This window comes from Chionomys nivalis, chromosome X (genome assembly GCF_950005125.1).
Source record: "Chionomys nivalis chromosome X, mChiNiv1.1, whole genome shotgun sequence".
NCBI classification, from domain to species: domain Eukaryota; kingdom Metazoa; phylum Chordata; class Mammalia; order Rodentia; family Cricetidae; genus Chionomys; species Chionomys nivalis.
In genome coordinates, this window is record NC_080112.1 from 71228710 (window position 1) to 71517067 (window position 288358).

At 41.2% G+C, this 288358-nt stretch overlaps 4 protein-coding genes across 10 annotated transcripts; 3 read left to right on the forward strand and 1 right to left on the reverse strand.

Annotated features, from left to right (window-relative positions):
* Positions 1-739: 739 nt before the first annotated feature.
* Positions 740-139183, reverse strand: Phka1 (phosphorylase kinase regulatory subunit alpha 1). Of its 3 annotated transcripts, XM_057759381.1 has the most exons (34): positions 138830-139183; positions 137199-137357; positions 134189-134236; positions 132055-132223; positions 125493-125575; positions 113154-113234; positions 108379-108477; positions 104805-104951; positions 100384-100437; positions 98335-98457; positions 92730-92825; positions 91940-92047; positions 75371-75449; positions 70058-70192; positions 55733-55842; positions 53772-53916; positions 49921-49999; positions 48545-48714; positions 46349-46525; positions 44838-44929; positions 42545-42684; positions 29504-29660; positions 29137-29216; positions 28072-28150; positions 27817-27946; positions 23573-23674; positions 20939-21054; positions 20612-20650; positions 20451-20489; positions 17001-17051; positions 11349-11519; positions 8248-8301; positions 4717-4917; positions 740-3999 (listed from the first exon to the last, which is right to left on the reverse strand). In XM_057759381.1, exons 1-34 carry the CDS (start codon positions 138905-138907, stop codon positions 3826-3828), a joined length of 3765 nt encoding a protein of 1254 aa, XP_057615364.1. In that variant the 5' UTR covers positions 138908-139183; the 3' UTR covers positions 740-3825. The 3 variants fall into 3 exon arrangements, with proteins under 3 accessions (XP_057615364.1, XP_057615366.1, XP_057615365.1); XM_057759383.1 differs by lacking the exon at positions 46349-46525; XM_057759382.1 differs by lacking the exons at positions 20451-20489; positions 20612-20650.
* Positions 139184-177798: 38615 nt separating this feature from the next.
* Positions 177799-211756, forward strand: LOC130868463 (CRACD-like protein). Its single transcript, XM_057760679.1, has 8 exons — positions 177799-178081; positions 178557-178911; positions 207336-207493; positions 207907-207965; positions 208271-208410; positions 209713-209773; positions 209956-210103; positions 211094-211756. Exons 1-8 carry the CDS (start codon positions 177799-177801, stop codon positions 211201-211203), a joined length of 1314 nt encoding a protein of 437 aa, XP_057616662.1. The 3' UTR covers positions 211204-211756.
* Positions 211757-223449: 11693 nt separating this feature from the next.
* On the forward strand, positions 223450-279887 carry LOC130868256 (uncharacterized). Of its 5 annotated transcripts, none has more exons than XM_057760517.1 (6): positions 223450-223679; positions 247150-247294; positions 247603-247661; positions 248010-248146; positions 249203-249543; positions 250611-253948. In XM_057760517.1, the coding sequence occupies exons 2-6, from the start codon at positions 247231-247233 to the stop codon at positions 250625-250627; spliced, it is 618 nt and encodes a 205-aa protein (XP_057616500.1). In that variant the 5' UTR covers positions 223450-223679; positions 247150-247230; the 3' UTR covers positions 250628-253948. The 5 variants fall into 5 exon arrangements, 3 of the variants coding, with proteins under 3 accessions (XP_057616500.1, XP_057616501.1, XP_057616502.1); XM_057760518.1 differs by lacking the exon at positions 223450-223679 and adding an exon at positions 225812-225921; XR_009056509.1 differs by lacking the exon at positions 223450-223679 and adding an exon at positions 279796-279887 and having other exon boundaries at positions 245627-247294; positions 250611-250730.
* LOC130868464 (uncharacterized) lies at positions 279800-284795 on the forward strand. Its single transcript, XM_057760680.1, has 7 exons — positions 279800-279960; positions 280108-280272; positions 280422-280592; positions 280735-280892; positions 281570-281682; positions 282743-282872; positions 284660-284795. Exons 1-6 carry the CDS (start codon positions 279800-279802, stop codon positions 282866-282868), a joined length of 894 nt encoding a protein of 297 aa, XP_057616663.1. The 3' UTR covers positions 282869-282872; positions 284660-284795.
* The last annotated feature ends 3563 nt before the right edge of the window (positions 284796-288358 follow it).

A 288358-nucleotide genomic window follows, 5' to 3' on the forward strand; every position in this document is an offset into this window, starting at 1 on the left:
TACACATGCACCTGCCATGATACACATGTACCTGCCATGATACACATACACCTGCCATGATACACATGCACCTGACATGATGATACATGCACCAGCATGATACACATACAGCATGATACACATGCACCTGACACGATATACATGCACCTGACATGATACACATGCACCAGCATGATATACATGCACCTGCCATGATACACATGTACCTGCCATGATACACATACACCTGCCATGATACACATGCACCTGACATGATGATACATGCACCAGCATGATACACATACAGCATGATACACATGCACCTGACACGATACACATGCACCTGACATGATACACATGCACCAGCATGATATACATGCACCAGCATGATACACATGCACCTGACATGCAGACACACACACATACACATGCACACAGTTCTGTGAGCTATGACTAAAGGTGACAACTTTTGCCATGCTAGTTGCATCAAATTTCCAGAATGTGGTAAAACTAAACTATCTAGGCAGGGGACGTAGAGACGCTGTTTGCCATTGCTTGATTAAGTACTCTCTTGTTACAGAAATGACCAATGAGTACTTTAAACAATATTATGTCAAATACTGATAGTAGTTAGAAGAACAAACTATTTTAAGTTCTTTCTAGTAGTTTAGAAATACCACTCACAGAGTTGAAATGAAGTAAAAATTCACTTTATATTTTTAGTAAACTGTGTAAAGCACTAAACCTATGTTTTTTACACATGTGCGGTATAATAATGTACGGTATATAAATGCTCCTCTAATTTGACCCAGTTAATGAGCTTTGAGTATATAATATATCCAAACATTATGTGAAATGGTAATTAATCAGCTTCAATCACAAAAACATATAAGGTTTTGTGCAGTGACACCAGACACAGTAAATTCTTATTCTTTATTCTAACTTCAAAACATAAAGTGCTTGTAAAAAGTTCCATCATGTTTCTTTCTTCATATTAACACTCTTAAAATGAACAAAATACTTAGCCAGGTAGGGGTGGTGCACATGCCTTTAAATCCAGCACTCAGGAGGCAGAGGCAGGCAGATCTCTGTGAATTGGAGGCCAGCCTGGTCTACAGAGTGAGTTCCAGGACATGAAGGGCTACACAGAAAAACCCTGTCTCGAAAAAATAAGAACAAAAGGAAAAAAAAAGAACAAAATACAAGTAATGTTTTCTGGAAAGTTACTTTAGAAATTAAATGCCACTGCTTGGGCTTTCCATCAACAGACAAGTCAGTAACTCCAGAGAACGGCAGGCATTGGAGTCAGTTCAAGAAAAGAGGTCCAGGAAGGAGTGGCAGTTGCCACCAGCAGTGCTGGGTGTGCTTCCTGTGACTAGGGTACTTATAGGCTGTGAAAAGACAAACGGGTTGTATGTTCTCCTCAAAAGTGACCAGAAAACCATGCACTCAGAAAGCTACTCACTGTGTGTTCCCATGGCTGTGAGAGGGGAAAGGAGGCCTTTGCTTCTACCACCCGTTTGCTAGCTCACTGCACTTGGTCAGTGTGCCTGGAAGACTGTTCCCGATTCTGTGACTGTTTTGAGTTCACTAGCCCCATCATACTCATTATTGTTCTGGGAGAAAACCCTTAAAACTCTGAGGGAAAGAGGAGTCGAGTAGAAACAAGGAAAACCAGGGGAAGCCTCTGCTAAGCCAGGCTACCTATACATGGGACCAGAGAATGGGATGGAAGGTATATTTTTGCGATCCTTTGTGTGTCAATCTGAGGCCAGCTGCATAGCTCCCTCTCACACACAACATGCTTTAAAATGTTTTGAGACAGGGTCTCATACTGAAGCTTGCCCAGGCTGGCTTTGAACTCACGATCCTCCTTCAGCCTCTCAAGTTCTCAGATTAGCAATGAGTATGACCAGGCTTGGTTTGCAATGTTATCTACATGGTTATTCAATCCATTAAATGTAGAGATGGGCAGACACACTCAAAATACTTAGAATTATTTAACCATTACAAACCCACAGAAATATGTATAACAATAGATATTTGGCCACAGATACCAAGATTAAAGGATATAAGTAGTATAACTGAGAAGTGAAAAGAAACACAAGTGAAAGAATTGAAGAACAGATGTGGGAGAGGAGGGAGCTGAGGAGTGATTTGAGTGTGGTGGGGTGTGAATAGGTGAGGTGGAGAACAAAAGAACAGGAAAGAGGTGCTCAGTAGAGCAGCCACAGACTGGACTGCTGGGTTTCTCTTTGCTCAAGGCTTCAGTTATTCTCTGTGTTGTATGTGGGCTATGCTCCAGCAGGGATTAACCTACCTGCCTCTGGTGGTCTCTTGACTCCCTGTGTGTAAAGCACCACCTACATAACCTCCCGTTTCCCTTCCTCTCTGGAACTGGACTCCTGGCTCCATTTTTTCTGGGTTATTCCATGTGTCCTCAAATATGTGCCTGGTAGCATCAGTCCTCATAAAATGTGACTTCAAGTATTAACATAGAGATCCTTAAACTTACATGTGAGTTTACATTTTTTAATATTTCACCACAGAGCAGGCAACATGGGCAGATATAGAAAGGTCAACATCAAAAGGCAATATTCGACAAAGAAACTATTTCACCACTCAAAATGAATCAGCCTTCGAGTGAAGAAGGAAGCCATGATCTGGTGTTGGCTTTTCTTAAGGCACTTAAAATAGACATTTCAAAATTACAGCAGTATAAAATCCAACAATTTAGCGTCTACTCTCTTGAAATAATGACCCAATTAAGACCCACCACTCATGCCGGGCGGTGGTGGCACACGCCTTTAATCCCAGCACTCAGGAGGCAGAGGCAGGCGGATCTCTGTGAGTTCGAGACCAGCCTGGTCTACAAGAGCTAGTTCCAGGACAGGCTCCAAAACCACAGAGAAACCCTGTCTCGAAAAACCAAAAAAAAAAAAAAAAAAAAAAAAGAAAGAAAGAAAGACCCACCACTCATATACACAAAAAAGAAAGGAATCCCAGAAATAAGAATAATAAGGGCTTCAGAATAACTTATTAATACCTGTTTCTCAAAAGGAGTTAGAAAACTAAGCTGGTTATATGTTTTTCTTTGGGTTCACCTTCTTATTTAGCTTCTCTACGATCCAAAGGAGGAGCAGAAGGAGAGTGAGCACGAGCAAGGAAATCAGGACTGCGAGGGGTGCACCCACACACTGAGGCAATGGGGATGTTCTATCGGGAACTCACCAAGGCCAGCTGGCCGGGGTCTGAAAAAGCATGGGACAAAACCGGTCTCGCTGAACATAATGGACAATGAGGACTACTGAGAACTGAAGAACAATGGCAATGGGTTCTTGATCCTATTGCACGTAATGGCTTTGTGGGAGCCCAGGTAGTTTGGATGCTCACCTTAATAGACCTGGATGGAGGTGGGGGGTCCTTGGACCTCCCACAGGGCAGAGAAACCCGCTTGCTCTTTGGGCTGAGGAGGAAGGAAGACTTGATTGGGGGAGGGGGAGGGAATGGGAGGTGGTGGCGGGGAAGAGGCAGAAATCTTTAATAATTAAATAAATTAATTAAAAAAAAAAGAAAGAAAACTAAGCTGGTAACAGTTCTACAGAGTAAAAACACATGCAGACATTTCTGAACCATAAAAGAAGCAGGGATAGTGATTGTAGACCCAGTTGAACCTTTACACTGGAGTGAGGGTTCTTTTCTTCAAAAGTAGTGAGATTATCAGCAAAGTTCTCTCTTCCTGGGGGGATGGGGAGTGGTCAGGTGTTAACATTTCTGTTCCATGCACAATCAACCAACACAGGCACCAGATGCTGAGAGGATTTCAGCAGCCAGAACCCACAGCCCTCACTGCATGGCACAGAGGCTGTGTGGCAGAAACTCCTGCACGTAGGTAGCAGCTGCCTTGGAGAGGTAGGTCATTGTGCCAAACCTGCCACTGGGTGCGCTGTCATACAGAAGAGTACAGATGCCAGATGCAGGATCCTTGGCCAACATGACGTCATCTGCGCCAAGGGTTTTCTATTTGGTTTTAAAAGATGGGAAAACAGTGGGAAGAAAAGGTTACCAATCCTACCAAGCCAAACTCTGATGAATACACCTCAGAGCTTCCTTCCCATTGCCTATTCTTTGGCTGTATAAGCAGAGGGGGCTTAGGGTTACGAAGGATTGATATGAATTTCTACACATGGCATTTGTCACTAGACTCTAAATTATTTTAATTACTATTTAGAATTTTCTATTATAAAGCATTTTTGAAAATTAAATATCAATAATTGATTAAATGATTTATGTCTGTTAATAACAGAAATAATGTTAGCACTTGGAGATAACCCAGTAGAACTACACCGGGACTTCCACCTTCTAGTACTGCTGATTTGGGCTTGTATTCCTTCATATAGTATTTGGTTCTATTTCTTTCTAAACCACTTTAATTCACAAACACTGTAGACATTCTAAATCTCAAGTCTATGTCTAAAATGGTTTATATTTTCTCATATGTGGCCTGATAACATCCCAGAACACTTAAAACTAGGACTGTTTAGAAAATCTTGGATACTTTTGTCTTCTCTCACAGTGGGTAAGAGAAGGAAACATTTGTTGTATGTTCTGGGTATCATGTAGCCCAATCTGGTCTTGAACTCACTATGTAGCTGAGGCTGGCCTTGAATTCCCAATCCTCCTGCCTGCAACTCCCGGATGCTGTGACTGCATTGTGCACCACATTAGGCAGCCTACCTGTTCTTGAAGGAACAAGTCATTGGCAATGTGTACTATTTTTTCCACAGCAATGATGCTTCCAATGCTATGAATTTCAATATCTGCCAGCATGGTAAGGACAAGGATGGCTTCAACCAGAAGCTGGCGGTACTCTGGTTGAGGTACACGATTCAGGACAGACTCCACATGGACAGAGAATTTAATCTCGCCTGGGGTCATCTGTGATAGAAAAAGTGAAAATCAATTTCTAGAATCCCATCACCCAAGAATAGCAAACCTTTTCTTTGAAAAGCAGTAAAAAGTCCTGTAACTGCAGCCCTTTAACGGAATGGTGTAAATTGGCACAATCTGGTAATGTATAACAAGAGTCATAAAAGTATCAATGCCCTCTAGCCCAGAATATTATTTATGGGAGTTTTTCCTAAGAAAATAATCCAGAGAAGAAAAAGCTCCATGTGTACTAATGTTTATGGTAGCATCAGTCACACATGTGAAACTTGACATAACCTAAACATGGCAATAAATACATAAATTATGACATACTATAGTAACTTCATGAGGCTTTATGAAGCTATTTATGAGACTAAATCTATGACCCAGAGAGAAAGCACTGAAGTCAAATGAGTAGAATTATGTGAAGTAGCTACAGACTGTTAGAATAAAACGGACCTTAAGAAATGCAGTTATGGGGCTGGAGAGATGGCTCAGTGGTTAAGAGCACTGATTGCTCTTCCAGAGAGCCTGAGTTCAATTCCATCACCCATTTCAGGTGGCTTACAATTTCGTCTGACTTCCACGGGACCAGGCATGCATGTGGTGCACATACCTACATGCAGGCAAAACCCTCATGCACATTTTAAAAATTTTAAAAATTTTAACTGCAATTATTTTGGGGTAAAGTAGATGGAGAAATGCTTTTTGGTAAAATTGTATTGTTTATATTCTATAGAAGCAAGTATATTTGGAGTCTAAAGACAGGTTAAAATCTTGTATCAGGAGCAAATGACTTTGCATATCTTGGAAATCTCTAAGTTTGTTTCCTTATCTATAAACTTTCTCAGAAAGACATTCTCTTCTTAGGTGTCTTACAAAATTGAACTGAAAAATCAAATTAAATAATGTGGAAGTTCTTTAAAGACTCTTAAAGGTATTAGGTTTACATTTTTACAATTAATATTTCAACATGGTTTAAATGCACAGAATACACCTGTTTACGCAGGCAGTGTGGTGTTCTTTATTACACAAAAGGCTTGTATGAAACAGTAGAGGTCTGAGACATTACACTATCATTCAGTTCTGGCACATCCAGCTGATACTGCACCACCACCAGTTTTTGAGAATTTTATACTTTCTAAATTTACTAGTCCTAGCTTGTTAGTACAAAATACCAAAACATCTGATAACCAGTGTCTGTGTTTCGTGGCGATGTCTTCCAACCATGATTATTTATCAGTGTTAGTCTATAGATTAAAAAATTACAAATGCTCAGGTTTCCTCTCTGGAAACTCTAATTCACTAAGTTGGGAAAGAAAGTTACTCTAATACAGAGGTTCTCAACCTGTGGGTAGTGACTCCTCCTTGGGGGGGCTCTGTTGTGGAATATTACTTTAACTATGTGAAGGTGTGTTATATTTGTTTATGCTGCATTTAACAGTGTAAAGATGTATTGCTTTGCCTGCCCAAGGCATCTGATTGGTCTAATAAAAATCTGAACAGCCAATAGGTAGGCAGAAGAGGGACAGACAGGACTGGCAGGCAGAGAGAATAAGTAGGAGGAGAGATCTAGGCTGGAGAAGGAGAGAGAGGAGGAAGAGAAAGGAGGGAAGAGAGAGAGGGAGGAGGGAGTGGGAGGATGGAGATGGAGGAGGAAAGAAGGAGAGGGAGGGGGAGGATGAAGAAGGGAGAGGAAAGTAGGGAAAGAATGAGAATTATGGAGAAAGAGAGGGAGACATAAGGGCCTCCCAGTCAGACATCACCAGCCAACCAGATGCAGAAGCAGGAAAAGTAAGACATCCAGAATGAAAGAAAGGTAAACAGCCCTGAGGCAAAACACAGATGAAGAGAAACAGGTTATTACAAGAGCTAGTGGGACAAGAATAAAGTAAGGCTTTAGCATTCATAATTAAAAATAAGTCTCCATGTTATGACTTGGGGGCTGGCAGTCCAAGAAAGTCTACTACAGGGGTCACATAGCAGATATTTACATTATAATTCATAACTAACAAAATTACAATTATGAAATAGCAACAAAAATGATTTTATGGTTGGGGGTCACCACAACATGAGGAACTGTATTAAAGGGTGGTGGCATTAGGAAGGTTGAGAACTACTGCTCTAAAATATGATTAGATGTCAATATCAGCACAGGCCTACAAGTATCCTATTGGAGAAAGGTTGGGGTGAAATAGATGGGACAATATAGGAAGCCATTCATTCTTATGTTTGTAGCCTTTCTGCCTTCTCCAACTCCCAGTCTCACATAGAAAAAACTTAGCCATTGCAAAAAGCTATTCTTATTAATAAAACAAATAATTATCCATGTTTATAGTGTGTATGTCTGTTATACACATGTGTGTAGGCTGGTAAATGTAGAAGCCAGAAGCTGACATGAGATGCTTTTTTCTTAATTGTTTTCCATCTTTTTTTTTTGAGGCAGGGTCTCTCACTGAACCTGGAGTAGTCCATTTCAGCTAGACTAACTGGCCAGCAAGCACCTGTAATGCACCTGTCTCTACATCTCAGTGTTGGCATTACAGGCTTGCACAGCCATGCCCATTTTTATTTTACATGGGTGCTGGGGATGCAAACTCAAGTCCTCATGCTTGCTCAGTAAAACAAGAACCATATTATTATTGTCTAATATTCCCATTCCATTTTTACCTCCTTCATGCATTTCACAGTCAATTTTTTGTAGCACGAGTAGTAAAAACCCAGAAACAGATACTGGGATTTAAGCTGAAGATCAGAAAAGCAAAGTAGCCAGCCGCTAGAGAGATCTTACCTCTACCAAGGCTCAGACAAACAACAGGGTGATCCTGCAATGCTCTAGACCACAGTGCTCAGACTCCACACCCCTGAGTTCCTGTCTCTTCCTCTTTACATTCCTCTGTCTGCCCAACCATATGGATCCTTTCTCCACCTCCCTAGTGCTGGGATTAAAGGTGTGCGATCCCAAATGCTGTGTGAGCTCTGTTTCTCTTTTAGACAGATTCAATCTCATATAGCCCAGGGTGGCCTTGAACTAACAGAGATCCCTGTGTCTATTTCCCAAGTCCTGGAATTAAAAGTGTGTGCCACTACTGCCTGGCCTGTATGGCTGACTAGTATGACTGCTTTGCCCTCTGATCTTCAGGTAAGCTTTATTTATTAAAACACAAATAATATACCACTATAATTGATTCATATAAGGATGGGTCTGTTTCTTTGAAAACTAATTGATATATTTAGTTTCAATAATATAAAGTCAATAAATATCAATTTCATAATGTAACTGACATATTTCAGACAGGCGAGCTTTCCATCATGTATATGTAAAGGACAGAATCTTACCTCCCTTGTGGTTGAAGAAGGAAGAACAAAACCTTCCACAGAAAGTCCATGACACTGCAAGGTAGAAAAACATGTTATGACCAGAGACGAAGTAAGAGCTGGGAGGCAAAAAGGAGAGACTTCATATTAATAAGGTTATGATTTGAGCAACCACAGGCCAGCTAGAGGTCCTGTAGTCCATGTGCCCAAGAATGAGTTCATGATTTCTGAGTGCCAAGATTCAGGATGAGACTACCATAGTTCATCCTCTTCTTAGGGTAGTGGAGCAGGCAGGGTCGATCTTTCTGGGATAGACTAGACACCAGATTCAGAGACCACCTAGAAGAGTATCATGCAGGTCCCAGAGTCATTATAAGGAGGCCTTCAGGGCCAGGCAAGATGACTTGACAGATAAAAAGTATTTGCCAACAGCCAAGCAAGTCCAATAAAAAGAGATTACTCCCATAATCCCAAGCAAGGAAGGAAAGGGAGAATCTACTCCACAAAGTTGTACTCTGACCTCCACATGTATGCTATGGTATGTGCTTCCTACCATAGTGTGCATGTGCACGCTTATGCACACACACACACACACACACACATTTTTAAGAAAGTAGATAGGCCTTCAAGAGACTGAGGCTGCCGGACATGACTCACAGTAGATATTAATGTACATGAGCCATTTCTACTTGTTCTAGTTGAGTTCCTTATCAATGCTCTTATCCTGTCTTATTCTTCTGCCACCTTTTAACATTTTAAATACATTATTTACTGTTTATTACTTATTGCAAGTAATATGTTTCACAAGAACAGAAATTATTGGCTATTTAGACTTTTGTAATAGGAACACCTACAACAGTCTGGTATACAGTAGATGCTCAATACATACTATTATCATCATTATCATTATTAGAGACATGGTTACAAGTCACCTAATCTGTCTCAAATTTACTATGTGGCTGAGGTTGACCTTGAACACTGGAAGTTCTGCCTCCATTTCCCTAGTGCCTTCAAGTACATGTGTGGAGCACCATACCTGAATCAATAGATACATTAAAATTCTTTACTCTATTAATCACATACTTTAGATTCCAAAGAAGCCGAAACACTATATAAAGCAACCACATATGAGTGACAGGTTTACTGACTCTTTTGGACAATTACATGTAATATTCCATACTCAAGTAATCTCTGTACAGACAGTTAGTAGCTTTGAAACATGTTAGTATTGTTACATTCATGCCTGAAAAGGCATGTGTTCTATCTCTTACTTTAAGACCCTAAATCTGGGTTTTGATTTTGGCAAAAAAAAAAAGAAGAATGACTGAGTGTGGTAGTTCACAACTGTTATTCTTTTGGTCTCTGGTCCCTTTAAGGGACAAGCCACGCCCACCCCCAGCGACCTCTGACCCCTGGCCCACCATATCTCTCTGTCTCTCTCGCTGTCCCCTCTTGGCGTGTGTGCACGTGTCTCTCTGTCTCTCTCTTTCCTTTAAGTAATAAATGTTCAGTTTTATGCCTATTTACTGTGTCTATGTGCCTTTTACCAGCCGCCTGTTCACACCCGCCTACTTGGCTCTCCTGGACCACCGCTTGTAAACCGCCCGGGTATCTTGCAGGGACCCACAACCGTCTCTGCCAAGCTAGCGGCTGCTCTGCGAGCCTGCCGGGAGCACGCCAGGATTTTTTAAAACATAAAAACAACTGTAATTCCAGCAGTCGGGAGGTAAAGGCAGGGCATCTGTTCAAGGTCATCCTTGGTAACAATGAGACCAGCCTGAGATATATGAGACCCATCTCAGAAGAGAAAAACCAATCTGTATTTGTATAAATGAGACCAATCAATGAGCTTAATGGTCTTCCTGGCCATCTCCTATCACTACCATAATGGTGTGATACGTCCTTACAAGTCATTTGTAAAGTATGCTTTAGAAACAGGAACAAATATTAATCACACCAAGAGTTTTATTTAGGCCTGGTGTGGTGGGGCATCCCAGCAATCCTAGCACTCCAGGAAGCTGAGGTGGGAGGATCTTGAATTGGAGGCCAGCCTGGACAATAACAAAACCTTGTCCCCAAATAAATAAATCAGAGCTGGAGAGTTGGCTCAAAGGTTAAGAGCACTTACTACTTTTGCAGAAGACTCAAGTTCAGTTTCCAGTACCCACATGATGGCTCACAACCAACTGCCTCTAACTCTAGTTCCAAAGGATCCGATGCCATCTTCTGTCCTCTGTTGGTACCACATATGAACACACACACACACACACACATGAATGCATGCAAGTATGTATGTGTGTATATATATACACACACACATATATAAACTGATTAAATATAAAAAATTAACAATAAAACAAAAGTGTTCTTTAACTACTAGTATCACTGCAGCTTTCCATTACTTTAGTGATTCTCATCTAAGAAAAAAATATCAGTAAGAGCAACTTGTGCAAACTCCCCATATACTTCACTGTTTTGTTTGTTTGTTGTTTTCTTTGTCGAGACAGGATTTCTCGAAGATCAACTTGCCCTTGCCTCTGGAGTATTGGGACTAAAGGCATGTGCCACCGTTCTTGCTTCTACCTACTTTTGGTAGTGACAATGGATATGAACAGCTTAGAGCTGCAAATAACATTTCCACTCTCATAATAACAACAAAGAAAGCGAGCCACAGCATCACATTATTGACTGGCAGCAAATACAGTGCAAAATCTCAATGCTCAACTATGACCCCAAACAGAGAGGTTCTGATTTTTAAAACCTTATTCAGAAACAATACCCCCGGGTGATGGTGGCACACACCTTTAATCCCAGCACTCGGGAGGCAGAGACAGGTGAATCTCTGTGAGTCTGAGGTCAGCCTGGTCTACAGAGTGAGTTACAGGACAGGCTCTAAAACTACAGAGAAACCCTGTCTCAAAAATACTAGAAAGGGGAAAGAAAACAAAAGAAAAAGAAAAAATACTACTGCAACAATAAGGACAATAGAGTAAATTATTAATAATGTCACAGTGATAAATCAAATTTTCCTGTTTTTGTCATGTAGTGGTTACGCCACATGTCAGCAAGACAGATTCATAATTTTAAGAGGGGAATAAAGAACAACACTGTGTTACACTCACTTTTTGCAAAATTTTCCATACTTTTTGATAAAATCCGATTGGTACTCTATTTAGGGCTCCATCTAGTCTTCTCCGCCGTTGCCATTGACCTTGACGACTATCTTTAGATGTCTGTTGACCATACACAGTAGGAAAGGATCCACTGCTTGCAGCAATACAGGCTGCAGGTGACTTGGGAGAAGAAAAAAAGTAAATCCAAAGTGATCACAGCCCCTATGATCAAGTATCATAACAGTTATATTTTAAATTCAAGACCTGCATGTTCTAACATATAGCAAAGAGAATAGTAAATACTCTATAAAATGAGAAAGTACACGAAAGAGCCAAAGTAATGACGTGACTACAGCTTGCAGTGTTGTAACACTGTATAAACATTTAAAATTATTTCATTTATTTGTTGAGATTATAGTATAATTACTTCATTTCCCCTTCTATTTTCTCATTTCAAAGCTTCCCATATGTCCCTCCTTGCTTCCTTTTCAAATTGGTGGCCTCTTTTTAATTGTTGTCATATACATATATGTATCCTAAATATAAAATACAACCTGCTCTAGAACTCTCAACAGAGGAACCTAAAATGGTTGAAAGACACTTAAGGAAATGTTCAACATCCTTAGTCATCAGAGAAATGCAAATCAAAACAACTCTGAGATTCCATCTTACACCTGTAAGAATGGCCAAGATCAAAAACACTGATGACAACTTATGCTGGAGAGGTTGTGGGGTAAAGGGAACACTTCTGCATTGCTGGTGGGAGTGCAAGCTGGTACAGCCCCTTTGGATGTCAGTATGGCGATTTCTCAGAAAATTAGGAAACAACCTTCCTCAATACCCAGCAATACCACTTTTGGGTATATATCCAAAGGATGCTCAATTGTGCCACAAGGACATGTGCTCAACTATGTTCATAGTAGCATTGTTTGTCATATCCAGAACCTAGAAACAACCTAAATGCTCCTCGACCGAAGAGTGGATAAGGAAAATGTGGTACATTTACACAGTGGAGTACTACAAAGAAGAAAAAAATAATGACAGCTTGAATTTTGCAGGCAAATGGATGGATCTAGAAAACATCATTTTGAGTGAGGTAACTCAGACACAGAAAGACAATTATCACATGTACTCACGCCTAAGTGTTTTTTAAACATAAAGCAAAGAAAACCATCCCACAAATCACAATCCTAGAGAACCTAGACAACAATGAAAACCCTAAGAGAGACATACATGGATCTAATCTACATGGGAAGTAGTAAAAGACAAGATCTCCTGAGTAAATTGGGAGCATGGGAACCATGGGAGAGGGTTGAAGGGGAGAGGAGAGGTAGGGGGAGCAGAGAAAAATGCATAGCTCAATAAAATCAATAAAAAATACAACCTATTCAGTCTGTATAATGTTACTCGAATGTATGTTTTTAGGGCTGACCATTTGATAGTGGATAATTAATTGGTGTGCTCTTCCCTGGGGAAATGTACAATCATTTTATAAAGTACTCTGGTGATTCAGAGTAGCAATGATAAAAATAACAATAATACAGGACATTGTTTATCTGCTTTAATTTAACTTCTATCTGTCTATGACTTTTAACGGAAGTCTCTGTATGCTACTTTTCTGTTGCTATGATAAAACACTGTGACCATGGCAACTTATAAAAGTAAGCATTTAATTGGGCTCTGGTTCCAGAGGGTTAAGAGTCCATGATGGACGACAGTGAAGGCACTAAAAGTTCCAAGAGGATTAGAAGGGAGAAAAATTGTGTTTTAAACGAATGGTGCTGAATAAGTGGCCATCCACATGCTAAAGAATGAAGCTGCACTCTTTTGCACACCGTATGCAAATATGAGAGCCCAAAGGAACTGTTTGGGGGAAAAAAGACAAAAAGCCCTGAAACAAATAAAACCATAAAAAGGAAAATCAAAACAAGCAAAAGACGAGTAAGACAAAAACCCCACACCAAACAAAACATTACATCCACAGAAAAACAAAACACCAAAAACTCAAAACCAAAAAAACTCATGGAGTACATTTATGTTGCCATGGGACCTGCCCTTGAGAGTGCTTAAAAATAGAGTCAACCAAGGCAGACCAGAACACAGGAGTGTTGTTCTTGCAAGTCATTTTTACAGGTCTGGCACTTGGGCTGCAGTATGGAAATGTGGCCTTTGGGAGGGATTATGTCAACACTGCAGTTTATGTCCAACACCTGCTTTCCTCCTGGGAGTCCGGAGTTTGGGGATATGCCGGACATAGGCTGTTTTCATGACCAGTCCCAAACAAAGAGCCTGGGTTCTGCGCTGGGTCTTTAGCTATTCTGCTCACAGCACTGCGCTTACGCTGTGACAGGGCACTGGAGGGTTGTAATGCATCCTATATGGCTCTGCTGTGTGAGCGCTCTAGAATCTTGTGTGGTTTTCCATGCACCTCATCCAGTGCACCTTTTCTTTTGCTGATTTTGTTGTTTATCCTTTTGTTGTACTAATCATACCTTTATGATTATGTGATTACTCCTGTGACTCCTAGTAAATTACTGAGGCTGGAGATGGTCTTAGGGAGTTCCCCCTCCTAATACAATCATAGCCCCAAATGTAAGGGCTAAAGCTATTTTAATAAAATTGTTAAAATATAGCGTATAGTTCAAAACAGCATTAAATTTTTGTGGCATTGATTTAGATAACAATTTCTTAGATGTGAATGACATAAGAAAAAATAGAAAATGGAAGTTAAAAGAGAAGACTTTAGTTCTTCAAAGAACATAAATAGAAATGTAAAGGAAATCCACAGAGAGAGAAAATATATGCAAATCACATATTCTATAAGGATGCTGTATTTAGGATATAAAAAGAATCCTTGTAACCCAAAAATGTAAAAAGCCCAATTTAAAATGGATAAGAAATCAGGGAAATGCAAATTAAAACTACTTTGACATTCTGAGTCACTGGCTAATTGACTATCATTAAGAAAACAGAGTCTGATGATGGTGGTAGCGCACACCTTTAATCCTAGCACTGGAGAGGTAGAGGTAGGTGGATCTCTGTGAGTTCGAGGCTAGTCTGGTTTATAAAGTGAGGACAGCCAGGGATATACAGAGAAACCCTATCTCAAAAAAAAAAATGTTCGAATGAATGAATAAATAAATAAATAAATTCTGGCAAGGATCTGGTGGGGGAAGGGGAGCCTTTATTCACTGTAGCTACTTTGGAAATCCTGTGGCAGCTTTTCAAAAGATGGCAAAAGACAACTACCATTTAACACAGCTATACCATTTCTGAGCATATAAACCAAAGGATTCTACATCCCACCATAAACTTGTGCAGTCATGTTTATTGCTAGTCTAGCCACCACAACAGGATAACGAGATCAAGCTAGATGCCTACCAATTGATGAGTGAATAATGAAAATGGAACATACACACAATGGAACTTTAGTTGCAAAGATAAATGAATTATGAAAATTTGTAGGAAATAGATATGACTGGAAATTATTGAGGTAACCCAGACTCAGAAATACAAATGCTGCATGTCCTCTCTTATATGAGTCTATCCTATCCATTAGTGTTTATATATGTATATATGTGAATGTAAGTACTTTTGTTAGGTATTTTTTTCACAGCGACAGGAAACGTAATTATACTCTGAGAGAAATGAAAATACACAGTTTCGGTTAATTTTGTGTCAACTCAACACAAGATAGAGTCATTCAGGAAGAGGGAACCTTAATTAAGAAAATGCTTTCATAAGATTAGGCTATAGGAAAGTCTATAATGCATTTTCTTAATTAGGGATTGAGGGAGGGCCCAGCCCATTGTGAGTGGTGCTAGCCCTGGGCAGGTGGTCCTCAAGTATGTAAGAAAGCAGGGTGAACACTCCATGGGAAGAAAGCCAGTAAGCAGCACTCTTCCCTGGCCTCTACATCAGCTTCTGCCTCCAGGTTCCTGCTGTGTTTGAAATCTTGCCCTAATTTCCCTCAAGGATGGACTGTGATTGAATTGTGATGAAAATTTAAATAATCCTCTCTAAATTGCTTTTGGGCATGGTGTTTTATCACAGCAATAAATACCCTAAGACACATACCTACTTAAAAATCTGTACATAAAGGTTATAGCAACACAGCATAAAACCATTCAGATACCCATCAACTGATGAGCAAACAGATAAAGAGAATGTGGTGTAACAATACAATGATTATCATTCTGCAATAAAAATGAATGAAATAGCAATATTTATAACAATATAAAGAACCCTGAAAATTATGCTAAATAAAAGAGGAAATTCATTGGTTAAAGTGATTATTTGACAGATTAGATTCAGATATAAACACAAAATAAAGGATTATAGAAATATTTTCCAAGAAAATAACTTCTCTTTTTAAATTTCCAAATCCATTAATGCTGTCATCATTAACATGGAAATCACAGAGCTGGCAAACTCCTCCTTATTTAATGCTGGGTATTTTCTTGAAGTTACTCAAAATATTATTTCCAATAGATCTCTTCTTTGTTTAGCACAAATTTCTTCAGTTTGGGAGAAATTAAATCATAACTTTTTATGATTTAAACCAGACAAATGTAGATGATAAAAGTACATTATATGTACAAGAAAATGTCATAATCAAATTCATTATTTCATAGCTTATTATGTTCTAATAAAGTAGAAAAAACAAAAATCAAAAAATTTGTTTAGAAAAGAATCTTCCTAAATTGTGAGCTTTGTCGAGTCATTTCCATTTTGTTCAATGCTATATCTCCAGTGTATGACATAAAGTTGGCATTTAGTTCACATTTACTAAGTAAATTCCTTCTTAGAAGATCAGCCACAACAGAGTAACTTTGAAATTTAAAAGTGCATCAGAATCCCTAAAGAGTGTATTAGAACAGACTGCTGGGGCTTAGCCCAGTCTTTCTAATTCACTATCACTAGGATACAGACCAAAATTTGGTTTTACTTTCTTTTTTTAAAATTAATTATTTTTAATAAAACAATCTTTTCTCATTTTATATGCCAATTCTAGTTCCCACTCTCTCCTCTCCTCCAGCTCCCCCACCTTCCCTCCACGCCCCACCCCCATCCACTCCTCAGAGAGGGTAAGGCTTCCCATGGGAGTCAACAAAGTCTAGCACATCGTTTTGGGACAGGGTTTTTTCAAATACATTACAAACTGATGTTGATGTTGTTTAGTCCACTGTCTGATGCACACTTTCATTAGTTCAAAGAATGAATATATATATATATATATAAAATAAAACCTTTTAATTGATTATTTTTCTGAAATAAAAAAGAGGTTGGAGTTGAACTCCCTTTCCTGCCTTATTAGGAAAGAAATAGACTGCTCCCTTTTATATGGAATTGACCTATAGTCATGTTAGTTCAAGATCAATTTGTTTTCAATTATTGATTTTTTAGTTTTAGATTTATTTTATGTGTATATGAATCATACCACAGGAGTACCTGAAAGTTAAAGATGGCTGTGAACCACCATGGGGTTCTGAGAATGGAACCCAGGACTTCTGCAAGAGCAACAGGTGTTCTTAACCACTGAGCCATTCCTTCAGCCCCTAATTTGTTTTTTTGTATATACTCAAATACTTTCTTATGATCCATATAACAGCATATCAAAGCACTTGTGGATGTAACATGAGATAATACAAGATTAGTTACCAGAAAGGACGGTGACATCAAATCTACACCAGAGGGATGACCACCACTGTTCTATAAAAGAAATTGAGAAAATAAAAAATTTAAAGGGAGAGGCAAGGCAACAATTATTTGTTTAAAAAATTATTAATATTATTAAACTACAGACAATTTAAGTAATTAGCCAGCATGTTACAAAAAAGCCAATAAAATATGTTTACTCCAAAGGCCATGGCAAAGAATAAAATAAGTAAAACTACCCTGAAATATCTTCACCTATAAATTAAGAGTACTGGGAATTGGCAGAAAAAAAAATACAAAATACCAGATGGGCAGGTAAGGATGAAAAGCAATGCTATAAAATAAGAAAGTAATGACAATCTAGGCTCTCTGTCCTCTATATTATCGCCCTAACAATTTGGGCCCCTTTGAGGACCTATAGGTAGTAAATATGTAGGAGAAAACCCTCAAGTAGCTGGAAAGGTCAAGTTTACCATCATTTTCATCTAGCTGGCATCATGGACTTTTGAGTTCCAATCACATAAAGAATTTATAAATAATACTGGACATCTATAAAAACTATAATGTGAGCTGGGTGTGATGTTACATGCCTTTAATTCTAGAACTTTGGAGGCAGAGGTAGGAAGCCAGCCTGGTCTACAGAGTTTATTCCAGAACAGCCAGGCTACATAGAGAGACCTTGTCACAAGAAAGCAAAACAAACCCCAACACTATTGTCACTGTCAACCAAAACTAGAATCACTAACTAATCAATCACATCGATGAAGAACTTTTCAGCAAAATTTCCTGGCAAAAACTGTAACATGAACACTTGTTTAAAAATGGAGTAGCTCCTTTTTTTCTTTTAAACTATTTTTGATATTTTTATTTTATGAGTATGGATGTGTTTTGCATACATGCATGTCTGTGTACCACATGCATACAGTGCCCATAGAGGCCAGTAAAAGGTGCCAGCTTCTCTGAGGCTGGAGTAACAGATTGTAAGATACTATATGGGTGTTGGGAATTGAACCCAGGTCCTGTGGATAAGCAGCCAGTGCTCCTAACCACTGAGCCATCTCTCCAGACCATCTTCTTATTACAATCTTTCCTTGTATAAAATATGAACGCCAGAGCATATTTAAGAAAAGTACTCAAGTTTTCTTCAAAAGCAGGCTTCAAGCACTGGCATATTCTCCTAAATGACTTCAGAGCCCCCTTTTAAAAGAAACAAAATATCTGTTTTGCCTCTTTTATCCAGGATATTTTCAATGTGTAGGCTATTATAATTCTACTTTGAAAGCAGAAGGGGGTTTTAAGTCTTTCTTAAGAAGTGCTATTAATAAGTACAGAAATGATCTCTGCAAGTATAGTCTTTAGGTCATAGGCCCTAGGAGAGAACTTACTACCGTCATCTGTCTAAATGGACACAGCATCAGACTACCCCCTAAGTACTCATGTTCATTCCAAGATTACTGCAAGAAGCTTCTTTTTATAGTAGGTGGTGGTTAATATAGAGACCCACATCTGGTTATCATGAAGAGAATAAGAGACCGCGGAGTGCTCAGCCCTGAACGGGACATCTATATTATATATACACTCTCAAGGCTCAGGGATCACTGCAGAAGAGAGAGTGGAAAGATTAAAGAACACCGTGGAACAGTGTTTTCCAGAAATGACACAGCTGTTGCACACATGAACTCATACCATGCTTAAAAATCAAGTCTGCCAAAATCTAAGCGTGGAAAGGGAGGGGCTCAGAAACTCCACTCTCAGATGAGCTATCGGTAGTTGATGGCTGCTGGGGGAAGAAACATCAGTTCCCTTTATGGATGTGGCCCCTAAAAGGCTGCTCATGCTTCAGTAGACAGCCATACAACCCCCACCCCACTAGCAGTACTCAGTGGACTCAATGGGTTTGAAAAATAGTACATGAAGTTGTGAGAGGAGAGGAGAAGGGCACATGGAGAAGGTGGAAGGGAAGGACTGAGGATCAGACTTGATCAAAATGTACTATATGCACATGCAAAATTCTCAAACGGTAAAAAAGTAGCGCTACTAGAAGGGATTAAATTAGCACGTTCTCAACTTGGACATCTTAAAATACTATGATTTCCCAGAATTTTAAAAGCTATTAGGTATTTCTTTGACCAATGCACTAAGTCATTCATTGTTTCCTACAGTGAAAGGCCATATCGTTTGGTGACTCCTACTGATTCCTAGTCCTGTGCAGCTGTTCTTCCTCTTCATATATACGTATCATTTAATGGTTCTCTCCTATAGTAGTGAGAAAGCCTATTTTGTGTTAAAATCTCAAAACCATCCTGTCATTTTTTATGGTGTTTGGGATGAAACTCAGGGCTTTGCACATGTTAACCCTACCAAGAGATTAAAAACAAAGCCTTCATCTAATCTGGTATTCTCTCTAGTACCTTTTTTTTGAGACATTGTTTCTCTGTGTAGCCCAGGCTGTCCTGGAACTCTCTCTTTGTAGACCAGGCTGGCCTTGAACTCAGAGATTCACCTGCCTCTGCCTCCTGACTGCTTGGAATAAAGGTGTGCACCACCACCACCTGGAATACCATTTTTTTTTAAGTTTTGAAAGACTAATATATTTTTAAAATTTATGTGTATGCATGTTTTACCTGCATGTACATACTGTAGTATTATGTGTGTTCCTGGTGCCTATAGAGCCAGAAGAGGACACCTGATACTCTGGAACTACAGTTAATGACAGGTGTGAGCCACCATGGATGTACTGAGAACTGAACCTGGCAGCAAGTATTCTTAACCACTAAGACATCTTTCTGGCCCCCATTTATATTTTTATTTATTTGGGGGGGGGGGATGAGACATGGTATCTCTGTGGTTTTGGAGCCTGTCCTGGAACTAGCTCTTGTAGACCAGGCTGGTCTCGAACTCACAGAGATCCGCCTGCCTCTGCCTCCTGAGTGCTGGGATTAAAGGCTGGCCCCCATTTTTAAAAAGATTTATTTTTGTTTTATACGTATGAGTATTTTGTCTGTATATACATTTGTGTACCATGTGCATGTAGTGGAAGACAGCACCAAATCTCCTGGAACTGGAGTTACAGACTGTTGGGAGCCAGTATGTGGGTGCTAGGAAAGAAAACCAGGTTCTCTGCAAGAGCAACCAGTGCTCCTAATTGCTGATCTATTTCTCCAACTAGCTATTCTTAAAAGCAGGAAGTATATCACTTTTATAAAGAAAATCCATTATAAATTACACATTACTTGTAATAAGGGAACCCAGGGTTGCTTGTTATCTGTTGCCAGCAACAGTTCCTCCAAAAATTAAGTCATTTGATCCAGAAAAAGGGGAAAGCTATCTACAAACAGTAGCTATGAGGGAGATTCCATGGCTCGTTATTACTTTTGGAAAGCTCATAATCATGCATGCTATATGGAATTGAAGGCTGCTTGAAATATGTTTAAAAAGTCTTTATTGTTTCACCTGACTCTCAGTAGAGACAGACAGTTTACGAAATTCCACCTGAAAAATAAATGGTTCAAGTTATACTGAGGATATGAAACTAAATAAATTAGTGCAACAATGTCTGATTCTAAAAAGTTAAGTAAAGGCAGTTAATGTTAAAAGATCTCTTGCCGTTTCACCTGACTCTCAGTAGAGACAGATAGTCTACGAAATTCCACCTGAAAAATAAATGGTTCAAGTTACACAGAGGATATGAAACTAAATAAATTATTCTAACAAAGATTGATTCTAAAATAATGTTTTGGTTTTGATTTTGTTTTTGGACAGCATCTCCAGGGTTCTGGACAGGCCTCCATCTTGCTTTCTAGCTGAGGCTGTCGCACCTTGACCTCTTGCTCCTCCAACTTCTATGCCCTGCATGTAGGGTTATAGGCATGCACCATCACACCCAGCTAAGAATATTATTAATTATGACTACATCAATATTTTTTCAGGTTATATATTACCTGCTTTATCTCACTTTTTAACTGCATGATTCCAGTTCGTTCTGTTTTTGTTGCTCCAACAGCACCAATCTCATGGATGGAAATAGCAGGACTCACATTTGAATCAATGGGACGAACTGTACAGAATGAGAGATAAAAAAGAACCTGTCTAATTTTCTCTGCCATGTTAAAAAGACTTACATGTGCATCTTTCTTTTGTTTTTAACTTAAAAAATCCTAGTGCAACCTTGCTGTTTCAGCGTAGTTCTTGGACTAGTACAATTAGCTCCACAGGCCTACTAATTCAGAATCTGCATTTTAGAAATACTTCCAGCCTGAGGAGTATTATTTTCTAACTTAAAAATTTTATTTTTATTTGTGTGTTGTATTTGTGTGTGTGCACGCATGCACATGCATGTATATACATAAATGTATGCCACATATGTGCAGAAGAGGGAGTTGGATTCCGTGGCTGGAGTTAAAGGCAGTTGTAAGCTGCTGTACACAACTGTTGGGAACTGAACTTGGATCCTCTAGATGAGCAGTAAGTACTCGTAGCCATTGTGCTGTCTCTTCAGCTCCTGCTTTCTAACTTTTTTGGCGAGTGGAGGAACTCCTAAGGGAACGTGTGCTGTTGACACTGGCAGGGCAAGGATTTCAATATCTCAGCCCCATGGGTGTGAGGTGTTAAAGCATTCCCCAGGTGAGGTTTAGAGGGACAGAAAAGTCCTCTTTGGTGATTTGAATGTGAATATTGATAGTGTTTACAGAAAATGTCCAGCTTAGTTTTTTTTCTCAGATGTTTACAGCCTTAAGACTGTTCCTATGGAGATTTAGCTAGACCTGCCTCCTTGTTCAGTTGTGTGCAATAACCATACCTCTCGGCTCAACTGTATATAGTAAATATAATGAGCTTTGGGGATACTGTGGTTTCTCCGTCAGAGTCCAATCCACCGCTTTCAGCTTTTCTGTGTCTGTACATATTTGTCTTTTCTTCACTACCTCAACACCCCAGTCAGATATGTCCCTGGAAGCCATGCAAGGACACAACAGACTTCGAAAACAAAACATGCTGAAGTCTGGCCATCCTGTCTTGAAAAATAACTCAACATTAATAATTAAATATAGGAGATAATCCTTTTTTAAAAAAACTTTGTTAGGTTCTTTAAAAGAATAATGCTTCAAAAACCCAAAGTACACAGCATGTACTAAAGTAAAGCTTGTAGTCTCAGTGATATATAAAATTAAAACCTGTTAATAAAAATGTAAAAAGTGCCTATGAAGATTAGCTTGTAAAAGACTCTTAGAGATATTAGAATTTAAGGTTGAAAGGATATAGTGGATATGTTGCAACTGCAAACATACATGTACACCCATAACATTATCAGTTTTACTGAATTACTGCCAATTTGAATATAATAAAGATTAAGAATGGATTTTTAGTTGTCTTCCTAACTTAGGATAATGAAAGGTAATTTATTACACGAGGGCCAGTAAGATGGCCCAGCAGGTGCAAGCACTTGCTACGAAGTCTGATGACCTGAGTTCAATTCGTGGGACCCACATGGTGGAAGGAGAGAACCGACTACTGCAAGTTGTCCTCTGGCCTCCACACATGTGCGGTGGCACCCCTCCCCCAATGCACACAGACAGACAATAAATAAGCAAGCGCAAATAAAAATTTTAATAAAACATGACAGCTATTAATTTACTTAGTTGTCATATCATTTAAGGAAAAAGAAGAGTTACACATATGCTTGTATTTCCAAATCCTTTTTAAAAAGTGTGTGTGTGTGTATGGAGTGTGTGTATGGTATATTTATGTATGAGAGAGAGAGAGCGAGCGAGAGAGAGAGCAAGAGCAAACATGTTGCTCATGGTGTGCATGTGGAGGTCAGAGTAGAACCGTAAGTGTTGGACCCTGACTTCACCCTTGTTTGAGACAGAGCCTCTCTTATTCAATGATACATATGCCAGGCTTCCTGGCCACAAGCTTCTGAGATTTTCCTGTCTCTGCCTCCCATCTCCCCTGGTTAGTTTTGTTTTGTTAATTTAACAGAAACTGGAGTCATCTGAAAAGAGGGAACCTCAATTGAAATAATGCTTTCAACAAACTAACTATTGAGCATTTTCCTGATTATTGATGTAAGAAGGCTCAGGATATTGTGGGAAGGTGGTATAAAGAACTGACTAAGTGAGCCATGAGGAGCAAGTTAGTGAATATCATTCCTCCATGGCCTCCACTTCAGTTCCTGAAGTGCATGGAAGCCAAATATTTTTCTGTAAGTTGCTTTTGGTCATTGTGTTTATCACACTGATATAGGCAAACCAGGACAAGGGTGAGCTAGGATTACAGACACAAGCTACTGAGCCCAGCTTTTGTAGAAGTGATAGATCCAAACTCAGGTCATCAAGTGTGTGTGGCAAGCACTTTACCCATTGAGCCATTTCCCCAGTCCAAAACCTTTTCTTAAATTAAATTTGTCTTTTAGTTTTCAAATCTTGTTCCAAAAGATAGCTTTGCTTTTAAATGTTTTATACATTTAAGTTTTATTTATTTGGGAGCCAAGGTCCCTTCTGTTAGAAGGAAAACATCCTAAAATGGAAAATTAAAATGAAGTACCCTTAAGTGTAAGTTCAGTGCTTGGGTCTTACCACTTCGTTCCACTCCAAACTCTTTGCCACTGAGGATGTGGTGCAGGAGGTTCTTCATGGCAGAAGGACTCAGATTCATCAGGCCCTCTGTGGCTTCTTCAGCTAATGAACAGAAATGCAGGCAGAAGGAATTCTAGTTTGCCCACAATATCTTCCTTACTTTCCATTCTCTCCTTGAAACAGGATCTCAATATGCAACCTAGGGTAGTCTTTTTTTTTTTCTCCTCAAGACATAGTTTCTCTGTATAACAGCCCTAGCTGTCCTGGAATTCACTCTCTAGACCAGGCTGACCTTGAACTCACAGAGATCCTCCTGCCTCTGTCTCCTAAGTGCTGGGATTAAAGGTGTGCACCACCACTGCCTGGCCCAACCAAGGCTAGTATTAAACTTGTCATCCTCCTGCCTCAGTCTGTAATGTGACAGAATTGCAGGCACATGTGACTACACTTAGATGGGGATTAGACCATCTATTTCCTTTCATAGGATTTCTAAGTCACTCACTTTAGAAGATGCAGTCACAGAATAAATTTCTAACAACATACAGTTGACTATTCATACAGCACCACATTTTAATTATTTAAGAACTGACTACCTAGATTTTAGATTAGGTTGCCCACTAATTTCTTCTTCATCATATTTCCACATTTCTGGGTAACTCCATACAGTTTTTATTTGAGGGCGAGAAGAATGAAGGCTATCAAGAGGAATGGCAGACATTCAGATAAAAGCAATGAATGTATATGCGCACACAGTTAAACTGAAAATTTCTCAGTGTATATGGTTAAAAGAGAACAGAGGTGAGTTGGTGAATTTACTAAGAATACTGAAAATAACTTGAATGTGCTCTTCAACATTATTCATTTACTAGGTGCATACTACATAGGGGTCATCATTTTAAGCAATGTAAGTACAAGCAGGTATGATACATAGTACCTAACTTCGAGAGGCTGACTACTAATTTTGGAGGGATAGAACAACATGTAAATTAGAGAAACAATAAAAACAACAAAATATTGTATATACAGGTTAACTGAGAAATATAACCAGTGATTCTTTGGAATTCAGAGGAGACACCAATCTGTAAGAATAGAAATTGGTAACATTTTGGCCTCAAATTCAGAGATCTGTCTGCATCCATAACAACTAGATCTCAGCTGCTAGCTGAGATGGTCCAGCATCACAGACTACTCCAGCTGGGACTTCAAGTAAGTTCTATCTACACTTTCCCATCACACAGAGACAAAATAAAAATTATACAGCTAGCTCTTCCAGGACTTGACTATTATCCAAATTTTCTCAGGGTGTCTTAAAGATGCCATCACCCCCAGACAACAGGAAGCAGTCTAGAGAACATGACACTCCCATTCTCAAGAGGTGGGGTGGGCGATTTTTGGTTGTTGGGTGGGCTATGGATGTGTGTCATTGTTTAGGGGACTTATCTGCAAGGTGTTCCTTGTCATGCTCAGGGAAAAAAACTAAACAAAGTAGGTTAGATTGAGAGATTCTTTTCTTGAAAAAGTGGGGAAGTAACATTAATCTCAAATATTGTTATGGAGTTTTGTATGTTGATACAAATTCATGTTTCTACACTTGTTTAATGTATTGGACCTATGTAGCTCATTTATACATGTAACATAAAAAGCAGGCAGTGGTGACACATGCCTTTAATCCCAGGACTTGAGAGGCAGATCTCTCTGAGTTTGAGGCCAGCCGGGTCTACAGAGCAAGTTCCAGGACAGCAAGGGATGTTACATAGAGAAACTCTGTCTCAAAAAACCAAAAAAATGTAACATAATGTTCTAGTCCTTAAAAACTATTTAGGATAATAAAGAAATACAGGTTAGCAGTTAGTCATCTATACAATCAAATTTATGGTCATGTTAGGTATGTTTTCAAGGTCAATCAGAGAAATATTTCAAATAGGTAGATGGTCTTCAAACACCTCAAAGATGTACAGATTATGACATTTAAAAATGTTTTGATAACATAAGGCTTTCCTTGACAATGAGACATATCTGCTCCTGGCAACACCAATCTACTTCATTAAAGGATGATGGACATTGAAGAACCTTCATGTGGAGTTTGCTTTTACTGTGGCAAAGATAGCCACTGGGCAAGAAATTGCCCTTGCCTTGATTGCTGATATGTATACTGTCCAAATTGGATAAGCAGGGCACAAAATAAGGTGACTGCTGAACTTTGCCAAGATAAGGTAGGACAGTCTGCTTCACAGAAAAGTCTGTCAGATATTCTAGGCACATAGGCCAAAGATGGATGCCCCAAAGTTACAGAGGAACCTTGGGTTGACTGTCCAAGCAGCTAGGTATTTCTGTTGTTTTTTAGATTTAGAAGTTGCTTTCTCTGTACTTCCTGTTTTTTTCAGGTAATATTATATCCTTTCAGGTATCTGATGGAGTTGAGGATTAGATTGTTATAGTTACAGTTTTCCATAGTTATAAAAGGAAGTAAATCAGGTACAAGACTTTGAATTTACCAAGATAAGATAGATAATAGAGTAGCTTCTCTGGATTTGCCAGATACAAATAAACTCGATGTTGTGAATGTAATTCTTACATGATAATTGTTATTGTATATAGTTTTATTGTGTTAGAGATAACTTTCATTTTTATTTAGAAAAAAACGGAAACGTTTCAGAATTATTTGTTTACACTGTGAAGATGTGTCTTTACCAAGGTACCTTCTGATTGGTTTAATAAAGAGCTGAATGGCTAGTTAAGAAGAGGTTTGGCAGGACTTCTAGGGACAGAGAGGACTCTGGGAAAATGAAAGGCAGAGCTACCAGCCAGACACAGAGGAAACAGGATGGACAGTAAGGAGATGAGGTAATGAACCTCATGGAAGAATGCAGAATAAAAAATATGGGTTAATTTAAGTTATAAAGAGTAGTTAGGAACAAGTCTAAACTAAGGCCAAGCTTTCATGATAATAAAAAGTCTCTGGGTCTTTACTTGCAGACTGGCAATCTTGATGAGAAAATACTACTACATTTGTTAGGTTAAGTGTTAATAAAATAATTCCTTACATGATCATGATCCTGACAGACCATTAACACTCTGATATACTACTCAGTGACTCACACTGATGTCCAGAAGCTTCCTTCTTTTCATCAGAACCCAACACAGAATACCAGTCTCTAAAGCCCTTGAAGCATCAGGAAGAAATCAGGTAAAAGAACTTTGTTAAGAAGAATGTGGAATGCAGAGTCTACAAGAAGTGGCATTTTGAAGTTGCCATCTTTTTGCTCACTTAGTTACTAAGAAACACAAGAACAAGACAGTCACACAGTTTTTGAGCTATGGATTGTTATAAAATATTATTTTAAGATGTATTACATTTGTTTATGCTGTGGAAATTTGTTTTAATAATGCAAAGTTGTGTTGCATTCTTTGATGTTGTATTTGTTTAACTCTGTGAAGCTGTGATTCTTTGCCTGTCTAAAACACCTGACGGTCTAATAAAGAGCTGAACGGCCAATAGCGAGGCAGGAGAAAGGATAGGCGGGGCTGACAGGCAGAGAGAATAAATAGGAGGAGAAATCTGGGAGGGGAGAAGAAGGAGCAAGATAGAACAAGAGGAGGACATCAGGGGCCAGTCACCTAATTACACAGCAAGTCATAGAGTGTTGCAGGAGGTCCTTCCACTCCTCCAGATAGCTGCTGAGATACCAGCCCATTGGGGCGTGGTCTCTCTCTTTAAAAAAGTGGTCACTTCCCTCCTCGCTCTCTTTTTGCTTCCTGCTCCGTTTCCAGCGACTAGACTCCTTCCTGATTGCGCAGAGGGCTGTTGTCTGGGACGGTGATCTGTAAGTTTTTTCCCCTTTAAATAAATACCACCCTATTAATCATAATTCCAAATTGGTGTGGGATTGTTTGTGACTTACACCTTCAATAGAGAAAGATGTAAAGAAAGGCACACAGAAACAGAGAAAGATAAAAGCCTGGAGGCAAAAGATAGATGGGATGATTTAAATTTAGAAAAGCTGGCTAGAAACAAGCCAAGCTAAGGCCAGGCATTTATAAGTAATAATAAGTCTCTGTGTGATTTATTTGGTAGCTGAGTGGCGGGCCCCTTGCCAAAAAAAAAATAATAGTAATAAAAAGAGTAAATAATCAACAACAATGGATCAATAAAATGTTCTTCCTTCCCGTCCTAATTTCAACCTCCATGGATCTGCCCTAGAAGTGAATTCCACCTATAATTAGTTACTGAATTAAATAAATACCTGAGCATCGAAGAGAGTGAGCCAGTTCTGTTGCCATAACTTGGATGATCAGACCAATTCGAAGTCGGAACATTTCAGCAAAGAGGCCAGGCTGAGTTCTCATGTACATGGCAAGATATACCATTATTTCCTGTGTACAGAATGGATGTAAAGAAAAGTTAGAGTACCACAATGTCTGTTTTGCAAGTTGTCAGGTCAATTAAAAACAAATACTGAAACATCAATTGCCAGGTTAAGCATTTTAATGCTGCCTACCTGTGTAAGGATTGAAATGCTCATGTCTCCTTCACTGGCTTCGTCTATTAGTTTAGTGAGTGCCTCATATGGTAGAGGTCTAAGGAAGAAAACAGTGAATGAAGACCAAAATCTACAATCACTTAGCCTAAATATGTTTCAAAAATTAAAACCTCAGTGCAAGTCCAAACCCCTGCCACAACAGCTCACCAAGTTTAGTTCTTTCACAACAAAACTCTCACGCACTGCCTCTGAGGCACACTCTTGCCATATTAACATAACTTTCATTTAAAATTCACCCCTCAATGTCTTTCCAGACCAGTGTTTCACTGTTAATCTTTACCATGTGACAAATAAACGTAATGACTACAAAGAAAGAAGCTGATGGTGGTGTTCGTGCAGACGTGCACTCGGGGTGCTTTGTGAGTGCCCATTTCCCCTTTCAACTTTAACCTTCACACCTTTGATTCCTTCTTCAGCAGCATGGAGCTGCATATAACAGCCCAATGCTCTAGCTATATACTTTCTTCTATTTCTTTTTCAGATTATGGTTGTCTTTTATGTTGTTAACTCTGTTCTGTGTTTTGTGTGTTTTTAGAATGAGTAGAATTAAGGGATTTAGAAAAATCAATAAGAAAAAAATTAAGTGTTACTTCCTATAAGCTTTCTCTTTTTTTTTGAAATTTTTAATTCATTTCTTTTTTTTTATTAATTAATTTATTTAATTATTAAAGATTTCTGCTTTCTCTTTTCATTTGCTTGTATCTCATCATTTTCCTGTTCTGCAGCTCTGTATATAAGAAGGTATACAAATTAGGACAAGAGAATTGTGGCAAGTTCACCCAATTTCTTTCTTTTTTTTTTTTTTTTTGTTGTTGTTTTTTCGAGACAGGGTTTCTCTGTGGCGTTGGAGCCTGTCCTGGAACTAGCTCTGTAGACCAGGCTGGTCTCGAACTCACAGAGATCTGCCTGCCTCTGCCTCCCGAGTGCTGGGATTAAAGGCGTGCGCCACCACCACCCAGCTTCACCCAATTTCTTAAAGGCTCAGCAAAACCTTATAAAAAGCCAACCACATGCCCCACTCACGCAGAGATGGTCTTCTCGCGAGGTTCTGGAGGAAGTCCTACCGTCAGGTGTTTCTGGTATGAGAGAAGGTCTGTGCAGGCCTATGAAGAGGGAACAGAGCTTACCCTTTCCAAAATTTTCAGATTTCCAAACATTCACAAATAAAAAGCTGAGTATCAGAAACTTTACGTGCAATTGAAAACAATTAGAAGTTGCAGTTGTTTAAAAAACAATTAGGAAAATCAAGGTATCCCCCTGCAGTGCAAAGGCTTGAACTGAGGATTCCAGGAAAAGTAGGCACTACCCTACCTTTGTGCTATACTCCCAGCACGGAGTTTTAAAGTATTCCCCATTTATATTTTGTGTAAATTCAAGAACTTATTAGTACCTCATCAAGTGCCTCCACCTTCTTCCTTAAGATCCCAGAGATGTATCGGATCAGACCCCAGTGCCGAATTTCACCAACTTTGCCATATAGTTCGCTAAGAAGCTCCCTGACAGTAGCACCTCCTTCTTCATACAATTCAGTGTCCCAGTCAGGTCCTCTGGAATTTTAAAGATGGGAGTACATTAAAAATGAGAAAAATATTTTCTTTTACTGTTATAATGGATATGCCTGTTTTGGCCTTTTTTTTTTTTTAGTAAAAAACTATTTATTAAAAACACTTATAAAACCATAAGAGTCAATCTCTCAATCTTGAAATTAAATGTCTAAGACACAAATTTTGTAATTTAGCTATGCTTTGACACAATGCATTCTCTTACCCACATCTCAAGCTTCAACATCACTGAAAAAGGTTTAAGTTCTGAAAGCACACTGTATTTTATGAACATTAGAATTGGTTTGTGTTGAAAGGAGACAGATATGTGATTATTATACAATTACTGTTACACAAATCAATTTAGAGATATAGAAAGTTATCTGAAATTGGGAATTTAGTATATGATGAATGTAGATTACATATTAAATGATGTTAAAAGCATCATGTAGCTTTCTGGAAAAAGTTGGATCAGTGCCTGAAAGTGTATCTTACAATTCTAAATGTGTGAAGACATAAATATTAAAATGATAAAAAACTTAAGGGAAATTAGCTCATAATGCTGGAAGAAAAATGATTTTCTAGCTATGAAACATCAGCAGAAGCCACAAACTGGAGTTCAGTAATTTTATACACACAAAACAGTAAAGAGTTCTTACTGAAGACAGTATGTAAAGTGCAGGACAAATTACAAAATAGGAAAAATAATTGTAATTCATAGACCAATTCAGCTAAAAACAAATAAAAGAAAGACATTGAAATACATAAAGTAAACAACAACAAAGGAAAATTGGGCAAAATAAACACTGGTATCCCATAAATATAGAAGAAGGCAGTCAACTTCACATGTAGTAAGAAAAATTAAAATGTATATTATATCAAGATAACATTTTATTATATCTAGCTCTTAAAAAGCCCCAAATTGATGTGGCTTATCACTTAAACAGTCCCTTGTGGGAGTGAAGATTGAAGCAATGCCTCTAGAGGGCTATTTGCAAATTCTGCAGAGCCTGGCAGTTCTTACAATACTTAAAAAACGTTACCATACGGCCCACCATTTCTGCTCTTATGGTTTAACTGTAGAATAATTCTTTCATATATATGAAGCAATTCAGTTAAAAGGTAATTCACCAGAAGCACTGTTTGCTATAGTGAATGACTAGAAAATACCCAAATGTCCATCATTATTAGGAGCATTGTTAAATAAATTATAATATATTTAAATAATACAATTTTTCAGATCTATTAAGAAAATAAAAGGTAGGCACCAATGCTCCTGCAAACCACCCTAATGTAATTTATTTAGTCATCAATAAAAATGATGTGGGAAGGTCATTTTTCAATCTGTTGTTTCATTGGTTAATCAATAAAGAAAACTGCTTGATCTGATAGGTCAGAAAATTAGGTAGGTGGAGTAGACAGAACAGAATGCTGAGAAGAAGGATAGTGAGCCAGACACCATGCCTCTCCTCTCTAGTCAGATGCGATGAAGCTCCGGCCCAAGATGGATGCAGGTCAGACATGCTGAATCTTTCCCGGTAAGCCACTACTTTGTGGTGCTACACAGATTAGTAGAAATGGGTTAATCAAGATGTGAGAATTAGCTGATAAGTGGCTAGAGCTAATGGGTCAAGCAGTGTTTAAAAGAATACAATTTGTGTGTTGTTATTTCGGGTGTAAAGCTAACTGTGCGGGAGCCGGGCAGAACAAAAAGCATTCCCGCTGCTCCTCACTACATAAAAAGAAATGGAAGAGCTGGGTATAGTGCATACAACTTTAATCCCAGCATTTAGGAAGCAGAGGTAGGGAGATCTCTGTGAGTTCAAAGCCATTCTGGTCTACACAGAAAGCAAACCAACAAAAACAAAAGGACACCACCAGGTCTGCTTGGTAACAGAGAGACTGGATAATTTCTGAGGCTAGGTCATCAAAGAAAATATAGTTTCCACCCTGTCTTCTCTTGTGACTCTGTAAGAACCTTGTCATCATGCTGGAGGAAGGACACATGGGGCATCATCTGAAGGCATTAGAGCTGTAGGTAATGAGGATGAATTTGTAGCTGATAGCCAGTATCTACTCCTGAGTATATGAGTGAGAAAACCTAGCTGACTTCATTCATGGCTCAATGTCTGACAAAAGCTGAATGTCAGACCTTGAGGAAGAACTGCCTAGTCAAGATCAGACAATCTAAGAACTATTAAAGACACTTTAGAGTTCCACATTTTTATTATGGTAAGCTCCTGTTCAAGCTATTGGGTATTGAGGTGATTTTTTTAATGAAGTGGTAGGTAACTGGAATATGTATGTAGTGATCTTTAAGATACACAGTATTGGTGAAAAAAGGGCATATAGAACAATTTATGAACTATGCTAACATTGGATACACAGGGCTATAAATACCTGCATATTTGTCTATATTTACATATGTATGCATAGAATGTACCTAGGAGAATGCACAGACAAAAATAACACTGACCATGAAAAAGCTGATTATTTAGAAATGGGGAAAATATTTGACCCTTTCCGCTATATATTTTTGAATAATTTTTGTTTTGTTTTTTTCAAGAAAGGGTTTCTCTGTATAGCCCCGGCTATCCTGGAACTTGCTATGTCGACCAGACTGACTTGAACTCACAGAGATCCACCTGCCTCTATCTCTCAAGTCTTGGGATTAAAGGTGTGTTCCAACACTGCCTGGCTGCATACTTTTAACATGTTGAACCACAAGGGTCTGGAGACAAGGCTCAGTAGTTAAGAGCATGTATTGCTGTCGAGGACAGGGGTTCGGTTTTCCATACCCACATACTGGCTCACAATCCATAACTCAGTTCCAGGGAATCTGACGCTGTCTTCTGACCTCTAGGCATCAGGTATATACATGGTGTACATACAAACATTCAGGCAAAATACGCATACACTCATACACATAAAATAAAATTAGAAAAAAGTTGAACTATAAGAACTTATTGCCTATTCAAATACCAATTTTTTTAAAACATGAAAAATGTACCTAAAATGTGTCATCAATGGGTACTGTTGTGATCCAGTTGCCCTCACTCCCCCTGACTGACAGTGGAACTTCCTTGTGGTCTGTAATTGACAAGGATGTTTGTGTTCTTTCTGGCTGGCGGGTCTCCACAGAAGGAGTAGAGGTATAAAAGGTTGCTGGACAAAATAAAGGTTGCTGTTCTTCCACCTGAAAAGAAGCCTCCCTGTGTCAATCCCGGCACCCCTGCCAGTCTTGGCTATCCAGGCTGCGCTGGCTGCAGCAAGTGGAGGTCCCACCGAGATCTGGAAAGTGGGGACACGTGAACGGGGTTGCTCCAGCTGCCGGCTAAATTGAGGAGCGTATTGGGGAAGGTAGTGTTCTAATTTTTCATCCCCAGAGATAACTCTGAGACATCTTCCAAAAGATAAGCAAGTATAAAAAGGTGGGAGAGTGAATTGAAAGGCTTCAAAAAGTAACTGAAACTCTTAAAGCAACAAGGCATGGAAGTAACAAGACAGCCAAAGATTTTGTACAGAAGAGGGTTTAAATGTTCCAGACTGAGAACAAGCCAAGTCAGATTAAAAGGACTATGTGTGTCTTCATCCCCAGAGATGCTCTGAGGGATGCCCTCTGGAAGATTGGCCAGTAGGAAAGAAATAAAAAGGAGGCAGGAAGGTGAATTGAGGATCTCAAAAGATAGAATGTGTAGAGATATGTTACTGTGTTGATTGTGTTGTCTTTTGTGTTCTGGACTGGAGAAAGACAATTTATTCTGGGAACTTCTAAGAAAGGTATTTTGACTTTAAAATATGGGTGTAAGGATTTGATGCTTTGGAAAAGAGGTTCTGCTTTTGTCTCCACAGAGGATGAGAACCTGTGCATTCATTGCAAATTTATGCGGCTTGAATCACCGAGACACCCTGAAATGTTGATGTAAAATACTCCCAAGAATGCAGCACCCCCGCTCAGCAGGAAGTAATGAGACAGGTTGACAATGCCCAAACTCCCTAAAAGATTGTTAAAGTGGGGCCCCTTCAATGGTTCTGGAGCAGGAGCAGCGAGCCTGCTTCCCTGAGTTCTGCTCCACTTCATGCAGCAGTTTGGATCCAGAGTGAGTGCGGCTGGGGCCAGAAGGCAGCTGGAGCAGAGCTTTGCCACCACAGCTACTGCTGCCGGACTTGCTCTTTCCCAGACTGTGCAGAAGGCTGAGACTGTCAACCAGCAGGCTGAAAAGAGTCAGCAAAGCTTTGGACATTCAAAATGATCTTAATGGACATATTCAATCAGGCATATTGGCCTTAAACCAACAAGTGGCTCTGGTTCAGGAGCAAGTGGACTATCTTTGGACTTTTCAATAGTTAATCATGTTATGTGAGTTACTCATGGCACTGTATTGCATGCTTCTGCTACTGTTAGGGAACTCAACCGTCATATGAGAGGGGTTTGGAATACTGCTTTTGTTAATTTTACCACCCAGTTAGTGCATGCTAGATGGTTGCAGCACTGGTCTGGCTCCTTGGCACTGTCAGTCCTGGGGATACTTGGTTTAGGGCTATGTGTCTGGGTAGCCACGAATGGGCAATACTTTGGGGGCAGGATGCTACCTAAGACAGGGAATATTAGAGGGCTATTCCCCACGACAGGCAAGGTATTATAAAATAAAATGGGGGGAGTTGTTGTGATCCAGCTGCCCTCACTCCCCCTGACTGACAACGGAACTTCCTTGTGGTCTGTAATTGACAAGGATGTTTGTGTTCTTTCTGGCCAGTGGGTCTCCACAGAAGGAGTAGAGGTATAAAAGGTTGCTGGACAAAATAAAGGTTGCTGTTCTTCCACCTGAAAAGAAGCCTCCACGTGTCAATTCCGGCACCCCCGCCAGTCTTGGCTATCCAGGTTACAAAATAAGCAAGTGCAAGTTAAAAACCAATGGGCTATTTATATTTACAGGAGGTTGCTTGCAAAGAGTAACCAACATAATAACTTTTTAGTGAAGGAAACTGGAAGGCACTTCCTTAAATAAAGGATCAACTCAAGTGATCAAAATTAACACTATCTGCAGTAAGACTAATGTTTTCAAAGAAAGGAACTTTAGTGGCAAGCCTGCAAAAAAAAAAAAAAGGCCCTAATCTGAATATTACTTAAGGGGAAATGTTGCAGAAACCAAAGTTAAAGACATTTTAAAAGAGGCAGGTGCAGAGAGGAGCAGAGGGACAGAGAGGGTCAGAAGGGCAGAGAGGCAGAGGCTAATGACACTTACCTGGCTAGTAATTATTTTTTATTAGCAAATAACTAGATATGGGACAATTACTGTCGTAAGTATACCTTCATGACTTCAGGATACATGACTTTCAAATCCTTATCTTGACTTTCAAATTAAATTTCCATAACAGACAAATTTGTGTTCTTTGCTTAACAGTTTGTTGAAGCTTAAGCAGTGTAAAAATATAAAACCCAAGGCCTCAGAGTGTACTCTACAAGAGATGATTTGCTTTGCATGAACAAATTCTCAGTTTGATCCTGAGCACTGTGAAAATAGCTTGTGTACTTAATAATTCCCATTCTAAGAAAGCATATTCCAATCAAGTAGCAACTGTGAAAAATATTTCTGTTTATCTGTGTTCTTCATGCTATCAGGAATTATCATCAATAGACTATAGACATGGATCTTGCTATGCTGCTTAGGCTGAACTCAAACTCCTGGAATTAAGTCATATTTCTGTGTCAGTCTCCCAGATAGCTGAGACTATAGGTGCATGTCATCAGGGCTATGATGGAGGAGTTACTTTCATTTAATAAAGAAACTGCCTTGGCCCATTTATAGGCCAGCCCTTAGGTGGGTGGAGTAAACAGACAGAATGCTGGGAGAAAGAAGCCGAGTCAGGGAGTCGCCATGATTCTCCCACTCCAGACAGACGCAGGTTAAGATCATTCCTGGTAAGCCAGCTTGTGGTACTACACAGAATATTAGAAATGGGTTAGATCAATATGTAAGAGCTAGCCAATAAGAGACTGGAACTAATGGGCCAGGCAGTGATTAAAAGAATACAATTCCGGTGTAATTATTTTGGGGCATAAGCTAGCCATGCGGGCGGCCGGGTGCCAGGGACGCAGCCCCACTGCTCTTATTTCAACAGGGCTAGCTTGTTCAATTATTTTTTTTTAAATACATGAATTAGGCCAGTATGTGGTGGCACATGCCTTTAATCTCAGCACTCAGAAGGCAGAAGCAGGCCCGTGAGTTCAAAGTGAGTCTGGTCTACAAAGTGAGTTCCAGGACAGCTAGGGCTACACAGAGGAACCCTGTCTGAAAAAAAAAATCAAAAATATATATGAATTGTAAAAATGCTTCACTTTGATGGGGGTGCTTTTCAGATAATGGGAATACTTGTGTGTTTTCACTTGCTCACTAAGTAACGTAAGTTGAAAGAAATGCTTTGGAGTTGTTTAAAAACAGACAAAACAAAACAAAGACAACAATAACTTTTTATCTAATATATTTCCCTAGTTGTGCAACCTTGACTATGTTGATACAGCTTTCTGAAAGGATTTCCACATCTATAATAAACATAGGTACTGAATCGCTCATTTAAAAAAGCTCTTCCTTTTGGTCTTTGTGTGATTTTTGTATTTTTTTAATTCTGTGCTAGGGACTAAACCCAGGGCCTTGTACTATTAAGTAACCCCTTCATCAAAAAGTATAAGAACTGAATAAGGGTATGCATTCTTTTGTCCAAACTTGTACATGTGGCAGGCACAGGGTTATATTCTGCAGCTACAATGAAAGTAAGTCTCTGAACTTGGGGAGCTTCATCTAGAGAGGTGAGACAAATGCATGAAAACAGCATGCCAATACGGCAACAGTCATACACATGATGTCAGAGGCTTGCCTAAGGAGAAAAAGGTAGGAAAGGGAAGGTTTCCAGCTACTTCCTTGAGACTATGTCAGAAGCTGACTGTGAATCAGTCTGAAGGAGGACAAGAAGGTCTCCCACAGACAGAATAACGAGTGAATGCACAGATGTGAGAGACATGATTGCTAGAACACCAATTACAGAACACAAGATGGTAAAAGAGGGGTCTGAAAGCAGGCAGGAACTTTATCATGGGGGCTCCTGTATGCTACATTAACTCTTAAACTCTTTTTTTCCCCCTCTGCTTAAGGGAAACAAATTGGAGAATTTTCAACAGGGAAGAAACTTAAGTGAGCACATTAAAAAGATTAGTATGTAGAATTTGAAGACTAAGATTTGGTAATCCCTAATAAAATACTAGATCTGGGCAGTGACCAGTATTAGATGTTATAATCATTAAAGGAAACACTAGCATAGGTGAAAAATATCTGATTAATCTTTCGTTGTTATTGTGGCATGCTGGTGATAGAACCCAGGGGCTTTTGCATCTTATGTAAATACTTCAACACTGAGCAGCACCCCTAGCCATTATTTTTCTGAAACAGTGTATATAGCTTAGGCTGGCTTTGAACTCACTATGTAGCCAAGATCAGCTTTATAGTCCATCGTCCTGGTTCCATCTCCCAATGCTGAGATTACAGGTACACACCACCAAGCCCAGATAGGATTAATCTTTTATTTTTATTTTTATTTATTTATTTATTAAAGATTTCTGCCTTCTCCCCGCCACCACCTCCCATTTCCCCCCCCATCAAGTCCCCCTCCCTCATCATCCCTAAGAGTAATCCAGGTTCCCTGCCCTGTGGGAAGTCCAAGGACCACCCACCTCCATCCAGGTCTAGTAAGGTGAGCATCCAAACTGCCTAGGCTCCCACAAAGCCAGTACGTGCAGTAGGATCAAAAACCCATTGCCATTGTTCTTGAGTTCTCAGTAGTCCTCATTGCTTAATATGATAAAAAAATAACAATCATGGGCTGGATATGTAGCTCGGTGGTATAACACTTTCCCAGTATGTACAAAGCTTGGGAGTCTTACTCTCCACAAAAGAGAAAGAGTTAACAGCAACACATTTTACCCTTTCTGGTATGATATCACCTCTGAACTTGTCTTGCTTTAAAAATTGAATGCAGATCTACCAAATATGTGGTAATAACTATCAATTTATAGGCAATACAAAGTGAAATATGTTTAAATAACATCATGAGGGGACACTCAGCAAAATGAAGAATGTGAACTCTACAGAACAAACCAATATTAGGAAGAGAGAGTACAGGCATTTAAAAAGCACTTATAGAAACATAGTAACCAAATACAATGTGTGGACTTGAATTATGTTTGGAATTCAACAAATCAACTGTAACAAAACATTGGCTAATCAGAGATGTTTTTGAACACTGATAGTATTAAGGTATAATATTTAATATTCTAAATAATTAAAACATTGTGTCATGTTTTGTCCTACATGCTCTTGAGACCCTATTTATTTTCGTGGTCTACTTCTCCGTTGTTTAAGTTTTGTAATTTCTAGAGTTCTCTGTTCAAGTTCAATGCTTCTGACCTCTATGCTTTATATTCCACTGCTTCATTTTGATTACTATATTTTTATTTCTAAAATTTCCATTTAGCTTTCCTTTATGCTTTCTATTTCTTTGCTCAGACATTTAGTTTTCATTTGTTTCTGGGGTATTCATAGTTACTTGTGAAGCACTTTGATAGTTCCTCTATGAGATTTTTTTGTTTAATTGCAGCATATACCTTATCTCTGCTGACTATCAATTCCTTTTGCCCATTCAAGTTGAGAACTTCCTGGTTCTTGGTATAACAATCACTGGTATCCTAAACATCTGGGGTAATATGGTGCAATAATGTGGAACTTAATAAATGCATCCCAGCAGGCCTTTTCTGATAATGTACCGCTGCCTTGTTACCACTTTCTGGGGATGAAGTGTGGCTTCCCCATTTGACCTTCCTCGATAGACAGCAGAAGGAAAAAAAGTGTTGTACAAATCATGTACTGAACTTAGCAGAAAAACAGGGCATATGCATCCACTTCTTATCAAGAAATTCCAAGGGATCCTTCCTCTGGTGCTAGTGAGAATGTAACCCAAGCCCCACCCTCAACCATACCCAAACCTCAGGTCTACTCTTCTTACTCTATTAAGTTTTTCAGAAGGAATTTAGGGGCCTCATTTGCTCTCCCAGAAAGTGTCCCATTGGTCCATACTCTCTTTGTATGTGTGCATGGCATCAGCAACCTTGGCATTCAAGGCATGTTTATAAGAGAGGGTTCATCCTAATTCTCCCTGGTCATCACAACATAAAAAGTACTGCTTATTTTATGTAGGTTAGATGGGCAGGAAATTATATGAGTTCATTTTCACATGCTGAGTAGAAGACAGCAAATACTTATCAGGGTAACTTACACATAAGCAAACACTCAAAAATATTGTTTCTTTTTCTGATAAGCCTCTATGGTTTTTTTTTGTTTTTTGTTTTTTTCTTTTTTAGTGATTCCGTGGGGTCTCACTCTGAATCTCGGGTTAGCTGCTGTGTAGCAGTTTCCCACCAGATTGAAGCATTCCAACCCAAAGGGAAACACCTTAAGTCAGAAGCTAAACAATTCAAACAAGCTTCAGGAAGTCCCTGAAACTGACCAGATTCTTTAGGCACCTCACTCCCAGAATAAGCAATAAATCCTGCTGTGTCACTCTCAGGCCATCAAACTGACAAAAAGAATCTCAGACAAGCAAAATTGCAAAGAATCTCATACAAGCTAAGCTGCAAAGAAAACTCTAAGACCCACCAACTGCCTAGAAGAAGCAGAAACCAGCATGATGTGGGATTCCCCTCTGTATGCTGTGAATACCATTGGTTAATAAAGAGATTGTCTAGGGCCTGTGATAGGACAGAATAGAGGTAGGTGGGGAAAACTATACTGAATGCTGGGAGAAGAAAGGCAGAGTTGAGAGAAGCCATGTAGTCCTGCTGTAGACAGATGCAGTAAGTCACAACCTTGTAGAAATACACAGATTAATGGAGATGGGTTAATTTAAGATATGAGTTAGTCAGAAATACACTTAAGTTATTGACCAAACAATATTGTAAATAATATGGTTTCTATGTGATTATTTCAGGGCTGAGCAGCCAGGAACAAACTAGCGGTCTCCTACAATACCAGCAGAGCTGCCTAGAAGAGGTTTAGACCAACTGATTACTTGGAGGGGAGACCTCAACCTGCTGAGCTGCCTGCAGAGTACGCAGTATGTTCTTGGTTTCCAGCTTTTGTGAACTGCCACCCAAGCGGGGATGGGTATTGGTGATGCAGCTGTCTTTGAGTAAATGTCTGCTCCTGTAAGTGACTCCTCACCCATGCTTCTATAAATAATTCCAATAAAACCCATTGGTTCACCAAGTTTAGACTCTGGTGGCATCAGAACTCACTATGAAACTCCAGCTGGCTTTGAATACATGGAAATCATCTTGCTGACTCAGCCTCCTGAGTGCTGCATTTACTTACAAGCATCAGTTACCATGTATGAGGGCCCACAGATGTGAGCCTGTTCCACCTTAACTAAAGGTCAGAGAGTTTACCAGCTTATGTGGCTACAAACAAAAAACCTTGACCTAGAGTGTGGTTACTTGGTGTTTTGGATATTAAGATGGCCCATAGAGGAGGATCCACTTCACATTGACCAAAGGTCAGAGAATTCAATTCCTGCTCCTTCATTTTAAAATAGGAGGTTTGACATAGGGAGTGGCTGCCTACGGGATACTTGGTCTAGGATATATTTGCTGCATATCCTGCCCAAAACATCAAATGCTTTACTCAGGAAATAATGGCTTGATGTCTCAAGTACTGAAGCAAGTAATTGTTCTGACTGTCCTTTGTGTCATGTTAAAGTTATTTTTTTTTTGCCTTCTTCCCCCCCCCCTTTTGTATTGGGGTATAAAAGTGTATGAAAAATAAGCATGGGCACATTCAGGATTCAGTATTTACTGAATTTCCCTGCTGATGCTGCTCTGTGTTTCTTACTTTTATTTCTCTCATATTGCTGTTCCTTTTGCTTAGTAATTCTAATCCTTACGCTCCTACCATGGAACATATGAATTTCGTCGGTCGAGGCTAGTCTTTGACAATCTTGCCCACTTTCTTTTGAGAGTTAGGAATATAGGACTGGGGAGACAGAACAGTTGGTAAAGTGCTTGCTATGCAAGCATGAGACCCTGTGTTTGATTCTCAGAGTCAACATTAAAAAGGCCAGGTGTGGTGGCACACTCTTGTAATCCCAGTGCAAGGGAAACAGACATAGCCAGCCTAGGCTAACTGGCAAGGCCCACGTCAATGAGAGACCCTGTCTCAAAAAACAAGATGCATAGTGCCTGAGGACTGACATGCAAGGCTGACTTCTGACCTACACACACATATGCATATGCATCACTACAAATATACCTTCACACACAAGCATGCGCGTATACACAGACATGTACACACAACATATATACACACATACGCACACACAATATACCAATAGGCTTCCATAAGAACCACAATACTGATAATAATATTTATCTGTTATTGATTACCTATTAGGCCTGGCATTGCATTATGAATTTTACACACACACACAATTTTATTCCTTATTTTACATGTATGGTTATTTTGCCTGCATGTGTATCTGTGTGGCGTAGGTGTGCCTGATGCCCACAGAGACCAGAAGAGAGGGCTAGATCCCATGGGAGCATGCTTACAGATGGTTGGTTGTGAACCATTATGTGTGTGCTGAGAATCCAACCTAGGTTCTCTGGAAGAGGAGCTAGTCCTCTTAATCAATGAACTACTTCTTCAGCCCTGAATTTCCAGATATTTATAATGATTTTTATGAGGCAGGAATAATACTAATTTTGTGAATGTACACAATGTAGGCTTTGAAGTCACACCATGAGTATATTGGTAAACTGTACTAAACAGGTACATGAAACTCAAATGCTGTGCTCCATTTACTGTGTGCTATAGTTTAGATCTTAGATAGTCTTCAAATGTTAAACTCTTGGTCCTCTACCTATGTAATTGCAGGGAGATGGTGGAAACCTTTATAAAGCAGAGCCTAGATTAGGTTACTGAGGTGTGCCCTTGTAGGAGATACTAGGACACTGTTCTATTACTTTCTCTCTCTCTCTCTCTCCTGTAACCCAGTTATGAGGTGAATGGTTTCACCCCATGCTGCTGCCATGATCTGGTACCTCATCACAGAACAACCATGGCAACATGGCCAACCAACAATAGAATGAAATCTCCAAAACTATAAGCCAAAATAAAATTCATTTTTTTCTCTTTTTCCATATGAAAAAGAGCAACTTTATATAGTTAAAATAATCAAATTCAAGATATTAGTTAAAGGTAATTCAGGTTATTATTTAAAGGCTTTTTATACCTTTTATGTAGAGAGCTGCGTGGAGCTGCACCTGATGGCAATATGTAGAGAGCTGCGTGGAGCCTCACCTGATGGTGCTGGCTTCCGCCTTCCGCGATCCCAAAAGCGAGTGATCTCTATAATAATCAACTCCTTATGTTAGGCCTGACTTATGCTATTATCATGCAATGATCGTCAGCTGCTTGCATATGCGTGGACCTATGGACTACAGAGTTTGCTCAGCAGTAACAAGCATTTGGCTGCTCTTCCAGAGGACCAGGGTTCAATTCCCAGCACCAACATGGTGGCTCACAACCATCTGGAACACCAGTTCCAAGGGATCTAACACTCTATTCAAGCTTTGGAGTGCACAACAATAAATGCCCAAGCAAAACACTCATACACATAAAATAAATAATTACAAAGCATATTAAAATAAGGAACATTTTGAGCTCTAAAGTAAACCTTTTTTTAAATAAACTGTCACAGGTATTTGTTATAAGAGAGAAAGCTGACTAACATGCTATACTTCCTCACAATATGTGCATTAATGTATACCAATAATAGCCATCACTTACTTCATTGAGTACAGCATATAGAGTATATCGGCTTGCTCTTGTAAGCTTGAAGTCTCCTTCAACTGTGAAACCAGCGACTGGAAGTCCACTTCCCCAGATTTGTCTCTAGGAAGATGTACCTCTACACGAACAGAAGGAACCTTTGGAATAAGAAATGATAAAAGAGACGAAGTTAACAGTGCTTAACTAGATGATGACCTAGAATAAATTATCTTTCCACCTCTAAACCTTTTCTACAAGTATTTTCTAAATGCTGGTCAGATGTGGTAGTGTACACCTGTGTAACCCTAGCATTTGGGAGGTTAAGGCAACAGGATCAGGATTCAAGACCATCCTCATCTACATAGTAAGTTAATTGAGACTCTGCCTCACAATGTTTTTCCTAAAATGCTGATAAAAAGCAAAGCCAAAACAGCAAGACCACCAAGCTCTAAGATAGAGAAAAGTAGTTTTCTAGGTTTACATTAAAAATAAACTTAAAAAGACATATATCTTTATTTGATAGTGTTTTGTGTCAACCTGACACAAATGAGAGTCATCAGAGCGGAAGGAGCCTCAGTTGAGGTAATACCTCCACAAGATCCAGCTGTAGGCCTTTTTCTCAATTGGTGACTGATATGGGAGGGACCATCCCATGTGGGCGGGGTCATCCTCGGGCTGGTGGTCCTGGGTTCTATAAGAAAGCAGGCTGAGCAAGGCAGTAAGCAGCCTCCTCCATGGTCTCTGCATCAGCTTCTGCCTCCAGGGTCCTGTCCTGTTTGAGTTCCTGTCCTGATTTCCTTCAATGATGAACAGCAATGTGGAAGTGTAAGCTGAATAAACCCTTTTCTCCCCAACTTGCTTTCTGGTCATGATGTTTTGTTGCAGCAAACTAAGACACATCAGAAACCATAGTGGCTGATTTTCTTACTTTCCTTAAAGATGGCAGAGTTGGAAACACCTGTCCTGGCCCCAAGGCCCTGGGTCAGGCCAGAAAACACCCAAGTGCCTGCCCATCTGGACCCTACAGCTACAATGAACAAATACGTGATGGGGAGAGGAGAGAGAGAGAATAAATGATGGAGAGATGGAAGAGAAGCCTGTACAACCACCCGAGGCCATGGTGATGCTCAGGCCTGGTTGTCACTAAGGGCCATGTCTGAGTCTATGGGCCTACAGTAGCTGGGGTCTATCTGTGGCCTTGTATTACCACTGAGGGCCATTTGGATGTCTGTAGTTTGGGTTGGCGCCTGGGGCCATACTCATATCTCTGGGTGTGTGTGGTGGTGGTTTCAAATTGATCTGATTGGTCTGTGCTTCTACCTGAGGCCATGGTGATATCCAGACCTCTGGGTCCATGGTCCTACTGCAGCTGGGGTCTGTGTTGATGCTCGTGACCTGTGTTACCATCAAGGGCCAAGCAGATATCTGTGCCCTTGTACTGCTGCCTGAAGCCATTTTGAGGGCCAAGGGCTGTGATGCTGCTTGGGGGCCATGTCTGGGTTTGTGGTCCTACCTTGGCAGTGTCCGATTAATGTCTGAGGCATAGGCTACCACCAAAGGCCATGTAGATATCTCTGGTCTGGGCTTCTGCCCGAAGCCATGTTGATGTCCAAGTACTGTGCTGAGCTGGCCTGCCCTTCACTGGGGTGGTGCAAGAGAGATGGCCCCAAATGCATGGGCACAGGAGAGCTATCACCCAGGCCCAGATCTAGGACCTTGAGTTGGCCCACCCCAACATCTACCACATCTATGAGCTGCTGGAGTGTGTGAAGGGACTGGTCTGCAGACCCAAAGCCATAGGATCTCCACAACTCTGGGCAACAGCCGGATATCTGAGAGAAGTCTTGGTGAGGGTCCAGTATTGATGATATTGAACTTGACCAATGACTCATTGCATGCACATTTGCAAGTAAAGCTATTGGGGCAAAAGGGTGTACTACGTGACACACCACAGCTTCCGATGCCACTATGATGAAGACATGTGGAGAGGCAGGAAAGACACAGCGGAGCGAGGTGGTGCATGGGCTGTAGAACTGGAGATGCCACAGCTGTGACTGGTACGAGAGAAGGCTGCAACTGATGGAGGAACCGGTGATTTCCCAGAGGGCTTGGCCAGAGGTTTTGCTTTGTATTTTTTCGCTGCTTTTTCCTTTTTCTTTTGTGGGGGAGGTTACAAGGGTGGAGGGCAGATATGGAAGAACTGGGAAATGAGTGGGATTGGAATGAATGATGTAAAATTCCCAAAGAATCAATAAAAAAGAAAAAAAAGATGCCAGATTTTTATGAAAAGCTGACAGAAATGCACAGTTACCTGGTTATCTTGTGGAGACTGAGGTGAGTCAAGTAAATTGAATGAAGGGCGAGAAGGCTGAAATAACTTTGTAGGAAGGTACATGTGAACATCTGCAAGAAATTGACATTTATGGAAAAAGTGAAGGTAAGTAGGAAACATAAAACACATGGTTGACAGCAATACGGTAACATGTGGATCAGTTCTTTACAGAACAAGAATGACGAAAGTTTCCTTCAATGATATAAATAAAAAGAAATGTGGCTATTAGATAATTTTTAAATATCCAATTAATCAATGCATATTTTTATATTTTTGAAAGGATTTTCTGTAATTGTACCATCAACTGGACATATATCTACTTATTAATAGGATCACTGTCACAATGATGCTATCACTAATATTTTCATATAAATACATAAAAACACATAAGAGGAATAACTCAGCTACATTTTACTTTTTCTGGGATTTTCTAGCCAAATATTTGATTTCCAGAGGCTGTGACTGGATGATTCTATCTAGAGAATCAAAAAACATGTAGTGGTTGATAAACTTTGAGATGTTTCTAAGATGTTTTACTTACACAGTAGAAATACTTACCATAACCTCTAAGGAGAGACCTGCACTTCATTTTCAGCATTTTACACAGAGAGACGATACAGAGCTCAAATAACTGGTCAAGTAAGTAAATAGCAATGCTAGGAATCGAATTCTGGTTTCCTGATTTACAAATGATAAATGCAATTTAATGAACATAAGTTCATGTCATTGCATAAACTCTTTCTAGCTGGAGCACAACCAAAGGGTATCCTAAGCTTTTCCTTCATCTCAATGTTAAACAGTGCTCACATTTAGTATCTGGTTAGTAATGGTCAATAAAAATTTAGGTAGCAGGAGCATGCATCACAACCATTCTCATCCTCTGGATAATGTAGCATTCAGGTCATCTAGGTGTGGCTTAGGAGCCCTTCTCTCCCTCCACATATAGCAACCACAGAGATATTGAAGTCTTAGGAACCATGGCTACTCTTGTAACATACAAAAGATACCTTCCAATGAAAACATTACTAAAGGAAGGTACTGGTTATGGAGAGAACTGTGGCGATGTTGTGAAGAATGAGTATTTGAGATCTACATGGCTAGAACAACTGGATACACAGAGTGGGCATAAAGGGAAATCCAGTTGTAGCTTATAGTCAGTCTCTGCTTCTGTCTACCCTGTTTTATAATAGAAATTCTAAATTACCCTCAAAGAAGTAATTTTCCAAATGAGAAACGCTCTTCCACATTTTACTTCTATATTAAAACTGAATATGTTCTCTTGTTCTGTGTCTTGCTGTTTTCTTGGTCAAACCAGACTATATGACAGTATCCATATCAAGATTATATAGTATTCATTGATTTCATAAGGATTTGAGTGCCTACTATATTCTAGGTGCTGCCCAAGAGGCTGGGAACAAACCATGTTCCTGTCTCCATCTTGGGCTTCATGTCATCTGTGTTTGACACTAGGGAGTAATGGTATTACTCACTCTGTACATGCAGCTCCTTGGCCTTGCTCACCAAGGACATTAAGTCGCAAGTTGTTTGCACAGCAGCTCGGAACCGATCTAGCCCTCCCTTCTGTGAGGTAGGAGCTTGTTTAGGATGGGGAACAGTGTGTGCCAAAAGGTGGTCTAAGTAACGAGCAACTTCATCACCACAGCGAGCTGCAAGGTTAGTTGGGGAAAGGGAAGAAACAAAAACAAACATAGTTACTTCAAAATCTACCCTAGTAGTCAGAATGAGTGGCTCTTATACCTAAAACACTACCTCAGAGGAAGGCTGTTCTTGACTCATGGGAAGAAAAACCTTGAGACTATTGTATAACCTCATAGATTAAGATTTAGAGGCTACAGCCATTTACCAGGACCCACCTGCTCTTCAATTTTGCTGAGACACAGGTAAAGTTACTGAAAGCTAAATGTATGAGTTTGTTCTAGAATAAGCAGAGCAAGTATTTCATAATTTCTATGTGTGTGATGGCAGGGGGGTGGCAGAAGGGAGACAACATTGGAAAGGGGGAAGGACAGGCCCTTTCAACTAACAGAAAGAGACTTTTCCGGAGAAAGGCCATGGAAGGGCAAAAAATCTTCCACCAAATAATGAGTTAGTTCTAAAAAGAGTCTACAAACACTAGTACTAATCACTAACAAAAAAGCATATTTGCATGCCATCAGCTAAGGACTATTGGTCACAAATTGCCTTTTAGACATCTTATTTATTTATTTATTCACCAAATATGTGTTGTTACTATGGAACAGGCAGTGTCCTGGGCATTGAGAATTGTTGCAGAAAGTACATATTGTCTCTCTTCTCTTGGGCTCACCCTCTCCCATGTATCGTCTAGGTACGTTTAGCCCTATGGCTTGTGGGTCACATGCAGCCAAGGATAACTATTATAAGGCCTCAAACAAAATCATGAACTTACTCAAAACATGAGATTTTTTTGAAACTCTATTATTGCATGGTTCTTGAACATGAACTTGGTAGATGATGACATCATGTCAAGCTATCCAAAGGTTGAACACACTTAAATCATATTGTTATACAGATAATAAGTGCTGGGATTGGAACCAAAGCTGTCTGTCTGTCATGCATCATTTGGTGCTGGACAATCTTCAGTGACCTCTTTAGAAGTCCCTCTGTGATCTGGTGTGACCAATGGGAACTAGTAGAGCTCTAAGAATCAAACTCAAATTCAATGGTATCCTAGTGACAGATATTTTAACTATGAATATAATCCAGATACTTGAATAGAGGGATATCGGTTATATTTAATTATCAAAATGCTTTATACAAAAAGAAATACTGTGCAAATAAAGAAGAATATAGAGTAAATGTTGATCCCAAACAAAAAATGGTACTTATTCTATGAGATTATGCTTGTTAGTATCTTATGGTAGACAACAGTCAAATACCCAGACAACAAAAAACAGTCCACCAAGATTTAGATAGTTAGACGAACCATTCTCTTATTGACCATTCTCTTATGAAGACTCAAACAATGTAATTTTTGTCTTGCAAAGGTCAGTACTTGGGCTCTGCAGTCAGTGTTTCCTAGTCATTTTAAATCCATGCTATCAGAATGCATTCTCATGGCACCATGTTTGTATTGTTAGCATGAATTATGTATTTATTCATCGTATTTGTCACATAATAGCGACAGGCATTCTGAACAGGCTTTTTCAAAGTACAGAGACCTCCTCAGAAATATCGAGACATGTCTCTAATATTATGTAAAATATAAGTCCTTGAGTTATGTGAAACTTTAAACATAACTCTAACCAAATTTCATATTTTAATGTCAAACATAAGATATACATATATTTGTATATGTATGATGTTTTCAACTGCACCATTGATTAAATATTTTACTTATCATTGTTTCTTCCTATTTCAAATTACCAGCTACCTCAAAAACTCAAGAAAGAAATCTTCCCTAATCTTGGTAAGGCATTGCCTAACCTCATACTCTGCAATCAATCACCACAGAGATACTAAACCAGAAACCAAAGAGCAGTAGAGGAAAGAAAGTGAAGCAAAACAAAAGTAGAAATCTAAATGTATTAAAGAGGACTGAGGATGGTACACTATGAGATTGTTGGAAACATCAGTTATTAATGATGAAGCTAAACAATCACTCTCATTCTTGTCTGGTCAGCCAGTGCTGTTTAAGGCCTCCTTACCATTACTTGTTGAATCATAGCTATCCATCATCCAGTTGCCAGATTCCAGCTCATCATAGTCTTCATCATAATCTTCATTGTACAGCTTACCCTCAGGTCCAGGGTCCATGAAGCTTAAGTGTGTGCAGCAAGATGTTGTCAAAAACTCTGACAATTTACCTGTCTGGATCCTTATAATTATAGGGTAGATAGAAAACAGCAAATCAGGAAATATCTTTTTAAAGGATATACAAATGAGTCACAATTGTCAATAAAAGAATGCTTTGCATGTTTCAACATGTTAGGGACAAGATTTTTAAAGAAAGACCACTAATTAGAGTTCACAATCCTCCAAGAGATTAGTTGTATTCTCTTTAATTGCTGTACACTATGTTGAATATCTGGTAAAAAAAAAAACTGCATTAGCTATTAGAGAAGTGGATAGAGAATGAAGATAAATCACACAAATCTATCACATTATTTTTAAAAAACACCATCGGGGCTAGAGAGACTGCTAAGTGGTTTAGAGCTCTGGCTGCTCTTGCAGAGGACCTGGACTCAATTTCCAGCACCCAAATGGCAGCTCAGAATCATCTATAACTCCATTTCAAGGAGATCTGATACTCTCTTCTGGCCTCTGTGGGAATCAGGCATGTACACCGTGCACAGAAATACATTCAGGCAAAACTCTCTCTCTCTCTCTCTCTCTCTCTCTCTATATATATATATATATATATATATATATATATATATTAAAAATAAAAAGAAATCTCAAAAAATTTAAAAATACTATCAAAAGACAATTTTAGACATAGACAATATTTGGCATTTTTATATGTTGTAATAAATTAAGTTGAACTATATCATTCTCTACTTAATAAGCCAATTACAAAACTTCAAATGAAATTAGTAGTATTAATTTTCTAAAGAAGCCAGTTTAAAGGAGCTACCAATGGCCAGATCTTGATAATTTGAAAAATGAAAGAAATAATGACAGAAATTGGTCATGATATATCGAATAAAATAAGATCCCAAAGAATATATTAATAATAAACAACAAAATAAGTTAATTTTTATATATAAGAATTCCAATTATAGATGTACACCGAATAATAGAAACACTGTCAAAATGGGCCTTGGTTTATGTGTTTATACAGACAAACAAATTTCTAGAAGGCTATTTTATAACTCAGGAATAGTTCTTCCTTCCAAGAATCAATGGAAGCGGACACTCATGTGCCTCCTGAGATGATATCTTGAGAAAGTGCAGTGAATTCTTATAATTGTATGTGCTATTTCAGCATTGATTTGAATCTAAATTTGACTTTCTCATATGCTAAGCAGGGCTCAAGCATTATTTATAATTTCCTGTGCTACATCTCCCCTAGCTCACTTACCTTGCCCCACCAAAATAGCCATCCTGCATTTTTCGGAGTGCTGCCAGAATACTTGAATTCAAGCTGGTTCCATCTTCCTCTTAAAAGTAAAAGATTTTAAAACTTATTTTGTTGTTTTAACTTAGAACTAGGGGAATTGTTTCAATCATTTCAAACCAACTTTGTACTGGGAGTACCACAAATGAGATACTCCTTACTGACCATCCTGTGCTTCGATGATTAATGTGAAGAACAACATCACTGTAGCCTGGGAAAATGGTAAAGATTAAGTTCTTCAAAGGCATTACCTTGTTAATCACAAGTAACCAGCACTTTTAACAATATCAACTATTTATCAAATGTTTATGACACATACTATTGATGAACCAGTCTGCCTCCATCTTAGGCTTGAAACTAGGTTCATTCCTGTTTATGACTAAGTCTCTGTTTCTCAAGGATTGGGCTATGACTCACTTAACATGTCTTTGTTTCAAAATGTTAGTTTTGTTTGTTTATTTGTTTTCTTTTTTGAGACAGGTTTTCTCTGTGTAGTCTTGGCTGTCATGGAACCTCAAACTCAAGAGATTTGCCTGCCTTTGCCTCCCAAGTGCTGGGATTAAAGGTGTATTTCACTACGGTCTGGCTTAAAAAAGTTTTTATGACCATCCTGCAACCTTACCTTTGTTTCAAAGGGTTGTTATGACTATGTTGTTATGACTGCTTTATAATGCTGCTCCTGTAACCCTACCTATTAGCCTGCCAAATACCCCTTCTGGAAACCACCAACCCCTGAACTATTAAATTCTTATCTTACCCGTGTCCAAGGCTGACCTCTTGAACACTACCATAGGGGCAGGAAGCCCATGTACATGAGTTTAAAAAGCTTGCTTTAATTAATTTGGTCATTGGTGATTATGGTTAGTGGTTTTTCTCCTTGAACCATTGGGATTAGCATTATGATAAGCATCTCACAGACAATGTCTTAGTTAGGGTTTCTATTGCTGCAACAAAACACCGTAACTGAAAAGCAAGTTGGGGAGGAAAGGGCTTATTTGGCTTACACTTTAACATTGCTGTTCATCACTGAAGGAAGTCAGGACAGGAACTCAAAACAGGAAAGGATTCTGGAAGCAGGAGCTGATGCAGAGCCCATGGAGGACAGCTACTTACTAGTCTTGTTCTCCATGACTTGTTCAGCCTGCTTTCTTATAGAACCCAAGACCACTATCCCAGGGATAGTACCACCCACAATGGGCTTGGCCCTCCCCCATTGATCACTAATTGAGAAAATGCCTTAAGGATGGAAGCATTTCCTCAACTGAGGCACCTTCCTCTGATGATTCTAGCTTGTCAGTTTGACACACAAAACCAGTCAGTACAGATGGTATTACTCATAATGAGTCTTGTGTGTGTGTGTGTGTGTGTGTGTATGTAAAATCCTCTAGAAGGATGATAATTATCTGGTTTTTATATTAAACTGATGATAGTCTTGTGATTTACCTTTTCTAATTTGTTCTTTCTAATAACACTCTGGAGGCAGAGGCAGGAGGGCCATGAGTTTAAAGTCAGGCTCATGTACATAATGAATTCCAAATAGCCTGGGCTATACTGTGAGACTTTGCTTCAAAAACACAAAACAAAGTAATAACAAAAACAAATAAAAGTCATACATAGTAGTAAACATATGTAATCTCAGTACTTGGGAGACAGAGGCAGGAAGATCAGGAGTCCAAAGGGGACCTTAGCTATATTTCAAGTTTGAAGAGAGCTTAGGCTATACAAGCTGTTCAATAATCCTTCTGTATACTGTGAAGATGTATTGCTCTCATTGTTAATAAAAAGCTGATTGGTTGATAGCTAGGTAGGATTTTAGGGGCAGAGAAAATGCTGGGAAGAAGGAGGGTGGAGGAAGCAGGTGAACTTGCCGTACTGAGGAAAGGTACCAAGCATGTGGCAGAGCACTAATAAGAAATATGGGTTAATTTAAGATGTAAGAGTTAGCTAGTAACAAACTGAGCTATCAACCAAGCATTTATAATTAATAATAAGTCTCTGTGTGGTTATTTGGGGAGCAGCTGGTGGGTCAGAGGTGATCAGTTGTTTAGATGAAAAACTCCTCCTGCATACAAAAGACCCAGTCTCAGAAACCAAACAGGGTAAGTGAGATGGCTCAATGTGTAAAAATCTTGTGGGTGGATACGGGAGCAGCGAAGTATATATCCTAACTAAGGGAGTCATCTTAGGGTTGGCAAGAGACTTGACTCTAGAGGGGCTCGCAGGTGTCCAGGAATATGTCCCCAGCTGGTACCTTGGGCAACGGAGGAGAGGGAACCTGAAATGACCCTATCCTATACTGATGAATATCTTGCATATCACCTTAGAACCTTCATCTGGCAATGGATCGTGATAGAGACAGAGTCTCAGTTTGGAGCAACGGTCTGAGCTCTTAATGTCCAAATGAGGAGCAGAAGGAGGGAGAACATGAGCAAGGAAGTCAGGACCACGAGGGGTGCACCCACCCACTGTGACATTGGAACTGATTTATTGGGAGCCCACCAAGGCCAGCTGGACTGGGACTGAATAAGCATGGGTTGAAACTGGACTCTCTGAACATGGTGGACAATGAAGGCTGATGAGAAGCCAAGGACAATGGCACTAGGTTTCGATCCTAATACATGAACTGGCTTTGTGGAAGCTTAGCCTGTTTGGATGCTCACCTTCCTGGACCTAGATAGAAGTGGGAGGATCTTGGTCTTCCCGCAGGGCAGGGAATGTGGACTGCTCTTCAGTATCGAGAGGGAGGGGGAATGGAGTGGGGGGAGGAGAAGAGGAGTGGGGATAGGGGGAGGGGAGTGGGGGGAGGGGGCAATGTGTGGGAGGAGGGGAGGGAAATGGGAAATGGGGAGCAGATGGAAATTTTAATTAAAAAAAGAATAAAGATAAAAAAAAAGCTGAGAAAAGAAAATCTGAAAGCCTAAGTTCTACATCAGCTGAACTTTTTTCTTAGGCACTATGATAGCTTTTAGTGCTTTAGTACTTAATGTACTATCTTGAATTTGTTTTCTATTATTATTATCTATTAACTTTGCCTTCTAAATTAAACTGTAACTATCTCAAGACAATTATGCGAATACATTAGTTTTAAATGGGCACTTGTTAAAAAAGAACAAAGACTACCCTACTTTCTCAGCTCCTGTTATTTTGTAGCCCTTTTCAGATGTGACCAAAATTCCTACCAGTCTGTCTGGATTTTGAATGACTAATGATAAAAGGTTCTTTTTCATGAAAAGGAATTCTATGCACTTTGGCAGTACACACAGAACTTTGGAAGCAACAGCAGAGACACAGAAAGAAAGCAGCAGAACTCAGAACAACAAAGCCTTTCCTTGTGAGGAAGCACCTCTCCCTGCTCCTAATACAACCCAAAAGCTTTTGCACTTTCTCCTCCTAGATGCCACTCCTTCAGTAAGACGGGCTTTGGAAGGAGAAACTTGGGAACTTTCCTATAAATTGTGATGCTCCACTGGGATAAAACAGATGCAGGATGTAGTAACATTCTCTTTAAAAACAATTGTAGAATATAATTTTTAGAAAATTAACTCAGAAATCAAATATCTAAAGCTAGTCTTTGCTCCGTTTTTACACTGTGGCTCTCAAACCATATGAAATATTCTTATGCATCCATTTATTTCACATTTATCATCTGTCTTCACCTCCTAAAACATAAACTTAAATAGAACAGAAACCTTACTTGTCTATCACCCTGTGTGTCCAGAGCTTAGAAAATTGTCTGGCACAAAAGCTAAGCTGGTGAGTACTGCTCTGTGACACTGAAGGTCTACACACACAACTTCCCTCACTCACTCCCTTACCAAGCATGCTGTGTGAGATGGGGAAAGTGATGGTGGGCTGGCCTGTCATTCTCCAGCGGCTACAGAGGTAGGACAGATCTGTTCTAAGCATTTCTACTATCATCTGGTTGTCCAGAGCCAGGTAGAACTGTTGCTGGTCTATAAACTGAGAAAAGGAAAAAAACAATCATTCAGAAAAATTTGCTCTTACAAATATCAAATAGTATTTTTCAATTCTGCTTATTCATAAATCATATATGTCACATAGGAAATAGTACTCTCAAATTTAATGACTAATAATTCCCAAAGTATGTGGTGGTCAATGGTATGCATAACAATAATTTCTGATATTTTTTTCTTTTTCTTTTGGATTTTTTTTTTGAGCTAAGATTTCTCTGTGTAGCCCTGGCTGTCCTGGAATTCACTCTGTAGACCAGACTGACCTTGAAATCAGAGCTCTGCCTGCCTCTGCCTCCTGACTGCTTGGGATAAAGGTGTGCGGCCATCACTGCCTAGCTAGTTTCTGATATTTTTAAAGTGTGTGACTGCTTACAAATTTTTTCAAGTATATAATTTCATTTAATCCTGTGGGAATTGCAGCCCCGAGTTGATATCCCTGCCCCCATTTGAGGTGCTTATCTGCAAGGAAAACATAATAAATTCCCTCTGCTCCTGGAGCGGGGAAGGAAGGAATTTTGAGTGCATGGTGACCGGTCCTTGATCCGTGCCAGGGTCAGGCTACAGTCCCTTCGCAGCCCCTCCTCATTTGGTGCCATGGTATAAAGCCAGCCCAGCAAGACAATAAAGGAAGCTGTTCCACCTCAACCTCGTGCTCTGTGTATTCATTCAACATGGACACCCTCCGCCGAGATTCTTGGTTCCAGCCCGCGCTGGCGCGGCATCTTACAAATTTTTTCAAGTATATAATTTCATTTAATCCTTTAACCACCTAGTATAGGCAGTCCCTCCTCTCCCTCCCCCCTTTCTTCCTAATTTCTTATTATGTAGCCTAGGCTTGCTTTGAACTCATAATGCCCCTGCTCTGTAATTCCAGAGTTATAAGATTACAGGCACGCACCACTATTCTCAACTTGCTGTTTTTCTTTTAATATGAAGAGTAAGACTCAGGGACAGTATGTGAACTAACACACACATCTGATTAGCAAATGGGAAAGTCAGAAATAGAGTCTAGGTTAAGTTCATCTTTTGTCTATCTTAGATGCACTGTTTTAGATATAACAAATAGAGGATTAAAATTTTCCTTCAAGAAAATAATCACTTTGCTACTAGAGATCAAACCTTAGGACTTGTGCATGTTTAGAAAGTACTTGACCATTAAGCTTCATCTTCAGCCCTTGGTTGAGACAGAATATTCCTATGTACCTCATACTAACCTTGCTAACCATGTGGCCCACGTTGGTGCTGAATGCACTGCCTCATCCTCCTAAGTGCTGGAATTACAAGCATGTGACCTAGCTTCCTTCCCAGAAAATAATTTCTACTACCATACATCTAAGATCTATGTATGTTGCTAACAAATGTCAGGCCACCAATATATATGATTACAGCCTAATAGTCCTGTTATTTTTCTTTAAAAGAGGACATTGAAGATTTCTATGCAAATGAAAAGGCTCCTTCATAATAGGAAACACTTAACTGAGCAGTTAAATAGATTGTATTTCACACATAAAGGACAAATACAGTCTTAATTTAACTTCTGAAAAATAAGGAAAATTCTGTAAATACCTTAACAGTTGGAAAATCCCAATCACAGTTTAACACCCGGGAATATTGGTAGTGGCAGTCACTTGGCAAAGCTCTACGCAGCAAGTTCAATTCAGCGAACAGTTATTGAATCACTTAATACATGCAAGGCCCTGTAAGACTGTGACTAATCCAATTGCAGCCAATGTTTTATTTCTGCAGTCTCTCTCCTCTCATTTCAATTCATCTCAATGCATGGCGCAGCTTATCCCACTCACCTGTGGAGTGAAAGTGAAGACTGTTTTGCGAATATCATAGAGTTTTGATGTTCCAAGCACACCCATGAACCTGTAGGGTCGTCCACTGAGTTTCATTCTACTGTTGCATCCTGACACAAAATTGAAAAATGGTCAGGATATTCTTAGTGTACAGATTAAAGCAATATTGGTTTCCACAGATACTCACAATGTATGTATATACATATACACACATCTACCTCATTTCTTTCTGTTTAAGGTGTCTTTTACAGTCTAGCTTTCTTAAAATTAGAATCTATCTTACAATCCATACCTATGTTAAATGTATTATATATATTACTATATATGTAAAAGTAAATTAAATAGACTTTTAGTTACAATAAGTGTATTGTTCATTCACTGACATGCATTTTTCCTATCACCAAAAGGGAAAATACACATTGTTCTAAAAATGTTTTCCTCCCAAATACATTGAATATCTTTTCTTGTTAGTACTGATAGAAACCCTACTATATGTCTTTGGCTATGACATATTTTCATGAGTACTTGATTTGATATCTTTACCAAATATGCTGCCTTTTTATGCATATGTGTATGAGTACACATGTGGGCCAGTGGAAAACCTTGGGTGTCATTCTCAGGAATGTCACTCATCTCCTTCTGAGTTCCATTCTCTCATCAACCTAGTCCACCAACTAGGCCAGATTTGCTGGCTAGTGAGCCCCTGGATCCTCCTGTCTCTTCCTCCCCAGTGCTGGGATTACAAGCATGCATACCATTCCTGACATTCTTATGTTTATTCATGGAACCAAACTTGGGTCCTCATGATGGCGATACAAGTGTTTCACCAACTGAGTCATTCCCCCAACCCCTTAACATGCTACATTTTCAGAGTTGCTTCAACCTGTAGGGGAACAGACTAGAGAATGCTCAATTACAAGTTCCACTGAATTAAGCACATATTTGCTCTGGGATTAATATCAAAACTAGGTTTTAACTATTATTGCTTACGGTGCGTGTGTGTGTGTGTACAGGCACACATTCTCATGATATGACACACATGGAGGTCAGAGGGCAACCTTTGTAGCTGGTTCTTTTCATTTTGAATTTCCGGGATCAAACTTAAGTCATCAGGCTTTTGTGGAAAGTGTTCTTACCTGTTTAGCCATCATGCTGGCCTTTATTAGTATTTTTTTATCACAGAAAAATATGTGTAACATTAAATTTATCATTTTAAGAGTACAGTTTAGTGACTTTAAATACATCATCCTGTAAATGCCATCACTATTCACCTCCATCTTATCAAACTGAAACTCTACTTGCTAGTTCCCTTCTCCTCTCAATCTAACAATAAATTTCTACTTTGTGTCTATGAATTAGACTACTCAACTAGAATCATAAATATCTTTCCTTTGAAAACTAACTGCTTTATTTAACTCAGCACAATATCTTTGAAGTTCATATATGGCATAGCACATGTTAGAATTTCCTTCCTCTTTTAAGGCCAAATATTCTACCTATGTATATACCACCTTTGTTTTTCTATTCAATTGCTGATGGGAATTTGGAGTGTTCCCATTTTGTCTACTGTGAACAATACTGTACAGTAACAAAGATAATACCTATTCGACCTCTTCACTGCATTCCCTTTAGAGTACGTACTTATAATTCTTGAATCATATACCTAGTCTAAGTTTAATTTTAAATCTTTTAAAATTTTTTTATAAAATTGAGAAAAAATGCAATTATTTATCAAAGTCTGGCTTATTTCATTTAACATTATAATCTCCAGTTATATCTGTTTCTCAGACAATAAAATAATTTCAATTTTTATTAATTTCTTTCATTAACATTTGTTATATTTAACAAACAAATATTCTACCTATTTGGTTATATTCATTTTTATAGTCTTTGTTCTTTTTGATGCAACTATAAATGCATTTTTGTTGATTTCCTTTTTGGATCATTTATTTTTAATATAGAAATGAAAATATGTAATTTTGTGTCCTATATCTTTGCCCAATTTATTATTTCTTTTTTATTGAAAAAAAATTTCTGCCGCCTCCCAGTCTCCCATTTCCCTCCCCCTCATCCCCCTTCTCCCTCCCTCCCCCTACTCCTCTCCCCCTCCCTCTCCAGTTCGAAGAGCAGTCAGGGTTCCCTGACCTGTGGGAAGTCCAAGATCCTCCCCCCTCCATCCAGGTCTAGGAAGGTGAGCATCCAAACTGGCTAGGCTCCCACAAAGCCAGAACATGAAGTAGGATCAAAACCCAGTGCCATTGTCCTTGGCTTCTCATCAGCCCTCATTGTCCGCCATGTTCAGAGAGTCCGGAAACTCAAAGCCATCCCACTAAAATCAGGAACACGACAAGGCTGTCCACTCTCTCCATACCTCTTTAATATAGTGCTTGAAGTTTTAGCAATAGCAATAAGACAACATAAGGGGATCAAGGGGATTCGAATTGGAAAGGAAGAAGTTAAACTTTCGTTATTTGCAGATGATATGATCGTGTATATAAGCGACCCCAAAAACTCCACCAAAGAACTCCTACAGCTGATAAACACCAATTTATTATTTCTAACGTCCCTCTCTCTCTCTCTCTTTCTCTCTTTCTCTCTCTCTCTCTCTCTCTCTCTCTCTCTCTCTCTCTCTCTGTTTTTCTGTGTAACCGTCCTGACTGCCCTGAAACTCACTCTGTAGACCAGGCACCAGGCTGGCCTCAAACTCACAGAGATCCATCTGCCTCTGCCTCCTGAGTGCTGGGATTAAAGGTATAAACCACCACTGCCCAGCTTCTAGCAGGCTTTTTAAATATATATGAAATCTTTAGATTTTTTTTCCACATCAGAACACAGTTCATTATTTCAATTCTTTATTTATAATTGGTCATATTTTTTTTATTATTTACTATATTAACAGAAGTTTGCGTATCTGAACCAAGTATAATGTTATAAACCTATAATTCCTGCACATGGAAGGCTGAGGCAAGATGACTGTGAGTAGTAGGCAGGAGGATTGCAAGTTAGAGGCCAGCTTGGTATATACGATGAGGCAATTTCATGAAAACAAGGAAGAAGAGAAGAAGGAGGAGCAGCTGTTTGTCTCAATATTTTTTCTTTGGCTTTCTGCTCATTTATTCATTTCCTAGGCTTCCTAATGTATCTTCTAATATTTTTAAAAATATTTATTGATTATGTATACAATTTTTTTAAATTTTTTTATTTATTTACTTATTTATTTATTAAAGATTTCTGCCTTCTCCCCGCCACCACCTCCCATTTCCCTCCCCCTCCCCCATCAAGTCCCCCTCCCTCATCATCCCTAAGAGTAATCCGGGTTCCTTGCCCTGTGGGAAGTCCAAGGACCACCCACCTCCATCCAGGTCTAGTAAGTTGAGCATCCAAACTGCCTAGGCTCCCACAAAGCCAGTACGTGCAGTAGGATCAAAAACCCATTGCCATTGTTCTTGAGTTCTCATAAATATTTATTTATTATGTATACAATATTCTGTCTGTGTGTATGCCTAATATTCTGTCTGTGTGTATGCCTGCTGGCCAGAAGAGGGCACCAAACCTCATTACAGATGATTGTGAGCCACCATGTAGTTGCTGGGAATTGAACTCAGGACCTTTAGAAGAGCAGGCATCTTAACCGCTGAGCCATCTCTCCAGCCCCATCTTCTAATATTTTTCTTATCCTTTTTGGGCTATTCTTAGTATAAGGACTAAGAAAAAAACCCACAAGCTATTCCATTATACCTGAAGCTAAAATTCTGCTTTTAAATTTTTATTTGTTATTGTATGTGCATGATGTGTGTAAATGTATGTGCAAAGGCACACATGCATGGGTCAGAGGACAACTTTGCGGTGTTGGATCTTTCTTTCCAACTTCATGTGGGTTCTTGGGATGGAACTCAAGTCTAAAGACTTGCTTAGTAAGTTTATTTGCTGAGCCATCTCATTGGCCCTGAAATTGTGCTTTTAATTGTGGTACAATATATCAAAAGTTTAACGTTCTTTTTCTTCAATATTTTCTTTTATTATCATCAGTCTTTGGAACTATATTGAATGAGGTAATTCAGACCCAGAAAGATAAATGTCCTGGTTCTCTCTCATCTGTGGTTCCTAGCTCCAGGTCTTTTAGATGTGCATATATAGCCTCAAGTAACTAGGAAAGGAAAAAGGGACTACTACATGGGGCAGAGAGCAATAGAGAAGGGAAGAGAGGTGTAAGTAGGGTTTAAGTCATCTGAATGAGAAAAATTTAAAAAGAGGGGCTCTAGTTAGGAGGGGGAAGATGATAAATATAGAAGAAGAGTAAAGTAAGTTAGAATGTCCTGAAAAGTCATAAGAAATATAATTGGTCTATCTAAAACTACATATAATACATATAAGTTTGTATATACCATGCAGGAAAAGCTCCCTTTTGAATTGTTGGTCAGACTCCTACAACATAAGCAATTGCTATTGCCCTTGGCTGCCTCTCAGAGTTGAAGATAACTCTCTATTGCTAAAGACATAATATACTTTGGACAAAAGATGAGGGATGCAGCATCCAAGCAACGTCTTACTTGAATACCTCCTTCCTGAGGTTTAGCTTTCATAGTATAGTACTAGGAGACAATATGCAAGTCCACAATGGAGAGAAGCAACCAGTAGTCCTTATCAGGTATAATGTTTGTGAACTAAAGCAATGACCAGAGTGGGATAATATTTCTAAGGGTGCAATAGTAGCACACATACCATCGCAGTAACCAACAGCTCTCTAACTGAACTAAGATCTACTCAACAATAGTGAAATTGTACCTGGTACTGGAAACCTAGTCAGCTACCTGGGACTAGTGAAGTTATGGCACTTTATTGAGCCTCATAATTCCTACTGTTGGGAGCTGTGCAGCCTCGTCTCAGATCAGCATATGACTACCTGTTCAGTGGGTTTCCTCAGGGCAAGGCACCCGTAGAAACGGATACTTGGCAAGGACCAGGAGACAACGAGACAGTGCAAGAATTTGCAAAATTCATGCAGCTTGTAGACTCTTTTCTCTTTCATTATATTGTTGCTTCGTTAAGCAGTTTTTAGTTTTACTTTGTCAGTTACACATGAAACAGCTGTAATTTTCCCTGGAAATTTTGTTCTTTCTCAAATATTTTCCCCTAATATTCATCAGGCAAACTAATGTTTCTCAAATCTCTTATCTTGAATTACTAACTACATGCCTAAGCATGGGAACTTTTCTGACTCTAAATAGAGACAGTTAGGTGAAAAAACAATACTTGAAATACTAACCATGTCTCACACTTCTGGAAGGGAGAGTAAGGCATGTATACATAGAATAAGGAAAAAGTCCCAGGAATGCACATAGTGCCAACTGTTGAGAGTAAGTTCCCTGGACACCAAGCATATAGAATCAATGATAAAATCTGGTATGATCCAATGGAAAAAAATGCATGTAAAATGTGGGATGGAGAGATTCATCTTTACCATACACTTATACTGGTAAAGAGGTATGGTATAGTCCAATGGGAAAATAATGCCTTATCAAAGTCTGCCTTTTACAGAGAGATTAAGACATGGGACCTTCTCGAGCTATTCAGTGCAACTTGAGTCCTATGTACCTGGTGGTCAGAGTTTTTCCTTGTGCCGACACCCCTTCCCTGTGTCAGGACCTGAACCTGAGCTGAGGCTGGATCCTGGCATCTAACTATACTTTAAATATTTATCCTTATACCCACAGAAAAGTATAGTTCTTATTCAACAACAACAACAAAAAATCTCCTTGTAGAGGGTAGAAGGGCAGGGGAGAGGAAGGGAGGGAAGTCGAGAAAAATGTATAGCTTAATAAAATCAATAAAAAAATCAATAGTGAAAGATCATTATACAAAACTACAACTGTTCAAAATGCAGAACACAAGTGACTGTGTGGTACCCAGACCCAACTGATCCATCTAAAACACAACTCCAGCACACAAGGCTCGGGATCATAGTATAAACATGGTGTTAGGGGGTGGAAAGATTTTAAGAGCCACACTGCAATGTCTACTCTATGAAAACATTTTTCTAAAAACAAGTCATTTTATAAAAGCTTAAAATAAACAAAAACGCGCAAACAAAAACAATGGCCTCTTCAGTGGTTAAATTATGAGTGTTTTAAAATCTTTTTTTTTCTGGGTTCTTTTCTGTATTTTCTTTTTAATTTCCAGAAGTCAGTATGTACATGTCAGTTGGTAATCAGATAACTTACAACTTCTAAAAACTGATGAGAACCAGAACAGTGTATGTATTCAGGTAAAACTAAAGACAATTTCCCAGTTCCTAAGTGAAAAAATATTTCATACAATGAATTTCATATTTAAAAAGTTATACAAATGAAACACATATATGTATACACACATATATTACACATCTGAGTAATAAAATTTGCCCTAATCTAAATTTAAAGAATAAGGGGAGAGGATTCTGGTGGTGCATACCTGGAATTGGCACCTGGGAGGCTTGGGAAAGAGGGTCATTAAGTCTGAGTCTAGTTTGGATTGTATAGTATGACCTTAACTCATGACCAAACCAAACTGAACCAAACCAAACTAAAACTTAAAGCAGTGTTAGAGTTTCAGAGGTATGGCATTTTAGCCCTTAGGTTCATCCAGGAGTGTGCTTGCTCGCGGTTGCTCTCTCTCTCCACTACATATATATGCATGCATGCATAAATGCATTTATTATGTATGTATGTATGCATGTATACATGTGGCTTTTTGAGACAGGGTCTCAGACTATAGCTTAGGCTGGCTTGAAATTCACTAAGTAGCCTAGGCTTGCTTATAACTTACAATAATCCTACTGCCAAGCTACCATGCCTGGGGATATATTTTTTGGAACTAATATATACAAAGGTATGTAGTCCCTCCTATATAATCATGAAGTAGTAGACAGGAGTTTAAAAACAAAGGATAAGATGTGTTACATATTAGAGTATTACTCAGCAGTAAAAAACAATGACTTCCTGAATTTTGCAGGCAAATGGACGGAAATAGAAAACACTATCCTGAGTGAGGTGAGCCAGACCCAAAAAGAGGAACATGGGATGTACTCACTCATATTTGGTTTCTAGCCATGAATAGGGGACGTTGAGCCTATTATGCGTGATCCTAGAGAAGCTAATTAAGAAGGTGAACCCAAAGAAAAACATTTAGGCGATGAAAGGAGACAGAGACAAAGACCCACATTGGAGCACCGCACTGAAATCTCAAGATCCAAATCAAGAGCAGGAGACAGAGCACGAGCAAGGAACTCAGGACCGCGAGGGGTGCACCCACACACTGAGACAATGGAGATGTTCGTTCAGGAACTCACCAAGGCCAGCTGGCCTGGGTCTGAAAAAGCATGGGATAAAACCGGACTTGCTGAACATAATAGACAATGAGGTCTACTGAGAATTCAAGAACAATGGCAATGGGTTTTTGATCCTACTGCACGTACTGGCTTTGTGGGAGCCTAGGCAGTTTGGATGCTCACCTTACTAGACCTGGATGGAGCTGGGTGGTCCTTGGACTTCCCACAGGGCAGGGAACCCGGATTACTCTTAGGGATGATGAGGGAGGGGGACTTGATGGGGGAGGGGGAGGGAAATGGGAGGTGGTGGCGGGGAGAAGGCAGAAATCTTTAATAAATAAATAAATAAATAAAACAAAGGATAATGGAAAATGTGCTATTGCTAGGAATTAAATGAAATTTAAATAATTTTGTATTTAAAAATGATTAGTCTAACAAAATAAATGATAAAGCCAATGTTGGTTGGGTAGCAAAAACAGAAAGGTGTATTTTATCTTATTAATATAAAAATCAATTCTTAATTAGTTGGTTTTCTGAGGATAGTCTGCCAGTATGTTGTAAATGCTAGGAAACTAATCTTATCCTTACCCAGAATCTCTGTTCTGGAAATATACTCCAAGGAAACAATGATCTACACATTGGCATTTATAGAAGGATAAAAGCTTTGAAAACAACACAGACAATTAAAAATAAAGGAATAATTATTATAATTTTATGTAATAACATGTCTATTTCAATATGAGATGATACATATAGAAAAAGTAAGATAAACACAACAGAACACATTATGTACACTATAAAAAGTACTTAGGTGCACTAACAGATTAGAAAAGAATTTGTATTAATATTTCTGTTTAATAGTAAGTTTAATAAATTCATAAAGCAGATCATCCCATAATTAAAAATAACTGACCATGGTAGGTGGACACCTACACTCAGCACTTAAGAAACTGTGGCAGGAGGGTCACTTGAGACTAGGAATTTGAGGCTAGCTTGGGCAACATAATGAGACCTTGTCTATAGATAGATAGATAGATAGATAGATAGATAGATAGATAGATAGACAGACAGACAGATAGACAGAGGAAAAACAAGATAAAAAAGGAGCTGTCCATTAACTCCTAAGTATCTAGAACAAGGCAGAGAATTACTTAACTGTCATACTTAGTGAGGAAGCATCTCCTTTTCCTTGGTAGGAGTACAGCTGCTGCCTGATGTGTATTTAAAGCACTTTTGTTATTGTGAAAATGTTTGCAATAATAGTTTGTAGACAAGGTCTCCCTGTGTAGCATAAGCTGGGCTGAAACTTGCACCAGAGTCCAGGCTGAGATACACAATCCTCCTTTCTTAGCCTCCTTAGTGCTAATATAATTGTGGGCTTGGTCACAAGATGCTTTAAAGAGACTGCTAAGATTCTTACCTGGCAATCTACATATTTTGGAGTGAGGTACTAGGTAGTGAAGGCTTTTTTTTTTTTTTTTTTTTTTTTGGTACATGGCAGATAAGCACTCTACTATTGAGCTATATATACTTAATCAAAAATCTAATATTTACAAAACTGACCTCTTGTAGCTTGATTTAAGATTATATTAATTTCCTATTGGTACTGTAATGAACTATCACACATATAATAGCTTAAAACAGTACAAGTTTAGGCCAAAGAGATGGTTTTGGGGGTAAAGGTACATGGTGCTAAGTCTGATAACCTGAGTTGAATCTCTGGGTGGAAGGAGAGAATCAGTTCTTGCAGGTTGTCATCTGACCTTCATAAATGCATTGTGGCATGAGAACACACACACACACTCTAAAATGAATAAATAAATGTAATTTAAAAGTTTAGAAAAAAACAACACAAATCCTTATTAGTACTAGAGATTAGTAGTGCAAAATTAGCATTACAGAGTTAAAATAAAACCTAAGTATCCAGGGAGAAATCCATTTACTGGCATTTTCAGTTTCTACATTTCAGGATCTAGATATTAATATTCCATTTCTCACAGCTCCATCACTCCCATCTCCTGCTTCTGTCATCAAAATTCCTACTTCTATTTTCTGATCTTTCTCTTGATTCCCTTTTAAAAAGATATGTGTGATTACATTTAGAGCCCACTTGAGTAATTGAGATTTGAGGAATATTCTTCCATATCTGAAAATCCTTAATTATGTTTGCTAAGTCTTCATTGACACATAACATAATGCTCATAGGTTTCCTGGATTATGAATGGATGTCTGGGGTGAGACATTACTCATAGTTCCACAGTCCACCCTTGGGCCCTGAGTATACACATTCCTTCCGTATGGAAAATACATTTATCCCACCTCAGCATCTCTTAAACTCTTTAACATATATCACTGAATCAAATTCAATATCTTCCCAACATCATCACCCCCAAAGTCCAAATAGGCTTTAATGAGATATGAATGAGAATCTGGGTATATGCTATCCTGGGACAAGATTCCTTTCCATTCCATTTATATTCTGTTTCATTCCATTCAATTCTAGTTAGAAAATACAATTTCTGCTCCTCAAATACAGTAGCAGGACAGGATTGATTACATATGATGGGCATTCCCATCATAAAAAAAGAGAAAATGGAAGGAAGAAAAGAGTTAGCAGTACCAAAAAATTCTGAGACCCAAGTAGGCATGTCATTAGATTTCAAGGTTTAGCAGTAGTCCTCTGTAGCTTGATGGTCCCCTGTCTGAGCCGAAGTTCCACCCTCACGGCCCAAGAGTCCTCCCTTTGAGTTAACCTCCTTTTCACTTGACAAGCAGCATGTGCTTGCAGCTGAGCAGTTGCATCAGTCTGCTTCCCCGCTGCAGAACTCTGGAAATCCAAAGGACTGCTTTCAGCTTGTCCTGTGCTTGTCATCTGTCTTTCAGTCTAAGCTGGAGTATTTCTGCTGGTACAGGTAGAATATTCTTTATCCTAAATGCTTGGAACCTGAGGTACTTTACATTTTAAAATGGGAATGCTCATATATACTTTACTGGATGAGCAAGCCATCATTTACCTAAAGTCTTAAATTCTGAATGTAGTCCAAAGTCCTAAATTTAGAATTCAAACATCAGAATAAGGTATAACTGTGGTTGGTTCCATCTGGAGAGAATTCATTCCTTGACAATCCTGACTTCAAAAGGCTGTGGAAATTCCTTGGTAATCCTCATAGCACTACAACCCTAATTTGTTGGTTTGAATGAGAATGGCCCCCAAAGATTTGAAGGTTTGGTGACCAGGGAGTGGCACTCTTTGAAAGGACTAAGAGAGGTGGCCTTGTTAGAAAAAGTGCATTACTGGGAGTGGGCTTTGAGGTTTAAAAAGTCCAAGCCAGGTCCAGTGACTCTGCCTTCCTGCTGCCTGTGGATCCTGTTGTAGAACTCTCAGCTCTTTCTCCAGCACAGTGTCTGCCAAGCATGCCATCACGCTTCTCACCATGATGATAATGGACTAAACCTCTGAAACTGTCAACCAGCCCTGGTGAAATATTTTCTTTTATAAGAGTTGTTGTGATCATGCTGTTTCTTTCCAGCAATAGAACAGTGATCAAGACAGCAGCTGGTACCTGGGACTGTGATACTGCTATGACAGGCTTGACCATGCTGCTCACTGGTGGAATATACTTTGGATTAGGAAAGCAGTTAAACACTTTAGTCAGGGCTCAATGGGCCATATTAATAGTCAATTGTGAGCCGGGCGGTGGTGGCGCACGCCTTTAATCCCAGCACTTGGGAGGCAGAGGCAGGCGGATCTCTGTGAGTTCGAGACCAGCCTGGTCTACAAGAGCTAGTTCCAGGACAGGCTCCAAAACCACAGAGAAACCCTGTCTCGAAAAACCAAAAAAAAAAAAAAAAATAGTCAATTGTGGTACAGGATTTGCTGAAGGAGGTGGAGGCAGAAGGATCACAAGTTTGAGGCCAGCCTGGACTTGGCACCATGGACTACCACTCACCAAGGCTGCCCTGGACTTAGCACCACGGACTACCACTCACCAAGGCTGCCCTGGGTGTAGTTGTTACTGAATGTCAGATCCAGAAATAACAGAGACTAACACTGAGCCTCAGATATGGCGGGCTGACTATACTGGACTATGTCTTTCATAGAAAGGCCAACACTTTGTTGTTACTAGAGTAAATACTTATTGTGATTATCGATTTGCCTTTCTTGCATGTATTGCTTCTGCTAAAACCACCATCCATGGACTTACAGAATGCCTTATCCGTGGTATTCCACACAGTACCACTTCTGACCAAGAAAGTCACTTCACAGTCAGAGAAGTGTGAAAGTGGGCCCACAATAATGGAAGGCACTACTGGTCTTACCATGTTCCCACAATCCAGAAGCAGCTGGACTGATAGGAAAATGAAATGGCTTTTTGAAGACACAGTTACAGTGCCAATTAAGCCACAGAAATATCAAGAGTTGGAACAGGGTTTTCCAGAAGGTGGTATATGCTTTGAATTAACATCCAAATTATGGTATTGTTTCTCCCATAACAAGGATCCATAGGTCCAGGAATCAAGGGATGGAAAACTGTAGTGGGGAGCTGCGGGCCTCTTCCCACAGCCCGGCTCCAGTATGGTTAGCTTTATACCCGAAATAACAACACACGCATTGTATTCTTTTAAACACTGCTTGACCCATTTCTGTTCATATGTGTAGCACCCAAGGTGCACTTACCGGGGAAGATTCTAGCCTACGTCCATCCTGGGTTGGAGTTTCATCGCGTCTGCTCTAGAGAGGAGAGCATGGCGTCTGTCTCTGAGAGGAGCTGCCTTGCATCTGAGCTCACTTCCTCTTCCTCCCAGCATTCTATTCTGTCTACTCCACCCACCTAAAGGATGGCCTCTCAAATGGGCCAAGGCAGTTTGTTTATTGACAAATGACCTTCCTCCATCAGAAAACAGAATAGTTCTACTCACTATTACCACTACTGATCCACTAGGAAAGTTTTTGCTCCCTGTTCCTATAACCTTTAGTTCTGTTGGCCTAGAAGTTTTGATTCCACAGAAAGGAGAGTGAACATTATTGAACTGGAAGTTCAGACTCCCCTCTGGACACTCTGGACTTCTGATGACCTTAAACCAACAGGCTAAGTGTTAGGAGGGGTGATTGATCCAGATTACTAAGGGGGCATTGGATTGCTGCTCCACAATGGAGGTAAGAAAGATTGTGTGTGGAGTCCAGGAGATCCTTATGGTGTTTCTTGGTGCTATTATGTCCTGTGATGTTATTGGGAAACTACAACCACTTAATATAGGTAGGATGACAAAGGGTACAGGACCACTCAGGAATAATGGTATGGGTCACTCCTCTAGGAAAAGAGCCAAGACCTGCTGAGATGCTTGCTGAGGGTAGAGGAAATACAGAAGGTATAGGAGAGGAAGGTAGCTATAAATACCAGCTAAGAATACACAAACAGTTGCATAAATGAGGATTATAATTGGCATTTCTGTCATAGTTCATTAGGAATGCATTTGTAAAGGTATTTGTGTTTTCTTTCCTCAATTTCTTTATCAGATAGTCTAACAACAATTAAGAGAATGTCAATGTTTATCACATTTAAGTTTGAGATAATAAAAGGATATCCCTTGAGTGCCATTGTCATCTATGCTAAATCTCCATTTGCAGTTGTACGAGGGTAGTCATATTATGTTGAGCATTATTATGACCTGGTTAAACAGAATAAGTTTGTGGATGTACGTAGGGTAGTTATATCATACTAGGCATAATTACGACCTGGTTATTGTTTTTCATTTGGAAATTAATCATGACATACGGAGATATGATTGCTTGTCAAGTTGACAAGGGGTGGACTTGTGATGGCTACTACATCTGGAATTAAGTAAAACCCCCAAAATGGCTGGGCACACCTGTGAGGAATTTTTGCTTAAACATCTGAAGCAGGAAGATTCACTTCTAATCTTCATCTTTGAGGTGGGAAGGCAAACCTTTAATCCAGATTCCAGATCTTTTGAGGTGGGAAGACTCACCTTTAATTGGAGCTATACCTTCTGCTGGAAGCTTCTATACAAGCATCTCTGTTTGCCTGCTTACTCTCACCCTCACTAGCAAGTTCATTCCTTCACTGGCATTAGAACCTACTTCTTTGAGATTCTGTTGCATACTGAAGACCAGCTGAGATGCCCAGCCTTATGAATAAAAAACTACTGGATTCTTGACCTTCCATTCATAGGCACCCATTGTTAGACTAGCTGGACCACAGCCTGTAAGTCAGTCTAATAAATCCCACATATCTATTCATTCATTAGTTCATATATTCATTAATTCACTCTGTAAGTTCTGTTATTCTAGAGAACCCTGACTAATATACTCAGTCTTTTATTTCTGTTATATCAAAGCTAATTCTGTAACCCAATCTGTCCCTATGATTGCATTTGGAGTTTACCTCAATAATCTAGAGTAACAGTTTCATCTCAAGTTTCTTAATTTAACTATACCTGCCATTTTTTTTGCCATATAAAGTAATGTTCATAGGTACTAGAGACCAGTACCTGAAGTTCAGAAATGTTGCATTGTCTTATTTTTTTACTCCCAGCCCTTGAATCACTTTCAGTTAACAGTGTTGCAATTTGTTTAATGCAAAAATTCCATCATTAAATTTAATAAAATAATAACTATTTACAAAATATATTAAGGAATTATTATAATAATTAGTTTACTACATGAAAAAGTAAAAAAGGCCTAAAACAAGTTCCTTGATCACTACTCTACATTAAATTAGCATGTATTCAAAATAGAAATACAGGTTCTAAGAAAGAGGTAGTCAAATATACATTTAGAATAAGGATATAATATTATCTAAAAACAAGTATGTGCTACATGACAAAGTATGTATAAAGTACATCTAAAATTATCACCTCAAAAATGATGGGTTCAGCAACTTGAATTCCAGAGATTAAATTCCTTTTTGGATCCAATTAAAGTAGCAGGTTACTAGAAAGAAACCAGCCAGCATCACATAACACTTTAATTCTAGTAGGCTGACCAACCTCCTTACCTAGACTGGAATAAATGTGGCTGAGAATACGAGCAGGTTGTACTCTGATAGGGTACACCTCGGCAATGGTCTCCACATCAATTCCTTTGTCCTTTAAAATGGCCTTGATTTCTTCTGTTTCAGCTAGAATAGACACTATAGGAAAGAAAGATGAAGTTAACAGAAGGTTTTTGTTCAGTAGAAACTTTAAAAATATTTCTTAGATTTATTTCATGTGTATGAGTATTTTTGCCTATATGTATGTCTGTCCATGCATCGTATGCTACCCTGGTGCCAATGGAGGTCAGAAGAGGGTATTGGATCCCCTAAAATTGGAGTTATGAACAGTTATAAGCCACCATGTGGATCCTGGGAAGTGAACCTGGTCCCGGTAGGGACCCTGGAAGAACAAGTGCTTCCAATATTTAAGCTGAGCCATCTCTTCAGACCCTTAAAAATATTTTTCAAGTGCATAATTTCTTTTAGAGTTGGAAATTATTGCTAAGGAGTTCTGATTAATCAGTAATTATTCTAGATTAAAATATTACATAAATGGGAAAGTAATAACACGACTAAAGACTTGCATTGGCATCTCATCCAGAGGGCCCAGGGTCAGTCCCCAGTACCCACATGATAGCTCACAAACTTCTTTAACTCCAGTTCCAAAAGATCTGATTCCCTCTTTGGGACTCCACAGGCACCAGACACTCACATACATCCAGGCAAAATATGCCCATATGCATAAGTGTTTTAGAGTTGATAGGAATGTTGGCAAACCTACACAGACTTCAATGTTATAGTATGAAAGATCTTACCAAGCAGTAAAAGACATGAAAATGGAAAAGTAGATAGGGGTTAGGCTAATCATGGAAGAATAGGTGTTATTTTAAGGTTTTGCATATTATTGTTGGGAACTGTTTCCCAAGCTGTATTCTATAGAACTGCAGGGTTCTATTGGGAGCAATAGAGTTGTTTACAGGAACAGAAGGAGTTAAAGGAAAAGCAAGCAAATAACCTTTTGAGATACTAGGAGTACATTCAACTCAAGCAACTAAATTCTTGTTTATATTTATAAAATATTTAGAGTCAAATGTCAGATGCTAGGGATATATACAAAGACACCATGAGTCCTGATGGAGGGCAGAAAGGAGTTAATCTGAGAGAGGTGATGGTAAAAATAAGGGAGAAACTGTTTCAGATTAAAGAGACAGCATGTACAAAGTTACAAAAAGTTAGCTTTTATTGTTTTGCTTCCTGTTGTGCTAGGGAATGAATCCAGGCCTTCACAGAACAGTCAGCCACTTGTACCACTGAGTTAAACCCACAGCTCTGAAAATTCCTTTGTAATAGGAATGGAGTGTGGGGGAACAGTGGTGAGAAATGAAGTAAAATACAAGATCCAGTGTTAGATCACATAGAGTCCTTGTAAGCCATACCGAGAGAGCTAAGATAGGAAGCCCCTGCAGAGTTGTACCTTAAAAAGAATACACTCAATAATTAAAGAATGAACGGACATTTCTTTGTGTGGTCTACAGTAATTTTTAAAAGAATCAAAAGAATGAACTGACAGACATTACTGGGCCTCGACGGAAGGCAAACATCAGTTCAAAATTAATGTAATGTAAGGAGGAGATGTTGATAACTTAAATTAATAGTAAGCTATTGGAATTGTCAAAAACAGGATGGATTTCAGAATGACTAGAGAAGTAAAAAATCTAGAACTTGTTATATAAATACAGAATATCAGAGAAGAATAAATATGAATTGAAAGTGTTCATTTGTGTACCTGGGAGTATCATGTGCCATTTAATGATAGAGGTGCAGAAGGAATCATAGGCCTAGATGATGCAGTAGGAGGAACCAGCTGATCAAATTTAGTTATGTTTAGTCTACAGTGCATGGAAACATGTGGGACTGTCAGAAGACATTAGAAACAGATGAGATGGGACAAAAATATATTATCAAGAGAAGAGGACCCAGAATATAACTTTGAGAAAATTCAGGACTAGATAGATAGCAAAGTCTGGGGAAAAGGATAAGTTCTTGTCTTATAGCTTAAATTTTCTTTCTAGCTCAGGAAGTAGGGTCATCATGTGAAAGTAAAGGAAGACTGAAGAAGGTGGGGAATATGACCAATTATTCGGAGCAAGACAAGTGGTAGGCTATGGACAGAATTCCCAGCAATACCAATAGTTCAAGGGAAAAGGAAGAAAAGAAAGTCCAGAATAAGGTAGAAAAGTACTTAAAACATGTTGAAGGAGATATACAAAAGCATAACATGGACACTCTGGAAATTCAGTTTCTAGAAAGATAAATAACAAGTTGATCTAAAAGATCTGCTAATATACTGATTATAAAATATCTATTAATACTGATAAAACCAAGCAAGAAAATTTTCAGAGTATTAAACCAGGCTCTAAAGGACTGGAGAATTAATGGACTATGAAGAGACAGAAATATCAATGTGAAAAGAAGCCACAAATGACAGCCAGATGGAGATTAACATAGTAGATAACGAAACTGGATTGGGGAAGTCTTAATATTTCAAAAAAGATTGTTTGTAAAGAAGAATATAGGATGAAGCACCAACAGGGAAATTTGTATTGAATAAGAGAGCACCTTTTTCTGAGACTAGAAAAAAGAAAGCAAGGATGGGTAAGAATGCTGGGGGTGGGAAGTGTTGGGAAATTGAAAAAAAAAACATCAGAATATTAGAATAATCAGGCATGAAGTATCAGTCCAAATATTAGGCTGAAAACAGGGCACAGCTGAACAAAATCGAGTACTTTGTTATACTGGCTGTGAATAAAGAAAATACTGACTAAAGATAAGAACAAAGACTAACAAACCAGAAGCTGAGTTGGGAACCATGGTTGTTCAATGCCACCACTCTGCTCATCATGTGCTTTTCCCTTACAATATCTTTTAGTAGGTATAGGATAAGAAAGTGTAGACTACATGATTGCTCTAGAACTATAACACTCTGGGAGATACAGCAGAAGTATGAGGCAGCAGTAATTGGAATAGTTAGATGATCAAAATATTGAGATGATCTTTAGGTAGAAAGCTGAGATGCATTGTTAGCAGAACACAAGAATACCTATAAGGTCCAAAATTTGACCTGTGGTGTGTGTGGTGGTTTGAATGAGAAGGGCCCCAGGGGCCTTATTTAAATGCTTAGTCTCCATTAGTGGAAACATTTGGGAAGGATTAAGAGGTATGGCCTTTTTGAAGAAAGTGTGTCAGTGGAAGTAGCAAAAGTCCATGTCATTCTCAGCTAGTTCTCTCTCTTTCTGCCATCTATCTGTTGATAAGGATGTATGTTCTCAGCTCCAGCATCATGCCTGACTGCCTGTTGTCATGCTCTCTACTGTGATGCTCATGAACTCTAACCTTCTGGAAGTGTAAGCCCCAAATTAAATGATTTCTTTTATAAACTGCCTTAGTCATGGTGTTTGGTCATAAGAGCAAAGGGAAAAGTAACTAGAATGGGGTAACAAACATAGAGGTACAGAGAAAGGGTTCTAGAGTCATGATATTCAAAATTTTTAAGGTTAAAAATAGTATATTAAATCCATACCAATGCTGAAATCTAGTTTTATGACAGTATTTGGGGAAGAGAAAGAAGGCTGTGAATTGAACCTCAAAGTTATAAACTATGAATTAGAACAAAGAGAAAATCAGTACAGCTAGAAGGTTTAAACCTTAAAGGAAAACATACCTTCCCCTGGGGAATGAAGAATAATGGTTGAAGTCCAATTTCTGTCTCTGGGTTTTTATTATTCATGTTACACTTTATAAAACATTTGCTAGAAACACTGAGAAGCAAAGACTACCTATATGATTACACAGAGTGTCAAGTATAAGACGCTTTAGAAAACATGTTGGATTTTCCATTCAGAATCAACCTGAAAGTCAAATGACTAGGAATATCTTAAGAAGATTTACAGCAGGACACACCATATTCAAGAGTGATGTTGGAGAGTGAAAATTCACATCAAGATGTCTACTCTCACAAACAAGGACGATGGTTAATATTTTCAAAAGAAACAAGAAAGGTAAAAATATTGACCTTTTCCGGGAGAGGTAAAAGGATGGGAGGATGACAAAAGAGGCCAGCTTTGTGTCCATAATATAAAGATTATTCACAGATATTAGACTAGGATAGTTGTCCTTTGAGAAAGGGTCCCTGTGGTTTTGAATCAAAATGGCCCCCACAGGCTCACAGGCATTATTTGAAAGGATTAGGATGTGTGGACTTTGTTGGACTGCCTGTTGGAGGAAGTGTGTCACTTGGGGTAGGCTTTAAGATTTCAGAAGCCCAAGCCAGAGTCAGTGGCTCACTCCCTTTTCTTGCAGCCTGCTGATTCCAATATAGAACTCTCAGCTACCTCTCCAGCACTATGTCTGCCTGTGTGCTACCATGCTTCTCACCAGGATAATGGACGAAACCTTTGAAGTATAAGCCAGTTCCAATTAAATGTTTTTCCTTTAGAAGGATTGCTATGGTTGTGGTGTCTCTTCACAGCAATAGAAACCCTAAGACAGTCTGGTTATGTATCCTTGGCTGTCCTGGAACTCTTTTTTTTTTTTTTTTTTTTTTTTTGGTTTTTCGAGAGAGGGTTTCTCTGTGGTTTTGGAGCCTGTCCTGGAACTAGCTCTGTAGACCAGGCTGGTCTCGAACTCACAGAGATCCGCCTGCCTCTGCCTCCCAAGTGCTGGGATTAAATGCGTGCGCCACCACAGCCCAGCTGGAACTCTTGATATGGAACAAGCTACTACTGAACTCACAGTGATTTGCCTGTCTTTGGTTCCCAAGTGCTGTGATTAAACACATGTACTACCACACACACCCAAAGACTTGGATTTCTTAATGTTTAGAGTATTTAGCTCAGTGTTTTGCATAATGTATATACCTTCACATTTAAAAAATTGTAGACATACTCCCCAGTAAGGCAATGGTCAGAAGCAAATGAACTATGAGGGATGCAGGTCTAACAGTCTAAAACAGAGAAAATATAAATGCGTAGGAGGTTATGAAAATAAAGGAATACTAGCATGAAAAGCCATAGAAAATGTGGTTAAAAGGAAAATAACAGTAACCAGGAGAATAACATATCATGAAATTTTAAAGTTTCCAGAAATAAGGCATATCAAATAGTATTTTATAATCTTATGAGATCATCTTTTATTTGTTTATTATTAACAGTAATTTTGAAACAAAACTGAACCACATTTATTACATACTTTTTGAACCCTAATACAAAGTCCCCAAATCTTTCCCCCTAATCAGACCTTTAATATAACATTTCTATTGCTGGGAGTAATACATACCTTGAACCACCACATCTGGCTTTGGCACAGTAGAAAACCTACGATTCAGGGGATCAATTTCTCCAGGAGCTAAAAATCCCTGAAGAAAATGCACAAAACAAAATTAATAAGCCTCAAAAATAAAGCTAAAGCAATAAAGAGATAGCTCAGAAGTTAAATGGAAAGGGAAAAGGAGGTCAATACAAAGGGAGACAAAAGGTGAAGGGATAAATAATATTAAGGATGTTTGAAAAGGCCAAAGGAACATTTCATGCTTACTTAAACATACATATAGTGTGTATGTATGAGAGAGAGGATATATGTGTGTGTGTATGTGTGTGCATGTGCGTGCACACGTATGTGTGTATACACACACACGCACACATACACACACACACACACACACACACACATGCTACTGCCATCTCCCTTGGTTGCCTCTTAGAACTTGAAGGTAAGACCCAATAGCTGAAGACACCATACAATCAGGAATCAACTGAGCTAGAACTGACCTGAAAGCTTCCTACCTGATGATTAGATCTCTAAATGACAAAAAGTGCTATGCAAGCTGCTAAGGGAGAAAAGCAATCAATAGTCCTGACCAGTTGTGAAACCTATAAACCACAATGACCCCACGGTCCAGTAGTGGTACTTATCTCATGAAAGCAAACAACAGATGTCTAACTGGACTTAAGTCCAACTCAGTATGAAGAAACTCCTTTTGTCTGCAAGGTCCCTGGCCAACAAGGGGCCCTGATCCTGTACCAGAAGATCCATCAGAGGGGTAAGTGTGTTCCTGACCCCCGGCAGAAGCCTGGAAATGGAGCACAGACATTCCTCAACCCCCTAAACTTCCTGGTCATTCTGCAGGGGCTTCTCTCTCCAGCTACTGCCTCTCTCTTCCTATCCCATCCCAGCTTGCACCCAGGCACCCTCTCTCTTCTTCCTCCCTTCTTGGGGGCCATAAGATCCCCCAGCTCAGCTGGTTTGGGCACTGGGACAGGGTGGTGAGTGTAACCGGGCAGGAGTTCCTTTGTTTCAATAGCTTGCTGGCAGCAAGGTAGGCCTTTTGTCTGTGAGGTCCCTGGCCAGCAAGGGAGCCTGATCCTGTAACAGAAGATCCATTGGAGAGCATTAGAAGGAAGAGATGGGCAGGCACCAATTCAAGAATTCCTCCAAAAAATCTGAAAAACAACATGAAAACACCAGAACCCAGTAAACTTACAACAGGAGGACTTGAACACCGTAATCCAGAAGTAGAAAAAAAATGACATTATGAAAGCAATAGAGTCCCTTAAACAGGAGGTGAAAAACTCCCTTAAAGAAACGGATAAGAAGAATAACAAAAAGTTTGAAGAAATGAGTAAATCCATAAAAGATACCCTAGGAAACCAAGAAAAAACAATCAAACAGATAATGGAAACAGTTCAAGACTTGAAAACTGAAATGGAGGCAATGAAGAACACATAAACTGAGGGCCGGCTGGATATGGAAAATCTAGGTAAATGAACAGAGACTACAGAGACAAACATAACCAACAGAATATAAGAGATAGAAGAAAGAATCTCAGATGCTGAAGACACCATAGAGAAAATAAACGCACTGATCAAAGAAAACAGCAAATCCAACAAATTCTCATCACAAAACATTCAGGAAATATGGGACACAATAAAAAGACCAAACCTAAGAATAATAGGTGTAGATGAAGGAGAATTACAGCTCAAAGGCCCAGAAAATATATTGAACAAAATTATAGAAGAAAACTTTCCCAACCTAAAGAAAGATATTCCTATGAAGGTTCAAGAAGCATACAGAACACCGAATAGACTGGATCAAAAAAAATCCCCTCGCCATAAAATAATCGGAACACAAAACATACCGAATAAAGAAAGAATATTAAGAACTGCAAAGGAAAAAGGTCAAGTAACTTATAAAGGTAAACCTGTAAGTCAGATTTACACCTGACTTCTCTATGGAAACCATGAAAGCCAGAAGGTCCTGGATAGATGTACTGCAGAAATTAAGAGACCACGGATGCAAGCCCAGACTACTATACCTAGCTAAGCTTTCGTTCACTATAAATGGAAAAAACAAAATATTCCAGGATAAAAACAAATTTAAACAATACGTAGCCACAAATCCAGCCTTACAGAAAGTAATAGAAGGAAAATCATAAACCAAGGAATCCAACAATGCCCACAATAACTCAGACATCTAGCGACCCTTCATGAGCACAACTCAAAGAAGGGAAACACACAGATTACTACCCCCCAAAAAAATAATAAACCGGAGTTAACAACCACTGGTCATTATTATCACTTAATATCAATGGACTCAATTCACCTATAAAAAGGCACAGGCTAAGAGATTGGATACGAAAACAGGATACAACATTCTGCTGTTTACAAGAAACACACCTCAACCACAAAGACAGACATCTACTCAGAGTAAAGGGTTGGGGAAAGTGTTTTCAAGCAAATGGACCTAAGAAACAAGCGGGTGTGGCCATACTAATTTCTAACAAAATTGACTTCAAACTAAAATCAATCAGAAGAGATGGAGATGGACATTTTATACTCATAACAGGAACAATTCATCAGGATGAAGTCTCAATCCTGAATATCTATGTCCCTAATATAAAAGCACCCACTTATGTAAAAGAAACATTGCTAGAACTCAAGGCAGACATCAAACCACACACACGAATAGTAGGAGATTTCAACACTACTCTCTCACCAATGGATTGGTCAATCAGACAGAAACCTAACAGAGAAATAAGAGAATTATTGGAGGTAATGAATCAAATGGACTTAACAGACATCTTAGAACATTCCACCCAAATAGGAAAGAATATACCTTCTCAGCATCTCATGGAATCTTCTTGAAAATTGACCACATACTCGGTAACAAAGCAAATTTCCACAGATACAAAAAAAATATTAGTAACCACCTGTGTCTTATCAGATCACCATGGAATAAAGTTAGAATTTAACAATAATTTTTCCCCCAGAAAGCCTATGAATTCTTGGAAGCTGAACAGTCAACTACTGAACCACCCCTGGGTCAGGGAAGAAATAAAGAAAGAAATTAAAGTCTTCCTTGAATTCAACGAAAATAAAGACGCAACATACCCAAACCTTTGGGACATTATAAAAGCAGTGCTAAGAGAAAAGTTCATAGCTCTAAGTGCTCACATTAAAAAATGGAGAAAGCTCATATTAGAGACTTAACAGCACACCTGAGAGTTCTAGAATAAAAAGAAGCAGACTCACCCAGGAGGAGTAGAAAACTGGAAATAATAAAACTGAGGGCTGAAATCAACAAAATAGAAACACAGAAAACAATCCAAAGAATCAGTGAACCAAAGAGCTGGTTCTTTGAGAAAGTCACAAGATTGACAAACTAATCAAAAGGCAGAGAGAGAACGTGCAAATTAACAAGATCAGAAATGAAAAGGGGGACATAACAACAGACACTGAGGAAATTCAGAGAATCATTAGGACTTACTACAAAAGCGCATATGCCACAAAGTTGGAAAATGTAAAAGAAATGGATTTTTTAGATAAGTACCATTTACCAAAATTAAATCAAAACCAGGTGAACAATATAAATAGACCTATAAGTTGTGAGGAAATAGAAGCTGTCATAAAAAAACTTCCAACCAAAAAAAAATCTCAGGACCTGATGGTTTTAAGGCAGAATTTTATCAGAACTTCCAAGAAGAGCTGATAACTATACTCCTTAATGTGTTTCACATAATAGAATCAGAAGAGTCATTGCCAAACTCTTTTTACAAAGCTATAGCCACCCTGATTCCAAAACCACACAAAGACCCAACCAAGAAAAAGAATTACAGACCAATCTCACTCATGAACATCGATGCAAAAATTCTCAATAAAATTCTGGCAAACAGAATCCAAGAACACATTAAAAAATTATCCAAGTAGGCTTCATCCCTGAGATGCAGGGCTAGTTCAACATATGAAAATCTATCAATGTAATCCATCATATAAATAAACTGAAAGAAAAAAACATATGATCAGTTCATCAGATGTGGAAAAAATTTGACAAAATTTAACATTACTTTATGATAAAGGTTTTGGAGAGGTTAGGGATACAAGGATCATACCTAAATATAATAAAAGCAATATATAGCAAGCCAACAGCTAATATAAAGTTAAATGGAGAGAAACTAAAGCCATCCCACTAAAATCAGTAACAAGACAAAGCTGTCCACACTCTCCATACCTCTTCAACATAGTGCTTGAAGTTCTAGCAACAGCAATAGGACAACATAAGGAGATCAAGGGGATTCGAATTGGAAAGGAAGAAGTCAAACTTTCGTTATTTGCAGATGATATGATAGTGTACATTAGTGACCCCCAAACCTCTACCAAAGAACTCCTACAGCTGATAAATAACTTCAGTGAAGTGGCAGGTTACAAGATCAACTCAAAAAAATCAGATAGAGAAGCAGAGAGGGAATTCAGAGAAATTTCACCTTTTACGATAGCCACAAATGGCATAAAGTATTTTGGGGTAACTCTAACCAAGTAAGTGAAAGATCTATTTGACAAGAACTTTAAGGCATTGAAGAAAGAAACTGAAGAGGACACCAGAAAATGGAAAGATCTCCCATGCTCTTGGATGGGTAGGATCAACATAGTAAAAATGGCAATTCTACCAAAGGCAATCTATAAATTCAACGCAATCCCCATTAAAATTCCAACAAAATTCTTCACAGACCTTGAGAGAACAATAATCAACTTTATATGGAAAAACAAAAAACCCAGGATAGCCAAAACAATCTTGTTGCGGGAGGTCCTTCCGCTCCTCCAGCCAATAGCCGCCGAGATACCAGCCCATTGGGGCGTGGTCTCTTTCCCTTTAAAAAAAGCGGCTACTTCCCTCCTCTCTCTCTTTACTTCCTGCTCCGGTTCCGGTGACTAGACTTCTTCCTAATTGCATGCGCAGAGGGCTGTTGTCTGGGACGGTGATCTGTAAGTTTATTCCCCTTTAAATAAATACCACCTTATTAATCACAATTCCAAACTGGTGTGGGATTGTTTATGACTTGCACCTTCATCTGGCACCCAACGTTTGGTTTTAGGTCCCCTCCTTCCCCCGCTCGGCTGCCGGCCGCCAGTTCGGCCGCGGCCTGTGCCTTGCAGCCTGTGCCTTGTGTGTGGAGCCAGCAGTTTAACATAAATCATCACGCAGTGGCTTTTCTTGCTGCAGTTCTTTATATTTTCCCTTTAGACACCTCAGATTGACTTCAAGTCCCCACGCAGCCTATCGTTTGCCTCCCTAGGTGGATTTAAACTCCACAGGCCCGCGTAGTCTCTGCCCACGTGGTTTGCTCTTTTCTGAGTCGTTTTCAAATCTCCCTTGCAAGCGCAGCTCTTAAGCAGAGCGAACCAGAGCACGCGGTTACCAGTTGCCGAAAGCTGCAACCCCTTGGGATGACTCTGTCACGTGGAGGCATGCACGGCTTCCGGGTTACTCTTCTCTACCCCTGGATTCTGGGTTTATGGTTCCGTGTACGGAATTGATTTAATTACATTTACTTTGTTGAGCAACTTGCATTTCCCAGTTTTTAACAAATACTAGGCGGACAATGAAACAGGACCCTGTTTTCGTCGTGACTTGGCAACAGCGCCACCTGCTGGATAATAGGTAATATGGCAGTTTTCGTTTCCAACATGAATTTTACTGTTTTGGCTACCAAAACAATGGGATTTTTCATGCAAGGTTTATATGACTATGGGGATAACTTAATTTACTGGTTACTAGGTTTCAGTATTCTTTTGAATATTCTATCATTTAGGAAAAATATGGCACTCCTAAGAACCATACAATCTTTACCAGAAACTAATACAGGTCAGGAGATTCAGGATTCAAAAGCTTTGGAATCACAGGTGCAGAATGGGGACCAAAAAATTGATACCTCAATGAAATCACTAGAAACACATGTAGCTCAGGAGATTCAGGATTTAAGAGAGACAATGATAAAAAGACTTGAAATGATTGAAGAAATTATTGGAGCTGGTGAACAGAGTAAGAAGGCACAAGGACAGGATACAATGCCACCACCAGCTATTAGATCTGGCTTACCCAGGGTTTTAGCAACATACCCTGTAATTCATTCTGACAAAGCGTCAACTTCTAAAGGCTCAAAGGGAGTCAGAGAAACTAGATGGATGCCAATAGCAATGAATGATCTAAAAGAAATTAAGCAAGCTATTGTTACCTTTGGCTTGCACTCTGCATATGTTAAGGAAATGATAAGGACTTGGGCTTCTAATGCTAGAGTTACCCACGATTTCCATCAGTTAGTGCCTGCAGTTTTAGATAATGGACCTTCCTTGATGTTTGGAATCTATTTCAGAGAAGAATCCAAGCACATGGAACAGCAAAGAAGAGCAAAAGGTGTGGAGGTTTCCCAAGATCAAATTCTTGGTGTAGGAGAATATGCTGATCCACAGGTCCAAGCTCTTTATGATGATGAAGTACTGTGTTTATGTCACCAAGCAGCTTTAAATGCTTGGAATAGGCTACAAGATCCAGCAAAAAGGGTTGAATCATATACCAGAATTAGGCAGGGACAGAGAGAACCCTTTATTGACTTTTTGCAAATATTAATTAAGGCTCTGGACATAGGGGTAACAGACCCAGAAGCTAGACGACTACTTCTTGAATCTCTAGCTTTTGCAAACATAGAATGCAAAAAGATAATTGGGCCTTTAAAGTCTAGATCAGCACCTATGGATGAATGGATTCAGCATACAATGAATGTTGAGACGTTTAGCTATAATGATGAATCTTGGGTAGGAGAAGCGATTTCCAAAGCAATGAGGAGACATCAAACTGCCAGGTGTTTTAATTGTGGTAAATTAGGACATCTGAAAAGGGATTGCAGGCAAAGGATTTCTAGGAATAATATCCCTTCTGGGAATGACAAAAATAGGAGAACTCAGCCTTCAGGTATATGTAGGAGATGCGGTAAAGGCCGACATTGGTCCAACGAATGCAGGTCAACAACAGACAGACAAGGCAACCCGATACCATCGGGAAACTCCTTGAGGGGCCTCTTGCAGGCCCCCAAGCCAACAGTGGCCCAGTCATTCCCAGTCACAGTAGAGAACGTGCCTCACCAAGAAAATTAAAAGCTCCAATTTCTGCTGTAAAAAATATTACTGGTCTAAATGATGAATTATGCATGGAGGATGAGTCAAAAGACCCAGTAGGACAGAGTAAACGTATATTTTGGCAGACTTCTATTAATGATCAAAGACCAAAGCTAAGAGTCTGTATAAATGGCACTTTTATTGAAGGCTTATTAGACACAGGTGCGGATGTAAGTATCATTACTCCAGAATCTTGGCATCCGAATTGGCCTCTTCAAGAGGTAGATGTTCAGTTCCTGGGAATTGGAACCCTATCTCGTGTAAAACAAAGCACAAGATGGGTTGAATGCATAGGGCCTGAAGGGCAAATAGGAAGACTAAGGCCATATATTGCCAATATCGCAATAAATTTATGGGGCCGCGACCTGCTACAGCAATGGAATACCCAGATTAACATTCCTGTAGTTCCAGGAACTCATAATTCTGGGAAGGACATGATGAGATATTATGGGAAAAGGTCACCAGCCATTCAGGCTGTACAAGAACATACAGCAAATACCAGACCTTTAGAGGTACCAACAGCCCTACCTTTAAAATGGCTAACTGAGAAGCCAATATGGATCAAACAGTGGCCTCTAGCTGAAGATAAATTACAGGCATTGGAACAACTGGTGCAAGAGCAACTAGATGCTCACCATATTGAAGACTCAACCAGCCCTTGGAATTCTCCTGTGTTTGTTGTAAAAAAGAAATCTGGTAAATGGAGAATGGTGACAGAATTAAGAGCTGTCAACAAGGTAATGCAACCTATGGGCCCACTACAATCTGGAATTCCTCTGCCTTCTCTATTACCAAAAGGATGGCCTCTTATAGTTATTGAATTGAAAGATTGTTTTTTCACCATACCTTTACAAGAAAAGGATAGAGAAAAATTTGCCTTCACAGTGCCTACTTATAATAATTCTCAGCCTAATAGGAGATATCAATGGACTGTCCTCCCACAGGGTATGCTCAATAGTCCTACATTGTGCCAATATTTTGTAAGTAAGCCATTGGAAATAATTCGTAAACAATTCCCCAAGTCCATAATTTATTATTACATGGACGACATCTTGTTATCTGATTCAAATAAAGATACTTTAGAAAGGATGTTTGAAGAAGTAAAGAAAGTCTTGCCTAGGTGGGGATTACAGATTGCCCCTGAAAAGATTGAAAGAGGAAATTCTATTAATTACCTAGGTTACAGAATAGGGTTACAGAAAATTAAAACGCAAAAGGCACAAATTAGGCGAGACCGGTTAAAGACTCTTAATGACTTCCAAAGATTGTTAGGAGACATTTCCAGTCTACGACCAGCTGTTGGGATAACACCTCATCTAATAGTTCATTTAAACAAAACCTTAGATGGTGATAAAGATTTGAATAGTCCATGGAAACTGACAGCTGAAGCAGAAAAGGAACTGACAATGATTGAGGAAAAATTACAGGAGGCACATGTGGATAGGGTGAACCCAAATCTTAGCTGCATCCTAGTCATATTGCCTTCCAGAATTTCTCCTCCAGGGATTCTAATGTAGAGGGAAGATATTATTTTAGAGTGGATATTTATACCTAATAAACCAAGTAAAAAATTAAAAACTTATGTGGAAAAAGTCTCTGAATTAATTATAAAAGACAAACTGAGACTTCGTCAACTAGCAGGTATAGACCCAGCAGAAATTATAGTGCCTTTTACTACTGAAGAAATAAAAAAGTTATGGGAAGACAATGAACCATGGTAAAGAGCTTGTGCTAATTTTTTGGGAGAAATTAATAGCAACTATCCCAAAAGTGGTAGACTTAACCTCATAAAGAGAACTTCTTGGATTCTTCCTAGAATTGTACGTGATGCTCCAATAACTGGAGCCCGTACATTCTATACTGATGCAAATAAATCAGGGAAAGCAGGTTATAAGTCAGATGAATTGAGTAAGGTGGAACAAAGCCCTTATAATTCTGTCCAGAAGGCAGAATTATATGCCATTCTTATGGTGCTAAGGGATTTTAAAGAACCTCTTAATATAGTTACAGATTCACAATATGCAGAAAGAGTTATCTTGCATATTGAAACCGCTGAATTTATACCAGATGACACAGAGTTGACTTCATTGTTTATCCAGGTACAAGACATAATCAGGAACAGGCTTTGTCCGATATATATAACACACATCCGGTCCCATACAGGTCTGCCTGGTCCTCTAGCACAAGGCAACGCTGAGATTGATCAATTATTGATTGGAAGCGTGTTGCAGGCCTCAGAATTTCATAAGAAGCATCATGTCAATAGTAAAGGCCTAAAGAAAGAATTTTCCGTTACATGGCAACAAGCTAAGGACATTATAAAGAGATGTCCTACTTGTTCTTTGTATAATCAAACACCGTTGCCTGCAGGGAGTAACCCAAAGGGTACTAAGAGAAATGAAATCTGGCAGATGGATGTGTTCCACTTTATGGAATTTGGTAAATTAAAATATGTACACCACACCATAGACACGTATTCAGGTTTTCAATGGGCTACTGCCCTGAGCTCAGAAAAGGCTGATTCAGTAATCACACATCTATTGGAAGTTATGGCCATCATGGGAATACCTGCACAAATAAAGACAGACAATGGTCCAGCATATGTATCTAACAAAATGAAATGCTTTTTTGCTTATTATAGTATAAAACACATTACAGGTATACCACATAATCCCACAGGTCAGGCAGTTATAGAAAGATCAAATCATACTATAAAGGATATGCTGAACAAACAGAAAGGGACCGAAAATACCCCCAGAAATAGATTACATAATGCTTTATTGACCTTGAATTTTCTTAACGCTAATGAGAAAGGCACGACAGCAGCAGAAAACATTGGATAATGGAAAAGTCTGCTGAACTAAATCAACCAACTTATTTCAAAGATGTGCTGACCTCTCAATGGAAGCCAGGAGATGTACTACGTTGGGGAAGGGGTTTTGCTCTTGTTTCCACAGGAGAAGAAAAATTGTGGATACCATCAAAATTAATAAAGGTTCGATTTGAAGAGGAGAAACCTCTTGGAAAGGAGAAATGACAACTCATCCACAATGATGATATTCCTACAGGTGGTAAGAAAAACATATAGAATGGGGGCAGGGTTCTGTTCTTATCTCCACAGGAAAACACTCATCTTTGAAAAATTCAAGGGATCCTGGATGTTTGGATACTGACGATGGAAAAATACCTGCCCAATAGGAACTATCAAGAAAACTGAATAAGTTGTGTAAGTAAAATATACTAAACCATATTTATAAATTTATAGAGCTGGTTTTGAAGTTGGACTCTGGCTCAGTCCCTCTCCAATTCCAAGCCTGTTGGTAAGAGAAAAACCCAGAGTTTCTGGAGTTTCTGTCTCATGTCAAGAGCCATGATAGGGGACAGAAAGAAATATGAGTTTAGAAAACATCTTTGCTTTTCTTCATATCTATCATACTTTTCATTGAATATATCTATCATTCCTTTCATTGAATATATATATATGTGTGTGTGTGTGTGTGTATATATGTCTATATGATTAATGTTTAAGTTTTTCAGAATGAACAATGAGTTTTTCCTGAAGTGACATTTAAAGTTTCCAGGAAGAAGATGGGGCCCCATAACAACGACTCCACCTGGTTGATATGACGTCATGATACTGATAGCGCTACTACAAGACCTGTTTTGGGTACCAGCTGCACAAGACAATCCCAACTTGGTTAGCTGAAATGGTGCACATCTTATACAACATTCTGGCCAGACCTGCACAAAATACTCAGAGACTATTTGCAATTTTAAAAGATATTGATCTTGAAATTTAACCATCATTTTACTTTCACAGGATCCCCCAGAAAGAACGTCGCCCCCATGACAGCTGGAAGTAACTCTAGAGGACGATGTCCCCTCTCCCAGTAAAGTTTGCCCTTGGGTTTAGGGACATCATTTAGGGGTTGATTATAATTGGTATATGGTTGAGGGTTGGGGAAGGAATTTTATAAGCTCAGGGATCATTTGAAAAAAAAAAGAGGGATAATAGATTGGTACTTGTTGGTACTTGTGAGTTATTGTTTTGAGACAAATGTATTGGTATCGATTCTTATATATTGATACAAAGTGAAATTATATTGACTATTGTATGCATGCATGTTTCTACCTCTGTTTAAAAACATTTTTTATGTATTGACATATATTGTATTGATATATATTGTATATATTTACCATATTGCAGAGTACATTTCTACCTCTGATTAAGATACTTACATATTGCTTGTGTATTGATATATATTTACCATACTGCAATGTATATTTGTACATTGTTTATATTTGGAGGTCATTGTCCTCATTTGTTTCACAGTTGTTTATTGTCTTAGTCTTTAAGTTAGATAGGTATTGAGAATTATATAGATCAATAGTATTCTAAGTTTGTCATTTATAATTAGACTAATCAGGTTCTTTAGATACATAGAGATTATACTCAGTATAGATAGGTAATCTTCAATCTCTTCAAAGAGCTGTAGAAAATGGCCTTTAATCTAACTCAGAGTTTTGTGGTAGTGAGACACAATTGCTCCTGGCAACACCGCTCTATTCCCGAGAGAATGTTGAGCACCAAAGACACTCCACCTGGAGCCTTTCTTCTTGGCTGAACTGGCCTTTGGGTAAAGAAATGCCCATACCTCAACCATTGACAGAAATACAGAGTATCTGTGAATGGAAAAAACAGGACTGTCATATCCTGCCAAGACAGGGTAAGATAGTTTTGACAAGTTTCTTGCCTTTGAAAATGGTGTGTCAGTTATGTTAGGCCTTAGCCAAAGTTGGTTGCTTCAACACTGCAAACGTGACCTTGGGTGATTGCCCAGGTAGCTAGCTGTCTCTGTGATTTGTTGCATGTTTTGGAAGTTGTTTGATTGCACTTCCTAATTACTCAGGTAACATTATTTCCCTTCTCAGATCTTCGATGGGGTTGAAGACTATATAAATGTAGTTACTTTCGACTCATGACTTAGCCAAGCTATTTATTATATAAGACCTAAGCTAGTTAGAATAGGATATTTGTACTTATTGTATATAATTTCATAGTAGGTTTAGAACTCTCTTACTTAAACAAAAGTGGGAGGTGTTGCGGGAGGTCCTTCTGCTCCTCCAGCCAATAGCCGCCGAGATACCAGCCCATTGGGACGTGGTCTCTTTCCCTTTAAAAAAAGCGGCTACTTCCCTCCTCTCTCTACTTCCTGCTCCGGTTCCGGCGACTAGACTTCTTCCTAATTGCGCGCGCAGAGGGCTGTTGTCTGGGACGGTGATCTGTAACTTTATTCCCCTTTAAATACCACCCTATTAATCACAATTCCAAACTGGTGTGGGATTGTTTATCACTTGTGCCTTCACAATATTATATAATAAAGGAACTTCTGGAGGCATTACCATCCCTGACTTCAAACTCTATTATAAAGCTACAGTAATGAAAACAGCTTGGTACTGGCATAAAAATAGAGAAGTCAACCAATGGAATCAAATAGAAGACCCGGATATTAACCTACAAACCTATGAACACCTGATTTTCAACAAAGGAGCTAAAATTATACAATGGAAGAAAGAAAGCATCTTCAACAAATGGTGCTGGCAGAATTGGATGTCAACCTGTAGAAGAATGAAAATAGATCCATATCTATCACTGTGCATAAAACTCAAGTCCAAATGGATTAAAGACCTCAATATCAATCTGAACACACTGTAACTGATAGAAGAGAAAGTGGGAAGTACTCTACAACACATGAGCACAGGAGATCACTTCCTACCTATAACCCCAGTAGCACAGACAATAAGGGCAACGTTGAATAAATGGGACTTCCTAAAACTGAGATGCTTCTGTAAAGCAAAGGACACTGGCAACCCACTGACTGGGAGAAGATCTTCACCAACCCCACAACAGACAAAGGTCTGATCTCCAAAATATATAAAGAACTCAAGAAACTAGACTTTAAGATGCTAATTAACCCAATTAAAAATGGGGTACTGAACTGAACAGAGAATTCTCAACAGAAGAAGTTCAAATGGTCAAAAGACACTTAACGATCAGGGAAATGCAAATCAAAGCAACTTTGAGATACCATCTTACACCTGTCAGAATGGTTAAAATCAAAAACACCAATGATAGCCTTTGCTGGAGAGGATGTGGAGTAAGGGGAACACTCATCCATTGCTGGTGGGAATGCACACTTGTGCAACCACTTTGGAAATCAGTGTGGTGGTTTCTCAGGAAATTTGGGATCAACCTACCCCAGGATCCAGCAATACCACTCTTGGGAATATAACCAAGAGATGCCCTATCATACTACAAAATCATTTTTCAACTATGTTCATAGCAGCATTATTTGTAATAGCCAGAACCTGGAAACAACCTAGATGCCCCTCAATGGAAGAATGAATAAAGAAAGTGTGGAATATATACATATTAGAGTACTACTCAGTGGTAAAAAACAATGATATTGTGAATTTTGCATGCAAATGGATGGAAATATAAAATACTATCCTGAGTGAGGTAATCCAGGCCCCAAAAATGAATATGTTATGTACTCACTCATTAGTGGATTCTAGCCATAAATAAAGGACATTGAGCCTATAATTCATGATCCTAGAGAAGCTAAATAGGAAGGTGAACCCAAAGAAAAACATGTAGTTATCCTCCTGGATATTGGAAGTAGACAAGATTGCCAGGCAAAAATTTAGAGTTTGGGGGTGGGGTGGGGTGTGGGTAAGGGGAGATGGGGAGAGAAAAGTGAGAAGGGGAGGATGGGGAGAGCTTGGGTGAATGGGACTGTTGGGATGGAGGAGGAGTGGATATGGGAGCAGGGAAGTATATATCTTAATTAAGGGAGTCATTTGAGAGTTGACAAGAGACTGGACTCTAGAGAGGTTCCCAGGTGTCCAAGGAGATGTCCCCAGCTAGTTCCTTGGGCAGCTGATGAGAGGGCACCTGAACTGGCCCTATACTATAGCCACACTGATGAATATCTTGCATATCACCATAGAACCTTCATTGGAGCACTGGACTGAGCTCCCAAGGTCCAAATGAGGAGCAGAAGGAGAGAGAACATGAGCAAGGAAGTCAGGACCGCGAGGGGTGAGCCCACCCACTGTGATGGAGAGGCTGATCTAATGGGAACTCACCAAGGCCAGCTGGACTGGGACTGATGGTGCATGTGATCAAACCAGACTCTCTGAACATGGCTGACAATGAGGGCTGACTGAGAAGCCAAGAACAATGGCACTGGGTTTTGATTCTTCTGCATGTACTGGCTGTGTCGGAACCTAGTCTGTTTGGATGCTCACCTTCCTAGACCTGGATGGAGGGGGAAGGACCTTGGACTTCCCACAGGGCAGGGAACCCTGACTGCTCTTTGGACTGTAGAGGAGGGGGGAGGGGGATGGGGGGAGAGAGATGAAAATGGGAGGAGGGGAGGAGGTAAAAATTTGTAATAATAATAATAATAATTAAAAAAAAATAAACTCATACCTGATACTGGTAACCCTTGGCTGCTGAGGTATGGAAACTTAGAGGAGAACTTATTACTACCACTTTCTGAACCAGTGTAATTCCTAACTGAATTCTAAATGCCTATCCTTATACTCACAGGTACATGTAGTTGTCACCCCTCATCAAAGAAATTTTTTGCAGCAGAGATTGATAAAGAATACCACAAGTGGTTAAAATGCAGAGAACAAATGCCTTTGAGGTACCCAACCCCTATCAATACATCTACAATGCCCCGACATCTAAGGTTCAGGGAACATAACAGAAAAGCGAATGGAAGGATTTTAAGAGCCAGAGAACCAGAACATCTGCTATGATGCATTGCACTTTCTGTATGTGCCAGGGAAGCTTCACCCATGAAATTTTAAACATGGTCACCTAAACAAGACTGGCGCAATGATACTATCAGTAGGCATACTAATATGAGTGGGGAAAAATCTCAGAAGACCTAGACAAAGAGCTACAGACAATTAATAGATGCTGAGACAGGGAGAATCAGTTTTCTCCAGGAATGAGACCCTGACAGGCCCAAGTGGTCAGTCCTAAATAAATACATGTACAAACAACACTAAATGGACCAGGCAGCTGTGTGTGTGGAAGGAAGCAATAGGTGAAGATAATATAAATAGAACATTCATGCATGAAATTCTCAAAATAAATTAAACTAAAAATTATAATAAACATTGTTTGCTTATTTGTCCCTGCATTTGCTGTGCTTTTTGGCTAGCAGAAATCTTTTTACTTAGTTCCCATATGTTGTGAAATAAGATGAACTCACCCATTTTTCTTTAATAATATTGAATCCTTCCTGTTTTCGCTCAATTTAATTTATTGTTGGATGAGAAAGCTGCTAGGACAATTGCTTTAAAGCATTATGCTCATTAGTGCTAGCTCCAAGCTCATGTTAATTAAAGATTATCAAACAGCCATGGGCACAGAAAACAAAACCAAGAATACAGCTGCAGAAAATAAATGGCCATATAAGCAGGGGAAAATCTTACTTAGAAATTCCAGGTAAGTTCCAAACAAGGTTTTCCAGAAACCTGGGCCTATAATATCAAAACAACCATGCTAGGTGTGATAACACACACCTGTAATCCCAGAACTCAGGAAACAAACAAAGAAGGTTCCTTGCAAGTTCAAGGCCAGCTTGATCTATGGGGAAAGGTCAATGCCAGCTACTGTTACATAGCAAGACTGTTTCCTTTTTTTTTTTTAAATAACCTATAATGTGGGAAATAGGATTTTCAAGAAGTACTGGAAAACTTTTTAGAAGAATTTTTTTTCTATGTAGGCTCGAAATGTCCCCCAAAGAAACTGAATACAAAATTGTGCCTCATTAACTCTGTTAAGAGCCATCTTAACAGAATGTGGTCTAAAGAACATTTAGAGAGCTCCTTACCAAAAAATAAAAACAGAAATATTAACAAAGCAGAAAGAGCACACTGTTATTATCAAGCACTAGCCAAAGTGCTCAAAGTAATCAGGTAATTCAGTTGAGGAACAAAGCCTCACGTTGCTTACAAAGGTTGACATTTAATCCATTACCAATAACCATTAAACATAACTGCATTCGTTAGTCACCAGGCAAAGCACTGAGGGGAGTTTTGAAAGGGAAAGAGCCACAACTTTATTCCTGAACAACACCAAGTACAATGCCAGAATAGGGAACTGTGGATGGCAGGGTGGACATGGCTGCCAGGGAGCAAGAGATTTTTGTCAAGCGCTGGCCATAACCCCATGCTGAATACTGGGAAGAAAAGTTATAATTAAATCAAAGAACAAAAGGAAGAAGATATCGTTTGAATTTAGGGAGTTCATTGCAAATCTGATCATATGGTGAATAAGGCAAATAAAAAAATAAAAGGTGGGATAGCTTTGAAGTCTTACCTCTGCCATCAAGCTTCCTAAAATGTATAGAGACTGACCCCACATGTGAGGCAATTTTCCCATGGGGACTCGATCCACAGTGTGAGGATTTTGATATTCTTCATCAACCTAAATGAAGCGATAAAGAGGTCAAATGAGAGGCAATAATAGAAAGCTTAAGATACTAGATGATAAAAGACAGTTCTGATTAGGATTGAAAAGTAGGGAAGTGCTCAAGCTGTGATGTGTGACCAAATCACCCAAGGATCCTGTGCAAATGCAGACTGTATCGGTGTGCTGGGGGTGGCTAAAGCATATTCTTAATCCTCAGGTGACACTGCTGACGCCACTAGGAACTTATTCTCCAAACCCCCACCAGAAGGAAAACCTGTATCTCTGCCATGTCTAATTCTCCTTCACAATGGTAAACAAAAACAATACTTGCTTCATTTTTCCAAGCCTCATCTACTCCAACAGTCCCCGATTACTGGCTTCAGAGGATACCAAGTCCTGCGAGCTGGCACAGGACAACAGTTTGGTTCCATCTACTGATCTGTACATTATTCTCAGAACTGAGATTTGTTTTCATTCATATCTCACTGTAAAGTAGTCAAATAATTGAGACTGCTTTAATTTATTTCTGAAGGAATTAAATCACCTATTTGTTGTCATAATCTGAAAACCAAATTGTTAGAATATTAAGATCACCGGATACAAAAATCACAAAACTATTTGACTCAAACAACTATTGATTCAGCATCTCAGAAATACGGTTCCTCTCCTGTCAATGGGCCAGTGCTATCCAACTTGCCTTGTCAGGGGGAACACTGTACAGCTCTGGAAGAAGTGGGACTCCATTTTTGCCCTTGATGAGAACTGCATCAAGAGCCTCTCTATATTCTTGGACCTGCAGAATTAAAGAAAGAAAAAAACCCAAACTTTTAGAGACTTTCTACGGAAACATAGCAGAAAGACAGAGTCAAAGAAAGCACTACTACAAAAGAGCTTATTTAGCCAAGTAAAAGGGAGAGGAAAGGGGCAATGGTACTGTGTCAAGTTGACACAAACTATAATCCTCTAAGAGGACAGAGCCACGACTGAGAAAATGCCTCCATAAGAACCGACGGCAGGCAAGCCTGGAGACCATTTTCTTAAGTAGTAATTGATAGGAAAAAGCCCAGCCCATTGTGGGTGAAGCCAACCACGGGCTGGTGGTCCCAGGTTGTATAAGAAAGCAGGCTGGGCAAGCCACGGGGAGCAAGGCAGTATGCAGCCCCTCTCCATGGCCTCTGCTTCTGCCTCCTGGTTCCTGTCCTGTTTGAGTTCCTGCCACCTTAGCTTCCCTTAATGGATTGTGATTCAGGATATATAAGTCAAATAAACCCTTTTCTCCCCAAACTGCCTTTTGGTCATGGTGTTTTGTCACAGCAGTAGAAACCCTGAAGGGGTAGACTCATCCATTGCTGGTGGGAATGCAAACTTGTGCAACCACTTTGGAAAGCAGTGTGGTGGTTTCTCAGGAAATTCGGGATCGCACCCACACACTAAGACAATGGGGATGTTCTATCAGGAACTCACCAAGGCCAGCTGGCCTGGGTCTGAAAAAGCATGGGATAAAACCGGACTCACTGAACATAGCGGACAATGAGGACTACTGAGAACTCAAGAACAATGGCAATGGGTTTTTGATCCTACTGCACGTACTGGCTTTGTGGGAGCCTAGGCAGTTTGGATGCTCACCTTAATAGACCTGGATGGAGGTGGGTGGTCCTTGGACTTCCCACAGGGCAGGGAACCCTGATTGCTCTTAGGGCTGAAGAGGGAGGGGGGACTTGACTGGGGGAGGGGGAGGGAAATGGGAGGCGGTGGCGGGGAGGAGGCAGAAATCTTTAATAAATAAATAAATTAATTAAAAAAAGAAACCCTAACTAATGCAGGTTTATTACATGTTTTTTAAAGATCAAATATCACATGACTTTTTGTATACTTTAACACATTTCATTTTTGTTTCATTCTAGTAGGTATGTGTAATTGAAGTCCTTTAACATGGGGATTAAGTTCTAAGAGGTTCTGAACTTGTAGTTTATTAAGCAAATACCTGATTTAGTGTAGTTTACTCTGACTCAGTCTGTCTTCAAGGGCCTAAGTGATCTGCTCTATTACCTTAAGTGTACCTTCTTGACCCAGTTCTTTCTTGTTTAACATGTATTTTTTAAGAGGCTATCAACTTAAGAGTGTGTGTGAAGTTTGAGAGAAGGAAGCTGGGAAGATCTGGACAGAGGAAAGGAAGAGGGAAATGATGAAATTCTATTTCAATTAAAATATATTTTAAAAATTATTTTTTGTTGTTTTGTTTGTTTTGAAAACAGGGTCTCACTATGTAGCTCTTGCCACCCTGGAACTCACTATGTTAACCAGGCTGGGCTTAAACTCACAGAGATCCATCTGCTTCTGCCTCCCAAGTGTTGGGATTAAAGGTGTGTGCCACTATGACTGATAAAAAGTTTTATTTCTACAAATTATATGTATGCATATGTGTCAGTGTGGGGGTATATGATCATGTGTGCTGGTACCCTTGAAAGCCAGATGTGCCAGATCTCCTGAATCTGGAGTTGTAACTCTACAAGAATTTGTGAGCCACATGACAAGAATGTAAAGAATCAAACTTGGATTTTCTGGAAGAACATTATGTGCTCTTAATCATTGAACCATCTCTCTAGTTCTTGACTTGGCTTTTATTTTATTTAAGTTTACTTTTATTTATATGTGTATACATCAGTGTGTGTGTGTGTGCGCGCGCGTGCACGCACACGCATGTGCCTGAAGAAGAGGGATTAGCACCTCCTGGAACTGGAGTTACAGGTGGTTGTGAACTGTCTGATATGGATGCTGGGATCTAACTTTGGTCTTCTGTAAAAGTAGCAAATGTTTTTAACCACTGAGAAATCTCTCCAGCCCTTTGAATAGGCTTTTAAATCTACGTTTTTATTAATTGCTTTTAGTTAGTATATAAAATAATGGATTTTATTATATTTTTATATATGTTCATCACAGTACTTTCCTCATATACACCTTCCCATTAATTACCTTTGTCATCACTCCTCTCTAGGTTGGGCTGCTATTATGGTTAGGTTTATGTTATTTACTTAATGATTTGCTGAAACACAGTAATTCATAAACTATAAAAAGGGAAAGAGTCGGGACGCAGCTCAGTGGGCCTAGCGTATACAAGGCCTTGGGATCATAAGAAGTAAAAAAAAAAAAAAAACAACAAAACCATAATTTATGGGGGAATACATAGTTCTTTAACATAATAGCTTCATCCCAGCTGCTTTGTTGTATAATTAGGATATTGTTAAAATTTACAAAGTTTTAAAATGTGTTTAATAAATTAGGGTACAACTTAAGTATTGTGGAGGGGTTCCTGCAGGCTTACAGGTCGGGGAAAATGATTATGGTGAGATAAGACTGAAACTTGGATCAGCTGGAATTTGGTAACCGATGCTGGGCCAGAACTTCTAGAGTCTGACATCAGCTTATTTATTTTTGCTATATTTAAGCACAACACAATTTAGGAAAAAAAGTATTCTAATAACAATTAACTCAGCCTCATGAGTACAACAAAGTTTAAGACATGTCTGCATTGAAACTTTTTACAAAGTACATACAGCTTCATGTGTAAGATGGGTTCTTGTTGACTTAGAAAACAATGGTCAAGATAAGGGCGTAAGAATGACTGAGGTAAATACAATGCCTGGCCCTAAGAAAACATCGATGTTATTTAGGCTATTATAAGGTACAAATGATGAGTTTTATGGTTTAGAAGTAATGCTCAAGGTGTCAGGGGAAAGAATCCGGGATAAACACAATATTCTGGGTGATATGGGTAGAGGCTGGCTCAACAGATAGCAAATGATTACTAGGCTGCAAACTATATTTTTCCCCAGCATTCTGGGAGAACAGCCAAATTATCTTCCCTCTTTGGAGAGATGAGATGTGTGCTTAACTTTTCTTGGCTTCTCCACTGCTTATCTGTGTGCAGGACTGTTTTTGCAGTCTACAGAGTATAACATGAATTTGATGTTTGCTTACGTGCAATTTCTTCCTGAGAACACAGCTGTGCTGAACTAAGCTATTTAAAACTACACAGACATGTACTTACCGAACAAGGCCAGGGAACCACATCAGTCTACATCTGTTGTTGTAGTGTTCCATAGTGTATATGACCTTTCTTTAAGCACATCATAACTTCTAAGCTATGAGCACCTAACAGCTGCTCTGGTTGCAAAATGGGTGCCTTCCTCTTTCTTTAACTGTCCCCATTCCTCTCAGCCCATTCTAACGTTTCCTCTGTATTTTGTTGTTTTTCCCCTCTGATTTCTATCATTTATTTTATTTTTCTTTTGTTTTCTTCCTCTTACATACAGGCTAGTGGGCAAAAGTACCAGCCAGGTAAACTGGCACAAAGAAGGTCAAACACTTCTACGAGCAAAATTCAGGCTCTTTTCAAGGTTTAACTATAAGACCTATTGTAGCACTTAAATATTTGACCATTTAACATGTTGGAAACTGTGCCACTGTTTTTTTTCCAACTAGCTTTCTATCATTTTGTTATATACAAACATACATTTACTAATTATTGAGACATAGTCTTACTATATAGTCTTGACTGGCCTAGAACTCACTGTGTAGAGCAGGTTACTCAAACTATTGGTGTATTATTTGTGTTTTAATAAATAAAGCTTGCCTGAAGATCAGAGTGCAAAGCAGCCACAGGAGTCTGCTGTGCAGGCCAGGGAGTGGTGGCACACACCTTCAATCCCAGCAGTCACACTAGTTAGCCACAGAGGCCAGATGGTTGTGGCACACACCTTTAATCACAGAAGCCACACTAGTTAGCCATAGAGGCCGGGCAGTGGTGGTGCACAACTTTAATCCCAGCCCTAGAGAGGAATATAAGACGGGAGGAGATAGCTCTCAGACACAGTCTCAGTCTGAGGATTCCTGGAGGCAGGATTACCCATTTCTATCTGAGGTAGAGATAAGAGTCAGTGCCTGGCCACTTTGTTTTTCTGATCTTCAGCTTGAATTCCAATATGTGTTTCTGGGTTTTTATTAGTTGTGCTACATCAACTCACAGAAATCCTCCTGCTTCTTTCTCCACAGTTCTGGGATTAAAGGTGTGTAGCACTACACTAAGCCATACATACAGTTTTAGTACTCTGTTCCTCACCCCATTTTTCTGTTCTATAGTTTTTAAATTTCTTGACTATGCATTTCATGGTGATATTTTCAAAGGGATGCTATCTAATTATAATAGAACTAACCGGGTTTTGAATTTACAGCATATCTTTATTGTGAACTTTCAAATAAATTTTGGAATTTTTTGGAAAGATTATTTTTTTATTTTATGTACTGAGTATTTCACCTGCATATATGTATGTGAACAACATGGGTACCTGTTACCCATAAGGCTTAGAAGGCGGCTTTGGAGCCCCTGGAACTGGAGTTACAGATGTTTGTGAGCTGTCATGTGCATGCTGGGAATTGAGCCTGCATCCTGTGGACGAGCAAAAGGTGCTGTTAACCAAGGAACCATCTCTCTATCACCCAAGGATACCTTTTCTGAAAATATTATTTGAGATGGTCCTGCTATTTAGCGTAGACTGGTCTCAAACTCTTGATCTGCCTACCCTAGCCTGAGTCCTGGGACTACAAACATGTGTCACTGCAGCAAAAATTCCTTTTTAGAAATATAGAAATTTGTGGGCTACAGTGTTATACTTCAACTCATGTATATGGTGTGTAATGATGAAATTGAAGTAATTAATATTTTAACATCCTTAACTTGACAATCTTCTTTAATGAAAGAAAAAATTTCACCTACAGAGACAATGAAATCGAAGAAGTCACTGACAACACTTGGATGGTCAGGATTGAAGAAAAAAAAAAACAATCTGAGTTTCCCAAAATTTTTTTGTAGTTGTTTTGCTTTTGGTTTTTCCAGACAGGGTTTCTCTGTGTAACAGCAATGGCTGTCCTGGAACTCGTTTTGTAGATCAGGCTGGCATCAGAACCAACAGAGATCCACCTGCTTCTGCCTCCTGAGTGCTGGGATTAAAGGAGTGTCTCACCACGGCCCAGTTAGAATTTCCCAATTCTTTTTTTATATAGTAACTTTTATTTTTTTAATTTTTTAAATTTACTTTTTAAAATTTTATTTTACATTCCAACCACAGTGTTCCCCAATTCCTAATTCACTATTATCAGCTACAAGTCTCTAGGAGACAGACAACTCTGTCTATTTGGTAGTCAGAAGACTCCAATTTGGGCAGTCAATACAGATAGAGCCATTAACTGAAAGAAGAAGATACAACAGGAGCAGCTTGCTCAGAGCTCTTCTCCCAGCTCATTACCTGTTCTGCGTTCCCACTGAAGACCCCATCAAGGATAAAGTATGTCCAGAACAATGGCCATTCGCACTCAATGTTTTCAAATAACTTCAGCTCAGCTGGTTCATAGTATAGACGATTTGGATCCTAGACAAAAATAGAATAAAGTCTGTCCTGTCGCTCAGAGATTGGATTTATATCCTTAGTTTAGAGGTATTGTAGTAGGAGTTTTACTAGAACATTTGTTTCAAAGATGGCATCAGGGAAGCAAGTGCTCTATGAAAACGTCCAATGACTAGTCTTGAAATAATAAGGAATCACAAGAGATATACGAAAATGTGTGTTACTTTTCTTGTCCCATGATAAACTAATCTGACAAAATCAAATCAAATGAAGTAAGAGTTTACTTTGGCTCAGAGTTCAAGGGTACAATTCATCATAAAGGACAGAGAAGGTAGCAGAAGCTTCAGCAGCTGATCACAACTGCTTCTACAGTCAGGAAGAGTACAATAAATGCTGGAATGCAGCTAGCTTTTCCTTTCCATGCAGCCCAGGCCTTAAACCCAGGAAATACTGCCACTCGCTTTTAGGGTAGATCTTCCTACTTTAATTAACCTAATAATACCCTCACAGGCATAACCAAAGGCTCATCTCCTTGATCCCGTCAAGCTGACAATATTAACTAACCATCAGTGTAGGACTGCTTTGTAATCAACCTAAGAGAGGCAACACTAGCCACAGATGGCCTTTGTGGGAAAGAATGAATGGCCTGTACAAGAAGGGAATCCTGGCAAGTCTTCAGAATGAGGGATCCAAAGACAGAGAGCCAAGAACCATGAGAGTGCAGTACTGTGGAAATCCAAATAGGGAAAACTTCAAGAAAGGGGCAAAAGTCAAACTCCGGGCTGAATAAGAAAGTAGAAGTGAGGAGGTAGACAAGATTTTACACTTAATTTAAAAAGAACATAGTTCCTCTCTTCTGTGTGGTACTGGGACTGGAACGCAGGGCATTGAGCATGCTACACAAGCATTCATAATAGTTCTTGAAAAGCTGGCCCAAGCCATACTTTTTTTCAAGGAGAACTTATATTTTCACAAACAAGTTCTGTTTATAACTAACCAAATACAAACTACTAATCTTGGAACAGTTTAGGTTTGGTGTCCTTAAGGCTTGATGGGCTGAAATTTCATCCATATTGTGAAGTACTAGTGGGGAGAAACAGAATAAACTACACAACTTAGAGGTGGAGCCTGCAGGACAGATCAGGATTCAATAAGGCCATTAGGGTGGAGACTGAACCCGCTGGCTTTGTCAAAAGGAAAGAGACCAGAAGGGATTGGGGCACACCAGTACTCCCTGGATCACACCTTGGGACTCTTGTCAGCAGATGTGGACCTCTTGATTCTGAGCCTACGGAACTGTGAGCCCAAGTGTACCCATTTTACAACTCAGTCTGCAGTACTGTGTCCCGGACAACAGAAAAGGGACTACAACAGGCAGACAAAAAGATGTACTGATGGAAAGTGCCTTTCCTTTGGATTGATTAAATATTTTGGGGGGCATATTTGAATATTATGTAAATGCTATTTGTATTTAAAACTGTTCATAGATTTTGGCATCTATTGGTAGTTCTTTCCTTAAACTAATCAAATGAAAGAAAAAACAGCCTTTATTTTATTTACTTTTGAACATATTATTATTTATTTATTTATTACCAATGTCAAAACTTGGCAGCAAAGTCCAATAAATACAGCAAACATCACTTATTATTCCCTTTAATGATCTGCAAAAATTCTATCAGTGAGGTAACTTATCTCTGAATGAGGCTACAAAGAAAAGGGACAATTCTGCCCAATTCCCTGTGGTGAAAGGAAACCTACCTCTTTTTTAAGGCTTATTTATTATGTATAGAGTTCTTCCTGCATGTACACTTGCCACCAGAAGAGGGCACCAGATCTCATTGTAGATGGTTGTGAACCACCATGTAGGTACTAGGAATTGAATTTTTGACCTCTGTAAGGGCAGCTAGTGCTCTTAAAAGCTGAGCCACCTCTCCAGCCCCAGAAACCTACCTCTTTAGGAGTTTTATATCCATCTCGTAGAAAACGACAGCAACCATAACGACCCTGGGGACACAGAGAAAAAGGCCCTGAAGCTTGTATTATCTGTATGACTCCACAAGCAGAAGCACATCCTCAAACATCTCCATGTACCAATCTCTCACCACCACAGACACAGAACTCAAAATCAGCTCAACAGCAGCAGCAGCAATGTCCTTTCAAGCAAGAAGTATGTTACAGGTTCTTCCCCAAAACAACATGCCTAGCAGTATCTTCTCCATGACTGTCCACCTTTAGGCCAAGTCTACAAGCTAATTAACAATCTGTGCAGTTCTTCCCACAGTACACACAGCTCCCAAGAGACCATAGTTTATTTTTTAAATATATTTTTAATTTTTTGAAATTATCTTAGACTTATAAAAGTTACAGACATTACATACTCTCACTATGCCCATCAAATCTCATCTCCTTATATTAACTAATGTAACTACAGGAACATACATTAGAACTAAAAATTAACTTTGATATGCTAATATTAATTGAATTATAAAACCTATTTAGATTTCACTGAGTTTTTAATCACTGTCCTTTTTTATTCTATTCCAGGATCCAGTTCAAAATCCCACACCACAGGACTCAGGTGATGGCTCAGTGGGTAAAGTATTTCCTGTGTAATCATAAGGACCCAATACTCAGTATTTGGATCATTTTCTTTTCTGTCCCCCAACTCCTCCCAGATCCTTCCCATCTCCTCACTACCCACCTAACTTTCATGTTCTCTGTTTCTCTAAGAAAGAAAAACAAACAAAAAGAAAATTAAGATAAAGAAAAGCAGGAAGATTAAAAGCACCAAAATAGGCCAGGCGGTGGTGGCGCACGCCTTTAAACCCAGCGTTCAGGAGGCAGAGGCAGGTGGATCTCTGTGAGTTCAAGGCCAGCCTGGTCTACAAGAGCTAGTTCCAGGCCAGGCTCTAAAACTACAGTGAAACCCTGTCTCAGAAAACCAAAAAACAAACAAACAAGCAAATAAACAAAAGTACCAAAATAAAGAGCATAGCATCCAATCTGTGTTGTCTTCTTGGACATGGAATCTACCCTAGAGTGTGATTGGTAACACTCACTGACACTCCATTGGAGAAAACTGATTTTCCCTTCCTGGCAGACAGCAATTGCAAATAACTTCTTGGTTAAGGATGAGATTTTGTGTTCATTTCCCCTTCTCTATATTAGGATTTTGTCTGGTTTGAACCCGAGTAGATCTTGTGAGTACTGTCACAGTCTCTGAGTTAACATGGTATCAGTCCTATCATGTCTGAATGGCACTGTTTGTTTCCTTTGAGTCATTCACCAGCTCTGGCTCCTAAACTCTTTCTGACTCCTCTTCCACATAGATTCCTGAGCCTTGAGGCCAGGGTTTTGGATGAAGACAACCCATTTAGGGCTGAGTGTTCCAAAGGCTTCTTACTCTTTGCACATCGTCCACTTGTGGGTTTCTGTGTTAATTACCATCTACTGCAAGAAGAAATTTGACATTAACAATCTTCTTTTGGGGGGGGGTCTGAGACAGTGCCTCTCTATGTAAACCTTGGCTGTCCAGGAACTCACTCTGTAGACTAGGCTGGTGAACTCACAGAGGATTACGAGCCTCTGCCTCCCAGGAACTGGATTAAAGGTGCATACCACCATGACCAGTCATTCCCAAACCTTTTTGAGTTCTTTACTGTCTGAAGCCTTAAGATGCTTCAGATCTTTTGTATCTTTTGTAATGTGATCCTCAAATCAACCACTTATCAAGGATTCCTGATCCACTTTGGGGGGTAATGGTATTTAAAAGCCAAGATCTGAACAATCTCAACACATAGATAGGCATGCATTCCTCTGTTTCTGCCTGTCTGTTTCTCTCTCTCTCCCCCAACTCTTTCTTTCTTCCTCTCTCTCTCCCCCACACACACATGCCTACACACACACACACACACACACACACATTTCCACAATAGCATGAGAGTTCATTTTAGCTTTCCATGCCTTATTTGCAATATCTTTCTTTAACAGTGAGAAAACATACATACTTTTTAACTTAATGCCTTTGAGGAACAATTTTATCAACTAGAGCAGGAGTTTGCCAACTTCACATTAAAGGGACAGAAAATTAATACTTCTGGTTTGTCAGGCCGTGTAGCCTTTATTAAAATTACTGAGCTCTGCTATTTGAAAGGAACAGTATATGGTATAGAAACATGGCAGGATTAATAAAACTTTATTTACAAGGACAACTGGCCAATTCACAGGGTGTAGTTTTCTGACACATAAACTACGGTACAGTGTTTATATATGGTTAGTTTTGCCTTGGGTTTACAGTATCCATTCAACAATAAAAAAAAAAAACACTTTTACTAGATTTAGGTCATTTTGTCTACCCTCTTCAGTGTGGTTATTCAATTCATTTGTAATGCATTTAAGAGTCACCTTCTAGTCTGAATTTCACTTTTCTTTTCTTTTTTTTTTTTGATTTATTTATTTATTATGTATACACCATTCTGCCTCCACATGCCAGAAGAGGGCTCCAGATCTCATTAGAGATGGTTTTGAGCCACCATGTGGTTGCTGGGAATTGAACTCATGACCTCTGGAAGAGCAGCTAGTGCTCTTAACCACTGAGCCATCTCTCCAGCCCCTGAATTTCACTTTTCTTACCACATCATGGTTGTATACTTTTGTGGTATACAATTTCATGACATTAGGCAAACATAGTCATTGTCTACCACTGTCAGGGTCCACAGAATTGAGACCATTTCACCTTGACTAGAGGTCAGAGAGTTGGAGCTTGCTTTGTTCTTTCAAAGTTGTTGACAATAAGTGGCTACAAAACAGGAAGTCCTGGCCTAGAGTGGTTAACAGAGGTGTATCAGCTCCATCTTGACCAAAGGTCAGAGATGCTCTGTTTATTCCTTTTATCATGTTAATGAAGTCTGTTGCTCCCCTTCCCCTTTTGGAGTGGGGTATAAAAAGACATGTGGAAAATAAAGGGGTGGTTCAGTATTCACTGAATTTCCCTCTCCATGGTGTTCTGTGTTTCATCTCTTATTTCTCTCTTATTTCTGTTACTTTTTGCTTAATAATTCTAATTAATCCTCATACTCCTACCATAGAACATGTGAATCCAATCAAGACTGATCCTTGACATACCATGACAATTGTCCCATCATGCTCAAATTTCTCTAGAAGTCTGTCTTTATAGATAATTTCTCCCTCCAATTTCTTTTAATCACCAATTGTTTTCCTCTCTTTGGTTTTCCCTCTTTCAGAGTGTCACATTAATGGAATCAAAAAAGTATGTGATGTAGGTCATCTGTCTATGTGTTACTTTCATTGGTTAATAAAGAAACTGCCTTGGCCTTTTGATAGGCCAGCCCTTAGGTGGGTGGAGTAGACAGAACAGAATGCTGAGAGAAAGAAAGAAGAGTCAGGCAGACGTCATGCTTTTCCTACCCAAGACGGACGGTGGTTAGACTCATGCCGGTAAGCCACAGTCAAGTGGCAATACACATTAATAGAAATGGGTTAATCAAGATGTGAGAGTTAGCCAGTAAGAGGCTAGAGCTAATGGGCCAGGCAGTGTTTTAATGAATACAGTTTCCGTGTAATTATTTCCAGTAAAGCTAGCCGGGAGTCCGGCCTCAGCCTGCAGCTCCTATCACTACAAGTATACATGGTCTCTGTGATCTGTTCTTTCTTGTTAGCAAAATGCACTTAAGAATCAGATCATTTCCTCCTACTGGATTGCCTCATCCAGCTTTGATATGAGGGTTTATGCCTAGTCTTACTGCATCTTGTTATGCAGGGTTCAGTTGTTATCACTGGGGGGCTTGCTCTTTCCTGAAGGGAAACAGAGGGGTAATGAGTCTGGGGAGAGGGGAGGTGGAGAAGGTAGACAGGGGAGGCTGTGGTCAGGATTTAGTGTGAAAGAATACAGAAAAAAAGAATCATACTATCTCAGAGATTATTAACTTGTTCTTTTTACTATTGAGTAGTATTCAATAGGGATAGAGTATAATTTGTTTCTCAGTTGAAGGTGGTTTCCAGGTTCTTGCAATTATGGCTAAAGCTGCTACAGACATTTGTGAGTTTTCGTGTGAGTATACACTATCAATTTTAGGGGAGATACTGAGGAGTAAGGATGTTTGTAGGATCACACATTACATATGTGCATATATATTAAAGTTCATAAGAGTATGCCAACTGTTCTCCAAAGTGTATGTCCCATTCCCAACAGTAATGACTGCTTTTGAAAGCTTTGTAGAGAAACTACTGACAAGAGCGTAACTTACAGGTTTCTTGAAATTCCTGGCATACGTTATACTCAAAGGCCTAAAAGCACTAATCTTCCTTTAAACTCCCAACTCTAAAGAGAAGAAAGGCACATGTGTACATACCTGAAGCTTGGTGATGATCTCCTGTTTGGTGAGCTCTACCAAATGGCTGTCCTCTACAGCAAAGGCTGGGAAAGAGATCACTGACAGCAGACTGGCATCAACTTCTTTGGATGTTGAAGCCCGGGGCAGCAGTGAATTTAGGATCGACTAAGAGAAAGGTAGCAAAATATGGTTTATTATTAGATACTTTGGTTAAGAGGTGAGACCAGGAGCTTTGGTTCAAAAAGATTTATGTGGAACAAAAGCTTTCTGAATAAAACCCAAATTTTATTAAAAAGTGAGATCCTAAAAGTAGCTTGCTTGATATGGAATCCCTTTTCTTTGTCCTGCTCTCAATGCTTCCCCATTGTGATTGGAAAGCATCTGTGGGACACACACAACCCTGTTGGTTCCTTGGGTTCTAGATAAAAATAAAGCTGAGGTTAGAAAGATGCATTAGTGGTTAAGAACACTGGTTGTTTTTCCAGAAGACTAGGAAGCTCACAACCATCCATAACTCCAATACCCTTTTCTACCTGCATGGGCACAAGGCATGAATATGGTGGAAATATATACTCAGACCAAACCCCCATACACACAAAATAATAAATAAATTTTAAATAATAAAACTAAGACAAACTACAGCTTCTGGGAAGAGTAGGGAAAGGATCAATTATGCCTTTAAGATATTTTCAAATTAATTTTCAGCAAGTATTAAAATATGGGTTTCTTTATATTTTAGACACATATATCATTGCACTTAGCTATTTTTTTCACCCATATTTCCATGCCCGTACATTACTCCTGCTAGTCTTTTTCCTATCTACAAATGACCCTTTTCTTCTTCCATGGCATATTTTATCCACAGAAAATGTTTTCAAAATTAGAAGCTGAACTTATGTTCACTAGCATACCTTATAGAATACAATCAGGGCTGAAGAAAAGGAGAAATTTCACATACCAGAGAAAAGAAACTTTTGATACAGGTGACAATCATAAACAAAACTAAGGGTGAACTTTTACCAGACTACAGTCTAATGTCCAAAAATCTAAGCAGAAAACAACAAGGGACAATGTTTCAGATCCACCTTCCAGAACATTTAGGTCATATCTTGTTTCCTTTTTTATGTTTATAAAAAATGATTCTTGGAAAATGAAACCACAGGCCCTTGATATAATAGCAATGGATAACTGGATATATACTATGGTGGGTTCATTTTATAATTTTAACTGAGATAAGAAGACCGCTGTGATGGTTTAAAGTTTCAGATGTCCAAGCCAGTCCCAGTGTCTTTTTCTTCCTGCTGCATGTGGATACAGATGTAGAACATTCAGCTCCTCCAGCACCATGTCTACCTGTGTGTTCCCATGTTTCCCACAATGCTGATAATGGACTAAACCTCTGAAACTGTAAGTCAGCCCCAATTAAATGCTTTCATTTATAAGAGTTGCTGTGGTCATGCTGTCTCTTCACAGCAATAGAACACAGATTAAGACAGAAGTTGGTACCAGGGACTGAGGTATTACTGTGACAGGCCTGATCATATTGTTGGTGGAATGTGTGGGCTTTGGGACTTTAGATTAGTAAAGCAGCTGAATGCTTTAAAATGGGTTTAATGGGCAATACCATTAGAAATGTGGAAGATATTGGTGCTGAGAGCAATGTAGATTATGACAGCCTGGCTCAAGAGGTTTCAGAGGAGAGAAATATTAGCAAGTGGCCTAGAGACTGTTCTTGTGATATTTTTGGCAAAGAATGTGACTGCTTTATGCCCTTGTCAAAAGTTTGCCTGAGGATAAATTGAAGAATTCTGGTTTAATGGCATGGGCAGAGGAGATTTCAAAAAGCCTAGTATAGATTCTGTTTCATGGTTATTAGTGTTCACTCTTATGCATGTCTATAATGAAAATGAGCAAGCTGAGCAAAGAAAAATACATAATGTACAGTTTGGGGAAAGGGGGGGCACCAAGAAGTGTAATGGCACTAAGTTCAGTGTTAAGGGAGATAAAAAATTAAAAGAAAAGCCTGGGGGCTGGAGAGATGGCTCAGTGGTTAAGAGCATTGCCTGCTCTTCCAAAGGTCCTGAGTTCAATTCCCAGCAACCACATGGTGGGTCACAACCATCTGTAATAAGGTCTGGTGCCCTCTTCTGGCCTGCAGGCATACACGCAGAAAGAATATTGTACACTAAATAAATAAATAAATACTTTTAAAAAAAAAAAAAAAAGAAAAGCCTGATGCTAAATAAAGAGAGTGGTGACCTCATGGCAAGATCCCACCCAGCTAAGTTTCCAACTTGTGAAAAGGAATTAAAGAAAATTTTTAAGCAGTGAAGAAAATCACAGAAAACAGAAAGCTCATGCAGATGTAATTGAACGAGATGTCCCAGCCCCAGCAAGCAGCAGAACTTGGCAGCTTCAGTTATATGGTTCTGCCTTAAGAGCCAGGGATACAAGAAAGGGGTTGTGGAATTTCTCTTCACTGCTAAGGAAAGCCACGGAGGCCAGACATGTTTAGGGGTGTCCCTGAATGGAGGCCCAGAGAGGCCATTGCATGAAGTGGTGAAGGTGAAGCCTTGATTGTGTTGGAGATCCCAAAATGTTGGAGATGCCAGAGCTATGGGAAACCTGCCAAAGAGAATCGCTAACAGTGAGTGGAGCCAGTCCAAGAGAGAGAAGTGTGTTACAGTCAACAAAGCTGGAAGGAGTTGGAGATCAGAAGAAGATTTTGACATCAGACATGGAGATGTAGTTTGGAGTTTGCCCAGCTTGTTTTTGGTCTTGCTTTAATGCAGTATTTCCTCACTGCATTCCCTTTCTCCCTTTTGGAATATAATGTATATTCTGTGCCATTGTATGTTGGAAGCATGAGATCTGTTTTTTTTATTTTGCTTTTACAATTAAGAGATTACCAGGAGTCTCAGAAGGGATTTTGGACTTAGGCCTTTTAAACAGTGTTGTGACTACTATAGACTATGGAGATGTTCAAAGATGGACTGAACACAATTTTGAATTATCTTATGGCTACAAGCCTATGGTAGTCAGGGAGTGGAATGTGGTGGTTTGAATAGGAATGGCTCCCACAGGCTTATATATTTGAATGCTTGGTCAGCAGGGAGTAGTACTACTACAAAGGATTAAGAGGAAGTGTGTCAGTAGAAGTAGATTTGGGGGTTTCAGAAGCCCAAATTAGTCCCTGTATCTCTCTCTCCCTCTTGCCTACAGATCCAGATAAAGAACTCTCAGCTACTTTTCCAGCACCATGTCTGCCTGCATGATGCCATGCTTCCCACCATGTTAATAATAGACTAAAGCTTTTGAAACTTTAAGCAAGCCCCAATTAAATGCTTTTTTATGAGCTGTTGTAGTCATGGTGTTTCTTCACAGGAACAGCACATTGACTAAGACCAACATTATCTATCTTATAGCTCATGCTAGTATCAGGTTTATCTTAGTATAGAATGGTTGATAAAGATGTTTCTGATCACATGGTAATAATAACGTGATGAACTGCTCTCTTTAAGCTAAAGCCTGTGCTAAGTCTGAATCTGGGAAAGAATAAAATTTGCTATTCCATGGTCCATTATTTCCTTACCTGGCAGTGTTGTACTTCATCAGCCAGGACATGGATAACTGATTGTGGCCCACCTTTCACACCAAACAAGTCTAATTCATCTAGTGCTTCCAGGGCTGCCTGTAAGAAGCAATGGAAGAAAGGACAACTTCAGTGGCAGAACACATATTTAGTATGTGTAATGCCCAGGGCTCAAACCCCAGAACCAAAAGAAAAGAAAAATCAAGAATGATACATATATTTTCTTCTTAGTATCTTATCAATGTTACATGATGTTGCCTTTGATTATATTTAATGGAACAGAAAATAAAATAACATTATTTATTCCTAGGAGCTTATGAATTTTTCTTTGTCTCACATACTGCCCAAGGGAAAATTAAAATTGAGTTCGCATCACTATCCAGTCAAGTAGTGTGCTTTAAAAGAGTAATTTGAACACAGTCTATGGATTTATAGGGAATCATTATTTCAGCAGGGAAGCTCCAACTAAGATACTAGCACATAAGAAATGCTAAACAGCCAAGCAGTGGTGGCACATGCCTTTAGTTCCAGTACTTGAGAAGCAGAGGCAGGCAGATCTCTGTGAGTTCCAGAAAGTCAGGACACAGAGCAACTGTCTCAAAAACAAAAACAAAAAACAAAAACAAACCAAAAAACAACAAAAAAAAATGCTAAACACTGACATAGTCAGACCCTGTCAAAAAATTGAGAAACAAATGAGTACATGTTAGAAGTTGTATGGCTGCAAGATAATACATGAACTATCAGGCACTGACTCATAGCTGAGTTTCCATAGAGAGGCAAATGTCCTAAAAAGATACTATATTTAACTTTTAAATAAATAATACTAGTTGGTAATGCAAAAGAAAAATTTTCATGTTTTTTAAAAATATACACTGTGTTTTCATAGATTGTAGTGATTCTCCATAGTAACAGATCTGCAAAGTTATTCCTCATGTCTGCCTAAATCTCTGAACACCTTGATCATTTAAATTCTTTCCCTTTCCTTTATCCTAGTCATCATCACTAGGCTCTACTTTGAGAGGTTGATTTTTTAGTTTTAAATATAAGTAAAATCATGCTTTAAGAAAATTGCCAAGTGTGGGGGCATGTGCATATCTGAGACAGAAGGACTGGAAATTTGAGGCTGTCCTGAATTACATTGTGAGATTCTGTCTCATGATGTGGGATTCCCCTCTATATGCTATAAATATGTTTTATTACCACTGGTTAATAAAGAAGCTGCTTTGGCCTATGGCAGGGCAGAATAGAGCTAGGCAGGAAAACTAAACTGAACGCAGGGAGAAAAAAGGCAGAGTCAGGCAGACGCCATGTAGCTGCTGAAGGAGAAAGATGTTGGAACCTTACTGGTAAGCCACAGCTTAATGGCAACACATAGATTAACAGAAATGGGTCAATTTAAGATGTAAAAGCTAGCTAGGAATACATCTGAACCATTGACCAAACTTTGTTATAATTAATATAGTTTCTGTGTGATTATTTGGGTCTGGGTGGCTGGAAAACAAAAGCTGTCTCTGATTACAGTCTCAAGAGAATTTTTAGAAATTATTAATTTCTTGCTTTTCTATATGTGTTTCTGATGACAAAAGTAAAAATACTTTAATTTTTAAAAGAATATTTATTTTGTGTATACTGGTGAGGCATGCTCATAGAACTCCTTATTCTACCATGTGGGTTATGGGAACTGAACTTAGGTCATCAGGACTGGTGGCAAGCACCTCTACCCGCTAAGCCAACTCATCAGCCTATTAATATTTCTTTTAATAATACTATATGAGAATATATGTATGATGTGTATGTGTGAGTTCAAGTTTGTGTGTGCCATGGTGCATGTGTGAAGGACAGAAAATGACTTGTAGAATGATTTGTCTTTACTTTTACATGGGTTCTGATATCAAACTCAGGTGGCTAAGCTTGCATGGCAAGCACTTTTACCCATGGAGCTATCCATTAGCCTACTGTTAATATTATTGATGTTTTCTATTAGTTTTCTCCTTTGGTATCTTGCTTTTAAAATTTTTTTTTTTGCTTGAAAAAAATTTAACTTTTTTGATATTTTTGAGACATAGTCTCATGTAGCTAAGGCTTGTCTCAGATACACATAAAGTACAGGCTGTCCTTGAACTCTGATTCTCCTGCCTCTGCATTTGAAGTAATAGTATTATTAGCATGCACCACTGATCTTAACTGTATCTTTTTATAATTAATATAGAATATAAGTTTTTCTTTGTTATAGAAACTATTTTGGTATAATATTGTCTCATATTATTGTAATAAAATAAATTTGGTTATTTACTGATTGCTGTAAACCTAGGCTATCTTCCATTTTGTTATTGTAGAAATAGCACTTTGATAAATATCTCTTGCCAAATTGCAAATATTTTGAGGTCATGGTTGGTATTTCTAACAATATCTAGCACACAGAATAGCAGGCTTACTGTTCAGCTAACAAATAATTATTTGTTTTCATTTTGAAATATTTAAGCATTAATTTCTTGAAGTAGAATCACTATGCCAAAGGGTATGGAAAGTTTTGAGATGCAATGTTAAATATATATACATACATATATATATGTATGTATATATAATTTACCAATATAAATTATACTAGCAGTATATGACAGTACTCTTCTTAATACAAAATATCTTAATTTTCTACTTTGATTTTAAAGGTATGTTTCTGCATTCACTTGCTTTAAACTTTCAATAAGGTTAGATATTATCTCAAGTATTTATTGGTTATCTGTATTTCCTCAATTATGAGGCCAGCCTGACCTTGTCTTGGGAGCATGAAGTATTTCTGGGTGGTTTCCCTGGAAAAATAACACCTAAACTGAGAGACCTAAGGATAAGTAGAAGTTGAGCAAGCACCAAAAACTCATTAACAGAATGGGAAAGAATAGCAAAACTATAGTAGATTAAGCTACTAGGCAACACCTTAGTGATCAAAGACAGAATCAATGGTAATGGGACAAATTTATATCATGCATTTTCTGATGACAGATGGATAGCAGTGCCTTTGTGATGGTCTTCCTAAAAACACATAACCTGAATCATGAAGTACCACACAAAATAAAAGTATTCTATACATAGAATAACCAGTTTAGAGTTGGGTAGCAAAGAGTCAAGGGGCATGGAGCTGTGTGGGAAGCATGGAGTGGGGTTGCACACATGTAATTCTTGGAAGGCAAAGGCAGACAGATCAGTTCAAGATTACCTCTAGCAATATGCTGACTTTATGGCCATCCTGGTCTATGAGATATTACCGCAAACAAACAAAAGAGTGAAGTATTAGAGGTGGTAGTACACACCAATAGTAGAGTGTATAGGCAAAAGACTCAAACCCTAAGACCAAACTAAGCCAAACAACCAAACAAAAACTAGTCTGTATTTTTCAAAAATGCCAGGGTCAGCAAAGTCAAGACTATTTATTGCGCTAGACTGGTGGAGCTAAAAACTGTTACAACAAAATGTGACTTGTTAGCCTGGTCTGGATAATGTGTTGCAAGGATTTTTAAATTATAAATGACACTGGGATAATTTTAAAACCTGAATATGTTCTGAATAATCACTTAGTTCTTGATTTTGGTCAAACTATGGTTACAAGAGTCTGAGAAAGTTCACAATGAAGTGTTGAGTAGCAGCAGTTCATTGTGCCTGTAGTTTGTGCATTTTCAATTAGCTTAGAAAAGTGTGTGTACCTGTGTGGGCATTTAAGTGTACATACATATGTGTGTATAACCAGGAAGAGGGAAAGATAAAGCAAATATTAGTAAACCTTGTATGAATGATGCACAGATTTTTTTCCACGATATTCTTGAAACTTTAAAATGATTTCAAAATAAAAAGGAAGGAGCAACAGATGGAACTCAGCAGAACACTTGCCTAGAACTTACTAGGACCTTATTTTGGGTTTGCGGTCTCACAATGTTTCCTGTTAAATTATTTATATAATTGTATCTGTTTGCCTTGTATTTCTAATATATTTGTTCTTTTTAAATTGAAATATATTCCAGACCACATTTTACTCATTATACTTGTGTCAAAAGTCTATCATGACCCATTTGTTCTCTTTATTCCATGTAATAGTTTTTGCTTTGAATTATATTTCATTTCTTTTGGTTTTTAGACTTTGCCTAACTTAGTTTTAAACTTTCAGTATCATTATGAAATAACACAGCATGTATTGTATTTACTTCTTTCCTTTTTAAAAATCAATCCACATCAATCCACATCTTTCCTAAACATTTAGTAGGAGTGATTGAACAATGCACATTTATCATAATAATGTCTGAACTTACTCCTTTTGTCCTATTTTATAAATTCTTACTGTTTCTAGAGAAAATAAGAGCTAGTAGAATGAAAAGACATAGCCAAGTAGAAAGGTGATAGTGATATGGGAGACAGAGGAGAGTAAAAGGGGATGGAGGATTCAGACTTTGCTATCTGATACCAAGCTTGGGGGACTGGACTATGCAGGGATAAAGAGCTTCTCTTAGTTTATTCAATGGCAAAGATAGTGAATATCGTTTTAAATTTGTTGTCCTTGTAGGATATATAAACAGAGATGTGCCACAAAAGCCATATGGTATCAAATCTGGAACTCACAAAAAGCTTTTGATACTATTTATTCATAGTTTCATGGAGGAATTTGAATTTTGTCTGCGGTTTAAAGAACAGTGTGATAGGTCTGCATGTACACTAAAGTTTCATCTGTGAAAAGGTAAACCAGACTCCACTGACTAAACTTGGTAAAAATAAGAAATATAATGTACCTTGGCCATTCCAACTGAACTTGCATTCAATTCTGAGATGCCTTGGTTGGTCTTGTCTCCACGTTCCCATATCCCAAAGTCCTGGCATAAAATAATCAAGATATAACTTAAAAATCATAACCACTAAACATTTACTAGATATATAATCCTTAAATAAAAAACCATCAATAGGAGCAAATTTTACACACACACATACACACACACACCTCAACATTGGCTATTAAAAATTCACGGTGACTTAAATTGGGGTCTCTGAGAAGTTGGGTGTTGACTGGGGTTTCTGTCCCACCAGTTCCAACATTCGTTTAGGCCCAAATAAATACACAGAGGTCTACATTAATTATAAACCAGTTGGCCTAGTAGCTCAGGCTTCTTATTAACTATTATAACTTTTTTTTTTTTTTTTTTTTTTTTGGTTTTTCGAGACAGGGTTTCTCTGTTGTTTTTGGAGCCTGTCCTGGAACTAGCTCTTGTAGACCAGGCTGGTCTCGAACTCACAGAGATCCGCCTGCCTCTGCCTCCCAAGTGCTGGGATTAAAGGCGTGCGCCACCACCGCCCGGCCTAACTATTATAACTTATATTAGCCCATTATTCTTGTCTGTGTTAGTCACGTGGCTTAATACCTTTCTCGGTGAGGCAGTCATATCTTGTTTACTGTGTCTGGCTTCCTCTGTGTCTTGGTGACAAGTGCAGATTGAAACTTCCCTCTTCCCATAATTCTCATTGCCCTGCCTCTACTTCCTGCCTGGTCGCCCTGCTGATACTTCCTGCTTGGCTACTGGTCAATCAGCGTTTATTTAAAATATAAAAAGTGACAGGGTACAGACCATTGTCCCACAGCAGTTGGGGGGTCTCTTCAACACTTATTCAGAAAGTCTGAGAAAAAGAACTCAAATAATCTAGAAACACTTCTCAAGTTTTCCCCAAAGGAGAGTCTCATAAAATCTAGCACATGGAAGCTAAACAGTAGCTGGTATTTTATGTCAAACACACATTCTAATCTCACTCTCTTGGTACTAAAAGAATATACAATAAGTGCATAATCTTCCTTAATCCTTATATTTAACAGATGATGAAACTGAATTACAAAAAGACGATAAGTAACTCACCCAAAATCCTACAGTTGATAAGTGACAAAACCAAGAGCTGATTCCAAAGAATTTCACTCCAAAATCTACTCCTAGACATAACTGTACACATCCCATTGGTAATTTAAAAATATTTAAAATTAATTTTAAAATATTTTATTTTGAAATAACTTTAGAATTAGACAGAAATTACAAAAAATAGTACAGAGTCCCTTAATACCTTTCATTTAGTTTTGCCTAATGTTACCATTTGAACATAACCACAGTACAATTGTTAAAGTTAAGAACTCAATCAACTAATTGAGTTAACTATGGACTTCACATGCCTATATCTCTCAGGAGTTGGGATTAGAAGTACATACAACCATGTATGACTACTAGTAACTACCTTTTATACTTTCCAATATTCTGTCATTCCTGCCATGCCTCCTTAATGACTTCCAATCAATAGTGGTTTCTTAAATCTGTCCCTTGTGACCTTGACACTAAGTAAAAACTAGTAAAACTCATGTAAAGCATATAGTTAGGTTAGTGCTGGCTCTTTCCATTTTAACTTTCCTTTTTAAATTAATAAATACTTTGAGAAACAGTTCCAGACTATACAACTATCACCAGGTGGGATTGTTAATGGTTGCAATCCTAAGATGAGACCCTGACTCAAAAAAAACAAGTTAAAGATCATGCAAATAGCCTGCTTCTCCTTAAATGACCACTGACTTCTTCAGCATCCCCCAATTGCTTCTAGAAATGATGCTGTGCTGTTTTGATGATAACTTTGATTTATTTTCCTTATTACTTTTACGGTCATCAATTGTAATCCTTCTCCAAAGAAGACAGTTCATTATTCCTTGCTTTTTTTCATTTGTTTATTTATTGATGTGTGTGCACATGTGTGTGAATTCATTTTACAGCACATGTGTGGCAGTCAGAGAACAACTCTCTGGAATTGGTTTTCTTCTACCTTTAGATGTGTTACAGGGATTGAACACAAGTTATCTTTCCAGCTCTTTATTCAGTTATTAATATTAGTATATCTTTATGGATATTTAGGCTTTTGCTGGTTTATAACAGAATACTATCACTATTTTGTTGCTTACATTTTAAATTGTTCAGGTAGGTTCCTAGGCCTTTTATTTATATTTGTCTTGTGCACTTTTGACATTCCCTATTCCTCACTGAGCACTTCTGTATTGTTTGGCTTCAATCTCATCGTCAAAAATGTACACACTCTTAATCCCAGCACTCAGGAGGCAAAGCCAAGCAGACTTCTGAGCCTGATGTCAGCCTAATCTATAAAATGAGTTACAGGACAGTCAGGGCTACATAGTGAGACCCTGTTTCAAAAAAGAACAGAAAATGTATTAAATACATCAAGCCAAAAAATGTGCCAAGTTTAGAGAAAGAGATGATCATGTAGATACAGGAGGCATTTAGAATGCCAAACAGACAAGACTAGAAAAGAAAACTTTCTATATTATATTATATTTAAAATATTAAGTATACAGAACAAAGAAAGAATACTGAAAGCTCTAAGAGTAAAGTACCAAAGCACATATAAAGACAAACCCATTAGAGTAATAGATTTTACGGCAGAAATTGAAAAGTCACAATGACATGGAATGACACATTTCAAGTTCTGAAAGACAATAATCACTAATCTGTATTATATCCAGCACAAGTTAAACTTACAGGATAAAGAAAAACTTTCCATGATAAGCACAAAGTAATTTACAACTGCTAAGACAGCATTACAGAAGTCTGAAGGAATCCCATACACTGAAGAAAAGGATTACAACCATGAGGCCACAGGACATATTATATACTAGAAGAGTGAATAAGCAAATAAGAATTAGAAAAGTACAAAAAAGACAGGAATTAATATACATCTTTCTGATGTGGGATTCCCCTCTGTATGCTGGGAATGTTTTATTACCATTAGTTAATAAAGAAGCTGCTTCGGCCTATGGCAGAGCAGAATAAAGCTAGAAAGGAAATCCAAACAGAGATATATAGAGAAACTAGGTGGAGTCAAGGAGATGCCATGTAGCTGCTGAAGGAGACAGACACTGGAAACTTACCAGTAGGCCAAAGCCTCGTGGTGATATATTGATTAATAGAAATGGGTTAATTTAAGATGTAAGAGTTAGTTAATAAGAAGCCTGAGCTAATACGCTAAGCAGGACTGTAATTAATATAGTTTCTGTGTGATTATTTGGGTCTGGGCAGCCGGAATAAACAAGTAGTCTCCACTTACAAATGGCACCAATGCGGGGCAAAAAGTTCCACATAAAACCTAAGAAAGTTTAAAAAAGGTTTTTAGACCCAAAAAAACAGGAGTCAATTGGAGCTTCGTGGTAGCTGCATTTTTTCAGATAGGCTGACTACAAGCAGAGGTGTGGCTCCTTTCAGAAAAGGCTTCCTGATACAGTAGCAGCAAAAACTGCATGTTTTTTGCTGACGGCACATGGAGCACATGACTCTGGCTCTTTTGAGAGTTCCTGCTATGGAGAACTTAAATGGGGTTTGTGAGCAGTGTGTTACAAATTGCTTAAATACCTGCTGTCTTCCTGGAGCTGGGGCAATGAGCATGGTTAGCAGAGTAGGCAGTGAACATACCTCCACCATGATGGATGGGGTGGAGCCAACAGACAGAGCCATGGAGTTGGTCTTAGCCATGTCTGCTTAGTATTTTAAAAAAGATGCTTTTTGTCAGAAAAGGATTTCAGATACACAATTAGACAGACCTCTAAATGAGACACAGTGTGTTTAAAAAATGTACATAGACTTGAGAGAGAGGGAGGAAAAAGAGGATGTAAAGATGGAAAATACACAAAGAGTCTGGGTTATGTATATTATTGTGCTTTCTTTGAATTTTTCACTGTGAATCAACTAAGTACAGAGAGACACTTCATTGTACGGGCTGCTAAACTAAACCACCATACATATTTTACAAGTATCTTGACTTCAAAATTTGGATCTAAGGATTCTTTGATTTGGAAAAGAGGTTCTCCTTTTGTTTCCACAGAAGATGAGAACCTGTGGATTCCTTCTGGGCTATTGTGGTTTGATGGAACAAGAGCCCCTGAAAAGTCTTCATGAACCCTAAAAATACTTCACCCAACAAACAGCAGGAAGCAGTTTGGAGAAAACAATGCCCAAATTCTCAAAATGATTGCTTATAAATGTATGTTGTCATTTAAAGGGGGTTGATTATAAGTGGTTAAATGGTCACAGTTAATCTCTTTCTAACAAGGCAGGGGAGATATTATATAAAGATGAATACTTTGCATTAGTACAAATTTAAGGTCAATTTATCATACTATGTATATGTATATCTGTTCTTGTTTAAGGTATTATGTTTGTACAGCTCTTTTTAAATTATAATGTATAAATAAGAAATACAGATTAATAGTCATCTATAATAATCAAACTTTTAGTCATGTTAGTTAGATTTTCTAGATATACAGAGATATATTTCACTTAGATAATCTTCAATACTTCAAAGACCTACAGAATACAGCATTTAAAATGTTTTAAGAACTTAAGACTTTTCTCAACAGTGAGACATGTCTGCTTCTGGCAGCACCATTTTCTTCAGAGAGGTTGATGGGCATTGAAGAAACTCATGGAATTTGTCTTCAGTGTGACAATGCTGGCAAGAAACTGCTCTTGCCTGAACTGCTTGAGAGTATGCTGTATAAACTGGACATGTAGGACCCACAGAAAAATGATTGCTGAACTGGCCTAAAAAAGGTTAGACAGTCCTTCAGGGATCCTGCTTCATGAAAGAATCTGCCAGACATTCTGCAGAACACAGAAGAAAGTGACTGACAAACTGCCAATATAGGTGAAACAATCTTTCAAATTTCTTGTTTCATGGAAAAATCTGCCAGATACTATGAGCCTGTAGAAAAAGAACTTTGGGTGACTGTCCAGGCAGCAAGATGTCTCTGTCATTTCTAGAACTTTGGAAATTGCTACAGTATACTTCCTGTTTACTTAGATATTATATTGTTCTGGGGTCTTTGATGGAGTTGAAGATAGAGTTTTCCTTACTTATAATAAAAGAAAAATTAGACATGAAACTTTAGAATCACAAAGAAATATTGTAACTATAATTATTGCTTGATACCTGTTTTGTTATATGTAATTTACTATGTTAAAGTTAAAACCTTCCTTTTTATTTATGCAGAAAAGGGGAGATTATGTGGGATTCCCCTCTGTATGCTGGGAATGTTTTATTTTTTTTTTGAGGGGGGATATGTTTTATTACCATTGGTTAATAAAGAATCTGCTTCATCCTGTGGCAGAGCAGAATAAAGCTAGGCAGGAAATCGAAACATAACTATATATATATATATATATATATATATATATATAGAGAGAGAGAGAGAGAAAGACAGACAGACAGAGACAGAGAGAGACAGAGAGAGAGAGACAGAGAGAGGATAGGCGGAGTCAAGGAGACACCACGTGGCTGCTGAAGGAGACAGATGCCAGAACCTTACTAGTAGACCACAGCCTCATGTGATACATTGATTAATAGAAATGGGCTAAGATGTAGTTAGTTAATAAAAAGCTTGAGCTAACAGGCTAAGCAGTATTGTAATTAATATTGTTTCTGTGTGATTATTTGGGTCTAGGTGGCTTGAAACAAATGAGCAGTCTCTGTTTACATCTTTCAATAAATATGCTACAGTCTCAATGGCTTATGGCTATATGAAACTTTACAGTAAATAATCAGAGATCCCAAATAAATAAGTTAATGATGAAATCTCAAAGTCTTGTACAAGAAAAAAAAATCAAAATTCAATAGACGTGAATAATAAAAAATCATGGAAGAAAATAATAAAGATGGGAGAAGAAATAAAATGGAAACAAAAAGAACATTACAAATAACCAATAGAACAGACATTTTATTTTAAAAAGATAAGCATTGCCTGTTTGTCATTTGTATGTAGGAGGGCTACTGATTTTTTTGAGTTAATCTTTTTTTTTTAGAATTTTTATTTATTTATTTATTTATTTAAAGATTTCTGCCTTCTCCCCACCACCACCTCCCATTTCCCTCCCCCTCCCCCATCAAGTTCCCCTCCCTCATCATCCCTAGGATTAATCCCGGTTCCCTGCCCTGTGGGAAGTCCAAGGACCACCCACCTCCATCCAGGTCTAGTAAGGTGAGCATCCAAACTGCCTAGGTTCCCACAAAGCCAGTACGTGCAGTAGGATCAAAAACCCATTGCCATTGTTCTTGAGTTCTCAGTAGTCCTCATTGTCCATTATGTTCAGCAAGTCCGGTTTTATCCCATGCTTTTTCAGACCCAGGCCAGCTGGCCTTGGTGAGTTCCTGATAGGACATACCCATTGTCTCAGTGTGTGGGTGCACCCCTCGCGGTCCTGAGTTCCTTGCTCATGCTCTGTCTCCTGCTCTTGATTTGGACCTTGAGATTTCAGTCCAGTGCTCCAATGTGGGTCTTTGTCTCTGTCTCCTTTCATCGCCTAAATGTTTATCCAGTCATTTTGCTGAAGGTCTTTATAAGCTATTTGAGTTCCCTGGTAGAATTTTTGGGATTGCTTTTGTATACTCTAATATCATTTGCAAATATTGATTCTTTGACTTCTTCCATTCCAATTTGTATCACCTTGAAACTCCCTGGAACCTATGAGGGTGACCCTAGCAAAGGCTTCTAGTAATGGGGGGTATGCGGCCTGAACCAGCCATTGCCTGTAACCAGGCAAGGCTTCCAGTGGTGGGACTGGGATTTCAACCCAGCCATAAAACATCAGCCTACAATTTGTCCTGTCTGCACGATGTATTGGGGTTATGGCCTCATAGAACTTGTAAGAGTGGTCAACCAACGAACTATCTAACTTGTTGCACATGCCATGAGAGGGAGACCATATCCACTGCCTGGATGACCAGAACATGAAAACTGGATGGCTCAGAGACCTAGGATAGAATCAAATACAACTGACAAAAATGTTCCTAATGATATTCTTCAATACTCATATGATCAGTGTCTAGCCCAAGAGGCTTCCTCCAGCAGCTGACGAGAGCAGATACAAAGACCCACAGCCAGACATTAGGTGGAGCTCAGAGAGTTCTTCAGTAGAGACAGAGGAAGGAGTCAGAGTGTGTAACATTCCTTTACACTGTGTAAATATATATCGCTATGTTTGGTTTAATAAAGAAGTTGACTGGCCAATAGCTGGACAGGATAAGGTTAGGCAGGAAACCAGATTAAGGACACTGGGAAAAAGAAGGGCAGAGTTAGAGTAGTCACCAGTCAGACATGGAGAGGAAACAGGATGTATGTGGAGGCCGCTTATTTGTTTCCTGGCCATCCAGACTCCCAAAATAATCACACAGAAATTATATTATTTGCAATACTGTTTGGCCAATAGCTTAAGCATATTTCTGGCTAACTCTTATATCTTAAATTAACCCATTTCTATTCATCTGTGTATTACCACGTGGCTGTAGATTACCAGCAAGGTTTCAGTGTGTCTGTCTCTTGCTGGCGGCTACATGGCATCTCACTGACTTTACCTACTCTTTATATATCTCTGTCAGCCTGGCTTTACCCTGTAAAGCATGGCTGAAAGCATCTCTTCTCTATTAACCAATGCCAATAAAACATATTCACAGACAGCATATATCACCTCCCACGCCCCTTTTCTGTCTAAATAAAAGGAAGGTTTTAACTTTAACATAGCAAGATTACATATAACAAAACAGGTGTCAAGCTAGAATTACAGTTAAAATATTTATATATACTTTATATTTTATCATAACTAAGGAAAACTATAGCTATAACTATAAATTCTTCAACTCCACCAAAGACTCCAGAAGGATATAATATTACCTAAGTAAACAGGAAGTGCATTGTAAGCAACTTCCAAAACTCTAGAATTGACAGAGACATCTTGCTGCCTGAACAGTTAGTTACCCAAAGTTCTTCTGTAACATTGGGGCATCCATCTTCAGCCTACAGACCCATAGTATCCAGTAGACTTTTCCACAAAGCAGGAAATTTCAAAGATAGTTCCACCTATATTGGCAGTTTGACATTCACTTTCTTCTGTTCTGCAGAATGTCTAGCAGACTCTTTCATAAAGCAGGAACCATAAAGGACTGTCTCACCTTCTTAAGGAAGCTTCAGCAGTCATTTTTCTGTGGGTCCTGCAAGTCCAATCAAGCAGTTCAGGCAAGAGAAATTTCTTGTCCAAATGGCTAACAAACTCCTGAGGAGCCTCTTTGATGTCCATCTTCCTCTTGAACTAGACTGGTACTGCCAGTAGATGTGTCTTGATGGAGGAAGGTCATTGGCTAATAAAGAAACTGCCTTGGCCCATTTGATTGGCCAGCCTTTAGGTGGGTGGAGTAAACAGAACAGAATGCTGTGAGGAAGAGGAAGTGAGCTCAGATGCAGGGCAGCTCCTCTCAGAGCCAGACGCGATGCAGCCAGTCGCCAGGTCAGACGTGCTGAATCTTTCCTGGTAAGCGCACCTAGTGGTGCTACGCAGATTATTAGAAATGGGCTAAATTAATACGTGAGAATTAGCCTAGAAGAGGCTAGATATAATGGGCCAGGCAGTGTTTAAAAGAATACAGTTTGCCGGGTGATGGTGGCGCACGCCTTTAATCCCAGCACTCGGGAGGCAGAGGCAGGCGGATCTCTGTGAGTTCGAGACCAGCCTGGTCTACAAGAGCTAGTTCCAGGACAGGCTCCAAAGCCACAGAGAAACCCTGTCTCGAAAAAAAAAAAAAAAAAAAAAAAAAGAATACAGTTTGTGTGTTGTTATTTTGGGTCATAAGCTAGCCAGGCGGCCAGGAGCTGGGTGGCAGGAAGCAGCCGCAGCTCCTACAATAGTGTCTCATGTCATGAAAAGTTCTAAGTTCTTAAAACATTTTAAATGCCATATTCTATAGTCCTTGAAAGATATGAAGGATATCTATCCATCTGAAATACATCTCTGTACATCTAGAGAGCCTAACTAACATGACTACAAGCTTGACTATTATAGATGATTATCTATTAACCTATATTTCTTAATTATATATTACAAAATGAGCTGCACAAACACAATACCTTAATAAAGAGCAGAAATATGTATGTATATATAAAACAAGATTGTCTTTAAATTTGTATCAATAAACAAAGATCCACACCAATGCAAAGTATTGATCTCAATATCATATCCCCCTTTAAATGTAAATAAACTTTTATAAACAATATTTGGGAATTTGGGCATAGTTCTCTCCAAACTGCTTCCTGCTTTTTGTGGGGCGAAGTAATTTTTGGGGGTGTTCACAGTGACCTTTTGGGGGATCTTGTTCCATTAAACGATATTAGTCTGGAAGGATTCCATAGGTTCTCATCCTCTGTGGAAACAAAAGAAGAACCTCTTTTCCAAAGCAACATATCCTTAGACCTAACTTTGAAGTCAAGATACCTTTAAATATATATATCGCTATATATATAAACATATATATATATATATGTTTAGCTTAGCAGCTTGTATAATGTCTGTCTGTACTTGGCTCTTTCACAGTCAAAACTTCAAAGAAAACACAATAAAATACATAATCCAGACTCTCCATGTATATTCCATCTTTACATGGCTTATTTTTCTTGCTCTATTACCTTTTCTACCAGTTTAATATTTATTTTATTATCCTTACTCCTTTAACCTATGACTGTCTGTAGACTTTTATATTATAACTGTCTATACTCTCCCCCCCCCTTCAAGCCTACATACATTTATTCAACACTGTGACCCATTCAGATGTCATTTTATCTGATTCTTTATTGCATATCTGTAATTATTTTCTGGCCAGGAGCACTTTTTTTTAAATGCAAAGTGGGCATGGCTAGGACCAGCTCTGCAGTCCTGCCTGTTGGACCTGCCCAGTCAAACATGGCTGAGGCATGTTCGCTGCCTCTGAGAGCCATGCACACCACTCCATTTTCAGGTACATAGAGGATCTATGTTGCCATTAAGCAAGTTGTAGCACTCTGCTCACAAACCCCATTTAAATGTTCTATAGCTGGACCTCCCAACAGAGTCAGAGCTGTTTGTACTGGCGAACCAGGAAGCCACCATTTGTTAAAGTAATCTTGCAGCTTTTACTGCTAAAACTGAGTCAGGAAACCTCTTAAAGGAGCCACGTCTCTGCTTTCTACCAGCAAACTGCACAAGACGCTGCATTAAACTCTTGGGGTTTTTTGTGTCTAGAATTCCTTTTCAAGCTCTGCTAGGTTTTTAAGTGGATTTAGTTGGCCACGTTGGTGCCAATTTATTGTTGGGGGAGGCCACTTGTTTGTTTTCCAGCTGCCCAGACTCCCAAAACAATCACACAGAAATTATATTATGTACAATACTGTTTGCCCAATAGCTTAAATGTATTTCTGGATAACTCTTATATCTTAAATTAACCCATTCTATTCATCTGTTTATTGCCACGTAGCTGTGGCAGAAAAGGGGAAATGGTGTGGAAAGTCCTTCTGTATCTGTGGTGCTTTTATTGGTTAATGAATAAAGTTGTTTTGGCCAGTGGCTTAACAGAATAGAGCTAGGTGGGGAAACTAACCTGAATGCTGGGAAAAAGAAGGCAGAGTTGAAGAGAAGCCATGTAGCCCCACCGGAGACAGAAGCCAGACAGAACTTTACCCAATAAGCTATAGCCATATGGTGATACACAGATTAATGGAGATGGGTTAGTTTAGGATATAAGAGCTAGCTAGCAATACACCTAAGTGATGGGCCAAGTAGTGTTTTAATTAATACAGATTTCTGTGTGATTATTTTGGGAGTCTGGGTGTCTAGAACATGAATGAGCAGGTTTTGCCTAACAACAAGGAGGTGTAAGATAAAAGAGAAGGCAACATGGAAGTATGTAGATTAATATAAATGGGTTAATTTAAAATGTATGAATTAGCTAGAAACAAGCTTGAGCTATTGGCTGAGCATTTATAATTAATATTAAGCCTCTTTGTGGTTATTGAAGAGCAGGTTGATGGGACAGAAAAGTTCAACTATGCCATAGGAATCAAGGATACCATAAGAACACAGCCCACATAATCAGTTAACTAATCAGGGGATCATAGGTATGCACAGAGACTGAACCAGCAATCGCGGAGCCTGAATAAATTGTCTGCATCAAGCCATCTGCATACATGCTGTGGTTCTTTAGCTTGGGGTTTATCTTGGACTCCTAAAAATGGCAGTTGGGGGTGTCTATGACTCTTTTGCCTGCTCTGGGACCTATTTCCTCCTACTGGGTTGCCTCATCAAGTCTTGATATGTCTTATTTCATCTTGTTATGCTGAGTTCAGTTGATATCTATAAAACTTCTACTAAGTATAATGCTTTTTAGGTATATTTATGTTTTTGTATGGGTTCATAGCTTATTCTTTTCTATTGTTGAACAATACCACCTTTCATGGACATACTATAATTTGTTTACTCATTTACCTATTGACGGACATTTAGATTATTTGAGGTTTGGGAGATTATGAATAGAATAAAAATTTCATATTAGCCTAAAGGAAAAACATATTTCTGAAGTGTCTAACAAAACATTTTATGCAGGAAAATATTATAGATGATGACTTAACATGAACCTACTTCATATGGTATTTTAAAAGGAAAACACTTTTGTATAATAGATTCTAAATCAATATACCAACAATAAACACATAAATAAATTTTATATACAGGCAAGTGGCCTATAACATCACTCAGTAATCATGCTTTCTTCTTAATATTTCAATTAAAATAAGTCCGTAAGTGTCTGGGGATATAGATAGATCAGTTGGAAGAATCCTTGCCTAAGGCTCAAATCCTAGCACCACATAAAACCGGTCATAGTAGCTCAAACACACTCAGGCAGCAGAGGCAGAAGAATCATAAGTTTAAGATTACCTTCATGTAGTGAGTTTAGGACCAGCCTGGACTAGAGATGCTCTGATTAAATATATTAAATTAAAATATTAATAAAATGACTACAATTTAGTCTTAGATTGCCAAGTACACACCAGGATATATGGAATTTGAAAAAAATGAAAGCACAGCATCTGGACCCTCTTCGTCTCTAACACATTGGTAAGAGGGCAAGCAGGGGAATGAGGATCTTAGTAAAACTAAAAGTAATTTTGTAAGGAGCCCAATATAAGAAGAAATGGGTTATTCAGTATATTAAAAACAAAAACCATTCTTTAAGTTCATTCTAAAATAAATACTTACAGCGGTTTTATATGCAGCTTCAATGTAAAACACAAGGTTCTGTATAAAATTGACTTCATCTAGGCTGTGGATGATATGCAATCCTAAGGAAAAAAGATAAAGAGTTGGTCAGTTATCACTTCAGGGCCTCAGAAGTGGAGGTGAATTAGTGGACTCAGCTTAAATCAACTTCACTTCAATTGACTTGTACCTACCTGTCCAGCATAACTGGCTTATATTGTTCTTCCCCACATGTTTATAAACATTTTCACTGAGATAGTCTATCGTACAGCTCATTGATACCAAGTATATAGTATAATAGTCTTTTATTGTGTGTACAGTATATATCTATCACTACAATCAATTTTGGGATATGTTCATCACCAAAAAAGTAATTCTTTACTCACTAGACATTCATATAAATGACATAAATGCAGGCTTTATGTCAGTGTTTGTTGACCACAGTATTTTGAAGGTCCCTTTGTGTTGTAAGATGCATCAGTACTTTCTTTATTTCAAAAAATATTCAATTGTGTTGATGTACCACCTCTTACTTGTGTAATTATCATGTGACAGACATTGGGTTGTTTTTACATTTTAGCTATCATAAATACTGCTGCTATAAATATTCATGTATACACCTTTTATGTGTGAACCTGTTGCCATTTTTCTTGAAGATCTACCCACTTAGGAGAGAAACTGCTAGAGTATATGGCAACTCTATATTTAAGTTTCTGAAGCATTACTAGACTGATCTCCAAAGTGGTTGTATAATTTTTATTAAAATTTTTCAATTACATTTGTGTGTGTGCATGTCATAGTACACAGGGAGGTCAGAGGACACTTTGAGGGGAATTTCTTCTCAAATTCTACCATATGGGTCTAAGGATTACATTCAGGTTGTCAGGCTTAGTACCAAGCACTTTTATCTGCTGAGACATCTCCTTTGCCCTCATTTTACACTTGTCAGAGCAGTGGATGAGGGTTCCAATTTCTCCATATCTTCAGCAACACTTTTTATCTGTCTTGATTACTGTTATTCTGGAGTGGTTGAAGTCGTTCTTACAGTTATTTAGATCCACATTTTTCTACTGATTGATGATGCACAGCATCTTTTCATGTACTTAGTACTTATTTATACATATTCTTTAAAGAAAAATCAATTCAAATCCTCTAGCCACTTTAAAATTTTTTTTGAGCTTTTATTTATATGTGTTGAGTGCCTTTGCCTGCACGTATATCTGTGTACTATATGTACTATATGTACACAGCTGTCCATAGGGTCCAGAGGAAGGTGTCAGATTGGCTGAAACTAAAGTTAGAGATGGTTATTAGCTGCCATATGGGTGCTAGGAATTGAATTCAGGTCCTCAAGAAGAGCAACAAGTGCTATTAAATACTGATTCATCTTTCCAGTCCACTCCAGCCATTTTAAAGGAGGCTATTAGTTTTTTCTTTTCTCTTTCTCTTTTGTTTTGAGATAAGGTCTTCATATAGCCTCAAACATGAGACCCCCATGTTTTTACCTTCCAACTACTAGGTTTAGAAGCATGTACTACCTCACCACATCTGACTTTATTATGTTGTTATTCTTCTAAATAACGAGTTGTGATAATTCTTTACACTAGATACAAATTGTTTATATATGGTTTGAAAATACTTTATTTTATATCTATAGGTTGCTTTTACACACACACAACAGAAATACATACATACATACATATATACATACATACATATGAGAGAGAGCAAGCAGCATTTTAATGGGGTCTCATGGGTTAGCAGCGAATTTGCTAATAGTTGAGGATGACCCTCAACTCTGGATCCTCCTACATACACCTCCCAAGTGCTAGGATCACAAATGGACATCACACTGTACGTAGATTATCTTTTACTTTCTTGAATGGGTCCTTGGAAACATAAATGTTAAATGATAAATACCAATTAATATTTTTTTTTCTTTAGCTGTTTATGTTTTTGGTATTATATCCAAGAGAACTTTTCCTCCTATTTTATTTTTTCTTCCTTCCTTCTCTTTTTCTTTTTTGAGAAAAGATCCTCATACATCCTAATATCATATTGAACTCACTGTACAGTTGAACCTAGCCTTGAATTCCCAATCCTCTTGTCTCCATCTCGCAAGTGTGGGGATTACAGGTGTGCTCTACCACCTACACCCCTCCATGTTCCCTCTCTTTTCCAATAACTATTCAGACTTGTCTCTCTTTCCCTCTTCCCCCTTTCTTTCTCAGACAGGGCCTTGCTATGTATTCCAGGTAGTCCCTAATTCATAATCCTTCTGCCTCTGCCTCCTATTTTCTTGCTGCCTTATATCTAAATTTTTAGGTTAAAAACTGGGTATTGTTATAGAGTGTGTTGTTACAACCCTAGATCCTGATACCCTCCTCTCTGGGGATTGTTTTTGTTTATTTAGGGATTTGACTAAACTATTTCAGTAAAATCTATTTCCCCATGGCATGCAGCATTTGGTAGTCCTCAGAAGATATAGCCTTGGCAACATGCATTGTCACACTTAGAAGACAATGTTGCTACTGGGAAGAGGAGCTAGTTAACTATCTTTTTCCAAGATCTGGTAGATGTCTTTCTCTGCTGGTATAAAGCTAATCCCCCACCGACTTCAACTGACCACTCTATTGTTTTGTAGAATCCCCAAACATAAACTGCTCCTCTGTTTTAAACAATTAAACTCAGGCCCTTTCTGGTACAATCTTTAAGTCAAGTCTATGATACTTGTTCTAACACCTAGAAGCACTCCTTAGCGTTCTTTGGATTTGTTAAAGTTCTAGCTAATCTGTCTTTTAGTTTCTTGCTGTTACTGAACAATTAACTTCATCTTAATTATTTAGACATGTTTTTCAAAAGATTTACTTTGATGTGTGTGAGTTTTGCCAGCATGGGTGCACAATATGCAATGTGGTGCCTGTGGAGGCCAGAAGAAAGCATTGAATCTCCTCGAACTGGAGTTACAGATGGGTGTGAGCCATCACGTAGGTGCTAAGAACTGAGTCAGATCCTCTGGAAGAACAGCTAATACTCTTAACTGCTGAGTTGTCTGTCTAGCCCTTCATCTTAATTACTAAGAAACAAAATCTGCATTGAAGTTTCCTAAACTTTCTTGAAAAAGTTAATTTTCTTTTTTTTTTTCTTTTTTTTTTTTTTTTTTTGTTTGTTTTTCGAGACAGGGTTTCTCTGTGGTTTTGGAGCCTGTCCTGGAACTAGCTCTGTAGACCAGGCTGGTCTCGAACTCACAGAGATCCGCCTGCCTCTGCCTCCCAAGTGCTGGGATTAAAGGCGTGCGCCACCACCGCCCAGCCTTTTTTTTTTTTTTTTTTGAAAAGTTAATTTTCTTAAGAAGAGCTAAAGGGCTTTGCTTTTACAGTTTGTTTCTATCCTCCATGAGCATTTCTGTGCCAGTGCTCCAGCACTGATGGTAAGCACAACAGTCCATTTCCTTTGCAATGGCACTTCTATTTTCCACACTAAGCTCTGGACAGGAGTTGTAGCTTCTGATCATCCCAGCTTGCATATTTCAGTATAGGATGGTTGACCCGATCAAGAGGTAGGTGACCTAGTATTCTTACTCTGCTCTTCTAAGGTAGATCCTATTTCACTAGTGTCTGGGGGTATAGAGGACCCCAAACCTGTACTTGCCTGAACTAGGACTTCTGCAATACAGAGCTTAGGAGAATGATAAATGATGCCAGCCTATTTTCTGAAGGAGAATTAGGTACCTTAAACTAAGCTAGAGCAACAGTTTTCAACCTATAAATTGCACCCCTTTAGCAAAACTCTAGCTCCAAAAATATTTACATTACAATTCATAATAGTAGCAGAATTACAGTTATGAAATAGCAATAAAAATAATTTTATGGTTGGGTATTAAAGGGTCACAGCATTAGGCAAGTTGAAAGCCACTGTACTATAGCTTAGGAGAGAGGAGGCCTTGTGTTCTGGTTTTAGCCACCTCAGTTAGTGCTTCTATTTTCCTGAGTTTGGATAGGAAAAAGATTGAGAACAGATACCACAGTACCTCACTGCTCTAAATAATTATATTTCCTGGAGTGTTTCTCAGCTTACTGTATGTCTTTTGGGAAATTGCCAATGGCTTCAAAGGGTTGGACTATTCTTAAATTTTCAGCATTTTGGGCTGTTTTGCTGGAGTCTATGGAGCTCTTCATGCTATTGTTCTATAAGCTGCAATCAAATTCTATCTAAATCTATCTTCAAGAATTCAAAACGCTGCAAATACTCTATGAAGATTTTCATATTCTTTTCACCAATTATATCTAACAAAATTCCTTTTTAATTTCAATTCAAATGCATTATTCAAAATTGGTATCATTTCTTGTCAAAGTATTTCACTAACCTCTTTACTAGTTCTCCATCTTAATTTTGTTCCTTATCCAATCTATCTTCTTGGTAGTAGAATGAACCACCTTAAAGTCTCTTGATTATCTACATTGAATGGTTCTTTATTTATTGCAGACTATAATTTCAAACTATTTAGCATGCTATACAAGTCCTCAAATAGCTAGCCCTAACCTTCTAGCTAGAAATCTACTCTTACCTTGATGACAAGTGTCTTTCAAACTTCTGTACTATATGTTTATTATTAGTCCCTTCCCCTTCTGAAATGTAAATTTTGATTTATTCAAACTTATTTCTCAAAGACTTAATCAAATAATATCTACTTTATTACAAGCACCTATCAAGGTCAGCTAATTGAACTGAAAATTAAGTTAGGAGTCAATAAACATTTGTTTAATAAATATATCTCATGAAGCTTTTTAATGTATCTCTCTATCTGGGGGAATCACATTTAAAACCATATTTAGTGCCTGCTTTGCCTTTTTTAAAGCTAGGCAGCAATAGAGAACACCTTTAATACCAGCACTCAGGAGCCAGAGGCAAGTGGATCTCTGAGTTTGAGGTCAGCTGGGTCTACAGAGCAAATTCCAGTACAGCCAGGGCTACACAGAGAAACCCTGTCTCAAAACAAAACCCCACAAACCCCCAAAATACTGAAACAATAAAATAAACAGCTTCCAGAGTTGACATTAAAATATTATTCAAAATGAAATTATAGCTACCATTCTATTTAAAGAAATAGAACAAAATTATATTTATTCTGGAAGAAAGTTCTCATCTGAAAGAAGACTAATTGGATAGTTAATTTATAGTTTCACAGAAAGGTTATTCAGACTCCAGGCCATATGTTCTAGAAGAAAAATTAAAGAGTTTATCACCAAACGTTTATTTGAAAAGAGAGAAGAATATTCTGAGGGGATTCACACTTTGGGTGCCTTTAGTACTGAGGAACTGGCCAAACAGGAAGACAAAGAAATTGAAATATCAAAAATACAGCATTCAGGACTAAGCAAAAGGCTCAGCTGTAAAAGTACCCACTTTGCAATGATAAAGATTTGAGTCATGATCTCCGGCAACCACATAAAAGCTGGGAATGTCATGTACATCTGTAACTCTAGCTTTGGGGAAGGTGAGAGGGAGGCAGAGTCCCAGTGCTCACTGGTTATTCAGTCTAGCTTTGGGTTCAGTGAGAGACCCTGTTTCAAAAGATAAAATGAAAAGCAATGGTAGAAGATACCTGATATCAACTTCTGACCTCCACACACATAGGCAGACCCATGAACATGCACTTCTAGCCACATATGAACACACACACTACAGATACACACACAAGCATGGCACTAGCTCAATATGATAGAACACACCTATAATCTCATCTAATTGAGAGTCTGATAAAGAAAGATTGTAAGTTTGAGTCTAGACTGGGCAATTTAGTGAAACTCTCTCAAAAGAATTTTAAAAGCTAGGATTTTAGTTTAGTGGCAGAGTGCTTGCCTAGCATGTGTGAGTCCTTGTGTCGAAACCCCAGCACCACAGGGGAAAAAAAAAAAAAAACCACGGTACTGTGAATACATTAACTTATTCAGAATGGTCTAGAAATGTTCTTATTAAGTTTAGGAACTGGATATAATAGGATTACTTCCATTTTTAGTTTTACATCTATAAAGGAAACTATACTGTTTGTTTTGAGACAGGATCTCACTATATAGCTTTGACTGGCCTAGAAGTTGTTATATAGACCAGGGCTGGCCTGGAACTTACACAATCCTTCTGCATCTGTCTCCTAAGTGTTAGAATTATAGACAAATGTGAATTACTATATTACTTATAATTTTCTTCTACATATCAAGCATCAAAATATAATCACAAACTATTTACATAGAATATTGTTTAACAAAACATATACATTTAGATTCAGATCATACTCACAATGAGTATATAAAGTAGATGTTTCTAAAGAGTATTAATTAGATTCTCAATACAGATTTGTTTCTCAATAAAATAATATATTTCCTAGGTCTCAAAAAACTTCTCTAGCTGTATAAAACTCACAAATTTCCATTATTTATAAGGTACTTATTTGAGTATTATAAAGAGATATTTTATTTTCTGGCCAATACCTACAGAGAAGCCAAAGAACCAGAGCAGATGCTCCAAGCCCAGGGGCGTGCAGTAATTCTCTCCTTGTACTGACCTGAGGCAGTCATTTGTGCTAGAAAGAGCAGGTACACGGAAGTAGCATCCAACTGCAGGTGTCCCCACTGGTCATCACCCACTACAGTGGCACAAGTTTTGGTGTTGTACTTGGCATGGAGGCTATCCTTAGTACTCTGACTATACTTGAAGGACTCTACTTTATCCACCTGAAGAGAAAACAGCATAAGAAGGATAGTTAGAAAGTCAGCCCATATGCTATGTATCTGTAGTGCTATGGCATATACCACTGAACTCCGCATTCCCTAAGCCTAACCCTGAGTGAATATTTAAGATACATACTTATCTGTTTTCCGCTACACCATATGCTACTTTTAATAAAAAACAACAAATGGTCAAAGCAGCTATTTACTGTCCATTGCCTTTCTTCTATGCTTTTCAAATGGTTGCTTTGTCATATTGTAGAGAAACTGGAAGTTCAAATGTATTAACACTTTAGTAAGATAACCCAGTGTTACACATTTGTTCCTGAAATTAAAGTAGAAATCTACAGATACATTGAAAGAGGATATTTTTATTATATTTGTGTACATGGTAGTTTGTAAGTGTGGATAGCCCCAAAGGCCAGAAGAGGGCATGAGATTCCTTGGAGCTGAAGATACAGGCAGTTGTGAGTGCACCAAACTCAAACTCAGGTCCTCTGCAAGAGGTGTTCTTTGTTCAGGTCCTCTGCAAGAACAATATGTGCTTTTAACCACTGAGCCATCTCTCTAAGTTTTGAAGATGCCACGAGAAGAGTTAATGAGAACCATACAGAGTCTCAGACAAATAGTATTATAGAAAGCTGAAATAACAAATTAGAAGAGAACCATTGGGAGCTGGGGTATAAGTTTAGTGATAATGTGTTCTGAGGATGCATAAGGCCCTGGGTTTCATTTGTAACACACACACACACACCGGGCAGGGGGAGCCTTGTGAGCGAGCGAGCAGGGGTGGGGTAGGGGAGTGCAAAAGTCCAGACAGGAAACCTCGGGTATTAGGCAATAGTTCCTGACCTAATTCCTGAAATGTAGCTGTTATTATTTATGCCTCTGATGTATAATAACCAGGACATCTTAAATATGTTCATTAAATTTGTGACTATACCTACTCAATAAGATAGAAAGTATACATATCTGAAATACAAATGAAGCAGAAAAGATAGAGAGAAAAATATATGTGACAAACTAGTAAAGAGATATATACAACAATTAATTGTATATATATATATTGAAAAGTCATTTGTAGATAAGTTTAGAAGTTGAGCATTGTTTCTTTCTACTTTCACAAAGTTAAGTCAGATTATGTATATGTTTTAAGATCTTAGAATAAAGGCTTATTACTAAAATATGTTTGTGTGGAAAAATGTCATAAATTCAAAACATAACTGTAAAAATATTTGCAATGTATGTGACAAATGATTAATATCCTTAATGTACAAGAACTCAGTAGGAGAAAAACAAATAAGCTGTCAACAAAAGGAGGTAAAGCTCTAGCAGGTAATTCACCAGTAAGGGACTGCAGATTTCCAATTCATATACAAAAGAATATTCAGCTACACTCAATGTCAGGGAATGCCAATTACTTCAAGTTCAAGATCCTTCGTCCCCAATCATAAAATTAAAAATACTTTGATTTTTTTTCTAACTACATTTTACATCAAAACTCATCTGGTGGAAACACTAAATTTAAATCAATATAAGGCTATGTATACGTTTTATTCCATTTACAGTAAAAGGAATGACTCCCTACCAAGAAATGTTTTTATATTGTATTCTTCTCTTTCCACTGAAGATATGAGAAATTATATGATACATGTACTTTGCTATCTTTTAAAAATCTAAAAATTTATTACTAGAACTGATCTGGACCTAAGAGTTTAAAGAGTTCTAAACAATTATTTGTAAAAGGAGGGAAAATCCTGGAAGGGAATATCCCCGTTGTAATAGGGTGGGAATCCTGGAAGGGAATATTCCCGTTGTAATAGGGTGGCAAGTCTCTGTGACATCCCCACCTGAGAGTTCCAAACTTTCTAAAATTAGAGTGTACTATTTGTGAATCTGAAAAAAGGCTATAGGCATTATTGGGAAGTTGTTAGGATACTGTCTTGTTATGCATTGTTACCATTGCCATACCTGTCTGATCATGCAGTGCAGCAGTCCCCTCATTAACTTCACTACACTCTGCAGAAATAAATGGAAACAAGGCTGTTATAAACATACTGAGCTACAAGAACACTGACTCAGCAACTTCAGTCGGTACATGACCTTTGGAGAACAAGTAACCCTATCCTGGGTTCTAGTTACATGGCATTTACTTTATAGGTACACAGAACAGATTGCAGCTAAAAAAATTAAATCAAAAGCCATAGGTTATGATTCCTTGGATTTAAATAATAATATAAGTTTGGCAGTTTTACCTAAAAATAAGGCAAACATCTTACAGGGGAGACTCCAGCTAGAGAAAAGGAACAAGTCAACTCACATGGTATATACCCTACAGTCTCCATAGCATCTTTGAAATTTTTTCATTTTATTTTTTAAAGATTTTTTTCATTTTATATGTATGGGTGTTTTGATTATTTGTATATATACAGATCATATGCATGCCTGGCCTAAGTAGTGAATATGTTTTAGAACATATCAGCACAGAATAGCTTCTCCAATTCTCTTCAAAGTTTTCTGTTTCACAATCTAGAAGATCTTAAATTGTCCTTGTGTCCCACAGATCATACTATGAGCAATTTTTAAAGTAATACTGTAAGGGTGCCCATAAAATGAGGACACGTTTAAGAGAAAGAGTGACAATTCACTACTGTTTGGTCCAGTACTGGTTTGGTTTTACTTGGAAAGGTGGGTTTTCAAGCACACAGAGTTTGAAGAGCCACAGGATACACAGAGAAAATTAGTAAGACAAATGAAAACTGGAGTTTGGATCATAAGTAAGATCAGAGTTAAAGGAAAGATTTGGATAAAGGTAATCGAAAAGCCATGAAAAAAAAAGATGAGAGAGGAAACAAGAGAATAAAATAATCAGAAGTGGAAGCAGTCAAAGAGAGACCTTGATTTACCTATTTATTTTTATAGCTATGATAGTATATCTATATGCCTAAGAAAGGGGACATTTGTAAAAGCATACTTATGTATAATTCCATTTCCAATATAGAATATAGAAGTTAGTTAAACCCATTTCTTCTCATCCACAATTCTCGTCTATTCTCAAATTTTATGAGAGAGAAGCTAAAATAACAGTTGAAACAAAGAGTATAAATGATTAACACGGTTTGGGGGGAAATCTATACAGTAATGTTAAGTTGGCAGTAGGTAGAAATTTAATCCATGGATGTACTGGATTTAATCTATGTTCATTTACTAGTTATAGGTCAGTTATTATCTAGGCACATTATTAGATCTGTCTATATTAGAATCTCAAATTGTTTTAAAGTAAGGTCCAATAAGGATATCTCTGAAAAGCTTTTCAAGAAATTCCAATGTATGGCCAGAGTTTAGATTACTCATCTGGGTCAGGGACAAATCCAACCCATCACTGTTTCTGTCTATACAGTTATTGGAATATCGCCATGTTAATTCTTTACATATCATCTTTGGTTCTTTTCTGTTATACCTACAGAGCAGAGTAATTAGAGACAAGTGAACTATATGCCAAACATATTGACCATCTGACCCTTTACAAAGATGGGTGGGTTTCTAAATTAATGCTGACATAAGTTTTTAAAACATCAGACCTAATAATCAAATTTGTTTTGATCCTTTAAACAAGTCCATATAAAATTTAGAATTCCCACAAAAGCTTTTCTGAAACTATTTCCCATTTCCATAATATACTGAAACATTCTAAAGTTACTAATATGGTGATATAAAAATATTTTCAGCTATGTGAAAGGTCATATAACAGAACACTAAAATTTTAGAACTGGCAATTCAGCTTTTTCCTCATTTTTCCACTTGGGTCAAATAAGGAAAGAAACCAAATCAGCATTATGATGCGACAACAGATTTATTCTAATAATCTTGAAATGTTTTGATCAAAATATATCAGACATGTATTTACAGTTCTGCTGATATTAATCTATAGCAATAAATACAAGGAACAAGCTACCAAAGTACTAAAGTATCACAATACCAAAACATTTAGAGTAGGATGCAGGACTAGGGGTTTTAAAAAACCATTCCTACATTTTCCAAATTTCTATTATGGCATTATTTCTACAAAAGGTCTATACTTCCTAGGCTAGAGCAAAAACTCCATTAAGTTTTGTGTCTATTGCTATTGTGCTATTGCTATTGACAACATAGTGAGACTTGACCCACTGCCGGCAACTACAGCTTCTGATTATATTGCTACTCTTAAAAATACCAAATTCCAATATCCTGACTTACAGATCACAAATGGAGTTCAAGGGAAACAACAGGAGAAAATGGCTGATCTGGTAAGGCTCCTCTCTAATGGCAACAGATCCACGTATACTTACAACTAATAGCAGAGTACTTTATCATTACAGGGTTTATGGAATCCAAACAATGCCAACTTATGGCTCTTTTAGACGCGTGAGAGGATGTAGTTCCGTTTGTCCTCAGAAGTTCCTTAAAGGATGCTAGTTTACTGAGGGGAAGGTGCCTTAAAAGTTTGCTTAAAATCATCTCCTAATGCTGACTTCAATTTGTCCCGAGACAGGCAACAAGCTCTCTAAAATAGTGGTCATAACTATAAAAATCAACAAAGTCATACTTCTGTCTGATGAGGAAGGCCTGTTGATTTGTGCCAGTTATGCATATATAAATACCACAATTATTTTTTCAAAAATAAGTAAAATAGTACTTATCTGCTCCCAAATAGTCTTCTCAATGAAAATAAAATGGTGGAACCTGAAAATACACTTAGAGGATTATTAACTTTAGGACTATCAGGGTAGGATTTTGAAGAGTAGCGAATATGCTGCACCCCTTTCCTTGAATCTGCAAGTTTAAAGTTTCCACTGCAATAACCAAATCAAACTGCTTCAGGGAAACTTTATAGAATGCAATTTCAGCAGGATGGCCTAGGGGCGACATTTCCTTTAGCTCCCACTCACCCTACCACAACCACACACAGCTCCACATCTCTACGTGATTCTGTTTTGATTACCTGCTCCAGCTCATAGGCCTTCGCCTTGTCCTCATCACGGTCTGCATTTTTCCGATATGCCAGGCCCAAACCCCACACAGCCAGGATGCTATACACATTATCTCTGACCCAGGCATCTTTCTGATCATAGCTGGCTGGAAGCAATCCTGTCACTGGATTCTGCAAGATCAACCAAGAGAGGACAGGCAGCTAACCTCAGAGTGTAAAAGGAAACATAATCTATGGAATATTTTATTTGGAAATCTTAGTCTTTCTCCTACTTCCCCATTCTTGAGTTTTAGAACTTTTTTTTTTTAACCAATTTCAGGCAGACATTATCCCCCAGCTTTACTGAGTTATAACTGACAATAAAAATTATACAGATTTACAGTATGCAACAGGTTAATTTGACACATACATGAGTCTATGGTGAAATGATTAGCGCAATCAAGCTAATGTAGCCATCACCTCACTTTGATGTGGTGGGATTTACTCTTTCAGCAAATTTCAGGTATACAATTCAAGTACTATGGAATAGTCAGTGTGCTACTGATGTTAATCAGTGTTGCAGAACATACCTGTTTTGTAACAGAAAGCTTGTTCTCTTTCTGTGTGCTATCTTAAGACTGAGAAAGAGCCGGTTGGAGGCTTACAAATCCAAATGTGGGTATTATTAAAATAAAGGCAGTATCAAAGTTATTATCAAATGTATTACTAAGAATTGCTAAAAGTATTTTTTAAAAATGTAATTTTTGAGTTAAATTCAACTACGAATGAAGTAAAGGAGTAAAAAATATATTTAGAAATAAATACAGTCAGGTGTGGGGCCTTACGCCTATAATCTCTTGGCTGGAGAGACTGAGCAGGAGACTGATGCTACTTCAAGGCCAGCCTTGGCTACATCCTGAGTTTCTGTCCATCATGGGCTACAGAGTAAGACTCGGTTTCAAAAACAAACCAAACAACTCCAAACAGTATACATTAGCCAGGTGCAGTGGTGTATACCTGTAATTCCAGCACTGAGGGGCTGAAGCAGGAGGATGGAGAGTTTGAGGTCAGCCTGGGTTACCCAGTGAAATCCTGTCTCCAGCAAACAAACAAAACAAAAACAACTTAGGAAACAAACAAACAACAACAACAACAACAACAACAAAAAACCCACTGGTTTATGATCTGTTATCCAAACTCAGGAGGCTGTGGCTTCCAAGTTCAAGGCCAGCCTAAGCCATGGAGCAAAACTATTTAAACAAAAGTATGCACAATGTGCCTTGACCCTGGCAATAGTCTAAGGTCTCTTAGGATGACTAAATGTTCTCCTACATCTTTGAGGGGAGTAGAAGTAGATGGCAGAAACTTGGAGTGAGGGTGTCAGTAAACAAGTGTTATCACCTCTTGCAACTCTGCTCCTGGTACCCACCTGTAGCTGGGGGTGGGGGAAGTGGTGGTTACCTCTGAGCTCAGAAACCACTACTCTGGAATTACTGCAGAGGGGTGAGAGTTGTGGTTATTCATGCCACACTTTGGTTCTTCCTCAGGTTCAACGTGGAACTTTCCGGCAGGATCTTTTAGGGCCTCCCCACAGACAAACGCTTTCGAGGGTTCACCCAGGGTCAGTGTCCAACTGCTCACACTTCACCCTTGCTTACTCTTACCTGATGGCACAGGATGGTCTGATGCACCAGCCGAGCATAGCCGTCCAGGCGGACCCCTGAGTTACTCCGACTCCTCATCGCGCCAAGTCCCTAATTCCCCAGTCCACACTCAGGGGAAGCTTGGACACCGGGCCTGCGGAAACCTTCGGAGGGCACGCTCAATCGCTTGGCCGATGGTTCCCGCGCGTCGCCCCGCTCCAGCGGCCTCGGAGTCCACTTTAGGTGGCGGCTCTGCTTCCCGTGGTCTAGGCTTCAACTCGCAACGTCCCCGGTCTCCACTCAGTCTCCCATGACCCCAGGGAGCCGAACCGGCATCCTCCGTTGGACTGTGGGAGACCTCACCAGCCCGGAGCCTCCAGGCTGGCAACTGCAGCGGGTCAGCGGCTGCGGCCCCGCCTCCCCTGGCGAGCACGCGGGGGCGGGGCGTGGGTCCTGCAGCTGCGCGCTGCGCCCACGGGCTGGCCGCTGGGGCGCGTGGGGGGGGTGCGGCCCGGGGCGGCCCTCCGCCCAGAATGTGTCGCCTACCCAGAATGTGTCGCCGTAGGCAATGTGCTCTCCTGAGGTTATTTTTGAAACACTCCAAGTGACTATTTTAATTTTGCACGCCTGTTGTGTGCACAGGCTATTGCTCTCACTTCTGAGGGACTAGTTTTAGGAACCCACGGGAACTTGGAAAGTGAAAGGAGAGAAGACGCGCATTTGCGCTCAAGGGCTGAGCGGTTCGATTTCCGGATCTTTGACAAAAAAGTCGGATTAAACTCTGAAACCAAACAAAAGAGAGCTCCCTGGGGTTATTGGCTCCTTAGAGACGCGCGAGTCCAGGGCGTGGGAAGGAAGAAGCAGTTAGAGATCTTTGAGGAAGCAAGTGTTGCAGACAGGGAACAGGGCAAAGAGCGAGCAGCAACCGAGGGTGGCCTTGGTGGGACCCCTGGCAGTGGAGTACCTGCTTTGGCAGGCTTCCCCCTAGTGTTGCCACGACAACAAAGATTCAGCTTGAAAATAAAGGGGGAGAGGGGTTAAGGAAGAAGGCTGCAGAGGACACTGTGACAGGCTTGGGAAATCTGCCTCCTGCAAGAAGTCCCCAGGGCCTTTGCTTCCTTGTTCTACAGTCCCCACCCCTCATCTTTTTCTCTCTACTGTTCCAAACCCTGCACCCCAGTCAGGGCTCAGCTGGAGTACCACCTGCTTTCTGAATTGTGGGGTAAGCGTGAGACTGTCGCTTGACCTTTCGAGTTCTAAATCTAAGCCTTCCTTGGCCACCTCCCTCGGGCCACAGTGATTTTGCATTTTCGTTCATCTTTTTTCTTTCTTCTTAAGTTTCTTCTCTCCTTACAAGCTGCTTCTGAACCACCGCCACCGCCACCGCCGCCATGGCCTCGTCCTCATTAAGTATAACAAATAGGCACCTTGGAAGGTGACTAATGAATCTTTGCTAATGAAGATTGAAGGCTGAGTGCTCAAGAACGCTGAGCTGGGATTTTCTGGTTAAACAACCAGTCCGTGATGCAGTTCAATACAGTGACACGGACTTCTTGGGCAGGCAGGCAAATAGTTTCCATTGGAGTCACTACCTACGCAAATGCAGTGACTGGCAAATAAGCCACTTCAAGTCCTTAGTGCGCAGGAAAGGGGAGTTCAATTTGGAGAGTATCCCTCTGCTCAGGTCCCTAACTCCCTGATAGCTTGCTTTCACTCAGACTGTAGCCTCAGCCACGTTTTTCTCTACCCTTGTCCCCTTCAAGTGTCTGTCCTCTGGACTTTTTTCATCTCAATATTATCTAAACACATTTTCAAAGCATTAAAATAATATAGGATCACCGAAGAAAACTTGCAAAATACAAAAAAGTGAAATCAAAATTTGAAACCATCCGTCATGCCCCACACCACCACCTGTTGACACTTAAATGCATTTTCTACTCTTTATATTCCTTCTGCATAGATCTCCCTTCACCTCCTAATATCATAAGTGGATCAGGAATAGCAGACGTGAGCTATCACTAAGAACGGTAGCTAGCTGGCTAGCAATAGACCCTGTTGGCTGGCATTGCCTGGGTGCTTTCATCGTCAGTCCAATTTAGATTTTCAGTCTTATAGTCTTAGAAACTTGATCTGCTCAGTGTCCCAGAACTGGTAAGACACAGGAGGCTGACTCATGCTGATTACCTCACAAGAGCTTGGTGCATGAAGACCCTGACGCTGCTTGATAATGAGGACTGTACCATAGCTTACATTAACTGACCACCACATTTTCTCCCATTAGTAAGTTGTAATCATTATTATATATCTTAAATAATGGTCCTATTGGGTAGATACACTCCTGATTAGCATACATTAGTTGTACAAAATAATGAGTTTCTTTAAAATGCATTCATAATTAAACCTTAGAGGTGGAGAAGTGACGGCACATGAAAACTAAGTCCTAGTTGGCAGTGTGATCTATGTTGGTTTCATATGTATTTTCCAAGGCTCACTGGTACATTTTAAAAAGTCTATCAAAATTATAAATCAAATTACAGTTGTCAATCTGAAATCACTGTTTTTTTAAAAAATTATTGTCACATAAAAGTTGTACATACTTATGGAGTACCATGTGATGTTTTGATGCATACACATGTTGTATAATATTTAAATTAGTATGTAAGTAAACTTTTTATAAATAGAGTTAAACTATTACAAATAAGGTTAAATATCTTCTACCAGAGTCTTCTTCATCCCCGTCCTGAAGGCAGCTGCCATGATTGGATTGACTTGTGTCCTTCCAAATTGGTTCTGAAGGATTTATACGTATATTTGGAAATATGCATATGAAAAAATGTACTATCACTTTATCTGTGTCTTAAAAATTGTCATTTATTTATTTTTTGTATGTATGTATGTATGTATGTGATGTATGTGTATATCCATCTGTTGGGGTGGGGAGAGTGTGTGTTAACCAGCAGAGGTTGAAGTTAGGTGTCCTTTTTATCACTTGCCACTTTGTCTTTTGAGAGGAGCCTTCTCACCAAAGCTTGAGCTCACTATTTTAGCTGTCCGGAAGTATTCACCTGTCTCCTTCCCCCAAGTGCTAGGGCTACAATCGAGCACAACCACTTCAAGCTTGTTCATGGGTGAAGGGCATCTGAATCTCTGAGCCATCTCCCCAGACTTCCTTTTTTCTTTTTTTTTTTTCTTTTCTTTTTTTGAGAAAAGCCTCACTTTATAGCCTTGGATTGCCTATACTCACTATTTAGACTAGGCTGGTCTGGAACTCACCAAGTATAACAGGGTAGCCTCAAACTTGCACAGAGATTCTCTTTTCTCAGTCAGTACTTGACCTCTCAGCTAGAGCAAATAAGACAATTGGGGGAGATCAAAAGGATACAAATTGGAATGGAAGAAGTCAAAGTATCTTAATTTGAAAATGATATGATGATATACATAAGTGATCCAAAAATTCCACCAGGGAATTCCTGCATCTGATAAACACCTTCAGCAAATTAGTTAGATATAAAATACTCACAGAACTCACCTTCCTAAATACAAATGAAAAATGGACTGAGAAAGAAATCAGGGAAACAACACACTTCACAATAGCCTCAATAATATAAAATATATTGGAGTTACTCTACCCCAGCAAGTGAAAGACTTCTATGATAAAAACTTTGAGACATTGAAGAAGATATCAGAATATGGAAAGATCTCACATGCTCATTGATGGATAGGATTAACATAGCAAAAATGACTACCATACCAAAAGTGATCTACAGATTCAATGCAATCTTCATCAACATTCAAACACAATTCTTCACAAATCTTGAAAGGAAAATCTTTAACTTCGTATGTAAACACACAAGTGTTTTTATGGGATTTCTGAGTGTGCAAATGAATTGGTCTCTGTTTCTTGTGCCTTCTCATGGGCTCTTCTGCTAGGTTTTTTTTTAATTGTTCTGTTACATGTTATTTTATGCTGATGTGCTAGTTTTTATCTTATTATATTTTATTTTACCATTATGACTCAGAAGACTGATGTTTTTAAATAAGAAACAGAAGAGGAGTAGATCTGTATGGAATGGGAAAAGAGGAAGAACTAGTGTGAGTAGGGGGAAGGGAAACAGTAACCAGCATATATTGTGAGAAAAAAGTCTATTTTCAATAAAAGGAAAAAACATAAAAATAAATGATAAATCATATCAATATAAAAGTATTGACTTAAAATAAATGTATGTATCATTTATTATCAGTAACATAAAAGGAATCAGTAAAAAAGGAAAATAAAGGTGAATGGTGTTGCTGGTGAGATAGTTCCACAAAAGGCATGTATTGTTCTTGCAACGGATCTAGGTTTGATTCCCAGCACCCACATGGTGGTTTATAGCCATCTGTAATGCTATATTCAGGGAATCATATACTTCTTCTGACCTCTTTGGGAACCAAGCGTACACATGGTACACATACATAAATTCAGACAAAATACTCAAACACGTAAAACAAATCCAAATTGCAAAAATAGAAAAAGGTGGGTAATAATACCATGAAAGCTAAAAGAGGATTCCTGGGAGTGGAAAGGTACAAGAGAGTGCAGGAATGGGTCAGCATATTAAGGCAAGCAACAAAAACCAAATTGTGTATGAAAATGCTATAATGAAATGGGTTACTTTGTACACTAATTAAAAAGTAAACATTTTTTTTGTTGTACTAATTTTAAAAAGATCTAATATAAGTTCAATTGGCTAATGTAATAGATTTTATGATTTTTTTCTTTGTATGTTGGAGTAGGTGTGCACATGTGAATGAGGACCAGAGGTCAACATCAGGCATCTTTCTGGTGCTACACATCTTGATTTTTGAGACAAGACTAGAGCTCTCTGATTAGCCTAGGTTGGCTGATTAGTGAGCCCTAGGGGATCCATCTGTCTCCATCACTCCAAAGCTGAGATCACAGAGCATATCACCATGTCTGGATTTTATGTTGATTCTGAGGCTTGAACACACAAATTGAGCTTTCTCCCCAGTCTTAATCCTTTTTGTTTTGTGACGTTAATTGTAATACAAAGAAAATAAATAGAAAACCCTCTTGTTCTCACAACTGGCCATTCTCTTCTCTGTTCTTTGTAATCCTTTCCTTTTTCTTTCTTTTTTTTCTTTTCTTTTTTTAAAGACTGTCTGGCTGTCTTGTGACTCACTATGTAGACCAGGCTGGCCTTCATCTCACAGAGATCTGCCAGGTCCTTTGCACCAGTTTTTCCTAACAGATGAGAGCCTGGAGCCAATGTCACTGCCATGTCAGTCCTGTTACTTCCAAGGAATATTCTCCTCAGAGAAGAAAAAGCCTGCCTAAGCCGGGCATGATGGCATAAACATTTAATCCCAGCCCGTAGGAGGCAGAGCCAGGCAGATCTCTATGAGTTTGAGGCCAATCTAGTTTACAAAGTAGGTTACAGGACAGCAAGTGCTACACAGAAGGGCTCTGTCTCCAACAACAACAACAACAACAATCCTCTAGGAGTTATGGACAGTTTGTCTGGAGCCATCATGACTGATCTTACTAGAATCCCTAAAAGTTCCTCTTTTAAGCAACAGTATGTCATAGAAAATATGCTCATATTTTACTCCCCCTTCCTGTATCTAGGCATCAATTTCCCCTCAGAGGTCTGTTGTCTGTTGTATTGTAGTTTCTCATAAGTATTCTATGCCCTTTCCCCATCAAAATGGTAAACTTCTATAATTCCTGGAGGGTTATATCTTCCCCCTTTTTAAATAGGATGACAATTTGGCTCTTAACAACATTGAATGGAGCACTCTAGTGAATACTGTGGTTTTTCCTCTAGAGACACTCCAAATATGAATTATCTATGTATGTACTGTGCTCCTAAGACATAATAGCAACAGTATGACAAGGCACATAGTCCAAAATCTGTGCCCCCATGACCCTGTTGCTCTTTCACAGAGGGCAGAATCACAATTTTTCACTGAAGCTTACTTTTGGATCCTGGGCAGTGGCCTCTGTTATAGTCACCTAATTTCAATCACTAGGCTGCCAATATCTTCTAGAACATTGCTGCACCAGCACAGACCAATTTTAACCAGAGTTTCTTCTGCTTGGTAACTTGAGACCGGCATATACTACCAAGCTTCATGTATTCATTCCTCTCAGATATTGCCTAAATGTAGAACTATCTGGTCATTTTTCCTCTAGGCTTCTCTATATCCTGCTCATTCTTGAATGAAATCTGCCTTTTAATTTCATGCATTAAAAGAACTTCTTTTTTATGTACTCTGCTACTTTTATAGTGTTTGCTCTAGCTCTTTGTCTTATTGAAGCAATAAAAAATAGTTAAATATCATTCTTTAATGTTTGTTAAGCTCACCTAGAGAGACATTGGCTCTGCAGCGTTTCCCAGTAAATGATTCTCTTGTGGTCCTACCTTTGTCCTATGTAGACATGAGAGGGCAGAGAAACATTACTTTAACTTTTCAAGTTAATACAGTTATAATACTACAGCTTAGTGTGTGGGTGCACCCCTCGCAGTCCTGAGTTCCTTGCTCGTGCTCACTCTCCTTCTGCTCCTCCTTTGGATCGTGAGACTTCAGTCCAGTGCTCCAATGTTGGTCTCTGTCTCTGTCTTCTTTCATCGCCTGATGAAGGTTAATATTCAGGGGGATGCTTATATGTTTTTCTTTGGGTTCACCTTCTTATTTAGCTCCTCTAGAATCACGAATTATAGTCTCAATGTCCTTTATTTATGGCTAGAAACCAAATATGAGTGAGTACATCCCATGTTCCTCTTTTTGGGTCTGGCTTACCTCACTCAGGATAGTGTTTTCAATTTCCGTCCATTTGTACGCAAAATTCAAGAAGTCATTGTTTTTTACTGCTGAGTAGTACTCTAATATGTATATATTCCATACTTTCTTCATCCATTCTTCCATTGAAGGACATCTAGGTTGTTTCCAGGTTCTGGCTATTACAAACAATGCTGCTATGAACATAGTTGAGCATATACTTTTGTTGTATGTTTGGGCATCTCTTGGGTATATTCACAATAGTGGTATTGCTGGGCAATGGGGATGTTCTATCGGGAACTCACCAAGGCCAGCTGGCCGGGGACTGAAAAAGCATGGGACAAAACCGGTCTCGCTGAACATAATGGACAATGAGGACTACTGAGAACTGAAGAACAATGGCAATGGGTTCTTGATCCTATTGCACGTAATGGCTTTGTGGGAGCCCAGGTAGTTTGGATGCTCACCTTAATAGACCTGGATGGAGGTGGGTGGTCCTTGGACCTCCCACAGGGCAGAGAAACCTGCTTGCTCTTTGGGCTGAGGAAGGAAGACTTGATTGGGGGAGGGGGAGGGAATGGGAGGTGGTGGCGGGGAAGAGGCAGTAATCTTTAATAATTAAATAAATTAATTAATAAAAAAAATACTACAGCTTAGAGCTAATGCTACAGTAATACATCTGGTTTCAAATGTGTTGTTTCCATACTATTTGTGTGATATTGGACATTAAATTAATCCTGGTAAACTTGTGCTTTTATTATTAGCAAGGATAATAAACCTGTCTCTCTGTTTAGAGGCTCAAACTTAAATGTGGTAACATAGAACATATCACTTTCCGGTGCTATCAGCTAGAAATCTTCCACAAGCATGTTATAGCTATGGTCATGGGTGCTCTCTGCTATGTCCTCCACCATTGCTTTCCTGAGGAACATGACTCATGACAGATATCACGAACCTCATTAGAGTACAACCAGTGAGATGCAAAAGACAGAACCAGATATTCTGAGCTAGAAAAAAAGTCTCTCTGCTTGAGTGCCACCATGTGGCTTAAAGAGGCATGCAAGAATGCACCTTTGAAAAGAGGCTTGGAAGCCATTTAGTAAAAAAAGCGGAAAGAATATTGGCTTCTTTGTTTTCTTGATGTTCAGAGTTTTTTTTAGCTCTTTAAGCTATGGATGTTCTGTTCAGAAACTCTTTTCCTGTGCCAATGAGTTCAAGATACTGATGTTGTAGGAGGCTATTGGTTTGTCTCCGGTTGCTCAGCCCTGAAATAATCACACAGAAACTATATTATTTAAAACACTGTTTGGCCAATTACTTAAGCATATTACTAGCTAGCTCTTACATCTAGAATTAACCCATCTCCATTATTTTATAATTCTCGTGGCTTACCAGCAAGGTTCCAGCTGACAGCTAGAAAGGGGGAGGTGATGTGGGATTCCCCTCTGTATACTGTGAATACCATTGGTTAATAAAGGACTATCTTGGGTCTGCACAGAGCAGAATAGAGGTAGGGGGATGACTAAATTGAATGCTGGGAGAAAGAAGGCAGAATCAAGGGGAAGTCATGTATCTTCTGCTGGGGACAGACACTGGAACCTTGCCTGTAAGCCACAATCCGAGATGACCAACAAGGGAGGAAGAGGAAAAAGAAAAAGTATGAGGTCGGAATATTGGATAATAGAACTCAAGACTGCCTTCAAAATAAAATGCCATATTAAGAGGCATATGATCACTGCAGGGCCCTTAGGAAATGATGCAATGTATAACAGTGACAAGTATAACTTGGGCCAAGGAACAGAGCAGAAAGACCCGAATTGCTTCTTCCTTTTTCTTTCCCTATCCCTTCATTTCTCCCTCATTTGTAGTTTTTCATCCATCCATCCATCCATCCATCCATCCAGCCAGCCAGCCATCCATCCAGCCATCCAGCCATCCATTTAGTTTTCCATCAGACACTCACTTACCCCTGGTACCAGGGGCATGTCTGCCTGCATCTGTAACAAAGGCAAACACATCCTATGGGGAACAGAGCAGCAAGTGAGTAAGAGGGTATCAGAAAGGACTGAAATATTTCATCAAATTGGGTTTCATTTGAGATGTGATGTTATTAAAGATTAAGGACATCCTGTGACTGCGTATGATGGTATTTTAAATATTTATTTATTTATTTTTATTTTTCAGGTGTGATGGCTAAAGAACTGCCTTTTAAGTCAGGCATCCATCTTGGTAAGTTCCTAGTAATGCTGACTCAGTGACCCCCACCCAAAAATGTACAACTGTGACCATCTACTTGTTACTATATGACTTTTTTGGTTTCTGTAACTTGTTTATGCAAATACCTCAAATTGTTTTGAATTGCCTTAACAACTAAACCAGGCAAAACAGATCAGTTTTCACTTGCTTGTGTGCATATTGAAGATCTTCTTGTGGATTTTGTCTAAAAAAAAAAACAAAAAACCCTTCCCTATACCTCTCCTTCAAGGCAATCTCAAATTTGGCTCAGAGATGGTCATCTTGCTAACAACTAATCAATAAATATTTTAATTATACTTTGATTGATTCTTTGATGTTTTCCCAGGGGTCATGAGCTCTATACATTTGGAGGTCCCTGTGTGATCCATGGGAGAGCCTAGACTCAGGGCCAGGGGTCTGTGGTATGCCCCAGAGGAGCAAGTTCAAGGTGGACTTGACAGGCCCGTGGGATCCCAAACTTCAATCTTCCAGATTTACAAAGTGGAAGCAAAAATGAAAGGAAGACTTGCAGGCCAGTGTGCTTCTGAAGTGCTGACTGATTGGTGAGTTACTCTGTTCTGTTTTAGAATCTGTACCTTTGGAGAGACAAAAGTAAGACAGGGCATGATTGTAGACCCATTCTTTGGGGTAGAGGGGACACCCTACTGTCCTTCTGGTCTTAGTGTATGAATGAAGGTGGTCACTACATGTTTGAGTCCTCTGGTCTTTTCCTAATAACACTATTGTCCTTTTATGTTGCTTTCTTTTGTCTATTAGACTTGTGTTTTCCAGTTTGTTGAAGAGATGGGAGATGAGAGTCAGACTGAGTGCTGCCAAATTGCCCTTGAGCTGCATGCGCCAACATTTTCAGTATTTCTGCTAGACAGACCTCTCCTGGCTGTCTCTATGCAAGCTCCCCCATGTAGCTTGCTCCATCTCGCCTGCTCCACCTCTGTCCCTCTCACTGGCTTCCTGGAGCCTGCTGCTTAAGGTATATCAGTCACTTCTCTACAGCTTTCTGTTAGCTATCTTCTTAAAAATATTTTATTTATATGTTTTTTTTTTACATTTTACATACCAACCCCATTTCCCCCTCCCTCACCTCCTCCTCCCACCATCTTTCCCACAACAAATCCCCCACCCACTCCTCAGAACGGGTAAGGTTTCCCATGGGGAGTCAACAAAATCTGGCATATCAAGTTGAGGCAGGACCAAGTCCCTCACCCCTGTATTGAGGCTGAGCAAGGTACCCTTCCATAGGGAATAGACTTCAAAAGGACAATTAATAAATCCTGGTCCCACTGTCAGTGGACCTCCAGACTGCCCAAGCCACAGAACCATCACCCACATTCAGAGGACCTAGTATGTATGGTCCTATACAGGTTCCCCAGTTCAGGCCAGAGTCAGTGAGCTCCTGCTAGCTCAGGCCAACTGTCTTTGTGGGTTTTCCCATTATGATCTTGACCCCTTTGCTCATGTAATCTCTTTTCCCACTCTGTGACTGGACTCCCAGAGTTCAGCCCAGTGCTTAGCTGTGGATCTCTGCTTCCATCAGTTACTGGATGAAGGTTCTAGGATGACAGTTAGGATGGCCATTAATCTGATTGCAGGGGAAAGCCAGTTCAGGCGACCTCTCCACTACTGCTAAGAGTCTTAGCAGGAGTCATCCTAGCACCAGGTTTCTCCCTAACCCCATAATGGCTCTCTCTATCAAGATGTCTCTTTCCTAGTTCTTCCTGTCTGTCCCCCACCCCCAACTCAACCATCCCATTCCCTCATGTTCTCCCCCCCCCCCTCCCCTGTGATCCCAATTTACTCAGCGGCTTCCATGCTTATCACACTTAGGGTCCTCCTTGTTACCTAGCTTCTCAGGGTTGTGGTTATCCTTTTCTTTACATCTAATATCCACTTATGAGTGAGTACATGCCATGTTTGTCTTTCTGGGTCTGGGTTACCTCACTCAGGATGGCTTTTTGAATATTTCTTAACGCTAGCTCCCTGCCGACGCAAAAATCCCAATCAAGGCAAATCAAAACAAGCCAAATTAAGAAATATCCAGGTTTAATGGGTGCTCTGCACTCTCAGGTGGCCCCAAGGAGGAACCGGGAAGCCACGGGAACGCAACCACCTGAAGGAAGAAAGGGAGACCACATGTTCCTCTTTTGGGGGATCACTTAAATACTGAGGAGACCTGGTCTGCTGGGATTTGGAGTCCAGACCAGGCCTGGGGGCTGGGATAGATGCAAGGGGCAGGGGCCTATGCTCCCAACTTGACATTCCAGACTCTTTGGATATAGGGGTGACAGAAAATTGGAATGGTAATTATGAAAAACACTTAGGCTCTCTTTGGGAAAAAGGGCATAGACTCAAATCTGGCTACTTCCTGTGGGCACAAGGCGGCGTTGGGAAGGGGAGAGCCAGGTGTCCACGTTTAGTGAGAGGTGTGGCTGGAAAGGCATCCCATGAACTGTCATCCCGGAGAAGGCAGGCGTCTGTTCCTTGGGGGAGATGAGAAGGCAGGTGTCGTGTGAGGTCCTGTCCATCGAAGATCAAGAGACCTAGGAGTTAACTGTTTGAGGAGTACTCTGTCCTCTGGGGAGAGTGGGGCAGGTTTAGGTCATTAAGGTCCACTGGTGTGGTGGCAGAAAGACAACTGTCAGCGTGTGAATGGAGAAGGGACCTTAAAAGGGAGAGGTAGGGTAGGTACCCTGCCAGTGGAGGAGTTTGAACTGGGAGGTGATGGTTAAGGAGAAAGGACCTGCCATAAAGGAGCTTGAAAGGGCTATAGGGTTTGGGGGGAACCCATTTATACTTATTTTTGTCGTTTTTGGATTCCTGCTGAAGTCATGAGCTCATGCAGGGAATTAGAGCCCCAGGTTGCGGTTCAATCTCGCTGAATCGGGCTTGGCTGAGGCAGAGATCTGTCTGTCCTGAAACAACGGGCATTCAATCTCCGCAGCTCCTTTTGGACCTAAGAACCATTTTGGAGGAGGCTCTGAAATGGGCTTAGGCCATGTGCTTGGGCACAGACTCTAAAATGGGCACTTACAGTTCAACGCCATGTCTACTGTTGCCCCTGTAAGCCTCTTACAAAAATCTTTTTAAATTGATCCTGTCTGATACAAATGAACAGAGCTTACATATATATGTCCATGGTTTTTGGTCTCTGTGCTCTTGCCCCCTACTTAGAAGCCAGTGTCTCACAGCACCAGAGACACTGGCCCCTCCTCCACTCCCTCAAGGCCACATTTTCCAACCCCCTCCTGTGTAGCAACATTCTTTCCCCTCCCTTTCCCAATTCGGAGGTTCAAGTTCAACTTCCACCTTCCCCTCCCCCTCCTACCTCACTGCTCCACTCCTGGACCCCCTCTGTGCACTGGGCTAGCCCCTCCCATGCTCCCTTTTCTCTTCCAAATCTCTCTCAGGTAGAAAAGCAGCTAGGTTCCTTTTCTACTAATCATTCTGCTTCCTCAGTCAGTACCAGATATTAGAAAAGAGTTAAAAATAAGGTTGAGGATGGTCCCCAAACTCCTATATGGGTATTGGTGCAAATGGCCTTTAAAGTTTTTAATGTCTGAGAGGAATCAGCTGAGTCTTCTCAAAAGACAAAGCTGCAACAATCTACAGTCCCAGGCCTTAGCAGCTGCCCTAAGGTCACAGGAAAGGGGATAAGGGAAGCCAACCACAGGGCTCTATCAAGTTTGGCCTAAATGGTCACGTGGCACAATATAGCACTACACCTGCTCCGAGGTTGTGCCCTATCTTCTAGCAACCTGAACAATGGAAATCACAATGCCCCCATGCAGGCTTGTCCTCAATGCCACGCCACAGAGGGTCTGACCTCATCACCATCTGCAAGTGAAACTGTGCCAGCCTTCAAATGTGGTGTTGGTGAAGATCTTTTCCTATTCTGTAGGCTGCCTTTTGTCTTATTTACCATGTCCTTTCCGTTACAGAAGCTTCTTAGTTTCAGAAGGTCCCATTTATTAATTGTTGCGCTCAGTGTCTGCGCTACTGGTGTTATATTTAGGAAGTGGTCTCCTGTCCCAACGCATTCAAGACTACTTCCCACTTTCTCTTCTCTAAGTTTCAGTGGTACTGGATTTATGTTGAGATCTTTGATCCACTTGGACTTGAGTTTTGTGCACGGGGATAGATATGGATCTATTTGCAATCTTCTACATATTGACATTCAGTTATGCCAGCACCATTTGTTGAAGATGATTTCTTTTCCCATTGTACAATTTTGTCTTCTTTATCAAATATTAGGTTTTCATAAGTGTGTAGATTAATGTCAGTGTCTTCAATTCATTTCCACTGATCCACGTATGTGTTTTTATGCCAATACCAAACTGTTTTTATTATTATACTTCTGTAGTAGAGTTTGAAGTCAGGGATGGTGATGCCTCCAGAAGTTCCTTTATTGTACAGAATTATTTTGGCTATCCTGGTTTTTTTTGTTTGTTTGTTTTTCCATATGAAGTTGAGTATTGTTCTTTTGCGGTATGTGAAGTCTTGTGATGAGATTTTTATGGAGATTGTATTGAATCTGTAGATTGTTTTTGGTAAGATTGCTATTTTTACTATGTTGATCCTACCTATTTAAGAGCATGGAAGGATCTTTCCATTTTCTGATATTGTCTTCAATTTCTTTTTTCAGAGACTTAAAGTTCTTGTCATACAGGTCATTCACTTGTTTGGTTAGAGTAACACCAAGATATTTTATGTCATTTGTGGCTATTGTGAAGGGTGATGTTTCCCTGATTTCTTTTTTCAGCCCGTTTATTATCTGTACATAGGAGGGCTACTGATTTTTTTGAGTTAATCTTGATTCCTGCTACATGGATGAAGGTATTTATCATCTGTAGGAGTTCCTTGGTAGAATTTTTGGGGTCACTTGTGTATATTATCATATCATCTGCAACTAGTACAAGTTTGACTTCTTCCTTTGAAATTTGTATGCTCTTGATCTTGTTTTGTTGTGTAATTGCTCTAGCTAGAACTTTGAGTACTATATTGAATAGATATGGAGAGACTGGACTTGTTCTTTGTATTCTTCCTGATCTTAGTGGAATCACTTTAAGTTTTTCTCCATTTAGCTTGATGTTGGCTGTCAGCTTGCTGTATATTGATTTTATTATGTTTATGTATGTTCCTTGTATCCCTAATCTCTCCAAGGCTTTTATCATGAAGGGGGCTTGGACTTTGCTGAGGGTTTTTCAACATCTAATGAGATGATCATGTGATTGTTTTTCTTTCAGTTTGCTTGTATGTTGGATTACATTGACAGATTTTTGCATGTTCACTCCTGCATCTTTGGGGTGAAGCTTACTTGATCATGGTGGGTGATATTTTTGATGTCTTCTTGGATTCAGTTTGCCAGTATTTTATAGAGCATTTTTGCATCAATGTTCTTTAGGGAGATTCTTCTGTAATTCTATTTCTTTGTTGTGTCTTTTTGTGGTTTGGGTATCAGTGTGACTGTAGCCTCATAAAAAGAGTTTGGCAATGTTCTTTCTGTTTCTATTTTGTGGAACAATTTGAAGAGTACTGGTATTAGCTCTTCTTTGAAGTTCTTATAGAACTCTGCACTGAAGTCATCTGGTTCTGCGCATTTTTTTTGGATGGCAGACTTTTGATGACTGTTTCTATTCCATTAGTCATTATATGTTTATTTAATTTGCTTATCTGGTCTTGATTTAATTTTGGCATGTGGTACTTATCCAGAAAATTGTCCATTTCCTGTAAGTTTTCTAATTTTGTGGAATACAGCTTTCTGAAGAATGACCTGATGATTCTCTAGATTTCTTCAGTGCCTGTTATGTCCCCTTTCCATTTCTGATTTTGTTAATTTGGATGTTTTCTCTCTGTTTTTTGGTTAGTTTGCATTAAGGTGTGTCTATCTTATTGATTTTCTCAAAGAACCAACTTTGTTTCATTGATTCTTTGTATTGTTCTCTTTGTTTCTACATCATTGATTTCAGCCCTCAGTTTGATTATTTCCTGCCATCTGTTTCTCCTGGGCGAGTTTGTTTCTTTTTGTTCTAGAGCTTTTGGGCATGCTGTTAAGTCAGTAGTGTGAGATTTGTCCCAATACTTTATGTGGGCACTTAGTGCTATGAACTTTCCTCTTAGCACTTATGTTAGCTGTCCTTTTCCCTCACTCTGCTACTGAAGAATGTCTTTTGTCCTGTTTGCTCTGTATCACAGCTGGCTCCTGTCTCTGGCCATGAATCTCTGGCTTACCACTATCTTGGGGGGGGGGCAGCCTCCAACAGCACAGGGCTTTCATAGGAATCCATGGACTTGGCGAGGCTGAAATTTTCTATCTGAGGGGGGTTAGGGAAAAAGGCATAAACTCTCTTGATGGTTTCCCTCTTTATTATCTTTCTCTTTCTTTATTTTTATCTCTATTTTCTCTCTCTGTCCTCTCATGTTTGCTCACAGCTTTTATACCCCAATAGAATCTTCCAGGCAGTATAAGAGTCAAAATGGTTGCATTCCATTTCTCAAGTGAAATATTATAGGTAGAAACATGTTTTCATCTCTCACATAATTACACATATTATGTATTACAGTTGAAAACCAAATTATCCCAAGAACACACATACATTTATACCCAAGCAACTTGTTATAGATTAACTGTGTGTGCAAAAAAGGTCTTCTTGTGAGGTATTTTACTGGCAGGCTGCATTTTACAGTTACAAAGAAAGAACCAATAACCTTTTTTAAATTTATCTTGTAATATAATCTTATAAAGTATCATAAAGGAATCACAAAACTAAACTTTTATATATGAAAAAGAATCAGTCAGCACTATTTTAAATGTTTATGGTACATATCTTTTCATTAATAGTTTTTATATCAGAAGACTGAGGACAGAAATGAGTCTAAGGAATTAATTATCACAGTTGGTCATCAACCAAACCTAGCAAGGAGAGCACATCAGCCAATAATAATTGGGCTGCTTTGTTCTCGTTCCCTGACCTTAAGGAGTTCTGCATTCAAGTATGTGCCTTTTTAAAACTTTAGATTGTCTTCTTGGATTCTTCACCTCAAAGTTATTTAACAAAACATCTTAGTCTAAGTTTGTTATTTTCAAAGCTTTGTTTCAGCTGTGATGCACTCCAAGACCTGTGAGCACATCTCCTGACATTAAGATTAAAAGAATTTAAACTAGCTGGGCTATTGGGACTCAATTGTTAGTCATTAACTTGAGCTACAATCCATGCAGCTCCTTAGGTGAGACTCACAGATTCTGGCTGTGAAATATGTCCTTGTATTTATTTTTATTCATCAAAAATCTATATAAGCTATCATTGTTATTATCAAATTAGACAGTACAGCTTAGGGAGGGGTTATCTTCCTCACAATCCACAGGTAAAAATGCCCAGTAGGATGTAATGCTTCCAAGAGATAAACACAGTACATTGCAGGCAGTGGAGATCTCCCCACATCCACTCACACCATGATAGACAGCAGAGAAAGGGAGCTGCAGCAAGCATGTAAAGGCGCAGCAGAAACAAAAGACATTCTGGAGTCTGCAGTCCTGTGGCCTTGCCTAAATGAGATTGTCCCATCAGGTGATTCCCTTCTGGTGGGCTGACACCTGGGCCTTCAATTGCAATTCGCTGCTCCTCTGGCATGGCCAACAACACTGGCTGCCCCCAATCCCTGTGCTGCTGAGATGGGACAGTGTGGGTGCTCCCATCAGGCAGCCCTTCCAGGCACCGTAAGTTAGTTCCCTGTTCCACTGCTGGCTGCACTGCTGTAGGTGGCCTATACCAAGGATTTCTCTCTGACCGCTGGATTCAGGTTTCTTCTATGCATAGATAATACTGAAGTATTGTTTTGTGTTGTTCTACTTTATTGGAAAGCTGGCTCTGGAGTTGAGTTATAGCTCCCCTCTTCCTGAACCAAGCTTACTTAATGAAACAAAAATAACCTGACACCAACATTTTCTGAGTTCCCATAGATACCTGGTTTTTGCAGTTTACTGCATAATGTCCTCTATGTTATAGATACTTATATTATTCTGCAATTTTACAAGAAAAAATGCTTATTAATCTTTTCAGGTTGTCTGCCTCCAATCTGCAGACAACACAACCTGGTTATAAAATAAAATGAAACCTTCTGTCTAAAATTTTTCAATAACACTTCCAGATAGGCCTGCTTAAAACCATCAAACCTAGACTTGTTAAAAGGTAATATTCCTTCATAAAACAAGGGATAGGTAAGGTCAGTGAAACTTCACCTAAATATACAGTCACGTCTCCCAACTGATAGTGCACGGAAACTCCAAGTTTTCTTAAAAAAAAAATAAAACCACCTAAGGCATACAGGTTAAAAACTAGGAATAAGGAGAGGGGTCCAACTACTGGGTAAAGTTCCAGATACTGTCTAACACCCTCCTCAGGGAAACTCTCTTCCAACAAATGGTAAATTTGTTGCTGTTATGTATCATGTTGTTTAAATATTTTAATAAAAATGATTTATATAAAAATTAGGATGTTTAGCTACGTGACCTCTACCTCCATTCTTGGTTCTTGTTTACAAAAATATGTTCTCCTAATCAAGATCATGAATATTCAAACCTCTTGCTGAAATGTAAACTTTTCTTTCTCTCAGGATCTGTAAGACCATTGTGTGTATGTAAAATTCCAAGCAAAAAGTTAGCTTAAAACTTGTAACAAAAAAGGATAATAGTTTAAAGAAGCCTCTATATAGGTAATCTTAATTTGCTATTGCATACTTATATGCAACTTGAAATCAGCTCTTGTTATCTCCTGTTTAGACTAAGGAGGCAACAACAGTTCTCCAAGATAGTTTAAATTAAGATAAATTTTTATGTGCTGATTTTTGTCCTAAAACAAAATTTTAGAAAAAAACATATGTTTAATAAATAAAATATATGAAATAAATAATGTTTATAAATTCCTAAGTTCTACTCAGGTTAACAACTGACTTAAAAATGTAGATCTGGCCTCTTTGTCTTTGCTAATGCTTTAGCTATTTGGATAAATTGAGTCATACGAAAGCTGTAATTTTCTGTAATGGTGCTGTCTTAGTGTTTCTATTTCTGTGAAGAGACACCATGACCATGACAGCTCTTATAAAGGAAAGCATTTAATTGGGGATGGTGTACAGTTCAGAGGTTGAGTCCGTTGTCATCATGGCGGGAAGCATGGTAACACACAGGTAGACATGGTGCTGGAGGGGTAGTTGAGAGTTCTACATCTGGATATGAGTGCAGCAGGACAAGATTTATCCCTATATTTTTAAGGTTAATCCTAAAGCAAGTAACTAAAAGCAAAATTTATTTAAAATCAGGTATACTTTATACATTAAATGATGTCCCTCAAACTCCCCAGAGTTCTACTGACTATGGTATTTAAATGTTTAATTACAAAAGCTTCCTACATATGTGAAGAAAGAGAACACTCCTCTTTTGCTGGTGGGAGTGCAAACTCCTTAAAACCACTATGGAAATCAATATGGAAGTTCCTTAGAAAACTAGGAACCAATCTACCTGAAGAGTCAGCTACACCACTCTTGGGCATACACCCAAAGGATGCTCCATCTTACCACAAAGACATTTGCTCAACTATGCTCATAGTGGGTTTATTAATAATATCTAGAAATTGGAAACAATCTAGATGTCCCTCAACAGAAGAGTGGACAAAGAATGGGGGCTGGGAGATGGCTCAGAGTTAAGAGCACTGCTGCTCTTCTAGAGGTCCTGAGTTCAATTCTCAGAAACCACATGGTGGCTCAGAGCCATCTATAATGGTATCTGATGACCTCTTCTGGCATGTAAGTAGAACACTATACTTAGTAAATAATAACTCTTAAGAAAGGATGGACAAAGAAGATGTAGTACATTTGGACAATGGAGTGTTACTTGCGTGTTTAAAATGACGTGAAATTTGTGGGTAAATAGACGAGACTGGAAAAAAAATCATCCTGAGAGAGGTAACCAACACCTGAAAAGACAAATATGATCAGTGGCTTGTCCAATAGTCATCAAAGGGCTTTCTCAGCAGCAGATGGGAGCAGATACCGAGACCCACACAAAACATTAGGCCCAGAGAGAGCCCAAATTGAAGATCTCCATGGGTCCCTCCCTTTGGAGCTTGGGGAACCCCAAGGAAGAGGAACGGGAAGAAATGTAGGAGCCAGAGCAGTCAAGGATATCAGGAGAACATGGTCCACAGATGTCAACTAAGTAGGGCACATAGGGGTCCATAGAGATGCATTGAAAACTGTAGAGGCTGCATAAGTCTGGGCTAGGTCTTCTGAATATCTGGTGTGGTTGTTTAGCTTGGAGTTTTTGTAGCACCTTCAACAGTGGGAGTGATGGGGTCTCTGCCTGTTTTTCTTGCGCTTGAGACACTTTTCTTCCTACTGTATTGCTTCACCCAGCCTTGATATGAGAGTTTGTGCCTAGTCTTAGCCAATCTTCCTATGTATTTGGTGGATATTCCTAGGAGGTCTTTTCATTTCTGAAGGGAAACAGAGGAGAAATGGATCTAGGGGAGAGGGGTGTTGAAGTGGTGTCATTTTGGTGGGAGGAATGGAAGGAGGAGAATCTGCAGTCAGGATGTACTGAAAACAAACAGAAAACTCCCTATGATAGACAAAACTGCTAGACCCTAGTGGCAGCCTTAAGGTTCCCTCCCAAGAAAATGGCAAGACACAGACAACTCCACTTGGATTGTGGTAACACTAACCACTTGGATAAGAAATGCCTCATTCCTCACCAGGATCCTACCCAAACCGTGGACAAGCAGGGTACTAGAGAATTGACTGCCCCTCTTTGCCTTGATAAGGTATGCCAGTCTCTTGCAGTCCCTCATCTACAAAAACGTCTTCCGGATCTTCTGGGTCTGGCAGCTGAAGGCTCATGGCTTGTGTGGCAATGGGAGACTTAATTCTGTCATATGTGCCTGGTGGAGACCACTGACCTCCAACACCACCAAGTAGGAACCTAGGGTGGCCATCTAGGAAAATCTCTGTCATTTCACCTGACTCAGAGAGCATTTGGATTATACTTCCTTCTCAGATTTATCCTTCTCACATCTCTGATATTCTTGATGGCTACTGGAGCTGTATCGTTTTAATAACAGCAAGCACCCGGGTCCTCTCCCAATGGCTGCAGCTGAGTTGTCAGTCCATTTCATGTGTAAAAGTCAAGCCTTACTTTTTCGAGAACTACTAGGTCTCCTGCTGAAAAAGGCAGAGCCACATAGTTTACCCTGCTGACAGGCTTCACACTAAAAGAGAGAAACTCATGACACAGTTTCAATGTAGCTTTTAATATTCATTGTTTTTTTAAAAACTTACTTTGCAAAGACTGCTCTCAATAATCAACCACCTATGTGTCATCAAAGCTAATTAAACAAAAAGTTTAAAATTTATAAACATTATGAGAATCTAGGAAACTTATTTAGAGTGCGAGTTATAAAGGTTTATGGACATAAAAGCTTTAATAAATTATGAGTCTACAAACGTAATTTAATGTACATAAATGCAAGTTACAAAAGTCTAAAACAATAATTTAGGTATAAAAGTATAACTTGTTACAAATTCTGTCCCTCTTCCTATTCTATTGTCATTTTTTTTTCGAGACAGGGTTTCCCTGTGTAACAATCCTAGCTTCCATTGTGATATTAAGACCTCTTTTTGTAAAATGAAAAAGAAAACATGTAAACTTCAGGAAGTCATAATGTGAATTCAAATATAGGTAAAGTGTACTCCAAATAAGTCATGTCCATCAACAGCCTAAGTTTTCATGTCAATCAGCAACCTAAGCTTCCCCACTTATTGCCTGTTCCTCAGGGTAAGTTTTTTTCTTCGGATGGTCTTGAGATTTCTTCCATGGCTCCAATTACCAGGACCATAGGCCTGGAAGTTTCAAATATACACCCAAAATAAAGCGTTTCCCCTAAACTGCTTAACTTTCCCTTCTGTCCTTCGTCTATATCTGTCCTAGCAGATTTCCAGTCAACTAAAGACTGCAAACTGCTCCAAACCCCAACCTCAGGTGTTCTGCAGGGCCAGCGATCCTGGACCTTGCTGGAAAGCAGAGGGAAACCAGAGGCTTCTGCTGGAATGTCTACCAGTGTGAGCCTGTGCTTCAGCTTAGTATTCCAAACTACTCCAGATCTACCCGCCCTTTGCTAACCCCAGGTGGTCCAAGGGAACCTAGACAGCAAACCAGATGTCCCCTGCCTCCTCCCTGCCTTTGACCAGCATTCCTGCATTCCTGGGCCCTGACAATGACATGCTAATTTCAGCTGAGAACAGTTACAGAAGAGACTATATTGTCCCTTGCCATTAACAAAAGGTTAGTATGTTAAAGCCAAAGGAAACAAGTTCCCCTCTACCAAAAGGAACCACTTTCTTTCTCTCTGGCAGAATGGACAAACAGCTATCTGTGATGCTTTAATATCCTAAAGCTTATGCTTGCCTCTAGGCTCCTTCAATATTACAAATGCCCATTAAAATCATAGTTACAAACATTTACTAAAAGGGTTACTCAAAATTGGAGGCTGTTGTCTGTATGGCTTACTTAATGGTTACTACATTTTACATGGGTAAAGCTGAGCTTATTTTCTCTGCTTCACAGCTTTATGTATACTAATGCTCATTTGTAAATGTCTATGTCAAACACTATAGATACCAGGGGCCCTAAATTCAAACCACCCAACTCATTCTCCCAGAGCCAATGGGGAAAACAACTGATTAAAATACTCTTTTTTTGATACTTCTGGATGTAATCCATGGCCCTTGAATCATAATACACACACACACACACATATACACACCATATCATTTATATGTATATATATGCATATCAACACATTTAAGTTATTAACCAATAGCCCTACATAAATGTGAACGAATGATTTGATTAATATTATTTAGGCCTAGTGAGGGATGTGATTTCTAAAGAAACCCCATTTTATTCTAGGTATCCATCTTGATAAGTTCCCAGTAACCCTGACTCAGTGACCCCCGTCCCAAAAGAGTACATCCCTGACTATCTACTTGTTATGACATGCCTAGTTAGTTTTTTGACTTCTGTAACTTGCTTGCACAAGCAGCCAAATATTGTTTTGAGTCCTCAAGCACTTAAACTTTGAAGAACAGACCATGTTTTTTACTTGCTCGTGTAGATATTGAAGGTCTTGTAGTTTTCATCCAAAGAAGAAAAACGAAAAAAAAAAAAAAACCCTTCTGTATACTGTTACTTCATGATAATCTAAAATTGGGATGAGTTTTTGTCTTCCAGCTAGCAACTAATCATTAAATCTTGTAATTATAGTTGAATTTCATCTATGGTCTTTTTCTGGGCGGGTACACACTCTATAACATAGGTATGGGATATGTGCTCCACCTGCATGTACATGAGTACCACTTAAAAGTCTGGTACTCATGGAGGCTAGGGGAGGGTATCAGATTCTCTGAAACTAGAGATACAGGCAGTTGTGAGCTGTCATGCGAGTGCTGGGAACCAAATCTGGGTCCTCTACAAGAATAGCAGATGCTTTTAACCCCTGAACCATCTCTCCTGCCCTTCATGGTTAATTTAATCTATGAGGAAGGAAGAGCCACAGGCTAGAGCTGTCAATGAGAAAATGCAGTAGTTACTAATGCTGGCTAAGAGAAGGGAGTGGTTTTTTGTGGTTTTATAGAGGTCTTGTTTGAGGTAAATCTCTGTGTGTTCACTTAGTTTCAGTAGGAAAACATCATGGCCTAAGCGAGAAGCAATGACCTAAGCCAGGCTAGTTGCAAAGGCTACATTCCTCATTCTTTGACCCCTGTTGGAAAGATAAAATTAAGATGCAGGACAGTAATCTAGGACATCCACATATTTATAATTGCTGAGATTATTCTAATCAAGAACACAGAATCAGAGGCAAAAAAATGGCTCAGTGGGTAAAGGAACCTGCAAATGAACCCGAGGACCTGACTTTGATCTGGAATCCATATGGTAAAAGGAGAGAGCTGAATCTCACATATTGTCTTCTGACTTTCATCTTTTACACACATACACACACAGAAGCGCACACAAAGAAATAAAAATTAGCTTAAAAAGTGTGTGTACTTGTTCTAAAACTGGAAAATACTGTGAACATGTTCATAGGTCATTGGTGGAAAGACGTGCACAAAACCCACTTCCAGGTGTTTGAAAGGACCTTGAGGGTTTCCTTGCTGTCAATGCCTTCCTTCAGTAGATGTGTATTGAAAATATCCTTGGAACTAGCATCTAAACAAGTCAGTTGGTGTTGGCTCAGTGTCTTAGTCACTGTTCAACTGCTGTGAAGAAACACCAAGACCAAGGAAACTCTTATAGCCAAGGAAACCTTTATAGAGGAAAGCATTTACTTGGTGGCAAGCCCAACCCCAGTGACACACTTCCTCCAACAAGACACACTGGTGGCCTCTAACATTTCCACACGACCTAATCCTTCTCAAATAGTGTCACTCCCTGATGGCTCAACATCCAATTAAATGTGCCTATGGGGGCATTCTTAGTCAAACCACCACACTAGGTTACACTGTAATATATCACCAGGGATTTTGGTACTGCACTTCAATTTTTAATTTAATTTAATTTGTTTTCTCAAAACAGGGTTTCTCCGTGTAGCCCCAGATGTCCTGGTACTCACTCTGTAGACCAGGGTGACCTCAAACTCACAGAGATTCACTTGCCTCTGCTTCCAGAGTGTTTGGATTAAAGGCATGTGCCACCACCACCCAGCTACTATTTTTGAGATTATAATATAATCACAAACATTACTCCCTTCCCTTTTCTTCCACTAAACCCTCCCATAAACCCCTCCCTTCTCTCCTACAAATCTATGGCCTCTTTTGTTTCCCCCAGTAATTGTTATTGTATGCATATATGTATACCTTCACACACACATTCTGCTAAATGGAACCTATTACTTGTATATAGGTCTCCAGGGCTATCCGCTAGGCACTGGACCCTAATTTTATTATAGCTGTGCCCTTGCATAAGAGCCAAGCATTACAGAAATTTACAGTTGTACAACAATTTTACAGAGGTTCCTGTACAGCCAGAAAAAAAAATATCTAAATACAGAAACATTCAGGTACACAAACACAGTAGAGAGTGAAAGCATGGATCCTTAACAGAAATGTAGACTCTGACAGTTATGACAGAAGAATAGCCAATGTTTGTTAAATCAAAGAGAATTGAAATGAAGAAGGTACTGCTTCCTATATTGAATTAAACCAACTCTCTTTATAAAAAAAACAGTGAAGATACCTCCATAGGGAAACTTAGTTCTTGTTTTAAGGTGTCTTTGAAATAAAAATTTTGTGTCATATTGAAGCACACTTAGAAAGACCAAAGACATTTAAAATCTTCTCTAGCGAGAACATACAAATTAGGGATAACTGCACGTTCGCATTATAATGAGAAGACAGGAGCTAAAGAAGTATTTGTCCTGGAAGCTGTAAGACGAGGGCCCACTTGTTTGTCCCAGCCACCTGGCTTGCTTAGCCCTGAAATAATCTCGCAAAAACTGTATTAATTAAATTACTGCTTGGTCCATTAGCTCTAACTTCTTATTGGCTAACTCTTACATATTAATTTAACCCATTTCTATTAATCTGTATATTGCTTCATGGAAGTGGCTTACTGGGAAAAAATTGGCATGTCTGTCTCTGGTGGCTTCATGATGGCTCTCTCCTCCTCCGCCTGTATTCCTCACATCATTCAGTTATGTCTTCCCCACCTACCTAAGTTCTGCCCTATCAACTAGGCCAGGCAGTTTCTTTATTCATTAACCAATGAAAGCAACACACAAACAGAAGGACCTCCTACACCATTTCCCCTTCTCTGTTTAAACAGAAAGGGAGGCTTTAACTTTAACGTAGTAAAATTACGTATAACAAAACAGTTATCAAGCAAGAATTAGAGTTACAATATTTATATCTACACTATCTTTTATCATAGCTAAGAAAAACTACAACTATAATTTTTTTAACTCCATCAATGACTCCAGAAGGATATGATATTACCTAACTAAACAGGAAGTACATTGTAAGCAACTTCCAAAACTCTAGAATTGACAGAGACATCTGGACAGTCACCCAAAGTTTTTCTGTACCATTGGGTCATCTGTCTTTGGCCTTCAGGCCCATAGTATCCATAAGACTTTTCCATGAAGCAGGAAATTTCAGAAACAGTTCCACCTACATGGGCAGCTTTCAGTCATTTTCTTCTGTGTCCTGCAGAATGTCTTTCATGATGCAGGAACCCCGAAGGACCATCTCACCTTTAGGCAAGTTCAGCAGTCATCTCTCTGTAGGTACTGCATGTCCAGGGAAGCAGTCCAGGCAAGAGCAGGTTTTTGCCCAAATGGCTAAGGAGCCTCTTTTTTTTTTTTTTTTTTTTTTTTTTTAAGGAGCCTCTTTGATTCCCATCTTCCTCTTGAAGTAGATTGGTGCTGCCAGGAGCAGATGTGTCTCATTGTCATGAAAAGTCCTAAGTTCTTAAAACATTTTAAATGCCCTATTCTGAAGGTCTCTGAAAGATCTGAAGAATACCTAACTAACTGAAATACATATATATATATATATACATATATATATATCTAGAAAATCTAACCAACATGACTACAAGCTTGACCATTATAGATGATTATCTATTAACCTGTATTTCTTAATTATGCATTGCATTGTTAAATGAGCTACACAAACACAATACCTTAATTAAGATCAGAAATACATGTACATATAACAGAATTGACCTTAAATTTGTGTCAATAAACCAATCTATACCGATGTAAATTATTCATATCCATCTCATATCCCCCTTTAAAATGTAAAAGAACATTTATAAACAATATTTGGGAATATGGTTGTAGTTTTTCCATACTTCTTCCTGCTGGTTGGGGGCGCTGTTAATCAGGTCTTTATTGGTGTATCCTGTGTGCTAGGTTCATCTCAGTCAGCAGCTGGGCAAAGAAATTTTTTGAGGGTGTTTACGACAACCTTTCAGGAGTAGTGTGGGACAATGGTCTGTATTCTATCAATTATATTTTAAATAAATGCTGATTGGCCAGTAGTCAGGCAGGAAGTATAGGCAGGACAACCAGACAGAAAGTAGAGGCAGGTCAGGAGAATTCTGGGAAGAAGGAAGTCCTAGTCTGCAGTCCTGACCCAGCCATAGAAGAAGCAAGATGTGACTGCCTCGCCGAATAAGATACCGAGCCATGTGGCTAACATAGGCGAGAATAATGGGCGATGTAGGTTATAAGAGTTAATAAAAAGCCTGAACTAATGGGACAATCAGTTTATAACTAATGTAGACCTCTGTGTGATTTCTTTGGGACTCAACAACTGTGGGAACTGGGCAGGACAGAAAACTCAGTCAACAGGAAGAAATGCGGTTTTAGATTATATGTCCCCTTGAGACCAATCCAGTACCAGGATGGTGCCTGTGTAACTTGGTACCTATGAAGTTTGGTGGAAGGCCAGTTGTCACTGGTGGAGGAGTTGGGGTGGGGCATAGAACCAGTGTATTCTGGATGAGGGAAAGAAAATAGGTTAGTTTTTGGAACAAAAATGCAAGGCTGTGGAAGTTTGGACAGGTTTTTCAGTTGCTAGTTGAGCAACAAAAGTCAAAGGGACACTGCCTCAGGAGTCCTTCAAGAACCTCAGCCCCAGTGCCTCCTTGAGGACAGAACTGACCTGGTGTTTGCTTCTTTCAGTGGACCGACTACTTCATCTTGTGGACAACTGCCACTCAAGATATTAGTATCTAAAGGTAGCTGTTAGAAGGTCAGATAAGGATTTGACAAGGAACAACGCAATTCTGGTTTCTAAATCAAATAAATCCCAAGGAACCTTAATCCTAGGAAAACAAATTGAATAGATTCAACAAGACTGCAGCTCAATTCTACATGAATTTGCACAAGCTGTGAGTCAGATGCATCACTAATATGTAGAGACACCCAAGGGGTCTCAGATGTGCACCCTGTGATTGAGGACAACACGATGAGAGCTTCCCCTGGCTCTTGGGAAACTCCCTTTGTGTGAATTGCTTTTACACCATGTGAGTAGAAGGCCATTGTAGTTTTGAATAACTTCAAAACAAAGGAAACTGTGGGAGACTGGTTTAGCTTTTTTTAGCTTTCATAAGTGGAACAGCTATGAACAATTGTGTTGAAGTGACAATAAAGATGCATGGCTTCATTTCTCTTAGGTAAATACCTAGGAGGAGAATGGTTGGTTCATGTGGTAGGTGTGTGGTTAATTTTAAAGACACTACCAAACATTTTCAGTGGTTGACCCATTTGACATCTCACCAACCTCGTAAGGGAATATTGAGTCATGCTCAACCTGGAATGTTATTGCTGCTTTAATGGACACTTACATAAGGTGCACTTTGCCATACACATACCTAAAAGCCCATGTATCTTCTTTAGTGACATGTCTCTTCAAATAAATTGCCCTCTCTTTTTTAATGGATTGCTGGCTTTCATATGGTTGAGCCATGAGAATTCTGAACATATTCTAACTGTAATTCCTTTATGAAATATATGAACCAAAAATCGTTTCTCTATGTGCTTTACTTTTCATTGCCTTAACAAGATCTCTAAAAGGCATTTTTAACTTCAACAAGGTGTAATTTTTGACTTTTTATGTGAGATATTTCCTCTGGCTTTTTTGGAGTCACCCTTTAGTAGGATGAAAGAAGTGCTTCAGTTACACAGTGGGTAGTTTTGAGATTTTTATTCATTTTTTATGTGCATGAGTTTTGTGCCCAATAGTGTGTCTGTGTATCACTTATATGCAGTGTCTGTGGAGGCCAGAAGAAGGAGCTGATCCACTGGAACTAGATCCACTGGGACTGGTTGTAAGCAACCGTGTGGTTGCTGAAAATTGAACCTGGGTTCTGTTAACAGCAGCCAGTGGTCTTAACTACTGAGCTGCTACTCTAGCCATACTGAATGTTTGATTTGTATACACATGTTGATTTCTTCCCTTTTCCTTTCCTGCCACCAATATACCCCTCCTTGCCTACTTTCAAATTCATGACCTTTGTTTTATTAATTATTTTTACACACACACACACACACACACACACACACACACACACACACACTCCTAAATATACCCTGCAAAGGTTATACAGTGTTACTTGTGTGTAAACTTCGGCAGATGCACATGCTGGTATCTGATACTGTCCATTTGATTTTCCTTTTTGGTTTGTCCATTGGATGTGTGACACTGACCAATTAATACCATGCTCACCCACAAAGCTATGATCCAAGAGCAAGAGAGGAGGGGGATGGAGGAGGCTATACACCTGGTACTTAAATACAGTTGCTTAGGAAAGGCTTTGCCTCTCAACCACACACTAGTGTGAATGCAGTTCATCCCTTACAAACAACTACTATAAAAATGTTAAGTGTATAGAACATAGAAATTTTAGTTTTTCTGTGATTTGATCATCATAAAGTACATACATATGACAAATTATTACATTGTATGCCATAAGAACATATTATTATTATAAATCGATTTCAAAAGGTATAAAAAACTGGAAAGAACATGAAGCCTGTTGTAGCAAAGTGTACATGTACAGTACTGCAAACCATGAAGAAACGAGAACAAGAAAGCTTAATATAAAGGGATGAAGAAGGAGTGGATTCAGGGAATAGACACAAGATAGGAAAGGGGATATAAAGATAATTATTTTTCTAGTCCCAATTCTGTCATAGTGTCTTAGTTAGGGTTTATATTGCTGTGATAAAACACCATGACCATAAGCAACTCAGGGAGGAAATGGTTTATTCACTTCCATTTCCACATCTTCAGTCCATCTTCAGTAAAAATTAGGGCAAGAACATAAACAGGGAAGGAAATTGGAGACAGGAGCTGATACAGAGGTCACTGAGGAGTGCTATTTACTGGCTTACTTCCTATGGTTTTCTCAGCCTTCCTTCTTATACTGCCCAGGACCATCAGCTAATGGATGGCACTGTCCACAATAAGCTGGGCCCTCCCACATTAACCACCAATCAAGGAACTGCATCACAGACAAAACCAATGGGGATGTTCTCCATTGAGGTTCCCTGTTAAAAAATGACTTTCAGTTGTGTCAAGTTAGCATAAAACTAGCCAGTGCACATGAATTTGTGTGTGTGTGTGTGTTTGTGTATGTGTGTAAGTGGATAATATATATATATTTGCTACTGAAAGTGTAAGATTTAATATCATGCTTCACAGCTTCCCTTATTAAGTTGTATAGACCTTGGGGTTGGTTTATTTTGGTATGTGGTGTTTTGTATTTGGAAGTATTTTTATAGTAACAGTTTATTTTTTTTTTAAATGGAAAGGGATGGAATCAATGATTGTTTCAATTCAAACTTGGAATGCTGATGAAATATCCCATTCAGTCAGTGAATTTTAAGGGTCTGATAGGTTACTATTCCTTTCAGCACTAATTTTGTATGGCGGTTGTCTTATTCTAAACTCGATCAGACTGTATTTCATGTGATCTCTTGGTTAATGACCTCTTGACTATCCCTTCTGATCTCCAGCAATGGTTCTTCTAGAACACTATATTCCCCAGACAAGTACCCAATTTCCCTTCTTACATTTACGTTTTATGGGCTTGTGAGCAGATGACTCTGCCATGCCATGCTTGGGTTCATGGCAACTGAACATGGTTTGATGAACACAGACTGCAGTTGTGTTAAACTCCAGTAGTTCCAAGAAATTTGCTACTTTGGCCAACATCTGGAGTAAATGATCTTTTAACCTTAGGCAAGCCTGCTAAGCTGCAGAGATACAGCATCTATTTCTTAAGAGCAGGACTCAAAGAAAGATGTGAGCTGTCAGGTGTAACCTTGCGGGTAGGCCATGAACCTTGTGGTAAAATATAAAATAATGGAAATGGGTTAAATTAAGATTTACGAGCTAGCCCATAAGAAGCTAGAAGTAATAGACCAAGCAGTGATTTAAATGATATAGTTTCTGAGTGATTATTTTGGTTCTGGGCAGCTGGGAACAAATAAGCAGCCTACTACAACAAAGGAGGGAAAGCCTGGATGGACTGTATTTGCTGGGCAGCCACGAGGCCATCCTGGACTCCACTGCATGCTGATCTCAAACACAAAGAAACCCTTTTAACCAAAAGGGTTTCTGAAAAGGTTAAATACAAAGGCTCTCGGAGCTCAGATATTAATAGATCCAAACAAGTCCTCTGACACTAGAATATTCTGCTTTTAGGTTGTTTCAGCCTCTTTAATCCAGGAAAACCTGTTTCAGAACTGGAGTACATCCATAATTGAGCTATTCCACAATCCACAAGTACTATTTCTGGGACAAACATGGGGACATTAATTCCAAAATAGTCTTGCAACCAAAATAGTCTTCCAATCACACAATGATCTAGCCTCCCCAGACTTTTTCAAGGATACCATCTCTACATAACAAACAGGGTTGTGGCAATTCAGTTGCTACCCAGGGTCACTTGGCCTTTGCTACCTTGGTAGTCCATTGGTTCCTTCATAATGCCCAATGAATTTTAACCCCAATTTTTAAAGAGCCTCAAGTTACATGTATTTCTATGGAACCATCCAAATCGAAACAAGAGATGATTTTTGTACCATGTGATTCAAAGCCATGTCAGTAAGAGTATATAACAATACCTGTTATGGATTGGACACAATGCCCACCTTCCTTCCCATAAGCTCCTGTATTGAGAGGCTAATGCCCAGTGGTGTTGCTATGTGAAGAGGTTTTAAAAGTTTTGGGAGAGATCTAGCTGAAGAAACCAGGTTAATGGGCTGGGTCATTGGGGAAACATGATTGTTGTATGGAGAGGGCCCCTGTTTGTCCCTGCTGTCTGGCAAGCTTACACCTGAAATAACCACACAGAAACTGTATTAATTTGAACACTGCCTGGCCCATTAGCTTTCACTTCTTATTGGCTAGCTCACCTTCTGTGAAAACAAAAGGAGAACCTCTTTTCCAAAGCAACGTATCCTTAGACTCAAATTTGGAAGTCATGATTCCTTTATAATATACATGCTGGTTTAGCTTAGCAGCCCATACAATGAAATGTTTCTCTGTACTTAGCTCCTTCACAGTAAAAAAAATTCAGTAATATACAGAAACACAATAATATACAGAATCCAGACTCCCCATGAATTTTCCCTTTTTACATGGCTTATTTTTCTTTACTCCTTTTAATCTATCACTATCTGTAGTCTGTCTCTTTAAAGACTTCACTCTTTTTTAAAAGCATTAATTTTATTTTATGACTCTATATACTCTTTTTTTCTTTTCTCTCTCAAGCCAGATATATTTATATAACACCATGACCCATTTTTAGGTCTTTTATGTCTGAATCTGTCCTTATTGCATTGTCTGTAATTCTCTACTTTCTTGAAGAGCTTTTAAAATGCTAAGCAGCTTGGTTGTGGCTGCTCTGGATGTTGGCTCTGCCTCTCTCCAATTTTAAAATAGTGGGAACACCACCAGTGCTAGCTCTGGGGCTGCCAGGCAGGAACCGGGCTCAGCAGTCCAACCCTGAGAACGAGCATGTAGTACATAAACCCTTTTTATCTGAGTTACAGCCAAATATGCTACACAGAGCACTGCACAGCCTGGAAACATCTCTGTGTATGGCGGCACAAATCCATCATGCTCTCCTGCTTGTGTATGCCTTGAAGACCTGATCCCACTACCTGCCTAGGCAGGGAGTGCTGAGCCACGGGAATTGTCTCATCTGCTTTCCTCCCAAAACTAGTGGGCACAGAAACACCCAGGCCCACAAATGCCATTGAAATGCTTCATATCTGGAGTTCACGCTGGTGGCTCAGCCCAGGAAGCCGTGTTTGAAAACTGCGTGGCTTTTTTTCTGCTATGGCTGCTGAGTCAGGAAAAATCTTTCTTAAAGGAGCTAAGGCATGACGCCATCAAACAGCAAAATGCTGTGTTAAACTTTCTCTATTTTTTCTTCTAAAATTCCTTTTTAAGCCCTCTCAGGTTTTACATGGAGTTAGTTGACCACGTTGAAGCACCAACTGTTGTATTGAGAGGGCCCCTTGTTTGTTCCTTCCACCTGGCTAGCTTATACCCGAAATACCCACACAGAAACTGTATTAATTTAAACACTGCCTTGCCCATTAGCTCTAACTTCTTATTGGCTAACTCTTACATCTTGATTTAGCCCGTTTCTATTAATCTATGTATTGCCACATGGCTGTGGCTTACTGGCAAGATTCTAACTGGTGTCTGTCTGAGATGGAGGATCCATGGCTTCCTTCCTCCCAGCATTCAGTTGTGTTTTCTCCGCCAACCTAAGTTCCGCTCTATCAACTAGGCCAAGGCAGTTCCTTTATTCATTAGCCAATAAAAGCAACACATGAACAGAAGAACCTCCTGCACCACATGATCCTTAGTCCCCTTTTTCTCATATTGTCACTACTTCCTGTCTGCCACTAGGTATTGTTTCCTCTGCCTCCTAATCCTGCTGTCACAATCCTGTGCTTTATCATGGGCTTAGAAACACAGCCATCCATGATCAACTGACCCTTTTGAAACTGTGAATCAGAGGAAATCCTTCCTCGGGTAATACACTACTCTAAGGTAGTTGTAAACTGAAACACAGAAGTAACAGACCACTCCAGTGTACACCATCATCACCATGACTCTGTGGGGCTTTGTGATGATCAGAGGCCCCTGAAAGTGGCATTCATAACATCTGGCACCCATGTCCTGACTTACAATGTAAGTCTTGGTAAATAAAGGAGACCCTGCTAAATACTGGGCAAGCCAAATGAACCTCAGTGGGATTTCTTAGATTCCCAAAATTTGAACCTCCAGTGGAGACATTTAGGGGCTCCATGCCATGGAGTCTCACTGGTGCCCCACCATCCTTGAATCTGCCTACTCCAGTTTGTATTCTGTTTCAGTGCTAGCCTGATCCACAAAGGAATAACACCTGTACCCAGTACACACAGGAGACTGGAACTACCTGACCCTACTTGGAACAGAGCAACATCTGGCAGTATTGTTCCAGAAGCAGGTGCTACTATTCAAAACTTTCACCAGTTACGATGGGCTTAAAGGTTATCTGTTGTCAAGTCCTTTCTGCCAGGAAGTATATATTTTGTATATATACTGTCTATTGTATATCGACCAATGTCTAGCATCATGCACACCTTGCAGAAAGGTAGAAAGACCCCAAGGTGGCCCTGATGTTAATATTTTATAATAGCATAACTGATGCTATTTATTTACCACTCTCAATCCTAAATCTGGGCTGCCTGTGAGCCCAAGAACATAGAAGGCACCCATCACTACAGGTAGACACTGAACACGCAGAGAACTCTCTAAAATCTTGAAAACATTCCTGTGGGGCTTGTAGCTAGCACTGGCCTGGTTGTACCCACTGACTTATGGGCACATAAACATCTAGGGTCTGGTTTTTGTGGCTAATTGCTAGCCCACCTATACAATACCACAGTATCTTTATCTGCAGTGTACAGCTATTCCTCTACACTATCACACACAAGGCACGTTGTACTATCAGGACAAGACATAATGTGGTCCTGTGTTTGTAGTCCTCCTCTGACCCATCTTCATATTAGTTTTCATGACTGACTCCTGGATCTGGCCCAAGAGCTGGACTAATCTTCAAAGCCCATTGGCACAGCCAGACAACCCTTAAATCCCAAAGAATGACTATGGCTCAGACAACCCCCATATTCCAGGCTCCTGGGTCACAGTTGTCTTCTCCCTTGTTCTCCACATCACAAGTATTAAAGCATTCCTCACATGGTTTACATGCATACTCCCACCTTAGGAATACAAACTACATTAACATTAGGGCTCCATCTTGTCCCTTGGACCTCCCATTGAGAAGCTACTGCTTAGGGATAGCCCTGTGCTTATCAACATGTACACATCACTGTAGCTACATCTCCTAATGTCAGACCTCTTATCTGCTCTGGTGATCATGCCACCTTCTTTGCCGTGAGTATAGATCAGGCACCACATAATTGCACATGGCTGTTTGGTTTCTCATGCTTACATGCTGTAACATACTCCTCTTTCCCACATGTGAAAGGAATCTGAGCAATACAATATTTGAACAGTAACTGGTTCATTTGCCCTGCCTCTGACAACTCATGTCCCATATCCCACCTTGCTAAACTCTCTCTTAGCAGCTTCACCCACAATCTGCCAACCCAGATTTCCCTGCTCCTTTCTCCATGACTGTAATGTGCTGCAAGAGACGGATAGCTCCTTCAGCACTATTCAAAAACCTCCTGGGCTTTTCCTATCTCGAATGTTTCCCAGCATTTGCCATACTCTTGTCTCTTTCAGGGGCTAACCTCATGTTGAGTGTGCCTGGGTGAGCAGTAAATATTCACATCATGTAACCTAGTGCTAGATGAAGTGTGTGAATTATCTTGATTTTCATACACATCTTCTAAGGACAGGGAATCACAGAGCTGGCAGCTGGCCAGAATATCCCCCCTGCAGTAGGGGTGGGATATATTCATCTGCAAGTTGGATAGCGTTAGAAACAGGGAAGTATTATGGATCTGTATGATGCTGACGAATCTTAAAATCATTATACTGAGAAAAAGAAGTCAGGCAAAAGAACATCTAATGGTTCAATAAGTAAACGGGTACATAATGGGCAAAATTAATCTATGCTGATACAAAGAAGAAAGGTAGCTATGCCTGGGGAAGGCAGTGGGTACTGATTAGAAAGGAACATGGGGGAATTCTGGGAGTGATTTAAGTTATCTCTATTCTGATCTGTGCTTTAGCTACAAGGTCCAGTGCATTTTGCAATAATCAGCTACCTGTAGACTTCCCACCTGCACTTGTGCCTTTTACAGTACGTAACTGACGCTTCAATTTGAATTATCTCAGCACCAAACTAACCTCACACAGGTCTGACTGCAAGCTTTATTTCTGACTTTATATTTCCACTCAAATCCTCAATCTCTCCCTCTTTCTTGATTTTGTTTCTGTTTTGATGGTGTTAGTTGAATTTAAGACTTTGCACCTGGCAATCATGTGTTCCTAAAATGCAAAGACTCCCTTTTAATTGTTGAATTTAAGAGATTTAGACTTCTATTCATCACGATCATTTTATGTTAGGGCTTATTAGAACCGTACTATGCCATCACCTCTGGACAATGCATCAGTTAACAATCCTCAATATTTCAAGCTTCCCTGAAGAAAAGGTGGATAACATATCAATGGAAGATTTTCTAGTAGATGGGAGAGCGATGTGCGTAAATCTGTTGTTATGTCATGGTAGAAGAGAAAAGAAACGAGGGAAACATGCATGAATACAAATGATCTAGAGATACACTAATTGAAGCGAGGTGTTTGCGTACATGCCTGCAACCCCAGCATGGTAGGCAGTGGTAGACAATCACAGTAAGTAGAGGCTAGCCTGGTCTAAACAGTGAGTTCCCCATGTCAGACCTAGTCCCATTCCCCAAAGGTAGAATACCTAGACTAGGATTGATTGTGTTGCATTGAGATAAATATATCAACAATCTTCACAAATCCCAGATCCCAGACCTAAAGCAATGTAGACATGTAATTTGGTAAGTTTAGATAATATTTATACTAAGACTCAAAAACATCAGTGCATACTTCAATGCTCACCGGAGATCCCTTTAGCCTGACCTTTATGCACTTACACTAACTAATGTACTTCCACACACAACAGTTTGTCATGTGATGCTTGCTCTTTTTTGTTACTAAGTGATATAAAATTGCTCCAGGAAATTGTCTTTGAGACAGGATCACAACTAGCCCAGGCTGGCCTGGAAATCACTATGGAAAAGATTCTGGCTTTGTACTACATCTGATTCTCTTGCAAGTCCCTCTCATTTGTTGAGTACAGATGTCTGCCACCATGATCAACACTCCACATTTGTAACCAAATAATATATTTTTCATGTCAATGTATATATATATATATATATATATATATATATATATATATATATCTTCATCTCTCTCAATATAAATGCCTAGATCTTTTAATTGGCATGTGGTATTTAAACACAATGGAAATGGTTAAAACATTCTTCTCATGAATATTTTATCTTACTAGTTATTTTCACTTTCTCAGTTATTCCACATAACACGGCAATAGCAATTCTTCTTCACATCACCAATTATGGGACTGTTTCTCTGGGATTACTGTTGTAGACTGGGCAAACACAGTACAGATCATCTAGCTCACTGATTTTCACCTAAATAATACTTATTCTGGATTCTGAAATTGCCTCCTACAAGTCTTCCTCTCCACACAGAAAAAGCACACACTAAACAGTCTTTGCTGCTGCTCTGAGATTCAAGTCTGCCTGGACACCCTGTATTTTTTTCTGGCAACCAGAGCCAGGACGCACATCTGCATGTGAACACCTCTGGTGAGTGCTTATTCCCTGAAAACATCAGTAAATGTCATGAACTCATTTCCAGTCTTCTATCACATTTGATGGCCAATATGTTGGGTCACACCTGTCTCTGTTTCCACCTGAGTGTTTCCCTGGGTTTAACCACTTAAAAAATAGTTGTCACTACTTCAATTCCTGACTGAGGACAGATTGGTGACATGTTTTTGTTTTGGTTGTTGTTGTTTTTGCCTCTTGAATTTCTAGAGCATGTGAACATGAGCTGTATGTGGCAATGGTGTGGGTTGGGGTGCCTAAGTCTCAGCAACAGCATATAGAGTGATGTACAGAGCAAGACAGACCTGGGACTCCATCCCTTCCCTATGAGCATGGCTGGCAGCAGGCTGCTGGCAGTGTGGGTCGTTGTATGGTGGCTCTTCTGCAGTTGCAAGTGCATTGGCCTTGACCTTTTGCCTGTTCTTGGACTGCAGAACACAGTCTCATCTGGTTGTGGACAGAGGTTAAGTGGCAGACATCTCGCTGGGCTGATGGTTGATTTTATCAGGGGTGAAGTAACGAGAAGGCACAGTTTCGCAGTGGAGGTGGCTGGGCTCCAGTCCAGAACATAGGTGAAACCCGTCAAGTGTCCAACTGCCTGTGCTTAGTGACCAAGGCAGAGAAGACTGTGTACTGCTGGCAGAATTTTAATGAGTGCACAGTCAGAGGTTCCAGCATGTTCCCTTGGCTTGCTTTCTTCTTTTCTTTCTTGTTTTTTAACAGTTAAAAGCCACCCAAAGAGAAACGATGTGAATCATTGATAATGAAACACTTTTGAGTGGGATTTAAAATGCATGTCCAAATAAAACTCCACAGGGTTTTGTTTAGTGGAAAACTTTTCTGTTGATGACTATCTTGCGGGTGAGGGTCCAATCTGGAGGCAGAGACAATGCTGTTGTGTGGAGTATAACATTGCCTGAGCAGTCAAGAGAGTAAAAAAGCACCTTTAAGAGTTCAAAAGTTATGGCTACAAAAGAGTGGTTCCTACCTGTAGGATGAGAAAGGACAGAGGTTGAGGGAGTAAGAGAAGGCACTCCCTGGCTGCAATCAGACCTCTTGGAGACAGCATGGATGTGAAAAGATCTTTTCATCCCGGGATGGAGAAACTTGCCAGAGAACAAGGGTCTGCGTGACTCTATAGAAGAGACCTCCATTGCAGAGTTGGGGAGCGTGGTGGTCCATGGAGGGGTGAGTCCCCCAGGGGCAGTGTGGTGGTTTGATTAGGTATGGCCCCCAAAGACTCGTGTGTTTGAATGTTTGGCCTATAGGAAATGGCACTATTAGGAGGTGTGGCCTTGTTGGAGCAGGAGTGGCCTTGTTGGAGGAAGTGTGGGGGTGGGCTTTGAGGTCTCATATGCTGAAGCTACACCCAGGGATGTAGCCTCCTTCTGCTGCTGTAGATCAAGATGTAGAATTCTCAGCGCCTTCTCAGAGCACCATGTCCACCTGCACGCCCCACCATGTCCTGCCATGATGATAATGAACTAAGCCTCTGAAACTGTAAGCCAGCCCCAATCAAATGTTTTCCTTAGAAGAGTCGCCTTGGTCATGGTGTCTTTCACGGCAATAGAAACAAACCCTAAGACAGGCAACCATGGGAAGGCGAGCAAGGCCCGAGGGGCAGCTGGAGTTTATCTGTGCTGACCTCTGACCTCCCCACAGTGAACACTCTAACCTGGATGCTGGAATGGAAGGGAAGCATGTCCCTGCTGGGACTTGCCGGACCACTCCAGTGCTTGACATCTACAGCACCTAGCGCTTGCTTAGCTGGCACAGGAGAAAGGGTAACCGTTACCAGCTCCTCTCCCACCAGGCCGGACAAAGGAAAACTGATTTGGACCAGGACAAACAATAGATAGGAAAAGAACTCTAGGGATATCAGAAACCCACAACCTACTGCATTTAGCTCAAAGGCACTAGACTCCCTCCGGTTAAAGACAACAGCAGAAATTTCATAGGAGGAACATTAGACAACAAAGTATCACAGTCCTAGTCAGAGTGACTAGAAAGAGGACAGCGGTAAAGGAACTGCAGCATGCAATGAACACCCACTGAGAGCGAATTCCAGTTAAGGGCAGTTGTTGTTCATATGGCTTTATAGCAGATCAGTTAAAGATAGGAGACAACCGGGCTTCTGACATGTCAAAAATAGTTAGAACACACAGTGGGGAAATATCCAACTCAGAGAAACAGTAAAACAAAAAGGGGCATTGACAAACATCAGAAAAATGCAATAGCTACTCAAGGCAACTTTCAAAGAAAACTGAAGTACCCTGAATAGAAGCCAGAATCAATGGCAGGACGTACGTTTTTGTGGTTGATAATCTTCACATTTTTCAGATGCTAACTGTCCTTGGTGCTGAGCTCTACATACCCGGCTATCCTAGTGCAAATCAAGCCATGCACGTCTTGAATTAGCAAATTTTGACCATGATATTCATATAGAGGACAAGATTTTTCAAAAGATTTGAAAACAGAATAATGAGGGGAAGTTATTTTACTCAGACGATAAAACATGCTCAAGTCTCCATAACAGGAGGAGCAGCAATAAAATGCCAGCAGCGGGAGAAATCTGAAAAGCAGAAGCGTCGGCATCATGTGGAAATTCAGGGACCATTTCATCGGGATACAGAGCAAGTCGTAGACATTAAGAAAATGAGGCTGGTAGCTTACTGTCTAGAAAGGGTAGGCTGCAAACGGAATTCTAACCTGTTGGACACGCTGCAACAAAAAGAGGCAATGACTGGGGTGGAGAAATCTTCTGGTTCCTTGTGGGCTGCCTGGGAGCTGACCTCTGTGCTCAGGGTTTATTGGAGGTTCCTGAATGTCAGATGACAGGCCTGAGGAAAGAAAGTACTGTGTGGGGGAACAAAGAGGTCCAGTGAGGTGGGAGGCAGAGGACTAAGTAAACAAAGATGCCATGGGCTCTGGAAAGTTAGATTATACTTAATGTCTCTCTGGACTGTGTAGTGGAGAGGCCACATACCGAAAGGGCATGCGACCACCGCAGCCCTCCCAAGTGGAGCACGCCTAGAGGAAGCAGGAGGGCCTGTTGCTGGAGAAAGGCCTCCCTCCACTCAGGGGCAGAGGCATCTGTCTCCTAGGGAGCTGGCTCCTCAAGGAGCAGGGGGAGGGAGACACAGGTGATCCCAAAGGACTGATTCTTCCCAGTAACAGCCAATAGGGAGGAAGGCAGGCTTGCTTTGAGTGTGGTCCCGAGGCTTCTGGTCTCTTGAAAGGCTGGCCTCAGCGGCCCCCACCTCTGGGAGCAGCGCCCCCGCACCCTTCCGGCCCGGGGCTGCAGTACCGTCCCCGGCCGGCAGAGGCGCTGCGGGGCGGCGCCAGCGCGTTCCCACAGGTCGCGGCGGAGGCTGCGCCCCCTCCCCTGCCCGCTTCCTGGTCCTCGGGGTGTGAGGGCCGCGGCCTGGGACTCCAGACCCAGGGGCTGCGGGTGTCCTCGGCGGCCGCCGCAGCGTCCGCGGCGACGTCACGGTCCTCGCGGCCTCGCAGCCAGCGCTCGGGCCGGCCGCCGAATGCCCGTGGACGCGCATCTCCTCCCCGAGTTCCTGCTTCCCGGGCCAGCCAAAGCCGCAGGTGAGAACGTCCGCGGTAGAGGTGGCACCCAGGGCCTGCGGGTCTCAGAGGGCCCCTGGCCTCCTTCTCTCCTCCTTGCCCAGGAAACCCCGCGGGGGCGCCGGCAGCGGGGACGCTAAATGCTGCCCGGAGCCCCAAGAGCATTTCTTCTGAGGCACGTAGCCCCCCTCCCCCGCCCAGGTGCTTCTGCGAGCTCCTTTGTGGACCCCCCAAGCCCCTAGGGGATCCCCCGCCGAGCACCCCGCGGGCCCCACCACCCCTGGCGCGCATGCCCAGAGCCCTGGGAGCTAGAAAGTAGCTGAGCTGCTGGCGCAGTACCTGCTGGCTAAGAACGCGAAGACTGTGTGGATCAAAAGGGCAGACATGCTGAAGTGTGTCATCCTAAAGGTGCAGGAGCTTCTTCCCCGAGATTTTCAAGAGAACCTCTGACCTCCCCGAGTTAGTCTTTGGGTCTAGGTGAAGGAACTTGGCCCTCCAGAGCACGCCTATGTCCCGAACAGGAAAAAAAAATCCAGCCTGCCCTGCCTTGGGGGCCTGACAGGCGACCAGACCAGGGCAAGCACGCTAAAGACTGGGCTTTCTGCTGAGTATCCCGGACTTGATCTTCGTGCAGGCCAGCTGTGTCCCAGAGGAGGTGTTCGGGGAGGTGTGGAGGGTGCTGGAGGTATGCTCGCCTAAAAAGCATCCCGTCCTTGGGGAGCCGTCACCATAGGGAATGGCCAGAGCTTGTGTGCAGCACAAGTCTGTGGTGCACGAGTAGGTGCCCTCCAGCAGTCCAGTGCTGTCTCTCAGTATTCTTGTGGGGCCCTCCAAGGAAGCAAGACAGATGGAAGGCCTGGAGTTTGTGGCCCAAGTGAATGACACCCAGCCCAGAGCCTTGGCTGTGGCAGTAAATGAGGCCTTGAAAGAAGAGGAGGAAGTGCCCAGTGCTCACAGTGCGGTGGCCGAGAAGCAGCTGCTGGTGATGCTGTGACAAGTGCGAGCGTTAGTGCGAGTTCCAGTTCCAGGGCCCCTGCCGTGGCTGAAGCAAGCAAGCATCAGCACCAGTGCCAGGGCAAGTGCCAGGGCCAGGGCTAGAGCCATGCCGGAGTGATGGACAGTGCAGGGGCCAGTCACCATCTCAGGCTGCCACCAGGGAAGGCTGAGGCTTCCTTGCTTTTGTTGTGAGTAGTCAAAGGGGTGCTGGAGCAGTAGGCCCTGTGGCTCTGATTAGGAAGTGCAGGGCTAGAGCAGGGTGAGGAAGGACACATAGCATTCTGCTCCAGGGCTGTGCTTCCTGGTGACTTAGCGCCTAGTCTGCACATGGCAAGGTTGTGCTTTCTCTGTAGCTACCCTCTTTCTCGTTGAGAAACAGTTGCGAGGCCTCAAAGGGATGAGAACTAAGTGATGAAGGCTGAGGATGTGGATGAGTGGTAGAAGACTTTCCTCAAATGGGCAAGGCTGTGGGTTCCATCCCCGCAGCCATAAGATAAGTCAAAAGTGCCTCCATATGTACATGTCAGATCAGAGTGGACGCAAAGGCATAGTAAAACATTTCCCAAAGCCTTGCTTTTCTAGACGTATCATTAAGTATGAGTGTCCACGGTTATGCTTGGCAAACATCCAGGGTTTCTTTGTTCCTTATTTACGGGAGATTTCTTCATTTATACAAAACAATTGTGACACTGTCATTTTATGTTGAAACGTCCTGGGGTCGAGTCGGTAGCTCCTTGAGATGCTGACGGAAGTCGTAGTGCGGTGATTCCCCCTCCAGATATTCAGAGATAAACACAAATATGGCCAACACCTGTCACAGCAGAACCAGCTAATATTTACTGTATTCACCTAGATCTCTGGAATGTATGGGGAAATAAAATTGAATTAGACACCTTGCTCATGGACTCATTTATTTAACCTGTGTCTAGTGACCGTTATGTGAGGCACTGTGTTGGGCACTGGAAGAGCAAGACAGCAGACTCAGGCTCTGTCCCACATCTGAGAGTCTAGTTGGGGCTCTCAGTGTGAATAACTGAGGTAGATGGCGGCAGGCAGGCTTTACCGGGGTGGTCAGGGAGCCCAGAGGACAGGCATGGGTCCGTGGGAAGGAAGCATCTGGGAGGCAGCAGGCTTCTTTGGCATCAGGTAGCTGCCCCCAAGAGAGGCAGCACTAGAGATGTAAAAACTGCCAGTGACCCCCTGTCGGGATGTTGTGAACACCTGGTGGACTCCCTGCTTCCGTGGAACTGGAAGGGTAGAATTAGAGGATACTGGAGGGATGGTGAGAGGGCAAGAACACGTGTGCAGGAGACACACTCTCGAGTTGTGGCCGAGAGAGGAGATAAATGAGGATCAACTGGGACTAGACACTCTTGACTTGGGGTTTGCCAGAGGGAAGGCCCATTAGCAGCAGCTATGGTCCGTGCTCTGGACTCTGGCTCACGTGCAGTTCATTCCCTGCACACTCTGGGTCCTTGACCCGTCCTTTCCAACGAGTGGCAGGAGAGGAGCAACTGCCCGTTCACCAGAACAGAGAGTGTCCCCTGAGGCAAGGGCACAAAGCAGAGGTTGTCTCCTGAGGCCTGGGAGAGCCAGTGTGTTATGAGGGCAGTGGTAGGATTACAGTGAGGTTCCATAAGTTGGAAAAGAAAAAGGCCTGCTTGTGGGCAGCTGTAAAGCTTTCTGTTGGTGTTGTGGACCACTGTTGACAGAAGTGAGAGAGAAATACGTCTTAGCAGAGCCAGCATAAGCCTTGGTGGACAGACCACAGCACCAATCCAATCTGGTTGGGCTACAGAGGTTTTCATGAATAGAGAGGGATCTAATGAAAGTGTAGCTCTACCCAAAGTTGATGGCCTGTATATACAGCATGGCTTTTGAAGGACCCACATTTCCTGTGTTGTCTTAGGATAGCTTCCAGTGGATATCAGGAGCCTAGTAGCTGCCCTGTGAGTACTTTGACCCTTGCAGGCTGCTGGTCACATATCATTTATGTGCTGGTGCCCCTTTAGAAACTTCTTGTCCTCTAGACACAAACCCCATGGAATCTAGTAGCAGCAATCTTGGGGCCTCCAATGAGATATGTGGGGTCCAGAGAGCACTGAATCTAAAGCTCCTCATTGTTCATTCCTGTGAAGGAAACAAGGAGAGGTATCTCCTGGGGGTCTGGGGGTGATGGTGCTATGTGAATCTGAGGTTGAAGTGGGGTGGGTGTTGTGGGAATGGTCTGTTTTTCTCTAGAATAGGGCTTTTGGGTGTGGATATGAGGATGTCAATCTAAACCCTGTCTTTGGGATGCCAAAAGATTTCCTTTGCATCTGCAGCCTCACAGCTCATTGTCAGTGGCGAAGGCTGCGTAGTGGATGGTGTACATTTTGTACTTCTTACAGTCAGTTTTTCTCAAATATAGCCATGGAGGATTCATTGTCTAAAGCCCACAGTCCTAATAGGCACCTCAGCAAGCTTGGCTGTCCCATGAAAAGTCCTAAGGATGTGGTCCTTTACAACAGTAGCAGGTCCTCGACTACTGAGCCATATCTCCAGCTCAGCTGTTGCCATTTCTAACATGGTCTCCTCCATGTTGGATCAATGGTTCAGCTGTGCTCCATCTTCCATTGACGCCTTATCCTGAGGAAACTATGTTTCGTTATCTTTCAAGATCACCAAGGAAATGCAAGAAAGACCCACACAGGACAAACCATGTGTAGTTAGAGAAAAGGCTGTTCCTTGGAGAGCGACTGTTTTGATAGGCAGGGGGTTGTCTGGGAACTGTTTATTGGCATGGAAGCTTAAAGCCCTTTTGCAGGATCCAGGGAGTGTTTCTACAAGTGACGTGCTCCCCATTATGCAACCTCCGCCATGTAGCTTTCCCCAAACTGACTCCTCCACTACCCATTCATAAATGAGGCAAAGTATTTCTCCATATGAGGATTCTTTGCAGTGAAAGGGGGCAGAGACATGCTATTCCCTCCTCAAGGATTTTCGGTGCATGCAAGTACCCCTTGGGGTCAGAGCTGAGAGCTGCGGGAAATTCACTGCACATTGAACAAGGACTCCACCACCACCTCCAAGCAGCAAGAATCATTGCCTCAAGAAGGTGAGTGGATGGCTCAGCAGGAGTAAGAAAGAGACTAGTTCCTGCCATTCGCACCAGCACTCCCGGGACACCCAGTCTGATACCCAAATCATCTCATCTGAGGTGGGTGTCAGTATGAAAGTGAAGGAAATGTCACGGAGGCAAAACATTGTAAAGCATGATGGCCTTTATTTCAACCGCACTCAACAAGATTCTCAGGAGGGCAAGGGCCTGGGCAGCAGAAGGCCATGGCCCCGATCTCGGACCCCAGTGGACTCAGCCTCAGATTGTCCGGCGGCCTCTCCTGAGGAGGAAACATAGAGACAAGTGGACCCTCAGAAGCCCTGTGGGAGTGGAGGGGAGGGCTGGGGTGCTCTCTGAGGGAAAGGGAAGGAGTCATTGCAGCTTGTGAGTGGTAAGAGGCAGGCTGGCTCAGAGCCCTCACCTGAAGAACTTGGACACTCGTGCCAGGGCTCTCTGGAACCGACCCTTCCAGGGCCTTCTCGGAGGAGCAGCCTTCCCGGTTCCTCTTGGCCCATTGAATGAGTTCTCCATGTTGTGAGCAAAGACAATACCTTCCTGGAAGTATTGTTGTGGGTTTCTCACAGTCTGAAAAAGAGAGTTGAGACCTCATGTTTGCTGTCCCTCATGACTGCTGTCCATTACCCCATTCGGCTACTGGTTGGGGATGGAGAAGTGGGAGCCATGGCCTGACCAAACCCCAGTATCCCCGGAGGATGTTCCAGACCAGCCCCCCCCTGGAGGATGTTCCAGAGCCCATGGACACGAAACTGACCTGCCCAGGCCGTGGAAAGAAGGGAATGAAGATCATCTTCCACGAGTGTGTTCCAGCCACAGTGACTCCTAGGACTTCCTTGCACGAGAGTGTGTGATGGCAGCAGTGATCCCCTTCTCCAGGACTGACTTGGAGAGATCTGCTGAGCACGCCCCTTCACGGCACCTGCCCACTCTGCCCCTCCCCATTGTTCCTCCCTGTTTCAGTTCTGGACATCCAGCACATCCAGTGGATACATTGCTGACATGTGACCTGTCCTGTTCCTGTTCTCCCACTCCCACCTCTCCAATGTGCCTACCTCCCTTCCGCTCCCATTGTTTCTTTCTCTGCTCCTTACTCCTCCCTCCCTTCTCTTCCTCCTCAGGTGCTCTTGCCCTCTCTGTGTCTCTCTGTTTTCTCTCTGCCCCCCTCCCCCGCAACAGGCTCAAGCTACATGCAGCTTCCTGAGCAGAGATGCACTAAGGGGCCTCACTCTGAGAAGAAAGCACAAGGATATTTTAGCCATATCTCATTTGGGATGACAGCATTTGATCCTTATCATTTAGTGGACTCTCCAGGTCATGGTGTGCACTGCTCTGGTTTCTTGTCTTGTGTTCTTTCCTAAGTTCTTGGAAGTGCTTTAGTGCCAGTCAATCCGGGTGTTTCGTACTCGGCTTCAAGCAGGCAGTATCATCTTTCTCCCCTCTTGATCGGTTTTATCACATTGAGTTGTGAAGATTGTAGGGGAAATCATGACTGATGCTTATGATGAAGATGTGGCATTTGTGAGGAACGGATGGCTACTCGAGTGCCTTTCAGCTCCAACTAGAGGAGGAGAATGGAGAATGGTCCCTTCGGCCTTTGAATACATGCGCTGTGTAAAGCTGCTGCTGGCCTTCAGCCATCACCTCTGTTCTACTGTCTCCATGGGCATCACTCCAGAGTTCTAGGTGGACTCCAGGTGGGAGAGACATCATGGGAAGGAACTGGGGGTGGGGTTGCCATGGAGCAGACACTGTAGGTGAAATTTGCCAGACCAAGTCTTTCTCCAGACAAGCCATCTCTGGTCCCTGAGGAGATGATTAGCAGCCCTGGAGATGTGCAAGCAGGTGTGCTGCCGCTCCTCTGTTGTGCCCTAAAGAGTAGAGTCCCTGTGCACGTTGGAGGTAAAGAGCCCACAGTTTTCATGTGTGCTTTTTCAGAATTTTCCCAAGCACCCCAATAGAAGCTTAGGAATTTCCAGGTACATTTTTGACCAAATCTCAAACCATCATCCCCCTTCCCCAAGAAATGAATAGATTTCTTGGTCCTCTCTCCTTTCCCCGTCCATGTACTCAAATGGGTTTCCTCTCACAGTGCTCCATAAGAACTTAGAATTACTGGCATGTGAACCAATGAAGGACTGAAGCGATGCTTGTCGTTTCTATTCATGCCCATCTGTGTGAATACAATATGGGGTTTGTATGTCATGATTAGATGTAAATAAAAATCTGGGTTTAATTCTCTGACCTCAATGGTGAGGACTAGAAATGAAGGCCTCATAACTTCGTCATTTTCCCAGTGTCCATATTCATGTAAGGAAAATGAAATGGCAAGCAGGGGCTTCTTCCAAACTCCTGCAAAGAGCCCTGTGCTGATAAGAAGAACCACCTTTTGGTCCTGCATCCATAGTAGAACTCCTGGTTTCCTTGCCTGCACTGGGTGCCATCCTCAACCTCCACCTGGGGGCAGAACGAGACATGAGAACTGTCTCAGGCAGAACCCCTGAGCCCGTTATGATGCAACCTCTGAGTGAGGTTTCTCAGGACTCAGGGCTCAATCTTAAGTTAAGGGTTTGTGCCAAGATTTTGTCCTGCTTTAAGACATGCCGAGAGTCTGGTTGGGAGATTCTGAAATCTGCAGTGATGTTCGAGGGACTGACACATGTGGGTAGTGCTGTGGGTTCGCTTCCTTACCAGTACTGGAGTGTGGCAGTTACCTGCTTAGGCAGGACGAGGGTCAGTAGCATCTGGCCCTGTCTCAAGGCAATAATATATGTGTCCATCATTTGACAGCATGGATCAGAAACATCAGGTCAGTGTCAGTCTGGACTGAACTATGACCCCTCACAATTTTGTTGTTGAAGTCCTGCCCCAGAGCTGACTGGATTTGGAGCCTTTAGTGTGGAATTAAGGAAGAAGTTATCCCTAGGTGGGAAGCTGACTTAAGGGGATTGACGTCCTCATCAGAGGAGACAGCAGAGGACTTGCTCTGTGTGTGCAGGAATCCTGATGGAGATGCCATGGGGTGACTTGCTGAGAAGAAGGCTAAGCATGAAACCCGGCAGAAACCAAGCTGGGAAGCACTTTGATCTTGGACTGGACAGTCTGCAGGACCAAGAGAAAATAAATTTCCCTTGCTCTAATCATCTTGTCTCTGATAATTTCTTATGGCAGTTTATGAAGCAGAATGGTATGCCCATCTTTGGATTTCTCTGAAAAATGAGTGTGGTGTTCATTTGGATAACAAGGCAGCTTACTCCTTGAGAAACTGATGCTGCACGGGCATTAATTTTTCCCTTTGACACTGCTTGAAAAACAAAAACTGTCTTCACGCACCTGCGTTGAAGTGTACCATAGGTCTTCAGGGAGTGGGAGCGGTTGGGAGGTGGTGGATCATGGTAAAAGGAGTCTCACATTGTGGGATTGATTCTCATCAATGAATGATTATGGTCTGTCTGAAATTTTACTTATGTGAAACATTACATATGAGAAGAGAGTGGTTTTCATGGCAGCCTCAGCTTTATCAGGTACAGAGATAACCAAGGGAATAGGGACGAGAGAGAATGTTGAACTTTTCAGTTGGAGTACTGTTACACAGAAGAGAGGTCTGTAGGATCCTGCCAACCCTGAATCACACCTGGATAAATTATAGGTAATTATTTGTGGAAAGTACTACGTACAATGGTGGATCGCACTACAGCCTTGTGCCTCACAAGTAACTTCCCTGAGCCTCTTTGCTTATCACTAGGGTAGCACATTCGGTTCCTAGGACACATTGCAATGCTTTAAATCTTGCTTGCTTACATACACCAGGACTAGGAACAGTGTCAGATCATAGAATAGTCCCGCCATGTGTCGTCCACTGTTACCAGCCCTCTTAGTATGAGCAGGTATGCATCTTCAAGAATTCTGCAAACATACATTACATACATGCATGTGTCCCCATGCATACACACAGTTCTGTTTTTCTTGGCATAAAAATAGACTTATACTTCAGAGTGTCAAACATTTGGTTTTTATCATTTTTTTCAGGACTAGGTGAATTTCCCTGTCGTCTCATGGAACACCATCACATGGTGTTCATAACATGCAATGTGCTGCCTTGTTTATGTCCAGATGTAAGGACCTTGAACTGGCTCTTTACAGTTTTCAACTTTTCACGTGATTCTTAAGTACCCTTGTTCCAGAGTCTGTTTCTCTAGAGGAGACACAGGGACACAGAATGTGAAGGCCACACTAAGCATACATGCATACATTTAAAGAACCTTGGGTGAGTGTATCTCCAAAGAGGAGTTGTGAATCTGTAAGCTCAGGGTGGTGTTCACTGTCTTCAGCCTTGTTTTTGCTGTTGTTGCCCCCTTAAACTTTGCTACTTTGGGGGGTGACATATTCAGAGGTATTGAGAAAATGTCTTCTAGATGGAAACTGAGGTCCCAGGGTGGGTGGGTCATCCCAGGCAGGTAGTGAAGGCGTAAGTCACAAACAATCCCACACCAGTTTGGAATTATGATTAATAGCGTGGTATTTATTTAAAGGGGGAAAAACTTACAGATCACCGTCCCAGACAGCAGCCCTCTGTGCCATCAGGAAGGAGTTTAGTCGCCGGAAATGGAGCAGGAAGCAAAGAGAGCGAGGAGGGAAGTGGCTGCTTTTTTAAAGAGAGAGACCATGGCCCAAGGGGCTGGTATCTCAGCGGCTATTGGCTGGAGGAGCGGAAGGACCTCCTGCAACACCTCCCCCTTTTGTTTAAGTAAGAGAGTTCTAAACCTACTATGAAATTATATACAATAAGTACAAATATCCTATTCTAACTAGCTTAGGTCTTATATAATAAATAGCTTGGCCAAGTAATGAGAGGAAAGTAACTACATTTATATAGTCTTCAACCCCATCAAAGATCTGAGAAGGGAAATAATGTTACCTGGGTAATTAGGAAGTTCAGTAAAACAACTTCCCAAACATGCAACAAATCACAGAGACAACTAGCTACCTGGGCAATCACCCAAAGTCACGTTTGCAGTGTTGAAGCAACCAACTTTGGATAAGGCCTAACATAACTGACATACCATTTTCAAAGGCAAGCAACTTTTCAAAACTATCTTACCCTGTCTTGGCAGGATATGACAGTCCTGTTTTATCCATTAATGCATGCTCTGTATCTCTGTCAGTGGTTGAGGTATGGGCATTTCTTTGCTCAAAGGCCAGTTCTACCAAAAAGAAAGACTCCAGGTGGAGTGTCTTTGGTGCTCAACATTCTCTCGGGAATAGATCAGTGCTGCCAGGAGCAATTGTGTCTCACTATCATGAAACTCTGAGTTAGATTAAAGGCCATTTTCTACAGCTCTTTGAAGAGGTTGAAGATTATCTATCTATACTTAGTATAATCTCTATGTATCTAAAGAACCTGATTAGTCTAATTATAGATGTCAAACTTAGATGACTATTGATCTATATAATTCTCAATATCTATCTAACTTAAAGACTAAGACAATAAACAACTGTGAAACAAATGAGGATAATGACCTCCAAATATAAACAATGTACAAATATGCATTGCAGTATGGCAAATATATATCAATACACAAACAATATATAAGTATCTTAATCAGAGGTAGAAATGTAAACTGCAATATGGTAAATATATACAATATATATATCAATACAATATATGTCAATACATAAAAAAGGTAGAAACATGCATGCATACAATAGTCAATATAATTTCACTTTGTATCAATATATAAGAATCTATACCAATATATTTGTATCAAAACAATAACTCACAAGTACCAACAAGTACCAATCTATTATCCCATCATCCCATTATCCCTCTTCTTTTTTTTAAATGATCCCTGAGCTTATAAAATTCCTCCCCCAACCCTCAACTGTATACTAATTATAATCAACCCCTAAATGATGTCCCTAAACCCAAGGGCAAACTTTACTGGGAGAGGGGATGTCATCCTCTAGAATTACTTCCAGGTGTCATGGGGGTGACGTTCTTTCTGGGGGATCCTGTGAAAGTAAAATGATGGTTAAATTTCAAGATCAATGTCTTTTAAAATTGCAAATAGTCTCTGAGTATTTTGTGCAGGTCTGGCCAGAATGTTGTATAAGATGTGCACCATTTCAGCTAACCAAGTTGGAACTGTCTTGTGCAACTGGTACCCAAAACAGGTCTTGTAGTAGTGCTATCAGTATCATGATGTCATATGAACGAGGTGGAGTTGTTGTGGGGCCCCATCTTCTTCCTGGAAACTTCAAATATCACTGCAGGAAAAACTCATTGTTCATTCTGAAAAACTTAAACATTGATCATATATATATATATATATGTATATATGTATATTCAATGAAAGGCATGATAGATATATTCAATGAAAGTTATGATAGATATGAAGAAAAGCAAAGATGTTTTCTAAACTCATTATTTCTTTCTGTCCTATATCATGGCTCTTGACATGAGACAGAAACTCCAGAAACTCTGGGTTTTTCTCTTACCAACAGGCTTGGAATTGGAGAGGGACTGAGCCAGAGTACAACTTCAAAACCAGCTCTATAAATTTAGAAATATGGTTTAGTATATTTTACTTACATAACCTATTCAGTTTTCTTGATAGTTCCTATTGGGCAGGTGTTTTTCTATCTGTCAGTATCCAAACATCCAGGGTCCCTTGAATTTTTCAAAGATGAGTGTTTTTCTGTGGAGATAAGAACAGAACCCTGCCCCCATTCTATTTGTTTTTCTTACCACCTGTATGAATATCATCATTGTGGATGAGTTGTCATTTCTCCTTTCCAAGAGGTTTCTCCTCTTCAAATCGAACCTTTATTAATTTTGATGGTATCCACAATTTTTCTTCTCCTGTGGAAACAAGAGCAAAATCCCTTCCCCAACATAGCACATCTCCTGGCTTCCATTGAGAAGTCAGCACATCTTTGAAATAAATTGGTTGATTTAGTTCAGCAGACTTTTCCGTTATCCAATGTCTTTCTGCTGCTGTTATTCCTTTCTCGTTAGCATTAAGAAAATTCAAGGTTAATAAAGAATTATGTAATCTATTTTGGGGGTATTTTCGGTCCCTTTCTGTTTGTTCAGCATATCCTTTATAGTATGATTTGATCTTTCTATAACTGCCTGACCTGTAGGATTATTTGATATACCTGTAATATGTTTTATATTATAATAAACAAAAAAGCGTTTCATTTTCTTAGATACATACGCTGGACCGTTATCTGTCTTTATTTGTGCAGGTATACTCATGATGGCCATAACTTCCAATAAATGTGTGATTACTGAATCAGCCTTTTCTGAGCTCAGGGCAGTAGCCCATTGAAAACCTGAATACGTGTCTATGGTGTGGTGTACATATTTTAATTTACCAAATTCCATAAAGTGGAACACATCCATCTGCCAGATTTAATTTCTTTTAGTAACCTTTGGGTTACTCCCTGCAGGCAATGGTGTTTGATTATAGAAAGAACAAGTAGGACATCTCTTTATAATATGTCCTTAGTTTGTTGCCATGTAATGGAATATTCTTTCTTTAGGCCTTTACTATTGACATGATGCTTCTTATGAAATTCTGAGGCCTGCAACACGCTTCCAATCAATAATTGATCAATTTCAGCGTTGCCTTGTGCTAGAGGACCAGGCAGACCTGTATGGGACCGGATGTGTGTTATGTATTTCGGACAAAGCCTATTCCTGATTATGTCTTGTACCTGGATAAACAATGAAGTCAACTCTGTGTCATCTGGTATAAATTCAGCAGTTTCAGTATGCAGGATAACTCTTTCTGCATATTGTGAATCTGTAACTATATTAAGAGGTTCTTTAAAATCCCTTAGCACCATAAGAATAGCATATAATTCTGCCTTCTGGACAGAATTATAAGGGCTTTGTTCCACCTTATTCAATTCATCTGATTGTAACTTCCTTTCCCTGATTTATTTGCATCAGTATAGAACCTATGGGCTCCAGTTATTGGAGCATCACGTACAATTCTAGGAAGAATCCAAGAAGTTCTCCTTATGAGGTTAAGTCTACCACTTTTGGGATAGTTGCTATTAATTTCTCCCAAAAAATTAGTACAAGCTCTTTGCCATGGTTCATTGTCTTCACATAACCTTTTTATTTCTTCAGTAGTAAAAGGCACTATAATTTCTGCTGGGTCTATACCTGCTAGTTGACGAAGTCTCAGCTTACCTTTTATAATTAATTCAGAGACTTTTTCCACATAAGTTTTTAATTTTTTACCTGGCTTATTAAGTATAAATATCCACTCTAAAATAATACCTTCCCTCTGCATTAGAATCCCTGGAGGAGAAATTCTGGAAGGCAATATGACTAGGATGCAGCTAAGATTTGGGTTCACCCTATCCACATGTGCCTCCTGTAATTTTTCCTCAATCATTGTCAGTTCCTTTTCTGCTTCAACTGTCAGTTTTCTTGGACTATTCAAATCTTTATCACCATCTAAGGTTTTGTTTAAATGAACTATTAGATCAGGTGTTATCCCAACAGCTGGTCATTGACTGGAAATGTCTCCTAACAATCTTTGGAAGTCATTACGAGTCTTTAACTGATCTCTCCTAATTTGTGCCTTTTGCGTTTTAATTTTCTCTAACCCTATTCTGTAACCTAGGTAATTAATAGAATTTCCTCTTTGAATCTTTTCAGGGGCAATTTGTAATCCCCATTTAGGCAAGACTTTCTTTACTTCTTCAAACATCCTTTCTAAAGTATCTTTATTTGAATCAGAAAACAAAATGTCATCCATGTAATGATAAATTATGGACTTGGGGAATTGTTTACGAATTATTTCCAATGGCTTACTTACAAAATATTGGCACAATGTAGGACTGTTGAGCATACCCTGTGGGAGAATAGTCCATTGATATCTCCTATTAGGCTGAGAATTATTATAAGTAGGCACTGTGAAGGCAAATTTTTCTCTATCCTTTTCTTGTAACAATATAGTGAAAAAACAATCTTTCAAATCAATAATTATAAGAGACCATCATTTTGGTAATAGAGAAGGCAAAGGAATTCCAGATTGTAGTGGGCCCATAGGTTAAATTACCTTGTTGACAGCTCTTAAATCTGTCACCATTCTCCATTTACCAGATTTCTTTTTTACAACAAACACAGGAGAATTCCAAGGGCTGGTTGAGTCTTCAATATGGTGAGCATCTAGTTGCTCTTGCACCAGTTGTTCCAATGCCTGTAATTTATCTTCAGCTAGAGGCCACTGTTTGATCCATATTGGCTTTTAAAGGTAGGGCTTTTGGTACCTCTAAAGGTTTGGTATTTGCTGTATGTTCTTGTACAGCCTGAATGGCTGGTGACCTTTTTCCATAATACCTCATCATATCTTTCCCAGAATTATGAGTTCCTGGAACTACAGGAATGTTAATCTGGGTATTCCATTGCTGTAGCAGGTCACGGCCCCATAAATTTATTGCAATATTGGCTACATATGGCCTTAGTCTTCCTATTTGCCCCTTGAGCCCTATGCATTCAACCCATCTTGTGCTTTGTTTTACACAAGATAGGGTTCCAATTCCCAGGAACTGAACATCTACCTCTTGAAGAGGCCAATTCGGATGCCAAGATTCTGGAGTAATGATACTTACATCCACACCTGTTTCTAATATGCCTTCAATAAAAGTGCCATTTATACAGACTCTTAGCTTTGGTCTTTGATCGTTAATAGAAGTCTGCCAAAATATACGTTTACTCTGTCCTACTGGGTCTTTTGACTCGTCCTCCATCCATAATTCATCATTTAGACCAGTATTACTTTTTACAGCAGAAATTGGAGCTTTTAATTTTTTTGGTGAGGCACGTTCTTCACTGTGACTGGGAATGACTGGGCCACTGTTGGCTTGGGGGCCTGCAAGAGGCCCCTCAAGGAGTTTCCCGACAGTATCGGGTTGCCTTGTCTGTCTGTTGTTGACCTGCATTCGTTGGACCAATGTCGGCCTTTACCACATATCCTACATATACTTGAAGGCTGAGGTCTCCTATTTTTGTCATTCCCAGAAGAGATATTATTACTAGAAATTCTTTGCCTGTAATCCCTTTGCAAATGTCCTAATTTACCACAATTAAAACACCTGGCAGTTTGATGTCTCCTCATTGCTTTGGAAATCGCTTCTCCTACCCAAGATTCATCATTATAGCTAAACGTCTCAACATTCATCGTATGCTGAATCCATTCATCCATAGGTGCTGATCTAGATTAAAGGCCCAATTATCTTTTTGAATTCTATGTTTGCATTCTCAACAGCTAGAGATTCAAGAAGTATTTGTCTAGCTTCTAGGTCTGTTACCCCTATGTCCAGAGCCTTAATTAATATTTGCAAAAAGCCAATAAAGGGTTCTCTCTGTCCCTGCCTAATTCTGGTATATGATTCAACCTTTTTTTCTGGATCTTGTATCCTATTCCAAGCATTTAAAGCTGCTTGGTGACATAGACACAGTACTTCATCGTCATAAAGAGCTTGGACCTGTGGATCAGCATATTCTCCTGCACCAAGAATTTGATCTTGGGAAACCTCCACACCTTTTGCTCTTCCTTGCTGTTCCATATGCTTGGATTCTTCTCTGAAATAGATTCCAAACATCAAGGAAGGTCCATTATCTAAAACTGCAGACACTAACAGATCGAAATCATGGGGGGGTAGATCTAGCATTAGAAGCCCAAGTCCTTATCATTTCCTTAACATATGCAGAGTGCAAGCCAAAATTAACAATAGCTTGCTTAATTTCTTTTAGATCATTCATTGCTATTGGCGTCCATCTAGCTTCTCTGACTCCCTTTGAGCCTTTAGAAGTTGACGCTTTGTCAGAATAAATTACAGGGTATGTCGCTAAAACCCTGGGTAAGCCAGTTCTAATAGCTGGTGGTGGAAATGTATCCTGTATCCAATCAGGAAGGAGTCTAGTCGCCGGAAATGGAGCAGGAAGTAAAGAGAGATCAAGGAGGGAAGTAGCCACTTTTTTAAAGGGAGAGAGACCACGCCCCAATGGGCTGGTATCTCAGCGGCTATTGGCTGGAGGAGCGGAAGGACCTCCCGCAACAAGGTAGTACTAAGAGGTGGCCTCCAGGATCTGCGCTGGGGTGAGATCAGGAAAGTCACAAGGACAGCATAGAGGAATGGGAGAAGATCAGGAACCATGGGTTTTCTGGCTGTCAGGAAACTCTTCAGGCTTGGTGTTTGTCATTGAGTCAGGGATATTTTCTAGAGGAGTAGCTCTCTGGTATGTGTGAAGATTTGGCTTCAGTGGGGAGGGAGGAGGAAGAACAACTCTGGAGGGACAAGACCAGGCAGCTGCAGTGAGTTTGACCCTGAAGACAGGCAGCTGCCTTTTCCTCCATGGTATGTCTGCAGGATTTAAACAGGGCTACCAGGAGGCAGCAGGGTACATCTTCATGTCTCATACAGACTCTGGGACTATGGATGCTCAAAATGATAGTGCTTGATTAACAATTGGACTGACCCATTGTTCAGCCCTTGAGATACTTGTAGGGCATATCAGGAATGGTCTGGAGTCTGTGAGGTCTGTCTTGTGACTTCAGGGGTGATGATTTCTAAGGACCACCCACACTGTAGCTCTGAGCTTTGAAAATTGACCATCTTGGATATGATGGGAGGAGCAGGTCAGGAAGTAAAATAGTGTCTTAGCATATGGACTTACGGAGTAGGGATCATCAGAGACAGACCTTCATGAGTGCAATAACCTTATGAACCTTGCAGCTGGGCTGCAGTGTCTGAGTCCCCTAAGCTTTGTTTTTAGGTAGGTATGGCACCAAAATCAATGGCTTTCTGTCAAGTCAGCCAGGACTGAGCTGGTATAGGTGGGGCATCTGGCTCTCGGGAATGGGGAGTGGGGATTCTGGAACTCTTTCTGTCTGCTGGGCCCGGATAAAGTGATGAGAGCTGTTTATTATGAAGCTCTACTGCATTAACACCATTGCTGCCTATTGAAATTTTGCTTTGTCCAGTGACTCCTCCTCCTTAGCCATGTTATGGGTAAGGGGTGGTCCCCTCCCTTTAAAAGTCCTCCTTCCTGCAGTGTCCTGAGTGCTGAAAGGAGCAGGAAGCATCAAAACCTCATCTCTTGCGCATGTGTTAATTTGGTTACCCAGGATTCATTTCTCGAATGCCCAAAATCTGTATAGAAATTGGCTCTCCACCTGCACACCCAGTGTCCAACATCTACTCTGTGGGTGTCTGGGTTTCCAGTTGGGGGCAGCAAATGGGAGAGCATGTGTTAATGTTTCAGAGCAGAATCTAGGAGTCTCACAATTTAGCGGATACAAAATTACCACCTCATTTGGTCAGTACAAGGTGCCCTAAGACAAGGACTGCTTGTTCCCAAATCAGCAAGACAAAGCTCTTCCCTAGAGTGGAGTCTGAATATGGCAGTTACAGCAGTGTCCCTAACAGAAGCCACACATCAGTGTGCAACAGCTATGGCTGTACAAAGAGTACGTTATGTGTGATTGGGCTTGTGCCCTCCTGCATGCACTCACAAGCAGAGCAGAAGCAGTAAATGTCCACATATCTGGAGTGCTGTGGGAAAAAAAGAAGGAGGTGGGAGGGGAATTGGGAAACAATAGGAAAACAGACAGGAATGGAAAGGGAGGGCAGAAGACAGGCTTCCAGGGGGAGATAGAGAAACATTTGCTCTCTGCATCAGCATCATGGCCTCATTCTGCTTTTGATAAGGCTCCTCCAACCACCCGGAATTGCTTTCAAATGTATCCACTCTGATCTGCCCCCTGTCCAGAGAACAATTGTTTTTGTGCTATGTGCTGGGAAGATTAGCCTGCAGCTAATTGTGAGCATTGCAGACCCAAAAAGCCAATGAAAGTCCTTGTAGGGAAAGGGTGGGTCTAGAGGGAACTGTAAGTGCCAAGGACCCCAGGGCGAGGAGAATTGGAGGATCTCTGTGTCCACTGAAGGCAAAGTAGAGACCCTTGTGTAGATTCCCAAGGATAGATTGATGGTGTGTGGAGTGAGAGGTAAAGTCTCTTATAGAATCCTTTCATTTGGAAATGCCTGATGGAAGAGAAGCCTCCACAGGCTGGTGAGGAATATATCTAGCCATGTAGATTTTGGACTTTCTTAATGAACCATCTAAGGGTCATGACAGAAAGGTTAAATCAATACACACCTGAGTGGCTTCCCAAGTGGCAGTGCACAGATCATATTCTCTGTGACCTGGTGGAGCCTGAAGGAGTCATATAGTCATGCCATTGATAGTACTTAATCCATTCACCAGCCTGGCCTCAAAAAAGGACAGATTTCTCAGGTCTTATAGAAACCACGGCAAGAACCAGAACCTTGGGTTCAGGTCAAGAAGATGCCAAATACATCCTTAGATAGTTCAATTGTGTGGATTTCAACCGGTCTTCCCAGGTGGTGTCAGTCAAATTCATGGAAGAACTGAGCCAGTCCAGAGCATCACATGACTCACAGAGATGACTCATACCAAACCTGGGACTTGACCCTGAGACTGACTGAGAGGTGTGCACACCCTGTGTCCTCTGAGCCACACGAAACTCTCCCAGTCTGACTCAGGCCCTCTGTCCCTTGCCCACAGTCCCAGCCCTCGGGTAGTCCTGTTATCTTCAGCATTAGTGACTGACATGTAGTACATCTAACCAAATATACCAGCATTACAGAATAGTTATTCTCGCAGAGTTTCTAGGGCCAGGGATTCTGCATGACTTGTCTAGGTCCTCCACTTTTCACCCATTCTGACTCCTACTTGTAATGAAATTGTCAGATGCCCACGGACTGTGACATCATAGGTGGACTGAAGGTGAGCCAGGTGTTGACAGGATCTAGTTGCTAATGGGCTGCAGCATGAGGGCCTTAGCCTGTTTCTGTCTGATAGATGTATGACTGCCACCCACTCATTGTAAGCTGTTCATCTCCACAGGGACATGTGCAGTTAGTACTGGAGGGAGGAAGTTTGCCTGTTAGGGGAGGCTTAGTCTTGTGACAGCCTGCCCTTGGGCAGCAATGACTTACTACTATAGTCTCCAAATGCTGTTGGCTATAAGCAAGGCATTGGGATGGACCCATTTCATTAGGACACAAGAGAAGGAAAGCATACAATAGTGGTTTCCAGTTGACCTGAAGGTGACATAGAGATGACAGTGTGAACATAGAGGTATAAATACAGCTAAACTGCAAAAACTTATTTTTAAAGTATATAATATATACTATAATTTGGTATCCTGCTTTGAAGTATGTATAGGTTGTAAATGTGATCACAGAGTGCATAATAAATATGCTAGCTCTATAAAATTTATCTTACCATTTCAACACTTTCTACTTTTGCTTCCTTTATGAAACAAAATTATAAATTTAGGTATATATCAAACAGGTATGTTCAACATCTAGTGTTTACGACTTCACTGTGTACGGGAAATGTGCATGGTGGAAGATCGTAAATGCTTTCTCCACAGAAGAATAATGGTGACTCTGGAGGGTGACTGATGGGATTTAGCTTGATGGTGATGTCACAATGGTTTACACACTTGGAAACCCTACATGCAGACAATTTTTATTTTTAGATTTTTTATTTTTGAGAAAGCTAAGGGGGACACATAGACACAGCTGTGAGAACCCAGGGCTCAAACTCCACAAGCGCTGAGCCCTTAGAAGTGGCAACACTTGCACTGGCCCTGCCCTAGTTCACAGGCTAGGAGAAGAGAGTGCTCTTGGAGAGAGTACAGAGAGTCACTTGTGACTGGGGTTGGCAGTGGCAAGTATCTTCTCCCAGGAAGTCTGGACTCTGTGGTTCTGTAGAGTGGGAGGCAGGACACAGGGCCAGCAAAGCCTAGAACTGTGTGTCTCAACCGTCCTTATGTTGTAATCCCTTAGTACAGTTCATCACCTGGTGGTGACCCCAACCATAAAATTATTCTCTACTTCATAACTCCAAGTTTGCTGCTGTATGAATCATAATGTAAATATGCGGTATGTAGAATGTGTGCTATGTAACCTCCAAAGGGTCGAGACACACAGGTTGAGGACTGCTGACCTAAAAGGACCACGCTAGGTGATTGTGGCAAGAGCTGAGATCAGCAGCAGAGGTACATCATTTGGAGAACAAAATGTAGTGCTGGATATCCCAGTGAGCCCTGTGTCGGCAGTGGACAGCTAGTTCTGTGGTCACGATTAGTCAGCTTGGGAGGTGTTGGGCAGGATGGGTCTGTGTCTGGTAGGAGGGACAGATGTGAAGACTTCTCATGCATCTGTCCAGCTGCCTTTATCCCACCTCTGCTCCTGGGTTCTAGCTCAGCTACTGAGAGGAACCAAATTTCACCAATTATTCCAATAGACATTCTTTGTTTCATTTCTGTCTCTTCTCTTTTCTTCTCCACTCCCTTCTCACTCCCCCTTCTCACTCACACACATGGACATGGAGAGGTTGACAAACTCAGAAGGCATAACCTCTGGGCAGACTTTCTTTCTCTTGGAAGGTAGACTTCTAATTCTCTTTTGGGTTGGAAGGGCCGAGCCTGTTCCTGAGGTTCGGCTAGGACTGGAGAAGTTGTGACACAGAGCTCACATTCTCAGCTGAGTTTGGATCTACTTGACCGAATGGGGGTCATCTGAGAAGAGGGAACCGCAGTGGAGGAAATCCTTCCATCAGACTGGCGTGCAGGTCTCCTTGATGAACACTTGCTGGCAGAGGACCCAGTCATCTGGGGCTGTGCCATCCATGGGCAAGGGATCCTGTGCTATGTAAGCAAAGTAAAGAAAGTAGCCCGAGAAAACCATAAAAGCTCGGCAGCAAGCAGCCTTTTCTATGGCCTCTGCTTCAGTTCCCGCCTTGAGTTTCTGTCTGTCTTCAATCAATTCTAGGAACCTAAGACGTGTGCTGAAACAAACCCCTTCTCCCCAGCTTGCTTTAAGTCTATGGGGTTAATAGAAACCAATATCACAGGACCAAAGTCAGTAGACAGAGGACTTGTGGGGGGAGATGATGCTCAGCCCATCAGACCTGCCACAGAAAGATCACTTCTAAGACATTGATCACAGTGGAATTAGCTACTTGGTGATGGTGATTCGGTGATGTCGATTGGACTGGATTTGGAACCAACCGGGGACAAAACTCCGGGGATGTCTGGGAGGATGTTCCCAGAAACATTTATCTGTGGAGAGAGTGACTTCCCGGGAGTGTGGACTGCATTGTTACATGGACTGGGTTCCAGGGTTGAATAAAAATGAAAAAGCAGTTTCCAGTGTCCCCTCCTCCATGCATTCTGTTTTTTCCCAGTTGTGGAGTCTCGGCTGCCTGCTCCTGCCAATGTGAAATCTTCCACATTACCCTCCAGCCTGGATTAGACTGTTTTAATCTGTGAGCTAAAATATATTCTTTCTGTGAGCTATTTTTGAAAGCAATGTAAAACATAACCAATACAAACTCCAACTATTCTGTATCTGTGGGTCAAACCCTGGCTGCCCTACTGAAGTAGAGAAGAAGGGCTTGAGGCTAGAAATTCTATTGTCTCCTTGTACACGTTCTGGCCTCTGAGAAGCCCCTTCATCTTTCAGCAAGGAAGGACTCACCCCTTCTCAGCAAGGAAGGACAATGTTTTTTCACAACTGGTCCTGGTCAAGCATCTTTTTTTTACTCCATTAGTTTGAAGTATACAGGAGACTGTCATTTGAAAGGGGAGGGGTATTGTGTTTTTCTGTGTCCTATTTATGTCCTCCTGTAGCGAAAATACATTTTATAGGTCAGTAAATCTGCCTAAGGTTAAAGATGAGTTGTGTTTTATCCTCAATGCAGCCTTGCCCTGGGATAAATGTTTCAGTACTTTTCAGGGTCGCCCTAGGAAGACAAGAAACCCTCATAACGTGGAGAGTGCCCTTGCGTAGTAGAGACAAACAAGGCTGTTTTTTGGCCCCTGTCTTATCTCGAGGAGCTGTGGGCGCTTGGGTGGTGTTTTGAGCACAAATCTAAAGCCCTTTTAGGGGCTCCACATATTCTTTGTGTATGCGTCCCTCCCCATAGTCTCTGCTCCAGACTTGTCAGCTATGAAGTCTGCATAGACTACAAGGGGAGAGGCCTGCAAGCTGCTCCTCCTGGGTGTATGGAATATGGGGGTCAGAGGTGCCAGCTGTGAGAAAGAAACAGTTTTGAGTGAGACTGCTTTGCTTCAAAGACGGGAGCAAGTGTCATTGCCTCAGAGGGGGACCTGATGTCCTTAGAGAACTCAGAAAGACACTTGCTCTCCCCTCCAAGACATCCCACCCCCATCACCAAGACATCATCTCCCAGCACATCTTAAGTTGATGTCAGTAGGAAATATGACTAAAATATAATGAAGCCAAAACATTGTAAAGTTTGACGGCCTTTATTTCAATGGCACTGAACAAGATTCTCAGGAGGGCAAGGGCCTGGGCAGCAGAAGGCCATGGCCCCGTTCTCGGACCCCAGTGGACTCAGGCTTTTTCTGTCTGGTGGCCTCTCCTGAGAAGGACACAGAGAGACAAGTGGACCCTCAGAAGCCCTGTGGGAATGGAGAAGAGGGCCTGGGTGTTCTCTAGGGGAGAGGGAGAGAGTCATTGCAGCTTGCTGTGAGTGGTAAGAGGCAGGCTGGCTCAGAGCCCTCACCTGAAGAACTTGGACACACGTGCCAGGGCTCTATGGAACCGACCCTTCCAGGGCCTTCTCGGAGGAGCAGCCTTCCCGGTTCCTCTTGGCCCATTGAATGAGTTCTCCATGATGTGAGCAAAGACAATACCTTCCTGGAAGTATTGTTGTGGGTTTCTCACAGTCTCAAAAAGAGAGTTGAGACCTCATGTTTGCGGTCCCTCATGACTGCTGTCCATTACCTCATGTGGGTACTGAATGTGTATCTGCACTACTGCTTGAGGTGCTGAGGATGGAGAAGTTGGGAGCCCTGACCTGATGAACCCCATTCCCCTGGAGGATGTTCCAGAGCACATGAACATGAAACTCACCTGCCCAGGGTGTGGAAAGAAGGGAAAGAATATCTTCCTAGAGAGTGACGCCCCACTCAGGACATTTATCCACAGTTCTGCTGAGGTCCCCGCTGTGCTGGCTGTGGAACTGAGACCTGCCCCCTGCATAGCCCTAATCTCCACCCCTCCAAGGCCCTAAGCCCCATTGTTCCTGCCCATGGTTCCTCCCTGCTTTAGTTCAGTACATTGTGCTCAACCAGTAGATACATTTCTGGTGCGTGGCCTTCGTCCTAACTCCCGCCCCCAGAACTTTCTGTTTCTTCCTCTGCATTTCACCTTCACTCTGGCCAGCTCAGCAGCCTGAATGAAGTTCTGCAGGCTGAACCGAAAATGCCGAGGTCTTCGGGTACATGGTGAGTTCCCTGTGCGTGGGGTTTCCACTGACAAAAGTGCTCCTGAGGCCTGTCTGTGGTTGCCCCGTTTAGTTAGGACTGTGAGGTTTCTCATGGCGCTCTCTTGGTGCATGGTCCAAATCATTCATAAAATTCGAGAACAAGGTCTGGGCATGGCGCTCTGAGGCAGGAAGGCCTGGACCCTACTTCTTCTCTCTGATGTGTTTGCTGTGTGCAGGTTACCCGCATATCTGAGTGTCTGCTTCTGGTGAATGATGGAAAGTATTTGGGGACTGCAGAGCGTGTACAATGTGCAGGACAGTCCTCAGGTCGTAGGTATTAAAGGTTAGCAGTTTACTCTTAGAATCGAGATTCACTTTGGGTTACATCTTGGAATCTGTTGGAGCCATCGATCTTTACTTTTTTCCCCTCAGGGTATCCACTTTTTCTGTCCCATTTCCTAATAGAATTATCGTGGAGCCTTTGTAGTGCTGTCTGTGACCTGCTTCTGATCTCACTGGTGTGTGTGTCCTAAGGTGACTCCGTGCTGTGGCGCTTACCTCCGTGTTGGAGCATGATAGTGAAATTCCTGGGTTCAGACATTCTCCATCGTTGTCCTCTTCCAAATGTCCTTGGCCCTTTTGTGTTGTAAGCACTGCTATAGAACTTTGAGCAATAACTTTTCCTTTTGTTGATGATTACAGAGAGTGGAAAGCTTTTGAGTGCTTTAAACAGTGAGCATAGCATAGTTTATTTTAATTTCTATTAACAAGATTTTAATAGTTTTCTGTAAACAAATATTCCAGTGCTTGTGCCTATATTCTTCACAGATATTTCATTTATTTTAATGTTATTTTCATTTAAAAAATTCCCTTATGGTGTATTTGTTTGTAGTTTATTGTTGTTTTCATACTAGTTTATATTTTAGCTTTGCCAAAACCATTTCCAACCACCAGGTGATGACTTTTCCTGGGGTCTGGAAATAGTTTTAAAGTATTCTTTGAAAATTTCACACAGTTATCACGTTCCTTCCCAACCTCCACTTCTCCCAGATTGCCCCTCCCTCAAGTTTCTCCCTTTTCGTTTTGAATCTCCGTGCCTCTGTCTACATTCCGTGCCTGACTGAACCAGCTATGGCTTAAAGAATGATGCTGGGTGCATGTGGTGAGGATCTGGAGCAACATTCTGCCACATTTCTTAAATATTGACTGGAAATTTCTGTCTTTCCGTTATCACGTGTTTTCTGTGACAATACAACCTAGACCGTACATCAAGGTAGAAGTGAGAGCATTTGAGGGAAGAAGGGAAAGCCAAGGGAGTGAAAAGAGGGTAATAGAGAAAAATAAAGATAGGTGTCATATGTTTTTGCATGTGAGGAATCCACCCTTCACTGTAAATGTGATAAGGGTGAGTATGCCGGACATGGAAGTACAAGGGATCCTTTCTATGTGGATGAAGGGGACTCAATGGACAGGGAACAGCAGAAGGTAATGGGGATCAATGTGAGCAAAGTGTAATATACCATTGTGAAAATGTCATAAGGCCCATTATTTTGTGTGAAATCATAAAAATTAATAGAAGTGTATTTAGCATTTCACCATGAAACATTTCCTGTAGACTTTGTTATTTCTTTTTGTTTTTTTATTTCAATTTAATTATTTTTATTATTTAATTAAAAATTTCCACCTCCTCTCCTCCTCCCATTTCCCTCCTGATCCTCCCATCTCCCTCCCCCTCCCTCTCCAGTTCAAAGATCAGTGAGGGTTCCCTGCCCTGTGGGAAGTCCAAGGTCCTCCCCGCTCCATCCACATCTATGAAGGTGAACCTCCAAACAGACTAGGCTCCCACAAAGCCAGTCCATGCAGTAGGATCGAAACCCAGTGCCATTGTCCTTGACTTCTCATCAGCCCTCATTGTCCGCCATGTTCAGAGAGTCTGGTTTTATCCCATGCTTTTTCAGTCCCAGTCCAGCTGGCCTTGGTGAGCTCCCAATAGATCAGCCCCATTGTCTCAGTGGTTGGGCGCACCCCTCTCAGTCCTGACTTCCTTGCTCATGTCCTCCCTCCTTCTGTTCCTCATCTGGACCTTGGGAGCTCAGTCCAGTGCTCCAATGTGGGTCTCTGTCTCTATCTCCATCCATCGCCAGATGAAGGTTCTATGGTGATGTGCAAGATATTCATCAGTATGGCTATAGGATCAGGACATTTCAGGCTCCCTAATCTCAGCTGCCCAAGGAACTAGCTGGAGACATCTCAGATAGATATTATGGGATTGAGAATATTCCCCTTTGTTCCTAAATCAGCATACCTTCTTTTTTGATTTTTTTATCACTGGAGTTTTCAGATTATCACATCTGCTTTCTGACACACATCTTGGTGACCACTCCTCTCTTATCCCACTAATACAGTAAAATTCATTCATGGATTTCTTTTCCTGCCCTTTCTTTTTATATACAGTCTTACTCTGTAGGAGACAAAGTGCTGGAATTCACAGTGTAGCCCAGTCTGGCCTCCAACCTTTGGTGTTCCACTTGCTGCAGCTTCTTTTGTGGTAATAATATTACAGGAATGCACCACCAGGCTAGCTTTATTTGTGGTATTTAAGTGTCAAACTAGGGACTGGAGTGATGGCTCAGTAGTTATGGGCACTTGTTACTCCAGCAGAGAATCTGGGTTCAACTCCCAGAACCCACATAGTGGCTCATAACCACCTGGAACTCCACTTCCAGGGAATCTGGTGCCCTCATCTGACCTCCGAGGACACCAGGCAAATGGTGCACATACATACAGGCAGGTAGAATATGCACACACACAGAAGTAATTAAAGCCAAGAAAAATTAATAGTAAAATGGTCTTGCATTCCTAGAGTAAACTGTGCTTGTTAATGAATGTTTTTTCATACACTGATTCAAACTGCTAACATTTCATGAGAGGTTTGCATCTATGTTCATGAGAAATAATTGTCTGTAATACTTCTTGTGCTGCTTTATATTTTTAATAATTTTATTAATTCTTTGAGAATTTCATATAATGTGTTTTGATCACATTTACCCTCAACTCCTCCCCTTAACTCTTCCCAAGCCCACCCCTACCTCCCCAAGTTCTTACCTTTTATTTTGTTAGATTTTCTATTAATATAATATGTACATGGGGCCTTTTGCATGTGTCTGCTGATGCCCAAGAAGGCCAGAAGAGGATGTTGGATCCTCTGTAGATGGAGTTAGAGATTATGAACAATTTCCTCCTGTTGTGAATGCTGGGATTTGAACTTGGGTCTTCTACAAAAGCAGTGCACACTCGTAACTGCTGAGCCATCTCTCTAGTACTATCCTTTTGTTTGTTTGTTTTCATAACCCATTGGCTCCAGTTTGTGCTCTCCCAAAACTTCTGGGGATAGGGCCATCTACCCGAGCTTGGTCACCTTACCAGTAGCCACAGCCTTAAAAGAAATCCTGACTCTTCCTTCCCCAGAAGCCATCAAAACCTCCATAACACCTCAGTTACAGATGGGTGCTCGTGAACTCCTTCCTGCTTCATAGTCAAGTGTTGACTTCCTTTTGTGCAGGTCTTGCGGGGGCAGCCACAGCTGCTGTGAGTTCATGGACGCAGCAGTCCTGGCATGTCCTGACGACATTATTTCATTCTTGTCCTCCTCCACCACTGAGTCTTATGTTTCCTCCCCCTCTTCCAGGGATAGCCTTGGGGCTGTGTATGACATAGATGTCCCATTTGTGACGTAGCATCCCATAATCACTTGTTCTCTACACGGTGCATGGTTACAGGTTTCTTAGTTAATCGCCATTCACTGTTCAAAGACAGACAATTCTCTGACGGGGTCTGGGAGATGCACTAATCTATGGGTTGAAATATACAAATTTAAAGAATAAGGCCTACTATGTCAAGTCAGTAAAATAATTTTAGTAGATTTACCTTGGGACCTTGAGCTCCCCAACCATGGATTCTTGGCCAGATTTGCAGGCCTTAAATCCAACCAGAAAGCAGTTTCTCCCAGTAACACATTTTTACTATCGTACCCAGGGACATATATTGCTATGGTGGTCATTTCTGCAGTTCACAGGGTTCCCAGCTAGGTAAGAACATTGAGGAGATCTTTCTCTCAGCAGCCTGCATAGTACCTTCTAGTACTGTAAATGCTAGCTAGCAGAAAGGAAGCTTCCAGGGCCGCTTTCCATCTCACCACAAGTGTTCTGGGATTTCTCTTCCAGGACACCTCATCAGGCCTTTATCTGGGCCCAGGGGGATCAAACTCAGGTTGTCAGGCTTGTATGGCAAGCATGTTCACTTGATGAGCCATCTCCTGAGTCCAACCATAAGACTTGTTATTAAAAATTATTTAGTTTAATATTCCCTGCCTTGCTCTACTCTGCCCTATCAGGCCAAGCCAGTTGCCTTACTAACCAATGGTATTCACAGCATACAGAGGGGAATTCCACATCAAGTAGTTTGGCTACATCATTTTCACCCCTACCTCTCCACCTAAATTCCTCCCATATCCACTTCACTCTCGCTCAAGTTTATGACCACTTACTATTTTTAATTGTATTGTTTTTTTCAAACACAAACTGTCTTTTTTCACTTAGATACCAATTCCAATTCCCAATCCTTCCCTTTCTTCCATTCCCTCCACCTTATCACCTACTGCACACCCCCACCCCGCAATTCTCAGAGGATTCAGGGCACATTGCTTTTGGGAAGGTCCAAGGACATTCCCACTTTATCTAGGCTGAGCAAGGTATCCATCCAAAGAGAATGGGCTCCCCAAAAGCCAGTACAAGCTGTAGGGATAAATCCTGGTGTCACCCACATTCAGAGGGTCTAGTATGGTAGTAATCTGGCTCCTTCCCTGTCTGGCTGGAGTTGGTGAGCTCCCATTATCTGAGGTAAACTATTTCAGTGGGTGTCCCCATCGTGCTCTTGACCTCCTTGCTCATATTTCACTTGGCCATTTGTATGCTTTAGAGATTTGTCCATTTCTGTCCTTTGCTTACATCTCATGTACGTTTTGTATTGTGGAATGATACCTTTTTTTGTTTTGAGATATGTCCCCTAGTTAACCCAGAATGGTATGGAACTTCTGATCCCCCTGCCTCACCCTCTTGAGTAGCCTAATGTGATTCCTTATGAGAAGCAAGAGGACAGTCAGTGTAAAGGGGGATCCAGGTGGTAATCAAGATTGAGGTTAAGTGTGCAAACAACCTTAATGGAAAGTTAAGGGAAAGAAGGCATTCATGAGACTCCTGTCTGAGAGCATGGGACATAAAATCCCAGGCCGGAAGTGAAAGAATGGAGGCCATGAGGAAGACAATTAATGATGCGACAGAATGGATGGAGTGTAGTGATTGTTGAAGATGCAGGACTGTCTGGGCCTGAAAATGGATTGTGAGACGAGAAGATAAACAGAAAATCTCATGATCAGGTTGAACATCTGTGAGACCGTGAAGAGCTTCGTGCATGTGGGACTTTGGGAAGGGGACTATATAAGAAGGCCTAGGTGGAAATTGAGAAAGCCATAGGGAAAGGAGGAAGTGAAAGCTTACTCCAACAGTGAGCACAATAGAGAGAAAAGTCCCAGTTACTGAAGCTGTAGTTTTCTAAGGACAGAGTAAGTAACCTGGAGATGGGGGACCCAGGTGCTACTCTCACCCCCACTCCTGACCCTAAAGCCATGCAACATAACTCATACCTGCTGTACCCCGCTGCTTTTCTGACTCCACATGTAACAGTGGGCATGAGACTGGAGCTCCCCGGGGGAAAGAATTTTCCTTCAGAAGGCCTATAGGCCACTCGTACAGCTTCTACAAGCACTGCATCACTACCCAAAGCAGGGATAAAAAGCATTTCTGCCTCTTCCACGCCGCAGATGTCACAGGGCACTGCCTTCTTGTGAGTGTCATGTCGGCAAGCTTAGGATTAGGCCTTTTCCACATTGCTAACCTGGTTCCTTCAATCCTTCACTAGGGAACAGCATGGGCCCTTGCCTGCTGTGAGCGCCTCAAAGAAAGAGCAGAGGACAGGGCTGAAGAGGCACCTGGATCAAGGAATGATAAAGAATATGGCTGTTGCCCCTAAATTCTACAAGCATGGCAAGAAGCTGGCTGGTGTAGCAGAAAGCCGCAGTGAGTGTCTTTGGTTAGCGAAGGAACCTGAATTTAGGTGGAGGGAACATGAGCAATTCTGTCAGCATCCCTGTCTTGAGATTGCAGTGGGACCGTTGGTAATCGCTCATCAAACCAGTGTTAGGAATTAAATGCTTTGGAGACATGTCCACATCCCTTGCTTATATTTTATGTAGGTAGACATTTGTTGCCGAGTGGTAAGCTTGTTTCTTTGAGACACTGTCTTGCTACTTAGTCCAGAGTGTTCTCCTGCCCGTCCTGCATCAGGCTCCACAGCGGCCATTCACTAGAAAAAGAAAGGAACCCCAGAGTTGGGAAAGAGGCATAGTATGGCAAGGCCTCCAAATGGGGCCGGAATATTTGGAAGGATGGTGTCAGTGAGGCTTATGTAAGCTGTGCCTGGTGTTTTACAGATGGACAGGAGAGCACTGTGCACAAGAGTGAGGCCAGGTCCCACAAAGTTCCACAGGAGGTAAGGAGACTCTGGTGCTTATGGGAGGTGCTTCCAGAAGCTCCCCCTGACCTCTTGTACTGTGTCCTAACGTCATGTGTTCCATCCCCACATCGGCCGTGATTTACCATGTGAGCTCAGGTTTAACTGCATCTTCCTGGATTTTAGTGTGAACTGAAAATTAAAATTAAAGGTAAGCCTCGATGATCTTCAAGGGCTTCAAGTTCTGACATTCTGAGTTGCTGTAGTCATCCGACAACATGCTCATCTCTCCTCTTTTCATGGTAGGCCGGGTACCCAAATTCCTACTATTGTCTCTACTCCAGCAGGGAAGTTCTCGGGGAACTCATGCGCCTAGCCAGCAGAGAGAATGGGCAATTCTGCCCAATGTTCCAGTGAAATTGGAGCAGCAACCAACGATTTCTTTTTCCCGGGCACCTCGTGATCCATCTGTCAGGTTCAAAAGGTGAGTTGAATACGGCCCTAAAGCCAGCTGTATCTTTGTTACTCCATGTTCAGCACTGTGGTTGGTGCCATGGGAGATAGGCAAATGAGAAAGGACAAAGAGGAGAAGGAAGAAGAAATGTAATAGGAGAAGAGGAGGTGAGGAAGAGGAGGAGGAGGCATCACCTCAGAAGGAGGAGTGAAGAGAGGGCACTTGGCCTTGAGAATTCCTAATCTTGAGGGTTTCAATGAGTGATTTCATCTTTCCAAGTCCATGTTTTCCGGTAGCCACTCCGGGAAAACAGGCTACGTTTATGACATTGACAAGAGAAGTAGAAGAAGGTGTACCACATAGTAAGCCCTCAGTGAGCCTGGGCTGTTGTTCCATATCACAACAGATGGATGTGAGAGAAGATTCGGTTGGAATTTGGGGTCATGATGGGGAGTGCTATAGAGGCCTAAAGGAGTGCTAAAGGCAATAGAGAAGACTTCCTAGAGAAAGGCCTGGCTTGTCCTTCATTGTGGGTTCCCCTCTCATTTGCATCTCAGTGGGGGAGAGGGGAGAAAGACAGAGTCACAGAGCTTCCTGGGAAACAGACTCCCTCCAGAGACCAGCATCAAGGTGCAGATCTGGTTCAATGTTTAGGGTCACTGGCATATTTGCTTACATTACCCAATCAGCTAAGGTCATATTGAGTTACTGTCCAAGGAATCCAAATGCCATGCAGCCCATGTCATGTGTGGATATATAGGGGCAGTATTGCCAGGCAGTGTGTCTGCAGATAAAGGGCAGGAACCAGGCATCTCCCTGGGCTTTGATGCCAAATTAGATAGTCTCCAGTTAGCTGGAACTCCATTATGAGTCATCTAGCATTCCAGAGACGCAAATCTGCTCATACAGTCACAGGAGGTATTGGCATTTGTCACGCTCCCTGTCTTTTAGACACCATTTGAACAGAGACTGACTCATCACTTCATAACCACTGGGGACTGGGCAAAATGGAAGCAACAGCCAGTAACTGCAAAAGGAGGGGCTCCCATCTTTCTGGCTGCTTTGCAGATTAGAGCATAGTGTCTTTGAGTTCTTTGTCATCTTCATTGCAGCACGGGGAAGAAAGATCTGGTAGAAATTAGCATGTTAAGAAAAATATAGAAGTTTTTAAAGGAAACAGGCCAAGAAGGTGGCTGGTTGAAAAGGACAAACATCTTGGAGTCGTTCAGATTTCCCCAGCCTGGTTTGAAAACCCCTGGTGTGCCAAGTCTTCCAGTAGTAGGTTTCCTCCAGAGGGTTTCATCCCCTGGCCTCTCCTCTCCTTGTTTCTAGATTTTCAAGTGTGACCCTGCAACACAGTGCTACCCCTGGCCCTCTTCTTCTGCAGCCACAGGTCCTGGCAAAGTAGTGGGGTCCAGGTCCCTGGGAGGGAATGAGCTTAGTGAATGGGAAGAGCAAAAAAGCCTAGGGTGGGGGTGGGTGCTGGAGGGAACTGGGCACTTAAAGGGGCACCTGTGTTAGTGGGAGGAGGTGTGGTTTCTCAGATGCCATTATCTGACGCCATTTCCTTTGCAGGTCCCTAATGCCACCAAGCAGGATTCTGTTGTTGCTCTCTTAGAGTGGCAGAGGAAGCTGGAGGCTGCAGAGGGCCTGTTGGCCCTGAAAAACTCTTCTAAGGATCCTTGCGTTTCTGCCTCTCTGCACCACCATGGCATCATGCCAGGTAGCTGTCTTCTCCAAGATGGAGCATGGGGTAGGGGACGTTGGGAAATTTGAAGGGTTGTGGTGAACTGGTAGTGGTAATCTCTGGAAATCTGGATATTGGACCTCTTGGGTCAGACATTTCAGATGCTCAGTCCAACGTGAGAGATGGAAATCAGGGTCTTCTCGGTGAATCCCCAGTTCTGAAGTGTTTTCGCTCAACAGCAAATGGGCAGGACCTGAAGTAAAAACAAAACCACCAGCACCAAGGGCACAACAAAAGGCCCCTGTAGACTGAGCCCCCGTCCAAGGTGGCCAAGTCTTATTGGGCGCCTTCAAGGGCATGTCAAGGGAAGGAATAGAACTAGGTGTAATATGTCGCAGCCCATGGCAATATCTTCTGTCCACTGGAGACCGAGGAAGACTGGGAGGACATGCATGGAGGATAAGGGTCTGCAATGGAACAAGATCATGCCGACATCTTCAAGGGTTTCCCTTGTAGCTTGGATGCTTTCCAGTTGGAATGTTTCCCGACACGCTCACTGCTCCATGTGGTCACTGCTCAGAGGGAAATGGCATAGTTGGGGAGGCTGGACGGGAAGGCTGAGCCCCGATGAGAAGCCTAAACAAAGACCCTGATGAAGTGTGTTAGTGGGAAGCCACTTTGGGTGGTGGACATCCAAGAACAAAGGACAGTGAAGGAAGCTGGAGACCTAGCTTCTCACAGAGGTCTGGCAGAGTGGGTGATGCAGGCTGGGTCAGAAAATATGGGGAGGGGTGTGAAGAGACAGCACATCTCTGATATGGGGAGAATCCTATATGTAGACCTCAGGATTGACAGAAATAGTGGTGACCATGACTGAGAAACGGTAGAGCCAAGATCAGAGATATGGGGGGTGTTTGCTTCTGGTTTCAGTGACAAATCACTGATTCAGTGCGGCACCAAGGAGTGAGGGCTTACTGCGTAGAGACATGTATGAAGTCTGACGCTGGCTTTTCCTTTTCTTTTCAGGTGATAATGGAGAGAGAGGACCGCAACCTCCTAGTTCCCGCCTGCCACCAAAGCCTGCCAGCTCTGTCTCACTTTCTGGACATCTGGAGTGCATGTCCTACTTGACCTGAGAGCCCGGAGTAGGAGGCCTCTCTAGAGCACTGCCTGTGTGGTATCCAGTTTCATGTCTAAAATGAATAACATTTGTAAATTGTTTATTTTTGAAACAAGTTCTCATGTAGCCAGCCTGGCCTTGGATTCAGTATATAGTTGACAATGACTTTGAACTCCCAATCCTTCTGCCTCCACCTTCCAAGTGCTGGGACTACAGGCATGTACCACCATGCCTGCCTTTAAAAAATTATTATTTTAAGTGTTAAAGAATTTTATAAACTTTCAGACCCTTTTTATGATATAGGGAGTCTACTTGACTGAAGATCGATGCTGAACTATACCCATTATTATTTGGAATAATTGTTTTTTATGATTCTTAGAAAACCAGTATTTTGTGACCCAATGTGATCGATCAATGGGATTCTGAGTGGGTTTGCATGTCAGTGTTTTCATTTGTCCTGTGATTGTATGTGCACTGGCACACTCCTCTGTAGAATCATCCATGTGGAATCCTGAAGATTTGTCACTGTGTCTAGGCATATGTGTGTGAACAAATAATAATAAACATGATGTAGCCACTGAAAAACACGAGCTGTTTTTAAACAGTGTCAGACAAATATCACAGAGTATTGTTCACCTTCACCAAGCCCCAAGTGAACAAATACTTTAGTTTTTTTTTTTTTTTTTTTTTGAGACAGGGTTTCTCTGTGGCTTTGGAGCCTGTCCTGGAACTAGCTCTGTAGACCAGGCTGGTCTCGAACTCACAGAGATCCGCCTGCCTCTGCCTCCCGAGTGCTGGGATTAAAGGCATGTGCCACCACCGCCCGGCTAATACTTTAGTTTTTTAAATTAATGATTGGGTGAAAAGTTCGATACTCCATGCAGCAGACATCAGTCGCACGGCTTTCTCAAAAATGGCCACAATAATTCATTACCTAGAGTAACACGTCAGGTAATTGATAGGAATTATAGGAACACTTTTAAAGCCTGAATATTCTGAATCTTTGATTGATGTTCCAAACACATGCACTTTAGGCCTCACTAGGCAGACAGCTAGCTACGTGAACATAACTTGATCTGGACTTTTTATTGTACCTTCCTTCCTTCCCTGCCTCATTAAAAAAAAAAAAAAAAAAAACAGGGTCTAGTATGCAGTGCAGACTGGCCTTGAATTCACTGCGTACCTGAGATTTGCCTATAAAGACCTTGTGGTGATTTCCCTGTCTCGGCCACTCAAGTGTTAATATTCTACGACCTGAGATTTGCCTATAAAGACCTTGTGGTGATTTCCCTGTCTCGGCCACTCAAGTGTTAATATTCTACGACACTTCTCCATGCCTGGCTTCCTGCTTCTGTTTCCAATGACACCTGTGTGATGATGATGCTATCTGATCACCACAATTCCTTTGTCTTCGGAAGCTCTGAAGAGTCAGGATTCTTATATTCTCCATCTGAGGGCAGAGGAACAAACACCTAAAATCAATGAGGATTCAGAGAATTAATCTGAACTGAAGCCCATCTCGTACCCCCTTTCTTCCCATGATCCCCCAGTTCATTATCCTCCAGTGACAGATGACTGTGTCCCCATGGTCCTGCAGTAGGGTTTGGTCCAAGTTGCCTTGGTTCCACAGTTGAGTTGGGGGAAGGGGCAGATATGTTTTGGTTGAAGAATGTGGCACGAGGAGAGGGAAGACAACAGAAAATATACAATACACATTTGAGGAAGGAAAGAAACTCAGTATTTGGGCCCTTTCATTTTTGTGAGGCCTATTGCCTTTCTTTCAGGGTTTTCAGACCTGAGACTCTGCCCTCCAGTGTTTTATAATGAAAGGGTGTCTATCTGGCATATTTTAGTTCTCTTCGGATATCTGTGCAAATGTTCAGTGTTAAGCTTTTTCGTATGTCTCCCTTTGTCATGCAGTGTCACAGTTCAGAGTCTAAAAACATCACCACTGCTATATTTTGACTCTCGTATGTTATATGGCATTATTGGTTAGGTCTGAACATACCCATCATTGCAGAGCATATCTAGAGTGGGTCAATTTGAACAAGAAGTGTTAACGTAAAAGAATATATGCTGTTATGCAAGCCAAGCACAGGCTTTCTAGGGGGAGGGGTGTTTAAGGGGAATTCTCTAGGTTGTCTCATTTGCTGATTACACAGTACCAATAGGTCAGTGAACTCCCAAGTTGGAGATACTTTTTTCACACTAGTACTTTATGTTACCACTTGAACATGGTCAGTAGTGAGATATTAACAATAATTAGAGATTAGTGAATTTGGATGCACATAGTATTTCTTCATTTACAGTACAATGAATGTGGTGAGCTTATACAGTTTTTATTATAGCAATTGCCAGTATTTAGGAATGGGTCTCAAGTGCCTGAAAATTTATCAGTTAACTGTCATGATCCAAGTGACCCGCCCCAGCAGCCCACCTCTTTCCATCTTTTCCAAGAAGACTATTCAAAGTAGATCCAGTTAACGTTGTTTTGTCTTAAAGGTGAAAGACAGATCTGAGCCTTTGGAAAGTAGTATTTTAATAACAAAAGGGTTTTGGAAATGTTTAGCAGAGTGCAACGTCAAAGTCATGTATGTTGAAATGCACATTAGTGTACAGAGCCAAATGTTGCTATGTGATTAGTTACAATCAAAATAGACATCCTTATTTTAGACTGGTTTAGAACTACATCAGGACTGAAGGATAAAGAGCACAGTAACTCACCAAACCTCCCTAATATCTTTGTGAGACGAGACGCTACTGTTCTTGTGTCACACGGTGATATTGATATATTTTGTAGTATCTGTAAATCTTCTAATAATTCCTGTGTGTCCTCCAACTGACAAGATCAATTTCACATGGTTTCCAAATAGACGAAGACTTGAATGTGTGTATTTAGTGAAAGCGAGGAGCATAAAACAGACCGAGATGTAGCAGCAAATTATGTGGATTAAAACTACATCACACACAACAGTGCACAGTTCACAAAACATAAATGGTATCACAGACGTGATATCCCTGAGGCACTTGCACAGCTCTGAGTGTAGAATGACAATGTGAATAAAAGGAGATCAATGAGTAGCTAGAGCGAGAACCCTTGTGGATTGCAGAAACCACTGCAGCAAATCAAGTATTGGCTTCAGGTCAATTCTCAAGCCACGGGATCTAAGAAAAAAGGCAACAGTAAAATTCTGAATTGGACTTCTTCATCCAGAATCGGTAGAACAGGTAATTCAGATCATCTATCCCAGTGAAGTAACCCATACAAGAAGACACTGACATTCCTTGAATTGCCAGACAGATGATGAGAACCCCAAGTCTAAGATCTTGCAGAAGCAAAGTCAGATACCAATCTCATATTAGATATTGGATGTTTTCCTAGTAGGAAACATAAAGCTGAATGTCTGGTGGAGCTTCTTGTGCTCTTTTGAGGAAACCAAACAAAGCAATGTTCCCAAGCCTGCCAAGAACGATAGCCTATGATGTACTGTACAGCCGGGAGCAGGGAGGGGCATGGCCCAGTCCCAGGAGCAGCACTGGGCTCTCTGGATCTTAAAAATTTACCCTCTGAGACATTAAGATGATTGTGAGGAGGGAAGCTTTCCTAATCCTGCAATAGGCAGCAGCTGAGTAGCTCTTCTGGAGGACTGAAAAAACCAACAAAAACTTTAATACCCTTTACAAGTGAGTTCTAATTTCTTCTGCTACTACTCATTCAAAAACTTATGCATTTGACACTTTTGAAAAATCTATAAAATACATTTTCACTGCAAATTAAAAATACGATTTGTAAAAATTTTAACGTACCCAGGCCTTAAACAGTCTTGCAAACATAAAGATGTGTTGAGAAATACCAGACTTAATAACAGCTGTGTTTTTCCTTACCTAAAAGATATGCCTTTAGGTCAAAAGCATGAGACGCTCATGTTGAATAGATGATGTACATAGTTCAAAGTATCCCCTAAATTGGTAAAAAGCAAGTCCATCAGTACTTCAGGTCTGTTCTGTAGCTCATTTCCTTTCATACTCATGTCTAGGTGAATTACCTAGCTACACCAAGGTGGAGAGGCTAACCCAGAATTTTTCAGCTTCCTTTTCCTCTCCATTATTGTCATCTCCAGACTCTTTGTGATTGTCCAGTCATGGTCTGGAATCCCGATGTATATCCCATCTCACTGATCTTTCTCATTGTCTTGAACCCTTTTTTGTCAGCATCTTCCAATCACCAAAGGGCTGGAATCCCATGGTTGATACTCATAAGGTCAACACACACAGTGAATGTGAGCCTTTGTCTAAGGTGGGGATGATGTTGGGCCTGGTCTTTTGTTATTTTCTTCACTTGCTTATCCAGTAATTCTGCATGTGATGGTGTGGAGTATCTCTATGATGCAAACTCCATCCTCTGAACCATCTGCCCTGACGTAGGTTAGGGCGATGTGGTGTACAAATATCTTGTTCCCATTCTTCAAAACATCTTATTTTCAACATTGACAATCAATATAATGGGCCAATAAGCTGAACAAACAGTTCTCAAAAAAATGTAATGAATAAGTATCTTATAAGTGTTCAACATACATAGCCATCAGAGAAAGGCAAATTAAAACTACTTTGAATTTCCATTTCATCACAGTGAGAATGGCCATCATGAAGAAAACATAATGACAAATTCCTGTGAGGTTGTGGCTAAAGGGAAATCTTTCTGTTAGTGGAAGTATAAAACTGGTGCAGTCGCTATGGGAATCAGTGTGGAGATTTCTCAAAAACCTAAAAAAGAAGTTCATATACCCCACCTGTATCACTGCTGGGTGTGTACCCACCATCTCCTAGCAGACATTTGCACATCCCTGCTATTGAGGAAATAGAATCAGTGTAGATGGCCATCAACAGATGGATGGATAATGAAAATATGATACATATACACAGTTGGATTTTATTCATCTATGAAAATAATTAAAATTTACAGGAAAGTGTGTCAAATTGGAATATATTATACTCGGTGAGGAAATCCAGATCAGAAATACAGTACCTCATGTTCATGGGGATCCTGACTTTTAACTCTTATACATGTATATTTTGGCTTAAGTGTAGGTAGAGACCAGGAAATTATAAAAGGGCCCACAAAAGGGGGAAAGAAGCACCAAGGAAGTGGATAAAGAAGGTAACAGAACTAGAACACATGGGATATGAAGGTGGAAAGGGGAATACTGGGGCTAGAAATGACAAGTGGGGAGGGGGGCAAGGAGATGGGGCCGAGACAAGTGGTTGTATGGAAAGAGTAAAAAAGAACTTAATGTGTATGGGAAGGCCACACGGAAAACTGGTCCTTTACATTCAGATTATAGAAAAACATATTTTGTGGGTGGAACTATTTTATTTCTCTTAATGTTTTTTTCTGCTGTGTTTTTATTTTTTTAAAAAATCTCTTCAGAAAGTGATATGTCCTACATGAGCCTAAAAATTGTAATCTTCCTTACTGAAGCTTCAGCTGGGATTATGTCCAGATTTATTTTTATTTTATATGTATGACTATTTGTCCTTGTGTGCACACTTGTGCATATGTGTGTGTATGTGTGTGTGTGTCTATGTGTGTGTGCATATGCATGTGCTTGCATGTATGTGCACCACATCCTTGTCTGGTGCCTGTAAAAGCCAGAAGAGGGAGACAGAACCCGTTGAATTTGAGTCACACATGGTTGAGAGGTACCCTGCTGGTGCTGGGAACTAAACTGGGTCTTCTTCAAGAGCAGCAGCAAGTGCTCTAAATCTCTGACCAATCTATCCAGTGCCTCCCGTGATCCTCTTCTGTGTTGCTTATGGAATGCCATCTGGACACCTCTTCCTGTAATGCTGACCATGGCACAAAGAGTATAGGCAACAAAGAGGGATGGAGGAGCCTGTCCATTTCTTGTCGAAGCCTTGTTAGTCATGTATGAGATCATGATTCTTGAAACTGGTTGTGGTAACCGGAGCTTCTTATGCTTTGGTAAGATAAGCAAATAGTGTTGGTAAAGGTGCCCACGGATCTCAGGAGTCTGCTCTTTGCCCCTGGTACTGATCTCTAAGTAATTTTCAAAAGACGTTTTCTAATCTACAGTTGAATGTTATGGTGAAGAGCACATAGTGAAGAAGCTGGACCCTTTAAGGGAGGTAGAAAGGGCGTGGGTACAAAGACAAATAAAGCTGCTAAGGATAGCCTTTAATAGCCCACTTCCCTCAACTAGAGCTTAGCCCTTTCTCTACCTCCCAGTAGACCATTGAAGTGTTGCCTTAGTTTATTTTTTCCTGTTGCTGTGATAAAATAACCTGATCAAATAAATTCAAGGGAGAAAAAGATTTATATCAGCCCAGATCTAAACAGAGTCCATCACAGCAGAAAGTCAAAACATCAGGAGCTTGAGACAGTTGGCCACACCACAAACCATAATTAGGAATCATAATGAGATGACTGTTGGTTATTTCCTTTGCTGTGGGGTGTTCATCAGAGAAGACTGCTCAGACGTGAGTTTAAGCCAACAGTAAGTCTATTTAGCTCGCCAGGGACTACACTGGGTGTGTGGGTTCCCAGTGTATCACCGAGCCTTAATCAGGGTGATTTTTTAAGCACAAAAACCATGTTCTTGGTTGACATACTTCAGTCAACAACAACTCTTGTAGGAGGTCCTTCTGTCTTTCTGTTGCTTTTATAGGTTAATAGAGAAACTGCTTTGGGCCTGTTGGTAGGGCCTAACTTGGGTAGGCAGAGAATACAGAACTGAATTCTGGAAGGGAGAAAGTAGTGTGAGGAGAGACGCCATGAATCTGCAGGAGACAGACACTGGGAATTTTATCCGGTAAGTCACTGTCACGTGGCAATACACAGATTAATAGAAATGAGTTAAATTAATATGTAAGAATTAGCCACTAAGAAACTAGAGCTATAGGGCCAAGCAATGTTTTAATGAATACAGTATCTGTGTGGTTATTTTGAGTGAGTTTCACTCTTATAGATAGTAGTTGATTTGTATTTTCACTATACATTACATTTTAAATGAGCTGCATAAACATAAAACCTTAAGCAAGAGTAAAATTATGCACGTGGTATACCAAAATTGATCTTAAAATTGTATCAGTAAGGGTTTAGATGACAGCTTCTGTTTCCTCACGACTTATAGGTCTATTTAAATTGTTCTCCTGGTCTTGATATAATTTTGGTGTATGGTATTTATCTTAAAAGTGTCCCTTTCTTTTACATTTTCCAATTTTGTGGAATACAGGCTTTTGTAGTAAGACCTAATGATTCTCTGAGTTTCCTCAGTGTCTCTTTTTATGTCCCCTTTTCATTTCTAATCTTGTTAATTTGAGTTTTCTCTCTCCATGTTTTGATTAGTTTGCATAGGGGTTTGTCAATCTTGTTGATTTTCTCAGAGAGCCAGCTCTTTGTTTCATTGATTCTTTGGATTGTTTTCTGTGTTTCTATTTTGTTGATTTCAGCCCTCAGTTTGATTATTTCCAGTCTTCTATTCCTCCTGGGTGAGCCTTCTCCTTTATTTCCAGAGCTTTCAGGTGTGCTGTTAAGTCTCTAATGTGAGCTTTCTCCATTTTCTTTATGTGGGCACTTAGTGCTACGAACTTTCCTCTTAGCACTTTTATATTGTCCCATAGGTTTGGGTATGTTGTGTCTTCATTTTCGTTGAATTCAAGGAAGGCTTTAATTTCTTTCTTTCTTTCTTCCTTGACCCAGGGGTGGTTCAGTAGTTGACTGTTCAGTTTCCATGAGTCTGTAGGCTTTCTGGGGGTGGAACTGTTGTTAAATTCTAGCTTTCTTCCATGGTGATCTGATAAGACACAGGAGGTTACTCCAATTTTTTTGTATCTGTGGATGTTTGCTTTGTTAACGAGTATGTGATCAATTTTTGGGAAGGTTCAATGAGATGATGAGAAGAAGTTATATTCTTTCCTGCTTGGTCACAATGTTCTATAGATGTCTGTTAAGTCCATTTGATTCATTACATATGTTAGTTCTCTTATTTCTCTGTTAAGTTTCTGTCTGGTTGACCTGTCCATTGGTGAGAGAGGAGTGTTGAAGTCTCCTACTATTAGCGCGTGGGGTTTGATGTGTGATTTGAGTTCTAGTAAAGTTTCTTTTACATATGTGGGTGCTTGTATATTAGGCGCATAGATATTCAGGATTGAGACTTCATCCTGATGAAGTGTTCTTGTTATGATTATAAAGTGTCTTTCTCCATCTCTTCTGACTGATTTTAGTTTGAAATCAATTTTGTTAGATATTAGGATAGCCACACCTATTTGTTTCTTAGGTCCATTTGCTTGGAAAACCTTTTCCCAACCTTTTACTCTGGTGTAGTGTCTGTCTTTGAGGTTGAGGTATGTTTCTTGTAAACAGCAGAATGTTGGATCCTGTTTTTGTATCCATTCTCTTAACCTGTGTCTTTTTATAGGTGAATTGAGTCCATTGATATTAAGTGATCTTAATGACCAACGGTTGTTAACTCCAGTTATTTTTTTGTTGGAAGTGTTTGTGTGTTTCTTTTCATGGAGTTGTGTTGGTGGAGAGTTGTCAGATGTCTGTGCTATTGTGGGTGTTGTTGGCTTCTTTAGGTTTAGGTTTTCCTTCTAGTATGTTCTGTAAGTCCGGGTTTGTGCTATTGTTTAAATCTGTTTTTGTCCTGGAATATCTTGTTTTCTCCATCAATGGTGAAAGAAAGCTTTCCTGGGATTAGTAGTCTGGGCTTGCATTGTGGTCTCTTAGTTTCTGCAGCAATCCAGCCAAGACCTTCTGGCTTTCAAGGTTTCCATTGAGAAGTCAGGTGTAATTCTGATAGGTTTCCCTTTATAAGTTACTTGACCATTTTCCTTTGCAGCTCTTAATATTCTTTCTTTATTCTGTAGGTTTTGTGCTTTGATTATTGTATGGCAAGGGTATTTTTTCTGATCTAGTCTATTTGGTGTTCTGTAAGCTTCTTGTACCTTGATAGGAATATCCTTCTTTAGGTTGGGAAAGTTTTCTTCTATAATTTTGTTGAATATATTTTCTGGGCCTTTGAGCTGGTATTCTTCTCCTTCTTCTAACCCTATTATTATTAGGTTTGGTCTTCACATGGTTCCCAGACTTTCTGGATGTTTTGTGTTTCGACTTTGTTGGTTTTGCTGTTTTCTTTGATCAATGAGTCTATTTCCTCTATTGTATCCTGATATTCTTTCTTCTATATGTTGATTATACTTGTCTCTGTAGTTCCTGTTCATTTACTCAGATTTTCCATATCCCACCAATTTTCAGTTTGTGTTTTCTCCATTACCTCCATTTCAGTTTTCAAGTCTTGAACTGTTTCCTTTACCTGTTTAATTGCTTTTTCTTGGTTTTATTGGGTATCTTTGAGGGATTTATTGATTTCTTCTAACTTTTTTTTCTCCTGTTTCATTTCTTTAAAGGGGTTTTTCACTTCCTGTTTCAGGGTCTCCATCATTTTCATAAGGTTAAAGTCGATTTCTTCTACTTCTTTTGGGTTAGGCTGTTCAAGTGTTCCTGTTGTGTGTTCGCTGGATTCTGGTGTTATCATGTTGCTTTTCAGGTTGGTGGAGGATTTCTTGCATTGACGCCTGCCCATCTCTCCCTTCAAATGAGTCCAGCAGACTCTTGGTCCAATCTTTGCTGTGGCTGATTGTGTACTTGGGGTTTTGTAGTAGGAACTGCGGGCCTGCTTTTCGTCCTGCCAGGATCCTGCACGGCTAGCTTTACACCAGAAATAATTACACGGAAACTGTATTCTTTTAAGCACTGCTTGGCCCATTAGCTCTAGCCCTTACTGGCTAATTCTCATATCCCGATCAACCCATCTCTAATAATCTGTGTAGCCTCAGTCTTACCAGGAAAGATTCAGCATGTCTGACCTGGCGGCTTGCTTCATCGCTTCTGCCTCTGAGAGGAGCTGCCCTGCATCTGAGCTCACTTCCTCTTCCTCCCAGCATTCTATTCTGTTTACTCCACCCACCTAAAGGCTGGCCAATCAAATGGGCCAAGGCAGTTTCTTTATTAGCCAATGACCTTCCTCCATCAGGGTTTTTTCTTGGTCTGCCCTCTCTTAGGTCCCCTCAGCACTGGAGCTGGCACTCAGATTCCCTCTGCCCTGAAGCAGGCTGAGTTGGGAATCCAAGGACGCCACAGATGAAAAGGGGTGCTTGGGGCAGGCTGGAATGTGATAAAGAAAGCCAGCAGCCAGGAAACACCCTGCTGGATGGACAGAAAAGCTTAGGGAGTTGGAGGGGGCCTGTACTCAGTTTCATTGGTTCATGTGACTCAGGTGCCACTAATTCACCTCTCAGGATCCTCTCAGCACAGGAGCAGGGCATCTTACCAGGCTCCCAGGACCTCACAACAAAAAGGCAGACTTGGGGGGCACGGTGGGGTGGTACAAATAAGCCTCAATGTCAGGGACACTCCCACTGGCTCCCCAATATCTCAGGACAGGAGCAGGCAGAGTTGGGGAATCCAAGTGTCAAGGTAGGAGCATAGGCCCCTGCCCCCCATCTATCCCAGCCCCCATGCCTGGTCTGGACACCAAATCCCAGGGAGGGGTTAGGACCACGCCCCAGGATATTTAAGTGATCCCCAAAAGAGGAACACGTGGTCTCCCTTTCTTCCTCCTGGGGGTCTGGTTCCCACGGCTTCTTAGTTCCCCCTTGGGGCTACCTGAGAATGTAGAACTCCCATTAAACCTGGATATTACTTAATTTGGCTTGCTTTGATTCAGCTTGATTGGGAATATTGCATAGGCTGGGAGATCGCATTAGGAAATATTCCTAATATTTTGGAACTTCCGCTGAGCTAGGGCAGGCCCTTTCCATGTGGCAGGCCACGTGTTGAAAGGCTCCTAGTCTACATTTCGAGCTCTCTACACTATGTTTAAAACCGGCTTCTGGGCTACAGAGACTGTGTCTTGGTGAGACCCTTTTCTTGTCTATGATATAGGGTTTTGGGGGACCCACTTGTACTTATTTTTGTCGTTTTTGGATTCCTGCTGAAGTTGTGAGCTTATGCCTGGAGTTCGAGTACCAGGTTGTGGTCAATTCTGCATGACTGTGCTTTCCTGATGTGGGGATCTGTTTGTATCGGGACTCTGGGCATCCAATCTCCGAGGCCCCTTTTGGACCTAAGAGCCATCTTGGTGGACACACTAAAATGGACTTAGGCCACGTGGTTGGGCATAGACTCTAAAGTGGACACTTACAGTTTAAAGCCAGTTCCTCTGTTGCCCCTGTAAGCCTCTTACAAAAATCTTTTTAAATTGATCCTGTCTGATACAAATGAACAGAGCTTACATATATATGTCCATGGTTTTTGGTCTCTGTGCTCTTGACCCCCACTTAGTAAGCCCTGTCTCACAGCACCAGAGGCACTGGCCCCTCCTCCACTCCCTCAAGCCCACACTTTCCAACCCCCTCCTGTGTAGCAACATTCTTTCCCCTCCCTTCCCAATTTGGAGGTCAAAGGTCAACTTCCACCTTCCCCTCCCCCTCCTACCTCACTGCTCCACTCCTGGATCCCCTCTGTGCACTGGGCTAGCCCCTCCCATGTTCCCTTTTCTCTTCCAAATCTCTCTTAGGTAGAAAAGCAGCTAGGTTCCTTTTTACTAATTATTCAGCTTCCTCAGTCAGTACCAGATATTAGGAAAGAGTTTACAAAAAAGGTTGAGGATGGTCCCCAAACTCCTATTTGGGAATTGATGTAAATGGCCTTTAAAATTTTTAATGTCTGAGAGGAATCAGCTGAGTTTTCCCGAAAGACAAAGATACAACAATCTACAGGCCCAGGCCTTAGGAGGTGCCCTAAGGTCACAGGAAGGGGAACAAGGGAAGCCAACCACAGGGCTCTATCAAGTGTAGCCTAAATGGTCACTTGGCACTATATAGCACTACACCTCCTCCGAGGTTGTGCCCTATCTTCTAGCAACCTGGACACTAGAAATCACAATGCCCCCATGTGGGCTTGTCCTTTATGCCAAGCCACAGAGGTCTGGCCTCATCATCATCTGCAAGTGAAACTGTGCCAGGCTTCAAAAGTCTCAGCCCTGCAGAAGATTGACGCTGCCCAGACTGGTCATATCCCATAACCCTCTCCAAGCCTAGGGTCATGCTGCAAGTGGTGGGTAAGTCCATTACTTTTATTCTCACTCGGGCCTTAAGGTTCCCTCACCAATTTCAGCTATGGGGTAGATGGGACCCATTCCTCCTCACTTAAAACTTTGCCACTGCCTACCATCTTGCAGGACATTTTTTTTCTCATTCTTTCTTAGCGATGCCGGCTTGACCAGCATATTTACTGGGTGGAGATATCCTTAGATGCTTACCCAAAGCTTTGTTCCACTTTTTGGAGCCCCTTGTAATCCCACTCATCTCAAAGATTCTATTTTACAGGTTCACTTCTCCTGCAAGACGTCTGCCCAGGCCAACCCACAAGGAGCTCTCTACATACAGCAGGCGGGCAAAGATTGACAGGTAAATTTTACCCATATGCCTACTCATAAAAAACTGTTATCTCTTAACACTTGTGAACACTTTTACAGGATGGATAGAAGCATTTCCGGTCTCCAGGGAAAGAGCAGTTATGATGGTTCAGGGTCATGGAGCTCATCAGAAGCTCTCAACATATCCTGGTCAATGGGACACATCAAACAACAACTAACCAAGCTCTCCATTGAACTCAGGTTACGTTGGTCCTCCCTTCTTCTCACTGCCGTGACTAGTCTCAGGGCCAGCCACCACCCGTTCCCCTATGGGCCTGAGCCCTTTTGAGTTGCTTTATGGCAGGCCCTTTCTCCTTAACCATCACCTCCCAGTTCAAACTCCTCCACCGGCAGGGTACCTACCCTACGTCTCCCTTTTAAGGTCCCTTCTCCATACACATGCTGACAGTTGTCTTCCTGCCACCACACCAGTGGACCTTAATGACCTAAACCTGCCCCACTCTCCCCAGAGGACAGAGTACACCTCAAACAGTTAACTCCTAGGTCTCTTGAACCTCGATGGACAGGACCTCACACCATAATGCTCACCACCCCCTCGGCTGTCAAGGTCTTGGGACACCCATGCTGGTACCATCTCTCCAGGCTCAAGCAGGCACCTACTCAGGACACTTGGTCTGTCCAACAGACAGGACATTCCACACTTCAGTTTTCCAGGATGCCACAATGAAGGGCGCACCTGCTCCTCATTCTGGCACACTCAACTTTAGTGATAACAATTTTTTTCCTAGACACTTGCCTTCTCATCTCCCCCAAGGAACAGATGCCTGCCTTCTCCAGGATGACAGTTCATGGGATGCCTTTCCAGCCACGTCTCCTCTTATATGTGGAGACCTGGCTTTCCCCTTCTCCACGCCGCCCCGTGTCCACGGGAAGTAGCCAGATTTGAGTCTATGCCCTTTTTTCCCAAAGAGAGCCTAAGTGTTTGTCATAATTACCATTCAATTTTCTGTCACCCCTATATCCAAAGAGTCTGGAATGTCAATAGATTATGTCTCTTTTTTTTTATTGAAAAAAAAAATTTCCACCTCCTCCCCGCCTCCCATTTCCCTCCCCCTCCTCCCGCCCCTCTCCCCCTCCCCCCACTCCTCTTCTCCTCCCTCTCCAGTCCCAGGAGCAGTCAGGGTTCCCTGCCTTGTGGAAAGTCCAAGGTCCTCCCCCCTCCATCCAGGTCTAGGAAGGTGAACATCCAAACTGTCTAGGCTCCCACAAAGCGAGAACATTAAGTAGGATCAAAACCCCGTGCCATTGTCCTTGGCCTCTCGTCAGCTCTCACTGTCCGCCATGTTCAGAGAGTCCGGTTTTATCCCATGCTTTTTCAGTCACAGTCCAGCTGGCCTTGGTGAGCTCCCAATAGATCGGCCCCACTGTCTCAGTGGGTGGGTGCACCCCTCGTGGTCCTGACTTCGTTGTTCATGTTCTCCCTCCTTCTGTTCCTCATTAGGACCTTGGGAGCTCAGTCCGGTGCTCCAGTGTGGGTCTCTGTCTCTATCTCCATCCATCGCCAGATGAAGGTTCTATGGTGATATGCAAGATATTCATCAGTATGGCTATAGGATAGGTTCATTTCAGATTCCCTATCCTCGGGTGTCCAAGGAACTAACTGGGGACATTGCCCTGGGCATCTGGTAGCCACTCCAAGTTCAAGTCTCTTGCCAACCCTTAGGTGGCTCCCTTAACTAAGATATGAGTTTCCCTGCTCCCCATCCAACCTTCCTATATCCCCAATCATCCCATTTCCCCAAGTTCCCTTCATCCTCTCCTTCACACTTTTCTCTCTCCATCTCCCCTTACCCCCATCCCACCCCACCCCCAAGATTCCAATTTTTTGCCCGGCAATCTTGTCTATTTCCCATAGCCAGGAGGATAACTATATGTTTTTCCTTGGGTTTGCCCTCTTGTTTAGCTTCTTTAGGCCCACAAATTATAGACTCAGTGGCCCCCTATCCATGGCTAGAAACCAATTATGAGTGAGTACATCCCATGATCTTCTTTTTGGGGCTGGGTTACCTCACTCAGGATAGTATTTTCTTTTCTTTTTTTTTTAAATTAATTAATTTAATTATTAAAGATTTCTGCCTCTTCCCCGCCACCACCTCCCATTCCCTCCCCCTCCCCCAATCAAGTCTTCCTTCCTCCTCAGCCCAAAGAGCAAGCAGGTTTCTCTGCCCTGTGGGAGGTTCAAGGACCACCCACCTCCATCCAGGTCTATTAAGGTGAGCATCCAAACTACCTGGGCTCCCACAAATCCATTACGTGCAATAGGATCAAGAACCCATTGCCATTGTTCTTCAGTTCTCAGTAGTCCTCATTGTCCATTATGTTCAGCGAGACCGGTTTTGTCCCATGCTTTTTCAGTCCCCGGCCAGCTGGCCTTGGTGAGTTCCCGATAGAACATCCCCATTGCCTCAGTGTGTGGGTGCACCCCTCGCAGTCCTGAGTTCCTTGCTCGTGCTCACTCTCCTTCTGCTCCTCCTTTGGATCGTGAGACTTCAGTCCAGTGCTCCAATGTTGGTCTCTGTCTCTGTCTTCTTTCATCGCCTGATGAAGGTTAATATTCAGGGGGATGCTTATATGTTTTTCTTTGGGTTCACCTTCTTATTTAGCTTCTCTAGAATCACGAATTATAGTCTCAATGTCCTTTATTTATGGCTAGAAACCAAATATGAGTGAGTACATCCCATGTTCTTCTTTTTGGGTCTGGCTTACCTCACTCAGGATAGTGTTTTCAATTTCCGTCCATTTGTACGCAAAATTCAAGAAGTCATTGTTTTTTACTGCTGAGTAGTACTCTAATATGTATATATTCCATACTTTCTTCATCCATTCTTCCATTGAAGGACATCTAGGTTGTTTCCAGGTTCTGGCTATTACAAACAATGCTGCTATGAACATAGTTGAACATATACTTTTGTTGTATGTTTGGGCATCTCTTGGGTATATTCCCAATAGTGGTATTGCTGGATCGAGAGGTAGGTTGAACCCGACTTTCCTGAGAAACCGCCACACTGCTTTCCAAAGTGGTTGCACAAGTTTGCATTCCCACCAGCAATGGATGAGAGTGCCCCTTTCTCCACAACCTCTCCAGCAGAGGCTATCATTGGTGTTTTTGATTTTAGCCATTCTGACCGGTGTAAGATGGTATCTTAATGTTGTCTTGATTTGCATTTCCCTGATTGCTAAGGAAGTTGAGCACGATCTTAAGTGTCTTTTGGCCATTTGAACTTCTTCTGTTGAAAAGTCTCTGTTCAGCTCAGTGCCCCATTTTATAATTGGATTGATTAACCTTTTACGGTCTAATTTCTTGAGTTCTTTGTATATTTTGGATATCAGACCTTTGTCAGTTGCGGGGTTGGTGAAGATCTCCTCCCAGTAGGTGGGTTGCCTTTCTGTCTTAGTGACAGTGTCCTTTGCTTTACAGAAGCTTCTCAGTCTCAGCAGGTCCCATTTATTCAATGATGTCCTTAGTGTTTGTGCTGCTGGGGTTATACGTAGGAACTGTTCTCCTGTGCCCATGTGTTGTAGAGTACTTCCCACTTTCTCTTCTATCAGGTTCAGTGTGTTTGGACTGATATTGAGGTCTTTAATCCATTTGGACTTGAGTTTTGTGCATGGTGATATATATGGATCTATTTTCATTCTTCTACAGATTGACTTCCAGTTTTGCCAGCACAATTTGTTGAAGATGCTCTCTTTTTTCCATTGTATACTTTTAGCTCCTTTATCGAAAGTCAGGTGTTCATAGATTTGTGGGCTAAAGTCAGGGTCTTCTATTCTATTCCATTGGTCGACTTCTCTGTTTTTATGCCAGTACCAAGCCGTTTTCAGTACTGTAGCTCTGTAATAGAGTTTGAAGTCAGGGATGGTAATGCCTCCAGATGATCCTTTATTGTATAGGATTTTTTTGGCTATCCTGGGTTTTTTGTTTTTCCATATAAAGTTGATTATTGTCTTCTCCAGATCTGTGAAGAATTTTGATGGGATTTTGATGGGGATTGCGTTGAATCTATAGATTGCTTTTGGTAGAATTGCCAATTTTACTATGTTGATCCTCCCAATCCAAGAGCAAGGGAGGTCCTTCCATTTTCTGGTGTCCTCTTCAATTTCTTTCTTCAAAGACTTAAAGTTCTTGCCAAATAGATCTTTCACTTCCTTGGTCAGAGTTACCCCAAGGTATTTTATGCTATTTGTGGCTATCGTGAAAGGTGATGCTTCTCTGATTTCCCTCTCTGCTTCCTTATCCTTAGTGTATAGGAAGGCAACTGATTTTTTGGAGTTGATTTTGTATCCTGCCACATTACCAAAGGTGTTTATCAGCTGTAGGAGTTCTTTGGTAGAGTTTTTGGGGTCGCTTATGTATACTATCATATCATCTGCAAATAATGAAAGCTTAACTTCTTCCTTTCCAATATGGATCCCCTTGATCCCCTTATGTTGTCTTATTGCTATTGCTAGAACTTCAAGCACTATATTGAAGAGGTATGGAGAGAGTGGACATCCTTGTCGTGTTCCTGATTTTAGTGGGATGGCTTTGAGTTTTTCTCCATTTAATTTAATGTTAGCTGTCGGCTTGCTGTAAATAGCTTTTATTATATTTAGGTATGCCCCTTGTATCCCTAATCTCTCCAAGACCTTTATCATAAAGGAGTGTTGAATTTTGTCGAATGCTTTTTCAGCATCTAATGAAATGATCATATGGTTTTTTTCTTTCAGTTTATTTATATGGTTGATTACATTGATAGATTTGCGTATGTTGAACCAGCCCTGCATCTCTGGAATGAAGCCTACTTGATCATAATGGATAACTTTTCTAATGTGTTCTTGGATTCGGTTTGCCAGTATTTTATTGAGAATTTTTGCGTCGATGTTCATGAGTGAGATAGGCCTGTAATTCTCTTTCTTGGTTGGGTCTTTGTGTGGTTTTGGTATCAGGGTAACTGTAGCTTCATAAAAGGAATTTGGCAATGACTCTTCTGTTTCTATATTGTGAAATACATTAAGAAGTATAGGTATTAGCTCTTCTTGGAAGTTCTGGTAGAATTCTGCATTGAAACCATCTGGCCCTGGGCTTTTTTTGGAAGGGAGATTTTTGATAACTGTTTCTAATTCTTCACGACTAACAGGTCTATTTAGATTGTTCACCTGGTCTTGGTTTAGGTTTGGTATATGGTACTTATCTAAAAAAGTGTCCATTTCTTTTGCATTTTTCAGTTTTGTGGCATACAGGCTTTTGTAGTAAGATCTAATGATTCTCTGAATTTCCTCTGTGTCTGTGGTTATGTCCCCCTTTTCATTTCTGATCTTATTTATTTGCGTGTTCTCTCTCTGTTGTTTAATTAGTTTGGATAGGGGTTTGTCAATCTTGTTGATTTTCTCCAAGAACCAACTTTTTGTTTCATTGATTCTTTGGACTGTTTTCTGTGTTTCTATTTTGTTGATTTCTGCCCTCAGTTTGATTATTTCCAGTCTTCTACTCCTCCTGGGCGCGTCTGCTTCTTTTTTTTCTAGAGCTTTCAGGTGTGCTGTTAAGTCCCCAATGTATGCTTTCTCCGTTTTCTTTAAGTGGGCACTTAGTGCTATGAACTTTCCTCTTAGCACTGCTTTCATCATGTCCCATAGGTTTGAGTATGTTGTCTCTTTGTTTTCATTAAATTCAAGGAAGACTTTAATTTCTTTCTTAATTTCTTCCTTGACCCAGGTGTGGTTCAGTAGTTGACTGTTCAGTTTCCATGAGTTTGTCAGCTTTCTGGGGGTAGCATTGTTGGTGGCTTCTAACTTTAATCCGTGGTGATCTGATAAGACACAGGTGGACACTGATATTTTTTTGTATCTGTGGAGGTTTCCTTTGTTTCCAAGTATGTGGTCAATTTTCGAGAAGGTTCCATGAGCTTCAGAGAAGAAGGTGTATTCTTTCCTATTTGGGTGGAGTGTTCTATAGATGTCTGTTAAGTCCATTTGATTCATTACCTCCAACAATTCTCTTAATTCTCTATTAGTTTTCTGTCTGATTGACCTGTCCATTGGTGAGAGAGGTGTGTTGAAGTCTCCTACTACTAGTGTGTGTGATTTGATGTCTGCCTTGAGTTTTAGCAATATTTCTTTTACATAAGTGGGTGCTTTTATATTAGGGGCATAGATATTCAGGATTGAGACTTCATCCTGCTGAATCGTTCCTGTTATGAGTATAAAGTGTCCCTGTCGATCTCTTCTGATTGATTTTAGTTTGAAGTCAGTTTTGTTAGAAATTAGTATGGCCACACCTGCTTTTTTCTTAGGACCATTTGCTTGAAAAACCTTTTCCCAACCCTTTACTCTGAGTAGATGCCTGTCTTTGTGGTTGAGATGAGTTTCTTGCAAACAGCAGACTGTTGGATCCTGTTTTCGTATCCAATCTCTTAGCCTGTGCCTTTTTATTGGTGAATTGAGACCATTAATATTAAGTGATATTAATGACCAGTGGTTGTTAACTCCGGTTATTCTTACTGCTTTTGGTAGAAGAGTTTGTGTGTCTCCCTTCTTTGAGTTGTGCTGTTGAAGGGTCGCTAGATGCTTGGGTTATTGTAGGCAGTGTTGGCAATGTTGGATTCCTTGGGTTGTGATTTTCCTTCTATTACTTTCTGTAGGGCTGGATTTGTGGCAACGTATTGTTTAAATTTGTTCTTATCCTGGAATGTCTTGTTTTCTCCATTGATAGTGAACGATAGCTTGGCTGGGTATAGTAGTTTGGGTTTGCATCCATGGTCTCTTAGTTTCTGTAGTACCTCTATCCAGGACCTTCTGGCTTTCATGGTTTCCATAGAGAAGTCAGGTGTAAGTCTGATCGGTTTACCTTTATAAGTTACTTGGCCTTTTTCCTTTGCAGCTCTTAATATTCTTTCTTTAATCTGTATATTTTGTGTTTTGATTATATATGGCGAGGGGACGGTTTTTTTTTGATCCAGTCTGTTTGGTGTTCTGTATGATTCTTGAATATTCAAAGGAATATCTTTCTTTATGTTGGGGAAGTTTTCTTCCATAATTTTGTTAAAAATGTTTTCTGGACCTTTGAGCTGTGCCTCTTCTCCTTCTTCTATCCCTATTATTCTTAGGTTTTGTCTTTTTATTGTGTCCCATATTTCCTGAATGTTTTGTGATGAGAATTTGTTGGTTTTGGTGTTTTCTTTGATCAGTCCGTTTATTTTCTCTATGTTGTCTTCAGAATCTGAGCTTCTTTCTTCTATCTCTTGTATTCTATTGATTATGCTTGTTTCTGTAGTCTCTGCTCGTTGACCTATATTTGCCATATCCAGCTGGTCCTCAGTTTGTGTTTTCTTCCTTGCTTCCATTTCAGTTTTCAATTCTTGGACTGTTTCCATTACCTGTTTGATCGTTTTTTTCTTGGCTTCCCAGGGTATCATTTACATATTTACTCATTTCTTCAAACTTTTTGTTATACTTCTCATCATGGATGAGAAGTATATGAGGGCGTTTTTTACATGTTGTTTAAGGGACTCTATTGCTTTCAAAAAGTCAGTTTTTTCCTCTTCTCCTGTGTTAGGGTGTTCAAGTCCTTGTGTTGTAAGATCATTGGGTTCTGGTGTTTTCATGTTGTTTTTCAGATTGTTGGGTGAATTCTTGCCTTGGCGTCTGCCCATCTCCTCTTACCGATGCTATCTATTGGGTTTGATTTAATTGTAGTGGGGCAATCTGCTCTCAGTGCAGGCTTCACTGTTTCTTGCCCGCACTATCCTGCATCCAGTGCCTCCGCCGCCCGGGCCTGCCTGCCGGTGCCTCCGCCGCCCAGAACTGACTGTGCGCCGGTGCTTCCGCCGCCTAGGCCTGCCTGCCGGGCCTGACTGCCGGTGCCTCTGCCACCTGGGCCTGCCTGCCGATGCCTCCGCCGCCCGGGCCTGCCTGCGAGCCGGTTCCTCTGCCGCCCGGACTTGCCTGCGTGCCGGTGCCTCCGCCGCCCGGGCCTGCCCGCGCGCCGGTGCTTCCGCCGCCTAGGCCTGCCTGCCGGTGCCTCCGCCACCTGGGCGTGTCTGCGCGCCGGTGCTTCCGCCGCCTAGGCCTGCCTGTCGGGCCTGACTGCCGGTGCCTCCGCCACCCGGGCCTGCCTGCACGCTGGTGCCTCTGCCGCCCGGACTTGCCTGCATGCTGGTGCCTCCGCCGCCCGGGCCTGCCTGCGCGCCGGTGCTTCCGCCGCCTAGGCCTGCCTGCCGATGCCTCCGCCGCCCGGGCCTGCCTGTGTGCCGGTGCTTCCGCCGCCTAGGCGTGCCTGCCGGTGCCTCCGCCACCAGGGCCTGCCTGCCGATGCCTCCGCCGCCCGGAACTGTCTGTGCGCTGGTGCTTCCGCTGCCTAGGCCTGCCTGCCGGTGCCTCTGCCACCTGGGCCTGCCTGCCGGTGCCTCCGCCGCCCGGGCCTGCCTGCGAGCCGGTGCCTCTGCCGCCCGGACTTGCCTGCGTGCTGGTGCCTCCGCCGCCCGGGCCTGCCCGCGCGCCGGTGCTTCCGCCGCCTAGGCCTGCCTGCCGGTGCCTCCGCCACCTGGGCGTGTCTGCGCGCCGGTGCTTCTGCCGCCTAGGCCTGCCTGCCGGGCCTGACTGCCGGTGCCTCCGCCACCCGGGCCTGCCTGCACGCTGGTGCCTCTGCCGCCCGGACTTGCCTGCATGCTGGTGCCTCCGCCGCCCGGGCCTGCCTGCGCGCCGGTGCTTCCGCCGCCTAGGCCTGCCTGCCGATGCCTCCGCCGCCCGGGCCTGCCTGTGTGCCGGTGCTTCCGCCGCTTAGGCGTGCCTGCCGGTGCCTCCGCCACCAGGGCCTGCCTGCCGGTGCCTCCGCCGCCCGGAACTGTCTGTGCGCTGGTGCTTCCGCTGCCTAGGCCTGCCTGCCGGTGCCTCTGCCACCTGGGCCTGCCTGCCGGTGCCTCCGCCGCCCGGGCCTGCCTGCGAGCCGGTGCCTCTGCCGCCCGGACTTGCCTGCGTGCCGGTGCCTCCGCCGCCCGGGCCAGCCTGCGCGCCGGTGCTTCCGCCGCCTAGGCCTGCCTGCCGATGCCTCCCAGGATAGTATTTTCTATTTTCATCCATTTGCATGCAAAATTCGAGTAGTCATTGTTTTTTACCGCAGAGTAGTACTCTAATGTGTATATATTCCACACTTTCTTCATCCATTCTTCCATTGAAGGACACCTAGGATGCTTCCAGGTTCTGGCTATTACAAATAATGCTGCTATGAACATAGTTGAACAAATGCTTTTGTCATATGATAGGGCATCTCTTGGGTATATTCCCAAGAGTGCTATTGCTGGGTCCAGGGGTAGGTTGATCCCAATTTTTCTGAGAAACCGCCACACTGATTTCCAAAGTGGTTGCACAAGTTTGCAGTCCCACCAGCAATGGATGAAAGTACCCCTTTCTCCACAACCTCTCCAGCAAAGGCTATCCTTGGTGTTTTTGATTTTAGCCATTCTGACAGGTGTAAGATGATATCTCAAAGTTGTTTTGATTTGCATTTCTCTGATCGCTAAGGAGGTTGAGCATGACCTTAAGTATCTTTTGGCCATTTGAACTTCTTCTGTTGAGAATTCTCTGTTCAGTTCAGTGCCCCATTTTTTAATTGGGTTAAGTATCATTTTAACGTCTAGTTTCTTGAGTTCTTTATATATTTTGGAGATCAGACCTTTGTCTGTTGCGGGGTTGGTGAAGATCTTCTCCCAGTCAGTAGGCTGCCTTTTTGTCTTAGTGACAGTGTTGCCAGGGCAAACTCTTGACTGTTTGAGACAGGAGGGCCGACTACAGAGAGAGGACTTGATTGTTGTCTGTGGATGTAATGCTGCAGTTTGCTTGTTGGCAAAGACCTTGAAACGCCACAGAGTTGTGGTGATAAACATGGCTACTGCTGGTACCTCGGCCATGAGGCTGGAAAGCTAAGGAATGGGTTGGATCTAGCTGGCAAAGCCACGGCTTTAATCCTAGCCATATTGCTCAGTAATTTAAAGGCCCGTGTGGTCAGAAAAAAAGAGAGATACAGTAAAGAGAGATTCAAAGACAAAGAAAACCTTTAAATGATTTACAGTGTACTTAAAAATACATGCAGGCTAAATGTTAAAGTTCTTAAAAAAAATAAGGAAGAAAGAGAGTAGTTGGGTGTGGTAGTACACACCTTTAATCCCAACACTTGGAGGCAGAGGGAGATTGACCTCTGTGACTTCAATGTGTGGTAGCACACGCCTTTAATCCCGACGCCAGGGAGGCAGAGACAGAGGGATCTCTGAGAGTTCAAGGACAGCCTTGTCTAAAGAGTTATTCCAGGACGAAGATATACAGAAAATATAAAGTAAAAGTAAAAGTAAACAAAATAGAGTTAAAATAAAGCTGCACAAAGATGGAAATTACACAGAGAATCTTGATACTGTATGTTATTATGCTCTCTTTGAATTGTTTGAATGCTGAGGAAGGAGCAACAGATGCTAAAAGATATTTGTTTATAAATGCTGCTGAACTAATCCAAGATAGATATTTTCAAAATACCTTGACTTCAGAATTTGGACCTAAGGATATGATACTTTGGAAAAGAGTTTCTTCTTTTGTTTTCACAGAGGATGAGACTCTTTGGATTGCTTCTATTTCAATATGGTATGATGGACCACGTCCTCCTGAAGGGTTGCTGTGAACACCTTCAAAAAATTACTTTGCTCAACTGCCGACTGAGAGGAACCTAGCACACAGGTTATACCATGAAAGACTTGATTAACAACGCCCCCATTCAGCAGGAAGCAGTTTGGAGAGAAAAAACTGCGCCCATGTTCCCATATATTGTTTATAAATGTTCTTTTACATTTAAAGGGGGAGATGATATAGATGTGAATAATTTGCATTGATATGAATCTTGGTTTACTGATATTAATTTAAGGTCAATTTTATTATATGTGTATGTATTTCTGATATTGATTAAGGTATTGTGATGGTATAGTTCATTTCAAAATGTAATGTATATAGGTTGTTAATGGATAATTATTAATAATAGTCAAGTTTGTAGTCATGTTAGTTAGATTTTCTAGATGTGCATGCATATATTTCAGATAGGCATTCATCATATCTTTCAAAGGCTAGAGAATATGGTATTTTAAATGTTTTAATAACTTAGGGTTTTTCAAGACAATGAGACACTCTGCTCCTGGCAGCACCAATCTACTTCAAGAAGAAGAAGATGGGCATCGAAGAGGATCCTTATGGAGTTTGACAGCTATTTGGGCAAGAAGCTGCTCTTGCCTGGACTATTGTATAAACTGGACACAAAGAACCCACAGAGAGAGGACTACTGAACTTGCCTAAAGGTGAGATGATCTTTCGGGGTTCCTGATTCATGAAGGAGTCTGCAAGACATTCTGCAGGACACAGCAGATAGTGACTGAACTGACTTTGAAATTTCCTGCTTCATGGAAATGTGTGCTGGAAACTATGGGCCTTTAGGCCGAAGATGGATGCCCCAACGGTACAGAGAAACTTTGGGTGACTGTCAAGGCAGCGAGATGTCTCTGTCATTTCTAGAGTTTAGAAGTTGCTTATTTCTTGTTTGCTTAGGTAATATTATATCATTCTGGAATCTTTGATAGAGTTGAAGAATAGATAGATAGTTATAGTTTTCTTTAGTTATGATAAAGATAAAATAGATGTAAATATTGTAATTGTAATTTTTACTTGATAACTGTTTTGTTGTATGTAATTTTGCTATGTTAAAGTTAAAGCCTTCCTTTGATTTTGGTTTAAACAGAAAAAGGGGAAATGATGGAGGAAGGTCATTGGTTAAAAATAAAGAAACTGCTTGACCCATTTGATAGGCCATCCCATAGGTGGGTGGAGTAGACAGAATAGAATGCTGGGAGGAAGAGGAAGTGAGCTCAGATGCAGGGCAGCTCCTCTGAGAGACAGACGCCATGCTCTCTTCTCCAGAGCAGACACGATGAAGCTCTGACCCAGGATGGACGTAGGCTAGAATCTTCCCGGTAAGCGCACCTTGGGGTGCTACATACATGAACAGAAATGGGCCAAGCAGTGTTTAAAAGAATAGAGTTTGTGTGTCTTTATTTTGGGGCATAAGCTAGCCAGGCAACCATGAGCCGGGCTGTGGGAAGAGGCCCGCAGCTCCCTACTACAGTGTCCTTTGCTTTACAGAAGCTTCTCAGTTTCAGGAGGTCCCATTTATTCAATGTTGCCCTTAATGTCTGTGCTGCTGGGGTTATACATAGGAAGAGATCTCCTGTGCTCATATGTTGTAGGGTACTTTCCATTTTCTCTTCTATCAGGTTCAGTGTGTTCAGATTGATATTGAGGTCTTTGATCCATTTGGACTTGAGTTTTGTGCAGGGTGATAGATATGGGTCTATTTTCATTCTTCTACAGGTTGACATCCAGTTGTGCCAGCACCATTTGTTGAAGATGTTTTCTTTCTTCCATTGTACAATTTTAGCTCCTTTATCGAAAATCAGTTGTTCATAGGTTTGTGGGTTAAAATCCGGGTCTTCTATACGATTCCATTGGTCGACTTCTCTGTTTTTATGCCAGTACCACACTGTTTTCATTACTGTAGCTCTGTAATAGAGTTTGAAGTCAGGGATGGTAATGCCTCCAGAAGTTCCTTTATTGTATAAGACTGTTTTGGCTATCCTGGGTTTTTTGTTTTTCCCTATAAAGTTGATTATTGTCCTCTCAAGATCTGTGAAGAATTTTGATGGGACCTTGATGGGGATTGCATTGATTCTATAGATTGCCTTTGGTAGAATTGCCATTTTTACTATGTTGATCCTCCCAATCCAAGAGCAAGGGAGATCCTTCCATTTTCTGGTATCCTCTTCAATGCCTTAAAGTTCTTGTCAAATGGATCTTTCACTTTCTTGGTTAGAGTTACCCCAAGATATTTTATGCTGTTTGTGGCTATCGTGTAAGGTGATGATTCTCTTATTTCCCTCTCTGCTTCCATATCCTTTGTGTATAAGAGGGTGACTGATTTTTTGGAGTTGATCTTGTATCCTGCCATATTACTAAAGGTATTTATCAGCTGTAGAAGTTCTTTGGTGGAGTTTTTGGGGTCGCTTAAGTACACTATCATATCATCTGCAAATAACGCAAGTTTAACTTCTTCCTTTCCAATTCGAATCTCCTTTATCCCCTTATGTTGTCTTATTGCTATTGCTAAGACTTCAAGAACTATATTGAAGAGGTATGGAGAGAGTGGACAGCCTTGGTGTTTTCCTGATATTAGTGGGATGGCTTTAAGTTTCTCTCCGTTTAATTTGATGTTAGCTGTCAGCTTGCTATAAATAGCTTTTATTATACTTAGGTATGACCCTTGTATCCCTAATCTCTCCAAGACTTTTATCATAAAGGGATGTTGAATTTTGTCAAATGCTTTTTCAGCATCTAATGAAACGATCATATGGTTTTTTTCTTTCAGTTTATTTATATGATGGATTACATTGATAGATATGCATATGTTAAACCAGCCCTGCATCTCTGGGATGAAGCCTACTTGATCATAATGGATAATTTTTCTAATGTGTTCTTGGATTCGGTTTGCCAGTATTTTGTTGAGGATTTTTCCCTCGATGTTCATGAGCGAGATTGGCCTGTAATTCTCTTTCTTGGTTGAGTCTTTGTGTGGTTTTGGTATCAGAGTTAATGTAGCTTCATAAAAAGAATTTGGCAATGACTCTTCTGTTTCTATATTGTGAAATACATTTAGGAGTATAGGTATTAGGTCTTCTTGGAAGTTCTGGTAGAATTCCGCATTGAAACCATCTGGTCCTGGACTTTTTTTGGAAGGGAGGTTTTTGATAACAGCTTCTAATTCTTCGTGACTCACAGGTCTATTTAGGTTGTTTACCTGGTCCTGGTTTAACTTTGGTATATGGTATTCATCTAAAAAAGTGTCCATTTCTTTAACATTTTCCAGTTTTGTGGCATACAGGCTTTTGTAGTAAGATCTAATGATTCTCTGAATTTCCCCTGTGTCTGTGGTTATGTCCCCCTTTTCATTTCTGATTTTATTAATTTGCAAATTCTCTTTCTGCCGTTTGATTAGTTTGGATAGGGGTTTATCAATCTTGTTGATTTTCTCCAGGAACCAGCTTTTTGTTTCATTGATGCTTTCAATTATTTTCTGTGTTTCTATTTTGTTGATTTCAGCCCTCAGTTTGATTATTTCCAGTCTTCTACTCCTTCTAGGTGAGTCTGCTTCTTTTTTTTTCTAGAGCTTTCAGGTGTGCTGTTAAATCTCCAATGTGTGCTTTCTCTGTTTTCTTTAAGTGGGCACTTAGTGCTATGAACTTTCCTCTCAGGACTGCTTTCATAGTGTCCCATAGGTTTGAATATGTTGTTTCTTTATTTTCATTGAATTCAAGGAAGACTTTAATTTCTTTCTTTATTTCTTCCTTAATCCAGGTGTGGTTCAGTAGTTGACTGTTCAGTTTGCATGAGTTTGTAGGCTTTCTGAGGGAAGCATTGTTGTTGAATTCTAGCTTTAATCCATGGTGATCTGATAAGACACAGGTGGTTACAGATATTTTTTTGTAACTGTGGATGTTTGCTTTGTTACCGAGTATGTGGTCAATTTTCTTTCTTTTTTTTTTTTTTTTTAGAATAAATCCATATCTTTTCATTTCTTTTTTTTTTTTTTTTAATGTGGTCAATTTTCGAGAAGGTTCCATGAGCTGCAGAGAAGAAGGTATATTCTTTCCTATTTGGTCGGAATATTCTATAGATGTCTGTTAAGTCCATTTGATTCATTACCTCCATTAATTCTCTTATTTCTCTGTTAGGTTTCTGTCTAATTGACCTGTCCATTGGTGAGAGAGGAGTGTTAAAGTCTCCTACTATTAATGTGTGCGGTTTGATTGCTGCCTTGAGTTTTAGCAATGTTTCTTTTATTTACGTGAGTGCTTTTATATTAGGGGCATAGATATTCAGGATTGAGACTTCATCCTGATGAATTGTTCCTGTTATGAGTAGAAAATGTCCCTCTCCATCTCTTCTGATTGATTTAAGTTTGAAGTCAACTTTGTTAGAAATTAGTATGGCCACACCTGCTTGTTTCTTAGGTCCATTTACTTGATAAGCCTTATCACAACCCTTTACTCTGAGTAGGTGTCTGTCTTTGTGGTTGAGGTGTATTTCTTGTAAACAGCAGAATGTTGGATCCTGTTTTCGTATCCAATCTCTTAGTCTGTGCCTCTTTATAGGTGAGTTGAGTCCATTGACATTAAGTGATATTAATGACCAACGGTTGTTAACTCCGGTCATTTTTTTAGTAGTAAATTTTGTGTGTTTCCCTTCTTCGAGTTGCGCTGGTGAAGGGCCTCTAGTTGTCTGAGATATTGGGGTCATTGTTGGACTCCTTGGTTAGTGATTTTCCTTCTATTACTTTCTGTAAGGCTGGATTTGTGGCTACGTATTGTTTAAATTTGTTTTTATCCTGGAAAATTTTGTTTTCTCCATTTATAGTGAATGAAAGCTTGGCTGGGTATAGTAGTCTGGGCTTGCATCCATGGTCTCTTAGTTTCTGCAGTACATCTATCCAGGACCTTCTGGCTTTCATGGTTTCCATAGAGAAGTCAGGTGTAAGTCTGATAGATTTACCTTTATAAGTAACTTGGCCTTTTTCCTTTGCAGCTCTTAATATTCTTTCTTTGTTCTGTATGCTTTGTGTTTTGATTATTATATGGCGAGGGGATTTTTTTTGATCCAGCCTATTTGGTGTTCTGTATGCTTCTTGAACCTTCGTAGGTATATCTTTCTTTAGGTTGGAAAAGTTTTCTTCTATAATTTTATTAAATATATTTTCTGGACCGTTGAGCTGCACTTCTTCTCCTTCTTCTACTCCTATTATTCTTAGGTTTGGTCTTTTTATTGTGTCCCATATTTCCTGAATGTTTTGTGATGAGAGTTTGTTGGCCTTGCTGTTTTCTTTGATCACCGTGTTTATTTTCTCTATGGTATCTTCAGAATCTGAGATTCTTTCTTCTATCTCTTGTATTCTGTTGGTTATGCTTGTTTCTGTAGACTCTATTCTTTTACCTAGATTTTCCATGTCCAGCCAGCCATCTGTTTGTGTTTTCTTCTTTGCCTCCATTTCAGTTTTCAAGACTTGAACTGTTTCCATTAACTGTTTGATTGTTTTTCCTTGGTTTCCTAGGGTATCATTCACTGATTTACTCAATTCTTCAAACTTTCTGTTATACTTCTCATCCAATTCTATAAGGGCATTTTTTACATGCTGTTTAAGGGCGTCAATCACTTTCATAAAGTCAATTTTTTCTACTTCTTCATGATTAAGGTGTTCATGTCCTCCTGTTGTGAGGTCGCTGGGTTCTGGTGGTTTCATATTATTTTTCAGATTGTTGGGTGAATTCTTGCATTGGCTCCTGCCCATCTCTTGCTTGGAATGCTCTCCTATGGATCTTCTTTTACAGGATCAGGTCTCCTTGCCTACTGTTGTACTTTCCCAGTGATGGTACTCCCCAGTGATGGTTCTCCTGGTGCTCCAGTGATGTCTCTCCTGGTGCCAATATCAGATCTCCGTGCCCAATGATGGCTCTCCTGGTGCCAAGATTAGCTCTCCGTGCCCAATGATGGCTCTCCTGGTGCCGAGATCAGATCTCCTTGTTGGTTGGGTAGTTCATAAACAAAGCGCCTACCTTGCTTGGTGCAGGCAGGCCAGTGAAACAAAGGAACTCCCGCCCGCCTGTTTGCCCTGAGGATTTGCCCCCAGCGCCCAGACAGGCTGAGCTAGGTGGTGTTTTGTGCCCAAAGAGGGAAGGGGGCAGAAGGCAGAAGGGTTCTGGATGCAAGCTGGGTGGGATAGGAAGAGAGAAGCAGTCTGCAGGGAGTAGAGTCTCTGCAGGGAGCCCAGGAGGGATGGTGGAGGTGAGGAACTTCTGAGTTCCCTGTCCAGGGCTGCTGCTGCGGGTCATAAAACTCACCCCAATGATGGCTCTCCTGGTACCGAGATCAGATCTCCTTGCTGGTTGGGTAGTTCATAAACAAAGCGCCTACCTTGCTTGGTGCAGGCAGGCCAGTGAAACAAAGGAACTCCCACCCGCCTGTTTGCCCTGAGGATTCGCCCCCAGCGCCCAGACAGGCTGCGCTAGGTGGTGTTATGTGCCCAAAGAGGGAAGGGGGCAGAAGGCAGAAGGGTTCTGGATGCAAGCTGGTTGGGATAGGAAGAGAGAGGCAGTCTGCGGGGAGTAGAGTCTCTGCAGGCAGCCCAGGAGGGATGGGGGTGGGGTGAGGAACTTCTGAGTTCCCTGTCCGGGGCTGCTGCTGTGGGTCACAAACTCACCCCAATGATGGCTCTCCTGGTACCGAGATCAGATCTCCTTGCTGGTTGTATAGTTCGTAAACAAAGCGCCTACCTTGCTTGGTGCAGGCAGGCCAGTGAAACAAAGGAACTCCCGCCAGCCTGTTTGCCCTGAGAAATCGCCCCCAGCGCCCAGACAGGCTGAGCTAGGTGGTGTTTTGTGCCCAAAGAGGGAAGGGGGCAGAAGGAAGAAGGGTTCTGGATGCAAGCTGGGTGGGATAGGTAGATTATGTTTCTATAGTACACATAATCTAGACTCTGTATATTTTTCATTTTTATGTGGCTTATTATAATTTTTATTACTCTATTTCTTTTTACAAATCTCTCTCTCTTGTCCCTCTTCTAAAGAGGTACCTGCTGCCTCTCTCTGTTGACCCATCTCTCTCTTTTCTCCCTTTCTCTCTCTCTCCATCCCTCTGTCTTTCTGACTCTCTCTCCATCCCTCTGTCTTTCTGACTCTCTCTTCTTCCCTCTTGTTCCTTTCCCACTTTTCCCTTTCCTCTCCATAGCCCAGTAAATAAACTCTATACCCAAACTCAGAAAATGAATCTCAGTTTAATATTTTTAAATTAATTTTAGTCTATGACACTACCCTTTATCCTCCTTCCCTCAAGCTTATGTATATTTATCAAATCCACTGAGACCCATTTAAAGGCCTTTTTGTCTGAATATGTCTGTTGTATATCTGTAATCATTTTTTGACTAGGAGAGCTTTTTAAAATGTTTAGCAGTCATGGGTAGGATCACCACCACAGCTTTGGCTGTTGACTCCACTTCATTTGGCTTTTCAATGTGGCAGGATACCAGCAATAGTTATGCTTACCTCCCAAACGTTTTCAAGTTTCTAAGTCCATGCTGCTACCAAACATCAAGTAGCACACTGCTCATAAATCTTCTTTATCATAGGGTATCTCTGAGATTTTTGTCTGGGAAGAGCTGTGCGCTCCGGTGTTCTGGATGAATTTCAGTTCTGGTGTATTTCAATCTTGGACAGCTCATGTTAAATCTATTGGCCAGAATGTGATGTTCAGATATTTTTAATGAATTATGGACAGATAGTTCCAGGTTTGGAATATTTGAGTGTTTATAAAATGGGGAGTTCAAATAGCAAGATGTTGTATGTAGCTTGTGCAGAACTATGTTCTGAGGTGCCATCCATTGGGTATTGAGGTGGGAAGTGATAACAAAACACTCATAGAAGATAGATTTCACAGTGTCTTGTGTAAGAAATAAAACCATGGACTGGAGAGATGGCTTAGCAGGTACAAGTGTTTACTGTTCTTCCAAAGCAGGCATGTTTGGTTATTCCACTCACAGCAGGAGGTATATAAGTTCCTCTAACTCTGGTTCCAGAAGGACTAATACTTTCTTTTAGCCTCCATGGGCACCTGAACACACTTAATAAATGTGGTCGTGGGTGCCCATAGAGACCCACAAGCACACACAATCTACAGGTTCTCTTTCATCTGTTGTTGTGACACATCTGGTACAGCAGTGGCATTGTTTATTGAGATGCTACAAAGGATCTGACTGGGCAGTGGATAGATGAAGCAATAGATCATGGGAAGGCGTACTTATCAATTGCTAATATTGAACAACCAACTGTTAACCCAGCACAGTTCTTTAATGAAGCATGTGAACATAATTTATGGGAAGGTTTGAAAGGCTGAAATGGCAAGGTGAAGCCTCAATCCCTACAAAAACTTGGTGGAAGAAGCTATAAGAGTGTATGGTTTAGATAAAAAAGTGTTCAGTGTATTGGTCTCCAGGGGGTCTTCTCAAGCTAAGAAGGTGAGGGAAATGGATCATTCCCCCAATTGTAGAGCTGCACGTGAACATTTTTAATGAAATTCACTTGAAGATCATCTGGAAAATAGGGAGAGCAGAAGGCATACATGAAAGGAGATTTGCATTGAGATATTAAGGGTGTCAGTGAAGAAGGGGAACTGCTGTCTTCTTCCTGCATGATCCTCAAAGGTTGTCCCCACCCCAGAACACTACCACCATCAGCAGGAAGAACAGAAAAAAATTGCCCAAGTTCAAACCCCGCTTTCCTTACGTGGTGCTCTAATCTGCCCCTACAAATATGGTGCTCTACACAGTGTGTTCAAGAACCATTGTGAACACACCATGGGGCTCCTGCCTATAATCCCAGCACTCAGTCTGAGGTGAGTGAGAGGACAGCCTGGGCTACACAGGAAGTAAAAGGCCATCCTGAGAGCTACATAACAAGATCATTTTTCAATGGAATTTTTAGGAGCTGGAGAGATGGGTGGGCAGTTCTAGAGACCCAGGTTTGATTCCCAGCACCCATATTGGAAGCTCACAACCATCTACAACAAAATTTGATCCCAGAGGGTCCACAAGGTCTTCCAGCTTCTGAGAGCACTGTACCCATGTGGTGCACAGACATGAATGCATGCAAGTCATACACATAGAATAAGACAGCAAATCCTTAAATAAATTTTAAAACAGAGCAAAATACAAAAAACTAAGAAGCAACAAACATCATGAAGTTAGGTAATATTCCAGGGACGAAGCTTCTGGTTCTAAATAGGGCCTGAGTACAAATTATTCCTATTTACCTGAAATTAACCAAAACACGGTTTGAATGTGGGTTATGTGTGTGTGGCTGCACACTCCCCTGTTTATGTGTGCGTGTTGTGCACCGGAGTTTGACTTTGGGTGTCTTGCTCAATCCCTCTTCACCTTCTTTCTTGAGACATTGTATTTCACTGAACCTGGATCTCACCAATTTGCATGAACTGGTAAGCAAGTCCCAGGGTTCCTCTTGTCTCTGGCTCTCCAATGTAGGGACTGCAAGATCCTTCCTCCACAGCTGACATTTTTATATGTGTTCTGGGGTTCAAACTCGGGTCCTCATGGTTGCTATGTACAGAATGAGCTATAGCTCGAGCCCACACATGTTGACAAATTTCGGTTGTTTTTTCGAGACAAGGTTTCTCTGTGCAGCCTTGGCTGTCCTAGAATTCACTGTGTAGGCCACCTTGGCCATAAACTCAGAGAGATCTGCCAAGCACTGCCTCTCTAGTGCTGGGATTAAAGACATGTGGTATGACAGACACCCAGTTTTAGCCCCCACTTACTGGACTTTGAAAAGGTGAACAAGAGCTTTGCAAGAGGTATGCTGAAAGTGCTGACACCTCTCATTTCCTGTTTAAAAGGAGGAAACCCAGGTAAAGACCACTAGGGAGGGCAAGTCTCGTTTCTCTCCCCAGAGATGCTGGGTGCTAACATGAATCACTAGAAGTCAATGTGGGTCACAGAGCAACCATAAGGTCTGGACAAAGTCAGTGTGAGGGGAGTGAATCTGAAAGCTCATTGGTCCAGAACCATCATGGCCTGGGGAGAGAAAAAGGAGGGATGGCAGCTCATTGGTTGGAAACTGAGTTGCTTGAGGAAGGACATGCATCTTCCTCAGAACCGAGCTCCTTGCTTCTGATCCACTGGACACTGAGGTACCCACAGGGTGGCATCAAAAATAAGATCTGCCCATTCCTTGTCCTGTTCTCCTCCCTACTCCATCTCTGGGAACCCAGGTTCTTTAGCTCTTTGCCTCCTTACACAACTAAAGGGGAAAGGCTGAAGAGGTGGCATCACCTACCCTGCCCACTCATGAGCACAGGTTGCAAGGGTTCCCAGCTTCGGGACCCTGAAGGAGGCTCCTGCTCCTTTTGATGCAGGTTGGGCAGAAATGGATGGTTGGGTTTCCTGAAGGGAACATGTACCCTTGGAACTACTGGAGGATCCAGACAGACATAGGGAGGATTTTCCAAGGAGGAGAAGAAATGTGTGCCCATGTGCCACTGTGAAATGTGGAGAAGCATCTAGAAGTCTGGCCAGAAGCTATGGTGTCGCGGTCTTCTTGACCAGCAAGAAGGACGCACGACACACTGGAGCTCTTCTTGCTCAGCAGTTTATTCAGGACCCTTTTACAATTATCTCTCTCCCTTTCTCTCTCTCATTCACTCACTCTCACTCTCTCCCTCTCCCTCTCTCTCTTCCTCTCTCTCTTCCTCTGTCCCAGGGCAAACCTCTCCCAGCCCTTAAGTAGGCATGGGCTACCAATCCTGAATTGCCAGGTGGGCACTGCCCATAGGTCCACGCATATGCAAGCAGCTGACAATCATTGCGTGATCACAGCATAAGTCAGGCCTAGTTGATATTAGGAGCTGATTATCACAGAGAGCACTCGCTTTCGGGATCGCGGAGGGCGGAAGCCAGCACCATCAGGTGCGGCTCCACGCAGCTCTCTACACTATGGCAGAAGGCATGGGTTTTCTGGACCGCAGAGGGAGCATGCCATCCTGACATAAACAGCCTGGTGAGGAACTATCTCCTGGATTGAACATGGTATAACATTTGGCCCTGCGTCAAAAAAATTAAAAAAGATTTGTTTCAGTTGCAGAGGAATGTAGGGGGAAAGGAGGATGGAGGAGTTTAAATGGGAGATTTCCAAGATTCTAGAGGACAATGATATTTATTATTGTTATTATTATTATTGTCTTTACTTGGTTAATATTGGAGACAAGTTGTTTTGGTGTTATTAGTTGTCATCAGACTCACCATTTTCCTGCCTCAGCTTCCTGTGTAGTGGGATTTCAGGCAGGAGTCAGCCAAGTTGGCTTGGGAAGAACATGATTTCATGAGGAGCAAGTGTTCAGTCACTTCCAAGGGGATCAAAGGAATTATTAAGATTAAAGTGGGGCTTGAGGATGAACAATAATCCAGGGAGAAGGGAATATATGGTATCCCTTGAGCTAATGACTACGTCCATTCACTTCCGTGTTGGTGGTCAGAAGTCAAGTTAAATCAGGACTTTAGGGAGACAAATAAACCAGGGATGCCAGTTGTCTTTGGCAGGGCACAGGACGAAGTAACAGAACAGAGAGTTGTGATTGTGGATGAAGATGTAGGAGCACCTGCCTGTGCCTCAAAGTGTGTGTGTGTGTCTGTGTGTGATGTGTGTCTCTGTGTGAGTGTGTCTGTGTGTATGCATGTGTGTGCGCATGTGTGTGCTCATGTATGTGTATACATGTGTGAATGGGTGAATGTGTCTGTTTTGTGTGAATGTGTGTGAGTGTGTCTGTGTGTTTACATGTGTGTGTTCATGTGTGTGTGTATTCATGTGTGTGACTATGTAAAGGTGTCTGTTTGTGTCTGAATGTGTGTGTCTATATATGTGTCTGTGTGTTGGCATGTATGTGCATATGTGTGACTTGAGTGTGCATGTATGTGTATGGGTTTGTTCATTTGTGTGTCTGTGTGTATGCATGTGTATGTGTCTTAGTGTACATGTGTGTGAGTCTGTAGGTGAGTGTGTCTGCATGTGTTTGTGCATGTGTGTGTATGCATGTGTGTGACTGTGTTTTATATGTGTTTGTACATGTGTGTGTACATGGGATTGCATGTGTGTGTTATTGCATGTCTCTGTGTGTGTGTCTGTGTGTGTGCATGTGTATGTGTCTCTGTGTGTTTATTTGTGTGTGTCTCTGTGTCTGTGTGACTATGTTAGAAGCCATGTGTGGTGATGAGCAGGGAAAGTCATGATTTGGCTTCCATGGTGCTTGAGCGAACAGGTTGTTAGGAGAAGGTGAAGTGTGAGAGAGACCTGTATGATGGAGAGTCTGAGTGACCAGGTAAAATGAAGGGTAAGTCAAAGACCATTGTAAAAAGAAGGGAGGGAAAATTGGTCCCAGTCATGAGCAGGATGGAGGACAGGAAGAATCTAGGCACCAGAGACAGAATTATCTGGTGGCAGTATAAGTGCACTGGTGGGTAGGAATTCTGGCAGCCATTTTGGTGACCTGCCCTAACTGTAGAGCCATGGAACATGGAACTTGACTAATGTTCTGTTTCCTACTGGACTCCTGAGTAACTGAGATCACCAAAGAGGGGGTAAAACTTGGTCCCAGAGGACGTGTAGTTTGCTCTGACCGTGCCTTGCCATAGGATCAGAAGAAACTGGGAGTGTAACAGGTTTGTGCCTCTTCCAGCTGTGTAAATACACTGTCTCAGGAGTGTACTACCTCTAGGGAGAGGTCAGGCCTCCACCTGTATGTGTGACTAACTTGACTCCTTCAATCCCCTACTTCAGGGACTCTAGTGGGGTCTTGTCTGCCGTGAGTTCTGTGAAGAACATAGAATACATAGAGAAAGTGGAATCTCACTTGAGGCTATGGCTACTAATGGCAACTCTCACGTGAATGTTAAGCAGGGTCTCGCCAAACCAGGAACCATGGGTGAGTGTCTCTGACCATGGAGGGGTTCTCAGGTGGCAGCAGTAATCCTAAATGCTTCTGTCACCAGCCATGGCACAGAATTGTCACTCGACCTTGTACAAACCCTCCCTCCCCAGACCTAACCTGTTCAGGTATACTATCTGTGCCAAGTATCACGTTTTTACAGAAAGGAGAGACATTGTGGGTGGGATATTAAAAGGACTGATGGTGAGCCAAGTCCTCAGATTGGGGAGGGGGTGGAGTTAGGTACTTTCAAGGAAATATGGTGGGAAGGGAGGCTCAGTCAAGCTCTGCATGGTCTTTTCCAGATGGGCAGCAGGGCAATGTTCAGCAGCCTGAAGCCCTGCCTCACACAGTTGTGCAGCAGGTAAGGAAAGTAATTTGCTCAGGGGAAAGGCTCCATGCCAGCAGTCACTGTCCAGACAAATTCCAGTGTGTCCTAAACTCTGAGGTCCAGCACCAATCCTCGGCATATTGCGACCTTGGGCAAATAACTTCTCTTTGGGACTCAGTGTCCTCCAGTAGAGGAATAACCAAAAAGGTGAGTCTGTGTGGCTGGTCACCAAGGACTTGAGAGCCCTGCCATTCTCCATGGTCATCGCCAAAGTCTTGAGAGCACTGCCATTGTCCATGGCTGTCACCATTTTAATACATTTCTGTCCCTTGAGTCTTGGTGTTCAGACCTGATCTTCAACATGGATGTCTTTCTTTGCAGGACATCTCCCAGGTGCCTCTGTTGCTACACTGGCCCACAGTAATTGTACCTCTGAACTATGTTCCAGCGAATTTGAATCCTCATATGACCATTACTTTCTCATGGAATCCCAGCCAGCCGGTGACTATACCTTGTGTGTGAGTACAACAGAGACCGTGGAGGCTGCTGTGGCTAATGGTACTGCCTCGAAACTCGAGATTGGTGCTGCAGGGGTAGCAGCAGCAAGAAGGGGGAACAAGGGAGGAAGGAAGACATGGAACAAGAGGAGAAGAAAGAAAGAAAGAAAGAGAGAAAGAAAGAAAGAAAGAAAGAAAGAAGAAAGAAAGAGAGGGAGAAAGGGAGGGAGGGAGGAGGGAACGAAAGAAGGGAAGGAATTACAGGAAGGAAGGAAAGAAAGAAGGAAAGAAAGAGGGAAGGAAGGAAGGAAGGAAGGAAGGAAGGAAGGAAGGAAGGAAGGAAGAAGTTAGGGACAAAAAGATCTAGGGGAATGACAGAGCTACATTTCAGCCTAACTTGAAGGACAGGATCTTCCCAGTTTTAGTATTTGCTCAACAACATGCTAGGGAAAGTATCCTTCTAAGTCACTCACTCCCTGTGGGCATGCTTGGAAAATATTCTACACAGGAGCATTAAAGAGGACAAGTATATTGCATACAGCAGGCAGTGGACTACAAAATGGTGATACTATCCATCCACACTGAAATGAATGGACACAGGAGAAGGTTCTGCTGAAATCTGGAGGCATAGTCGAAAGGGCCAGAGAGACCTAGGGAAATGTTTCTGGCCCGCAGGGAATGTATCTGCTAGATGACCTTGGCTTATCCTTCTTGACCGGTGGGGAATGGGCAAAGTGGAAGAAAGACCTAGTCTCTGCAGAGGACCATAGTCTCATCTTTCCTGGTGCTGTGCAGATCAGAACAGCTGTTGGTCATCTTCAGTGTACCCGGGAAGGAGAGGGTTCACAAAAAGTAGTGTCTCTAGGAGGATCTAAGGAAGGAGGTTGGAGGGAAAACAGGTCAAGTAGGGGCAGGGTCCATCCGAGGCCCAGCGGACAGGTGTCATTTGTCCTAGTGTCCACAGTCATTCACAATCCATCAGCCTGATCTCACAGAGCCCCCGGCCCTCCATGTGTGTTCATGGTAGTTGTCATCCTGACTGTCTAACCTCCTGGCTTCTCTTCTGCATGTTCTCAGGACCTCTAACATGATCTTGGACCCCTGCATCTGCAGTATCCCGCTTGTAGTGCCGTCACACGACGTGGTAAATGAGTGGGGTCGAGGTCCTTGGAAGGGATGGGCTTCGTGGATGACAGGAGGAGAAGCTCACAGAGATGGGTGTTTGCTGAAAAGGAATGGAGGCTGGAGGGCCCACTGTGGTCAGAGAGGTGTCTTGTCAGAATTCACTCTCTCGTATCTCTTGCATTACATCTGTGACCAGGGCCCTGACAATGCCGACCAGACCAATGATGTCATCTCCACCCAGACCAATGATGTCGCCAACCAGCAGGGTCTTGAAGTCAACACCCAACTGCCAGGTATTTCCAACCACGGTGCACTCCCTGCTGAGGGGGATATGCAGAAGGCACTGGATTCTGCAGAGGCACTCCTGATTATTCATAACTCCCCTCAGGCCTAGCAGGAGACTTCCAGCATTCCAGGTAGCTGGCTCCTTGAACGAGGAACAGAGGGTGGACAGGGTGCAGAAAATGGAGGGCTGCTGATGAGATGCTGGTAGCTAGAGTGGGTTAATTCATCAACTTGGATGCCAGTTCCTTGAGCCCTTCAGTCCGATTAAGAACTGGTACCCAGGGTCTGCTCAGTACATCTTTGCTTACAAGTGTTTTGCTCAACAGCAGAGGGCCAGTATCCTGATGTCAAGAAAAGTAGGAGGCCTTCAAGGCGGCAAGTTCTTTCTCGAGGGCAGGCCGCAAGCAAAGTGGAAGGAATAGGGCCTGGTGGATTGAATCCCAGCCCACACTAGTGTCCCAGTCTGCAACAGCCTGAGAAGGCCTGGGAAGATAAGCACAGGGGATAAGGGCCTGGAATGGAGGGAGATGGTCCTGTGGACTCTGGACACGTTCCATGTAGACATGGAACGAGGATGCCTTCTGAAGCTGACTTTAGCCAGCACATCTCAAGTCCATCAAGGAAGGAATCTGTGAGTTCAGGGGAGAATTTCATAGTTAGCGAGCCTGGAAAGAAGGCTTCCGAGTAAAATTGGTCAACGAGGAGCACTGTGTGAGTGGGAAGCTGCTCTGGGTGGATGGCGCGAATCAGGAATGTGCAATGAAGCTGGAGAGCTTGATTCTCAAAGAGGTCTACCTGTGTTCATTATGTAAACTGTGCCAGAAACTCTGGGGCCAGGGCTGAAAGATGCAGGCTTCTTGTCAGAGCAAGGATCTTATTCAGAGATCTTGGCCTTGACCAGAAGGGACCTACAGCTGGGAGTGATGGTGGCACGAGTACTGGAGAGAAGGAATTTAGGTAGGGACAGTTGTGTTCATTGGTCCCTGGGAAAATCTAAGACCGTTTGTTTGGTACACAGCGTGATGACAGGAGATGACAGCATGATCTGACTTTGCCTGTGATTGTCTTTCTGCAGGTCCTGATGGGGAGTGAAGACTAAAGCTGTCCTGCCTCCCGATGTCACCACCTCAGCCTACACACTCTGCTTCACCCAGTGACACCGGAACATCTTGATAGCACCCCACTCTCGCCCTAAGTGAGATTCAAAGCTGGGCTGCCACAGACTTCCTGTCATTGACTGAAAATACAACATAGTTCCTGTCCAAACTCATTATTTATCTTAGGCCTTTAAGCATTTTGTGGGCTTTCAAACTACTATCTTGAGGTAGGAAAATGATTTATCTGTGGTTGTAGGCTCTGGATCTGGCATCTTTTTGTTTTTTAAGTTGATTGTTTTATTTGAAGCACCTGAATTTGTTGTAATAAGAGTGGCGGGGCTGCGTCCCCAGCACCCGACCGCCCGCATGGCTAGCTTATGCCCCGAAATAATTACACGGAAACTGTATTCTTTTAATCACTGCCTGGCCCATTAGTTCCAACCTCTTATTGGCTAGCTCTTACATATTGATCTAACCCATTTCTAATATTCTGTGTAGTACCACGAGCTGGCTTACCAGGGAAGATCTTAACCTGCGTCTGTCTGGAGTGGGAGAATCATGGCGACTCCTTCACTCGGCTTCTTTCTCCCAGCATTCTGTCTGTTTACTCCGCCTACCTAATTTTCTGTCCTATTAAAGGGGCCAAGGCAGTTTCTTTATTACTTAACCAATGAAACAACAAATAGAAAGATGACCCACCTCCATCATTTCCCCTTTTTCTGTTTAAGCAAAAAATGGCTTTCACTTTAACATGGTAAGATTACATATAGCAAAACAGTTATCAAGCAAGAATTACAGTTATAATATTTATATCTATTTTATCACAACTAAGGAAAACTATAACTATCTATCCATTCTTCAACTCCATCAAAGACTCCAGAAGGATATAATATTACCTAAGCAAACAAGAGATCCAAAACTCTAGAAATGACAGAGACATCTCACTGCCTGGACAGTCACCCAAAGTTCTTTTGTACTGTTGGGGCATCCATCTTCAACCTTCAGGCCCATAGTATCCAGCAGACATTTTCATCAAGCAGGAAATTCCAAAGACAGTTCAGTCACTTTTTGCTGTGTCCTGCAGAATGTCTTGAAGACTCTTTCATGAGTCAGGAACCCCGAAAATCCATCTCACCTTTAGGCAAGTTCAGCAGTTCTTTTTCTGCAGGTTCTTTGTGTCCAGTTTATGCAACAGTCCAGGCATGAGCAGTTTCATGCCCAAATGGCTATCAAACTCCATAAGGAGCCTCTTCGGTGCCCATCTTCCTCTTGAAGTAGATTGGTGGTGCCAGGAGCAGAGTGTCTCATTGTCATGAAAAGCCCTAAGTTATTAAAACATTAAATGCCATATTCTGTAGCCTTTGAAAGATATGAAGAATGCCTATCTGAAATATATCTATGCACATCTAGAAAATCTAACTAACATGACTACAAGCTTGACAATTATCGATGATTATCCATTAACAACCTATATACATTACATTTTTTAATGAACTATACAATCACAATACCTTAATCAAGATTAGAAATATGCATACACATATAACAAAATTGACCTTCAAATCCACACCAATGCAAATTATTCATATCTATATCATATCCCCCTTTAAATGTAAAAGAACATTTATAAACAATATTTGGGAACATGGGCGCAGTTTTTTCTCTCCAAACTGCTTCCTGCTGTATTGGGGCGCTGTTAACTAGGTCTTTCATGGTATAACCTGTGTGTCAGGGTCATCTCAGTCGGCAGTTGAATGAAGTAATTTTCTGAAGGTGTTCACAGCAACCTTTCAGGAGGGCGTGGTCTATCATACCATATCGGGATAGACGCAATCCACAGAGTCTCATCCTCTGTGAAAACAAAAGAAGACCCTCTCCAAAGCATCATATCCTTAGACCCATATTCTGAAATCATAATACCCTTATATCCATTCTGGTTTAGCTTGGCAGCCCATATAATGAAATGTCTCTCTGCACTTAGCTCCTTTACAGTCAAAAATTTTAAAGAAAACACAATAATACAAAGAATCCAGACTCTCTGTGAATTTTCCATTTTTACGTGGCTTATTTTTCTTTATTTCTTTTAATCTATAACTATCTGTACTCTGTCTCTTTAAAGACTTTACCCTTTTTTAAGACATTAACTTTATTCTTTATATATATTTTTTCTCTCTCTCAAGCCTTCGTACATTCATCCAACAGTGTCTGAATCAGTTCTATTGTGAATCTGTAATTTTTTTACTATCCAGGAGCACTTTGTTTTGCGCTTTTAAATCGCTAAGCACTTAAGAATCTAAGCTGTGTCATTCCTAGGTCAAAAACAGGTACTGCCAGCTTGCCCCGCCCAGTCCAACATGGCAGAGCTGCTCGTGCCTCTGATTCTTGCACATTGCACCAGTAGCATGGTGGAGCTGCTTGTGCCTCTGAGCCGCAGCACAAAATGACTTCCTTTTAGGCACACAGTGAGTCTAGTTGCCATCAAACAAATCGTAGCACTTTACTCCAAATGCTCCATTCAAAAGCTCTGTCTCCTGCAGGAGCCAGACAGAGATCGCGATGGCGGCACAGCCCAGAAAGCCGGCATTTTAAAACAGCCAGTTTTTTCCTGTTGCTGAGTCAGGACAATTTCTTTGCGGCACGCAACCCACAAACAGCAAAAAGCTGTCTTAAATTCTCTCTGTGTCCTTTTTAAGCTCTCTCAGGTTTTACGTGGAGTTCATTAGCACGCTGGGCGCCACTCTGTTGTAATAGGATCGGCGGGGCTGCGTCCCCAGCACCCGACCGCCCGCATAGCTAGCTTATGCCCCGAAATAATTACACGGAAACTGTATTCTTTTAATCACTGCCTGGCCCATTAGTTCCAACCTCTTATTGGCTAGCTCTTACATATTGATCTAACCCATTTCTAATATTCTGTGTAGTACCACAAGCTGGCTTACCAGGGAAGATCTTAACCTGCGTCTGTCTGGAGTGGGAGAATCATGGCGACTCCTTCACTCGGCTTCTTTCTCCCAGCATTCTGTCTGTTTACTCCGCCTACCTAATTTTCTGTCCTATTAAAGGGGCCAAGGCAGTTTCTTTATTACTTAACCAATGAAACAACAAATAGAAAGATGACCCACCTCCATCATGAATTTTGCAGTGTGTCATAAAATCTGCACTGTGCTGGGCATTATCAACACTCTGTTCACAAGATTCAGAGTCCTTAACTTGGCAGCCCTTTTTGTGTCTTCATCGTTTGCATATGCGAATAATTCTAATGTAGACATGTCTTTGGATATGTCAAGGTTTTTCAACTGGGTTGAGTAACCTGTGTGTGAACATGAATAAAGTTTCATTGTTGTAAAGCCCTGGGAATTATAGCCTGACTCTTTAAAAAACATACACCAGATATTTGGGATCACTGCCTCTTTGCTAAGCTAGCTTTGAGCTTATTACTTGTTTTATTAAGGCACCAAGATCACCAGGCATTGGGTAGAAGTCTTTGTCAAAGGTGCAGCCCCCTTACTGGCTTACCAGCCTGAGCCTGTGTAGTAAAACGTGTGAAGAGGACTATTACCTGTCCCATGGCATATCAGTCTTTACCATCTTGGTGGAGTGAATTGGGATTTGGGCCAAAAAGACATTGTTCCACCTCATAGTGCATAGTTTACTAGTAATTCATTGTCAAAGCTGTTCATGCCCTAGTGTAGAGAGAGACTTCTCTTTCCTTTCCTGGCTGTCCAGGTCCAAATAATCACACAGAAACTATATTAATGACAATATTGTTGACCAATAGCTTAGGCGTATTTTTAGCTAACTCTTACATTTCAAATTATTCGATTTCTATTAATCTGTGAATCATCACGAAGCTGAGGCCTACTGGTAAGGCTCTGGCTGGTGTCTGGCTGGCATCCTTCTTTTTTTGGCAGATACATGGCATCTCTTTTACTCTGCCTACTTTCTCTGCATTTCTCTGTGAGGACTTGCCACCTGTCTTGACTCTAGTAAGCCACTGGCTGGCACAGTTTCTTTCATAACCAATGGTATTTCATAGCATACAGAGGGGAACCCAATATCGTCATATGTCAGGTTTGTTGCAATCGTTCCAACCCCATTCTCCCTTGGCTCCCAGGATCTAGTCCCCGGGACACTAATCATGTGATGTGAAGAATCACATTTTAGGAATTAAGTTGCATATATTGCTGTGCTTTCAACCTTTACTCTGATTATGGTTTTAGAAGTCCCTGATCCACAGCACACAACTTAAAAGTATTTCAGCTTTGAAGTGAAAATAATACACATATTGACCATGATTGAAAAGTAATTTGTCACTGTGGTTTTGCATTCATATCTTTACACTCAATACAACTGAGAGGTATATTTCTTTGCCGTTTTTAACAGGAAACATGTATTTTGTGCATAAAGGGAGTCAAAACAAAAAATTTTATGTTCAAGGAAACCATTGTAAATAGATAACTTTACACATATCTTGCACTAAAATCTTTATGTCTAAATTTGCTTTGAGTTGAAGGATATGTACAACAAGATTGTTTCCTACTGACATGTAGAACCTGCATTGTGGTCCTTGAAATGATTATCAAGAACTAAAAGAAAAGAAAACAATATTTAAGGCATGATGTGGAAATGCAGTGTAGACTCGACTGCAAGAGCTTTTCTCAATCATGGCCAGAAATGTCTCAAATCTGCAGAATTCTCTGTTAGCCAGTAAAATTGTAAGTCTACGCGAAGAGAAAGCATCTCTGGCAACAGCATTTCTGCATTTGAAGAGGTTGACTCTTATCCATTGCTGCTTCCTGAGACCCTTTCTGCACATGTTCAGTGGCTTTTTGAGAGGAATGCATTGATGTAGGTGGGTCTTCTGTCTATGTGTTACTTTCATTGGTCAAATAATGAGACTGCCTTTTCCTTTGATAGGACAGCAGCTTAGATAGGTAGAATAGACATTACAGAATACTGGATAGAAGGCAGTGAATCAGAAGCCATAGCTCTCCTCTCTGAGATGGATGCAGGTTATAATCTTCCCGGTAAGCCACCACCTCGTGGTGCTACACATTAATAGAAATGGGTTAATCCAGATGTGAGAGTTAGCCCATAAGAGGATAGAGCTAATGGGCCAAGCAGTGTTTAAATGAATACAGTTTCCATGTAATTATTTTGGTTAAAGCTAGTTTGTGGCCAGGAGCCGGGTGGCAAGAAGCAGCCCGCAGCTCCCTCTACAATGCATTAACACAGGAAGACCTCTTGGTCAAAACATCTTGTGTAAATAAATCAAGGCAACTCCCATCCTGGTAAGATTTGAGAAAGTTTCTGGTCTTTTTCTTTATATATTTGTTTGTTTATTCATTCATTTATTTAATCTTCTCTCATATATGACCCTGACTGCCTTTTTTCCTCCCTTCTCTCCTACCAGTCATTACACCAACCACTCCTCTCCACCAGATCTACTCTTCCTCTGTTCCCTTTCAGATACAGGCAGGTCTCCCAGGGATATCAACCAGATATGGCATATCATATGACTACAGACATACCCTCCTATTAAGACTGGGCAGGAGACAGCCCAGGAGGAGGAAAGGGGTCCCAGGTGCAGGCAGGTCAAAGAGTCAGAGACTGCGCCATCCCCACAGGTAGGAGTCCCACAAGAACACCATGCTACACAGCCATAACATTTATGCAGAGGACCCAAGTCAGCCTCATACAGGCTCCCAGATTGTCATGTCAGTCTCTGTGAACCCCTTTGAATCCTAATGAGTTGATTCTGTGGGTTGTATTCCTGTGGTTCTGGCTATCCACTCTGGCTCCTTTAATACTTCCTCCCCTTTTCTGAGGAGGCATTCCCCGAGTTCCACCTATGGTTTGCCTGTGAGCCTCTGCTTTAGTTAGGGTTTCCATTACTGAGAAGAGTCACCACAGCCACAGAAACTCCTATGAAGGAAAGCATTTAATTGTGGTGGCTCGCTTACAATCCAGAGGTTCAGTGCATTATCATCATGGTGGGACAAAGTGACATGCAGGAGAACATGGTGCTTGAGAGGTAGTTGTAAGTTCTATATCTTGTGCAGGCTATAGAAATTGGTCTGATACACTGGGTGTTGTTTGAGCCTATGTGAGACCTGAAAGCCCACCTCCAAAATGATGCACTTCCTCCAACAAGGCCAAACCTACCCCCAAAAGCCCACACCTAAGAGAGCCGTTACCTTTGTGGGTCATTTTCTTTCACACCACCACATTCCACACCCTGGTTCTCAAAATCTTATGCCATATCATTATGAAAAAATGCATTCAGCCAAAATTCAAAAGGCTCCATAGTCTGTCACTATTTCAACATGTTTAAAAGTCCAAAGTCTCTTCTGAGACTCAATCTTACAACCCTAATCCCCCTGTTAAATCAAAATCAAAAAGCATATCACATGCTTCCAACATACAGTGGCACAGCATTTACATTATCATCCTAAAATATATGATGGGGAACTTCAGCCATAGTTATTGTTTTCCTTAGTTATGATAAAAGATAAAATAGATATAAATATTGTAACTGTAATTCTTACTTGATAACTGTTTTGTTATATGTAATTTTACTATGTTAAAGTTAAACCCTTTCTTTTTTGTTTAAACCAAAGAAGGGGAAATGATGTAGTTGGTTCTTCTATCTATCTGTTGCTTACGTTGGTTAATTAATACAGAAACTGCTTGGCCTGATAGGTCAGAATATAGGTGAACAGAACAGAATGCTGGGAAGAAGGCACTGAGGCAGACGCTATAGCTCTCCTCTTCAAGATGCACTCAGGTTAAGATCCTCTCTGGTAAGCCACCAGCTCGCGGTGCTACACTCATTCATAGAAATGGGTTAATCAAGATGTGAGAGTTAGCCAGTAAGAGGCTAGAGCTAATGGGCCAAGCAGTGTTTAAATGAATACAGTTTGTGTGTTGTTATTTCAGGGCATAAGCCAGCCGGTGGCCAGGAGCTGGGAGGTGGGAAAATCCCACAGCTCCTACTGCAAATATAGGGGAAGGGAGCATAGTGAGGAAATACTGGAGGAAAATAAGACTGAAAACCAGCTGAGAAAACTCCAAACTCTGCATCTTCATGTCTGATGTCACAGTGCTCTTCAGATTTCCAACTCCTTCCTGCTTTGCTGACTGCAATACACTTCTCTCTCTTGTGTGGGTACCACTCCCTGTTAGCAACTTTCCTTGACAAGTATTCCATGGCTCTGACACCCCCAACATATTGGGGTCTCCATAGCAATCCAGGCTTCGCCTTCCCAGCTTCACACAATGGCTTCTCTGGGCTTCCAGGTTCAGAGACACTTCTGACATGTCCTTGCCTTAGCGGCTTTCCTTAGTCCTGGAGGAACTATTTTCTATCCCTAAAGACAGAACTAAGTGGTTGAAACTTCCCAGTTCTGCTGCTTGCTAGGGCTGAAACATATACCCTTCAATTAATTTCATCTTCACCAACTTTCTGTTTCTGATGATTCATTCACTGCGTAAGCTTGGCTGTCCTGGAACTTCCTCTGTAGACCAGGCTGACCTTGAATCAGAGATCTGCCAGCTTCTGCCTTTGGAGTTCTGGGATTAATTATTTGCATCAACACATTGGGCTCTAAGATTTTCATTAATTGCTTTTCCCAAGTTGGAAATTTTTATGTGGGGATCTTGGCCCTGAAGTCACCATTCCTTTTATTCTGTTTCTTAATCTGTTTATCTCTTTGAACACAGCATTTAGCTCTATTCCATTTCCTGCTTCTCCATTTCTTCTCAAATTTTGCATTTTTCAATTTACCTGGCTCTTCTTTCTCCCTTTTGTTATAAATATTTATCATATATAACACAAATAATAAAAACACAGAAGCAGATATTGGGGTTCAACCTGAAGATCAGAAAAGCAAAGCACACAAACCTCTAGAGAGTTCTTACCTCTATGAAATCTTCAGACTGAAGGAGAGCGAGTTCCTGTCTCATCCTGCCTTCTATTCCTCTTCAGTGCTGAGATTAAAGCCAAACCTCCCCACTGTTGGCCTCTGTGACTAACAAGTGTTGCTGCTGGGATTAAAGGTGTGTGCCACCACTGCCTGAACTGTATGAATTTAGTTTTCGCTGTAACAGCTTTCCTAACGCCTGCAGTTTCTCTATTGCTAAAGACCATTGCTTAACCCGTACTTATTTGTCTGTCTACCATTTTAAATGTAGGGCTGTTGGTGCTTTTAGAAGAGCAGCAACTGTTTTTCCCTGTTCTTTTACTACCTAAATGGTCAGTGACTGTTCTTTATAAGATCTTGCAATATATTTTCATAAACAGATGATAATTTATGGTTTGTTTCTAAGATTGGAGTAATGTTAATCTGAGTATTCCATTGCGGTAACATATCACGTCCCTACAAATTATATGTTATAAACATTTGGTTTCAATATTCCTCTCTCTTCTTCTGACTGTAGAGAGTCAACACATCTTGTGCTCTGCCTTACCTGAGATGAAGTTTTTATCCCTAAAAACTGAATATTTACATACTGAGGAGACCAATTTGCATCCAAAATTCTGATAAAATTATTGTTACATGCGCACCTGAGTCTACCAGAAGTTGAATGACAACGTAATGTGTTTGTATTTTTAGTTCAGGTCTTCATTCATTCATAGAAGTTTCCCAAAGTACTCCCTTTATGGTTTCTCTTGATTTTTTTTCTCTTCTATAGCTGTTCAAATATGTAGGGCAGTGTGGCTTCTCACCCTAAGCATTAGGTTCTTTATTTACTCCGGGAAAGATTTTCTTCTATAATGGCAGGAAATGACTGAACTGGATTTGGAATAGGGTCCTATGAGAGGCCTCTCACAGATTTTCCCAATGGCAATGGTTTACCTAGAATGTTCTTCAATGATATACAGTCACTAGTCCAATGCCTGCATTCACAAAACTTTCCACATAATCCAGAAGGGAGGGACATTCTGAATCGATTATTCTTAGGAAAAAAACATTTTTGAAGGAATGTCCTGTCCACAATCCCTTTTAAGCTGACCTTGTGTACCATTATGATCACACTTGATGTTTGGATTTTTCTTCAAAACTCTGGAAATTAGCTCTCCTAGCATCATATATGTATCATCATGTTCATGGGACTCTATGTTAATTGTGCCTCGAATCCATTCCTCCAAATGGGCTGACCTTGCCTTTAATGGACTAATTATCCTTTTTCATAGAGAATTGGCATCTTCAAAAGCCAGAGTTTGATTTGTTAGTTGTCTACTTCCAAATTTGGTATCCTTCTATTTACTGCTGAAATCAAACTTTGTAAGTAATACGTAAAGGATTCATTTGGGCCCTGTATGACTTAGTAACTGACCCAATTGTTTTTCCTACTTCTTCACTTCTGTCCCAGGCATTCAGAATTACTGTGTGGTATAAATCCAGGGTGTGTTTATCATATACGCTTTCTCTGTTAGTATAATCTCCCTCCCCAAGAATTTAATCCCTACGTCTAGCTCTACTTCATTGTTCAATAACCTTAGCCTCTTCTCTGAATCAGGTACTCCAATGCAATTGTGGACCAGGCTCTAAAACAGCTTTAACCAACCTATTCTATCCAGCCTTTAGGGATAATTCTATTACAAACTGACCACGAGATTAACATTTGCTTCACAGAAGGCAAATGCATGCCATATGAGACGATTGCTTCCTTCAATCTCCTTTAATCTAACATTGGAACAGGAGTGCAATTAACTGTAACAAAGCCTCTGCCATTTGACAACTCTTGTAAGGTCATTGGATATATTAATTTTGGTTGTTGGAAAATCTTACACTATTCCTCTCTATTCTTATAATGCAACACTGGCTCTCCATTATATCCTCTGTGTGGTTTTGAATTCCTTGTGATACGTTTTATTATGTTTTTCTAAGGCCTGTATCGCATCACTGAGATGAGCCAAAGTTTTAGTGATAAGACAAAAATGATAAAGCAGATAATGTTTACAATTGACATTACATACATCCCATCTAAATTAGATATCCTCTTATTTAATTGTTCCAGTTTCAAACTGTCTAGTTCATTATGAAACAGAGACACAAATCCTTCCATTGCAAAGGTTTTCCCCATATTTTGATGTGGGAAAAAACTCTCTCTTTTAGCCAATTCCTCCTTTAAATATTCCCAATTGTCTTTCCAAATCTACCGACAATGTTGTTGAAGATGTGAGGCTTATTGCTGCTTCATAGAACACTAAAAGCTGAGTGGATTTCAAGGTAGCTGGCTAGTTTGACAGCAGCCCAAGAAGGGGCTTCAGGGAGAGCCTGCAACCCAGAGTAGAAAGAGGGAGAGGTAGAGACAGAGAGAGAGAGAGAGAGACAGAGAGAGAGAGACAGAGAGAGAGAGACAGAGAGAGAGAACGACAGAGAGAGAGACAGAGAGAGAGCAGTCTGAAAAATGCACCGGGAATTGTTTGGGAAAGCTCACATGATGGGAGCTACCTGAAGGCAGGACCAGCCTGTGGTGTTTGCCCCCCAGGGGCTTCTGGAGTTTGGATGGAGGCTGAAGACTTTTTCTGAGAAGTTACAACAGGAAAATCCAAAACACGCTCAGAGGCTTGGGGAAAAAAGAAAAGAAAGCCTGGCTGAGTGAGGCTGGAGCCCAACCTGTAGCTCTCGTGGGAGCCCCATGTGCAGCTCCAGCCTGAGCCCGTGACTAAAAATCCAAAGGCAAATGACTTTTTCATGAATTTGTATCCCAAACATTTGGTGCCAAATTTAAGATGAATAAGTAAAACCCTGAGGCAAATACTGGGGATCAAACTGAAAATCAGAAAAGCAAAGCGGACAAGTCATTAGAGAACTCTTACCACTAGGAAATCTTCAGTCTAAAAGGGGGTAAGCTCCTGCCCCATTCCAACTTATTTTCTTCTCTAGTGCTAGGATTAAAGGTGTTTGCCACCACCACCTGGCATCTACGGCTACCTAGTATGGCTGCTCACATTAAGGGTGTGTGCCATACCACTCCTGGCCTACATGGCTGAAAAGTGAGTCTGTTTTGTGTTTTGGTCTTCAGGCAAGTTTTATTTATTAAAATGCAAATAAATATCACTACAACTAGAGTTACCACTACTAACTCCTTGGCAGAGTCTTTATGAGACTGTTTAGAGATTTATTATGACAAAGGAATAAATCCAAGACTTTAGCCTCTGGCAACCTCTCTGGAAAAGGGCAAAAGGTAGCCACAATCTTCACCAACATCTCACAAAAACAATACATAGGCCTCATATAAATATTTGTCTCTGAAATTTCTGGAGACATGCCCCAACATATCAAATCACTCTTAGCAACACTGTCTTCCATGTTTCTACTTGGATGGCCCCTTAAGCAGTGCTTAAATCTGAATCCCCACCTCAAATTCCCCAAATTCACATTATTCTAGACAAAACATGGTTCAGTCTATCACACCAAGACCGCAGGCCTGGCACCAACCTCTGTCTTAGTTATGGTTTCTATTGCTCTGAAGAGATACAATGACTATAACAAGTCCTATAAAGGAAAACATATATTTGTGGTAGATCCCTTATAGTTCAGAGGTTCAGTCTATTATCATCATGACAGGACATGGCAAGATGCATGAGGTCATGGTGTTAGACAAGGAGCCGTGAGCTCCACATCTTGTGCAGGCTACAGGAATTTGTCTGATACACTGGGTTTGTCATGAACTGTGGTCCAAAAAAGCGTATGGTATCAACTGCCAGAGGCACCAATTCCAAACTCCTGGCACAGTGGCCGTAAGGAAGGAGGGTGAACCAGCCATCAGGATGCGGGTGGGGAGGTGTGAGTGCTGTGGGGGAATGCCTTCGGTCAGTGTGCCTGGCAGCAGTATGTCCTGAGATGCTTCCCTGAGATGACAGGCCCTGGTACATGCAAGGATGCACTTACCACTTTGGAGAGAAGTCAGTGAGCACCAATGAGATTCTTACCTCGTGCGTTCTTCAGTCATTTTCTGACATTCTGAAGAATTGCAAAGCCAGTGGTGCCCTCCATGCAGAACGCAAGGTCGCCGGGATGCTCCTGAGCTGAGGTTCTTTCACTCCTACTGCCTGCCTCTTGTGTTTTGGCTCTTGTGGTTCAGAGCGATGGCATCAAATCTTGCTTTTCTTTTTGTTTCTGAGGCTCTGAGCCTCTTGTATTATCGCCCTGGTGGAGGAGAAAGAAAGAAATCGGGAAATGTATCAGGAGTGGGTTTGCTGTGAAGTGTGGCTTTGTGTGTTCTGCCTGTACCCACTTATGCTTGCAACCTTTACTGTGCTGAAAGCAGCACCAGCGGCCACTAGAGGCCGCCATCCAAGCTCTGTATTCCCAGGCTCCAGTACATAACCCTGAATAAATGGCTTTAGTTCACAAATGACCCATTTCAGGCATTCTCACAATACGTACATGCATAGTAATTGACAGGTGACATTGATTTCTTAACAATATTTGAAAACACAGGGGTGTCTTTGGATACTATTGATGGTTAGAGGCCTGGATAGTTTTCGTTTGTACCTGCAAGCCCCATACCACTGTGAGTAAAGGAACAACCAAGCAGGTGTCCTGAAAATGTCTTGAGTAGAAGGGAATCTTTTCACACCGTGTAGACTAGAAGGAAATCTGTCTATACAGTGTAGACTAGAAGGGAATCTATCTATACCGTGCAGACTATAAGAGATAATATCAATGCATGTACATGTAACTAAGAAAACACCATAACAATAAATAAACCCAAAGTGAAAGTTGAAAATGCCCTGCATATATGTGTGGTGTGTATGTATGTATGTATACCTGCATGTGAATATGTTTATGTATGTTATAGCAATGACCAATGGGCATACAAAGAGAACTTCAACATCTCAAAAATATTAGGGTGGGTTTTCAGGAGGTAAAGAACTAGAACTTTTATTTGTGTGTTTCTGTTTGTGTGTGCGTGTGTGTGTGACAAAATGGATTTATTGGCTTGCCTGGAACTTAGCATCTGCTCAACCAGGTGCTCCTATCTGCTTCTGAAAGCTGGGAAATTTCTTTGAGGGTCACTGATAATCAGAACCTATTGAGAGGCTGGTGGCTGTTGAAAACCTTCCAGAGCTCACAGAAGGTGGGACTCTGTGGGATACTCCTAGAAGAACCCAGGAAAGGAGAAAACCTTGGCCAAGGTCCACTGAAGGCTTTCCTGGAACCAGACACCAGGAATGTACCACACATCAGTTCTATAACATGAGGAATATTTGGCCTATTTAGAAATAATTTTGTCATTCTTTTCTTTGTAAAATTAATGTAGTGCTACGGATTTGAAGCAAACAGAAAAGCGGTTTTGTACTGGCTTTATTTTCAGGGATATTCAGGGATGGTCTGGCTTATATGGACTGGATTGAGGTACAAGTCTCAGTCTGTCTTACTCTCTCTCTCTCTGTCTCTCTCTCTCTCTCTCTCTCTCTTGCACTCACTTGATCTCTTTCTGTCTCTGTTTATGTATCTCTCTCTCTTATATCATCTCAGTGTGTGTGTGTGTGTGTGTGCACATATGAAGGACGACAGACACAACTGGTTGTCATTCCTCAGACTGCATTCAGTGGCAGACTATGTCTCTGTGACATGGCCCACTCACTGGCCATGAACTGTCCAAGTCGACCAGGCTGGTTAGTCTGGGAATACCAGGGATTCACCTCTCTGTCTCCCAGCTCCGGGATTACAAGTGCACATTATCATGTGTTGTTTTTAACATGGGGTCTGGCGAATGAACTCATTTTCTCATTTATGTAAGTCAAACTCCCTCCTCAGGCTTGCTCCCTCCCTCCCACACCCACCTTCTCTTTGTCTCTCTCTCTCTCTCCCTCTCTCTCTCTCTCTCTCTCCCTCTCTCTCTCTCTCTCTCTCTCTCTCTCTCTCCCTTTAGTTTTTGAATCTCATACGATTTGTCGCACATTTTTTTTTAGAATTAAAGTTAGCATACAAGATATTAGGTATCTTTATGGCATTTTGAACAAATTCTATTTTAGTAGATGTGTTTCCTTCTTACCCCTCTCATATCTGCCAGCTACTCATGACCTCCCTGTAACCTCACCATTTCAGTCTCTTTTTATAGACATTTGCTTCTGTCACAGGGACACAAGGACCAATATAAGCCTAATTTCAGCCTACTAACCAGAGGCTGGTGGCCAAGTCTCATTCTCAGAAGCTGCACAGTGCCTGAGGTCCACCAGTAGACTTTGTAATCACACAAACGCCTCTCAGTGCTGGTTCTTGCATGTTGTCCAGCAGTATAACTGATAACCTATTCCGTCTTTCATAGCTCCACCCAGAGCTCCTGAATCATTCCGAAGAGAATCTCTCCGAAATTAAAAAAAAATGCTTAACTTACCTCTATGAAAATTAGTCAAAAGTGGACTGATTCTCACACACCAAGAAATAGGACACTCCTAGGTCCCTTGCAGCTCCCCAAACCATTCCCAGCAGAAGAAGCCACTATGAATGTCAATAGATTCTACGTTTCTCCCTTGGTATCTCATAGGTTTTGCTCCAAGATGCCCTGTGAGCATCAAGATCAACAGATGATTGAATCCCTTGCACAGAATAGGCTGACATTTATCCACCTCTCTACTACTGGGATAAATGTAACAGTGAACATGCAGTATTAAAAAGAGTTAGATGATTGTGAAAGTCATATGTGCCAAACATCTGTACATGTTCTGTGCAGATACAGTTTACCTCAGAGTAATTTACATGTGTGGATATATGAAGTTACAGAGGTACCACTACACATTTGATGAACTGTTTGTACATTTGTGCACAGGAAGGAGCTGGAACTTCACTGTCTAGCTTCTAGGAAAGTTTCCTAAAAATGAATTAACTTCCCAAACATAAAGTAACAAAAGTAAAACCAGCAAAAGGGGATTATGGACTAGTAGTTCTACTGTTAGAAGCAGGTGCCGCCATACCCTGCTTTGGCCCATGGGCTCTAGGCTCACACTTATATCCTTCTGCTAGTGTGTCAAACCCTTAAACTACAGAGTCCCTTCTCCAGAGATGATGGGATCCACTGAATTTTAAGAGCCATCTCTAAGTCAATTTACGTGTTGTCAAGGAAAATATGTCTTTGGTATTTGGGATGATATTGCTTTGAAACCCAGAGAAATGAGGAAAGCTTGTTTCAAGACATAAAGGCCTTCACTTATTAGGAGACTGTCCAGTGAGGAATTTGTCAAGGGAATAGTCAAGTTCTAGACAAAGTCTCAGGTGGGTTTGAATTTATTGGAAAATATTTTGTTTTGGTTGCAACTTTGAAGATAGGGATCTTGCCAAATTGGATTTGGGCATTTCAGAAAGAGACGGTGGACACATATGTTTTCCTCATGTCTACACCTGGCGTTGGACAATTCTGTATTCTGTCAATTAAGTTTTAAATAAACACGGATCGTCCAATAACCAGGCAGGATGTATAGGCAGGACAACCAGATGGGAGCTAGAGTTGGGGCAAGGAGAATAGGAGAATTCTGGGAAGGAGAAACCCACTCCTCTGCAGCCCTGTCCAGAAACCGAAGAAGCAGGATGTGACCTGCCCTGCTGTAAAAGATACTGAGCCATGTGGCTAACATAGATAGACTAATGGGTTAACATAAGTTATAAGAGCTAATACAAAGCCTGAGCTAATGGGCCAATCAGTTTATATCTAATGTAGACTCTCTGTGTGACTTTCTTTGGGATTACTAGTTGTGGGAACTGGGCAGGACAGAAGCCCCACAAACAGGCCCTCATGTTACATACACTAAAAAGTAAGTTGTAGAACCTAGAATATGCATCCCTCTGTATTAAGTGACACCACTAACATACTTCCTGAGATATCCAACTGACCTGTCTTAATTGTACAGAACAGCTTACTTGAACATCTAAGCATACTTAAATTGTAAGGACTCTTTGAAATCTACCAGTGTTTTAAAGGACTTTTGTAAATGTAAACCTACAGGAATTTGATCCAGGGTCACTAGCTCAATTAACCTCTGAGGGTAAAACATAACACTACAGTCTATAAAATGTATGAGTAAAATGACTCCTAAAGATATTCTGCTGTACTCATAGACCAGTGCCTTATCATCAGAGAGGCTTCCTCAAGCAGTAGACGGGAGCAGATGCAGAGACCCACAGCCAGACATTACATGGAGGGAGAGAGTCTAAATGGGAGGTCTCCATCATTTCCTTCCCCCCAGAGCTCAGAGAATCCCACTGAAGAGGAGTCAGCAGGAAGGGATGGAGGATATCTGAAAGATGAGGCCTTCTGCATCAACTGAGTCCCTTGCATCTGAGCACACAGAGACTGAAACAGCAAGCATTTTGCCAGCATAGGTCAGCACCGGGTCCTTTGGCATATATATTGTAGCTTATAGCTTATGATTGTTGGCTTTTCGTATATTCCAGCTCCACTTTGTGTGTCAAAATGTATTTTTTTAATCTTTTTTCTTTTGGGTACCCACCATCCAGATCCCAAATAAATCACACACACGGATGGTGTAAGAGGTCCTTCTGTGTTTGTGTTGCCTCTGTTGGTTAATGAATAAGAATCTGCCTGGACCTGTGATAGGGTAGAGTAGAGTTAGGCAGAGAAAAATAAACTGGATGCTGGGAGAAAGGCAGAGTCAGAGACACCTCATGGAGCCACCAGAGGGGAAAGACATGAGCTGCCAGCAGAACCCTGCTATGAGCCAGATTTTGCTTTCTATTCTTCCTTTCATTTTGGGGGGTTTCAAGCCAGGGTTTCTCTATAACTTTAGAGCTTGTCTTGGAACTAGATCTTAGAGACCAGGCTGGCCTTGAAATCACAGAGATCTGAAGGCTTCTGGCTTCTGATGGATGTATTTAATGGCATGTACCACCATTGCATAGCTAGTCAGCTTTTCTTAAAATATTCTATCTTTCTTTTGCCTCTGGGCTTTTTGCCTTTCTCTATTTCTGCATAACTTTTCTTTCCTTCTTATTCTGTGTCTGGCTGTGTGGCTGGGTGGTTGGCCCCTAGCATCTTCTCCTTATTATCTTGTTCCTTCTTCCTTCCAGATGTCTCCTCCTCTTTATTCTCTCTGCCTGCCAGCCCTGCCTATCCTTTCTCCTGCCTTGATATTGGCTGTTTATTTCTCTATTAGACCATAAGGAGTTTCAGACAGGCAAAGTAACACAGCTTTACAGAATAAAACAAATGCAACATAAAAGAAGGAAACACATCTTCGTGTCACTGAACAAATGTTCTGCAGCATAAAGGAATGTAGCACAATTAATAACAACCCAGAGACAGATTTTGGGGTTCAACCTGAAGGTCAGAAAAGCAAAATAGCCAGCCTCTCTACCTCAGTCTGAAATTGTGATCCCGTCTCCAGGAATCCTCATAATGAGACTGTGTCTGAGAGCTGTCTCTTCCCATCTTATATTCCTCTCTAGGGCTGGGATTAAAGGTGTGCACCACTACTTTCTGGTTTCTTGGGCAAACTGGAGTGTCTACTGTTGTTAAAAGTGGGTGTAACCACTGCCTGTTCTGTAAGGCTGACCAGGGCAGCTGTTTTACTATCTGATCTTCAAGCAACCCTCATTTATTAAAATACAAATGAAATATCACTTGGAACACATTTAACACATCATAATATAATGTTCTACAATACTTTCTCCTTTTGTCTACATAAAAAAGAAAGATTTTTAACTTTGGCATAGTCAGCTATACACAACCGATACAATTCTCAAGTAAGAAGTATATTTACAATATTCAATCCATTTGTATTTAGCAAATTCAGAGAAAACACTCCACCATCCGTCCCATCTTAGTGTTTCCAAAGTTTTATACCTAATTTACTTCCTATCATAACTACAAAACACTTAAATTTCAATTGTTTATTCTTTTAGCTCCATCAAAGACTCCAGAAGGAATTATTATTACCTGACAACAGAGACATGAGCCTGGACAGTCATCCAAAGTTCCTCTGCAATGTTGGGGCATCCATCTTCAGCCACAGGTCTAGAGTATCTGGCAGACTTTGCAGCGAAGCTGGAAATAGTAAGGCAAAGTTCATCAGTTGATTCCCTCTGTGTCCTGAACAAGGTCTGGGGGACTCTTCTGTGGAGCCTGAACCCTGAAGGACAGTCCCACCTTAATTTAGCAGAGTTCAGCAGTCACTTTCCTGTGGGTCCTGCATGTCCTCTTTATACAGCACACAGTCAAGCAGTCGAGGCAAAAGCAGTCTCTCGACCAAATGGCTAGCCGTGCCACAATGAAAACAAACTACTGTTGAGTTTATTTGATGCCCATCATTTTCTCTAAAGTATCTTGTCCTGCCAGGAGCAGATGTGTCTGATTGTCATGAAAAGCCCTAAGTTAGCAAAATATTTTAAAGCCATATTCTATAGGTCTTTGATGTGATTGAAGTCCATTTAGCTAGCTAAAAATATACCCATTTAACCTTGAAAACCTACCTAATGTGACTTGAAGTTTACGTGTTATACATTAACAGCTAACATCATTTCTTAATAATGCATTCCATTTTGAAATGAATGACATAATCACAATACCCCAACAAGAGGAGAAATAGATAATATATTGTGTAACAAAATTAACTGTAAATTTGTATCACTATACTAAAATTCATGCCAATAAAAATATCTGATGTTAATAATTGTCTTTTCATCCTATACTATATGACTATGTTCTCCTAAATTATAACAAATATGCATAACCCACCAAATAACCAAAATCAACCCACACAAACCTACTCTTTCTTGGGAATGTGGGCATCATATTTTTTCTAGATTTCGTCCTGATCTCTGTGAGCAAAGGCATTTTAAAGGTCCTTGAGAAAATCTAAGATAATGGTCAAGTCCTAGAAAGACCATCTCTAACTTCTCTTGATATATATCACCTGTTATGTTTCAGGAGGTTTTCAGAATCAAACCTTATCCATATCATTCCTGAAGGAATCCATAGCCTCCCTACTCCTGTGGGAACAAAACTCCAAAGCATATTTTACTTCCATTTAACATTTATTAACTTCTTGTTAGCTTAAGATGGCTCTATCGTATCTAAGTAGTCTCAACCCTGCAATCCTGCTCACAATCCCATGTCTCCTAGCACCTGTATCTTGCCCATCAACAACCAAATATTCAAAATCAAGACAGTACTATACAGGATCCAGAATCCCTGTGTACTTCCCAAATTTAGTGACTTTTTCTTTCATAATAATTTTGCTGTCTCTAAAGACTTTATATTTTAACTACTTATTTCTTTCTGTGACTGTCTGTACCCATTTGCTTTTCTTTCTTTTGCCTACACACATTTTAAAACACACTGGAACCTGTTTAAAGGTTTTTCCTTCCGGATCTCTTTCACTGCATACCTTTTGGGCTTTATTTTTCCACATGAGCAAAAAACTGCCAAGCTGTGAGGCTAGAACATCTGTGCAGCATTGGTGGCTTGCTCAGGCTACTTCTCAGGTCTGGAAAGTCAAGTGCAAAGCTCACAGCCTGGTCAGAGGTTTGTGAACAAGAACTGCATTATCCCATTCTAAGTATGCCTGCTGGTACCTAAGTTGGCACAAGCAGTGTTTAGTTAGCTTGCTGCTTCTCTTTTTTGTTTACTGCTGCTGGCCTAAAAGCAGTGCCTCTTAGAAAAGACGTCCTTTTTCTCTTTCTTTCTTTCTTTCTTTCTTTCTTTCTTTCTTTCTTTCTTTCTTTCTTTCTTTCTTTCTGTCTGTCTGTCTGTCTGTCTTTCTTTCTTTTATTTTTTTTTGTTCCTGTGTACTTTGTCCCTACATGGAAATTTGTCCCAATGTTGGGCACAAAAATATTTTTAGCTTTTCTTTTACTCTACTCCCACATTGGGCACCCAAATGTTATTTGTTGTAATTTTAGTCTTTGCTCTTTCATCTTTTGGGGGCCTGCTGCCCAGATCCCAAATAAATCAGAGAAATGAAGGTGTGTTATTTCTTATAAATGCTTGGCCTTAGCTGGCTCATTTCATAGCCAGCTTTTCTCAACTTAAATTTTCCCATGTAGCTTTTGCCTGTGGGCTTTAATCTTTCTCTATTTCTGCATTTATTTTTTTCTCATTATTCTGTGTCTGGCTGTGTGACTGGCCCTTAGAGTCCTCTCTTTGTTATCTAGCTCCTTGTCCTTCCTCCCAGATTTCCCCTCCTGTTTGTTCTCTCTGCCTGCCAGCCCTCCCTATCATTGTTCCTGCCTTTCTGTTGGCCATTCAGCTCTTTATTTAATCATCAAGAGTTTTAGACAAACAAAGTAACACAGGTTCATGGAGTGTTAACTAAAGATGCCATAAAAAAATTCAACACGTCTTTGCAAAATTAAACAAATGCTCCACAAGATAAAGAAATGTACCTCATCTTAAAATAATGTGCAAGAACAGTTTAGTGTTTTTATGGGACTCTTAATCCTGAGAACGAGTTGGTCTCTGACTCTTGTGCGTGCTCTTGGGGATCTTCTCCTCCTTTTGGTTTGCCATGTACAGTTTTGATATGATAGTTTTTGTTTCATCTCAGTGTGAATTTTGTTCTGTCATGTTTGGGTGCTATGTCTTAGAAGCCTTTTAATTTCTTATGAGAGAAAAGGGGAATGGATCCAGAGAGGAGGGCAGGTGAGAAGGAACTGGGAGGAGTAGACCGGTAGAAACGAAACCAAACCCATATTGTATAAAAATGAATCTATTTGCAATAAAAGAAAGGAATTTAAAAACTATCATGGATAATCAAAAATGAATAAAATCAAGCAGCTGATGCCTAGTCATCTACACTTTTTATGATCAAAGGAAAGGTATTTATAATGACAAGGAAAAGTATCAGCACCATAACCCCAACATCAAGTTCTCAACCCAAAGGAGATTTATTTGCTCCAGCGGGACAGAGGGATGTAAGGGATAAGGGACAAAGGCAGGAGATAGAGGAAGAAAGAGAATGGGAAGGGTACCAGGGAAAGTTGGAAGAGATATTTGTCCCAGAGTGACAAAAGACTGTCTCTGGATAGAGAAGTGGGGCAGATGTGGCACATAGGCAGGTAATAAAGATAAAAGGGAAAATTCTGCATTACAATGAAGTTTTAAATTTTAATTGGGCATGTTAATTAGGTGGACCGAATGGGGCTTTTGATTGCCAGATTTCAATACTTTGATTGCTGGATCTTGGGAGTCAGCCTCGGGAAGGCGGTTTGGCCAGATAAGGGAGTGGACCTTAAGGGCCAGCCAGCTTCAGGTAATATAATCCAATTGGGGAGAAGGGTATGGCCTGCCAGAGCCCCCTGTCTTAGTGGGTTTATGTCCCTTCAATAATGTGGTCCATCCTGTGATCTGGAATCATACTGAGGGCATGTGCTTGTTTGTTTCATACATCTCATTCCGGAGCTCACCATACAGCTCACAAAATAGTCCGTGGTGACTTCAAACTTGTGGTAATCCCTTTAACCCAGGCTTCTTAGGGATGGAATTGAAGAAATAGGGCATGGCCATCTTGCCTCGCTGTGGGCATGGCTGCTTTTGTTGTTTTTGTTGACTATTACTTTAAGATCTACACTTCCCAACAAGACACCACTTTGGAAGTCTTTAAAAAATGTTTATGGGAGATTTGTTGAAGGAGCTGTGGTCTGCATTCCTGCCACCTGGCTCCCGGCCACCTGGCTAGCTTATGCCCTGAAATAACAACACACAAACTGTATTCATTTAAACACTGCCTGGCTCATTATATCTAGCCTCTTCTTGGCTTACTCTCATATCTTCCTTAACTTATATTTAGTAATCTGTGTAGCACCACGAGGTGGTGTCTTACCAGGAAAGATTCAGCATGTCTGACCTGAGTCCATCTTGGGCTGGAGCTTCATCGCATCTGCCCCAGAGAGGAGAGGCATGGCGTCTGGATCACTTTCTTTCTTCCCAGCATTTTGTTCTGTCCACTCCACCTACCTAATTTTCTGACCTATCAGGCCAAGCAGTTTTCTTTATTGATTAACCAATGAAGCAACGGATTGGCAAATGACCTTCCCACATCAGAGATTTTTCTTTTTTTTTCGTCTCAAGGTGGGCCTTTGATACATCTCTTTCTGTCTTTTATTGTGTTGTTTTTTTGTACACCAATCTTGCCATCTCTGTTCCTCAAAGATGCGGATAGGTTCAGACTAACTGGGTTAATGATAGAGCTTTTTGTTTCAAGGAGATGATTGCTTTCAATTGCAGGGGTGTGTAATAATTAGTTTTGGCCTTTCAGTGTGCCCTGTGTGTATGTGTGAGTATATTCATCTGGGTGCATGTGTGTACTGAGGAAACATTTAGTTGAGGTGGCTCACTTACACTTCAGAGCTTCAGTCCATTAGCATCATGGCAGGGTGCATGGCAGCATTTAGGCAGACATGTTGCTGGAGCTGAGACTGCTTACATCTTGACTCAGAGACACTAGGAAGTCAACTGTGTGTCACACTGAGTATGCTACACCAAAGGAGACCTCAAGCCCACCCCCCACAGTGACATGTTTCCTCCAACAAGACCATAGTTCCTAATAGTGCCACTTCCTTTGGGGGCCATTTTCTTTCAAACCACAACAAGTTCAGCAGTCATTTTTCTGTGGGCCCTGAATGTCCAGTTCATACAGCATAACATCAAGAAGTCCATGCAAGAGGAGTTTCATGCACAAATGTCTAGCAAACTTCATAAGAAGACTCTTCGATGCCCCTCTTCCTCTTGAAGTACATTGGTGCTGCCAGGAACAGATGTGTCTCATTGTCATGAAAAGCCCCAAGTTCTTTAATCATTCTGTCATCTTTGCAAGATCTGAAGAATATCTATACATCTGAAATACATCTGTATATCTAGAAATTAAATGACTACAAGCTTGACTAATATAAATGATTATCAATTAGCCTTTATTTCTTAATTGTCCATTATATTTTCATTTATATTTTAAAGATTTATTTATTTATTATGTATACAGTATTCTGTCTACATGTATTCTATAAGCCAGTAGAGAGCACCAGATCTCATTAGAGATGGTTTTGAGCCACCATGTGGTTGCTAGGAATTGACCTCAGGACCTTTGGAAGAGCAGTCAGTGCTCTTACCCTCTGAGCCATCTCTCCAACCCCCATTATATTTTTAAACGAGCTTCACAAACACAATACCTTAATCAAGAGGAGAAATATATACATATATATATACAACAAAATTGATCATAATTTTTTTGTCAATAAAACAAAATCCATACCAATGCAAAGTATTGCTCTCCATATTATGCCCTGTAAATGTACGCAAACATTTATAAACAACATTTGGGAGGTTGGGTGCTGTTCTCCTCAAACTCCTTCCTTTCTTTATTGGACAAAGAAACATTAGGGGGTGTTCACAGCGATGTTTTGAGGGGGTCTTTGTCCATCAAACTACATTAGTCTAAAAGGAATCCACATGTTTTCATCTTCTGTGGAAACAAAAGGAGAACCTCTTTTCCAAGTCAAAGAATCCTTAGATCCAAATTTTGAAGTCAAGATACTTGTAAAATATATATGGTGGTTTAGCTTAGCAGCCCGTACAATGAAATGTCTCTCTGTACTTGTTTCACAGTGAAAAATTCAAAGTATGCACAATAATATACATAATCCAGACTCTGTGTATTTTCCATCTTTATGTGGCTTATGTTTCTGTACTCCATTGATCCATGAGTGACTGTGTTCTGTCTGTTTAAAGATTTTGTTTTATTTTTTGAAACCATTTACTTCCCTTTATAACTCTCTATATACTTTTTCCTCTCTTTTTCAAACCAAAGTTATTTTTAAAATATGCTGTATCTCATTTAGAGGTCGTTTATGTCTGAAACTGTCCTGTTGTGCATGTGTAATTCTTTTCTGACCAGGACCGCTTCTTAAAATGCTAAGTGGTTTGGCTGGGACTAAGGTTGCTTTGCCTTTTGGCTCTGCCCAGTCTAACATGGATGGTAGGGGACTGTTTACTGCCTCTGAGACTGTTGGGTGGGAGCTGTCCTCACCACCTCAACTCTGGTAACCAGTTGGCCCATGCTGCCATCATGTGACTTGGAACATGCTGCCTACAAACCCCATTCAAGTGTTCGACCTCCTGAAAGAGCAAGAGTTCTCACTGGCAGCAGGAAGCAGGAAGCTGCCATACAGCTTTTTTTTGCTGCTCCTGCTGTTGCTGCTGCTGCTAAATCAGGAAGACCTATCTTAAAGGAGCCTCAGTGCGTTACCTCGCTATCAGCAATCAGAATCCATTGCCAATTTGCCGTTGATGTTGGCTCATTCCTTCCTGGCTCCCTAGATTTGAAATAACCACACACAATCTATGTTAATTAAATCACTGCTTGGACTATTAGCTCCAGCTTCTTATTGTCTAGCTCTTACTTCTTAAATTAACCCATTCCCATTATTATGTGTATCGCCACATGGCTGTCCCTTGCCAGCAAGGTTCCGGTGTATCTGTCTGTGGGCAGCAGCTCCATGGCTTCTCTCTGACTCTGTCTTCTTTCTCTCAGCATTCAGTTTACTTTTCCTGCCTAGATCTATTCTTCCCTGTCATATGCCCTTTTGCCAGTTTCTTTATTCATTAAGTAATAAAAGCAACACATGTATAGAAGGACTTCCCACAGCATTTAGGCAAAAAAAAAAATATCAAAAATGGTGGGAAATGTCAATGCGGGGAACAATATGGACAGGCACGGTTCTAAGATTTTGGTGCCCATGCAACAACAAGCAAGTAATATCTGACGCCCAGTCCTCAAATTTCTCATCAGTAAATAGAGATGTAATAATATCTCACTCCAGAAATTAACTAACACATTTTTTAGGACCTGCGTGATGTCAGGTACAATGACATAGTGTTAGAATACTCATGGGGTCTTATCCATTGTTGGCTCATCCCCCAAAAGTAACTCGTGTCTAGACCGTGGGGTCTATGAGGGCATATGGCCAGTATTGCATCCCCACTGCCTTAGCCTCCTGCCACACACAATAGAGGAGCTTAAAGTGACTGACTGATGAACTGCAGCACAGTTCCCAAAAATTGAAGCTGCCCATGAGTAGCAGAGATGTTTGGGTTCAGTCCTTTAGAGTCTGTGGAAGTTAATGTAGGGGAAAGAATCATCATGGCAGTGTCCCCCAGGACGGAAATACACTAAAATGCTGGGCAAGCATGGATCAGACAAAAATTCCTGGTGTATAGAAAATAATCGGCCATAGCTGTTGGATTTTATTGCATTTTTAAAAATTCTTGGCCAGGAAAACAAAGCTCAGTTCAGATGAGACTTCTGGGGATGGAAGGGGACTTGAGAAGGAGGTGTGTGCTGCTAAGTCATGCAGTTGCTTGCTCTCGAGTGCAAACAACAGTGTGTGTGAAATTTAGAATATGCCAAGCATATGCTATCCCTGGTGGTACACACTTCTTTTCAATTAAAAGTAAGCTTAGCCTTAGCTAGCAATATCGGGAAGTATCTATAAATGCCATATGCTGTGTTCACAAAAAAGCAAGTAGAGTCACAAGTGCTTCCATGCAGACACAGTGCATTTGTGGTTTATGTAACAGATCTTTGACAACTGCACGAGGGATGTTTATTAATCTTTTAAAGAAACGGGCAAGGAAAAAGCAAGAAAGGAAGGAATGAACGAGTGTAGGGAGCAGAGAAGAGAGGAAGACGGGCAGGAAAGGAAGAAGGTAGACTGGGAGGGTGCGCGGATGAAGAGAGGCTTTGAAAGTGACTACAGAAAGGGAGAGCTGGAAAAAAGTATTTTCATCTGAAAATGTTGGTGACATTTTACTAACAGCGGCAACAACTCAAACAAGGCCCTCCATCCCCATCCTTAATCCTTATTAGACTGCCCTCTGTGGAGCCACGCTAACCCTGAAAACAGCAAGAACAAGAGCCACAAAACAGAACTGGTTTTAATTGAGCGAGATGCACAGAAAAGACTCAGAGCCTGTGCACGCGCGTGTGTGTGTGTGTGTGTGTGTGTTGTAATATTATGGATTTTATGTAGTGGCTGACTTTTGGAACAGTGCACCATTTAGAATGGTCCAGTGTATGACTGTCAGTTAAAATCAAGTGATGTTTTTCTGCCAAGCAGATATCAGACAGGAGAGTGACGCTACTCTAAAGTGTTCTGGGATAAGAATGACACAAGGTGTACCAGATAGAATGTGCAAAAGAGGAAACTAAAACATAAAGTGGAGCATACAAAATATGACAGAACCACAGGGAGAGGCGTCCTGACCTGATGACGAGGAAGGCCAGGTATTCTGTGGATAACCTGCTCCCTCTAAATTTGTCCACAGAATCAAAGGAAATGTGGTCTGAAGTCTTCGCAGCCGAGAGTGTACTGGGGAACTGGCATAGGAGACTCACATACAAGTGGAAGAATAAAAGAAAGGGAAGAGGAAAGTTACATTTGGGTCTGTGGAACAAGAAATAGGAATGTTTCCTAGCAGACATCGTGTCCTGCAATGGACTGACAAACAGACAAAGGAACAAGCAAACAAACAAGCAAAAAACTTGTGTCAGTGTGGAATTAGCAGAGAAACCGTGGGATTTATCTCTGGCACAGGAAAGAGAGCTCAGAGACAGTCTCAAACAAGGCGGAGGGAACAGCGTTCCCAGACATGCAAGTGTTCTCTGAGGGATTTAAGATGGCTACCGCTGAAAGAGAAAACATAATGTGAGGACAGATGGACGTCCACGACAAGCAAACACGCCGATCTTTGAAAGGGCAAATTACAGTTTAGCAAGGAGACCTACGACTCAAACTGCATGCACACCTCAGGCAGGCACATGCAGAGACACCCATCGCCAAATGGAAGCGATTTTCGCAACCACCACTAGAGAGTGCAAACCTTAATTTGTTCCTCCCAGGCTAAAGGCGGGATCAGTTAAGTGAGCACCCCTAACCACTAGAGCCTACATGTCCCACCTGCCCTGTAGGAGGAAGTGGGTCTCAGAGCCACCACCCGGGGGCGGGATTCAAGGAATGTGCTGTTAGCTCATTGGCCTCTGTGGCAAGGCAGTAGGTGGAGCCAAATACCGCCCAGTCGCCAATGAGGACTGAGGAGAGAGGCTCGAGGACCAGAGCTGAGGTTTCTCTGGAGGGCTCAAGCCCCTTTTTCTGAAGGACCGGCAGAGTTTCTCTAAGTATGACCTGCGTATTCTTCTGTGTCTTTTTCTTCTTCTCTTCCTCATGCTAAGGTGCCAATTTCCCTCAGCTTTAGGCCTCTTTAGGCGAAGCCTGCTGGAGATGGGCGACAACGCGGACGACCGCGCCTCACCGGAGCCCGGCCCCTCTACCCACACAGGCTATGCCCAGGCCCCACAGGCCCTGGCGCGACCCCTTCAGAGAGCACCTATCTCCGGGTCGCCTGGCGGTCTGGCAATGGCCATCGAGGCGGGGAGAGGGTGTGAGGGAAGAGAAGCAGCTATAACAGGGTCCCAACCTTCGAAGTGTTGAGGCGCGTCTGCAAGACTGGTGTACAACTGGGGAGAGAATGTGGGTTTGGCGAAAGAAGAGGGCCTGTGTCGAGCCGACAGAAAGCTGAGTCTGCCGGATACTTTGTCTTTGGGCTAGGTCAGGGACCGGTACTCTGCATGGGCTTCAGAAAACATCTGTCCCCTGTAGAATGCTGGGAAGGAAGAAAGGGTAAAAGAATGTAACCGAGAGAGATCTGGGTGGAATTCGCGAGACTACTGTTTGTTTGAAACCCAGCATGTCACTAGTTAGCTCGAGTTGCCCTCAGTCGTGATGCCCGCTACCCCAGGTTGATGGGTAGGTATGACTCCCGTGTCCCCTGCCTTCAGAAAGGCAGAGTGATTTCATGAGCAGGTGTGGGAGTGGTCTGCGGGACAAAAGGATAATCTTTTGAAAGGGAGAGCAAGGTGGTGATAAAGATTAAAGTGTGTTGTGAAGGAAACTCGAAGGGAGAATGAAAGGAAATTGAACACTGGGCACCCATGAGACTACTGAGTGATTGGTGAATATTTTCCCATGTGTGGAGGGAAGGGATGGAGGGCACCTGGGAAGACAGCCTTCAGCTTCTGGGCTTTGGTGTGAACGTCGAGGGAGGCCTGGGGCTTCCTGTGTGTGAAGGTGTTGTGAGTCTGAGGCGATCGACCCTGTAAAGGAGCCAATGCCAAGAAATTCTTGGGGGTGATGGTGAGGGCAGGTGCTGGGGGAGTGGACAACCCGGTGAGGGTGGAGACTCTGTAGGCACAAAAGGGAGACAAGGGCCAAGGGAAACCGTGGCAGGACAAATTGATAGTAGTAGTAGTAGTACTGGAGGGCCTGTTAGAGAATATTCTAGCCACCAGAGAGGGGTTATTTTTGTTTGTTTGTTTGCTTGCTTGCTTTGTTTCGTCTTATTTTCTTTTTGCTAAGATAAGAGCACTAACTCTTTTTCTTTCCAAGATTTTTATTACATTTTAAAATTTATTTTACATACCAACCATAGTGTCCCCTTCCTCCTCTCCTCCCAAGCCCTACCATCACCTGCGTTCTACCCACCCCAATCCACTCCTCAGAAAGTGTAAATCCTCCCATGGGAGTCAACAAAACGTGGCTCAACAAATTGAGGCAGGACCAAGTCCCTCCCCCTTGCATCAAGGCTGAGTGAGGTAGTCCATTATAGGGAACAGTTTCCCAAGAGCCAGCTTACGTGCCCGTGACAGATCCTGGTCCCATGGTTACGGGCCCTACGTACAGACCAAATTACACAACTGTCTCCCACATGCAGAGGGTCTAGGTCAGTTGGTCTGGTGTCTGTGGGCTCCCACAAGCTAGGGTCACAGTCTCTGTGGGTTTTCCCATCATGATCTTGACCCCTCACACACTCCTTGCTCATATAATCCCCTCCTCCTCTCATCAGCTGGACTCCCACAGCTCAGCCCAGTGCTTGGCTGCGGATCTCTGCATCTGCTTCCATCAGTTACTGGATGAAGGTTTATGATGGCAATTAGGGCGGCTATCAATCTGGTTAAGAGGGGAGGCCATTTCAGGCACCCTCTCCACTATTGCTAGGAGTCTTATCTAGGGTGATCCTTGTGGATTCCTGGAAGGTTTCCTGGCACCAGGTTTCTCCCTAACATCATAATGCTACCGTTTTCATTGGAAGAAGCAATTACTCTCAGGCCTGGGGATACAGTGGTATTTCTGCTCTCCACCCCAGAACCATGGAGCAGCAAGACAAAGTGGACGTGGCCTGTGGTCCCTCCGACTCGGAATGTAACATGGGGAACGAGACTGGAGCCCCACTGGTCGTTGGTCCTGGCCTCAGAGGACGTGCCAGCCGCCGTGGCAGAGGCCGCAGTTGTACCACCAGAACCCAGGCCAGGTGAGAATCTTACCTTCCTGTAAGTATGGTGTCTAAGTAGGGGAGGGGGTACAGATGCTTTGCAAGTGGAGATACTCTGGTCTGGGGAATACACAGGGGAATACAGTGGCCATGGTGGTACAATGGCTTTTCGGCTCTCCACCCCAGACCCTTGGAACAAAAAGACAAAGTGGGTGTCTGCTTCTGGCCCCGCAACTCAGAGTGTAGCATGGAGAACAAGACTGGAGCTCCAATGGTTGTCGGACCTGGTCTCAGGGGGCCTGCAAACCACCGTGGCAGAGGCCACAGATGTGCCACCAGGACCCAGGCCAGGTGAGTAACCTGCCTCCTCGTGAGTATGGTGTCTAGACTGGGGAGAGGGTCAGGCTCTCTCTGCCCACGGGTATACAGCGTCTTGGGGAGATACTCATGGAGATGCAGTGGCCGTGGGAGTACAGTGGCATTTCTGCTCTTCACCCCAGAACCATGGATCAAAGCAACCAAGTGAATGTCTGCTTCTGGCCCTCCAACATGGAATGTAAAACGGGGAATGAGACTGGAGCCCCACTGGGAATTGAACCTGGCCTCAGAGGACATGCAAGCCGCCCTGGCAGAGGCAGAGGCCACGGTCATGCCACCAGGACGGAAGCCAGGTGAGAATTCCACCCCTCACACTCTCAGGTCTTTGAGTGTCTCAGATGTGCTGCCTCTTTTTGGGTATCCTGTGTGAGTTGGGGAGGCGGTCAGGCCACCTTTGCAGAAAACTAACAGGAGTCCTCCATACCCCTACTGTAGGGAACACAGCGAGGCCCTGCCTGCTCTGGGTTCTGAGAAAAGGATGCATGGTGCACTGCTAAAGAGAAGAGAGACTCGACTACTAAGGACGACAGAGGCTGTGGCCGGCAAACCCCTCTGTCAGGGCAAGAAGTCCTCTGCCAAAGCGAGAGGTCACGGTGAGTGTCCTCGGCTGGGGAGGGAGCCTGGGTTTGATTGGAGGGAAGTACAGCATGAGCAACTCTGTAGCCAGCCCTGTCTGTCTGAGAACTGCAGTGTGACCCTGAGCGAGTGCATCCTGGACCTCAGTGCCCCAGGTAGAAGACATGGTGTCAATGATAACAGCACTAGTTTACAGGAAGCAGAGATTTGGGGTGGGCTCTTTGAGCAGGTCATTGTGAGGAGTTCTCAGAATGGGGGTGAGTATCTGCAGGAGAGGCTGGCGGGCAGCCAGCAGGTAGGAACTGGTGGTCTTTTTACAGCTGACAATGAGAACACTGCATGCCAGCCTGAAGTCTTGCCCCTCACAAGCCCCCAGGAGGTAAGGAGAATCTGTTGCTAGAGTGGGCGGCTCCTGCCTTTCACTGTCAAGTCCCTTTCAGCTGTGTCTTAAAGTCAGGGCTTCCACCTCTACCACTTGGTCAGCACACAGCCTTGTGTGTGACCCTGGGAAAGGGCACTTCCCCTTGGGCCTCAGTCTCCTCAGGGCTAGTAGACCATGCTGAGATTGGAGGGGGGTTCTGCAGGCTCTTCAGACCCCTGACATTCTGGGTTCCTGCCCTCAGCCTAAAATTTTCCCAGCCCTTTTTTTCCTGGCTGGCCTGGAACCCAATCCCTGTGGTCCTTGTCTCTGCAGGAGAGCTCCCCAGCGCCTCCATCCCTCTGCTGGCCCCCAGCATTTTCACCTGCACCCAACGTGACAACGACCTTGGGCCAGCAATTGATTGCTTTGCCTTCCATGGTGCTCCCTGAGTCTTTTGCCTTGTCTAACCCGTGAGTAGAGAGGGACCATGGAGCCGGCTGTGTCTCCTGTCAGTGTGTGTCTGTCCAGCCTCGGGATTGCTGCAGTAGGAGAAGCAGGAAGAGGATGATAGTGGGAAGGAGAAGGCTGGGTGTCAGGCCGTGGGGGCAAGGACAGGGTCCTCTCCTGATTTGACAGCTCCTACACCAGAGACTTGTTACAAGTGGCTTTATTTTCCAAGCATCCGTTTCCTAGTGGGCATTTTGTCAAAAGCACCCTATACCTCTGGCACTGAAGAAATCACCAGCACAAGGCCTGCCACACAGTGGGCCTTCAACACGTGGGCACTGTTTCTCCGCATGGCTACAGATGGGTGAGACAGAAGGTCCTGGTGAAAACTAGGGTCATGGTGGCGAGGGCCACAGAGGGCCGGGAGAAAGTCCAGAGGCCATCAAGTAAGCCTCCTGGAAGTGCTGTGGTGGCTGGGCAAAATGCTGGCAAGAACCAGTCCCTGAAAACAGGAGGCCAGCATTTCTCTGCAGGGACTTTGTAGATTATAATGCAAAAACTGGTGGATCCCTGATGTCTTCCTCAATGTGTATCTGGGAATTAAAAGGGGCTGGTGACAATTAATGTCTCAGGAAAAACGTGTCAGACGGGGCGTGGAAAGGAAAATAGGCTGTGCAGGACAAAGGACGTGCCCAAGCCATGGGTTCTATGTTCTCCACAGTCCTTCGAACTCCTACCTTCTGGTACTGCAGAAACCTTGTCAGTCTCAATGGATCGGTGCTGCCCACCCATCCAAGTGTTTAATCCCCTCCCCTCTTCTTTCCAGATGCATGGATCAGACCTCCCTGCCGTGTTCCTCCATGGAGTATCATCCACCAGAGACACAGGTCCCTGCAGAGAAGTTTGGGCTCCAGAATGTTGGGCAGGAGGAGCTAAATGGATGTGTCGAGGAGACCGCCTTGGGGTTGGGAGCAGCTGGCCACTGGAAGGGCATTTGTACTTCTGAGAAGAGGTGGTGGGTGCCCAGCTCCTGTTCTCCTCACATCCGTTTCTTTACAGGGGCCCGTTACCTCCGACCAGGCCTCGGTTTCTGCCACCTTCCAGTGTGAGGAGATACTGGAGGCTGCCGCGGCCCTGATGACTCTGAAGAACTCTTCTTGGTCCTGGCGCCAGACCCACAGCTAACCAGGTAGCTGGCTTCTTAAACAGGACCATGGGGTGGAGATGGGTGGGAGATGGGAGGCTCTGTGGCATTTGGTCATAGCTGGGCATATGGGGGTATGTTGGTAGTTTGAATGACTTTGGGGCTGGGTACCCCAGACTTCTGGAGCAGACTTCAGAGAGGGCACTTGATGATTGCTCAGAGAACGCTCAGCTCCTCTAGTTTTGTGCTCAGCAGCAAGCGGCTGGTGTCCTGATGTCCAGAGAGAGAAGGAGACAGAGGCTCTTGAGGGTTGCAGGCACTAGACCCAGGGCAGGCCGCATGTGACATGGAAGAAATAGAATGAGCCAGGATCCTGCTTCCTCACTCAGGCCCCATGTCCCCATTCTACTGCACACCGTAGTGGTCTGTAGAAGACATACATGGAAGGAGATATAGTCTCTGGTCTCAGGGGGAATCTCAGTCCAGATGTGCAGCCTGGGTTCCTGCTCAAGGTGTATTTTGCCACCAAATCTCAAACAGCCCACCCAGAGGGCAAGGGCCTCATCAGCCGAGGAGCCAACTAAACCTGTAGTGTCTCTGGAAAGCAAGGCTGGACACTGTCGAGCACAGAGGCAAATGGGGCCTAGGGAGTGTAGGAGGAAGCCACCCTGGACAGCCCTGCTGGAATGGAAGGGTCAGGATGAAGCTGGAGAGGTGGCTGGCTGATCACAAGGCCCTGACAAGGGTAGGGGAGGAATCCTAGGCCAGGGCTTCTTGAAGCCTCCTGTCTGGAAACCCCTTTCCAACTGAAGACATGTCTACTGGACCCACGTATATAGGCACGAAGGATAGACATACAAACAAACATTCACAGACAATAAACTATAAAGAAATTTAATTCAATACTAATCCTCGGTGTACATGTAATTTCCCATTTACTAAAGATAAATGTGAATGCCAAGGAAGTGGACGTGCTTGTTTAATTTTGCCCAAAGAGTTAAATCTTAACCCAAAATTGGACACTGTGGGGCACAAAGTATTTTCCACATTTTTCAGAGTGGATTGGTACTTTTAATTTATAATCGTCACAGCCGAGGATGCTGCTTCACAAAGATCTGAGTGAAAAAATGGCAGAAGTATGTCTAGGGCCTCTTCTCAAGTGTCAGGAGTACCGCCCTAATCCCAAGCTAAAGCTCATCTGACAGTTTGTCACAGGCTTCAAGTCAGCACCCCAAACAGCGGTTTTAAAGTCAAGCATCCTAAAACATGGTGAGGAACCACAGAAGGAAAATATTTAGAGACTACTGTTTGCCTCATTTAAAACACCATGTTTCCATTAGAGCCCTCAAACAGGTCTCAAAGCAACTTTTAAACAGGAAGGCCATCCTCTGACTTTTCCATACCAGCACTTACTAAGAAACACCAGTGTGTGTTCCCCCTCCTCTTCTCTGTCTCTTTCTCTCCTCGTCTCACTGTCTTACACACACAAACACACACATACACACACACACACACACACACACACTTACAAGTCTGTGCATGCACATCTAGGCCAGGAGGACTAGGTAATGGAAATCCAAAGAGTTTTCCTCACATCAGGAAGGTTATATTTAGAGGCCATGGGCTTGACTGGAGTAGTTTGGTGGCCTGTGATGGAGGAATCAGGAAATGTGAGGCTGGAGGTGGGAATCCAGGCAAGAATATGTCTGTCCACTTGTGTCAGTGACAAATCTTCAATTGTGGGAGACAAAGAAGAAAGGGTGTGAGTCAGGAAAGGGATTTGGGGATTTGTGATCCTTAGGTGGTCCTCATCCCAACCTTTCTCTCTTCAGGTCTTGCATGAGTGGAGCAGTGAAACCTCCCAGCCCATGCTTGTGACTGGGATCCAAGGCAGGCGACCTCTTGCTTCCTACTGAGCATCTGCACTGCACCACTCTCTTGAGCTTAAGGGCCCAGAGGAGGGAGTGCAGGTTTGTTCAAGGACTGAGTAGTTGATAAATTACATGATACCTGTCTGAAATGCTTAAATGTGCTTTGTAAACCTTCAGGCATTTCATAAGCTTTCAGACTCTTCAAAATGTAGAATCTTGGCTTACATAGTATGTTTTTGTACCTTCATCCCTTGTTCCTTTGGAGGCTAGCACTTTTTAGTGTATGTTCTGTAGATAATATGATAATACGGCCCATCCATTGGTGGGTTTCTGCGTGGTTTGGTTTGCATTTGTTTTGTGATTGTGTATGTGCCTGGGAGCTCTTGTACTTAATATCTGCATTGTAGATACAAGAGATGTTTCAGTTTGTGTCTAGGCCTGTGTATATGTATAAATAATCAAACATTGTTGAGAAGCACTACTCAGGTCTTCACTGAAACTGGCTACACCTTCCCCAATGGTCTCTCTTCTGGGACTCTGACCCTACCACTTGTTCGAAGCGTAACCACTCGGCATGCCTGTTAATGTCTTTAAAAGCTGTACCACACCAAATAGAGACCCTTACACCTTACTAAGCAGGGCTGTAGCATACACTTTTGCCTTGGATCCCTCTGGATTCTTTGGGTTAAGGCTTCAATCCAGCCCCTGACATCAATATATTGAAAGAATCTGAAATGTTTAAGCAAAATTTCATTTTCAATCCCCTCCCTTGGGCGTCGCCTCCGTCCTGACTCCATTTCCAAAAAAGCCTACCAAATGGTAAACCTTCCTCAGAGATGGTCAAAACCACTCCCACATGGTATTGAAACAGTAATCCAGAACAAACAAGTGGTTTTCTGGTCTTCCTTCTTCTAACTCTCTGGGACCTTTGCTATCCATTAAACCTGGATTTTTTCTAATTAATTTTTTGTTTGTTTGTTTGTTTGATTTGGATTATTGGGTTGGTGATGAGATTAGTTGGGCTGCCAAATCTTTACATCTGGATGTCCCACTTACGGGTTTGCTTTTTTCACCCACCCAGGGTCACATGTTGTGTTAATACCCTCCCTCCACACCTGCCAGGCTAAGATTGGCTTTGTCTGGGTAAGTTCTGAGTTCCAAGTCATTGCCTTTAGAGGTCCAGGGAATCATATAATTCTGGCTGTCCTACTAAAATGCAGCCTTGCCTGGGTCTTAATCTGACCAGGACAAGGACCTGCCTTATTCCAGGGGACAAGGGCCTCCCTTGTCTTTCTGGGGTTCCTTTATCATGAGATATCCTGTTAAGGAATTTCTCACACCCATCTATTTTTAGTTCCCCAAATATATCACGGTGTATTCATTTTACTAAACATAGAGACCCAAGTCTAGGGATGGACTTAGAAAAGGAACGTTAACAATTTTATTCCTGATCTCCAAATGCCCTTGTGCTGCTTTGTACAAAATCTTTTTCAGTTGGGGATATCTGACACCTTATGTACCTTAAGGCCTAAAATATATTTTCCCGCCACAAAATAAACAAGCCCCAATAGGCCCAAGGTTTCTGGCTGCTATGCTCCTGCTCCCCCTCTCCAACCTCCCTCCTTGCTTCTCTAGTTGTTTGTTGTTGGTCTCAGGCTGGCATTCTCTCTACAAGTTTCTGCTCCCCCTCTCCTTCCTCTCTAAAACATCACCAGAGATCCCAGCTACAGTAGGACCACAGACCTAGACATGACCCCAGCGACAGCCGTGATCTTTTCCCTGCTATGGCCTTAGTTTCAGCTCAGGCCACACACCACAGTGTGGCCCCTGGAAACCACATGGACCATGGAAATCAACGTGGTCAGGCTGCAGTGCAGACCATGGATATCTGAGTGGCCTTCAGAGGTAACAAGAACCATGGATATCAACACGGATCTGAGTTGCAACAGGGCAACAGACAAAGACATGACCCACAGCAACTGCCCAGATATCAACATGGCCTCATATGGCAGCCCAGACAGAGGACATGCATATGCCCTTGGGAACTGCATCCCCGAGTTGACATCTCTGCCCCCATTTGAGGTGCTTATCTGCAAGGAAAACATAATAAATTCCCTCTGCTTCTGGAGCGGGGTAGGAAGGAATTTTGAGTGCGTGGTGACCGGTCCTTGATCCCTGCCAGGGTCAGGCTACAGTCCCTTCACAGCCCCCTCCTCATTTGGTGCCATGGTATAAAACCAGCCCAGCAAGACAATAAAGGAAGCTGTTCCACCTCAACCTCGTGCTCTGTGTATTCATTCAACATGGACACCCTCCGCCGAGATTCTTGTTTCCAGTCTGCGCTGGCACGGCATCTGGAGGTCCCAGCCGATATCGGAAACTGAGGTACAGTGGAACGGGTCGTCCCGTGGGCTGGCAGGACGCATTGGGGAGTTACATAAAAAGAAAATTAATTAAGAAATATGGGAAATATTACAAGTAAATCGGAGTTAAAGTTTCAGTTAAAGAGATTATTGAAAGAGCAGGGAACAGCTGTAAAAACTAAGACTTTAGAAGATTTTCTTAAAACTATAGAGACGTGGAGTCCCTGGTTCGTCACCAGTGGAGCCCTCAATATTTCTGAATGGGAACAGGTCCACGGGGATCTTCAGAAAACGTTGAGAAAGGAGGGGCCTGAAGTCCTACCAATGGGAACAGGTCCGCGGGGATCTTCAGAAATCGTTGAGAAAGGAGGGGCCTGAGGTCCTGCCAATGGCCACGTTCTCCCTTTGGAGACTGATCAGGGATGCTTTGCTAACAGAGAAAGTCCGGGTTAAGCAGGCTTTGGAAGCAACAAAAGAGGTGTTATCTGAGATTGAAGAGAGTTAGACTAAGGCTTCCCTTTGTTCTGATATTGCCTCTGACATGGAGGCCGAACCGCTCTCTCAGCCTGCTAAGGGGAGGCCCAGTAAGGAAGAGGAGAGAAAGATTAAAAGGAAGTGAAAACCTCCAGACAGGGGGGTGGAAAATGAATCCTCGGTCGGAGTTTCCTCTCAGAGCTTAGGGGCTCGTCCCAAACAAAATTCTTTGGCGCAAACACGCCTCTACCCTTTTTTGTCTGATTTTGAGGAGAGCTTGGGGGAATCAACAGGTTCAGAAGAAGAAGTTTTGGAGGGAGAAATCGCAGCGCTGCAGCGGGAATTACGCAGGGCCCATTTAAAAGAAAAGACAAAGGGGACCTCTGGGGAGCAGGACAAGCCCCCTCCCTATACTCTTTCTGACCAGTTCAGGACCTCTCCGTCCCCTCCCACCTTGGTTGGGCTCTGAGGAGGCTCCACTCGGAGGAGGCTCCCCGTAGAGGAGTTAAGTGCTGCCCAGTGATTGCCCCTGTTATAAAAATTCGTGACCCTAACAATCCAGGACAGGGCTACCAGTCCTTCAATTTGTCAAAGAGTATGCTGCAACTTGTTTGGATCCACTTCGGCTTAAGTTTTCCTCCTTCCATAGAGTCATTTATATGGATGATATACTTCTGGCAGCACCAACAAAAGAGGAAAGTTTATTAATATTTGCAGAGTTACAGACCCTTCTGGTGGGACATGGGTTCATTTTGGCCCCAGAGAAGGTGCAGATGCAGCCCCCCTATTCCTATCTGGGCTTTCAAATCCAATCCATTGGGCT

Excerpts from the sequence above, each read along its gene's own strand:
- LOC130868256 (XM_057760517.1), top strand. The coding sequence starts at position 247,231 with ATGGCTACTAATGGCAACTCTCACGTGAATGTTAAGCAGGGTCTCGCC. Across the intron at positions 247,295-247,602 it reads CGCCAAACCAGGAACCATGG|ATGGGCAGCAGGGCAATGTT; the intron begins GTGAGTGTCTCT and ends GGTCTTTTCCAG. Across the intron at positions 247,662-248,009 it reads CTCACACAGTTGTGCAGCAG|GACATCTCCCAGGTGCCTCT; the intron begins GTAAGGAAAGTA and ends CTTTCTTTGCAG.
- LOC130868464 (XM_057760680.1), top strand. The coding sequence starts at position 279,800 with ATGGAGCAGCAAGACAAAGTGGACGTGGCCTGTGGTCCCTCCGACTCG. Across the intron at positions 280,273-280,421 it reads GCCACCAGGACCCAGGCCAG|AACCATGGATCAAAGCAACC; the intron begins GTGAGTAACCTG and ends TCTTCACCCCAG. Across the intron at positions 280,893-281,569 it reads TGCCAAAGCGAGAGGTCACG|GAGAGCTCCCCAGCGCCTCC; the intron begins GTGAGTGTCCTC and ends TTGTCTCTGCAG.
- Phka1 (XM_057759381.1), bottom strand. The coding sequence starts at position 138,907 with ATGAGGAGTCGGAGTAACTCAGGGGTCCGCCTGGACGGCTATGCTCGG. Across the intron at positions 134,237-137,198 it reads AGGCCTATGAGCTGGAGCAG|AGTGTAGTGAAGTTAATGAG; the intron begins GTAATCAAAACA and ends TTATTTCTGCAG. Across the intron at positions 20,651-20,938 it reads TAAAAAGTGAGATAAAGCAG|GTGGAATTTCGTAGACTATC; the intron begins GTAATATATAAC and ends TTTATTTTTCAG.
- LOC130868463 (XM_057760679.1), top strand. The coding sequence starts at position 177,799 with ATGAGGGGAAGTTATTTTACTCAGACGATAAAACATGCTCAAGTCTCC. Across the intron at positions 207,494-207,906 it reads TGGTGTAGCAGAAAGCCGCA|ATGGACAGGAGAGCACTGTG; the intron begins GTGAGTGTCTTT and ends GGTGTTTTACAG. Across the intron at positions 207,966-208,270 it reads CCCACAAAGTTCCACAGGAG|CAGGGAAGTTCTCGGGGAAC; the intron begins GTAAGGAGACTC and ends TCTCTACTCCAG.